Genomic DNA, 288,358 nt, shown 5'->3' with positions numbered 1-288,358 from the left:
CTCATTCAATATTGCTGGGTGGGAGCATTTTGATTGTTCCCAGGGAGATGTGACCCACCTAATTGTGGGTGGTAACTTTTGATTAGATGATTTCCATGGAGGTGGGTCTCCACCCATTGAAGATGGAGTTGCTTACTGGAATCCTTTAAAAGAGGAAACATTTTGGAGAGAGTCCCCTTTTTTGTAGAGCCATGAAAAAGCCATCAGATGCTTCCATGTTCGCCATGTACCCTGCCAGCTGAGAGAGAAACGTTGAACGTCATCAGCCTTCTTGAACTAAGGTATCTTTCTCTGGATGACTTAAATTGGACATTTCTATAGACTTGTTTTAATTGGGACATTTTCTTAGCCTTCAAACTGTAAACTTGTAATTTATTAAATTCCCCTTTTTAAAAGCCATTCTGTTTCTGTATTAAATTCTCCTTTTAAAAAGCCATTCCATTTCTGGTATATTGCATTCCAGTAGCTAGCAAACTAGAATATGGGCCACACCTTAACTGAAGTCACCTCATCAAAAGGTCCTACTTACGATGGGGTCACACTGTCAGGAATGGATTAAATTTAAGAACATGTTTTTCTGGGGTCCTTACAGCTCCAAACTATCATGCAACTGTCACATAATATGACAGTCTCTTGGATTCCTTTCTCTGATAGTCAGTTTTTAATTTTTATTTATTTTTTAGAACACACAAAACAAGACAACATTTATTCTTTTTTCTCCTCTTCTGGCATGGGGTCTGTTGGTGGCTCCTCCTCTGTTGCACTGTTGCTCTCTGAGCCAGAGCTGCTATCGCTGGTTTCTCCTCTGCCATACTGGTGACCCCGTCCTGCCCACTCTCCTTGTCCTCAGTAGACGCTGTCATTGTTACCATCCGTTGGCCTTCTGTTGTTCCTTCAAGGTGTGTCTCCTCTGTCTCCATTGGAATGTTCTCATCCTCCTTCTTTTCTTCGCTGCTTGTTCAGGAACAATACTGCTGTGACTGTGGGCAGCTTGTTCTGCTGCCTCCTTCTCCCTTTCCTTCTGTCTTTTGCAGACCTGCTCCTCTGACCATGCTATTTTGGCCACAATTTCCTCCATATATCCACCTGTACCTTCAACCCCACAACATTTCAAGTTCATTGTTTAAATGAATCTGTGCTTTCCAGGAATTCCTCTTCTTTTCCTGGTGTCACTCCTCTATTTAAAGAAATTCAGCTTCTAGTTTTTGCGGATGAACCCTGTCGTTTAAGGGCCTGCATTCTAGCTGTTGTGACAACTAACTGAACATCTGAAACAGGCCGTGGCTGTGTGCTTCATTGAAAGGCCTGTTCATTGATCATTGAAAGATGATCATAACCATCATGATCAACTGCATCTTTGGCAGGCTGGATGCTCATGTGAGCTTCTCCTTTCTCCATGTGAGTCTGTCTCTGTCGACTTTCTTCCTCTAAAGCAGCTTCTGCACGGCTTTTTTTAAAAACTTTTTTTATTGTGTAACATCTATACAAAACAAAAAAAAAGAAAAAAGCAATAGTTTTCAAAGCACTCTTCAACAGGTAGTTAGAGGACAGATCCCAGAGTTCTATGAGCTACTATACCATCCTCTCAGATTTTTCCTTCTAGCTGCTCCAGAATACAGGAGGTTAGATGAAATAAACTTTATCATCACAATCGACTTTTTTCTTTCTTTTTTTGTGAAAAATAACATATATACAAAAAAGCGCCATAAATTTCAAAGCACAGCAAAACAATTAGTTGTAGGGCAGATTTCAGAGTTTGTATGGGTTACAATTCCACAATTTTAGGTTTTTACTTCTAGCTGCTCTAAGATACCAAAGACTAAAAGAAATGATTCAGCAGTCATATTCGTTTGTTAAACCCCACCTTCTCTGTATAACTCCATCATCACCTTTGATCTTTCTATCCCACTATCCCACTGTTTAAGAGTAGTTGGGCTATTTCCGTTGTTTTTTTTTTTTTGCATGGGCAGGCACAGGGAATCGAACCTAGGTCTCCAGCATGGCAGGTGAGAACTCTGCCTGTGGAGCCACCGTGGCCCACCCCGATTCTAACTTTTTCATGTTGGAAGGGACTGTCAGTAATATGGGGTTGGGAGATGGAACTAGCTGATGTTCTGGAGAGGCTGGCCTCTGCCATGGTCAGGTTCATGTGTCAACTTGGCCACGTGGTGGGACCTGTTCGTCTGTTTGGGCAGGTGCTGGCCTGTCTGTTGCAATGAGGGTATTTCGTAGAATTAGATCATGATCACGTCAGCTGCATCCACAGCTGATTCCATTTGTAATCAGCCAAGGGGAGTGTCTTCTGCAATGAGTGATGCTTAATATAATCACGGGAAGCCTTTTAAGGAGGATTCAGAAGAGACAGGCTCTCTTCCTGCTTCGGCCGGCAAGCCTGTCCTGTGGAGTTTGTCCAGAGCCTCCATCGGAATTGTCGGCTTCACAGCCTGCCCTGCAGATATTGGACTCTGCATTCCCACGGTCACGTGAGACACTTTTATAAATTTTATATTTGCGAGTGTTCCCTGTTGATTCTGTTTCTCTAGAGAACCCTAACTAGTACAGCCTCCCTATGTTTCAGAACTTATCTTGTCCAGAGACTTATCTAGAGGTTTTAAGTTTCTGGAAAATTACCCTAATGCATGGAAACTCTGTAGAATCTTACATATTGCCCTAGGTGTTCTTTAGGATTGGCTGGAATGGTTTTGGTTGGGATTTGGCAAGTTATGATAGGTGGCGATGACTAACTGAAGCTTGTGCAAGAGTGACCTCCTGAGTAGCCTCTTGACTCTATTTGAACTCTCTCAGCCACTGATACTTTATTAGTTACACTTCTTTTCCCCCTTTTGGTCAGGATGGTCATGGTGCCAGGTCAGACTCATCCCTGGGAATCATCTCCCATGTTGCCAGGGAGACTTTTACCCCTGGATGTCATGTCCCACATAGTGGGGAGGGGCAGTGATTTCACTTACAGAGTTGGGCTTAGAGAGAGTGAGGCCACATCTGAGCAACAAAAGAGGTCCTCCAGAAGTAAGTCTTAGGCATACCTACAGGCAGGCTAAGCTTCTCTGCTACCTACATAAGCTCCACAAGGGTAAGCCTCAAAATCAAGGGCTTGGCCTATTGATTTGGGTGTGGCTAAAGTTTGACACAGTATCAGGGGATTTCCTGATCGTAAAGTTTAATAGTTTCATATTTTTTCTCCCATCCCTCAAGGGATTTTGCTAATAGTTTTAGATTATCTGTTTAATATATTCTAGGATGTATCCAGATATTACATTAAGTTATACAGGATTAAAAGCCCTCATTCTTAGTCTGGGCTTGCTGTGTTTCAATTGTTCAAATGAGTATTCCAGCAGGTTGAGTTAGATTATGTGCTACAGAAAATGTAGGTTCCGGATAAAATAAACCTTTCTTCATTTGGTCTCAAAGAGTAGACTGCACGACTCTTCGCATTTATGGAAGCAAGGTATGTGGGGAGAGTTAGGATAGACGGTCACAGATTCATTGAACTCTATCTTTTCTGCTTCATATTCATTCAGATACTCGTTTTTCTTCATCAGTGAGATCTTGCCACACGTCACCAATAATCTTGCCAATTCCCCACAACTTTAGGTCAGGATTGGAAGACTTTCATGCTGTACCTCAGGTAGGGCATGAGCAGCTCATCTAATGGCTTTGGGGGTTTGGGGATTATAAAACCAGAGGATGCCATGCCCTGGCTGTAGGTTCTGGGGTTCCCTCCAGCCTGTAGTCGCTGTAGGCAGGATGACTGTATGGATTGCATCCCCAAACTCTGGGGTGCCCCGCATCTGTGCTGCAGGAGCTGGGGTGGGAGGTGGGGCATAAGATGGTCTTTTTGACAGGTTGGAAGATTATGTTTTCAGTTCCTCAGGGGTGCATATGAGACGCCGCAGGCGGAAGGAGCACCCGCAGCTCTGGCTATGGTTCCCTTTCGATGGTCAGTTTATGTGTCAATCTGGCCAAGCTACTGTCCCCAGTTATTCAATCAACCCTTAGTTTTGGCGTGGCTGGGAAGGTATTTGGTGGATGTGATTCAAGTTCCCGATCAATTGGCTTTAAGTGGGGGAGGTTATCCACGTCATCCTGATTCAAAAAGTTGAAAGGCCCGATGAGCAGAGCTGAGACTTCCCTAAAGAAGAAATTCTGCCTGTGGTCTGCAGGTTCAGTCTGTGCCAGAGAGTTCCAGCTGCCCTTCCGGCTCGCCTGCCCTTTGGATCATAGATTTGCCTTGCCAGCCCTACAGTCACGTAAGCCAATTCCCTGCAAAAAATCACTCAGGTTACATCTCCTCCTGAGGCTCGTTCTCTGGTTGAAACCTGACCGATACAGTACAAGTCACAGAATTGCTCACACTTTGCTTACTGCCTGCATGACAACTGAAGGAAAGGTAGGGGTTAATGAAAATGAAGAGGTTGGTTTTTTCCCATCCAAGTTAAGATGTGGTTAAGACCACATGTGAAGACTAGGAGAGGGGGTCATGGGGAAGTCTGCCTTAGCCACGTGCTCCAAGGTGTCCTAGGCTGGAGGCAGCCACCGCAGCCCCGGAGGCTGGAGGAGCCCCTGGAGCAGCCGCCCCTACCCACGTGACTGCCGGCATCACTCCCAGCTGCCACGGGGGTCCCCAAGGCTGGTCCAGCCAGAGAAACAAAGCCTGTCTCCGGGTGCGCGGGGGTGGTATGCCATGGGTGAATTGGTGCTAAGCCTCTATACACCTCTTAATCTAGGCGTTGCTTGAATCACATCTACCCAATACCTTATCATTTATATATAAATTATATCTAAATAATTTTGGGGGAGTGCATGTTCCAGGAATGAAACCTGCATGGAAGGTGAACATTCTACCACTGAACCCCTTGTGCACCCTCCTCTGATATTTTAAACTCTCCCCCTGTCTGGGCGTTTAAGTTGACTACTAAAGGCAGGTTTGCTGCATGCAGGGTGACTCCTTAGCGGTCTGCCAGTGCACTCAGAAGGCGAGACTGGTCTGACTGGTGGGTCTGTGATGAAGGTGGGCTGATGATCCCAATGAGAGGATTACACCATCTTGTCTGCCCACTTGTCCATCCATCCATCCACCTGCATAGAAGGCCTATGAGGCCAGGGACCCACCCTGTCTCTTCCCCAACTGTGTTCCTGTTCCTAGATGGAAGCGGGGCTCCTCCCTGGCGAAGATGCTCAGCGAGTCTGAAGCCAGTGGGTTTTGAGTCTCTTTACTCTTTCAACAAACATTTGTTGGTGACTCCGAGTCCAGGCTCTGTGCTCCGCCCCAGGAGTATGGCACCCAGCTGAGGCCAGAGTGTTTGCTAATAAAGCTCTTTCACCCTCATGATCTCTTTTTAATCCGTCCCCATCTTATTCCTGCGAAGTGGTCTCTTAGTTTGAGTTGCTGTAGACGCTGAGACCGGAATTCAAAGGCAGGTCGTTTGCTTGGGTGGAAACGCTGGGAGGGAAGCAGGGCGGGGCTGTCGGGAAGAGCAGGCGTGTGGATTCATCACACGATGCAGAGCAGCGGTTTTGGGTTTGCTCTGAGGGTGGCAGGAACGGTCTCGATCATAAAACAAAAGTTCCCCTTTCCGGGATGCCCCGCAGTCCTGGGCAGACCTGGCCGCTGCTCTGCACAAAGCGCGGCTGCCACCAGGGGGCGCGCGCGGGAGGTGGGGGCCGGCGGGGCCCTGGCACCCGCCCTCCTCTTGTGTCCCTCTGTCTTTGTGTCCACACTTCCGCTTCTAAGGACACCCCGGTCGCATGGGGTTAGGACCCACTCTACCCCGGTTTGGCCTCATCTTAACTACTCGCTTCTTCAAAGACTGTTTCCAAACAAGGGCCCATTCATGGGACCTGGGTTGGGACCTGAGCATCTCTTTTTGGGGGACACCATTCACCCCAAAACAGCCTCCCCGGAGGGAAGCTCAGAGAATGGCCGCCCAACCCTCTCGCCCTCTCAGGGTGCCGAGGCCTCAACCAATTTGGGGTCCTGCTGACTGGCTTGGCTCCCAGGGCGAGGGCTAGAGTGTTGAGGGAGGCACGTGGGACGGGCGGGGGGGCTCACAGTGGCTCAGGCCGCCGGAGCGCAGGGTCCCAGGCCTTTCCCCCCAGCTGCCATGCTGCCCAAGTCCTGGGCCCCTCCCTTGCACAGCGTCTCGCTCAGCCTGGCCCTGAAGCCCCGTGGCCTGGTCTCCTGCAGCCTATGCTAGGCCAGAAGGAATCTTCCTCCGGCACAGCTCTGAGTAAGCGCCTCTTCCACACCCAAACCCTGGGTGCTGCCCAGACTGGGAGTGTATGAAGTTCCCCGGACAGGATCCGGAGGCATTTCTTCCTTTAAGTAGCTGATTTCCCCACACCTTGTCCTGGAGTCCCCGACAAAACGTCCCCCTTGAACCCACTGTGCTTGGGCGACGGGCAGCCTCTCCAAGTCCCAGCTTCGTGTCTGCAAAATGGGCAGAATAGGGTGCTGCCCCCCGCCTGGTTGTGAGGATGGAATGAAGCAAAGGGTGTGCAAACTTAGCTCAGGGGAACCAGAAGCCCCCACAAATCTAGGAGTTACATCTCCCGCGTTTCCAGAAACCGGGTGCCAGCTGGCCACCCGCAGGGAGACAGAGCCCAGGAGGAGATGAGCGGTTTCTCCCAAGCGGGAAGGGTGGGCCTGCTGACTGGGGGTTCAAGGTCAGGGAGCACTTTTTGGGGGTCTGGGGGAGAAGTGACCCTGTCTGAGGTGGACCCCCCTCAGTCACTCTCCTCTTTGTGGTGATGAAGGCAAGCCGGCTCTGGATAATGTATGTTAAAAAGAAAAATCAAAACAAACAAACAAAAAACCCCAAGACTCTCCGTTTATGCCTATTTTGTCCAGACAGAGGCAGGTGAGCGCCACCACGCTGGCTGGCGGCAGATGTCTCCCCGCCCCGCCTCTTCCACTGGGGTCTCCACGTGGCTCTGGCCGCCCCCACTGGCTGCCCAGCGCCTACCTGGAGGGGGGTCAGGAAAGACCAGGAATGCAAAGCACGCTCGGCATGTGGCCCCTTTCCTGGCCCACAGGAGACTTTGCCAATTGATTGCCGTTCTCAGTCCACGACTAGTCCGTTGCTGCTGGCACAGGAGATGCCACCACCTCGGCATTTGAAGATGGAGCTTGCCAAGGCCAGCCGGGTACCTGCCTCAGTGTTATTTCAGGTGCAGACTGGCTTCGACCCAGGTTGTAGCCACTTTTGCCCTCCTTCTGGCCGCATCCTAATCTTTTCTGTGCATGCTGCCCACCTCAGGCCGGCTCCGCTTGGGGCCTCTCCTCCCGGGTCTGAGGCTTGTTGAGAGCTCTCAGACTGTAATTGGCTACTCTTCCGGGTGTCATCCTTGCCAGGCCGAGTGTCCTTCCACTGAGAGTCCTGGGGACAGGAGGACTTCCTCCCGTCATTGCCCCCTGGCCGCAGGGCTTGGCGTTGGCCCTCCTTGACCAGGCTTGCATTTTACCCCAGAGGTTGGTGCTTTCTTCAGTGCAGTCCCATTGGCCCTTCAGTCTCTCCCTTCTGGAGATCTTATTGTTCCTATTTGTGGATGAGAACCGAGGCTCATGAGCTGGCCGGACTCGCATGCTGTTTCTTTCAGATTTCAGCCTGCCCAGACCCTTTTGCTTTGACGTCTTGCTGCTGTGGGTGAGGACGTGGCCGTGCCTCAGTTCTGAATCACCCGCCCCCCTCCCTGGAGGCGGGGCTGGGGTATTTGCACATTTTTCCTAGACCCAGGCGTGAGCTCTGGGTTGCCATCCAAAGCTCATGTCTGGGGAATGCTGTCACCACCAGGGACCACGTCTGTCCCTTTCCCTGCATGAAATTACACATTTACACGCCCTTTCCAGCCTCACAGTGCTGTACAGCCGAAGACGTGTGGCCCCAGAACAATCCAAAGGAAGCTTTCAGATGTGATTATCCTGCCAAAGTAGCCATGCTGCCCTCAGAGGGCTCCCTGGTGGTCCGAGCTCCTTTTTGTGGTCTCTTGGCACCTTATCAGCATCTCAGCACCTGTCCATGAGCCCCGGCACATCCTCAAGTGGACTTTTTGCACCTTATGCCTTGGCACCCACAAGTGTTGCTTTGAGAATCGGAGGGAAGTCATGGACCCTTTTCCAGAAAAACCTGCAAACCTATATCTACATAGGATCATGCCAGCAATTTCCAGGGACTCGTGTGCCGCGTCTTACTCTCAGTTTCATCCCCTCAAGACACGCATCACTTGATCAGGAGTAAATGCAAAAAGTGAAGGACTCTGGCTCTGTTCTTAGAAGTGTTCAAAGACAACAGGGAATGCCGCTCTGTGGTTTTCTTCAGCAGCTTCGGATAAACCCAGATTCTCCTTGGTCACTCCCCGGTCTCCCTATCTCACCTCCTTCTTGCTGAGGGACACTGAAAGGGTGGCTGTCCCACAGCCTCTGGCCCCCTGACTTCCCTGAGTGGGAGCTCTGTGGAGGAGGGCGTGGGGGCGTGTCCTGCTCAGCCCAAATACCTTCCCAGAATTGAGAGGACAGATCTGAAAACAGAGAATGACAATGAATTTCCCTTCCCTGCACCCTGATGGTCTTGGCCACGGACCAGATGGCCGTGGACTAAGGAGTGAGTGGAGATGGGGATGCAGAGGCAGTGAGTACGCAGCTCTTATGAGGACTTTGGTTGTGAAGGTCAGAATAGAGACAGGGAGGAGCTGAGGAGGAGGAAGGGATCGAGGAGCTGATTATTAAAAAATATTCTTATTATTTTTAATATATGAGAGACCTGACCCCATCTAATTGGCCATGGGGAAGGGCTAAAGGAGCAATGCACAGATGTTGATCACCCAGGAAGTGTGGGGTCCCTGCGGGGCTTGGAAGTATGGGCTCTGAGACTCAGGTGGAGGGCTGCCTCAGAAAGGCGGGCTTTCCATTTTAAATTGGAGGTGCTTTCCCACAGGTCCTTCTGTGCCCTCTGTGAACTAGGACCTCAGGCCCCCTCGTGAGCACGGGGGAGATACTGGATTCAAAGGTTGCTCCTGGAGAAGTGGTCTGGTTTCCTAAAGCTGCCGGGAATGCCATATACCAGAAATGGGTTGGCTTTTACCACTGGGATTTTTTTAACTTACGATTTATAGTTATCAGGCCATGAAAATGTCCAACTCAAGCCATCAATAGGACGATACCTGGACTTGGAAGACAGGCTGCTGGCGTCTGGGACACCTCTGCCACAGGGGAAGGCACATGGCTGTGCCTGCTGGTCCTTCACTCCTGGGTTCCGTCACTTTCAGCTCCTGGTTCCAGTGGCTTCCTGCCTAAGCTTCTGTAGCTCCTCTCTTAGCTTCTCTGGGGCCTTTTTCTATGAACTTCTTTTAAATTCATCTCTCAGCCTTTGAGGGCTTCTGTCTGTGAGCTTCTCTCAATTTCATCTCCTACCTTCTGTATGTGTTTTGTCCTCTTATAAAGGACTCCAGTCAGACGGTTAAGATCCATCTTGAACAGGGTGGATCACTTTTCAATTGAAATAACCTGATCAAAAGGTCCCACCCACAATAGGTCTGTACCCACAGGGATGGCTTAAAAGAACGTGGCCTTTTCTGGAGTACATACAGCTTCAAACCAGCCCAGGAAGTTAGGTGTAAACCCTTGCTTACCCTGCCTCCTTTTCTATTGTGTGCAGATGTTTCCATTCCTCAGACTAGGGGAGATGTTAGATCTCCATTCAAAACCCTGACAAGTGGGTGGCACCCAGGCAGGAGAGCTTGGCCAGGCTGCAGGGGACACCGAGGTCAGGGCCTGCCCCTGCACGCCTGTCCCCGAGACCTCACCCCGACACTCTTTGTGAACTTGAGGTCTTCGTTTGTTGCTGCTTTTTTTTTTTTAGAGTAAGCAGATAGGAAATTTATCAAATACTCATGTGAGGGTACATCATGCAGGCACTCTCACAAGGACAGAGGTGAGAAAGAAGACGAGAGGCCATAGGCATTGTGGGGCCATTTGCTTTTATTTTTAAAAAATATTTCTATTTAAGAAAATAAACGATACACTTAGAACCACCAAAAATGTATATCTTAGTTATCTGTAGGTATATTTAAATAAAATATCCAAATAATCATTGTAAAACCTCTGTTTGCACAGTAAGTTTCAAAAGCCAATTTAAAATTAAGGCAACAAGGAAAAGATCTACAAACTCAGATAGCAAGAGTTTCTTAAATTCTAAATATTAGACACTAACTTAAATACCATTTGATCAGCAATCAAAACTGTGAATGTTCTCAAAATATCAGGTAGAAAGTTATTACAAATATCTATGTTTCTATAGTAATGACCTACATTATAAAACATTTTCCTGATTTCAGGAAAATTTGAAGATACAAATGTTTTTGCAATTAACATATGAAAATCTTAACCACCTAAAATGGATATCTGTGTTAGTTTATCCATAGGCATATTTAAATAAAATATCTAAATAATGATTGTAAAGTCAGCTTGTACAATATGTTTTATAAACCAATTTAAAATTAAAACAAGGAAAGAAAAAAATCTACAGATGCAGATATCATAGTTTCTTAAATTCTAAATATTAAATGCTATTTTGTTAACTATCAAAGCTGTACATCCTCAAAATACACTGAAATATGTTCTACAACTAACCATTGTGCTGCGATTAGTTGAAATTTATTGCTTTTTGCATATATGTTATTTTTCTTTTTATTTGTTTATCTTTTATTTATTTATTTTTTAAACATAACAACATACAAACACAAACATTTTTAACATATGAGCCTTCCATTCTTGGTATATAGTCAATGACTCATAATATCATCACATAGTTGTATATTCATACTCATGATCATTTCTTAGAACATTTGCATCACTTCAGAAAAAAGAAGAAAACTCACATACCATAGCCCTTACCCCTCCCTCTCATTGACTGCTAGTATTTCCATCTACTCAATATATTTTAGCCTTTGTTTTCCCTGTTTTTTTTCTATACCCCTTACCACTCCCTTTCATTGATCACTAGTGTTTCAATATACTAAACTGATTTTAACATTTGTTCTCCCTATTATTTATTTATTTTTAATCCATATGTTTTACTCATTTGTCCATACTGTAGATAAAAAGAGCACCAGACACAAGGTTTTCACAATCACTCAGTCACATTGCGAAAGCCATATATGTTATTTTTCACTAAAGAGAAAAAAAAGTTGATTGTGATAATGAAAAAAATTTTTCTTCCTTCTAGCCTCCTATATTCTGGAGCAGCTAGAAGGAAAAATCTGAGAGGATCGTATGTTCGCCCATGACAAACTCTGGAATCTGTCCTGTAACCACTTGTTGAAGAGTGCTTTGAAAACTATGGCTTTTTTCTTTACTTTGTATGTATGTTATATTATAGAATAAAAAAGTTGGAAAAAATTATACATTCTCAAAATGACAAGTAAAAAGTTATTACAAGCATATCACTTTTGCTATAGTAGTGACCTATGTTACTAACCATTTTCAAATGTTTGATTTCAGGAATTTATCTTATCTAATATTACTAGAGCTGCCTATGGGTTCTTTTTATTATTTGTTTTTGCTCTAAAACATAACATATAAACAAAGGAAAGAATGAAAAAATCAAAACTTTTCAAAGCACATTTCAACAAGTAGCTACAGAACAGGTCCCAGTTTGTCATGGGCTACCATTCCCTCGTCTCAGATTTCTCCTTCTAGCTGCTCCAAAACACTGGAACTTTGCTCCAGTCATAAAAGCAAAATCATATAGAATCTGTCCTTTTGTGTTTGACTTATTTCACTCAGCATTATGTCCTTGAGGTTCATCCATGTTGTCATATTTTTGTCTAACTCCTGTATAATATTCCATCATATGTTTGTATATACCATCTTTTGTCTATCCATTCGTCTGTTGATGGGTACGTGGATTATTTCCATCTCTTGTCAATTGTGTATAGTGCCGCTATGAATATCAGTGTGTAAATGTCTGTTCGTGTCACTACCCTCAACTCTTCTGGGTATATACCTAGCATTGGTATGGTTGGGTCAGAGGACAACTCGATATTTAGTTTTCTGAAGAATCGCAAAGCTGACTTCCACAGTCTTTTATTTCTTCTCCTGTCTAATCCCAGTTAGGACTTCTAATACAATGTTGTCTCGTTTCCAATCTTAGAAGGAATGCTTTCAATTTCTCACCGTTAAGTATGATGCTGGTTATGGGTCTTTCATATATGCCCTTTATGGTATTGAGAACGTTTCCTTTGAGTCCTAATTTTTGAAGTGTTTTAATCAGGAAAAGATGCTGGATTTTGTCAAAGGCTTTTTCAGCATCAATCAATATGACAATGTGATTTTTCTCTTTTGATTTGTTAATGTGCTGTATTATGTCGATTGATTTTCCTATGTTGAATTACCCTTGCATTCCTAATATAAATCCCACTCGGTCATGATGTATAATCCTTTTAATGTGGCATTGGATTCGATTTACTTGTATAGAATGTTTGCATCTATGGTCCTTAGGGAGATTGATCTACAGTTCATTTGTGTCGTCTTTATCCAATTTTGGTATTAGAGTGATTTTAGCCTCATAAAATGAGTTAGGTAGTGTTCCATTTTCCTCAATATTTTGGAAAAGTTTGAGCAGGATTGGCATTAGTTCTTTTTAGAATGTTTGATAAAACTGTCTTGTGAACTTCTGGTCCTGGGCTTTTCTTTGTGGGTAGATTTAAAAATACATATTTTTATTGTAAACAACGAACAAACACGCAAACATTCTTTTCTTTTTATTAACGGAAAGAAAGAAAAAAAGAAAAAAAAGAAATTAACACATTTAGAAATCACACCATTCTACATATGCACTCAGTAATTCTTAACATCATCACATAGATGCATGATCATCGTTTCTTAGTACATTTAAATTGGTTTAGAGGAACTAGCAACACAACAGAAAAAGATATAAAATGTTAATATAGAGAAAAGAAATAAAAGTAGTAATAATAGTAAAAAACAACAACAAAAAAAACCCTATAGCTCAGATGCAGCTTCATTCAGTGTTTTAACATGATTACTTTACAATTAGGTATTATTGTGCTGTCCATTTTTGAGTTTTTGTATCTAGTCCTGTTGCACAGTCTGTATCCCTTCAGCTCCAATTACCCATTATCTTACCCTGTTTCTAACTCCTGCTGGACTCTGTTACCAATGACATATTCCAAGTTTATTCTCGAATGTCCGTTCAATCAGTGGGACCATACAGTATTTGTCCTTTAGTTTTTGGCTGGACTCACTCAGCATAATGTTCTCTAGGTCCATCCATGTTATTGCATGCTTCATAAGTTTATCCTGTCTTAAAGCTGCATAATATTCCATCGTATGTATATACCACAGTTTGTTTAGCAACTCGTCTGTTGATGGACATTTTGGCTGTTTCCATCTCTTTGCAATTGTAAATAACGCTGCTATAAACATTGGTGTGCAAATGTCCGTTTGTGTCTTTGCCCTTAAGTCCTTTGAGTAGATACCTAGCAATGGTATTGCTGGGTCGTATGGCAATTCTATATTCAGCTTTTTGAGGAACCGCCAAACTGCCTTCCACAGTGGTTGCACCATTTGACATTCCCACCAACAGTGGATAAGTGTGCCTCTTTCTCCGCATCCTCTCCAGCACTTGTCATTTTCTGTTTTGTTGATAATGGCCATTCTGGTGGGTGTGAGATGATATCTCATTGTGGTTTTGATTTGCATTTCTCTAATGGCCAGGGACATTGAGCATTTCTTCATGTGCCTCTTGGCCATCCATATTTCCTCTTCTGGTAGGTGTCTGTTCAAGTCTTTTTCCCATTTTGTAATTGGGTTGGCTGTCTTTTTGTTGTTGGGTTGAACAATCTCTTTATATATTCTGGATACTAGACCTTTATCTGATATGTCATTTCCAAATATTATCTCCCATTGTGTAGGCTGTCTTTCTACTTTCTTGATGAAGTTCTTTGATGCACAAAAGTGTTTAATTTTGAGGAGCTCCCATTTATTTATTTCTTTCTTCAGTGCTCTTGCTTTAGGTTTAAGGTCCATAAAACCACCTCCAGTTGTAAGATTCATAAGATATCTCCCTACATTTTCCTCTAACTGTTTTATGGTCTTAGACCTAATGTTTAGATCTTTGATCCATTTTGAGTTAACTTTTGTATAAGGTGTGAGATGCGGGTCTTCTTTCATTCTTTTACATATGGATATCCAGTTCTCTAGGCACCATTTATTGAAGAGACTGTTCTGTCCCAGGTGAGTTGGCTTGACTGCCTTATCAAAGATCAAATGTCCATAGATGAGAGGGTCTATATCTGAGCACTCTATTCGATTCCATTGGTCGATATATCTATCTTTATGCCAATACCATGCTGTTTTGACCACTGTGGCTTCATAATATGCCTTAAAGTCCGGCAGCGCGAGACCTCCAGCTTCGTTTTTTTTCCTCAAGATGTTTTTAGCAATTCGGGGCACCCTGCCCTTCCAGATAAATTTGCTTATTGGTTTTTCTAATTCTGAAAAATAAGTTGTTGGGATTTTGATTGGTATTGCATTGAATCTGTAGATCAGTTTAGGTAGGATTGACATCTTAATTATATTTAGTCTTCCAATCCATGAACACGGTATGCCCTTCCATCTATTTAGGTCTTCTGTGATTTCTTTTAGCAGTTTTTTGTAGTTTTCTTTATATAGGTTTTTTGTCTCTTTGGTTAAATTTATTCCTAGGTATTTTATTCTTTTAGTTGCGATTGTAAATGGGATTCGTTTCTTGATTTCCCCCTCAGCTTGTTCATTACTAGTGTATAGAAAAGCTACAGATTTTTGAATGTTGATCTTGTAGCCTGCTACTTTACTGTACTCATTTACTAGCTCTAGTAGTTTTGTTGTGGATTTTTCCGCGTTTTCGACGTATAGTATCATATCGTCTGCAAACAGTGATAGTTTTACTTCTCCCTTTCCAATTTTGATGCCTTGTATTTCTTTTTCTTGTCTAATTGCTTTGGCTAGAACCTCCAACACAATGTTGAATAATAGTGGTGATAGTGGACATCCTTGTCTTGTTCCTGACCTTAGGGGGAAAGTTTTCAATTTTTCCCCATTGAGGATGATATTAGCTGTTGGTTTTTCATATATTCCCTCTATCATTTTAAGGAAGTTCCCTTGTATTCCTATCTTTTGAAGTGTTTTCAACAGGAAAGGATGTTGAATCTTGTCAAATGCTTTCTCTGAATCAATTGAGATGATCATGTGATTTTTCTGCTTTGATTTGTTGATGTGGTGTATTACATTAATTGATTTTCTTATGTTGAACCATCCTTGCATACCTGGGATGAATCCTACTTGGTCATGATGTATAATTCTTTTAATGTGTTGTTGGATACGATTTGCTAGAATTTTATTGAGGATTTTTGCATCTATATTCATTAGAGAGATTGGTCTGTAGTTTTCTTTTTTTGTAATATCTTTGCCTGGTTTTGGTATGAGGGTGATGTTGGCTTCATAGAATGAATTAGGTAGTTTTGCCTCCACTTCGATTATTTTGAAGAGTTTGAGGAGAGTTGGTACTAATTCTTTCTGGAATGTTTGATAGAATTCACATGTGAAGCCGTCTGGTCCTGGACTTTTCTTTTTAGGGAGCTTTTGAATGACTAATTCAATCTCTTTACTTGTGATTGGTTTGTTGAGGTCATCTGTTTCTTCTTGAGTCAAAGTTGGTTGTTCATGTCTTTCCAGGAACCCGTCCATTTCATCTAAATTGTTGTATTTATTAGCGTAAAGTTGTTCATAGTATCCTGTTATTACCTCCTTTATTTCTGTGAGGTCAGTAGTTATGTCTCCTCTTCCATTTCTGATCTTATTTATTTGCATCCTCTCTCTTCTTCTTTTTGTCAATCTTGCTAAGGGCCCATCAATCTTATTGATTTTCTCATAGAACCAACTTCTGGTCTTATTGATTTTCTCTATTGTTTTCATGTTTTCAATTTCATTTATTTCTGCTCTAATCTTTGTTATTTCTTTCCTTTTGCTTGCTTTGGGATTAGTTTGCTGTTCTTTCTCCAGTTCTTCCAAGTGGACAGTTAATTCCTGCATTTTTGCCTTTTCTTCTTTTCTGATATAGGCATTTAGGGCAATAAATTTCCCTCTTAGCACTGCCTTTGCTGCGTCCCATAAGTTTTGATATGTTGTGTTTTCATTTTCATTCGCCTCGAGGTATTTACTAATTTCTCTTGCAATTTCTTCTTTGACCCACTTGTTGTTTAAGAGTGTGTTGTTGAGCCTCCATGTATTTGTGAATTTTCTGGCACTCCGCCTATTATTGATTTCCAACTTCATTCCTTTATGATCCGAGAAAGTGTTGTGTATGATTTCAATCTTTTTAAATTTGTTAAGACTTGCTTTGTGACCCAGCATATGGTCTATCTTTGAGAATGATCCATGAGCACTTGAAAAAAAGGTGTATCCTGCTGTTGTGGGATGTAATGTCCTATAGATGTCTGTTAAGTCTAGCTCATTTATAGTAATATTCAGATTCTCTATTTCTTTATTGATCCTCTGTCTAGATGTTCTGTCCATTGATGAGAGTGGTGAATTGAAGTCTCCAACTATTATGGTATATGTGTCTATTTCCCTTTTCAGTGTTTGCAGTGTATTCCTCACGTATTTTGGGGCATTCTGGTTCGGTGCATAAATATTTATTATTGTTATGTCTTCTTGTTTAATTGTTCCTTTTATTAGTAGATAGTGTCCTTCTTTGTCTCTTTTAACTGTTTTACATTTAAGTGTAATTTGTTGGATATTAGTATAGCCACTCCTGCTCTTTTCTGGTTGTTATTTGCATGAAATATCTTTTCCCAACCTCTCACTTTCAACCTATATTTATCTTTGGGTCTAAGATGTGTTTCCTGTAGACAGCATATAGAAGGATCCTGTTTTTTAATCCATTCTGCCAGTCTATGTCTTTTGATTGGGGAATTCAGTCCATTAACATTTAGAGTTATTACTGTTTGGATAATATTTTCCTCTACCATTTTGCCTTTTGTATTATATATATCATATCTGACTTTCCTTCTTTCTACACTCTTCTCCATACCTCTCTCTTCTGTCTTTTCGGTTCTGACTCTAGTGCTCCCTTTAGTATTTCTTGCAGAGCTGGTCTCTTGGTCACAAATTCTCTCAGTGACTTTTTGTCTGAGAATGTTTTAATTTCTCCCTCATTTTTGAAGGACAATTTTGCTGGATATAGGAGTCTTGGTTGGCAGTTTTTCTCTTTTAGTAACTTAAATATATCATCCCACTGTCTTCTAGCTTCCATGGTTTCTGCTGAGAAATCTACACATAGTCTTATTGGGTTTCCCTTGTATGTGATGGATTGCTTCTCTCTCGCCGCTTTCAAGATCCTCTCTTTCTCTTTGACCTCTGACATTCTAACTAGTAAGTGTCTTGGGGAACGCCTATTTGGGTCTAATCTCTTTGGGGTGCGCTGCACTTCTTGGATCTGTAATTTTAGGTCTTTCATAAGAGTTGGGAAATTTTCAGTGATAATTTCTTCCATTAGTTTTTCTCCTCCTTTTCCCTTCTCTTCTCCTTCTGGGACACCCACAACACGTATATTTGTGCGGTTCATATTGTCCTTGAGTTCCCTGATACCCTGTTCGAATTTTTCCATTCTTTTCCGGATAGTTTCTGTTTCTTTTTGGAATTCAGATGTTGCATCCTCCAAATCACTAATTCTATCTTCTTTCTCTTTAAATCTATCATTGTAGGTATCCATTGTTTTTTCCATCTTTTCTACTTTATCCTTCACTTCCATAAGCTCTGCGATTTGTTTTTTCAGTTTTTCTATTTCTTCTTTTTGATCAGCCCATGTCTTCTTCATGTCCTCCCTCAATTTATCGATTTCGTTTTTGAAGAGGTTTTCCATTTCTGTTTGTATATTCAGCATTAGTTGTTTCAGCTCCTGTATCTCATTTGAACTATTGGTTTGTTCCTTTGACTGGGCCATATTTTCAATTTTCTGAGCGTGATCCGTTATCTTCTGCTGGCGTCTGGGCATTTAGTCAGATTTCCCTGAGTGTTGGACCCCACAGGTTGAAAGATTTTTCTGTGAAATCTCTGGGTTCTGTTTTTCTTATCCTGCCCAGTAGGTGGCGCTCGTGGCACATGTTTGTCTACGGGATCCACCAGTAAAAGTTGCTGTGGGTTCTTTAACTCTGGAAAACTCTCGCCGTAGGGGAGGTTTGGTAGCCGAAGCGTCTTGGAAGAGTGCCAGCCGGCCCGGGGGTCCGAACGCGGGGAGGGTTGCCGGCCGCCGCAGCACGTGAGAGCACCCGACCAAATTTCCTAGTCGGCCCGGGGCGCCAAGCGTGGCGGAAGGGCGCCAGCTGTTGCAGCCCGGGAGAGTGCACTGTTCCCAGCCAGACCGGGGAGTCACGTGTTTGGAAGGGACCCCCTGGTCACCGTTCTCCTCAGTCTGGGGATTTCCGACCCAACTCTTTCAGTTGGTCCAGGGGGCCTCGCGTGGTGGGGATGCCAGCCGCCGCGGCCCAATGGGACCGCCTGCCCAATTCTGCCAGCTAGCCTGGGAAGGAGGAAGGGAGGGACTCCGGCCGCTTGCTGTCCTGCCCAGGAAAGCCCGCGTCCCTCGGTGTTCTCACCGGAGCTGGTTCTCCCAGACAGTCAGCCGTTCCAGGATGGGGTACGCTGTCCCTTTGATCTCCGTCATGGCTCCGGGAGCTGCTCTGTATTGTCTCCACTCCCCCAGTAGCTGTTCTGGAGGAGGAAAGGTGAGGGTGGCAAGGCTGTCGAGGCTGGTGGCGGAGGAGCCGGTGAAGGCGGAAGAGGGCACCGTGGTGGTTGGAGAGCCACTGGAGCAGGAGGGGGAAGAGGGGAGAAGGAGGGCGGGCGGGTCGGCTGCTGCGGGACATGGGCGCCGCGCGGCGGGCCGGCGGAGAAAGAGGTGAGAAGGAGGTGGGCGGTCGGCTGCTGCGGGGCGTGGGCGCCGCGTGGCGGGCCGGCGGACAAAGAGGGGAGAAGGAAGGCGGGCGGGTCGGCTGCTGCGGGGCGTGGGCCCAAACATTCTTAACATACAAGCATTCTTGACACGGTTACAATCAATAGCTCACAATATCATCACATAGTTGTATTCATCACCATGATCATTTTTTTGAACATCTGCATCTCTCTAGCAAAAGAAAGAAAAAAGAAAAAACTCATACATGCCATACCCCTTACCACTCCCTTTCATTGACCACTAATATTTCAATTTACTAAATTTATTTTAACCTTTGTTCCCCCTATTATTTGTTTATTTCTTATCCATATTTTTTTTTTACTCATCTGTCCATACCATAAATAAAAGGAGCATCAGACACAAGGTTCTCACAATCACACAGTCACATTGTGAAGGCTATATCACTATATAATCATCTTCAAGAAACAAGGCTACTGGAACACAGCTCTACAGTTTCAGGTACTTCCTTCCAGCCACTCTAATACACCATAAAATAAAAAAGGGATATCTTTATAATGTATAAGAATAACCTTCAGGATAACCTCTCTACTGTGTTTGAAATCTCTCAACCACTGACACTTTATTTTGTCTCATTTCTCTCCCTTTTCGGACAAGAAGGTTTTGTCAATCCCTTGATGCTGAGTCCCAGCTCATTCCAGGATTTCTGTCCCACGTTGCCAGGAACATCCACACCCCTGGAAGTCATGTCCTGCATAGAGCAGGGGAGGGTGGTGATTTTGCTTGTTGTGTTGGCTGGAGACAGAGGTCACATTTGAGCAACAAAAGAGGTTCTCTTGGGGGTGACTCTTAGGCTCTTAGGCCTAATTTTAAGTAGGCTTAGGCTATCCTTTGTGGGGATAGGTTTCATAGGGACAGACCCCCAAGATTTAGGGCTCAGCCTATTGATTTGGTTGTCCACATGTGGGAAGATTTTTAATGACTGATTGAATCTCTTTAATTGTATTGGTTTGTTGAGAACTTCTATTTCTTCTTGAGTCAATATAGGTAATTCATGTGTTTCCAGGAATTTGTGCATTTCATCTAAGTTGCATAGTTTGTTGGCATATAGTTGTATAGTTGTTCATAATATTCTCTTATGAATTTTTTAATTTCTTCCTGATCTGTGTTAATGCCCCCCTCTCATTTCTAACATTGTATATTGTGTCCTCTCTCTCTTTTTTCATTTGTTAGTCTAGCTAGAGGTCAATCAATTTTATTGATTTTCTCAGAGAACCAACTTTTTGTTTTATTGATCCTTTCTATTATTTTATCATTCTCCAATTTGTTTATTTCTGCTTTAATCTTTATTATTTCTCTTTTTAAATTTGATTTGGAATTAGTTTGCTGTTCTTTTTCTAAATTCTTCAGGTGAGCAGTTAAATCCTCAAGTTTTGCTCATTCTTATTTTTTAATATAGGTATAGAGGGCAATAAATTTACCTCCTAGCACTGCCTTTGTACCTTCCCATAGTTTTTTTTTATTTAATCCACTAATCTTTTATTCATCTTTCGGCAAACAATCAGATATGAGCAAAATTGTATCATTCACTATAATTATACACACTGTTTTGCTTTACACAAGTTGTAAGCATATTAAAGTGGATAAAACTCGTGTCTAAAGACATTTTCCACAAATTTGACATTTATTTTTTTGAGTTAGAACAAAAGACAGCTTATGAAATTTCCATTAAATCATTATCATTCAGCAGACTAAATTAGTATATGCTGCTTTTAAATTAACATCTGCCATTTTTTTTAATGACTTCAATTTTAGGTTATAATTAAAGTGATGCTTCTCTGAAGTTTCATGGAATAACAGAAGCCAACCTTATGAATCTTCTTGTTCATAACCATATCGGTCATCTCATTTAAAAAGAAAAAATAATAAAAATAAAAAACCCATAACCAAGAAAATTCTACTCAGTTTATAATAAAAAAAAGCTTCCAATAAATTATTTTAGAGTATTTAGATATAAATGGAATTCAGAGTAACTAGGTTTCCTGACAACTTGTTTATATTACTTCTTAATGCTTTTATTTTAAAGTAACATTATTTCACAATAGAACCAAGGCATTTAAGTATTTTACAGTTTCATCCTTTTATAAATTTCAGATCTCAAAGATATTCAAATTAATAATTTTAATATTATCAATATACGATTAATATATAATATATTATATTAATATTATTAATATTAATAATTAAAGGCAGCATTCTGAGTATATTTTATTGGGCAGGCAGAAGGCTTTTTCACCTTTTGAATTGGAATGGCTTCAGGCATGGCTTGCTTGTTCTAGTTGACCACAGTTCTAGCAGCTTCCCACACGTTACCTGATGGGTATGTGAGACTGACACCCTGTTTTATATATTAAAACCCTATATTTACTTATTAAAAATCAATTGCATTGATGGAGCAAAAATTCAAATATTATAAACTTGAGGCTAAATCTTATTAGTTATATTTCTACTCTGGAAGAATAGGTTAAACCAAAAAGGTCTCATTTTCAGACATATATCATTCCTTACATAACAAATTATCAGGCATGTGTGTAAATCCAGGTATAATGTTCCTTAAAAAGAAAACTGCTATGAGTTACCAGTCACACCTCAGGTGTGAGCTGGATAAATCATTCACACCTGAAACCATTGTATACTGACTTCACCATACAGGTCTTGGCTCCAAACAGTGGATTTCAAATTAATACACACATGCAACATAAAAATTTTCAAATATTTGAGTTTAAAGAAAAGTGATATTATTATTATTTGTTTTTTTTTTAGAAGAAAAGTGACATTAATGAGGCTAACAAAATAACAAGTAACAGAAGACTTTCTTCTGATCCTAGAAATGAAGCAAAAAGGGAGAGAGCTTGTAAGGTAAATTTGAAATGTGGCCTTGGACCGTGCTGGTTTGAAGGAATTTACATACCCTAGAAAAGCCATGTTTTAATCTAATCAGTCTTGTAGGAGCAAGTTTCTTCTAATCCCTGTTTAGTACTATAGGTTGGAGACTTGATTAGGTTATCTCCATGGAGACGCGACTCAATCAGTTGGGTATTAAACTCGATTAGATGGAGATGAGCCTCCAGCCATTCCACGTAGGTCCTGATTAGTTCACTGGATCCTGTAAAAGAAGAGACAGTTTTCGGAGAGGACACCTATGAGAATGACGAGAAAGCCACAGCAGAGCCGAGCAGAGCCAGAGGCCAAGACAGCCCCAGAGTCCACCAGCCAGCGGCCTTTGGAGTTGAAGGTGAACGCCCCTGCGGGAGCTTCACGAAGTGAGAGGCCTGGAGGGGAAGCCAGCAGATGCCCTGTTCGCCATGTGCCTTGCAGATGAGCAAGAAACTCTGAACTTCATCGACCTTCTTGAATCAAGGTATCTTTTCCTGGATGCCTTAAATTGGACATTTCCATAGACTTGCTTTCGTTGGGACATTTTCATGGCCTTAGAACTGTAAACTTGTAACTTATTAAATTCCCCTTTTTGAAAAGCCATTCCATTTCTGGTGTATTGCATTCTGGCAGCTAGCAAACTAGACCGAACTCCCTTTCCATCGCAGCTCCCTCCACTTGGAAAGAAAAGAAAGGCCACAAACTATTTCTTAGTAGAAAAGGCTGCAGGGAGAGCAAACCAGCTGAGTGATGACAAAGAATATAGAAATTTGTAATTAGGTAGAAAATTGAGAGAGGATGATACCTAATTCAGTTAGAAGTTTAAGAAATGGCAAGAAATGACTAATGAATGAGAAAAACACAGTAATCCGTTGGATCTTTATAAATTGCACACAAATAAAGGGCCAAATACTAATTCTTTAGAGGTTTAAATCTGAAAGGGAACAGCTATCTACATTTGAATTTGCGTCCTTTCTTTAAACTTAATTGTTTCTTGTTTGAATAAATATTTTAAGATTCTTAATTGTTAAAGCAAGCTTCTTAGCTGCATTTTGATGGGGTTATATAAAAAGCTTCATGGCATTAATCCTACCAGTAACAAGATTACTGCGTTCAAGTTTACTTATAAGCATTAATTAGATTTGTTATCACCGTCACCATGTTATTGCAATGATGAGACTGAGCCGATTCATTTCTTCAGGAAATCTTACATTGAAATGGTTACTGAGGGCTTTTAGAAACGAGAAAAAAAATCAATCTTCATTCCTACGCAGAACAGAATGTCCAAGGTCCTATATTAACAAAAATATCAGTGAACCAGGCATTATCTTGGCCTAGGAGTAATGGTCTCCACAATGGAGTCACAAGTTTTTAAAATACCACTTAAGGGGACACTGGTTTTCAAGTTTATCAGATACATTCCTCAAAAACCTGTCCTTTTTGGGAACAGCATTCTTATTTTATTTTATTTTTTTACATGGACAGGCACCGGAAATCGAACCTGGGCCCTCTGTCATGGCAGGCAAGCATTCTTGCCTGCTGAGCCACCATGGCCCGCCCCTTATTTTTTTTTTAATGAATAATTTATTTATTTAAAAAAAACAGCAACAAACGAACAAAAACATTCTTAAGATATGCTCATTCTGGTCTATATATATAATCAGTAGTTCACAATATCACCACATAGTTGCATATTCATTATCATGATCATTTCTTAGAACACTTGCACCAATTCAGAAAAAGAAATAAAAAGACAACAGAAAAATAAATAAAATGAAAACAGAAAAAAAAGATTATACGTACCATACCCCTTACCCCTCCCTTTCATTGATCACTAGCATTTCAAACTAAATTTATTTTATTTTTAAAAAATTTATTTATTTATTAATTTAAAAATTTAACAACAAATAAACAAAAACATTAACGTATGATCATTCCATTCTACATATATAATCAGTAGTTCACAATATCATCACATAGTTGCATATTCATCATCATGATCATTTCTTAGAACATTTGCATCAATTCAGAAAAAGAAATAAAAAGACAACAGAAAAAGAAATAAAACGAAAACAGACAAAAAAAAATTATACATACCATACCCCTTACCCCTCGCTTTCACTGATCACTAGCATTTCAAACTAAATTTATTTTAACATTTGTTCCCCTTATTATTTATTTTTATTCCATATGTTCTACTCGTCTGTTGACAAGGTAGATAAAAGGAGCATCAGACACAAGCTTCTCACAATCACACAGTCACATTGTGAAAGCTATATCATTATTCAATCATCATCAAGAAACATGGCTACTGGAATACAGCTCTACATTTTCAGGCAGTTCCCTCCAGCCTCTCCATTACATCTTGGATAACAAGGTGATATCTACTTAATGCGTAAGAATAACCTCCAGGATAACCTCTCAACTCTGTTTGGAATCTTTCAGCCATTGACACTTTATTTTGTCTCATTTCACTCTTTCCCCTTTTGGTCGAGAAGGTTTTCTCAATCCCTTGATGCTGAGTCTCAGCTCATTCTAGGGGTTTTCTCAATCCCTTGATGCTGAGTCTCAGCTCATTCTAGGATTTCTGTCCCACGTTGCCAGGAAGGTTCACATCCCTGGGAGTCATGTCCCACGTAGACAAGGGGAGGGTAGTGAGTTTGCTTGTTGTGTTGGCTGGAGAGAACAACACATCTGAGCAACAAAAGAGGTTCTCTTGGGGGTGACTCTTAGGTCTAAATTTTAAGTAGGCTTGACCTATCCTTTTTGGGGTTAAGTTTCATATGAACAAACCCCAAGACTGGGGGCTCAGCCTATAGCTTTGGTTGTCCACACTGCTTGTGAGAATATCAAGAATTCAATTTGGGGAAGGTGAATTTTCCCCCGTCCTCACCATTCCCCCAAGGGGACTTTGCAAATACTTTTTAATTTTTTTTATTTTTTTTATTTTTTTATTAACGGAAAGAAAAAAAAAAAAGAAATTAACACAACATTTAGAAATCATACCGTTCTACATATGCACTCAGTAATTCTTAACATCATCACATAGATGCATGATCATTGTTTCTTAGTACATTTGCATCAGTTTAGAGGAACTAGCAACACAACAGAAAAAGATATAAAATGTTAATATAAAGAAAAGAAATAAAAGTAGTAATAATAGTAAAAAACAACAACAACAAACCAACAAACAAACAAGCAAACAAAAACAAAAAAAACCCTATAGCTCAGATGCAGCTTCATTCAGTGTTTTAACATGATTACTTTACAATTAGGTATTATTGTGCTGTCCATTTTTGAGTTTTTGTATCTAGTCCTGTTGCACAGTCTGTATCCCTTCAGCTTCAATTACCCATTGTCTTACCCTGTTTCTGCAAATACTTTTCCACTCACTGATTAAATCACTCTGGGATTCATCAGGGCATCACCTGGACAAACCAACAAAATCTCATGTCCTACCCAAGGTTCCATGTACTTATGGTGTTCAACCAAGCTATCTACATAAGTTATATTAGGAAATGCACTAGTCAAAATATAAATTTTGGAACAACATTCTTTATACCCTGAATTTTGGCTTGCAACTCCTTTTTTTCTTTGTGATGCCTTCTCAATAGCTGCTCTTCCTCCCATATCCCATAAGTTTTGATATGTTGTATTCTCATTGTCATTAGTCTCCAGATACTTACCGATTTCTCCAGCAATTTCTTTCTTGACCCACTGATTATTTAAGAGCGTGTTGTTTAATCTCCATATATTTATGAAAGCTCTGGTTCTCTTTGGTGATTATTTTTAACTTTTTTTTATGTATTTGTATAGTATAACATATATACAAAGCAAAGAAACAAAAACAATAGTTTTCAAAACACTCTTCAACAAGTAATTACAAGACAGATCCCAGAATTTGTCATGGGCTGCCGTATAATCCTCTCATATTTTTACTTCTAGCTCCTCCAGAATATAGGAGGCTAGAGGGCTTAAATATTTTTTTATCATTACAATCGACTTTTTTCCTTCTTTTTTTGTGAAAAATAACATATATGCAAAAAAGCTATAAATTTCAAAGCACAGCACAACAATTAGTTGTAGAACAGATTTCAGAGTTTGACATGGGTTGCAGTTTCACAATTTTAGGTTTTTACTTCTAGCTTCTCTAAAACACTGGAGACTAAAAGAGATATCAATTTAATGATTCAGCAATCATATTCATTTGTCAAATCCTATCTTCTCTGTATAACTCCATCATCACCTTTGACCTTTCCATTCCTCTCTTTAGGGATGGTTGGGCTATGGCCATTCTAAATTTTCCATATTGGAAGGATCTGTCACTAATATGGGGTAGGGAGCTGGAACTAGCTGATGTTCTGGAGAGGCTGGGCTAAGTTTCAGGACTTATCTGGACCAGGACCCATCTGGAGGGTGTAGGTTTCTGCAAAGTTACTCTAGTGCCTGGAGCCCTCCTGGAATCTTATCTATTGCCCTAAGTGTTCTTTAAGATTGGCTGGAATGGTCCTGGTTGGGAGTTGGCAGGTTATGATAGGTAGCAAGGTCTAACTGAAGCTTGCATAAGAGCAACCTCCAGAGTAGCCTCTCAACTCTCTTTGAACTCTCTCTGCCACTGATACTTTATTAATTACACTTCTTTTCCCCCTTTTTGTCAGGATGGAATCGTTGATCCCACAGTACAAGAGCCAGATTCATCCCTGGGATTCATCTCCCACGTCACCAGGGAGACTTTCACCCTTGGATGTCATGTCCCACGTAGGGGGGAAGGCAGTGATTTCAGTTGCAGAGCTGGGCTTAGAGAGACTGAGGCCACTGAGCAACGAAAGAGGTCCTCCAGAAGTAACTCTCAGGCATGCCTATAGTAGTCTAAGCTTCTCTGCTACCTACATAAGCTTCACAAGAGTAAGTCTCATGATCGAGGGCATAGCCTATTGATTTGGGTGTGGCTGAAGTTTGACACAGTGTGAGGGGATTCCCTGATGGTAAGGTTTAATAGTTCCATATTTTTCTCGCAGCCATCAGGGGACTTTGCCAATACATTTTGATTATCTGCTTAATATACTCTAGGATGCTTCCAGGCATTACTATTATATATACAGGATTAAAGGACCTCTTTCTTATTCTGGGCTTCCTGTGTTTCAATTGTTCAAATGAGCTATACAGATAGGTTGCGTTAGATTATTTCAGTTCCAGGCCAGATAAACCTTTCTTCCATTGATCTCAAAGAGTATGTGTGGTTCTAAATTATAGACACTGGCTTCCTTTCCCCTGTGTTCTGAGTTACTTTAACCCCAACCTGTTTGGCTTTGTTCTTATATCCAAATATCAGGTTATATATGTAAAACAGCCTCTCAATTGGTGATTTTTAATTTCTAGCTTTATTCCATTGTGATCAGAGAAAGATAATTTCAATTTTATTAAATGTTTAAAAACTCATTTTGTGTCCCAGCATATGATTTATCCTGGAGAACCTTCCATGTGTGCTAGAGAAGAATATGTAACCTGCTGTTTTGGGGTGTAGTGATCTCTATATGTCTATTAGATCTAATTTATTTATCCCATTGTTTAGGTTCTCTATTTCCTTGTTGATTCTTTTTCTGATGGTTCTATCTCTGGTGGAGAATGGTGTAGTGAAGTTTCCCACTGTTACTGTTGACATGTCTATCGTTCCCTTCAATTTTTCCAATGTGTGCCTCACACATACTGGAAGCTCTTTGATTGGGAGCATACACATTTATGCCTGTTATTTCTTCTTGGTAAGTTGTTCCTTTTATTAATCTGTGGTGTCCTTCTTTTTCTTTTATGACATCTTTATATTTAAAGTCTATTTTGTCTGATATTAGTATAGCTACTCTTAATTTCTTTTGGTTACAGCTTGCATAGATCTTTTTCCATCCATTCACTTTCAATCTAAGTGTCCTTGAGTCTAAGATGCGTCTCTTGTAAACAGCATTTAGATGGATTATGTTTTTTAGTCTGTTCTGCAATCTGTATCTTTTAATTGGTGAGTTTAGTCTATTAACGTTAAAAGTAATTATTGTAAAAGTGGTTCTTGACTCTACCATCTTGTCCTTTAGTTTTTATTTGTCATATCTGTATATTATTTTCCTTTAAATTATCATTACTCATATTCTCCAATCCTGTGCCCTCCCCCAGACCTCCCTCTCCTGGTTTTTCGTTTGTTTTTCAGTTGCCAGGACTCCCTTCAGTATTTCTTGTAGAGCAGATCTTTTGTTGACTAGTTCTCCCAATCTTTCTTCATCTTTGAAGATTTTAATCTCTCTCTCAGTTTTGAAGGGTAACTTGGTTGGATAAAGAATTCTTGGCTGAAAGCTTTTCTTGTTTAGGATCTTAAATATATTATGCCACTGCCTCCTTGCTTCCATGGTGCCTGCTGAGTAGTCTGAACTCAGTCTTGTGTTTTTCTTTGTATGTAGTGGGTTGCTTTTCTCGTGCTGCTTTCAGGACTCTGCTTCTCTTCAACACCCAACAGTTTGAATAGGCTGTGTATGGGAATAGACCTGTTTGCATTTATTCTATTTGAAGCTTGTTGGGCTTCTTTGTTTTGCATATTTATGTCTTTTATAAGAGTTGGGAAGTTTTCCCTGATTATTATCTTCCACTAACTTTCCCAACCCTTTACTCTTCTCTTCTCCTTCTGGGACACCAATGATTCTTATAATTGTGTGCCTCTTGTTATCCATCATTTCCCTAAGATCCACTCGAATTTTTTCCGTCTTCCTTGCCATTTGCTCTTTTGTGCACTCTGGTTCAATTGTTCTGTCTTCTAGCTCACTTAGTCTTCCTTCTGCTTCTTTGAGTCTGCTGTCATGTTTTTCTCTCATATTTCTAATTTGGTCTACTGTAGCTTTCATTTCTGTGAGAAAAAACTCACAGAAAAAAACTGCCATTTTTCTATTTAACTTTCCAAATTCTCCTTTCTGCTCTTCTGGTGTCTTCTTGTTCTCCTTTATGTCTTTATACATATCCCTGAGTAGTTGTTCCATATTCTGTATCCCCCTGTGGAATTTTGATTTGGTCATTTGGCTGGGCCATTTCTGCTTGGATCTTCATGTGATTTATGATTTTCTGTTGTGTTCAGGGCATTCTGATTATCTTGCAAGTTGGTTTCCTTCACTCTTCTAAAGTTTTGTGTTCACTTGGTTTTCACTGAACTTTCCTCTTGTTCTTTGTTTGTCAGTTATTCTCCATGAACGCAAGGTCTGGATTTCATAGAGGGGATATAATTCAACTTGAGGGTCTATTAAAAGCTAGGCTGGGATGCACGGGCACTTCAGTGGCAGAATGGCTGCCCACCACGCAGGAGACCCAGGTTCGACTCCAGGCCCATGCACCCCCCCCAAAAAAAAAGAATATAATAAAAATATTAAACACCACCACAAGAATACCAACCAAACACACCACAATGGTAGTAGGCTCCAGAATCAAAAGGAGACACCCCAAGACATACTGGGAGTGAAGTCAGACTGGTGCCCACTAAAGGGAGCAAAAATTTAAGAGAAAAAAAGCTGAAATAGAATAATAAAAAATAATATATATGAAATAAGAAATAGAAAGTAAAGAATCAATAAAAATATAAAATATATATGAAAATAAAAATTAAAAATAAAAACGTATATAAAGAATATATTTTATAAAGGGGGAAGAAAAAAGAATATTAAGAAAAAAAATAAAAACAAAAGATAACTTCGGCAGATAGGGAGTTACCTGCCTGCATTTACCCCTTCTCCTCAGCAGGTGGCGACCCCGAGGCTCCTCGTCCCTCAGCCCCGCCCACCCCGGCCCGCGACAGCTTGAGGACCAGGCTAGGCTGCTCCCGGGCCGCTGGAGTGGCGGATGGTCAGTTTCCTCCGCTCGCCCGTCTCTCCCCAAGTCCCCATCTGCTCTCAGACATTGGCGTTAATTACGGCCCTCTCCCTTCCCTGTTCGGGCCTGGGCGCTGCCGGGTGGCAGAGAGTGCTTGTGGTGGGGTGGGGGGCTTCACCCTTCCCCATAGACGGCTCACTCTGGAGGGGTCGTTTGCCCCCCACGCTGTCTGCTGCTGTTCTTCTCAGCCATCGTAGCCTCCTCCTTGAGGCCTGAGCGCTTTTTGGAATTGGCCCTTTGCTCAGCCAGCCTCTGCCCTCATTCTAACCCTGCATCCTTACCCCTCAGAGACTTCTAACTCCCCTCCCCTTACTCTTATTATTATTATTTTTTTACATGCAGTCACACTTAGTTTATTTTATTACAGTGAATGCATAAACAGTAAGTGGGCAGACCTCAACCTAGAATTTGTTTAAACAGTAGCACTTTAATAAGTCAAATAGTTCGTTATTAGCTTGTTTGGTTTCTTATCAAGTCTTTGAAGTATAAGCCAAAATGCACTCCCATCAACTGCAATGCCGAAGGTTTTAGATGTCAAATATTTGAGTATGATAGTTTCAGATAACCAGAACATCCCTGGATAACCTTAAAATTGATAGAGGATGGTGGTGGTTTTTCTAATCCTGACAGTTTAGGGAGACGGGGCTTCGGCCGCTGAATAGTCGGGCTTCTTGCAGCCTCACCATCTCCCCTTACTCTTAAGGGAACTTGGGCCCATGGTCTATCTGTAGCTGCTTCAAGTGTAGGAAACAGCATTGTAACTTCTGGCCAGAAGTTTTTTTGCAAAAGATTTCTAATCTGGAAGAAGCAAACTTGGTGAGAAGTTTAAAAATGCAAGGGCAGGGGGCGGTGCAATCGTGGCTCAGTGGCAGAATTCTTGCCTGCCATGCCAGAGACCCGGGTTCGAATCCTGAAGCCTGCCCATGACAAAAAAAAACAAAAGCAAGGACTGATTAGTAGCAAGAGAAAATAGAAATGAGCGGGCCTAGGAGACACATTAGCCCTGAGAGACCAGGGAAGAGGGAAGGAAATGACCATCCTTCAGGTCCAAAAGTGAATCCTAGCTGGATGGCTCGTTCTGCTTAAGTGGGGAATAAGAGGGTGCATGTACCAAGTTAAGGCGTGCAGGCATGAGGCTTAGAAGGGGCTTGATTGATTGGGCTGCAGCTTTGGCTGCTGTATCAGCCTAGTTGCTCCCTTGAGAGATGTCAGTAATATTTCTTTGATGGCCTGCTGCTGCTTTTTTATACTTAAAGACAAACACACGCACCACATGACATTCCTGGAAATTGTTTGCTATCTCGGCTTTAAACTGACACTGTCCTATCTCATATACTCGGCCATCCTTTCATCTTTCATCTTGTGGGTCCTTTGACCTTTTCAGCCATTGGGCGTTTCAGCTGAATTATTCTGTGTGCCTTTCATTTCTGAGCTCCTGGTTTTCTCTGTGTTTTAGGAGCCCCACAGGTCCTGGCATTGCAGGGAAGGGCAGGCCGCTCTCTTCGCCTTCAGCGGGAGCCACTGTGGGTCTCGGTGGCAGGGGAAGGACTGAGCTCTAAGGTCCGAGGAGGGTCACAGGTGCCTGCCCTCCCTGCCCTACCCCGGGCCCCTCCCACACCTGAGGCCTCTGATTTTCTGTCCCCCTCCCCGACTCTGTGTCACCTTTCCAGGCCACTGCCTCCAGGCTTTTGAAGCCCAGAAGTCTGAATGTGAATAAAGTTACACTGTGTCTTTTTCTCTGTGACTTCCTCCATTGCTTGGAGCAGAAAGCAATGACATATTCAGCCTGGTCATCATTGTTACTATTATGTGTCATATTTCACTCTTCAATTTCTCCAGATTTTATTTTGGCATGTGTTATTTTTATTATCTTTCAGATACTCAGCTGTCCTAGAACCAATTTTTGAAGGAAACGTCACTGTTGACCCATTTGTAATTCCTCCTTTGTAATATATGACAATTCCGATTATTCCAGGGTTCATTTCTGAGCTATTAAGTATCATTAATTTGACTATGTAGTATCTTCTGGATGATATTAATTTAACTACTTCAGTAGTTCATTTGTACTGGAATTTTTAATCGGGTAATGTTAGTTCCTTTTCTTTTGAGCTAGCCTTGACTGGTTCTAGCTTTTCTTTCAAACGGCCTTTGAAAGAGCTTTTTACATTTCTTTTAAAAAATTTGAAAAAGAATTTTGATTGTGATTGTGTTAAAACCTAAACAACTTGGAAAGCCTGGTGTCTTACAATACTCAGTTTTCCATCCTAGAGCACGTGCTGTCCACGTGTTTTATATCCTAAGAAAAAAATTTACAACTTTTCCATAAGCCTGTCTTCTGTTTTTTGTTAAAGCTACTCTTACTAAATTTTTTGGTTATTTTGATCTTTCCCGCCATTGTGTAATCTAACTGCTTGTTATTGATATGCAACAAAGCATTTCTGTTCTTCCTAATGAGTGTTTATCTTTTAAAAAGCAGAAGGGCTTTTCTGCTGCACTGTCATACATTTGAAATATTTCAAATGATTCCCTCTTTTTCCTTTGTAGTAACCAACTATATAATCTACAGATCACATAACTTTGTCCTTTCTTTTTCCCTAACGATACTTCTTATGTCTGTTTCATAGCTCCTTGCTTCGAGGTCTTCTGAGAGCAGGTGAGCGCACGTCTGGGGCTGAGCGCTGTGTTTTGTCTCAGATGGTGGTTAGACTCTTGTGCCAGTGTCTTACCCTTGTGTAAGGTGTCAGCCCTGCAGATGAAATCGGTTTATTAAACCCTTTATTATGGACATTGTCAAGCATAGATTTAAGTGGAAAGACTAAGATAATGAACCTCCTAGTTCCCCAGGCCCTGCCTTGCCAACCTCGTTCCATCTGCCCCCACCCTCTCCCACCCTCTCCCTTTGGGTGGTTTTGAAACATAGTCCCAACATCATACCATTTATCCACAAATATTTTAATATATATTTCTAAAAGGTAGTGACTTTTTTTGTTAAGAAATAACTATAATGTCATTATCATACCTTAAAAACTAAACATTCATTTTTCTTTTTTAAAAAATTTTTTCTATTCTTTTTTTTTTAACATTCATTTTTCAATACATCAAATACAAATCAGTGTCCAGAGTTCCCTAATTCGTTCATAATTTCTTCATTTGGTTCATTCAAGGCTGCATCCAAACAAGAACCACTGTTTGCAAGGGTTCTGAAATCTCTTTTAACCAATGAGTTCTCCTTCCCTCTTAATTTTCTTGCCCTTTGTTTGCTGGAAGAACCAAGTGATTTGTCCTGCAGAATTGTTCCCGTTCTTGATTTTGCTGTTTCTTTGCCTTCTTCATTTCTGAAGAACTGATCAATTTGAGGTTAGATTTTGGGGGGCAAGAATACCTCACTGGAGGTATTTAGGTCAGGTTCCCTGGACACAGGGGTGGACAGAGATTTGCAGCAGGAGGTTCCTGGGCTGAGCTCTCAGGGGCTCCTCTGAGGGAATGAGGGGAGCATGCTGTGCAGGAGAAGCTGGGCTGTGAGGCAGCTGAAACAGGTCACTGGACAGCCCTGCAGAGCTGCCCTGGACAGAGACAGGAGTGGGGCTAGCCTATCCTCTCCTTGACCTGTCTTTGGAGGTGGGCTGCCCCCCGGGGGAGGGAGTGTAACCTTGGGTGGGCCACGCTCAGAGTGGGACCCAGCTGTCCGCAAAAGGCAGGCCACACTTGCAGCAGCTGGGGGGACGGGTGCTCAGATATGCAAGTGGAATCTGAGCCGGACTCTGAGGCACCCACCCTACGGTGCTGTGTCCTGCTGCTTCTTGGGTCCCGTGGCTGCTGGCAGGATGCCGTCCCTTGGGGTTGCTGGGCTGAGGGCCTCCATCCTTGCCAGCTGTCTCCTGCAGGCCCTGCTCAGTTCCTTCCACCACGGGCAGCCCCGGCCCCCCAGGGAGAGAGTTTGCTGGCAAGGCAGAGTCTTGCATAACCTAAGGACAGAAGCGACAGCCCGTCACCTTTTTTGTGTTCTGTTGGTAAGAAGCAAGCCCCAAGTTCCACCCACGCCAAAGGGGGGTACACCGGGAGGTGCGCTTCACCGGGGGCCACCTCAGAGTCTGCCACCACACCCGCCCAGAGGTCGGCCGTGTCTGAAACATGCTACCATGCTGGATTCTCCACCGTCTCATCTGGGATTCCTGCCTCCACACCCAGTGGACCCCAGATGGGTGTGAACTGAGCCGGTGAACAGTGTCTTCTCTTCCCCACTCTAGTTGGCCCTCCTGTTGGCACGTGCATGTGTCTGGTATTCTATAAAGGGGAAAAATGATTTTTTTCTCTCAGCACTCCCACCTTTGTGTAGGTCCCTCCCACATGAGGTAGTACTGTCGAGGAGGTGAGGGGTGTGTGACTTCCGAGGGTACACCATAGGGGACACTGCTGCGTCCATCGTGCTCTCCCTTGGATTACTCACCCTGGGGGGAGCCAGCTGCCATGTCGTGAGGACACACGAGCAGCCACATGGTGGGACAGTCCCACCGGGCGAGGAACCAAGGCCTCGGGCCAACAGCCGGCATGACTTGTCACCTGAGCCACCGTGGAATTGATCCGCTGGCCCCACACAAGCCTTCAGAGGTCAGCAGTCCCAGGCCAGACCCTCCCAGCAAAGCCAACCATGAGATAAGGACCATTGTGCATTTAAGCTGTTAACTTTTGGGATCATTTGTTATGCAGCAATGAATAATTAATACAGTCTTCAGTCCCCCGGGGAGGCCTCCTTCGTATGTAAAGGAAATGGAAATTCCAACTCCTTTTCTTCTGCCCTGGGGTCCTCTTTCCCTCACTCCAAATCTGGGGTCAAAACCCCATCTCCAGATTTATACAGGCCCAAAAGCCCCTTGGAGATGTTGTGAATGCTATCTAAAAACGGGGTTCAGCCACAAGTGAACATTCCTGAAGGACTTTAGTGGGCAGGGAATAGAAGTCAGATCACAAGCAGAGTCAATAGCTCCCAAGAGAAAAACAATCTTCTTGGGAGGAAGGGATTTGTTGGAGGAGGCGGGCTCATCTAGTTGACTGTGGTCCATCCTAGCTGGGAGTTCTGGGGGCTGAGCCTATATATGTTTTTATCTCCTTCCAACCTCCTCCTTTGAGGACTCCATCTTTCTATCACTTCCCTCTTTCATTACAATCCTGCTCAGGTCACGTGAGTCAAGCAGGATGAACCCCACTCCCAGCCTCACCCATGTCCAGCCTGGATATATGACCCAAGCCAGCCTAGTCAGCACCCTCTCTTGAACTTTTTCTGGAAATATCAGAAAAGACACCCACCTTTTTCCCTTTTTTATGAGCTACAAAGACCAGGTGAGTCTGGAACTGCCTGTGTTCCTCTTTCCCCCAACCTGGAGAAAGCCTGCTAGAGAACTAGGTCAACTCTGAGAAAAGCAGAGCTAATAGACAAAGAACACTCATTCTTGTACCTGGACCCAGCCATGCCTGAAGCCCTAGAGATTTCAGTTATACCTCCTAAATGTTCTTTATTTCTAAAGCTCTTTTGGAGTTGGGTCATCTGCAGCAGAAAGAGTACCAGTAATAGCAACCTGAATAGAAAAAGTTTTGTGGTAAAACCAAAAGTACCATATCCTCTGGGACCCCAGCAACCCTACTGGGGCATATACTTTCCGGTAAGAGTGCAAGATATTGAGAAGGGAAGATGCATCTCAGCTGGCTGGAAAGAGAGGTGCTCGTGAGAGTTTCAGGGGGCAACTGCAACTCCACAAGGGACAGGATGCACTCTGCCTTGTCTTGTCTGCAATCTCATGGGTTAGTCAGGGGATGCAGCTGGTCTTAGGGGGGCAGAGGCACGCGGGAGCAGTGTGGGCAGAGGGTGGAGAGTGAGGGGCAGCTGTCTATGTGCAAAGTCAATGACAGTGACGAGGAAGACAGTGGGCAAAACCCAGCCTGGTGGGACATATCCAGAAGACAAGCCCCCTGGGGAGTCCCAGAGATAATTGTGAAAAGGTAAGCCTGGGTCTGCCTTCGACAGGGGCAACTATCCATCAATAGGGTTAAGAATCAGTGGGAAATCCAGGACCTGGGAGCTGCGAGACTCGAGACTCGTTGATGAGGGATGTTCTGGCTAGGTACAGTCTGCCAGAGTCAGAGGTAATTTAGCTCTGCTGTGTTTGGGATCAGGACAAATGTAACTTTACACAATGAACAGGGGAGCTTGTCCTTCTTTTCCGTGGTCAGAAATGGGTTACATAGGCTGGAATAAGTTGTTTCTTGGGAGTTTGAAAGAATTTACTACCTAAACGGTCTACAGAGACTCTGAGAAAATGATTCTTAGAATTTCCTCCTGCAAATTCTTCCTCTCTAAGGAGCATATGGGTTTTCCTTCCCGTCGCTCCCTCTCTCCCTTCCTTCCAAGTCTATTCCTTTTGCTTATTTATTTGAACCTTACTGTGATCGTTGGGGTCTGGTGTCAATTTGGCCAGGTGATGTGCCCAGTTGTCTGGTCAGACAAGCACTGGCCTGACCATTGCTGCAAAGACATTTTGTGACTGATTGATAAACCAGAAACTGACTGAATTAAATCACAGTCAATTGATTGCATCTGTGACTGAGTACATCTATGCACAACTAAGGGAGTGTCTTCTACAAACGAGAGAAACTGACCAGTTGGATTTTTTTTTTCTTTTTTTTCAGGGGCAGGCACCAGGAATCAAACCCAGGTCTCTGCAATGGCAGGCAAGAACTTTGCCACTGAGCCACCATTGCCTGCTCCAAACAGTTGGATTTTTAAGGGCAAAGAGAAAATTTTCGCCTCTTCTTTATCCAGCGAGCCTCTCCCGTGGAGTTCGTCCAGACCCTTTATTGGTGCCGTCAGCTTCGCAGCCTGCCCTGCGGATTTTGGACTCTTCCATTCCCACTGTTGCATGAGACACCTTCATAAAGCTCACATTTACAGATCTCCCCTGTTGGTTCTGTTTCTCTAGAGAGCCCTGACTAATACACACACACCTTTCAATAACATAAAAATTTGTTCACATATTCATGTGCATAATTCTTAAAATTTAAAAGTTTCACCTAGATTAATTACATCAATTTGCTAACTTGTCATTTCTTTGCTTTTCCTTTTTAGATTTGACATAGGTTTAGTCACCTCAGTGCTTTTTTTAAAAAATTGATCAATACTATTGTTCATCACATTTATTAAATTCTTTCATCTTTTTTGTTTTATTGTGTTTTATCTTTTTCTTTTTTCATTATTCATCTTATTATGTTCTAATTTCCCTCTTCCTGTTTTGTTTTAGTCTGCTTTAAAATTCTGTTTCTGAAATTTTGAGTTGACATCATAATTCACTTTCTTGTATATTTTGTTCTTATCATGACAAATGCATTTAAAGTTGTTCAATTTCCTAATGACAGCAACCGCAGCTTCCAAGGATTAACCTGTACCACGTCTTGAAGTCATAATCCCATAAACTGGCATTATCCTCCAGGTATGATTACGTGGTATTCCTGATTTCAAAATAGGCAGCCATTATATTTTTTGTTTTCTCTTTGATTCCTTAGTTATTTGAGGAAGAGGCTTGGCATTCGCCATTGTTCCCGTCCTTTGCTTTATTTCTGTGACTAGTTTCTGGTTCATTGTGTTACGAGCAGCTTCTGGCCTATTCAGTTGTTGCTTTGGGGGATGTTTGACATTTTCTTTCTCTCCAGTACACATCTGTGGTGGAGGTTTCATGAGGAAAAAGAAAGTGCAAGCTGTGTGGTGGCACAGAGGTCAACATAGGTCTCGGATTTCTGCTCCTTCTTGATAGTGTTTGGGTCTCTGTTGTCTTTAATGTTTGTTAATTAACTCCATACGGGGTGCGTGACAGTATGTTAAAGATTCTCATCACATTTGGGTTATGGCAAAATCTCCTTAGATTCCCAACCTCTTTATTTATTTTAAAAACAGTTTCCTTTTTTAGGTCACAGCTCTGGAGATCAGAAATTCAGGACGGAGTGGCTGGGTTCTCTGCTCCGGCTGAAATCAAGGTGTCAGCCGGGCGTCTTGTCATCTGGAGCTCGGGCTCCTCTTCCAAACTCATTCCTGTAGGAGGCAAAGCTCAGTTCTTTGCAAAAATAGTGGTAGCATCCCCCCTCTTTGCAAGCTTTTACCCTCAAGCCAGCAACGGTGCATCAAGTCCTTTTCCTGCTTAAATTCTCTGACTCCTCCTGCCACCAGCAGGAGAACACACTCTGCTTTTAAAAGCTCGTGTGCCAGTTTGCAGGCATGTTCCCCAATAACGTAGGTTGGAATCTTTTGATTAAATTATCTCCATGGAGATGTGATACACCCACTTGCGGGTATTAAATTTCGATTAGATGGAGATGTGACTCCACCCATTCCAGGTGGGTCTTGATTAGTTCACTGGAATCCTTTAAAAGAGGACTTCGTCGTTTTGGGGAAATGACAGAAACGACAAAGCCTACAAAAACAACAGAAGCCTCAGAGCCGACAGAAACCTCACAGCAGAGCTGACATGCGGAGAACAGAGACCCGGATGTTTGGAGGTGTTTGGAGCCCAGCAAACTTCACCATGAGACGTTAAGCAAGTCAGAACCCGGGGAGAGCCAAGGGGTGAAAGCCAGCCAGGTGACTCCAGCAAGCAAGGTGACCGCTGACTGTGCATGTCAGTTCTGGGTGAGAAATTGGGTCAGACTGACCCTCGGACTTTCAGAAGTGTGAGTCAGCAAATCCCCTTTACAGTGTCCACCAATCTCAGTGGAATATTCTGTCACTTACCACCAAATGCATCCTAACCAATGTTGGCCATATGTATTAGTTTTTATGGGAAAAAAAAGATTTTTGTTTTATTAACCTATGAGAGCTCCGGATATTGAACAATTAGGGCAGCCAACTATTTCCTGATTTATCTAAATTCCTTTCTGACCTAAGGAGGCAGGCTGGTTTGTTAATGGGAGGGGCTGCACTCAAATGTCTTTGGCAGGTAAAACAGCGGCATTCCTTCTTCCCCTGAGAGTCCCCTAAAGGGGCTGTCAGGCCTCAAAGCCACTCCCCACCAAGGCCACCCTGTCTGCTCAGAAGTTGGGGCTCTTCTGACTCCTAATTCTAAGCCTCATCTCAGTGACACATGCTCAGGATAGAAAGATAAGCCAGAAGAAAAGAGTAAAACCCTCAAATCCCACTACGCACTCCCGTTAACCAGTTTGGTGGGGGGCCTTCCAGTACTTTGGGGGCACCCAAGCCTTTTCCTAAAATATTCGACTTGAGGTACAGGTCACGCAAGCTTTACAGGTTTCACAAAAGCAGCTCAAGTCCTCGCCCGGCCCATTGTCACGACATCCCGCCGTGGTCAGTTGGGGGCGCTCCTCGCCCTTTCCTGTGATCGCGCAGGAACCGGGGCCCCTCCAGGCGGCCCGCGCGGCCCCGCGCCCTCGCTCCTGCCCCGCCCACGGCCCCGCCCGCGCACAGGCACCACCCCAGGGGCTCGGCGGACCGTTCCGCGCCCCCCACGTCTCCCTCCGCACCCGAGGCGGGTCCGCGCGTGGGTTCCGCGCCGAGAAGCCCTCGCCTGGGGGCGCAGACTCCCGGCCTCCTCGCCCACCTCGCCCACAGGGATCCAGCGGATTGCACGGCGCCCTAAGCACATCGGGCTCGCCCCCACCCCTCGACTGAGCAACGCAAGCCCCCCGATTAGGGCCCGAGGCCAGCCCGGAGATTGCCTCGGCCGGGTGGGCTGGCCGCTCTGGGGCGCACGCTCCCACCTCACCCCACCCTCAGCGGCTCTTCCGTGCGCGAGATGACAGCTGTCGGGTGCAGGGAGGACCCGGCTGGGGAGGGGCGTCCCGGCCCCGCTGCTGGCCGAGTCTCCGGGAGCCCCAACACCCCCACCCCCACTCCACCCACCCTACCCCACCCCGAGATTCCGCTTTAATCCACCGGGGCTAGGGCCTGGGCGAAAGGATTTTTAAAATCTCCCTGGGGGTGCAGAGGCGCCTGCGGACTGATCCCCTCCGGGCAGGAGTGGCTGTGAGATTAGGCTCAGTGTGAAAGGCCCAGAGTGAGTGTCAATTTACTGGAAGATTTAGGTTTTGTATTAGGAAAAAAATGAATTCAAAAATTGCATTCTACTCTACAAGGTATCCGAGTCCAATTGTTAGAACATAATTGTCAGGAAATGGTCAATTCATGACTCATGCAGATATAAAAATGAACACATTAAAGAATTGATTTTACCCACTGAGTATTCGAGGTAGGGGAGACGCAAAACTGGTTCAAGGGAGAAGTTCCAAGGTACAAATTTATATGGAGCAAAGGAATTGAATTGCAAACTGGTTTTTCCATGGAAGAGAGAAGTTGAGGGAAGCTCTAGGGGACAAAACAGAGTTTGCACAGCCATCGTTTCTTGCAGTTTAAAAAGGAAGTGGGCAGCCCCTGGTGTTCTATAGACAACGCACAATTTTTCAATGGAAGGCAAATGCTGTTTCTATACAACATTTTAAGTAGCTATCAAGGAGAAAAATACATTTCTTACTGTGCTCATACCGCTGGACTCCACCAAACACCAAATTTCCAGTCACCCACAGGACATATTTTTCTACTCTGGGCTTTCCGGTGAAACCAACAAACAGGCATAAATTACTGCTGAGGACAAAAGGAGGAGGTGCTGAAACTCTGGGGAGAGAGCAGGAGGCAGGAGACAGGAGCATGTCTCTGCCTGGACACAGCCCCGAGTTCGAATCATGCCCTGTCACACAATATCTGTGTGATCTTTCTCTTGGGAGCCTCCGTTTGAAAGCGGTGGATAACGCAGCTGCAGAAGCTTCCCTCCTTGCTCCTTCTCAGCTTCAGTGGCCTAAGGAGCCTCGGAACAGGAGTTCTTTGTCAAGGGTAGAATCCTTTGAGTGGTCTCCTTTAGTTATGTAAATGTGGCTGAGAAGGCACCCAGTGCTCTAGAGAGAGCACAGAACTGGCCCCTTTGTGGCCAGACAAAGGCCACTCCTCTTCAAGGCCCCTTGGAATGCAGAGCCCGTGGCCGGGAAGAAGGTGAGCCAATATATGCATAGGAAGCCCAGAGCCTTTGGGAATGGAAGGGCTTGAGGCCTGGAAAGTTATTTAAAGGAGAAAAGAGCCCAAAGGAGTTTGTGGGGTTTCTCCAGTAGACCGTGCAGCTATGGGGGGAGCCTGGGACCGGCACACCTAGCAACTGCCATTCTTTGGGGTTGGGTCCCCGGGCTTGCGTGGGTGACTAAGAGAAGGATAACCTTGCGCCTGAAGCGTGGGAACCTGGACGGGCAAAGGAGGCGGCTTGGGGGTCCACAGGGCTGTGCGGGCTGGTGCTCAACAGCGCCGCCGTGTGGACGGGGAAGCAACGGCGCCGCCAGCTGTTCAGGCTGGCCAGGGGACAGTCCCTCCCCATTCAATAAGCCCTTCAAGTTATTGAACATTTGGGGAATGAGTGGGCTCCAAGAAGTGATGTTGGATTTTTTAATTTTAAATTTTTTTGCCAATAAAAAATGAACTGGAGCAACCAACGAGAGTAATTAAAATGTAGACGTATTTGTACCCTGAGTTAAGGAAGCAGGTGTAATGACAACACGTTAAGTGCTTAGCAGTATAAGGGGATGCCCCGCCAGCAATAGTGCCAGCTCAGCCCCGTTGCAGGTTCAGGAGTCTCATCGCTAAAAGAATTTAGGGACAACAGCGCCAGTGGGAGTTAGTGAAGTTTATTTTTAAAAAAGGGAGAAAGTACATGGTAAAGAAGTTAACACGGACATGTTTAAGGGAGAAACACGCACCAAGACGAGTGGGTTAGCTTGTTTTAGAAGAAGGTTTTACTAGTGGCAGGTTTCGATAGTAAACTGTGAACACCAGGGGCTTACGTGGTTCATATTCACCAGGTGCTTACAGGGCTAGCATTGTTTCAGGAAGCGATAACTATTGATGCTTGTGGCCAGCCCTTCATGTATCCAAAATTTGTCTTTGGGCAGATGTTTAACAATCTTTACAACCCCCGGCTTTCAGTTTTTAACTAAGAGTTAGCTTTGGGCCCATGATTTTACAAGCTTTTATGGTTTGGGGAAGTTTCAGTGGTTTGGGTAGGTTTCAGGACTTGAGGAAAAAAAATTTTGTCCCATGGGAAGTTTGCAGCTGAAGTTTGCAGCTTTACATTAACTCCTTTAGAGCTGTATAAGAAAGTAGGGACTTGCAGTTGTCTATGAACTGTTTCAGAGCTGCATAGGAAACTAGGGTCCTGTGGTTGTCTGTCAACCCTTTCAGAGCTGGATAGGAAGCCAGGGATCTGCAGTTGTTCTATTTCATCCTGCTTTAGTAGCACAGCACCAGGCGTTTTCATATGTGCTCTGTAAAATGGCATTTCTCCTCCTGGGCACCAGCCTCTTCTTTCCAGGAGTCCCTCTTCTGCTAAGAAGCTGGAGGACTCTGGAGGGGGGTTGTCCTTGGGGCCCCAGACCCAGCCTGACCTGCGTGTCCTGCCTAGCCCACAGGACTTGGGACTGGCTGCCTCACTGAACCCCAAATAGGGGACAGGGTAAGGGCGTGTTTCCAAATTCCCATCTGATCTTGTTCTTGCTACAAAAGCTGGGTTGGCTCCTCCATGCCTGAAGAAGCATCAGCTCAGGCCCTGCCTGCGGCCTGTTCTGGAGGCATCTTTCCAACCAGGGCAGCATCCTGAAGCCTTCCCATTCCCAACACTGTCCACAGCAAGCAGCCAGCTGTCTGTGCCTCCCGACGCCCTGCATTTTTTGCACAGCGTCCTGGACTGTCCCGCCCTTCCACTTCCACCCTGGGCAAACGCCCACTTGTCCTTCAAAATGTAGGTCGGGCCCAGGGTTGACTTCTCCCCAGACTGTGCTCTGGGGCCTGTAACACTAACTCCCTTGGGTGGGATCCTCCTGTCTTCCTCGCTTCTGCTTCTGTGGATACCTGCCCTCACCTAGCCCTCCCTGCCAGCCCAACCTGGCCCTGAGGAGTGAAATGGGCTGTGGGGCAAGGCCCCAGGGCAGAGGCTGAGGAGGGCAAAAGCCTCTGAGTCACTATATCTATGGTGGGGACCAGCTCCTAGTCCGCTGGAGACACCCCACAGAGCGAGCCCAGAGGAGGAGGTGCAGGGGCCTCTAACTTCGCTGCCCTGCTCCCTGGGCCTGGGCCATCTGTTCTCAGAATCTAGCCCGAACGGCCTCCTGCCCCCTTGAAGGCTGCAGAGCCGCCCTCCCTTCTCACACCCCAGCTCCAGCCCCAGGAGTGTCTTTCAGCTTCAGCACACACACCCCCTGTCCCCTTCATCCTTCTGTCCCAGCGGGGACACACACCATGGCCTCAGGCCCCTCCCCAACCCCGGCCACTAGGCCGGCCCACCTTCCCGGCTCCTGGGCGTCCTTCTCCGGCTTCTGGCAGGGCCTGGCCGCGGTGGGTGAGGAATGAAGGGTAAATGCGGCCCCTGCATGGGCGGGTGAACTGGGTAGCACCCTGGGCCCGCCCTGGAGAGGTCCTGCTATCACCAATTCGGAACTGTTAGCTTTTGAAACCATTTTGCACTGGGCTCTGCAAATCCTGTGGCTAAGGAAGAGGGAAGGTGTGGGGAGGAGGGGATCCGGGAGCCAGTCCCGATCCTTCTGAGAGGTGGATCCAGGCACTGGGGCCATGCGGGATGTCCATTTGGTCTCCCACACCACTCGAAGCTGTTTTGTGCGTATCCCAAGCTGTTGCTATTAGGACCCAACCCCTCCTCTCACTGGCTTGGAGAAGCCCTGTGTAGACATTAACAAGTGGGTGGCTTTCTTGGGGCAGCTTACCCTTTGGGCACACCCTAACCTGGACTCAGGCAGCTCCAGGTCCCTAGTGGGGTGCAGTCCCTGTACCCCACCAGGCCACTGGCTAATGCATCGTCACCCACCTTCCCGTCATCCCCATGGCTCTCCCTTTCCAGGCTAAGCGGAAGGGACAGCTCCCCGGGGAGCCCCGCAATCCCTACGTCTCCCCACCGCCATAACCTTCATGGCTTCAGTGTCAGCTCTGGCCTTGCCCTCCACAGCTGTGGGGAGGGCCTCCAAGGGACAGCACCGGTCCTGCCTGGGCAGAGCATCAGCTGGCCGTGGGGACATGGGACACAGTGGCATACTCTACATGCACAGGTCTCTCCTGCCACCCCCTCCCCAGGGCACGTTTCTCGACTCTGGACCTTGCAGCCTTTATTTCACCCTGGTGGCTTGTGTCTCTTTAAAGTCCTGGCAGGGGTTGCCCCAGAGGGTTCTATGTACCTGCCAGGTAAGAATGTCAAGGGACAGCTGTGTCTTCAGAAATCTGACAGCCGTGGCCCCAGGCGGCCCCTCTGATGGCGCTGGCAAATGAGCTTTTACACCAGAAGAAAACCACAGTCCCCTTTTATTGAGACCATAGAGACTCAATCTTTACCCAGGTGACTCCACCCTGAGGTAGGGGGTGACCTCCTCCTGCACTTACACCAGGGACCCCCGAACCTGGCAGAGCAGACTGCAAGGGTCACCCCATCCCTTCCCAGAGGCAAGTGATGGTCTCATTAGGCCCTGGAAACGCAGGGGTGCAGAAAGAGCTCTGGGGGTGAGGGAAGGGGCATGAGGGCACGGGTGGGGGCTCAGGAAGGGAGGAAGGCCAGGGAGATGGCCACCACCTCCTGCACCCTTCTTCCTCCACATTCTTCATAAATAACACTTCACAGTAACAGAGGAAGGTCCACTGCCAGGGCCAAACCAGCTGGTGTCCGACCAGGGAGCTGGGCGTCGTGGGGCTGCAGGAGGACCTGGGGCAGGGGGCTGGCAGCACCGTGACAGTGTCAGGAGCACAGCTCCTTTGTCCAGCATCGGGGTGGGGTAGGGCGGGGGTTGCGGCCCCTCCAGAGGGTGTTGAGGTAGTCAGAGGCCAGCTGTGCATTTTGGGTGGGGGACGCACCCAGGAGGGCAGCGGCCCGGGAGGGGAGATTAAACAGCCGGGCTCCAGGCGCGTCTGGGGGACGGCGCGGAGGAGCTTCTGAGGCTCTGTCTCCCAGGAGATCCAGCGGGTCTGGCCTGTGGGCCTGCACAGGGTTGAGCTCCCCCTGAAAGGGCCACAGTCCCAGACATGGGCCCCACAGGGAGACTGAGGCATTGTGCAAGAGGAGAATCTTCTGTGTGGGAAAAAAGAGGGCAGCCGCAGACCCTGAGCACAGGGGTCCTTCAGAGGCCACCTGGTGTCCCTGTCAGGTGAGAGGGGTCAGGGAATGGGCCCGAGTTAGGAGGGCTGGTGGGAGCCAGTGGCCTCCCTCCTGAGACGTCCTTCTCCAGTCTGGGCAGGTCCAGCTGTTCCCAGCTCCTGCACTCATTTTCCCGGGAAGTGTCTGTACAGGGCGCCCCACTCCGCCCACCTGCATCCCACCACCCACGGGGGCACACAGGGCCAGCCTGAACCCCAACAGCTCTCAGCTCCTGCAGGGGACCCCAGGCTAAGCGCCCGAGCCCTGCAACCCCAGCCTGTCCTGGCGGCCCGGCAAGGGGGGGTCAGAGCATCTGCAGCTTGAGGGAGCAGGTGAGGTTGCTGTGCACCAGCCCCCACATGGCCAGCAGCTCGGCGGGCAGCAGCTTGTGCACCACGAGTATGGAGCGGAAGAAGCAGGGCTCCTTGTTCATGCGGCTGTTGTGGTTCCGCGAGATGCCGAATGTCTTGAAGCCCTCGTGGGCCACGGGCTGCACGCCCAGCACCTCCAGGCACATGCCCAGGAAGACGTCGTCAATGGGGTAGAGCTGCAGGGTGTCGCAGGCGCGGCGCAGGCGCCGGGCCAGGCCGCCGGCCATGAGGAAGCCGCCGCCGCCCGCGTAGGGCGGGTAGCTGGCCTTGCTGTACAGGGCCGCGGGGATGTAGTACTTGTTGTCCTTCCTGCGGATGGGTCGGGCGCGCTGTAGGACGTCGCCCACGAACAGGTCCTCCTGGGGCCGCCGGTCGGCCAGAAACTCGAGCAGGTTGGTGGGGTTGACGAAGACGTCGTCGTCGCCCTTGAAGACGAAGGGCACATCGGGGCAGTAGGTGTCGAGCCACTTGAGGAAGTGGACCTCCTTGAGGGTCAGGTTGAAGAAGCTGTCGAGAAAGTCCCACTGCAGGATGTCACCGTACAGGCGGTCCTCGTAGGCCAGCAGCTGCTGGTAGTGGAGACGCTCCTCCCGCTTGGAGGCTGTGCCCAGCAGGAAGAGGGTGCGCACCGCCCCGCGGCCCCCGCCCGCCTCCTGCTGGCGGCCCCAGGTCTGGCGGATGACCTCGCGGCGGTCATGCTGCGTGATGACCGACTTGACGACCATCAGCAGGTAGACGTCGCCCCTGCACTTCTCGGGGTGGTTCAGCAGGATGGGGAAGTAGCGGCAGTGGCGATAGCGCAGGAACTGCTGGAAGTGTGGCTCCAGGGTCTGGAACCAGGGCTCCTGCGTCAAGTTCAGGTTGGCCGAGCAGTTGTTGGTGGTCACGTCCCAGACCTGGGGACTCCGCAAGGCCATGGGGGTGGGGGCGGCCACCTCCCTTGGGTTCTTCCAGAAGCTGTTAGGGTTCACTAGGTGTCCATTTGGTTTCTGGTCCTCCTGTGGCCCCTGGTGGGGTGGCGGGGGGTTCTGCAGAAACTGGCTGGGGGTCAGGCTGCGCTGGAACACCGTCACGGCCACCAGCAGGGCCAACGCCAGGCACACACTCCTGTAGAGCGGTCTCTTCCTGGGGAGGGGGTGGTGGTGCAGAGAAGAGAGGTGAGGACTGAGCCCCCCCGGGACTCCCCAGCTAGCCCCTGCATGGAGGCTGGGTGGCCCCAGATGGGCCTGTGGACCCTGGGGGCATAGACCCAAGACTCGGGGGGGGCCCCGAGCTCTCAGAGGGTCCTGCTCCCTCTCCCACCTTGACCTCTCATGGAGAGCCTCGCCGCACAGAGCTTACACACAGCTGGGGAGTCCAGATGCCTGAGTTCAAATCGGGGCCCTGCCTCTTACAAGCTAAACAACTTGTCTCATAGAACTTCCCTAAGCCCTGATGTTTTCTTCCCAAGTTGGGAGTAATGGCCCAGGAGTGGGCTGCTACATACAATGTGCATGCGGTGCTGTACAGTCAGGGGATATTGTGATTCTACCGGACGACACTCTGGGGACCTCTGCCCTGTCCCCTACCCCCAAGACACACACCCACACACACACACACACACACACACACACACAAGGCACCCCGCTTGCTTTCATTTTCCAGTGCAAACCCCAGTGATGTGTCACCAGGTGACTTGAACCAGGGCCCTGGGGAGCTCAATAATGTTACGAGGGATTCTGGGGTGCTGGCCTTAGCCTGGACCTGAAGAAGACTGGGCCCCCTACTTCTCCACCCTGGCCCATCTGACCCAACAAAAAGAACAGCCCTGGTGGAAGATGGGGGCCTGGGAATGGAGTGGGCAGCCCCTAGCATGACCGCTGTCCCCTCTCTCAACCTCCCACCCCAAGAGATGAGGTACCCCAGCTCTACTGCCCTGGGAGGGGAGCATCTGAGAACCCTCTCCAAGGCCCCTCCTGCCCTAGCCTGCAGCCTGAACCCCTCACACACCAGCCCCTGCTCTGGGGGCAGCCAGGCGGCCTGCCTGAGTCTCCCCTGCAGAGATGGGTGGGGGCTGAGGATTCCCAGAAAGAACAGATCAGAAAAGTGTGGCCTGCGAGGGCCGGGTGGCAGAGAGATGCTGCTGACAGGGACCGAAGCCAGGGTGCAGGTGGAAAGAGAACCCGAGAAGAGGCCGGGCAGCGTTGGAGGACAGCCTTCTCCCCGCTTCCTCACTGGTGACTTCAGGGGAGCAAAGTCCCAGCCCTAGAGAGCTGCACGATTTCCCCAACATTTACATGCACGGGGGTGGGGAGTGTGTGCGAGGAAAATCTGTCACCTCAGGTGAGTCCCTCGCAAGAAGGGAGGGGAGCAGAGTCCTTGGGCCCGCCGGCCCCGGGGGTTCCAGCGAGGGTGGCCCCACGGCCCTGGCCGGTTCCACCTGCGGCCGCCCCGCTCCCTCAGTAAGACGGGGAAGAAAAGCCCCCAGGGGAGGGCAGGGCAGGGGGCGAGGCAGAGGGCCGGAGCTCCGGCCCGGGAACTGGAGCCCCCAGGGGCGGGGTGGGGGGAGGGCGGGGGTCCTCCAGGATGCAGGAGGCCCTCGGGGGTCTCTGGGCCTGCCAGTGGCCGGGGAGACCCTGAGCCCCAACTCCCAGGGCCCCGGGGTGCAGGGGCAGGGCGCGCTCCCCCCGTCCGGGGTCCCCGGGAAGGGGCTCCGGGCCCGGCGCGCCCGGACAGAGCGCACGGCCAGGCATCCTCCGAGGCCCCCGGCCCCCATCCGCCCCCGGGAAACTGAGGCCCGGGACCCCCGGCGCGTGGGTCCTGTCCCCGAGAGCCGTGGCCAGCCCGTCCTCCCGCCCGCGGCCGGGAGGAAAAGCGGGGGACCCCGCGCCCCCGGCCGCCCCTCACTCACCACAGAGACATGGCGGCCCGGGCCGGCGCGGCGGCGGAGCGGGGCGCACGGGTCGCTGCTCTGGGCGCCGCGCGCGGGGACGGCCGGGCGGGGGTGGAGGCCGGGCCGCGCCCCGCTGGTGACTTTCCTCTTCCCGGCGGCGGGGGGAGGGGCCGGGAGGGGCGGCGGCGGCCCAGGTGCGTTAACCCCTTCGGCGCCCCGGCCCCCGCCGCCGCCCCCCGAGCCCCTCCCCGGCCCCCACTGCGGGGAGGCGGCGAGGACCCACTTCTCGGAGGCGGAACCCGAGGCCCCGGGGGCGCGCGCGGCCGCGCAGGCTTCCCCCGGGCCGACTGCGAGTGGCTGCGGCGCATCTTGGGACCCACGAGGGTCGCCGGCACCCCCCCCACCCCGCGCCATCCGCGCCGGCCCCGGAGTCCCCGGCCCTCCAGGAAGCGCGCGAGGCCCGGCTACCGCGCCGCCCCCCACCGCCAGGCCCCGGCCGCGGCGCCCCTGGGGCCCCGCTTTTTCCCTCTGGCCTCACTATAACTTGGGGGTGCAGGGGGGAGGCAATGACAGAGAGGAGGTTACTTTTCTCCCTGCACCCTCTTCCTTCGGTCCTCCCCCCTTCTCCCCTTCCCTGGCAGAAACCCCTCCCTCACTCCCACATCCCTCCATCCAGCTGGTTGGGACCAGGCCTGGGAAGGCAGAGGACCCCCCACCCCATGGCCCCTACAGCCCACCCCTGGGAGAAGGGGTCCGAGAGAGGGGGGGGTTGGGCCAGCTCCCGGTTCAGGAAGCCTTCTCTGTGGCCCCATTTCCCCCCCCCCCCCCCCCCCCCGGGGCTGCCTCCCACCAAGGTGTGGCTGTTTGCTGGGCCCTTCTCCCAGGCTGGCCAGAGCCCTGAGCTCTCCCTGTGCCTGGGCCCAGCCTCTCCTTTCATTCATTGACAAAATTTCCCGTAAAACCCTTCGGCCAGGTCTGTTAATCTGTTTCTCCTGTTAGGCCCAGCTTCTCCTAGGGAGTGAGCCACACACTGGTGATCGAGGGTTCCAGGGGGCACTCTTGGCCCAGGCACAGTCTGGGCAGGGGGAGGGCAGGGGTCATCCCCATCTGGGTGTCTTCTGCTGCCCCTGCTGATGCTCGGGTGTCTGCCCTGGTCTTGTTCCCTGCAGAGGCCCAGTGTGAGCAGACAGGAGAACCTCAATAACGTGCCCATGGAACAGACACGGAAGCTCCTCCAGGAAAGAAACAGCGAAGATGTTTCACATGGTCACAATTTGCCAAGCGGTGTTCTAGGCTGGTATGCTAATGACTTAACCTTAGAGGCCTGTGGTATTCTTATTTGTATTTCACCAATGAGGAAATGCAGTGTAGAGAGGGGAAAGCTGCAGGGTGAGGTCTCACCGTCAAATCCAGGTGGTCTGCCTGGCTGCAGAGGCCGACCTGAGTCCCTCCTCTCAGAGACAGTGGGTATAGAGCTCCCCTCTGCCGAGGCCAGGGGGCCCCAGGGGTCGGGAGACCCCAGGAGACCCCAGTCTGCTCTTGCGAGGAATGAGGGACACTCCTCCCACACACACCCCCACCCCGTCCCCATTCCGCCTCAGCCTTTTCCTCAAGGAGAAAGAAGAAGAACCTGAGGTGCAATAAAATCTTCCAGGAGGCTGTAAATTCTACTCAGGGAATGTGAAAGGCCTTCCCTCTCACAGGGCTCATTTTCCTCCTGGGGGCCGGCGGCCTTTTGTGATGGCCCAGCGGGAGCTCAGCGATCCGCCCCCTTCCCCCCAGGGCCTGCCCGGGACAGCCCACCTGGCCTCAGCTCACCCAGATGGCCTGGGGTCCCCTCACGGGCTGTAAGGGGCGGACACACACCTGGGGAGGGGACTTGAGCCCAGGTTTGGGTTCTGGAAGGCTGGGGTTGGCCCAGGGCTTGGTACTTCCTGGCTCCCTGAGGGGCAGATGGCTGGTCCCCTGGGGCCCTCCACTTCCTGCCCTCAGGGGATAGGTGAAGTGATGCGTTGAAGCTTGGGGTTGGCCAAGCTGTTATTATCATCAGCAATATCCGGCCCCATCCCCAGGGCCCCAGAACCCGCTGGGTTCAGGGAGGCCCTGATGGGAGATGCGTCTGGAATCTGGTCCGTGGAGAACAGTTGGTTATCAGGGATTCGTCTCATCTCTGTCCGGGTCCGATTGGGAGTGGGAAAACGAGTGACACGTATCCCCGGGACTGCCTGGGTCGGGCTGGGGCGTGGGCTGGGAGCTGGGCCGAGCCCTGGTCAGGTGACAGTCTGGCCTGTCCCGCTGGGAAGGAGCACAGGGACCCGTCCTGCCCCTCGCCCCCACTCCAGCCCTCCCTGCTCCTGAGGACCGTGTGGGGGTGAAGCCCCGCCCCACCCCCCCTGGCTGGAGTCAGAGCTCAGGTGTGGATGGAAAGATGGGAGAGCCCGGTGGGGGCAGGGCTGGGCCCTCCAGAGTCCTGGAGGGACGGGGGCAGGGTGGGAAGAGACAGTGGCCGGAGCTGGGCTCCAGTCCTGTCTACCCTCTCCTGCCCCCAGGGAGACGTTCTGGAAGAGGGGGCTCAGTGAAACTGGATATGGGAGAAACCCCAGAAGCTCTCCAACTCTCCTCCTCCCTCCTTTCTCCCTCTCGCAAAACTCTTTTTCCCTCTTTTTTTTTTTTAGTGTGGGGATGCATGGTCCGGGAATCGAACCGTGTCTCCCGCGTGGAAGGCAAGCATTCTGCCTCGGAACCACCTGTGCACCCTCGCCAGACCCTTTTTGGTACCTCATTTCCCCCTTCCCTCCTCCCCTCTGGCTCCCCCATTCCTCCCCCCATCTCCATACTCCCCTCCCCATTAACCCTTCCTAGTGCCCCCCCTGCCCCCCTCACCTGCACTTCCCTTTCCCTCCTTTTCCCTCCCATTGGACCCCCCATCTGGGGCCCCCTGCCCCATCCTCAGGCCTCTTTCCCCCTTGCATTCCCCTTCCCCCTACCCATTCCTTCAGTCCCCTTTCCCCTCCCTTCTAAACTGGTTTGGCCAGGCCACGGCCACTGTGGGGCCTTTTGCTGGGGAGCAGGGGAAAGATGGGAGAGCCTGGTGGGGCAGGGCGGGGCCGTCAGAGTCCTGGAGGGAGGGGGAGGGCGGGAAGAGACCGTTGCAGGAGGTGGCTCAAGCCTTCTGCTGCCCCTGGGGAGACGTTCTGTCTCCAGGTGTGGGAGACATCTGCCTGACCAAGGGTGCACTGGGTCGGACTTCAGACAGAGAGGCAAGATGGGGCCAGGGAGAACCTGAAAGCTAAAGTGGGTGCAAGGAGCTCCTTGGGGAGAAGCCGTCCTTCCTAGAGGCTGGGGCTCTGAGCTGGGCAGTGGCCTCAGGGCTGGTTGTACCCACTTCAGTGTAAGGCATGACGCCTATAAGTGTGTGAATTAATTCTAGTTGGTGTTTGAAAACCCCGAGCTTCAGATGTTGCCATCTCCGTTAGCACCAGAGAGTCTGTGACTTATCCCCAGAACCAGAAACCATCGTTCATTAGTGTAAGAATGTGACTGAAGGTTGTTCCTGGTGAGAAATGCTGCCCGGTCCCCTCTGTCCATTCCTGAACTGGGGTAGGAAGCCAGGGAGTGGTGCCTGAGTCTAGAACTTTCTCTAACACATAATGACCTGACTTTGGAGTCAGCCAGGCCTTCCGTGAGCTTGTCCTTGAGTTCTCTGCGGAGAGAACTTGTCCTTTTGAGTGCTGGTTGCTGTGCCTAAAAGAACAGAGACAGGACCTCTGCTGAGCTTGGGGAAAGTACTGGAATGTTTGTTCTCTGTGTTTCTTGCTGCTGGGTATGTTAAGTGGACTGGCCTTTGATGGGAGACTTAGTTTCCTTGTCACACAGATTCTGGTGAGGAGGCGTGGGGTAAGACCTACAGTCCTTGCCCACCTTTGGTCATTGGAGGTCACTAAAAGCCACAGACTGACCCCGTGGGACAGCACTGGAGGGTCCTGGAGGCATCCCAGAGCTGCTGAGTCAAAGGGGGCCCCCACGGCCAGGCGTACACCCGTGCTGAGGCGCTCTCACAGGAAGCAAGCTGTCCCAGCCCTGGCAGGCTCCCCAGTGGGGTGGCCCAGCGAAGGCCAGGCAGGGGCTGAGTCCATGGCTGGGAAGATGAGTAGAGAAATGAAGGGGAGACCCGTTTTCCTGAGGAATGGATCTCTATTTAAGAGGTGGGACCAAGAGGAGGCCGAGATGGGACAGGCAGAGGGGTGGGGGGAGGGGTGGGGGGCCAGGGGAGAGATGGGGCAGGGGCAACAAGGAGAGTGTCTTCAAATATGGGCAGTCCGCTCTGGAGTCTGGGAAGATCCCTGTCCAAGGGAAGACTGACTAAAAAGAAGTCCAGACTCCACGGGCGCCTCAGGGAGCCAGGGGGAGGAAATTCAGAAGGGGCTCAGGCAGCACAGTGGGCGAGTAGGAAGTTGTAGGGAGGCTGAGCTGCCTGCTGTGGCCAAATCCCGATAAAGCCAAGCCTCAGCCACCGAGGAGGGGGCGCTGCCGAACCCACAGCTGCCAGTTCCTGATTCCAGGGCCCCATCTGCAGAGGACCTCATTTGGCAGGAGCTGGAGACTGAGTCAGGTCCCCCATAAAAACTCAAGTCTGGACCCCATCCTGAGGGTGCGAGCCCGGTTGTTAATAGGATCTTTGAAGCTGTTTTAGGGTGCGGCCCAGGTGAATGAGGGTGGGTCTTATAAGCAAAGGGAACTGGACAGGAAGCAGAGAAGGAAGCGGAAAGAGGGGGATTGCGTGGGACCCAGCAGAGAAGTTTCTGCCGGCCCGGGAGCCCCCAGGGCCTGTGGCATGCTGCCCCCTGGACGAGGCATGGCCTGGCGCTGCCTTGACCTTGGACGTCGGAGACAACCAGCGCGTGTCGTTTCAGCCACCCAGGGTGTGGGGTTTTCACGGCAGCCCCAGCAAGCTCAGACCGGCTCGGGCACCTGGGCCTTCCCGGAGGCTTGGGAACCACGGGCCTGAGCCCTGCGGTGCCAGCGGTTTCGGGCAGCCCTGGGCAAGGGCCAGGGGAGAGACTGCTTCCTGCAAGCCTGGGGAGAAGGAAGACAGAATGGGGTGCAGCTGGGAAGGAGGTCGGGGGGCAGAGACGGGGAGGGGTGGGGGCATCTGATCTTCCCGTTGAAGTCGATGACGGCAGAGGAAGCAGAAGTTGGGTGAGGAGCTGGAGGGGAGAGGAGAAGGGTGGCCCTGGGTCCGGTGCAGGGTCTGAGAGAGTCGGGGACGGCCAGTGAGGAGTGTCAAGAGGCAGGCCAGGCTTGTACCCCTGAGACCCACGGTGACAGGCTGGAGAGGGCAGAGTCTCCAAAGGAAGCTGCCATTGTCAGAAAAACGGGGGGAAAGGTACCCCATTCCAGAGGGCCACTCATAGCAGACCAGTCCTCCCTCTTGTGTCAAGCCCCTGAACTCTCAAGTTTTCCTCCAAAAACACCCCACACATCCAGAGACCCAGGAGAAAGAAGAAAGGGGCTGGTGACTTTCTTGACACTTTCTGGACAACTCCTTCACTCCTGGGTGGGGCACCCACCCGCTGGCTGATCCGGGGGCAGCCAGGGCTCCCCAGGGCTTTATGGGTCTGGGAGCCGGGCGGCTGGAGAGAGAAGCTCTCCGGGGTAGGGAGAGCAGAGCAGAAGCAGGGCAGGGAGCACTGCCCGCGTGGGAGCAGCAGCCGGGTGGGGGGTGGGCAGCTGGGCTGCAGGGGCTGCTGTCAGGTGTGGGCGTGTGGGCACACTCTCAGGCTCACACACACTCTCACAGACTCTCATACACTCTCCCATGCAGACAGAGAGACAGAGGCACACTCACCCCCAGACACACACAGCCCCCACACACATACAACACTGACCCAGACACACACACAGAGGGACACCTGTGCATAAACAGACATGCACACACTCAGAGAGAAACACACACAAATGCACACTCATACGTACACAGGTCCAACCACAGAAACAGATACTCAGACACACTCGTCATCTTCCAGAGAGACACACCTTCACCCCCCACCCCACGCTCCCGAGGCTTTCCCTAGGTGGGGGTGGCCTTCCCCAAGCAGCTCTTCTGCTGCCGCTGAAACCCCACCTGCCAGGCCCTTGGGAAACGGCTCGGGTTTGTGAGTGGTCCTACCTCTGGGAGCCTCTGGCCACTGTCCACAGGCCACACTGCCCGCCTTGGCCCCAGCCCCTGTTCCAGGGAGAATCACCTTGCCTTTCTCCCATTCACCAAGAACCGCCCCCTTCCTTCCACTCAAAGGTACTTTCCCCCTTGGGGATGGAGGGAACCCCTAATCATCTTTCAAAGCCCAAGTGTCCCTGCCTTGTACCCCCTGCCCTGCCCCCAGGGGTGGGTGCTCGCCCTGCACAAGCGCCTCTGCCTGTCCCTGCTCCACCTGTCCCCCTGCTGGGCTTTTCTGCCCTCCTGGCAGCAGCATGGGTGCGGGGGCCCAGTGCCCTTTGTGGAATAGACGAGGGCATGAGTTCCCCGCGTGAGCTGCCGGGAGGAGACCCTGGCAGGGGCGGGCGGTCTTGGCTCAGCGTATTCAGAGGACCACAGGGTGAGCCCACCTCGGGGACGCCCCTGCGGAGGCTTGCGTGGGACGGACATTTGCAGACACAGACACACATGTGCGCACCCCTGACACACACGTTCACACTCACACTGGTGCACACTCACACGGAGGTGGGCCCAGGCTGCACCCTTCCCCCGAGCCACCAGTGATTCACGTCCCCGCCCGCGGCGGCCGCCGGGCACACACAGCCTCCTTTCAGCCCCTCGGCCTCAAACACTAGCTTAGTCTTCCCTCCCGGCGCCTCCCCCGCCCGGCGGGCCGCGCGGCCCCACGCTGAGACCCCCTCGTCCCTGCAGCACCGGCTCTCTCGTCACCCGGCGCCTGTCCAGGGTGGCTCGGGGCGGGTGCCTGTCCTCTGTACAGACCTGGCTAGGTGCACTGTGGGCGGCCCCTGCTCCCTTCCCCCTGCCCGTGGTGCTGCTCCCCAAAGACGAGTCCTGGGGCGGGGGTGGGGGGTGAGCTGAAGAGCAGGGAGACCCACCGGGTCAGGGGGCAGCATCTTGGTCCTCTCAGAACCCAGAAGTCCCTCTAAGGCTCCGGCTGGCCCAGCCAGACTCTCTTCCCATGCATCCTCCTGCCCGCTCCCCAAGCCTGAAATAGCCGGCCAGTTCACAGAGGGGGAAACTGAGGCTTGGGGAAAGGTGAGGGGTGGAGCTGCGACTCACTCTCTGTAATGTGGGGTGCGGCCGGGCACCTGGAGGAGGGGCTCCGCAGCAGATACCATCACCACGTTGGCACAAAACCCAGCTCCTGGTTTTGGGCCCGGCACCTCTCCGCTTTAGTCTTTGTCCCAGGGATGGGCCCTAAGCCAGGCTGGGCTGACCACAGCCACCTGGCCAGTGCGTTTGGTCCGAGGAATGGAGCAGAGCTAGGGGCCATCCCTGGGGGGTTTCCAACTGGAAGTGGGAGAGGGACGCCCTTTTCCTCTCTGGTGGTGGGCAAGGAGGCCTTTGCCAGTGTGATTAAGGCCACGGCCACCCTCAGAGGGAGGGTGTCCTGGGTTGTCCAGCTGGGCCTGATGGAATCACACGAGACCTGGAAGCAGCAGAGGGAAGTCAGAGACACCCCAAGCCCGAGAAGGGTTGGCTGCCTTTGCCAGTCCTGAGGAGTAGGGGCCCTGGGCAAAGACTGGACAAGGGCTTCTAGGGGCTGGGGGCAGCCCCTGCCTGACAGCCAGCCGGGAAATAGGGACCTCATCCCACAGCCGCACAGAGCTGAGTTCCACAGACGGCCTGGGCAAGGCTGGAGCGGACTCTGCCTGTAGTCTCAGGAGAAGCGCCTGGCAGCCGGTGCTTGGATTAGACTCGTGAACCCTGGAGCTGAGAGCCCGGCAGACCCAGCCTGGACTTGTGACCTCCCAGACCATGAGAGAATAAATTTGTATTGCTTTAAACCACTAAATTGTTGGTAATTTACTATGTAGACAACAGGAAACGAATACAGGCTGGTGTTCCCTGCCTCTCCTGGTTTCATCCATGAGCCAATCATTTTCTATTTGTGGTTTTTGTCACCTATGACCAAAGGCTCCTGACTGATGGCATTGATGTTATCTGTCGCCTTGCCCCCCCGCCCCCCCCCCCAACACGCAAGCAGCCTGCTCACTGCACTGGGTGGGAGACAGGGGTGCTGGGGGTTGGGGACAGCAAGCGGTGTGAGAGTGACGGGCCCTCTTGGACCTCGGAGCCTTGGAAGGTGTGAGCAGTTCTTCCAGAAGCCTCAGGGGCCGGCCAGCCCTTTCCTCACCCAGCCAAATGCTCCTGCTCACCGCCCACCCCCCCACTCCCCCCAGGCCTGAGGTCACTGGGGAGAGAGCCAGGGCTGGGAAGCAGGGAGGAGTGGCTTGTTGGAGATGGTTCTACAGTGGCCTGGCCAAAGCTAATAAAGGCTAGCAGGGTCAAGAGACAGGAAGATCTGCAGCAGCAGGACAGAAAGGAGGTGTCTTTACCACAGGCAGAATTCGCACAGCCAGAAAAAGCAGGGCCCAGGACAGGAATGGGGCAAAGGAAATAAGCAAAGTGTTCACAAAGGACGTGGAAAACTGGCTTGCTATCAAATGAGAAATGTCTATCCTCGTGACAAATAAAGAGGAGGGAGAAGGAAAGGAGGAACATAAGGAAGGAAGGAAGGAGGGAAGGAAGGAAAGAATGAAGGAGGAGAACAGAAGGGAGAAAGGGAGGGAGGGAGAAAGAAAGGTAAAAGAAGGAAGGAAGGAGGGAGGGAGGGGACAAATGCCCTTTTCACCTAATAAGTCAGCAATTAGCCTTTATTTCTGAAATGGTGTTTGGTACTGGCAGGGATACAGTAAGATGGCCATATTTTGCTGGTGCCAATGGGATTTGGTATCACTCTTTTAGATACCACTGTTGTACGTATTGAAAGTCTTAAAATGTTAGTATGCTTTGACGTAATAATTCCACTTTTAGTCTTAATAATAATGATAATCATCATAATAATGGCTTTGTGTAACTGAGGTATTTAAATAGGAGACAACTTCAACATTCAGCAATAGAATTAAATATTTACTGGAATGTTGCTGAACCATTAAAGGTGAAAATGCATATGATAGAATAAAAAAATCAGGATACAAAAATTAGTTGTAAAAAATACCGCCAGGGCTCTCTTTCCAGCCAACACAACAAGCAAACTCACTGCCGTCCCCCTGACTACGTGGGACATGACTCCCAGGGGTGTGGACCTTCCTGGCAACGTGGGACAGACATTCTAGAATGAGCTGGGACTCAGCACCAAGGGATTAAGAAACCCTTCTCAATCGATGCAAATGTTCTAGAAATGTTGAATATGCAACTATGTGATGATATTAAGAATTACTGATTGTATATGTAGAATGGAATGATATCTTAAGGTTTTGTTTGTTAATTTTTTTTAATTAATAAAAAAATTAAAGAAAAAAAAAGAAAACCTTCTCAACCAAAAGCAGAAAGAGTGAAAAGAGACAAAGTGTCAATGGCTGAGAGATTCCAAACAGAGTCGAGAGGTTATCCTGGAGGTTATTCTTATGCATTAAGTAGATATCACCTTGTTATGCAAGATGTAATGGAGAGGCTGGAGGGAACTGCCTGAAAATGTAGAGCTGTGTTCCAGTAGCCATGTTTCTTGATGATGATTGTATAATGATACAGCTTTCACAATGTGACTGTGTGATTGTGAAAACCTCGTGTCTGATGCTCCTTTTATCTACCTTGTCAGCAGAGGAGTAAAACATATGGAATAAAGATGAATAATGGGGGAACAAATGTTAAAATAAACTTAGGTTGAAATGCTAGTGATCAATGAAAGGGATACTAAGGGGTATGGTATGTATGAATTTTTTTCTGTTGTCTTTTTATTTCTTTTTCTGAATTGATGCAAATGTTCTAAGAAATGATGATGAATATGCAACTATGTGATGATATTGTGAATTACTGATTATAGATGTAGAATGAAATGATCATAAGATGTTTGTGGTTGTTGCTATAACTAAAAAAAAAAAAAATACTGCCAGGGGTGGATTGCTGAGCACTATACCCCGTAGGATGGGGGGGTCCCGGGTGGGAAGAGTGTGTTCCCTGATAGCATATATCACTGAATGAGTCAGAAGAGTGGCTCGGCTGCACGAACAGAGGCCAGAAACGACAGTGGCTTGAACCAGATGGAACTTCCACTCGCCAGCGGTCCCGAGTGGGCATCCAGGGCTGGCGGGGCAGCCTGTTGCCCGCGGTGATCCTGGCGGTGGCCCACGGCAGGGGCCTGCTTTCTGGCAGCAGGATGAAGGGTGAGAGGAAAAGGGACCCCTTCTACCCCCGAGAGCTACGATCCAGAAGTTTCCCTCCTCAGGGCTGCCAGGATGGGGCCACGTGACATAACCTGGCCGCAAGCGAGAGCGTCTGTGCACGGAGATGGGGGCGGGGGGGTGCGGAGAGCAGGGCTGCCAGCCCGAGGAGCCCCGGCAGCACTGGGGCCCGGGCCACAGGTGCCGTGAGGAGGCGGAGGGCGTGGCAGGGGCCTCAAAAGGAAAATTGAGAGCTTTGAGGGAGGCTGTGTGGGTCCCTCGGAGCAGGTGGGGGAAGAGACCGGGTTCAGAGGACATGGTAGGCAAAATAACGACTCCCCAGGTGTCCACACCCTAATCTTCAGAACCTGTGAATATGTTACAGTACCTGACAAAGGGGAATTAGGGTTGCTAACCAGCTGACTGTAAATAGGGAGATTATTCTGTTGTACCTGAGTGGTGTAACCACCAGGTGCTTGAAAGTAGGAGAAGGAAGGAGAGGAAGAGTGTGAGAGGGAGTCGTGGGTGTGGGAGAAAGGCACAGAGAGAGGCAGCGCTGCTGGCTGTGGAGATGGATGAAGGGGCTGCAAGCCAAGGAATGTGGTTGTCCTCTAGAAGATGGAAAGGGCAGGACACACTTTCTCCCCTGCAGCCTCCAGAAAGGAACGCAGCTCTGCGGACAACCTGATTTACACTCCAGTGAGACCATGTCACACCTCTGGCCTCCAGGAGGGTGAGGTAATAGACTGGTGCTGTTTCAGCCACTGAGCTTCTGCTCATTTGTTAACAAAGGAAAAGGAAACTAATAGAGGGGTTGGTGGCCAGGGTGTGTGACCAGTCTGCGGTGGGTCACATGGAGTTCAGTTCTATACTGAGTCGTGTTTGGAGGTGTTGGCCCCAGTACTGCCTGTGGCTTCTGGAGGACATGGAAAGCAACAGTTCAATTAAACTCAACCAAAATGTACCCTGTGCCATGCACTTGGCAGGCCCCAGGATGCAGAGCTAGAGATGGCACAGTCCCAGCATCAGGCTCTCACAGGAGGGTGGGGAACAGAATTGGGAGGCTCTTGGCTGCAAGTAATAGAAACCTCGGTGCTGTGGTCTGTCCAACGAGGATTTATCACCTTGCCTCACGGGAAGTCCAGGGACAGGATGGCTCAGGGCTGGCGGATTCAGCAGCACGATGATGCATTGAAGGAACCAAGCTCTGTCCTTCCTTATACTCGGCTCTTCCTGGTGTGTCGATTTATCCACATCTTGGCTTCCCTTGTGGTCTTGCTGTTTTGGCATCCATCTCGACCTGTCAATGTCCTTCCCTGAAATCATTCTGTCATGTTTCATTGGCCTAAATGCTATCACATGCCCATGGCTGAGTTATGAAGCAGCAGGTGGACACATCAGAGTCCTGACGGGAGGTTGGGGAGGCCAACCCTGGTGTCAACTAAAGCCGCCAGGGCTCTCACTTGCAGGCTGCGGAAACTGGTGACTTTGGCCATGCCAAGCGGGGAAGCGCTTCATGGGAAGGAGCAGTCCTTTCTGGAAGGCTGGAGACCTGCCCGGGGAGAGCAGGCTGGAGCCGTGGGCAGCTCCGGAAAAGGAGCACCGGAGGAGTTCGCTCGACATCAGACCTTGGGACTCCACTGCTGCCATGTCTGGGCTCTGGCCACCCCACCAGCCAACCCTGCGTTTTTGTGTCTCCTTCTTCCCATGAAAGCCCTTGGTGGGAGCATGTGATTGGCTGAGGCCGAGAGCAGGCGGCGGGGGGAGCAGAGACTAGACCCTTGGCTTCTGTAGGAGGAGGCAGGTCCCATCTCTCCCCAAGACTCACCCGCAGGAGCGCCCACCCCGAAAGGACAGGTGCTTGGCTTTGGGGTAGTGGCCACCGCCTCCTACAACTCACCCCCTCCTTTTGCTTTTTTCAGTAAATTTCACTTAATATTAGTCTTATCATTTCAGCAATTTTAAAGAGTATAATTCAGTGGCTTTTAGTGCATTCATAATGTTGTGTAACCATCACCACTACCTAATTCTAGAACATTTTCATCACCCCAAGCAGAGACCCCCATACCCATTTACCATCACTCCCTATTCCCCTCCCACCCCAGCCCCTGGTAACTACAGATCTGCTTCTGTCTCTATAGATTTGCCTATTCTGGGCACTTCATATAAATGGAGTCACACACTATGTGGCCCTTTGTGTCTGGCCTCTCCCTCAGCATGACATTTTCACCTCTATGTAGCATGGATCAGAACTTCGTTCCCTTGTTTGGCTGAACAATATTTCACAACTTTTGTGTCGATTCATCAACTGATGGACACCTGAGTGTTTTTCACTTTTTGGCTGCTATGAGTAATGTTGCTATGAACATTCAAGTACGGGTCTTTTTATTGATTGATTTATTTGTTTATTTCATTAAACATCCAAAATGCAAACACATGGTTTTTTTTTTTTGTACATGGGCAGGTACCAGGAATCAAAGCCGGGTATGCATGGCAGGCGAGAACTCTGTCACCGTGCCTCCGTGGCCTGCCTTACCAAACACAGACATTCTTACCATATGATCATTCCATTCTCCATACATAATCAGTAACTCACAATATCATCGCAGAGTTGTATATTCGTCATCATGATCTTTTCTTAGAACATTTGCATCAATTCAAAAAAAGAAAACAGAAAAAAATTCATACATACCATACCCCTCACCCCTCCCTTCCATTAATCCTTAGCATTTCAATTTACTAAATTTATTTTAACATTTGTTCCCCCTATTATTTATTTGTTTTATTCATCTGTCGATAACATCCATATGTTTTACTCATCTGTCGATAAGGTAGATAAAAGAAGCATCAGACACAAGGGTTTCACAATCACACAGTCACATTGCGAATGCTATATCATTATACAATCATCTTATTTTCAGGCAGTTCCCTCCAGTCTCTACAATATGACTTAACTAAAAAGGTGATATCTGTATTATGCGTAGGAATAACCTCCAAGATAACCTCTCGACTCTGATTGGTATCTCTCAGCTATTGACACTTTATTTTGTCTCATTTCTCTCTTCCCCCTTTCAGTCGAGAAGGTTTTCTCAATCCCTTGGGGCTGAGTTCCAGCTCATTCTAGGATTTCTGTCCCACGTTGCCAGGAAAGTCCATACCCCTGGGAGAAAGAGGCCACATCTGAGCAACAGAGGAGAATTCTTGATATTCTCACAAGCAGTGTGGACAACAAAAGCAATAGGCTGAGCCCCCAATCTTGGAGTTTGTTCATATGAAACTTAACCCTGCAAAGGATAAGCTAAGCCTACTTAAAATTAGGCCTAAGAGTCACCCCCAAAAGAACCTCTTTTCTTGCTCAGATGTGGCCTCTCTCAAGCTAACACGACAAGTAAACTCACTGCCCTCCCCCTCTCTACGTGGGACATGACTCCCGGGGTGTGGACCTTCCTGGAACATGGGACAGAAATCCTAGAATGAGCTGGGACTCAGCACCAAGGGATTGAGAAAAACTTCTCCACTAAAAGGGGGAAGAGAGAAATGAGACAAAGTGTCAATGGCTAAGAGATTCCAGAGTCAAGAGGTTTGCCTGGATGTTATTCTTATACACTATACAGATATCACCTTTTTAGTTAAGGTGTAACAGAGAGGCTGGAGGGAGCTGCCCGAAACTGTGGAGCTGTGTTCCAGTAGCCATGTTTCTTGAAGATGATTGTATAATGATATAGCTTTCGCAATATGACTGTGTGATTGTGAAAACCTTGTGTCTGATGCTTCTTTTATCTACCTTATTGACAGACAAGTAAAACATATGGATTAAAAATAAATAAATAATAGGGGGAACAAATGTTAAAATATATTTAGTAGATTGAAATGTTAGTGATCAATGAAAGGGAGGGGTAAGGAGTATGGTATGTATGAATTTTTTTCTGTTTTATTTTTATTTCTTTTTTTGAATTGATGCAAGTGTTCTAAGAAATGATCATGATGATGAATATGCAACTATATATTAATTTCTTAGAACACTTGCATCAATTCAGAAAAAGAAAACAAAAAAATTCATACATACCATACCCCTTACCCCTCCCTTCCATTGATCCATTGAAAAAACAGAATGTTCATATTGTATGTTGATTGGTTTTATTAATAAAAATTTAAAAAGTTAATTAATTAAAAAAAAAGATTAGAAACAAACAAACAAAAAAGAATTCTCCACTTGGGGAAGTTGAATTCTCCCCCTTTCTCACCATTCCCCCAAGGAGGCTTTGCAAATACTTTTTTATTCACTGTTCAAATCACTCTGGGATTTATTGGGGCATCACTCTGGACAAACCTTCAAAATCTCATGCCCTACTGAAGGTTCCATGTACCATGGTGTTCAATTAAGCTGTCTACATAAGTTGTATTAGGAAATGCACTAGTCAAAATATAAATTTTCAAGTACAGGTCTGTTTGGTGGACGCGTGTTTCCACCCAGGAGTGGACTAGCCGGGGCCATCTGGTGATGATTTATGGTTAATATTTTGAGGAACTGCCAGACTATTTCCCACAGCAACTGAACCATTTTGCATCCCCACCAGCAATGTTTGAGAGCTCTGATTTCTCCACATCCTTGCCAATACTTGCTATTTCCTGTTATTAAAAGGGGAGTGGGGTGGGCCACGGTGGCTCCGTGGTAGAATCCTCGCCTGCCGTGCCGGAGACCTGGTCATGATTCCCGGTGCCTGCCCATGCTAAAAAAAAAAAAAAAGGGAGCGAAGGGGAGGGGAGAGCAAATGGGAGGGGGAGCAAAGTATCGGGGCTGGGAGAGGGAGAGGCCAAGAGGACACGTCTGGGGACCTGCAGGGGACCCCAAGTAGAGGTGGGAGTAGCGAGATCTCACCAACTTCCTGTGTGCACGCGGCCTTGAAGGCCAGCCCTCTAGGGGCAGTGGGTAATGCCTGCAGCCATGGGGTGGGGGACGCCTTGTGTCCAGTTGTAGCCATTGCCCCTACCCAAGGACAGGTGACTGTCCCTGTGTGCGAGCAAGACACTTAGTGCTTGTTTTGGCTTTGAATGACAGAAAAGAGCTTCCGAGTCCCCAAGTTGTCCTCCCCACCCCCGAGACTGCACCCCGCTTCCCCTCACTTGCTCCGGGGAAAGGTCCAGGCATCAGCAGACTTTCCTCCCCCAGCAGATGCTTATGCAGTGTCTTAAACTACACTTCCCAGGGTCTCTGGTCTCCCCACATCTAGGGCCAAAGGCCCCTCCCCCCTCCCGTCTCCCTCTCTCCCTCCCTCCTTCTTTTTGCTTTTCGCAAACATTGATTGAGCAATGGACAGGAACGCCAGTACCAGGTGCTGGAAGGGAGATGAACATTTCTTAGATTCGACACTGAAAACATGGTTCATAAAAGAAAAGCTTGATAAAGCTGTGGCTCTTTGAAGGACATTGGGAAAAGGATGGAAAGATGAGCCACAGGTGGGGAGAAACTATTTGCAAAGTACATATCTGATAAAAGACTTACATCCAGATTATATAGAGGAGCCTAAGAAAACAATAATAAGAGAACGAGCAGCTGGAGACAAAGAAAAGAGCAAAAGATTTGAATGAACATGTCACCCACAAGACACATGAATGACAAGTAATCCCATGAACAGGTGCTCAGCATCACTAGCCATTAGGGAGATGCAAATTAACATGCAATGAGGAGCCACTGTACCCTTATTAGAATGTCTGAAATGAAAAAGGCTGACCATACCGAGTGCTGGTGAGGATGAAGGCACCGGGCCCTCCTCCACTGCTGGTGGAGATGAGAAATGGTGGAGCCACTTTGGAAACTGGTTTGAAACTGGTTTCTTTCCTAGAAAGTTAAGCGAACACTTATCACACAACCCAGCCATTCCACTCCTAAGTTCTTATCAAAGAGAAATGAAAGTGTATGTCCACACAAAGACTCTCACCTGAATTTTCATAGCAGCTTTATTTCTGCTGGCCACATAAACCAGTTGTGCATCCATTCAATGAAAGACTAAGCAGGAAGGAAAAAGGGTCACCTATTGGTGAGCATCACAATATAATTATGTTGAGGGGAAGGATCCAGCTACAATGTGATTACATGCACACACACATACATATATATACGATTTCAGAAAATGCAAACTCATCTGTAGTGACGGAAAGCTCATTGGTTTCCTAGAGATGGGAGGGAAGGATTGCAAAAGGGCTGGAGGAAGCTCTGTTCACTGTCTCAGGGTGATGGTTCGTGGGCCTTTGGCATGTGTCAAAACTAGTTCCACTTTAACCAGATACAGTTGATCGTCAATTAAACCTCAGTATAGCTGCTGAAACGGAGAAGTTTGGACCCAGGCCCCGCCCTGGGGAGCTGTGGTTTGTGCGGAAGGTCCAGGTGTGGGGAGCTGGGACTAGAGCCAGGTGCTCAGCTGTGGCAGCTGCGTCCTCACCTAGGCATGGTGGAAATGCAGACCCCCAGGCCCCCTGCCCCCCACCCCCCACCCCAGGTGAGTCCTCTCACTTGGAGCGTGTGCCAGCCCCGGGCCCTCACCGCCAATGAGCCTGGGTGGGCCTCTGCTGTGACAGGGACATTAGAGGATCTTGGGGTGATAGGGAGGGGGGAAGCCTTCGAGGAGCTGATGTCCGAAGAGGGGCCTGAAGGAACGTGGGGTGAGGTGAAGGCACCAAGGGGACAGGGTGGGGACATGCCCAGAGCTGCAGAAGGGGCTGCATGGGGAGTGTCCCAGGGAGAGTTGCAGCAGGGGCGGGGGGGCAGGAGGGGGACAGGAGGGGACAGAAGGGGGACAGGAAGAAACAGGGGGGGACAGGAGGAGGCAGGAGAGGGTAGGAGGGGAACAGGAGGGCACAGGAGGGGGAGAGAAGGGGACAGGAAGGGGAGAGGAGGGGACAGGAGGTGGCAGGAGGGGCAAGAGGGGACAGGAGGGGACAGGAGAGGATGGGAGGGGGCAGGAGGTGGATAGGAGTGGATAGGGGAGGACAGGAGGGGACAGGGGAGGACAGGAGGGGGCAGGAGGGGATGGGGCAGGGGGATGGGGGCAGGAGGGAACAGGAGGGGAGAGGGGACAGGGGAGGATAGGAGGGACAAAAGGGGACAGGAAGGGACAGAAGTGGCAGAGGGGGCAGAGTGGGGACAGGCAGGGCCAAGACAAACAGCCAGACAAGGTCAGAAGGGAGATGGACGTAGAGTTAGGAGCCAGGAGGGATGTGACCCTGCCTCAGCCTGGGGGGCATGACCCCTCCCCTCAGGACCTGCAGGGGCTTCCTTTGCCCAGGTGTGGCCCCTCAGGGAGTCTCACCTTAACACCTGCCTCCAGGGCCCTCCCTCACCCAGACTCCCACATCCCTAGCCCCCATACTATGTCCATTACGGGCGGCTGGTCTACCCACCCCCAGGTGCTGAGCTCCTTAAGTTCCCCTCCACAGGTGCTGAGAATCCCAAGTTACCCCCCCTCCATGTGCTGAGCTCCCTAAGTTCCCCCCACAGGTGCTGAGCTCCCTAAGAGTAGAATCTGTTCTTTGCCACGACTGCCACCTCAGCACCCAGCCTGGGCCCCAAAACTGGGCTTTTCATCCCAGAAAAGTGATGACCCAGAAACCCAGTGTGGTGCCCATTTCCGGGGGCCATGCCCCCCCCCTCCCAGGAGGCTGAGCTAACAGCATTCCGGGCAAACACCCCCAGCTGCTGCTCTGTAGGGGCAGCCACTCAGGGCCAGCAGCCGCCAGCCCAGGCATAAGGAGCTGTAGGATCCTGTCTGGTGAGACTGGGAAGTGTGGGGGGGTGGAAAGGCAGTCGGGGGGAGGGGGGGGCGCAGAGAGGCTGGGAGACTCTCGGCCACCCTGGCTTGCCCAGGCAGGTAAACATGTTCTGGTCAGCTGGACACCTGACAAAGCCGTGCCGTGCAGGGGCGTTGGGGCCGCTGAGAAGGGGGGGAGGGAGAAGGGTGAACACCTTTGTGGCATGAGCAAAGTGGGCTTGGGAGGGTGAAAATCCACACGCCACCCTGCCTGACCAAGGAAGCTTCTAGCAGCAGGGAGAGCTGGGCTTGGCGTGTCCCTCCCCTCCCCCCCATGGACAGGGCCCCCCTAAGCAGCCTTGGGGACCCTGTATGAGAGCGAGGCTTTGGGCACAGAAAGGCTGAGCTTGTCCACCTCCAGACGAGAGGTTGCAGGGCCAGGGAAGCCACTTCTTCTGGGGATCCCCCACCCCACTTCTGAGTGGCTGCTCTTCTCCCATCCCCACCCCTGTCCAGTGCTCAGTAAAAACTGGAAGGAGAGGCTGATGAAGCAATTCTTCCTTAATGAATGTCCACCCCACCCAAATTCCTGGGATTTGCATCTCAATTTATTTTGCCTGATCATGGACTTAAATCCTGAGCCACTGTCTGGGACCCCTATTGTTTCCTGTGGGCGCGTAACAATGGCCGCTAGCTGGGTGGCTTATTATAATAGAGATGGGATGTCTCAGACTCCTGGAGACCAGAAGGCCAAATTGAAGGTGTCAGGAGAGCAGCGATCCCTCTGAAACCTGTCGGGGAGGCTTCTTCCTTGTGTTACAGAGTGTTTTGAATTGAGTTGTAGACCCCAGAAAATAGGGGGACGTTGTAACCCCAAGGACCTCAGAATGTGACTTCCCTTGGAAAGAGGGCGTTTGCAGATGGAATCAGTTAACAGCAGGTCATCTGGGAGCAGGGTGGGCCAGAAACCCGATAGGACTAGTGTCCTTATAAGAAGAGGGAGATGTGGATCCAGAGACAGACAGACACCCAGGAAGAGGCCATGCGACGACGGAGGCAGAGCCTGGCGGGATACGCCTACAAGCCAAGGACTGCAGGCCAACAGCAGAAGCTGGAAGAGGTAAGGAAGGTGCCTCCTCCACAGGGCTCAGGGGGAGCACAGCCTGGCGCACACCTTGACTTTGGACTTCTGGCCTCCAGAACTGTGAAAAGATGAACGTCTGTTGTTTTAAACCATCCAGTTTGTGGTCCTTTTTCCAGGAAATTAAGACACAAGGCCACGGGTCTTGGGCCATGTCTGCCTGGCTTTAGGTTGACCTGCTGTGGTGTCTGAGCCACCACAGGCCAATCCAGGGTGGAGAGGGGCCAGGCTGGCTTGAGATGCCAGGCCAGAGAGCCACGCTAGGAGGCTGGTTCCCAGGGAAGACAGCGGATGAGCCCAGAGCTGCCAGTCACCACATTTCAAGCCTGCCTGTCCCTACCCAGGGCGGCGGGTCACTGAGCCCCTCAGCCCATGGTTAAGGCTTCTAGGAGCCAAATCAACCTTCAGGAGGAGGTGGTTGCACATCCCGATCGGGGCCAGACTGAGTCTCCAAGAAGTTTTGTTTAGCTGCTGCTGTGACCTTGGGCTTTCTGGCCCGTTGAGGCTGTGTCCCGTGATGACCTTAAATACTGTGACCTTGGGCTTTCTGGCCCGTTGTGACTGTGTCCTGTGATGACCTTAAAACCCTTGGCAGGACCCCTGGCCGTCAAGAGCCAGCTGGTGGTGTGGTTCCGTCCAGCAGCAGGGTCAGGGGCTGGCGGCTGGACAGCGGACCTGGCCCCACCAACATAATTTTTGTCCTACTTTGTGCCCACCAAACATTCCCCAGACCCCTGGCCCCATTGACACCTCTCTGCCCATCTCCTAGTCTTGCATTTCCACAAGGCACAGGGGGAACTCTACAGTTATGAAATAAAAATGAAGGTGGATAGGTCTTTTAAAAATATATATTTTTATTGAGAAATAGCCACACACAGAGAGTCCAATCATATACAATCAGTGGCTCACAATATCACATGGTTGTGTATTCTTCACCATGATCATTTTTAGAACATTAGCAATGTTCCAAATAAATAATTTAAAAAAAAAGAAAGAAAAAGAAGCAAAAAAGAACTCATATATCCCATACCACCTACCTCTCCTTCTCACTGACCTACAGTATTTCAATCTACACAGTTTTTACCCTTTACCTCCCCTTACTATTTATTTATTTTTTATTCATATATATATATATTTTTACTCATCTGTCCATACCCTGGTTAAAAAGAGCATCAATACAAGGTTTTCACAATCATATCGTCACATTGTAAAAGTTTATATCTTTATACGATCTCTTCAAGAATCAAGACTACTGGCATCCAGATTAATGGTTTCACATGCTTCTCTCCAGCCACTCCAACATACCATAAACTACAAAGGGATATTTATATAATGTCTAAGAATAACCTCCAGGATAACCTCTTGACTCTGTTTGGATTCCCTCCATCACTGAGACTTTATCTCATTTCTCTCTTCCCCCTTTTGGTCAGGAAGACTTTCTCAATTCCTTTGATGCTGATTCCCAGCTCATTTCAGGAGTTCTGTTCCACGTTGCCAGGGAGATTTACACCCCTGGGAGTCATGTCCCACGTAGGGGGGGGAGGGCAGTGAGTTCACCTGCCAAGTTGGCTTAGAGAGAGAGGAGTTGGACTGGTCTTGAACTTCATGGCAGAGATGTTTGTTGCTGAAGAATCAGAAAGGACCCAGCTAAAGGAGCTCCCCCCCTGTGCCCCCATGGCTAAGGACAGAGTCTGAGGCCAAGGGCCGGTGCTGCAGGCTGCTCTGCCCAGGCTTCCTGATGGCCGTGGTGAGGGGGTGCGTGTGGGAGGGACCTTGGGTACTGGTTGCAGCCCCTGGACTGGAGGTGGGTTTTGAAGGCCACATGCAGAACTCAGGCAGCGAGCCCAAGTCTAAGCCACCAGGGTCATTGTTTTTGCTATAAATCTCTTGGTTGCTAGCAACTGACACCAACTTGAAGAATGCCTTTAAAAAAAGACATGGGACTTTATTGGCTCAGATATGCAGAACTGGGCAGGGTGTGGCTGGAGGTAACTACATCCTGGAACAGCGGCAACCTGGCCAGAGCTTGTCTCTGCCTTTTCCCGCTCATTCTCTCTTCCTGCATGGTGGCCTTCCCCAGAACAGGGAACATGGCCATCAGCTGCTATCATCTCAGCTATGCCATAGAGAGGGACAGGGCTCTTCCCAGCTCCTGGCCACACATCCCAGGGCAGGCCGTGGGTGGCCCAGCTCAGTTCGGCTGCCCACGCCGTGGTCAGGGAGGCAGGGCTGTGGAGAGAATGGGGGTTCCCATTTGGATCACCAGGCAAGAGAGGGCAGGAGGAGGAGACACCCCAAACCTGGAGGGAAGAAAGTGCAAGCATAGCCATGACCCAGGGGGAGCCATCGGCTCAGAAGCACCCCAACTTCTGATTGCTATGAATCCCAAGCACAGACCAGACGCCCCCACAGATGGGGTCAGCAGAGCGCCGTGATGCCTCAAAGCCTGACTGCCCAGTGTTGTGTGACGTCGCCAATGTGTTTTGTCTGAGCAGTACCCCCTCTGCCACCTGGGTTGGCCCTGGCCCTCCCTGGCCAGCTGTGGCTCTGCACGCGCCACGGTGGATGATTCTCACTGAAGTTGCACTGAAAATGGCCACTGCCCCCATTCTTCCCTCTCCTCGCAGCCACCAGAGCAACAGACATGGGCAAAAGTCTCCCTTGATTGCTGAGGGAGGTCCAGCCATGCTGTGCCTCCTTCCTAGGGTGGGGTCAAGAGGTCACGGGGGTCTTCCCTGCCCCCCTTGGATGGTCCACAAGTGACATGAGTTGGAGAGCCAGGTCCCTCCCTCTTTTTGCATTTTCCACCTGATGGTCCTCCTGTCCCTTGGGGAGGGAAGCCCTTGGCCACCACTGGGGGTCTCCACGACATTACGTTCCTGCCCAGGACAGGTCCACCTGCCCCACCCAGAGCCACGAGAGCTGGAAGGGCAGAGCACCTGGGCTTCTGGGCTCCCCCCGGCTGGAGCCTCACTGAGCTCCTGCAGCGAGTCAGGGAGGGCCCTGCTCCCCACTCTACACCTGAACCCAAGGACCAGTGCTCAGCATCCCCAGCCTCTGTCCCCGTCTGCACTGGCCAGCACAGGCCTTGACCGTGGCACGCAGTATGTGGAGACCCAGATCCCGGGCAGGTGGACTATTCGAGGGTCCCCCCCGCTGGTTTGCTGTACAGGCCCAGACAGGCTAGAGTTCCACCGGCAGCTCCCGCTGGGCTCCTGCTACCAGTCCATGACCCTACCCTGAGATTGGGCAACGGACAAGTAGAGGGCCGGGGCTCAACCTAGCACCAGTGGGCTTCCGCTCGAGCCCCGACTGGCCCTGTAACCATGCTGCTTCCCTAACCTGCTTTTGGCCTAGAGACAGGGCTCTAGTGTTCCGTTCCTGCCTTTGGCTCAGGCAGTTTCGTCAGGCTTCGGCTCCTGCCTTCTGCCGGGATACCCCCAGGCTCTGCCTTGCACCTCGGCAGCTGTGGGTCCGGAGGGGCTCTCTCCTGGGCTTCTCCTTAGAAGACGCTGTTGTCCGAGTTCAAGCCTGGCCTGGTCACCACCCCCTTCCCCCCGAGGACCTGCTAGTCTGAGGAAGGCACCCCACACTTGTCTCCCCTTCATAGTCAGAGCTCTCTACCCCAGGCCGGTTTAAGAACCAGATTCCAAAGTCCGAGTTGTTTGCCTATGCACCCAGCACGGCCCTTCAGCCGCAGGAAGTGCTGCTCAGCCCTGGTGGCCGGCCGCCCAACGAGCAGCCGATGTGTGTCCGCCAGGTGGGGAGAGGGCAGAAGTGTGACACCGGTGTGCACCCAGCAGGAAGTCGTCTGAGGAACACCTCGGGTACTAGGGTGGGGATCCCTGAGTTATCTCGTAACCCAGGGGGAAGGGCTCCAGGCTGGTTCCCGTAAGGTGAAGGTCCAGAAGTGACATGATGTTAGTACCCTGCGGTGACGCCAGAGATCTGAGGACTTGCGGAAAGAGAGGCAGGCGGAGACTTCCAGAGCAGCTGCCCTCTGCGTCCGCCCGGTCCTGCCAGCTTGCCCAGCACGGTCATGGGCCCACCCAGCCTGCCCGGCCCCTGGCCCACCCAGCCTCTGCTCCGAGGCCGCACCTCTTTGTGTGCAAGTGAGGTTTAACCAGCTCTTGGGGGACCCCTGCTTCGTAATGTTTGCTGATTTCCAGGGTCTAAATATCCCCACCGCCATCAATTTCAAGCTACCAAATGTGATGTCACTGAGTACAGAACTGGGAAAAGACAGGCCGTACTACGCCACTGCATGGTATTTTCACCACACACACAACTGACCTCCATGACCTCCAGGCACAGACGAGTAAATGTTGCCAAGGAATGAAGAAGGAATGCCTTTTGAGTATTTATTACTTTTGTTATTTTAATATAATTTGTTTAATCATAAGTTTCTATCATTTAGGTTTTAGTAATGGTTTTGTTTAAAACCAGCCTGCAGAATTCCTGAAAATTTAGCAATTGGCTCTTGTGATCTGGTACGAGCCGGCTCCAGCACCCCACTTCTCCAGATCCCCGCCCGTGGCCTTTGCTCCAGTCTCCCTAGGCCACCAGCATGCCCCCTCTTACTTCTCTGGGACACCCTTCTGGCCTCCATGCCATCAGCATCTCGCGTGTCACCTCGGCCTTTCCTGGTGCCAGGCTGACCCCTGCCTAACACTCTAAGGACGCTGCTCTGGAGGGCGGCCTTGGGTGGCCACACCCTCTCCTCCATCTCCCCTGTGGCTCTGACAGCGATGGTCACCCTCCATGCCCTGCTCTGCTCCCCGAGTCCCGGGGCACACCCTCCACCTCCTGCCCTGGAGACCGTCTCCTGTACTGGGGCCTCATATTCTCACCCGCAGTGCCGTCCTCAGTTCCCATCACCCCGGTCCCTTTCCCTGGGAACCCATCCACCCCCAGGCTTCAAATGACACCCAATGTAGATGACAGGAGGGTCTCCATGGGCCCAGCTTCCCCTCCCGCCCACCCTCCCTTCCTCCTGCTGCCTATGCTCTGCCTTCACTGTGGTCCTCCTAAAAGGCTGGGGACTCGCCCAAGTAGATGGACAGCAACTTGGGGACCAGTGGGTCTGTGTCTCCACAGCCCAACACAGAGCAGCGCCCCCCCCCCCAGGGAAATATTTGTTGAATGAAAATGGGGAGGTTACTCCACAGTGGAAAACTGACCCTGAGAGATCTAGTTCAGAGAAGCAGGCAAGCAGTGAGTGCTTCCCTGGGAGATTGTGGCAGCGAAGCCCCCAGGGTGCTCAGCTGCCCCCTATCCACATCCTCAGGGGTCCCCTTCCCATTGGGCTTTGGTCTTAGCCATGCAGCTTTATTTTTTTGGTACATGGTCCGAGAATCGAACCTGGGTCTCCCGCATGGAAGGCGAGCATTTACCACTGAACCACCCGTGCACCCATGCAGCTTATTTTGGCCAATGGGACAATAGTAAACAGGCTGTGAGTAGAGACTTGAAAAGCACCTGTGCACTGGGGCTTGATCTCTCTTCCTGCAACTGGAACCCTGAGGCCACCACGTGAACGAGCTCTGTTAGCTTACTGGAGAATGAGAGCCTCATGGAGAACCGAGGGCCCCAGCCAGCAGCCGGCTGCCAGGCCTGCGTGCGAGGCCTGTGCCTGCTCTCTGCCCACAGGTGCATCACGAGTGCAGCCCAGGCCAGCAGGGGAAGGGCCCGTCTGAGCCCAGCCCCACTGCTGATCCACAGAACTGCGACCCCCTTAACACAACCCACCCATGTGTCTGGGGAGTCAGAATGGTCAGGCAGACAGGCCTGGAGACCCAGCTGCAGGCCGTGCCATCTGGCTCACCCGGAGGTCCCTGGAGGAACCGACAGTCCAGGGCGAAGATTAGAGAAAGGTGAGCAGGACATTTACTTTGAGCACACAACTTCAGAGTGGCACCCCAACACTCACATCCAGACAAAAATACTTTAATGCAGTGTTAAAATACAACCACCTCAAATTGGCCAAACATGGCCTTGGGCCAGCTGCCTGGGTCTGTAATTAAAGCTGTATTAGAATCACGGCCGGATAGTCAGGCAAGCAAGGCTGGGGTCTGTCTGCAAGAGCAGGGTCAGAGCTCGTCTTTTTTAAAAAGTTTGATATTTGCTTGTCAATGATTTTTTATTATTGTTGCATTAATCTCCTTTGTTTATTTTGTTCTTCTGATTTTGGCCAAATCCCTTCCCAACCTACTGAGTGACACCTTGTGTCTGATTCGTTCTCAAACCTCTACCTGCCCATTTTATTCCTAAGGAAGGGTCAGGGTTTGAGCAGTTACCAACCATGCAGGCCTCGCTGAGAATGAAGCACGTGGGATCAAGCGCTGCTCGGAAGAGAGTATGGAGCAGGGGTAACCGCCGGACAGCTGGGCGGAGCTTGGGGAAAAAGGAACCACAGTCTTCCCGAAGGCCCATCGTTTTCTCGAACTTCTAAGGCCCCCTTGCCGAGCTTCCCTTGGGAGGTTTCAGCTGATTAGATCTCCCGACGACCTTGGCTAATTCATGTCCTTGCTTTTCTCCCCCTTAGGATGTGTATCCAGTTAAGCCAGCAGAAGGCTGGAATATGTATAATTGTTGGAATTTCAAAACTCTATATAATGCAGAGGCATGAGCTTGCAAGTGGACCTCCTGGGGGCATGGAGGGGAGGCCTGTGCGGTGTTTATCTTCTGTGAAGAACCACCCCGTCCACGCCTAGTTATGATATCAGCGTATTATGACGCCAAGTAGGATAGTTCTCTTATCTCTAAAGAAACAGTCTTTTTCTTCTCCCCGAATGATCAGAAATGTAAAGACTAGGCTTCAGCTCATCCATGGGCTCAAGGGCGAGACAGCAGTTGCTGTCAGCGTGACGCTGGGTTGAAACCGGATGGCTCTTCCACCCCAGTGGGATTTCTGAGACAGGGCTGCTCCCACGCCCGGGCAGGGGAAAGCCTGTGCCAGTCGGTGCCGTCCCAGGAGTCTGTAGGGGAGTGGATACACTGGGGTGGGGGGGGGATTTTTCCATTACATCCCTCGGCCGTCCATCTGTATCCACTCCACAGTTTCTCAGTTTGACCACAGAGACCTGTTCTCCGCTTTTCCTGTCCTTATAAAGAATAATGGAGATGCCCCCAGCCTAGATGAACATTTCTATTTTCTTTTTACACCCCTGCAGGGCAAGTCAGGGAGGGGTGCAGAGAGAGCCTGGAAGGTGGCAGGTCCCAGAGGATGGCGCCTTCTTCCCCTCAAACGGGGGGGCTGGGGGGCCCGATGCATTGGCAGAGAACAAATGTGTGGCTGCTGCCGCCCGGGCTGGGCCCAGTAACACGGTCTCTGGGCCAGCCACCCCACGGCGCCCCCCTCACCCAGCCTGGCGCTGCTGCCGAGGACCCAGGTGACAACCCCGGGGTCCCAGCTCTGTACCCCCCCCATGCTTCCTGCCATCTCCTGGGGTACCTTGGCCTCTTGCCTGCTCAAACGTTTTCCTGTTTACCTCCTCTGCCTGTTTTCTGGGAAAAGTCAGAAGTTCCGTTGAGACGTGCCGTGCTTATCCTTTCTTTATGTACAGGTGGGGCCACGGGGACAGCTCACCAGAGGGCCTGGCCGGGTAGATCAAGAGGCAGGGCCAAGTACTTTATGTACTTTCCGTTCACACACACACACACACACAAAGGACGATCTAAATAGAGATCTATTTTATTTCAATATTTCAATTCCAAAGGAGGATTAGACCGCAGGCACGAGACCAGCAGCTTGGGGAACGTTCAGGATCCCCATGCCTAGTTGGCTTTGACAGCAAACTTCCTCCCTCTTGTCCTCTCCCTTGGTCTCTTGTCCTCTGCTGTGCCCCATGTCCCCTGACTTGGTCCCCCTCCAGGCCAAGGAAGAGCAGGGGCAGCTGTGGCTCCCAGCAGGGACGGCTCGCCTCTCCCGCCCAGCTGTTTGTGTTGCTGCCTTCACGGAGGGACCAGCGCAGAGGCTGGTATACTGGTCACTCTTCTGGGGCCTTTTAAAAAACTCCAGGCAGAAATGCAGGTCTGCTTTGAAGAGCCAGGAGCCTGCCATAATCCTTATCAGGTATGAAAAGAGAAAGGAAGGAGAGAGCAAATCTGCTGCAGGGCACGTGGAGGACAACGTGCCAAAGGCCAAGCTCTCCCCAGCCTGGGGCTCCTCACGACTGGCCCCTCCTCACGAGTCCCGCAAGAGGGAACGGGCTCACTGGCTTGGTCTTGCACTTTCCACCCAGCTGGGGGCCGGTGGGGCCAGGGCTCTGGAACTCAGCCTGCGTCCCCGGGGGACGGAAGGGAAAAGTCGCCCTTCTGCCCTGGTGTGGGGACGGTGCCAGGGAAGCCTCCCAAGCCCGGGCCAGAGCAGCTCTTCCCCGCCCCCTCGGCCGGGCCCACGGGGGTACTGCCTGGACAGCCGCTCTCCTCGTCCCCCAGGTGTCTCTCCACGCTGCCGCCTGCAGCTGCGGGGTGCTGGCTGGGCCTCAGGGAGGCGGCGGGGACACCGGAGAGAGAAGCGACACTCACTTCCTGTAGGGCTGGCTGCCTGGAGGAGAAAAGCGAGAGAAGGGGTGCCAGTTTCAAGGCAGGCCCCGGACAAACCCCCTCTGTCCCCGACAATCCCTTCTTTCAATCCGCTCACGTGCACACGGGATAAAGGGGGCCCTCCCCGCCGGGTCACCCGCTCCGCGGCCGGGGCAGGCCTGGCCCGGGCCCTCGCCTTCCTCGCAGGAAGCAGGCTGCCTGGCGCGGCCGCGCGGCGCGTGTTGCTGGCAGTGGCTCGTCTGTTTGTCGAGTCCCCGGGACCCCCGGGACCCCCCGGCCCCCAGCCAGGGCCGTGCTGTGTCCTGGGCGGCGAGGCCCGCCCGCCCCTCGCCTACGGGGGTGGGGCCTTCCCCACGGCCCTCAGCTGGGGCGCCCCCGCGCTGCGGTGGGGGCCGGCCCGGCCTTCGCGGTGTTTCCCAGAGGCGGGAGCGGGGGCGGGGCCGCCACGGCGCCCCCCACGGCCCAGCCACCCCGGCGCCCTCGCGCCGACCGGGCAGGGGGCCGGGGCAGGAACGCTGCATCCCGAGGGGCCTGGGCGACGGGCCGAGGCTGGAGGGCCGGAGAAGGGGGGTCGGGGGAGTGTCACGCTGAGCAGGCAGGGCGGGGGGCGCCCCGGGGACGGGGGGGGGCCTTGGGCACAGCGGAGGCTGCTGTTTCGGGGGGCGGGGGCCTCCCCCGGGACGCAGGAACGGGTTTCGGGGCCGACGGGGGCCGTGGGGACGGGTCCGGCAGACGGCGCAGCCGCTCCAGAGGGGTCTGCATTTCCCTCGTCCGCGGCGCGGGCGGCAGCGGCATCCCCCGGAAGGGTTACCGAGGAGCCGGCGCTGAGGGCCGGGGAGCCCCCGCGAGGGCCGTGGCCGTGGAGGAGGGGAGCCGGGCGGACACGCGCCCGACGTGGAGGCCAAGGGCCCTTCCCCTCGCGGTTGGTGTGGCCGGGCCAGGGCCCCTCCAAGCTGCCTCACCCACAGGCGCCTCAAGTCTCATCCCACGGGAACCCTCGAGGCCACCCGAGACCACCTCACCCCGTGGGCCCCACGAGGCCGACTCACCGTGCGGGCCCCTGGAGGAGGCCGTGGCGGGGCCGGGGCCGCTTGCCCGCTGGGGGCCGCGTGGGGAGAACGGAGGGGCAGGAGCCTTGGGCTGGGGCTGGTTCAGGTCCAGGATCTCCGGGGAGCGGGGCGTCCGGGCCCTGCGGGCCGAGGCCGGCATAAATTCCCTAGAACAAAACGTGCAACCTGGAGTCGCAGCCCACGCCCCTCGTGAGCACGAGGAGTGCCAGGCAGGCACAGCCCTAGGCCTGGCGTGGGGCAGGCCTGCAGGGGGCCAACAGGCAAAAGCCCTGCCCTGGTGGAGCTCACAGTCTAGGGGAGGAGGGAGAGAGTGAAAAAGAGGACCTGCTGAGGTGACAAAGCAGGGAATGGGGACAGGGAGGCGGAGAGAGTACTGAAACGTTCCGTGGGTGGTCAGGGAAGGGGTGCTGGGCAGACTTATGAAGGTGCCCACATCCTGATCCCCAGAACCTGTGACCACCTTAGGGTACCGGGTGGAACAGTGTCCTCCCCAAATTCACAGACACCTGGAACCAGTGAACGTGACTTGATTTGAAAACAGGGCCTTTGCAGATGTAATTAAGTTAAGATGAACCACAATGGGTCAGGGTGGGCCCTAAACCTCATGTGATGGTGTCCTTAGAAGAAGAGGGACATTTGGGTCCAGGCACAGACGCAAGGAAGACGGCCACATGACGACAGAGGCAAGCAAGGCCGGCCATCACCAGAAGCTGAAAGAGCAAGGAAGGCTTCTCCCCTAGGGTCTGCATAGGCGTGTGGCCGTGCTGACATCTTTTAGGACTTCTAGAACTGTGAGACAATAGATTTCTAGGGCTTTAAACTCCCCAGTTTGTCGGAATTTTTTCACTGCATCCCTAGGACACTAAAAGGTATGGCAGATGGAATCAAAACTGCTATCAGTTGACCTTGAGATGGGGAGATTATGTGGAATTATCTGGGTGGGTCAAGAAAATCAATCAGGAGGATGTGTAAATAGAGGAGAGGTGGGCAGAGGAGGAATCAGAGCATGTTGCCATGAAGGGGAGGCATAGCTGCACAGTTGCTGGCTATGAAGCTGGAGGAAGGCACCACAAGCCAAGGCATGCAGCTGCCTCTAGAAGCTGGAAAAGGCAAGGACATGGACCCTCCCCTAGAGCCTCCAAAAGGGACTCAGCCCGGACAACGCCTCAGTTACATCAGACTTCTGACCTCTAGAACTATAATAAATCTGTGCTGTCTTTAGCTATTACATATGTGCTGGGGTTTTTTTTTACAGCAGAAAGAGGAAACTAATTTAAATAGTGCAACCGGGAAGACTTCACTGAGAAGGTGACTTTGACCCTCAAACAATCCACGCAGTAGGTGTTACCCCAGTTTTCAAATACAGAAACTGAGAGTCCAGTGTCCATGAACTGTGCAGCGGTCGCCCACACACGACCTGAAGGCCAGCAGCTTCCTAGACTTCTTCTGGGTCCCAGATCCCTGGGCGCTCCAAAGTGGAGTTTTGGGAGCTGAGCCTAGCAGATGGCCCCCTGCTTTCCACCAGCCCTAGCCCCCCAGGTCCAGTGAGTGCTGTCAGGAGGGAGAGCCTGGTTCTCTTATCTCCCAGCTGCACAGCTGGGTTTGGGGAAGTGATTTTCTGTCCCCTGTCCACCACATCCCCTTTTGCTGTCACTGAGCTGGTGCAGACTGGATTTTCCCGTGCCACTTTGACTTCTGGGGCCCTTGCCATCTACGTGCCAAAGATGCAGTGTGGCAGTCTGCCAGCCAAGGATTAACACTCTTCCTTACAGGGTTGGTGTCACCGTTACATGAGCTAACGTGACCATCAGCTCAGCTCCAGACAGACGGTAGGTGCTCCACAAAGGGAGTTCCAGTGTTCCAGCCCCAAGTGGGTGCCTGAGTCTTGGACAGTGAGAATGTTGAATTTGAGGAGTGTTGGCCCCCTGGAGGGGACATGGAGATGCCAAGGGGTCACAGGGCTTTCCCAGTGGGCAGTGGGGTGTGTGTGTGTGTGAGCATACGTGCACGCATGTGTGGGGAGGCACTCCCTGCTAGAAGAATCACAGGGAGAGGATGTGGGAATTTCTGATGAAGTGTAAAGTGCAGATGGCGTTGGCACCCCAAAGGTAAGCCCAACGGGAGGCTCAGAGCCCCGTGTGAAGGGCTCAGACCCTTGTGGCCTGGATGAAAGTCCATGCCCTACCCTCTAACTGGGGACTGAACACAAGCAAGTTCACTAATATTTTGGGACCCTCTGTTTCTTCATCCGTAAATAAGGATACATCTGTCCATACAGCTTTGTGAGGGTTTGGCGAGGTCATGTCCTGTGCCCATAATTGGGAGTTATGGGTCTGGGAGTGGGACTTGGGAGAAAACGGGGGCATTTTTTACATGCTTTAATTTTTTTACATGGAGGATATATTGCTTTAATAATTAGGAACAATTTTTATTCAAACATCTGAAAAATCTCCAAATTCAAATTTAGGAAAAGGCTGGCATAAAAACTGCTCATACTTTATATGAGCACTTGAGCGCTGGCAAGAAGTGTTTTATACTAGGTTGAAAAAGATGGGGGGAATTTAGCCCTATTGTACTTTTAAAAAAATTTTTAACTTTTTTTTATTGTATAGTATAACATATATACAAAGCAAAGAAATAAAAAAGCAATAGTTTTCAAAGCACTCTTCAACACAGAGTTACAGGACAGATCCCAGAGTTTGTCACTGGCTACCATACGATCCTCTCATATTTTTCCTTCTAGCTGCTCCAGAATATAGGAAGCTAGAAGAAATAAATATTTTTTATCATCACATTGACTTTTTTTTTCTTTTTTGTGAAAAATAATATATATACAAAAAAACAATAAATTTCAAAGCACAGCACCACAATTAGTTGTAGAACCGATTTCAGAGTTTGGTATGGGTTATAATTCCACAATTTTAGGTTTTTACTTCTAGCTGCTCTAAGTTACTGGAGACTAAAGGAGATAGTAATTTAATGATTCAGCAATCATATTCATTTGTTAAATCCTACCTTCTCTGCATGACTCCACCATCACCTTTGATCTTTCCATTCCTCTCTTCAGGGGTGTTTGTAGCCCTATTGTACTTTAAGCAGGAATAACTATGAGAAACTGGTAAATGAACCATATCCGTGAATGATGGCAGTGATTCCTGGCAGTGGTGAGCTGACAATGCCCATATCACAGGGTCCTGGGACAGGCAAGGCCAGCAAGGGCCAGCCCAGGAGGCCCTTCGAGGGCAGCAAGGGGCTTGCTGAGGCGGAGACCCAGGAGGGAATGACCCACTTCACTATACGGAGCCTTCCAGCCAATGGGCCGAGCTGGGGGGCAGAAAAGTCAAGGTCAGGGCTCCACCAAGGTGAAATGGCAAGAAACAAAGGGAGAGAATGGCAACAGGAATCTGTGACCTCACAACGCAAGGGTGACCAGAAAAGGGTACCATCCTTTGGGGATGCTATTTGGCAATGTATATCACAACCCTTAAAGCGACCTCCCCTCTGTCCCAGGACAGGCCCTTCATCTGGGCAGGGTAGTCTCGTTGGGGAAAGAGTGCCTCCGGCAGGGGCTCCACCTGGCTGGCTCCCCACACTGGCCCTCAGGAGGCCATACCCATGAGGTCCTCCAAGCCAACCTGGGGTCAACTGCCAGAACCAGCTATGCTGACCGAGGCTGCTGGGCCCCTGGCACTGAATTTTGCTTGGGTGATTGCATCAGGGTCCTCTGGGAAGGACACTGGTGAGGCAGGGGTGGATGGCTGCTGGCAAGAGTCATAGGGTCACCCCACCACCACCCGGGCCCTCACCACCGCCTGGAACCCCGAGCCCTGGAGGCAGCCTGGAGCCTGAAGAGCAGAGAAATCATGTGGGAAGAAATTGGGATTACAGAGTCGTCTATGCTTTAGAAAAACTTATTAATTCACTACAGGAACACACTGCACTGGGCACAAGGAAAAAGATAAATCTATGAGTAAACTCGGAGCTGCCCTGCAAGACAGGTGGTTATTTATGAGAGGCCCTGCCTGCTCATATCAGCCGGGTTCATCAATAGGAACCATTGTGTAGGAAGAGAAGCGCAATAAAAGAGCTATTTAATCTTTCCCGGTGTTTGGAATGTGGCTGAGTCACAACCAGCTCATCTCCCGTGTCCTCCAGTCTCAAGGCCACTGCTTGCATTAAGGAACAAGAGAAAGCACTCTGGGGGTCCCCTAAGAGGACTGGGCTCATTAGGTTCAAAACCCGCTCTCCGTAGCTGCTGCACATATTTCCTGTGAGTTATAACCTAACACAGAATGGGCTGGGAGGTGGTTGGGGTGAGAAGAGAAGACAGCAGATAAAGGCAAATCTAAAAACTGCAAGGAACTGTTTGCATGCAGATGTGCATGTCAGATGTGTAGCAACATTCTCAGGCTCCCCTCAGCCTCCTAGGGCTTAATGAGTAGTTCCTTTGTAGCCAAATGCATTGCATGTGTGTGCGAACCAGCATGGCTACTTTTGGGGAAAATGAGGTGGGGGGCACATTTGTTTACATATGTAAAATATCTTCTTTCCCTACTTTTAAAAAGCCATGAAACTTGTATAGAATCATTTTCATGGCATGCCAGGAACTTGAACATCCTTTGCTTCTGCTCTCAGCCTGGCACTGGGTCATCTCTGTGCCGGGGAACGCCAACGACCACGGAGTCACTCCTAGTAGCATCACGCCGTGTGCAAGGGACTCACTCTCTGCACTCACGGTGTAACTGGTGCCCTGCTGGCGACAGTGCCAGCTGAGCCCTGTGCCAGGTTCCTGACTCTTGCCACAGAAGGAATTCAGAGATGAGCGGGGCAATTGTAAAGAAGGTGTGAAAGGAGTCCTTGAAGAAGAACGGTAGTAGGGAAAAGTGAGGAAACAGGACTGGGCAGGGCCGGATGATTTGTTTTCCCCAGGTGATCAGGAAAGTTAACAAACCCAACAGAAAGCAGGGAGGAAGAGACTGAACAGCAAAGAAGCTTGAGAAAAAGATGCTGAGAGTCAGGAGTAGGGAGGGCAGGAAGAAGAGAAAGAAGGTACAGAGATTTCCTGTGAGTTTCTGTCTGGACAGGTGCTATGGGCAGTAAGGGAGAGACGGTAAGAGAGTTAATTTATACAGTGTGGAGTGAGCCAAATGCAAGGCGGCACACAAAAGGCAATGAAGAAAACCAGGATTAGTATAACAGAGGTAAATAAGAGGAAGAAAAGAAGCGAGAGCAAGTACCTTACGTGGACGATGCTCCTGCAATCTCTCCTGGCTGGCTCACCAGCGTATGTAACTGGAGCCCTGCTGGCAAGAGAGCCAGCCAAACCTCCTTCCAGATTTGATATCTCATCACTGAAATAATTCAGATAATGAAAGGCCCAGTAGGAATAAGTAGTAAAGTTTATTAAAGGGAGAAAGAAAGAGTACACATGAAACAGATAATGTGGATGTGTTCAAGGGAGAAGCATGCACTGCGTGGATTAGCTGTTTTATAGGCAGTTGTGTTGGTATTAGGTTTCCATAGTGACCTTTGAACACTAGGGGCTTACATAGTTTGTATTAACAAGGTGCTTACACGGTTTGCATTAATCAGGTGTTGTCTTTGTTTTAGGAGGAGGTAACTATTGATTCTTGTGCGTCATGTATCCCAACTTTGTCTTTGAGCAGATGTTTCACTTTCTGTAATTAACTAAGGCTTTCTGTCATTAACTAAAGAGTTTGCTTTGGGCCCATGATTTTACAAGCTTTTATGGTTTGGGGAGGTTTTGATGATTTGGGGAGGTTTTGGGGCTTTACGGGAAATTTTTGTTGCATGAAGTTTGCAGCTCTGCCTTTAACTCTTTGGAAGCTGAATAGAAGACCAGGGCCCACAGCCTTGATGCCCTCGTTTATCTTGCCTCAACAGGCTGTCTTGCAGAGCAGGGTCTCTGGGGATGGCCTCCAGGCTGGGAGCAAGCAACAGACGGCCCCGTGCCCGGCTATGTAGTATGGCCCAGGACCTCCTGGGAAGTGACAGCCCCAAACCACCCCTGCGCATTCCAAGGTGCCAGCCAGACCCCAAACTAAACTACTTCCTGGGAAAGCAGCCTGAACTCTTTGCAGAGTAAATGCATTTTTTTTTTCATCTTTGGTTTTTTTGTTTGTGTTTTTGTTTTGTTCGCAAATGCATTCTTAAAAGCCTGATCAGCAGTACATTTCTGCAGCCACTCAACCCTACGGATTCGAAGAAGCTGATCCAACTGTAGAAAACAGAAAAGGGAAACGGCCATGGCAGAGGGTTGGGAAGGTGGCAGGGTGGTGGGGCTGAAGCTTTTATGCCCAGATTCCTAGGAGGCAATTTGACGGCAAAACAGCTTGCTGCAAGCTTGGAGAGGAGCCTGAACTGCAATTTTCAAAAACTTTTTTAATTGTATAGTATAACATACATACAAAGCAAAGAAATAAAAAAGCAATAGTTTTCAAAGCACTCTTCAACAAGTAGTTTACAGGACAGATCCCAGAGTTTGTCATGGGCTACCATACGATCCTCTCAGATTTTTCCTAGCTGCTCCAGAATATATGATGCCAGAAGGCTTAAATTATTTTTTTATCATCACAATCGACTTTTTTTCCTTTTCTTGTGAAAAATAACATATATACAAAAAAAGCAATAAATTTCAAAGCACAACACCACAATTAGTTGTAGAACATATTTCAGGGTTTGACATGGGTTACAATTTCACAATTTTAGGTTTTTACTTCTAGCTGCTCTAAAATACTGGAAACTAAAGAGATATCAATGTAATGATTTAGCATTCATATTCATTAGTTAAATCCTATCTTCTCTGTTTAACTCCACCATCACCTTTGATCTTTCCATCCCTCTCTATAGGGGTGTTTGGGCAAGGCCATTCTAACTTTTTCGTATTGGAAGGGTCTGTCACTAATATGGGGTAGGGAGATGGAACTATCTGATGTTCTGGAGAGGCTGGGCTAGGTTTCAGGACTTATCTGGACCAGGACCCATTTGGAGGTTGTAGGTTTCTGGAAAGTTACTCTGGTGCATGGAACCCTTGTGGAATCTTATCTATTGCCCTAGGTGTTCTTTAGGATTGGCTGGAATGGTCCTGGTTGGGGGGGTTTGGCAGGTTATGATGGGTAGCAAAGTCTACCTGAAGCTTGCTTAAGAGCAACCTCCAGAGTAGCCTCTTGGCTCTAGCCACAGTTATCTTTTAAAGCACCTGAAAGTCAGGCTGGTCAAGCCTCGCTCCATCATTTAATTCACCATTTCCTAAAGTGCAGCTCCAGGGGCTTTTTGCCTGGCTGGCTTCCAGCAGTGCCCACCCACCTCCTTTTCCTGGTGGCAAGGCTGTCCTTACCCTAAAGACCTGGAGGGAAGAGCTAGAGGAGGCTGAGGGGACAAATGTCCGAGTGCAAAGCCATGCAGAGCCTGCTTTGGGCTGGGGTGGGGAGGGTGCGGGAGTCCAGGACCGTGCAGTGGGGTGTGCACCCTTTGTGGAGGGAGCTGCAGCTGCAGAGAGGCTGGGGGTGGGGTGAGAACTAGACTTTGAGGTCAAGCAGAAGGAAGGAGTGCTTGGCTGCACTGTGATGTCAGGAGGGTAAAGAGGATGCCAGGGGTGGTGCTAGGGGACAGGGGAAAAGAACATTCCAGGCAGTGGCCCGATGGCCAGTGGGGGAGGAGAGGGGAAGACAAACAACTTGTCCGTCTCCCTCTTTTCATCCTCCCCTTCCGCAAACAGACTTAAAATGGGAGTGGAATGCAGGTGAGAGGGGCCCCGGGTGAACCCTCAGCGGAAGCTTGGGGGGTCAATTAGGTAACCCCACTTGGAGTAGAGGGGAAATGTCTTCAAGAAGAGAGCTTTCAGGAAAACAGTTATCTCTTGGGGGAGAGGGCTGTCCCAGCGTGAGCCTCAGAAACGAATTCAGCATTTACAGGAAGGGAAAAGAAAGGGTCTGGGCGATGGGAGGGAGGGCGATGGGAGGGAGGGCAGGCTTGGCCCCGTGGGCCGCAGCGGGATCTGGGCCAGCCGGGGACCGGGGCTCAGGGTGGGCAGCCCCAGCTCTGGCCTGCCCTGGTGAGGTCTCTCATTGTTTTGAGGACCCCGTTGCAGGAGGGACTGACGCCAGGGGACCCCCGGCCATGAAGGCCAGGCCCATGGCCCTGGGCGCTGCAACCCCAGCGCTCACCTGGGCGGGAGTTGGCAGGCGACCAGAAACCACCCGCAGCCCCCAGTGTTCTCTGTGGCCCCCACCTAGGCCTCTCACTCCTGCTGCCAGCTTTGGTCGTGGCCTGGGCTTGGCACACAGCTCTGCCACCGCCAGCTGTAATTTTGGGGCCCCCCACCCCTCACCCCCAGGCTGTATGCTGAGCACAGTGGGGGAAAGTAAGGTGCAGAGACTCAGCCTGCTTCCGAGAGGCCTGCACTCTGAGCTCGCCCTTCTCGGCCCCTCCTTCCTCTTGCTGGCTGCTCCTTGCTCCCCTCTCCCCCTTTCTCCTGCCTGGCCTTCTTCACCAGTGGCTGCAGGCTCTGCCAGTTCTACCTGCCTATTCTTGATGGTAGTGGCAGTTCCAGCCGTGAGGCAGGGGTGCGAGGCTGGGGAAGGGTGGTCTGCCTGCACTCCCCTCCCGCTGGCCTACCTGCCTGCTGCAAGAGACATTAAAATTCCTCTAACTCCGAGGCTCCTAGGGTGGCTACACTTTAAGCGTGGTCCTGGCCCCAGATTTACATCAGGGGGTGGCTTTTCTGCCTGCCCAGCAGGCTCTGAGTTAGCCGGGAGGAAGTGGTGGGAGGGGGTGGCAGTGGTGGAGGTGGGGGGAGGTGGTGGTCAGGAAACAGGGCGGGTCTGTGACCTTGGCCATGGCCCCCTCCTTACCTGACCAGCTGTCCCCTGATCTGAAAGAAGGGGCTGGTTAGATCCTTGGAAAGGCCATTTCTAGATTCCAAAAAACCCCAGTAACCCAGCAAGGGCCAATCTCTGCCCATTTGGTGGACAGGAAGGAGAAAACACCGCCCTGGGGACAGGATGCTGACCTCTGAGCCAAGGCCTTCTATGAACCTGGCTCCACCTGGAGGGCTGGCTTTGTATCTCCCAAGGCAGTGCCTCCCCTCCATCTGGCCTTCTGTTAAGATCTGCCTCTGATTTACCCCAAACTAAATCACACATCCCTCCCATCAAGTTCGCCTGGTGGCCCATAAACCAGCCAGGCGTATCAATCTCCTGCTTCGGTCTGACAGGAATGGCGCTCAGACAGCAGGGCCCCTGCAGTGGGCTCCAGCCCTCCTGACCTGGGTTATCAGCTGCAGTGGCTCCACCAGTATCTTGGCACCACAGGTCCCAATGACATGCTCCCCCATGTCCATTGTCGGGGGAGCCTTCCCAGGACTCCTGGGCTCTGCATTCCAGGTCCACCCAGACCCCTGTCTCCTTGTTGGAGTGGGAAACAAAACTCTTCCCCATCCCTACCTGGAGATCTCGCCACTATCTGGGTCCTGGGACACCTCCCTGGGCTGGCTGGGACCGCCGGCGGGGTGCAGGCGAGGATCTTCTGGAAGGCTTGCTGACAACCACTCTCCTGGCTTGGCGTCCATGGCTGCTGTGGGGGAGGGTGGGGGAAGGAGAGGAGAGGAGAGAGCAAACATTTTGGAGCTCAGTCCACATCTGTGTGGAGCCTCTTGGAGGATGCTCTTTATCCGGCTGGGCCACAAGGCCCAGAAAAGCACGGACCCCAGGCCAGTCCTGATGGTTGCCTGCGCCTCAGGTCAGGGCACTGCCTGCTGGGCAGCTGCTGGGATGGCCCTGAAAGCCAGAGGAGGCACAGGCAGACAGCTGGCCTTCATGTGCAGCACAGCAGATCACAGACCGCCCTCCCTGTTCAGTCTCCACTGGCTCCTCTCTGGGCCTCAGGGAACAGACCAACAGAACATGGAATTGTCTCCTGGGGCCACTGCTTGGCACCCCACCCCGCCATGGGGCACAGAGGCACACTGAACGCTTACTCCTTGTTGATCGGAAATTCAAATTTAACTGGACATTCTCTATTTTTATTTGCTAAATCTGGCAACCTCAGAAGAGCTCCTCACTTGGAGCTGCCCATGGGTCCCACCCACAGGACCCAGGAAATGCCCGACTCCAACTAGCAGAGCACCAACTGATGCCCACGGCCTAGGACCAGGTGACTGGGCCATAAGGGAGGACTTCACAGAGCAGCAGAGGAGAGAAGGCCCAGAGGAGACTGTCCAGGAGCTCACCCAAGGGCTGGGGACAAGGCAGAGGAGAGCTTTCACTCTACTTCTGTATTTCAAATGCCAGGGACTCCTCTCTCTGCCCTTCTCATTCAACAGCCAAAGATTCATTATCACTGCTGGAGCAACACATGGACAGTCTAGATTTGCAGCTTCCTTAATCCAAACTCCTTTCAGCTCTTTCATTTTAAAAACATCTCCCATTCCTTTGCAATGTGACCCCTCTGATTTTATCTTGACCAACAAAGGACGCTTCCTTGCTGGATTCCTTAAACATCCATGGCAAGTGGTACAGCTATGACTTCCAGATAATTCTGTTTTGTCCCAAACAAGAAATCTGCTGTGGATATGGAGCCTAAATGCATGGCTGTATTTACAGATTACACCTAAGCACCATATTGAACTGTCCCCGCTGGACTGAGTCTGGCAACTAAGAGTGCAGGGTTTTCTGAGCCATTCTTGAACAGACCGTTGGCTAGTGCCTGCCTTTATTCTCTGCTCAATGGGCCTCTAATAAGGTCCAGGAGAAAAAGCTCAGGTATATGAAGCAATGCGTGGTTGGAGGGAAACCACACACAAGTGCTGTGAGATTCACAGGAAAAAATTCCACGACAGCAAACGGCCTTACAAAGATGGTGCCCAGAGGTGGGCCAGTCCTTTAGCAAGAGGAACTTCCCCAGGGGGAGTGAGGGCAGAAAGGCCTGGGGCTGGGATTGGAGAGGAACCCAGCTGAGCTCTCCTGAGGTCCCTTGAGGAGTTTTTGGTCCTGTCACCAAGTGGCAATCACCTCATTTTCCAGTTCCTCTCACCATACGTACGCCACACCACAGCCATTCAATGGTCCCAGCAAGGAGGGGAAGGCAGCAATGCACGTGCACCTGAGGCTCCCTGGGACAGCTGCTGTATTTGCCCACCTGATTATTCACTTCAGATGGGCCGAGCATTTTAACTCTAAGGTCCACCAACAAAGCTTGTGATTTTGATATTCAAAAAGGTTTTGTTTGACAGGGAAATGAGAGCTTTCCTCAGGCCAGCATCTTGGAAAAGTCTTACATCACATTCTTGGCCTCTTTATTTCCTTTTAGCCCTTCAGGCTGAGTCCTTTGCTTAAAAATAATGTATTCTGGTCCTGCATTCATCTGATCGTGTAGTTTGAGGATGCCGCGGGTTCCACATTGAGAGTGCTACCTTTAGTACTGGAACAGAATACACAGGCGCTAAGGGGGCTTACTGAGGAAAAGTGCATAGGGCCTGCGGTGGTGGGTTTCCAACTGGGTCTCTCGGGGGGTGAGGTGGGGGTGCGGGGGGATTCCTAGGGAGAGAAACAGCATGAGTGAAGGGCAGGAGGCCAGGCTCAGTAGCAAGGCATGAGTGAGGGGTTCTGTGGGAGGTAGGTGGGAGGGGCCAAGTGGGATTGGGGGTCAGTGTGGGCGGGAGAAGAGAAAGCAAGGGCTGAGAAGTGGGATGGTATGGGCGGAAGGTTCAAGAAGCTCTCCAGTAGGGAAGGAATGAAGGAGAAGACAGCGTGAATCACGGCTGGCAGTCCGCAACTCCCCCTCCTCTACCCCGCCCCATCCATAGGTGGTGGCACTCTGGTCCACCACACCCAGACACAGCCTCAGAATCAGTCTGAACACAGCCTTCCACGCACACAAGGTGACGCCTGTTTGCACTGGTTTGCTTCTGCTCACACAGAGGGTGTGTGGGGAGAGGGAGACCTGAGGCCGGGCAGCAAGCTGGGGGAGACGGCAGGAGTGCAGGGTGAGGTAAGGGGCTGGAGCTGAGGACAGGAACGTTGAAAGAGAGCAAATGACCCAGGGCAAGCCGCTAACCTGGAGGCTTGGTTTCTCCACAGGGAGAACCTTTCTCAAGTAAAAGCCAAATCATGACCCTTTGGGGGACATGTAGTTCAAGGAGATCTGAGCCTGGTGGATTAGAGGGGAGGGGCAGTTAATATTCGGGTCCCTGACAGGTGTAGTGAGGCCAGGGCTGGGTGTCCCAGAGGCCACGTGAGAGGTTGGGGGAGTTGAGGGGCAGGGGTGGGCGTCCTGGGTCCCAACCAGGACCGAGCAAAAAGGAGTAGGCACGTGGACAGGGAGGCATGGTCTCACAGTTCAGTGCAGGCTTATGAGGGATGGGGGGAGGTTGAGCATGGGGTGGGAAGAGGGGCTGCTGGCTCTAGGAGGGGCTGGGGCAGCAGCTCCTGCATTCCCTGGGAGAAGCTCGGGGACCTGCTTGTGACCACAGAGCACTGAGCCATTTTCATGTGAGGACCCGGCACTTGCCAGGGCCCTAAATCTGCAGTGACATCAATATTGCTAACACAGCAGCAGCCACCACTGAGCCATTTCTATCAGTGACAACCTCTAGTGCTTCACTATGACCTCTATAGGTAACAGCTGATGAGCCTTTCCAGAAGCTACGACCGTATTCAAAGTCTCAGCATCCCTGTTGGGCATTTTTGTAAATTGAGGATGTTACTGATAACAAGCACTATGGGGCATTTTGGAAGTCTGGCGCTACAGAATTTGAAATCTTTTTTCTTTTTTTTTTTGCACGGGCAGGCACTGGGAATGGACCCCAGGTCTCAGGCATGGCAGGTGAGAACGCTGCCTGCTGAGCCACCGTGGCCTGCCCTGAAATCATTTCTAACTTGGTATCTTTAAGTCAAACTGACAGCAATTATCCACCCTGGATAAATTATTTAACTAATTGTCTTTAAAAAAATTATTATTAAAAATTAGGTTTACAGAAAAGTCGTGTAAAAAATGCAGTGTTCCCATAGAACTCCCTGTTGTTGACCCTTTGCATTCACGTGGTGCCTTTGTTGCAGCAGAGGAAAGAATAGTGAAATAGCACCATTAAACACAGGCGCAGTTTACATCAGGTGTCTCTCCCCCTGTACACCACCTATTAGTAACTCCTTGTAATAGTGTCAAAGATGCGTCATAATTCATGAAAGAACAACTCTTATACTTGTATTATTACCCCAAGTTCATCTTTGATAACAGGATGTGTTATACAGTCCCATGTTTTATCTGCTAACTTTCACTCTAGTAACATAAATGAGCCCACACTTCCTTTTCAACCACATTCACATACATAATTCAGTGCTGTTAATTATGCTCACAATAATGTGCTATCATCACCACCATTCATTTCCCAACCTTTATTATCAACCTAAATATAAATTCTGTACAAACTAAGCATCAGGTCCCTATTCTCTACCCTCATTCTATCCCCTGGTAACCTATATTCTAGATTTTAACTTTTTGAGTTGGCTTATTATAATTAGGTCATATCTGTGAGATCATACTTTTATGTGTGGTTTATTTTACTCAGCATAATGTCCTCAAGGCTATCTGTGTTGTCACATGCTTTAGGACTTCATTCCTTTTTACAGTTGAATAATATTCCACCATATGTATATAACACATTTTGTTTATTCACTCATCGGGGCTGATGGATTCATGGGTTGCTTCCAGCTTTTGGAAATTGTGCATAATGCTGCTATGAACATCAGCAGGGAAATACCTGTTGGAGTCCCTGCTTTCAGTTCTTCTGGGATATACCTAGCAGTGGGATTGCTAGGCCATATGGAAATTCTATACGTAGCTTCCTGAAGAACAGCCAAACTGTCTTACAGCAGCTGCACCATTTTACATTCCCACCAGCAATGAGCGAGTGCTCCTATTTCTCCTCATCCTCTCCAACCCTTGTAATTTTTGTGTGTGCGTGTTTTTAATCATAGTCATTTTAGTGGGTGTGAAATTATATCTTGGGTTTTGATTTGCATTGCCCTAATAGCTAGTGATGCTGAGCAGCTCATCATGTGCTTTTTAGTCCTTTGTATATCCTCTTTGGAGAAATTTTTATTCAAGTCTTTTGCCTTTTGGCTTGTCTTTTCAATTTTGGGTTGCAGGATTTCATGATATATTCTGGACTGAGCAGGCTATCTCTTCACTTTCATGACAAAGTCCTTTGATACACAGAATTTTTTAATTTTGAGGAGGTCCCATTTATTTATTTTTTTCTTTTGTTGCTTGTGTTTTGGGTGTGAAGCCAAACCATTGTCTAACACAAGAGCCTGAAGATGCTTCCCTACATTTTCTTCTAGGAGTTTTATGGTTCTGGTTATGATATTAATATCTTTGATCCATTCTGAATTAATTGTTCTGTGTGGTACCAGACAGGGACATACTACTGTATATACACACTACTCATCTTTGCGTGTTGACCTTTGTACTTCACCGCTTTGCTGAACTCATTTATTAGCTCTAGTAAGTATGTTTTAGATTTCTTAGAACTTTCGTTTTTTGCATTTGGATATACAGTTCTTCCAGCGCCATTTTTGTTGAAGAAGCCATTCTTTCCCACTTGTGTGAACTTGGTAGCCTTGTCAAAAATCAATTGGCCATAGGTGTGAGGGTCTATTTCTGAACTCTCAATTTGATTTCTGGGTCAATATATCTATCTTTGTGTCATTAATATGCTGCTTTTGCCACTAGCTTTGTAATATGCATTAAACTCAGGAAATGTGAGTCCTCCAACTTTGTTCTTTTCAAGATGTTTTTGGCTATTGGGGGCATCTCACCCTTCCGAATACATCTGATAATTGGCTTTTCCATTTCTGCAAAGCAGGCTGCTGGAATTTTGATTGATTGTGTGAATCCCTAAGTCAATTCCGGTAGGATTGACATCTTAATGATATTTAGTCTTCCAATCCATGAATGCAGATTTCCTTTCATATATCTGGGTCTTTTAAATTTTCATTTAGCAAGTTTATAGTTTTCTGTATATAAATCCTTTACATTCATGGGCAAACTTATTCCTAGTATTTGATTCTTTTAGTTGCTATTGCAAATGGAAGTTTAAAATTAATTCCCTCCTCACTTGCTCATTAACTAGTGTATACACACACTACTGATTTTTGCATGTTGACCTTTGTACCCCACTGCTTTGCTGAACTCATTTATTAGCGCTGGTAACTTTGTTGCAGATTTTCCAGAACTCTCTATGTGAAGAATCACGTCATCTGCAATAAGTGAAAGTTTTACTTCTTCTCTTGCCTAACTGCTCAGTACTATGTTGACTAACAGTGATTACAGTGGGCATCCTTGTCTTGTTTTATATCTTAGAGGGCAAGTTTTCAGTCTTTCACCATTGAGTAGGATGTGGGCTTTTCACATATGCACCTATCATGTTGAGTAAGTTTCCTTCTATTCCTATTTTTCGAAATGCTTTTATCAGGAAAGGATGCTGAATTTTGTCAGCTGCCTTTTCTGCATCAATTGAGATGGTTATGTGGTTTATTCCCCTTTGTTTTGTTCATGTGATGTATTACATTGATTGACTTTATGATAAACCACCCTTGTATACCTGGGATAAAACCCACTTGATTATGGTGTTTCATGCTTTTGATGTGCTGTTGGATTTAATCTGTAAGTATTTTTTTGAGGATTTTTGCATCTATATTTATAAGAGAAATTGATCTGTAATTTTATTTTCTTATAGTATATTTGTCTGGCTTTGGTATTAGGTTAACGTTGGCCTCAAAAGGATGAGTTAGGTAGTGTTCCTCATCTTCAATTATTGGGATGAGTTTGAGCAGAACTGGTATTATTTCTTCTTGGAAGGACTGGTAAAGAATTCATCGATTCTAGATTGAGGCAATCTGGTCCTGGGCTTTGCTTTGTTAGGAGGTTTTGTTTTGTTTTGTTCTTGGGTGCATGGGCTGGAAATCGAACTTGGGTCTCTCTTGGGAGGTTTTTGAGGACTGATTTAATCTTTTTACTTGTAATTGGTCTGTTGAGGTATTTTATTTCTTCTCGTCAGTGCACATTGTTCTTGTGTTTTAAGGAATTTGTTAGTTTCATCTAGGTTTTCTAATTTGTTGGCATACGGTGTTGTTCATAATAGCCTCTTATGATCCTTTTTATTTCTTTGAGGTCAGTAGAATGTTCCCCCTCTTTATTTCTGATTTTATTGATTTGCATCTTCTCTTTTTTCTCTTTTTCAGTCTAGCTAAGGGTTTGTTAATTTTATTGATCTTCTCAAAGAGTCAAGTTTTGGTTTTGTTAATTCTCTCTACTGTTTTATTATATTCAATTTTATTTATTTCTGCTGTAATCGTTATTTCTTTCCTTTTGCTTGCTTTGGGTTTAATTTGCTGTTATTTTTCTAGTTCCTCCAGGTGTTCAGGTAGGTCTTTGAATTTAGCTCCTCTTTTTTTCATGGTCTCTTTGATCTGGTCTTGATTCAAAAAAAAGGTGTCCAAAAATGATTATGCGTTTCATGGAATAAGTAATTTAGACAGCAGGCTTCTTTTCTTCTATGGTAAATTTCTTTTCTACTGCCTTCAACTGATTGAATTATCCTGTTGTGGAAGACATGCCTTAGTTGATCACAGATGTAATCAGCCACAACTGATGATTTACTACACCAGCCTTCCAGTTTATCAGCTAGCCACAAAATATCCATGCAGACCAGTGCTTGCCTGACCAGACAACTGGTCACTTGGCCAAGCAGATACCAGCTAACTAACAATCACAATGGTCTATTCTGGAGAATGAGCCATAATCACTTGAGAGAATGCATATTCTGCTGTTTTGGGGTGCAATGCTCTGTATATGTCTCTTAGATCTAGTTCATTTATCATAGTATTCAAGTTCTCTGTTTACTTATTGATCTTCCATGTAGATTTCTATTTATTGATGAGAGTGGTATCTCCAGATGTTATTGCAGAAGTGCCTCTTTCTCCCTTCAGTTTTGCCAGTGTTTGCCTCAAGAATTTTGTGACACTGTGGTTTGGTGCATAAATGTTTATGATTGTTATTTCTTCTTGGTGGATTGCCCCTTTTATTAATATATAATATCCTTATTTAACAGTTTTTTACTTAAAGTCTATTTTGTCTAATATTAGGATAGCTACCCCAGCTCTTTTTTGGTTACTGTTTACATGGAATATCCCTTTCCATCCTTTCACTTTCAACCTGTTTGTGTCTTTGGGTCTATGCTGAGTCTCTGGTAAACAATATATAGTTGGATCATGCATTTTAATCCATTCTTTCAACCTGTATCTTTTGATTGGGTAGTTTAATCCTTTAACATTCAGTGCTATCACCATAAAGGCAGTATTTACTTTGACCATCTCATCCTTTGGTTTTAATATCTATTTTTTGTTTCTGTTTTCCTTTATTGCAATCTCCTTTTCTTATAGTTGATCTTTTTTGATACATATGACTGATCCTCTTCCCATTTCTGTTTCTCTGTGTGTATATATATATGTATATGTATATATATTTTTTGGGGCGGCAGGGGATATATGGACCAAGAATTAAGTTCTGATCTCCCACGTGGCAGGTGAGAATTCTGCTGCTGAACTGTATGTGCACCCTCTTGTTTCTGTGTATTTACTTTTTTTTTTGTATGTTGTATGCCAGGGTTCACATTTCATTCTTTTTCCATGTGAGCATTCCATTATTGCAGCACCATTTGTTGAGTTTTTGTTTGTTTGCTTGTTTTTGGAAGTGCACGGGCTGGGAATTGAATCTGGGTCTCCCACAAGGCAGGTGAGAATTCTACCACTGAACTACCCTTGTACCACCGTGCTTCTGTGTATTAAAAAAAATTATTTGCGTGGTTATCCTGGGGTTTATATCATACAACCTAATCTATAGTCTATCAATTTGAAAAGATAATTTAGCTTCAGTAGCATATATATTCTCTGCTCCCATATTCCTCTATTTCCCCTCTATGTTGTTTCTATCCTACTTTAGCACTTTGTATTTTGCACATCCATTATCTGGAAATATGTCTTTTTCTTGTTCAATTGTATTCTGATTCTTATACAAATTAAAGAGTAGCGTATGTTGAGGATAGTACTATTGGGTTTTGCATTTACCCTTTTAGTTACTCTTTCTAATGACCTTCATTTCTTTACACGACTCCAAGCCACTCTCTTCTGTCTTTTCCTTTCAACCTGCAGAACTCCTTTTAGTAATTCTTGTAGGGCAGGTCTCCCTGGTGAACTCTCTCAGTTTCTGTTTATCTGTGAGTATTTTAAACTCTCCCTCATTCTTGAAAGACAGTTTTTCTGGATAAAGAATTTTGGCTGGCAATTTTTCTCTTTCAGTACCTTACATGTATCATACCTGCCTTCTTGCCTCTATGGTTTCTGACGAGAAACTAGCACTTAGTTTTATTGAGCGCCCCTTATATGTGACAAGCTGCTTTGCTCTTGCTGCTTTCAGAATTCTCTTTTTATCTTTGGCATTTGACATTCTGATGAGTATGTATCTTGGAGTAGGTCTATTAGGATTTATTTGTTTGGAGCATGTTGTGCTTCTTGATCAATATGTCTTTTGTAAGAGTGGGGAAATTTGCAGTCATTATTTCTCCAAATATTCCTTCTGCCCCTTTTCACTCCTCTTCTCCTTTTGGGAAACCTATGACGTGTGTGTTTGTGTGCTTCATGCTGTCACTCAAATCCCTGAGCCATAGATCATTTTTTTCTATTCTCTTCTCTATCTGTTCTTCTCACTGCATGATTTCAATTGTCCTGTCTTCTAGCTCTGATTCTTCCTTCTGCCTTTTCAAATTTTCTGTTAAATATCTCTAGTGTGCCTTTCAATCCCATAATTTGTTTTTTTATTCTTCCAAATTCTTCTTTATGCTCACACATTGTCTTCCTTATAATTTTTTATCTTTTTATGATATTTTACTTCATCTCCTTGAATTAACTTAGGAGAGTTATTAGAACATCTTTGATAAGTTTTTCCAACTCCTGAATCTCCTCTGAAAATTTAATTTGTTCCTGTTTTCTTCATATGGCTTGTGATTTTTGATGCTGTCTGGACAACTGATTCTCTTGATGGGCCACCTCCTCCTGTCCACGGTTTTACTGTTGGTTGGCTCTATGTTAAGGCTCTTCTTTGATGCTTGGTCTAACTGATCTAGACCTTTAGAAGAGTCTGTTTAATGTTCAGATTTTCTAAGCTCTTCATCCGATTCTTGCCCTGGATATGCTGTGCAATTTTTAAGACTTCACTTTTCTTGCGATTATTTCACCTCCAGAAGAGAGCTTACTTTTCTCTATTCCTTCTCTGGAAATCTCGATCCATTCTGCTTATTTTTGTGCAGACTTTTCTCCCCAGCTCCCATGATTTGTTTAAATTCTATCCCTTACTCAGTGTCATCCTTACACTTCGCAGTTCTGGGACCTGTCCTATTTTACAGCAGTTCAGTTTACTCCCCTCTCCCCCAACTCTTTTTTTTCTCTGTGAGGCTTTCCTGCCTCTGGATTCTTCCCAGTTAGGGGATACTGCCCCAGGGAGTCAGATGGGGTCAATCCAGAAAGGTGGGTCACTTCAGAAAAGTCTGTTTTGCCTTTAAGTGGTCTGGCCGACTGAAAATGGATTGGTCACAACAGTTCTAACAGGTCTTTCTATGGCGGGGTCTGTGGCATAATTTTATTCTTGGCCTGGTGGCTTAGTCTCTTTCTCTCCCTCCCTCGCCATTTTGGCACGTCCGGTTCTTCCAGACCTCTGAATTACAAGCCTCACCGGCGACTAGTGATGATGCAGTCTTGTCTCTCTAACCCTATTGGTCTTCTCCTTAGTCCTCCACCTACCCAACATCCTCTGCTACGGGTACACTCAGGAACAGCATCTCTATGGTCACAGTCACTCATCCGTCCTCCCTGTGTGATTGGCTACCCTCCCCTGGAGGCCACGCTCTAACTCCGCCTCTCCTCAAACTGTATATAATCCAGGGCTCACCGAGCCTCCTGGTCTTTTGCTTCTGGCGGCCCTGGCATAAGCGCCTACCAACAATAAAGCTACCTCGCTTCATGCCTTAATTGACTCGGCCTCCAGTCCTTTAGACCCGCAGCGAGGTCTCCTGCGCGCGCCCCTTGGACCCAGACCCCCGGCTCGAGCCCCTTTTCTGCGTGCGGCAGTGTCGTCTAGCAAGCAGTGAGAAGCTGAGGAGTAGAGGGTCCCTGATAGTTTAGCGGTTGGGCCAAACCGCAGGGGTCCCCCTCACCCCACCCCCTCCCCGGCCCCTCTGCATGCAGCACTCCTCAGCAGCTGGTGTCCAGCCTGGGTCTCTGCGGACTCAGGTCCCTGTACCTGGATATGCGTGGTGTTCTAACTCCCTGCTGTCGTTCGGTTTACAGTCTCTGTCTATGGTGAGAGGGACCTGGAACAGTGCGGCCTCTGTGTGAATCCCAAGCTGTGTGACTGATGTGATGAGGACAGACGGGGAGGGCAGACAGGAACTGACTGGCGGTCTGGGACGGACTTCCCCTACTGAAATTTTTGTGTTTCTTCTATTCAGTATTTGTGGAGGTGCTATCCAGTCCCTCCTGTCTTCCAGAGTTCAAATAAAATTTGTCCTTTTGCTAATCACCTTTTAGTGAAGGCATATTAATATTTATAGCGCTAATAAAACAAATATAAAATGACAGATGACCGAAGTTGGCAGAATCTCTAAAACTGTTCATCATTAAAAGACCCTCTGCTCAGTGCTTCTCCCCCAAGTCCCCACCCCATCCTCAGTACTCAGCTGTCCTCTAGCATGGTAACCGGCTGCACCACCTAAAACATGGCCCTGGACATTTCTGAGTCCAATTGTGAGTAGACTGTAAAAGTTCTCAGATGTTCCTCATGCTGGAACCTGACCTGCTCCTCTATTGTTTTTCCTATTTGAATTGGAGATTAGAGGCTTATCTGGCCTGCTCATAATCCTTGTAATTTCCTTTTGAAAATTAAAAATAAAAGCCAAGTTTGTACATTTCTGAGTTCTGTGTTTTTTCCTTGCATCTATAAACACCCTTATCCCACGTCAGTGTCTGGTGAACTTAACAAGATGCTTCAGAGAGGGTTTGGATCCCAGAAGAGCACACTGCTGGCTCGATTCAACCCTTTTCCCTGCAGCAGAACCTCTCAGCACCGGAATTTTAGATACCAAAGCTTGGTCATGGATCTACATTATTCCGAGATTCCCAGACCCGAGACTCACAGTAAACGTCTTCTCCCAATCACAGACACTTTGCCCAGACAGCGCCCTACGGGAGCAGCTGTCCCAGCGCGGAGAGGAAGCCCCGGGTCAGGCCAGGCCGTGTGACCTGAGGCCCGTGGGCCTGTGACTTGGGGTGATGCCTCCTCTCCTCCCGGCTGCGGGTGAGATCAAAGGGCTTCCCGGAGCAGGATCTGGGCTGCTTCCTCATTTTTGCAGTCCCAGCCAGGAGGGTGGCTCATAGAGGCTTAGGCAACAAATCTTCCCTTTTCACGGGAGAGGTCCTGGGAACTCCTGGGGTTTATGAAGAAAAATTTTTTTGGTGGAGGGAGGGGTCCGTACATATGTTCAATTTGTTCTGAAGAGGGAGGTCCTATAGCTTTCACCAGATTCTGAGCAGTATAAAAATTCCATCACTAGACATAAACTCCTAAGGCAACCACTAAAATATATGTATCTGCAAAAGCTCTTCCAACTGTATACTCTAGATATGCGCAATTTACCATATTTAAATTTTGGCATTTTAAAAAAAGAAACAATTTAAAGAATGGAAATAGCACTATTAGAAATATGGGGGTAAAATGATGAAAGGTATTGAAAGATGTTTTTGCAGGGAAATAGGATTCAGCGGTGAGGAAGGATAGGTCAGGAGACTGCTATTTTTCACGATAAAACTTACAGAGTGATTAGTTTTTAGAAACTTCTTTTATAAAAACCTGTGTATGTGTGTTACCTTGATTAAAATAAAAGTTAAGTAACTGAAAAAAAAGAACAAAAAAACCAAAAAAAAACGCCCTCCCTAGAGATCCACTCTCCCAAGAGGAAGCAGGGGTTTGGCATTCCAGCCACACACAGGCGTTGGGGAGCAGCCGGGGCCTGCCCCTCATTCTGTAGATGGGGAACTGGAGGGCAGAGGTGCAATGACTGCCCAAGGTCACTGCACAGGGAAGGGCCCGGGCCAGGACACCCCAAGGATTTGGTCCCTGGAAGTGGGAGCATGGACACATGCTGGGCAAAGGAAGAAAGAGAAATGTGGAGCTGGTCACCTGTGAGTGTGCCTGGGGACCATGAGTGTTCAGTTAGCTTTGAGTTTGGGGTTGGAAACCCCAAGCACTGCAGTTCCTTAAAACGAAAGCAGGCCTGGTGCCCAGAGAAGGGGATTCAGAGAAGTCCGGGTCAGGCCTGGGCCATGTGAACAGAGCCCGTGAGTCTCTGCAGGCTGGGGTGATGCCACCTCCCAGCTGTGGCCGAGATCAAAGGGCTTCCGGAGGAGGCATGCGCCTGCCTCCCTGGTCGGCCTGCAGCTCCCGCTCAGCTTTAGTTAGATTCCAGACAGCCCCAGCCCCAGGTCAGCCAGCGTGCTGCCCATGTGCTTACGTGAGGAGGAAGCGCGCAACTCGGGAGGACCTTTGCAGACCGGCAGGGGTGCCCGTGGCAGGGACTGCGGGCGGCCATTTCTGGTGTGTTGTGCCATCTGGGGAGAAACGGGATCATCTTCCAGCCTGGAGGGAAAATGGAAGAAAAGCAATAACTACAGAGAACCAGGAGATAGATAGTTGACCGCGGGCTACAGTGCAGTGTTACAAATGCGCGACCTGACGGCACCAGAGATGCCTTTGCTAAATTGACATTAGTGGATGAAGCAGCTTTTTAAGCCATGACAACAGGAGTCAGGGAGGAACAAGGGGAGAAGAAGTTTTCTTTTTTTACAAAACATCCTGAGCAATGCAGCAGAACAAGCCCTTTCTATTGTTTAACGTGGGCACCAAAGTTGGGGAGAACTGGCCAAGAGGCACCCGCCCAGGAGGGCTCGCAGGTTCTAAGGGCGCAGCCGAGCGTCCGCCCCTCTAACGCCCACCACCTGCCCACAGCACAGCAGTGGTTTGCTGCGGGACACATGATGGCAAGCACGTGGCCGTCATTCCCGGGTTCAATCGTACAAAACTGCTACTTTTGAATGTTCCTAATGGTCAGCATTGGCTATTCCATATGGTTCAGTTCAATGCAAGAGCCGAGTGGGCAGAGGGAGAAGCACGTGGGTGTGGGAGCCACAGGCCGCAGGGGCCCGGGAGAAAGAGGAGGGGGACGCTGGCCCTCTTGCCTCCCCGGCGGCGGGAGGGGCTTCCAAGGCCCCTGAACCCTGAGCTGGGGCATGCCAGGCTGCAGAAAAGGGAAAGGTTTTCAGCAGAGGCAACACAATGAGCAATGTGAAGAGGCAAAACACAACAGAAAGTCTCTGTTCATGCTGCCTGGTCACAGAGGGCTCAAGGCACCGCAGAGAAGGCATGGCCAGGGGCCCGGAGGGCAGCAGCAGGGCGGGAGGTTGAGAGGGCGCCGGGAGCTCCCAGGGCTGCAACGGGTAAGGGAGGCAGGTCACCCAGAAGGGCCTCGGGCCGCCAGGGATTTAGACTCTCCCAAGGGAAATGGTTTGAGATGCAGTGACCCGTGGTGATGCGCGGGAAGGTCATTTACCTGGAGGCAACAAGCAGCATGGGCGGGAGGGGTGCAGGGAGATGGGTGGGGGGCTCTGGCAGGGAGGGGGACACCAAGGCTGACGAGTCAGGAGAGCCTGGGGTTCTGGCCCCATTGTTGGGGGTGAATGTATCAACGCCATTCTCTGGGGTGGGGGCTCAGAAAGAAGACAGTGGAGTTGACCTAGGAAACGCTGCATTTGGGGGACCACGGGAACACATTCAGTGCTCAGGGGCAAGCCTGGGCCGGAGTTAGAGATTTGGGAGTGGGCGGTGTGAAGATGGTAATTGGAAGCAGAGGGCAGGCAGGGTGGGGAAGAGGTGCAGGGGCCTGCAAGACAGCTACCAGGGAGACGGGGTCAGCGATGGCAGCCATGGGCCATGTGACTGCAGCGACAGCAGCCTACCGAAGTAGCTGCCAGACTGTGCAGGGCTGGGAAAGGGGTGGAAGCAGTGGAGGCAGCCAAAGAGGGCCTGAGCTGGAGGAGAGCTGGGGGACACTGGAGAAGGGTGAAAAGCCATGGGAAAAGAGGCAGTGGCAGTGGAGGGTGAAGACAAGCAAAAGAGGTGTGAAATGATGGGGGCAAATTTGGATAGAATTTGGAGGAAAGAGCATCTAGAATTCAGCTTGGGCTGGATGACATCGGGGAAAATGGGGCACCTGATGAGGAGCTGTAAGAGTCCTTTATTTTCATCCTATTTTTATCATAATAAAACCAGCGTTTATCATGATAAATCTGGAAAATAAACAGAATACATAGAATGACCTACCCTTCCAGTATGTGGACACAACCACTATTAACATTTGACAGCCTTTCAAAAAATTTAATGCAAATATATACTAATAAAAAGCTTAACTGGGGCTTATTTAAGTGACTAATACGGCTAGAGCTACACTATTTTATAATTGGCCACTTATATACCGCTCCCTTCGCAATAAGTTGAGAGGCTTTTCCCACATCATTAAATACTCTTCTAAACCTTCATTTTCAGTAGTTATGTGGATATGTCATAATTTATGTAACCACCTCCTCTTGTGGCCTGTAGATTATTCCTCATTTTATAAATAATCCTGCAAATGAATACCTCTGTACACATGTGAGCACTAACGAGCACTTCTCATTGTAAACTAGCAGTGGAATTATGGACTTCAAAAGTACTAATATCTTGAATGCGTGTAATACATATTCTCGGAGTGCCCCCAAGAGACTGAGATTCTTGATTTAGCTACACTCCTGGCGGTGCAGGGTGATCGGAGGTGCTGGCTGTGGCAGAGAGCCACAGGAACTCTGTAAGTTCAGGCCGTGGCGGCTGCAGGGGAAAAGGGGAATGGTAAGCTGTGCGGCCGTCCCTCGCCTATTAACCACCCACTTTTCCCTACTAGCCTGGGGCTCTGGGTGCTTCTGAGGACAGGGACCATATCTCATTTAATTTTGCATAATTTGGTACCATGTGGTGCGCAGAAGTGACCAGTATTTGTTAAAATGACCTAACGGAGGGGACTGGGGACCGGCAACTGCGGCGTCTGAGGTTTCAGAAAATGTGGTGCTGTCAGTGCTCGGCAGGTTTGCGATAGCCAAAGACTTTGATGGGACCACCTCCAACAATCAGGGGACAGCCAGACAGGCCCCCAGGCATGGAAAATATCCTCTTTTTTCTCTCCAAAAAGCAGAACATCTGGCCCAAGAACGAACTACACTCATTGGTTAGATACTGGATTTATTAAATTCTTGTTATCCTTGTCTCTGATTAAAATGCTTGCATATCAGTGCTGCCTCTCTGTGAAGGTTTTGATTAAATTTTAAAAATTTAAATGATTAAAATTATTTTTTCAAATAATGATTTGTTGTCCTCTTCCCCATGTCAACCAAGATGAATTTTATTGGCTCCTGTTTCTACTTCCACTCAAAGAGATATTACATTTATAAACTGCATTTGCCTAGTAGTTGATGTCTGGCTGTACTCCGGACCAAGAAAAAAAAAAACAGACAAAAAAGCCCTCAGATATAAATGACATTTGGGGGAAAATTAGGGAAATTTGAGCATTGGTACAGATTATATAACATCATTGTTAATTTTCTTAGTGTGCCAGTACGGTTGTGTACAAGGATATTCTTATCATTAGGAGATGCAGGCTGAAGGTCTACAACTTTCAAATACTTTGGAAAATATTTGAGGGTAAATTATACATTATGCACACAGAGAAAAAGTAAGTGACAGAGGAAACGTGGCGAAGCATTAACCAGCGGAAGGGTGTGCACTGTAAGAGTCTTTCCATGTTTACGTAGGTAAAGAAAATACTTCTGTTGGTTTAACGTAGAAAGAAGCCTGATATTTGTTTATATTTCAGTAATAAAACATAAAAGGCTAGAAATACAAAGTCTACAGAAGTGAGTTTTGAAATCAAATCAAGCAGAGCTCATGGTATGGGCCTTGAAATATTTACAGGTCAAGTCCCAGGTGAGCAAGAGATCTCCCCCAGCACCCCAGCACCCCAGCACGCCCGGCAGCGCCAGCACAGAGCTCTTCCCTGGCAGGCATTTCTGTATTTGACTTGTTGTTACATCCCCAGAGCCTGGTTGTCTGCTTCTGTTCTGTACCCATTCTCTAGATGGGAAAACGGGGGGCTCCCAAACTGAGGAAGAGGCTTCTTTTCTCCTGCTTAAGGCAGTCGGCTGTGCTGGGGCACCCCCCAGGCCCCTTGGGAGACCAGACACTCTGGGTACCAGACTCAAGTTTTATTTATATAAATAGGGTAGGAGAAAGGCTGTGAAGAATGCGCAAAGTTTGGCAGCTAAAGATGCATATAGTTGCTTTAAAAATAATCTAAAATGGGGGGGGGGGATGTGAGGGTAGTTCAGTAGTAGAATTCTCACCTGCCATGTGGGAGACCCAGGTTCGATTCCCGGCCCTTGCACTTCCCAAACAAACAAACAAGCAAACAAACAAATGAAAAACCAAACCAAACAAAAATTCAACACATGGTGCTACATAAGGGGATACTCATATGGAAAAAGAATGGAATGTGACCCTCGCCATACAACATACAAAGAAAAAAAATCTAAAATAAGTGGACTGATGTCCTAACACCTTCCTCTGACAAGCACTGTCGCTATGATTAAGGTGTCTATTGAGGCTATTTTCTCTTATGGTGAAATTCAGTGAAATCTATTGGGAAAAGAAACAATGTAAAAACACTGCAATTATTTGGATGGTCTTTCTGATAGAAACAAAAAAGGAAACATCAGCGACGGGTATTAGAAACCTGCTGCTCTTTGGTACCCTGTGTTTGCTGGGGATCCGGGGTTATAGAGGTGAAGCCCCCCAAAGGCGAAGACCCCAAAGCTGTCAGCCTGGAGGCAAAAACTGCACTGACCCCAAAGAAAAAAATCATCTTTGTTTCCTGTTGTTCATCTGCTTATAACTGTACGTTCCCACTCTGGGTGGGTCAAGGGTGGGAAAAGAGCAGGTGACAGCCAGGACGGGCAGATCCTGCAGCACACCCAGTTTCCCAGTCCACCTGCTTCAACCCCAGGGAGACAGTGTCCCCGAGGGTGTGGTCTGGGGGGACTCAGATCACAACAGAGGACCTGGTGCCATGAGAGGCTGCAGGAAAGAAAGGACAGCAGCCCTTCAGGGCAGAGCCCTTTCTTTTGCAATTACATTGGCCAGTGCTTGTCTTCTCATGGGCAGAGGCTGGAAGGAGCCCTGGAGATCTGGTAATTCGACAACTTCACTTTTTGGAAGAAGAAACGTGGGTGGTGCTGGTGGTATGGTGGGAAACATCTTTTTTTATTTTCCCAGAAAACTCCAAAAAGATAATAAAGAGATAAATGCTGTTCAGTATGAATGCTTTATTTTTAGGTTTTTTAATGCATACATTTTACACTATAGTTAATCAAAATGAAGCTTAAGAAAAGAAGTTCCCGCCTCCTTTTGCCTGGACTTACGCTGGGTACCCGCTCCTGTGGCCGCCAGGAGTGACGGGCCTGCGTAGGGGCTCGTCGGTGCCCCACTGCCCGCCAGTCGGCCCCCTCCGCTTCATCTTCCCCGTGTTGGTCATGATCTGGTGGAAGGAAAAGGAAATGGGGCTCAAGAGTGCAACTGTTTGAGAGCCGACCTGGAAGGAGAACTTCTGACATTTAAAACTTCATCTAGAGTGACCAGAGGTGCTGCAAATAAACGAGGAAGGGCCATGTAATATTATTCAGATACGCAAAAATTTTTTTAGTTGGGAACCCCATTTAGATTTAGCAGTATAAATTAAAACAACAATCAAACCAAAGCAAAAGGAAAAGAAGACAATTGAATATACCAACTTACCCACCAGTGGAGAGGGGGTGGCTTATGAAAGTATAAAGGGAAAAAAGACCGATGGCTTTGGTTTAAAAAAAAAAAAAAGAACACTTTCTATATAATATATTAAAGGTAACCTAAATTAACAGGCAAACAAGAAAACTGGGAAGAAATGTTTGTAGCAAACTGAATAGATAAAAGGTTAAATTTTTCATTACATAAGGAGCTCTTATCAAATCAGTAAAACACCAAATAGATAATTGGGCAAAGAATTCACATAGTAAATTCACAAAACAAAGTATCATAGTAAATAGAAGGAAAAACTCTCATCTTCACTAGTAATTAGAAGCAACAACGTTAAAAAAAAAAGGTTACCATTCTTCAACTACTATGGGAGCAAGAATTAAAGAAACACCCATATCTATTGTTCGCAATAGTTTAGAAGGATGCTGCACTGCACTTCGAGACAGCTATTTTGGAAAGTAAGCTGTCATATCGAGTTGTAAAAATGCTAAGATCTTTGGGTATAAAAAATAGTGAAAGAATATAAAATATGGAAAATGTTAAATAAACAAGGTTATTATAAAATTATTATACAGTAAAACAGAAATAACTCAATTGTCCAGGAATAGAGGAATAATTAAATAAAAAATGACATATTCATTTGAAATATTATGTGGCTATTTACACTGATAAAGAATAGGCTATGAAGAACAATGTTTATCTAAAACAGTAGATTAAAAGCAGGTTATAATATCATACATAGACTATGCTTTCAATTATGTTAAAAGTGCTCACAAAAACCAGAAGGAATAGAGCACAAAACTGATGGCAGTGGCTCTATAGGGTAGTAGAATTCAGAATAATTCTTCTCTTTTCTCTATTTTCCAAGTTTCTGGAAAGTGGTAAAATTATGTTAACAATTAAGAAAAAGTGTTTAAAAAATAAATCACTGCAAAACTGGTAAGATCTAACTAAGGCCTGTGGCTCGCACCAAGGTTCCTCTCCCGGCTTGATGTAACTCCATGAGCTGGCACCCTGCGCGGAATGGGGTGAGGCCTATGGGGGCCTCTCTTGTTATTTCTGCAATTTCCTGGGACTCTTTAATTAAATAAAAAGTAAAAAAGAAATTAAAATAAACCATAACTGGGATCATTTTTTATTTCGTTTTGCTGAGAAGCTACTTGGATTTACCTAGCAGTTGAGGTGGGGGGAGGAAACAAGGGCCAATTGCCTAGGGAACTGGCTGGGCCTCACCCACCCGTGCTCTGGGACAGCAAGCAGCCCAGCTGCGCTCTGGTGTGGGAAGAGGAAAGAGACAGGAGGAGAGAAAAGGGGGAGGCCTCTACCTCCTAGGAGGAAGTGAGATACAAGCTTTTCAAGTTCCAAACTGCAGTTTCATCTCCTTTTATTTCTCTTGTGAGATGTGCCAACCTAGGATGCTGCAACTGCAAATGCTGTGTCCTGCCATCACCTCTTACCCTGCCCGGTCCCTGGGGTCAAGTTTACAGAGCAGGCCTCGAAGTTTGATTTTCAAAGACCCCTTAGGGCCACTCGTGCCTTCTCTTTTTCCCTTTCCATTTTGCCAGTCAGAAAGCCTTCCACAGTGGAGAGTTAAGAAGGCTAAGTCTCAAGTTACTGGGAAAAGGGAAATAGTTATTCTGTGGGTTCTTTCAATTCTGCGCGTCTTTCCTCCTCCTCACCCCTGCATTCCAAGCTCACTCCTTTCCAATTCCCTCCCAGAGGAGAGAGAACATGTCACTTATAGCGGAGGGTGTCTCAGACTTCTAAAAGCCCTGTCAGCTCCACCGTCTCCTTAGGACCTCGTAGTCTCAGCCGGGGGAATAACTCAAAATAGGTAGCATTTTTCCTCTCCCATGGCTGAGGAAACAGTCTGGTCTGTGGGCCAGAATTTCCTGGTGCATGCTCAGAAGGCCCAAGGAGGGGCTGTGGCAGAGAGGCCCACCTGGCAGGGCGGGGTCGCTGCCTTTCTGTCCATCCCTGAGGTTCAGTGCTTCCGGTTTTGCTCTCCTGCCACTGGGCTCGCAGCGCGGGCTTCAGAGCAACTCCTGAGCTCCCCAGGCCCTTCCTGGGGCCCCTCGTTGCAAAGGAGACTTTCTAGGCTGGAAGAATCTTACAGGGTATCTAGCCTGACAACCTGCTGAGGCAGAGCTGTTTCTATTGCATTCCACAGAAATGTTTCAGGAGCCGTGGAGAGAAGAGAAAACTGGTTCCTGGCACCCATGTACTTTCATCCAGAGAAACTCAGCTCATCTGTTACAGGTAACAGATGGAGATTTTGTTTGAAAGGATTGGCTACTAAAAAATACAGCATATAATTTAGCTGAATGCAATTTATGCAGTAGTACAAGTAGCTCAACACATGTTAATTTAGGTAAAAATATCTGGTTGCCATTTATTAATTTTTGAGTATTGGTGAATCACTTAAAGAAATTATGACACATTACAAGACATACAAGTAAGCAATATCTCATGTATCTATATGTATATGCAGAAAATAATCTGAAAGCCAAAGCAGACTACTGCTAGGTGCCTATTGGATATCCATTCTCTTCTTAACCCAGAGAACTCTGATTTTGTTGGCACAGCAAAGTCTACTCAGAAAGACTCACCTTCCCAGAGTCCCCTGCAACGAGGAGAGGCCACGTGACCCAGTTCTGGCTAAGAAGTAAGTGGAGGGGACCAGATGGCGCTGTGCGGAAAGCACTGAGGAAGGGGGCAGATTTGGCTGGCATGCATGATTGTCTGGGTTTCTTTCCTTCTTCATCGGAGGTTTGTGCCAGGAAAGCTGCACCTGGCAGCAGTAGGCACCAAGGACCTTCCGCCTCTGCTGGAGGCAGGAGCCAAAGGCCTGTGCTCTGTCCTCTTTGGGACAGGGGCGGCAGGAGCCAGCCAGGTTCCAGGGTCCCCCATCCTTTCCTGGCTCTGAGGCCCCAACCCCAGCCTGGCCCCCTGGGAGGGGCTGGCCTTACACCACACTCCAACTGACTCTACAGAATTCAGGTGGGGGAGAGCCACCCCCTCCACATGACAGAGGTGTTTCCTTTGCCAGGACTTCAGAACCCCTGAGGGGTGTAACAAAACATGCCCATTCCTGGGCTACCCCAAAGCTCAATTCCTAGAGGTGGGGAGAAAACCTGCACTTTAACAAGCACTTGAAGGGATTCTTAGGAAAAGTAAATAAATGTGGTCCCTCATCTCACTGAGGGGATAAAAGGAGGTATGAAGAAGGAGCAGTTCTTATTTGCTACTGGCACCCCCCCCCCCAAAATAACCCTAAGTTTCTTTAAATATTAGACCATACATGAATTACAAATATGTCATCATAGGAACTGTTTAAGCTTTTAAACACAGAACCCAATTCCAGAACATCCATAGCGCTTCCAGAAGAAGGGAGAGTGCTGTGGTAAAGAGCAAGCAGGCTTGTTCAACACTGGAGAAAGTGACTTGATCCTCTAGGCCTCAGTTTCCCAAACTATAAAATGTGGATACTGGCAGAATTTACCTGAAAATTTGTTGGGAGGATTAAATTAAGGACCGGGTCCGTACTGGATTAATTTAAGAAGTGCCTATTACTGATGTTCAAGGTAATTGCACAGTCAATTCAAACTTTAAAAATAAGAATGAAATGCTGGGATTCCAGAATTCTGTTCTAATTAACTGTAGTGATGAAGATATTTAAATAGGGACATTCTTTTTAGGAAAAACTAAATGATTACTCAGCACAGTGTGGAGGATACTAAAGAATTCACAAATACCTAAGGAGGGGGAAGGTGGCAACTTGTCAGCCTTGAACTGTTGATGTTTATCACCTAAAAAAGAAATTGTGGCATCCTGCTTTTCATCAGAATTATTAATAAGAATACATTTCACGTGACACCCACCCCTCTCCAAGCTGAGAAAAAGTGATTTCTCTTGTCACAGCGTTGGGGGTCCCCCGTGGTGCCTGGGCACTGTAGGCAGCCTGGGTTTCTCCGTGTAGGAGGTAGGCGTTCAGACTTGGGGATGGGGCCGGGGGGTAGTGCAGGGAAGGGACAGCTGTAAAATGCTCGTGAGCAGCACGGCGCAGTGGGTGAGCTTGTGGGTCCAGACATTTGGGGGACACCCAAGAAAGCTGTCTCAACTGTACCTCCACCCTTACCCCCTTGCTAGAGGTTTCTTAAATCGCTGGGGTACGTGACAATCAACTGCTGGGTTATGGTTAAGGAGATCTGGGTGGGCCCCGATTCTGTACTGTCACCCACATTCAGTGGTCAAGGCCCCTGAGGGAGGCTGGCTGGGGGCCTCCCAGCTCTGAAGCTCAGGGGCCACGCCCCCTCCTCACCCCCACTCCCCAGTCCCCACACCTGACCGCTTTTTTGTTTTGTGTCTTCTTGTGTTAAACTTGTGGAAGGTGGCAGCGGTGCCTTAAACCTCCTGGGCATTTTGCTGTGTGTTGGCCAAATGCTACAGGCTCGATAAAAACTTTTTTGGGCGCAGTTTTGAGAGAATGTTTCATGGAGTCAACAACTTTTGACTCACGCTGAAAAACTGACACTATCATATCCGTGTGGGCACATATTCCCCAGTGAAATGTCTTGTCTTTGGCAGGCACCTCATTTGTCGTGAGCAGTTATAAAGGTAAGAACTTGGAGTCCTCGCGGGTACAACAAAATTAAAATGTGTGGTGAGGAAAAATGTCCTTTCCTTTGAAATCACTGCCCCAGCACATGGGGATTGCTGGGCTGTCAATTCCAAGCCACAATACTGGGCAACTGAGGGCAGCCTAGGGTGACTAAGGCAGCAAAAGTGCGCATGTCCTAACACATCAGGGATTGCTGCTCTAGACACTAAGATTTCTGGTAAAGTTTCAAGATGTTTATATTCTGAGAGTCTCAGGTGGCTGGTCTCCATGTCTCATTCTTGTCGCTCACATCTCTACTGCAAGGCAACTGATGCCAGTGGGACAAGTAAGCATGTGGGGAACTTCTTTTTGCCGTACTGCAAATATCTCCATCTGGTAAAAGGGTAGTGAGTACCCATGCACTATGGGGACGGGGGGCTGCGTGCCACGCTGAGGACACCATTTCCGGATGCCATGAAATCGGCCTTCCCGATGGACCCCCAGGCCCTCTGCTCCTCGCCAATTTGCTCAGTTATATAAGAACAACCAGCGTGTTCCTTGTCTGTTTGTTAAGTCTTCACCACGTGAGCACAAGAGCTCTGTTGGGCGTGACTTGGGACAAAGCTCCCATCCTTGCTGAAGCTCCTTCGCCTGCCTGTGTGACTGTGCCCAGGGGACGCCGGGGCAGGGACAGATGCTACCACATGCACGTTGAGGAGGCTGTGCCCACTGGCCTCCTCCCGGTTTCCTTCATCACCTGTCCCCTGAGCAGGAGCATCTTGCAGATCCTCTTAAACGTGCAGCCCTCTCAGAGGACAGTGCTTCCTCAGAGCCAGCACCCTCCCACGGGAGAAGAGGGGCGGTGCATGACTCGCGCCTTCCACTGAGAATTTGGAGCCCCGGGCCTCCTCACCTTTGCCCTTCCTCTCCCATCCCCCAACTTGGTCTACTGTAAACTGAGCCCCCGCAGTCGGGTCAGGCCCCTGGGACCCTTGATACACTCTAAGGACAGTGCCCAGGCCCACCCAGCAGGCTCTGTTCCTGCCACATGTGTGTGTGTGCGTGTGACTGTGGTTTCCTGGCACCCAGCCTCTCTTCTTTCACTCTAAACCCCTGCAGCCTCCTTTCCATGAAGTAGCCTGACGGAAAACATAAGCTGAGACAGAAAAACGTAAGGTGAACTGAGTCTTAGCCCTCCAATGGTCTTGCAGCTCAAACGGAGCAGAATCCCACAGGTGCCATGCCCTGAAAGGATCTGTGAGTGTGTTTCTGGCATCCTCCAGGCTTGAGTCCGACCACTCTGTTGCACGCCCCGCACAAGTGCAGGACTCTGGAGGGTCCCTCAACCATGCAGAAGGGACGAAGGCAGGGGACAGAGGGTAAGCCATGAGGGCCTGGTCTGGGAGGCACATGGTTAAGGGAAGACCCTTCTGCGCCGACACGCTCCTGGGAAGAGCCAGCTCCACATACCATCTTTTTCTTTTCTGCATCACTATCTTGGCCAGCCCACTGCAACTAAGGATGTGTCACGCAGACCCTGGCATGTGCCTTTAGGTCTATTTCTCCCAGACACTCTTCCGCACAACAGCTAATCTACTGGTGACATGTAGCTGGAGGCAAAGGGCCTGTCAGGGCCACTGAAAGCAGAGTGACTAACACAGACTTTCTCATAAACACAGCACTGTAACAAACACAACCAAGCCCTTATGTGTTACTGAAAATGCCAACTACGTCCACGGTTCATGTATCCACCCCTCCACAGGCACTTACTCCCAGGTACTCCGTGGTCAGCAGCTTCTCGCCCGAGAGTTCTCCATGCTGGGGCTGGATCAGTTCATCTTTGTCTAGATCAGCTTCCAGAGTGTCATGGTCCTCCTGTTTCCAAGGAGATGTGGGGTCAGAGGTTGGGACACTGCCAGTGGTGCCCAGAGCAGTGTACCCAAATTTGCCATTCCCTTGTGCAGCAGCTGAGAAATGAGAGGCCTTAGACCAGCCACTGTAACTCACAGTTTATATTTCAAGGGGTCTCTTGGGTCAGCCCTCTGCTCTGAATCTCTGGAGGACACTGAAAAGTGAAAGCAGTCCCCCTGAGGAAGACTGGCACCTCACTGACACTTTCATGGCCACAGAAGTAAAGGGGTGCATTCAGGCTCTTAAGAGGTCTCCTAGTCAGAGTTCTCAGAATGCTCTCCATGAGGTCAAGGTGCCACGTGGCCAGCCAAGTCTTTCAGTCTACAAATCACTTTTAAGCACCTTCACAAGCACAGGCCCTATGGAGGATACAGAATTGTACACTATAGGCTTGCTCTTCTCAAGTAGCTTGTGGTCAGTAAGTAAGAAGACTCAGTAAGAAGAGAAGAGTTGATGAGCTTCTGGGAAGATGGAGTAGATGTAGCTTTCCCTACTCCTCCTGCTACATACAATAAAAATCCTGGGAGTAACATATAAAACAATCATAAGAAGATCCTGAAAGGTGGAGAGAAAGCAGACCAGTTGGGGACTAGGAATTGAAGGAACCACATGGTAATAAGTTCTCTGGTATTCTTTTTGTCTTATATATCCCAGACTTGGGGCTCAAGAGGCCACCAACCCAGAAACAGAGTGCAGACAAAAAAGTCCCCCAACAAGCCTGTTCTCTCCAACCAAAGGACCAGGAAAGGTGGAGCCTAGCGAGACAAGACTTTTAGAACATAACCAACCACTACAGAAAAAACTGCAGCCAACCATATCAGAAAGGGCTGAGCAGGGAGCCTAGACTTCCTCTACCCTCAACTGGTTGTAACAAGGCGCCTGCACCCCTGCCTGGGGATGTCAGAGAAGACAAGTAGGGAGTGGGAACTTTTATTCCAGTGGTGACAGTAGAGACCATGTGGAGGGCCTGGATTTCCACTTCCATCTGGAACTAACAAGCAACCTTCCCTCTCCTCTGTTGGAGTGGTATTAGAGGAGCCTGGTAAAAAGTCCCGATTTGCACCACCAACTATCATGTCCCTGTAGAGTCACTGAAGACCACATGGGGAACCAGGACTCCACCTCTGCCCTATAACAATAAGGAGCTTCCCCAACTGGGTTTCAATGGAGAATGAATGGGAGACCTGGACTTCTACCTACACCTGGCTGTAATGCAGTGGTGTCCTCTCTTCTGCTGCTGAAGCAGTGTCAGAAGAAGCCAGCAAAAATAAGAAGGTTTAAGTAAGACCCAGAGTCTCATAACATAATACCCAAAACATTCAGTTTTCCATCAAAACCATTCATCATTCTTAGAACCATCTCAATTTGAGTGAAAAAACACAATAGATTCTATCATCAACATGACAGAGAAGCTGGAATTATTTGACATAGATTTTAAAACAACCATCATAAAAATGATTCAGTGAACAAATACAAACATTCTTGGAAGAAATGAAAAAATAGAGAATCTCAGCCAAGAAATAGAAGATATAAAGAAGAACCAAATAGAAATTTTAGAGCTAGAAAATTTCAATTCAATATCCGTAAGAAAAAAAACTTAATGGCTAGGCTCAGCAGCAGAATGGAGGGGACAGAGGAAAGAAGTGGTGAGCTGGAAAACAGTATGAGAGACATTAATCAGTCTGAACACTAGAGAAAAATAGACTGAAAAAAATGAACAGAGTCTCAAGGATCTGTGGAACTGAGAACCCAGGGTCCCTGCTGTCCAAGACTGGTCCCTGCGGCCAGGTGCTTCGCTGGGACCGAGCTTAGCCAAGCAGAGACAGTGAAAGGCAGGAGGGCAGCAACATGTTCTACAGTCCACAGTCCAGTCCCTTTCTCTCTCTTTCTGTCCTTCTTGTCCCACCTGGGGACATGAGGTGCATGGTCAGTGCTGCAACCCAACCGCTAATCCTGACGTATTCTCCATAGTGAGGCAGCTGCCTTTTCCTCCTGCTGTGTCACCTGAGTTGACACCACTGCCAAGTGCTAGCATATATGCCATCCTGAAATTTCACTTGGGGTTCTTAAGGTTTATGTTATCTGTTGAGACCCCACCCCAAGGTCAACACTGGGCCGAGCCTATGAGATTGAAGCCATTGTGTTGGCTCAGAGTTTAGTTTATTAAAATATCAACATCTTACTAGTCAAATAATATGTGTACATTATATGATTATTTTAGGAAAAGGCCTGCCTACTTATGACCCAAGCAGCGGGGGTTGCAATCTGAGTGATGGTGGGGAGGGCAAGGGGTCATATTTCATCTGCAGCTCCTTCTCCAGGGAACAAAGCCCTGGAGGCACCAGCTGGAAATGGCATATGAATCAGTTTCATGGAGGTATTGGCCATTTACCCACTTCCCTGCCAGGATGGAATATGAAACGTTAAAGACAAAACAAATGTCCATATTCCATCTCAAAGAGAAAGAAACGGTCAATGGCTAACCTCAGTCAATACTAGCAAAAGTACTGCTTTACCCTTGACAACAGGTACAGATGTAGAACAGATCATTTGCCAAATCAACCTATACATAACACATTCTTCCAACAATACATTCTCAATCACTAGTTAAAGCTTGCTTGCTTAATTTATTTAAAAACAAGTTAATATGGGATTCACTTAAAAAACAACACAATCCTGTTTTAAGGAAAAAAAACCCTTAAATTCCAAATCTAAAAATTTTTTGAAAAAGATCTAAGGTGATACCTTGTTTCATTTTCTTCGTTACATGGGCAGGTACCAGAAGACAGGTGAGGGATATCTTGTTTCTTAACTGCTTATTTTTTTTTTTTTGCTGTTGTTGTTTCTCCTTTTTCTTTTACTTATTTTAATTTTTTTTCTTTTTTAAAAATTAATTTATTTTTTAAACATAACAACATACAAATATGAACATGCTTACCATATGATCATTCTGTTCTTGATATATAATCAATAACTCACAACATCATCATATAGTTGTATATTCATCATCATGATCATTTCTTAGAATATTTGCATCAATTCAGAAAAAGAAAAAAGAAAAAAGATCACATACATACCATACCCCTTACCACTGCCTTTCATTGATCACTAGCATTTCAATCTACTAAATGTATTTTAACATTTGTTCCCCTATTATTTATTTATTTTTAATCCATATGTTTTACTCATCTGTCCATGCTGTAGATAAAAGGAGCATTAGACACAAGGTTTTCACAATCACACAGTCACACTGAAAAAGCTGTATCATTATACAATCATTTTCAACAAACATGGCTACTGGAACACAGCTCTACATTTTCAGGCACTTCCCTCCAGCCTCTCTATTATACCCTACCTGAAAAGGTGATATCTATATAATGCATAAGAATAACCTCCAGGATAACCTCTTGACTCTGGAATCTCTCAGCTATTGACACTTTATTTTGTCTCATTTCTCTCTTCCTTTTTCTGGTTGAGAAGGTTTTCTCAATCCTTTGATGCTGAGTTCTACCTCATTCCAGGATTTCTGTCCTATGTTGCCAGGAAGGTCCACACCCCTGGGAGTCATGTCCCACATAGAGAGGGGGAGGGCAGTGAGTTCGCTTGTCATGTTAGCTGAGAGAGGCCACATCTGAGCAACAAAAGAGGTTCTCTGGGGGTGATTCTTAGACCTCATTCTAAGTAGGCTTAGCCTATCTTTTGCGGGGATAAGTTTCATATGAACAAACCCCAAGACTGAGGGCTAGGTCTATTGCTTTGGTTGTCCCCATTGCTTGTGAGAATATCAGGAATTCTCCACATGGGAAAGTTGAATTTTCCCCTTTCTCACCATTTCCCCAGGAGACTTTACAAATACTTTTTTTATTCACTGTTCAAATCACTCTGGGGGTTTATCAGGACATCACTCTGGACAAACCTATAAAATCTCATGCCCTACTCAAGGTTCCACGTGCTTATGGTGTTCAATTAAACTGTCTATATAAGTTATATTAGGAAATGCACTAGTCAAAATAGAAATTTTGTACCAAATAAACATTTTTCATTTTTTGCTTTAGTCTAACACATAAGTTAAAGTTTTAAAATATGAATTACCATCTATTTTCAACACCCTGCAGTATTGACATTCCTTTGCTCTTCTTCATGCAAACACATTTTAAAATTTGTACATGTAGTCATTATCATTATACACTCTAGGCATGCCTAGATTACACCACCTCAGTCTTTATCGCCTATCTTTCCTTCTGATTTCATTTGTGCCCCCAGCCCTCCTCCCTCTATCATTCTCACATTCAGCTCCATTCAGTGTACTAACATTATTGTATTACAGTTAGGTAGTATTGTGCTGTCCATTTCTGAGTTTTTATAACCAGTCCTGTTGTACAATCTGTATCCCTTCAGCTCCAATTACCGAATATCTTAGCCTATTTCTATCTCCTGATGGTCTCTGTTCTCAACTGAAATTCTCCAAGTTCATTCACTAATGTTAGTTCATATCAGTGAGACCATATAGAATCTGTACTTTTGTTTCTGGCTAATCTCACTCAACTGCTTATTTCTTTTTTTTTTTCCAGATCAACTGCTTATTTCTTAATGTTTCTTTTTCTTTTCTTTTCTTTTCTTTTTTCACATGGGCAGGCACCAGGAATCAAACCCGGGTCTCTGGAATGGCAGGTGAGAACTCTGCCACTGAGTCACCTTGGCCTACCCTTAATGTTTCTTTTTTAATTAAAAAAATAAATTGTTTTTAAATTAACAGTACTTTATTTTCTGCGCTTGTTTCTGAATATCTACAGCTCATTTTAACTTGAATCCCAGTTTAATAATGAAGTCTGGGGTCAGAAATGAGACCCAGGGCACCATGGCTGACCCACTCACAATGCAGAGAATTTGCTTCTTCTGCCTCAGTTTCTCCAGTGGCAACAGGTAAACGCAACTGGTTCTTGAATAATATTATGCTATTGTAAAGTATACAAATGGGAGAAAAATGATGTGAAAATCATTCTTAAATTGATGGTTCTGGTTAAGAAAGATTTGTACTGCAGTTCTAATTTGGAAAGACATGATTCCTGTCAGTGTCTCAGTCTCTCCTATTAAATGGGCTGATACTTGCTGCCTCCTTTAAATCACAATCTTCTGATTTCGGAGATTTCTTAAGTTCTCTGATTTTGGAAAGCCAAGGTACTGTGTAGATTCTACAAGTAATGTTGCAGCTTCTGCAAGGAAAACTAACATCAGCAAAAAGGAAGTTGAGGCACTGTCAGGACTCAGGAAACTCGAAGAGCGAGAGTAAAACGGGTTGTGCTGGTTGAGGTGGAGAGCACTGCTTAACAAAGAGGGGCAAGAGCTTAATTCAATACTATTCAATCATTTGCAGCAACACTTGGGAAACTGTAAGCACACAAGGTCTTGGGAAGGCAGAGGGAACCACTAGAGGTGGTGGGAAATGTAAGCAGAGAGCCGACCAGAAGTGATGCTTGCTGATAGCAGTGCACTTGCTCCACTTTTTCACTCAGTGCCAAGTGGCTTAAAAAGCCCTCTGAGGATGCATAAGAACTTTTTGAAATGGGCAAACCAGAGGTAGGAACAAGGAAACAGTGATAATTCAGCTCAAGCATTCTGTTTGGGGGAGGGGCCCCTCCTTTCCATTAGTTTTCCCTCAGCTTAATGGGGAGACTTTTACTCTTTTCATCACCTCACTCACATACAGTGCCAACAGCTGAGTAGTGTAAAGCTCTAGTGCAGACGCACCATGTGAGAACAGCATGCCCGTTGCGTCCTTAACTTTTCTGAGTTGCTCTTTGAGAACTCCAAATGAAGTGACATATTTAAAAATCTAGTTTGTGAAGTACAGGGGTGACGGATAAGGAGTCATTTCAAGAATAAATGCCTCATTAGGGTGGGTCTTAAATACCATTGTTGGAAGGAATTTTACTAAAATTACTGGGTTTTATGTACTTAAGCAGGATGCATCAGATTACTAAGGTCTACAGCTCAGTGATAAGCAATTACTTCAAGAAATTAAGAATGCTCATAAAAAGGCACTTGAGCTGAGATAAATTTAGATGTTCTAATAATGAAGCTTCCCCACAGCAGCTTGGTGATCTTATGACACTACAAGATTCTTAACTGGAGGCTTTAGATACATAATACTCCAGACAAACCAGATTCTAAGCAATTGGCCTGAAAACCAAACTAAGATTGACCACTAAATGCATTTGAAAACTCAGATTCTTGCAGATATAATGCAGAGAGCAGAATGTATTCAAGTGGTTTTACATATGGCAAATGAAAGTATCGAGTGTGTTTTCTACTTGAAATGATTACCAAGACTTCCCCCAGCAGTTTAAATTTGAGACACCTTCTCAGAACACTTGATTGTAAATCTTGCGCTCTGTAAAAGTAAGGGCACAGCACTCAACACGGGAGAGCAAACGGCAGACCGATGGGAGCAGGCTGGACAGTGGAATCAATGTACTGCCCTGAGCCAAACAGACTCTTTGCATTTTTGCAGTCTTGTACCTGGGCGTCCAGCCGGGGACTGCAGATGGAAGCAGATTCTGGTTCCTTGATGGGTTCAAATGGATGCAGAGAAGTTGTTCTCTGAACTTCAACATCCCCCTTCACAAAATGCATCCCAGGGTAATGACAGTTGGTCTAACTAACCACATGATAAAAATCAGAGAAACCATAACATCGTTAAACTCTTCTAAGCTATCGCTTTAGCTGCTCAATTTCCTTGCTTCAACTTTTAAAGTCTAAGCAAAAATAACACGATATATGGAAATAATGGCACTTGCCCTAAAAAAAGCAGGGCTTATCAAAATATTTAATATATATCATTAGACGAGATTTGGAAGCTCAACAGGACTTGAAATGAAAGAAAATAGAAAGTTTTTGTGAGCTAAAGGGAGAGAAACCCAACGTTACCGCAGTGTCCTAGACACCATCCTGTGAGTGTGCTTAGGAGCCAAGTTGTTACAGGGAACAATAAATCTAGGGATGAAGCCAGCATGGGTGCCCCCAACCAGAAACCACCACCCTGGGCCTGGAAACATGCTCCTGACATGATCACAGAGATTTCCTACATTCCAACAAGAAGTCATAAAGGAAAAACTGTTATTCAATAAACTATATGTTCTGAAAGAATGTTTGGATGGACCTAAAAGTCCTTGTAGAATCTTGGCAAAAGAGATTTGAAAAGTAACTTGTTTCTCAGGCTCCCTGGGGTGGGGCAGAATCTGAATTTGGCTTCTTAGGAAACAGCACATAGGCCAGGGGATACCAGCATTCTGCACTGGGACAGCCTGGCTCCCACTCGGTGCTTCCCCCCATTGAGTGTGTCCACTTTCTCTTCTCCTTGCTCTCAGCCCCTCCTCCAATCAGCCCTGCCTCCACTGGCAAAGCCTGCTCTAGTGGACTCTGTAGCAAGCCAGGTTCCCTTGAGGTCATGATGATATGTTAAAAACAGCTACTATGCACCGTGTCTATGCTAAACACTTCACACAGATTATTTTATCTGAGCCTCACAACCACCTGATTAAATAGGTGCTGATACTCTCATTTTATTGATGAGAATACTGAGGCTTCGACAGGCTCACCTACTCACCCAAGACCACAACCAAGTGTGGGGGGGGTGGGACTCAAACCCAAGCCACCTCCTTCCTAAGCTACTTTCTTGCTATTTAGACTCAGTCATTCACTGAATCAACATTCAGCAAGTATTAACTGCACACCTATCATCTCCTAGGGTCTCTGAGGGTACCCCGGGCTGGAAGGTATCTATTAGGCATGCTAGCTTAGGGTTCAACATCACCCCCCACACCTGGGTTTTAGGGTTTTTAATTTTACCTGAATGGCATACTACTGAGTGAAGAAGCAGGAGTGCTTCTCTGGATTATACGTATTCTGCATTGTCGAGAAGAAGGACCACTGAGTGGATTCTTTATGGATAGAAAGGAAAGCGGGGAAACTCCCTTTCGCATGTATCCATTCAGTGCCGCAATTTAACTACTGGTCTCACAACAATTCTGTAATTATTATTTATCCTCACTTTTACAGATGAAGAAACACAACTATTAATGTAAAAAATACATAAAGGTAGACTGGGGTCTTACTGAGTAGGGTTTTGAATGCCACATTAGTGACTGGAGGTTTCACTAGGTGACAGGGAGCATCTGAGAAGGGAACAAGTCAAAATGTGAACTGGTCTAGTTGTTTTGGAGAGCCATGTGGCAATATCTAGCAATGATGAGAGCTTTAAACCTGGGACTCAGCAATTCAACAGCTTGGTGTGTAATTTAGAGAACTTTCACACACCTGGACAAGGCTCTTGGCTGCTCTGCGAAAAAAACATTCTCAGAAGGGAATGGATTAAAAAATGTTGGCTGAATCTTACAATGGAATGCCATACAGCAGCTGAGCTAGGGCAAATAAATCTCTAAAATATAATAGTGAATGAAAAAAAGCAAGAGGGCAAAGGATTCACTCAGTAGTATGCCATTTAGGTAAAATTAAAAACCCTAAAACAGGAGTGTATATTGTTTATGGACATGTGTGGGTGTTGTAAAAGCACAGAACCACACGTGGAATCTTATACCACATCCAGGACAATGGTTAATTCTGGGGAGGGAAGAGGGATGAGGGGATGGATCCACCTCTGTCATATTGTTTTCTGTAATTTTTGGAATGTTTAAGATGTTCTCTAATTTAAAAAAATTAAGTGATCATGTCCCTGAGCACTCCACACCCTGGTCTGGTGGCCACAGGCAGGACATTCTGGGCCATCAGTACTGAGAAAGAAGACAAGGCCTAAGACAGTCTGGAGTAGAAAAGGAAACGAGGAGGAAGATGACAGCGCCTTCCAGAACCACAGGATCTCATAACTGTCTGGAAGATGATGACAAAGAACATGGGAGAGGGAAAACTCACAAATCAATTATTAGATTAGGGGGCATGGGTGCCTGGGCCAAGCAGGCGACTTAACTAACCTCACAATTTTTGTTGATGCCTACAGTTAACTTAGACCAACTTACTGAATACAAATCCCATATTCTGTGGCACTGTGCTGGGCACAGCTCTTGTTTACAGTAGTTAAGAAACTGGCCCACTGGGAGAAACTGAGGAATGTTCTTGCAGAATCAGGACCCAAAGAAGGGTCTTGTGATTCTAAGATGGGTGATGGTTGGCTAAGCCCTAAAACCTCCTCAGGTCAGAGATTTCATGAGGCCCACAAAGTAACCTGGTACCAGTAGCCTTAAGGCTCAGTTCAAGTCCCAGGGAGAGCCAAGCCCATTCAAAGACCTCTTAAATTCACTCGGAAGTTTTTTTTCTCATTGTAAAGCAGTAAATTGGCACCCTGAGCGATCACGCAGAAATGCAAGAGGAGTGACTGTGTCATTCCTCACTCAGCATCTTCTCACAGCTTCTTGCCTTTCTCAGGATAAAATCTCATGTCCTTCCCAAGGCCGTGAGTCATCCACCTTATCCACCTTCTCGGACCCCATATCCCATTCTCTGCTCACTTGTTCCCAGAACTCTCAGGGCCTCGCCATTCATGGTTCTCTCTGTCTCCTCTGGGGCTTGCTCCCTCACACCCCTCTTGCTTTGTTTGTTCTTCCAAGCACTTAACACCCTTTGGCATATTATATTTCTACTAGTTTATTTGTTTAAGGTCTGTTTTATCCCACTAGAATGTCTATTTTATTTCCTGCTACATCCCCAGAGCCTAGAATAGTGCCTGACATCTTCTGCTTTTAGTGGCATGAGGAGGACAAGAAATTCCTCTCGACAGAAATCAAGTACAAAATGAGACAAATTTATTAAAAACAATATCAGGACACCAGAAAAAGACCAATGGCAGGCTACAACTTGAGAAGTGTTTGCTCATGGAAAACTGCTACTACATGTGGTAAGAATGACACAGTTACGGCCTTCTTGTCCAGGAGTGCGCCCATTCATTTTAGGCAGTAAAAAAGCCACAGCTTTACTAGCTGAAGGTGTGGACTCGGTAGAAGACAAGTGGAAGAAGAGCTAGAAATTGAACAGGGAGGTTTGGAAGCAAGAGAGCCTTATAAGAACTGAAATAATAAAAATCCCTGACTGCTGGCTGAACTACAGATGCATACAGGAAACACTAGGGAGTCCAGAGAAAATGAAGAGCTTGAGAAACTTTCAAATATTTTACAATTCAAAATGCATCCCTCAATCTTCAACATAGCTCCGGTAGCCAAAGGTGGAAACCTTTCTGGCTTGAGGTGTGTGAGCATAACCTCTGCCCAAATCATTGGCTGACAGTTAAATCCTACAGGAAAAGATCCCTAAGTTGAGGGAAAAAATAAGCAGAGACAATCACTGAAGCCCCATAACAAAGAATTACCTGGCCCAAAATGTCAACAGTGCTGAGGTTGAGAAACTCTGGGTTGATCAAAGAGTATTTAGATAAAACAAAAGCATAAACCATAAAAGAAAAAAAAAGATAAACTAGACTTCATTAAAATAAAAAACTTTTACAGTTCAAAACACACCATTACAAAAGTGAAGTCAAGCCACCAACTAAAAGAAAGTATTTACAAATTATATATTTGAAAAAGGACTCATATCCATAAATATATAAGAACAATTCAATAATAAAGAAAACAAACAACTGAATTTTAAAAATGGGCCAAATATGTGAATAGATATTTCACCAAAGAAGCTATATAAATAACTAGCAAGCACATGAAAAGATACTCAACATCATTAGTTACTAGGGAAATGCAAATCAAACCACAATAAGATACCACTGCACACCCTCTAGCACGGCTTTACTAAAAAGGACAGATAAGAGTTGGTGAGAATGTGAGAAATTGTAGCCCTCATACACTGTTGGTGAGAAAGACAAATGGTGCAGTTGCTTTGTAAAGCAGTTTGCTCCTTAATTTCACTCCTGGTAACAACCCAAGAGAAGTGGAAATGTAGTTTTCATGTCCACGCAAAGACTTAATACACAATTGTTTATAGCAGCATTATTTATAATAGATACAAAAAATGGAAACAACCCAAATGTCCATTAACCAGTGAATGGATAAATGAAATTTATATATCCCTACAATGGAATACTACTTAGCAATAAAAAGAAATGACTTACTGATGCATGCTACAACATGGTTAAACCTCAAAAACTTTATGCTAAGTAAAGGAAGCCACACAGAAGACTATATACACATTATATAAGATATACAGAAGAGGCAAATTTAGGGAGACAGAAGGCAAATTAGTGGTGGCCTCCAGTAGGGTGAGAATAGGAATTGACTAAAACTGGATTGTGGTGGGGTAGTGCAGCTCTGTAAATTTACTAGAAAGTCATTCAACTGTAAACCGAAAACAGAAGAATTTTATGGTATGTAAATTATACCTCAATAAAACTGTTAAAAAAATGTGAATGCATTAAACATTCCAATCAGAAGACAGAGAGCATCAGACTGGATCAAACAGCCTAATGCAGATGTATACTGTTCACAAGAGAAGCACCTGAAATCCACAACAAATAGGTTGAAATGGAAAGTATGGGAATAGATTCACCACTCAAAGAGCAGCAGAGAGAGCCGAAGGGCTTCTGTTAAACAGGCAAAGTATGCTGGGAACAACACTGGGACAGAGAGGTCAGCGCCGGGTGACATAAGGGGTAGCACCGTGGGATGGTATAGTAATTACAGAAATTTGTACTTAAAAGCACGCCAAAATACATAAATTAAGCCTGATGGAACCGAAGAGAAAAAGAGGCAAATACACCATTATACTTGGAGATTTAAAAACTCCTCTTCTAGTAATTAGTAGAACAAGTGGCGAGAAAATATGTAAGGATATAGAATGGGCCTGCCATATGGGAGTTGCTCAATAAATACTTGTTAAACAGATGAATTCTAGTTAAGTCCGGTTTTATAAGCTTCCTAGAGTATGGTCTACTTGAGTCAACTGGGAGGAGAGCAAAAAGCTACTACTGACCGGGGGCACACTGTACCTGCCAGGCCCCAGCCAAGGATCTTCATGGGTCATTTCATTTATTCCTCACATCATTACTGTTGGGTTGTTAGGAAAAAAACATGGTTTCAACCAGGCCAAACCCAGGTAAGGCTTGTATAGGGTAAGAATGAGACTTAAGTAGCCAGTTGGTTTTTCCCATTTGGTAATGTTTAGTATGGTAAGAAATGTCAATTTAGGTCGCTAAAATTCCACCGGAAAGAATTTCTTTCTTAGTCTTTTATTAATTTTCTTTTTCTTTTTTTTTTTTTTTAGAGAAGCCACAAAAGGCACTTTTGTTTGGTAATTGAAGGCTATCTTAGAATGGCCTGCCCTGAGAGGAAGCTCACTGTGGTAAATTATTCAACACCAGAATCTACTCCCTTCCCAGCCTCTCTTCTGTCTAACCCTTGGGGGTGGCGCTGGCCTTGCCTTTGAAAGTGGCAGGGAGGCCCTGAAGGTTCTGGAGGCTGGGCCTAAAGAGACCTGGCAGCTTCTGCCTGAGCTCTCCTGGAACTTGGAGACAGGGCTGCAGGGAAGGAGAGGGAGAGCTTGAGGGGCTGAGAAAGCTGGGCTGTTGGCCAGCACCCATGGCCAGGTACATGAGAGAGGCCCTCCTGGACCTGCCAGCCCAACTGAGCCTTGGCTGCACGTTGCAGCCTGAGTGAGTCCAGGTGAAGCAGGCAGAGGGACTGCCCACCCAGGCAACCCACAGAACTGGGAGGAAGATATTCCTTTTTCAGGCCACTAAGTTTTGGGGGAGTTCGTAGTAAAGGCTCATTGATAGATACGTACAACTCACAAACCTAACGTTGACCAAATGAGTCAGACACAGAGTACCTGTTACTGTAAGATTCCATTTATATAAATTTCAAAAACAGGGAGAGAACACAAACAGGGCTTCTGCAGTGGCTCAAAGGAGGTGGATGGTAGTTACACAGGTTTTGCACTTTGTGACATTCTCCTGCAGGAATGCTCTGCAGGGGGAAATTTTACCAGCACTCTGGCATCACATTCTATCTTAAGTCTTTACTCAGTCGGTGACAACTTTTTAAACAACCAGTGTGGGCCAGGTGTTTGCTATGTATTGAGGATATTCTGGCGAACAAACCTGTACTTTCCCTGCTCTAGAGGCACTTACAGGTCACTGGGAGAGAAAAGAAGCAATGTGAAGAAACAGCAGCTAAAAAACAAAACAAAACACTCAATCATGAAAGAAAATATCAGAAGAAATCCCAGAAGACAGCCACACCATCTGCTGCTCAGCACTCTGCATGACAACTAGTCTGCGGCGTCTCTCCCCACATAGAACCGCTTCCTTCTACCTTTCTTCTGGTGTTTTCTATTGTAAGTGTTTTTCCCTTGAAACACCTGAGTTAGGTACCCAGGTACAGGGAAACAAGAAATTGTAGCTTATCTTTAAGACATCCTGCTTAACACAGTTTAATGGACATTTGCCAATTTTATAGTTCTTATTACCATTTTATCCTGCTTTGTTCACTAGCAACAGAAAACTGTGTCTGGTTCTATCAAGCAATATATTTCTCTGTGTTTTTATTTCTATGTTTTATATAACAGGCATAGTCAATACTTTATACAACATCTGTGGCACTCTGTGTTTAGGTACCAAATGACTCAATTTGAGTAAATCAGACACTGAGGCTTCACACCAATCACAGTGGTGTGTGCAGGGGGCCTTGTCGCTGCCCAGGGCACAGGCAGCTTGAATTCTGAAGGGAAAGGACAACAGGCCACATAATATTTTTCTCTCCAGTCATTTTCCTGAACATTGACAGAAAGCATTTCATCTCGGATACCAAGTGATGGTGATTTGCTTGGATAGTAGAAACACATTTACTTGTTAAACAAAAATTCTTAAAACACACACACACAGCAAACAAACAGCAAAACGCACTTAAATAGTAAGATTTTACTGAATAGGTAAAAAATTAGAAATATACATGTCTCACTACATAAAATGGACTATTACTCCAAGAATCTATGATGACTGGAAAAAGCCATGCATTCTTTGATAAGATTTTTTTTTTAATTAGATAAGAGAAAAAAAGTTTACTGCAGCACCCTGGTTGACGTTTCTGGAAAATGGTTTGCAAATGCCTAAGTGAAGTGTCTAGAAGACCTCATCTTGTTTTGAGCCCATCTGATGTCTATTACCATAGAAACCATAGTGGAAATGACAGCATCGGCCATGAGTCAGCCTGTTGGCTGGTTTGCCTGCCATGGTCTGAGAGCCCTGTTACAGAAATAAATGAATTTAGAAGCTGAAAAGGTACCAGAAAATAAGCAGAAGCCTTAATTGGGAAACACTGGTTTCTTTATTGACTTGGTTAATTAATGGAAAGGCCCTGCAAGTAATACAGCCATAAAACAGACATTTCTTTTGCTAATTAGGTAAGAGGGAACGAAAAGCTGTGTCCTGCACCATGCCAAGCAAGCTGACCACGAGATCCTTCAGAGGCAACTCATGGAGAGCAGCCTGCTGTTGGCTCCAGGGGATCAACAATCTCCCAGGCCAAAGAGAGGAGGCCATGGTCCCCACACTCAATGAGACGTCTGTGCCTGTGAGGCCAGGTCACTGGAGGGAAGCTTGGTCAGGACTGCTTGGCTCTCTGCCCACAGTTGGTTCAGTCCCTGAGTCGGTTCAGTCAGAGTCGGTTCCAAACAGATACCTCTTATGTGCTGCCCACTGAAAATCAAGTTTCCCCCACCCCCAGGCCTATGCTCCCATTTTTGTTGAAGGTATCACCACCATCCTCCCACAGACCCAGGGTCCAAACTTGCCTGCCTTCAGTTCCCAACGCCATGCCTGGTAGGTACTGATTCCTGCTGGTTCTATCTCCAGGACTTTCCCAGCAGGACATCTCTGCCATCCTCCAAGTTCAGGAACCACTCCTAACCGGAGCACATGGCAGAAGAGGGCTGGGTTTAAGTCTCAGTGCCACCAATTACTGCCTGTGTGTTACTGGTTAAACTGTGTCTCCACCAAAAGGTAAGTTCAAGTCCTAACTCTCCACAAATATGACCTATTTGGAAATAGGATCTTTGAAGATATGATTAGTTAAGATGAGGCCAAACTGGACTAGGGTGGGCTCTTATCCAATGTGACTGGTGTCCTGATAAGAAGGGTAGAGCTGCACAGAGGGGAGAGGCTGTGTGAAAATGGAGACATGCATCTACAGGCCAAGGAATAGCAAGGATTGCCAGAAAAACACCAGAAGCAAGGAAGAGGCAAAGGCAAGGAAGGATTCTTCCCTACAGACTTCAGAAGGGGCAGGGCTCTGCTGACACCTCGATTTGGTGAGGTGTCAGAACGATGAGATAGTAAACTTCTGTTGTTTAAAGCCATTCAGTTTGTGGTTCTTTGTTAAGGCAGCTCCAGGAAACTAAGATACCACGTGACCTTGAGCAAATTTCCAAACCGCTCTATATTTTGGTTTTCTCAACCATTAAATGGGGCTAATAATAGTTCCTTCTTAGAGGAATTATGAGGACTAAACAAAAGAATGCTTGGCCCACGCCTGCACAGTGAGCTCTTTGAAAATACTAGCTACCATTTATCAAGGGCTCACAATGCCCCACACACTGAGCCAAGCACTTTGCTGCTGATTACCCCTGAGAACACCATAACAAACAAGGAACTTGTAAAGGTCACTAATTCAATTCTACTGCCTAAGCTTCATTGTTTCTTTGGGTACTAATGTTTATACTTAGGGGTCATGTGTTGGTAAAATGCATCCAAACAAAGACTCTGATTAAAGTGTTATCATATTAAGTTCTACCTGGAAAACTAATGATGTGAAATTACTTTCTCTTACAGAACTAGACTCAGTTTTCTTTGGTAATGGGAGATGGTGATGTAATTAATGCCACTGAATTGCACACTTAGAAGTGGTCAAATTGTCAATTTTATGTTATATATATGTTACTATAATAAAATTAAAAGAAAAATAAGAAGACCTGGTTTTCTGCTTTCCACCTTGATGCATGCTCAGGAAAAGCCTAGCCTTCCCGTGGCAACCACATGTGGTGGTCACTGGCCACGACCTTCCGCAGCCGACTGGGGCCCACAGTAGACCCTATACTCCTCCCTGCACCTGAAGAATTTCACTTCCTCAGGAGAACCTGTGCATGTGCCACTGGGCAGGATGGAGGGGTGGGAGCAGAGGAACTTATAAGACAAAAAAGAAAGGTTTGAGCTCCCACTCCCTTCTGTTTGGGACACTCTTTCTCCAAGATATTCACATGGTTTACTCCCTTACCTTCTTCTCTTCACCCGAATGGCACCTCCTGTTTTAGTTTCCTGGCTGTCAAAGCAAATACCATGCAATAGCTTGGCTTAAACAATGGGAATTTATTGGCTCACAGTTTTGAGGGTAGAAGTTGTTCAAACCAAGGCATCATCAAGGTGCTGCTTTCTTCCCAAAGACAAGCTGGCTCTGTTCTGGGGCTGGCTGCCACGATCCTTGGCCCTGGGCTCCTGTCATACAGCAAAGCACGTGGCAGCCTCTCCTGTCTCTTCTGGGTTCTGATGACCATTAGCTTCTTATTTCTTGTGGCGTCTTTTCTTCTGACTTAAGTTTCATTCTGCTTATAAAAACTCCAATAATAGGATTAAGACCCACCCTGATTGATTGAGCCACACCTTAACTGAAGTCACCTCATCAAAAGGTCCTACTTACAATGGGTTTACATCCATAGGAATAGAATTAAGTTTAAGAAAATGTTTTTGTGGTGTACCTACAGCTTCAAACTACCATACCTCCACAATGAGCAGGGATTTTGTCTGTTCTGCTCACTGACCTATCTCAGGTACCTAAAACAGTACCTGGAAGATAGTGGCATGAATGAACATATTGAGTAAAAAGCAAAGAAAAATGGATGGTTACTAAAAATAAAGGCCGAAATTAATGCAGTAGAAACCAAAAAAGAATAGAAAAAAGATTAAATATAGCCAATAGCTGATTTTTTAAAACATCCATAAAATAGACCTTTTGCACCTTATTAGGGAAAAGGAAGGAGACCAAAAATACATAAAATATATAAGGAAACCACATATATATAAAAAATGAGAAAAGAGACAAACCACAGATACGGAAAATTTAAGGAATTATAAGAATAGCACATATAACTCTATAGCTTAAAAAAGAGAGAGAGAAAAAAAAAGAAGAAAGAAAATCTAGAGGAAACATGATTTCCCAGCAAAATACTTAACAGTCCAACTAATTTAATGGATAGAAAGCTTTGATACACCAATTACAATGGGTGAAACTGGGAAGACCCACTGCTGAAAAAGGCACAGGACTAGATGTTTCACAGCAATTTTCTAACTCTATCTTAAAAACAACAACAAAACTAATTCTGACCCCTAGAGAAAGATGAAAAACTCCCTTATTTATCTTATGAAGTCAGAATACATTTTAACACCAATATATTCATAAAGATTGTACCAAAACAAAACTGTAGGCCAATGCTTTCCAAAGTGTAGTGTGAGGAACCCTGAGGGTCCCCAAGATCCTTTTAGGGGGAGTCTGTTAGGTCTAAACTATTTTAATAATAATATATTGTTATTATATATGACATGTAATATATATGTTTGTTATAATTTATAAAATGGAAAATAATATACTTATTTTAAAAATATTTGCCTTTTTTGCTCTCATTCTCTTACAAGTATAAAAAGAAGTTTTCTAGAAGTTGATATAATGATATCATTCTGATGGCTGACAGAATGTAAGCTTGGGTATTCTTGTATTTTCTAGAAATTTCTAAAGTTTAGGGAATAAAGTTTGTTCCGAGTACTTCTATTGCCCTCTTATTAGAAATATCTTTGGTTATATCTGCTATAGTTGATGTAACCTCATTATCACTCAATAAATTATTATGTTGAAATCCTCAAGGTTTCCTTGCTTCTATGTGGAAACACAACTAGAAGTAAATATATTTAGTGTTTTATTTTGCAATATTTTTATAATTTTTCAAAAAGTTTCCCAATTAAAATTTTTTTACTATTATTGTCTTAAAATTTAATAATAACTTATTCTAAAATAAATGTTTTTATATTTTTTCTTATATTTTTAAGGATGGATCATTGGCCTACAAAAGAAAGATGAGAGGACTCATTTTCTCAATCCTTAGCTGTCTATATTGAAAGATGCTGAAAAAAGGCGAAACTGATCCGACAGTTCTACAACCATGGACGGGAGGCTTCCTATTCCAAAGAAGCTGGTGAAACTGCAAATAAAAAACAAAAATCTGACAAGAGCTACCTTTTCCCCAGTTTTATAGATGTCAATAATTTACTTTATCATGTCTTCTACAACTGTTTGAATAGTGTTATGTTAGTTACTTTGAGGTGTGTTTTTTTATTAACTTTTTTTAAATTGTATAATATAACATATATACAAAGCAAAGAAAGAAAAAGCACTAGTTTCCAAAGCACTCTTCAACAATTAGTTATAGGACAGATCCCAGACTTTGTCATGGGCTACCATAATTTGAGGTGTGATTTTGAGACCAATCATTCAGACTTTAAATTAAAAGGATTTGGAATATTTTAAACATAGATGCATTGAGTTGTTTAAAATCAAAAGTTGAAAATTCGTTTGTTGTAACTTTTGAAACCAGAAATTAGAATCACCTCTGAAGCTGGTTCCCTCCCCTCATAAAATTACTAAAAAAAAAAGGAAAAATGCTCCCAAAGAGCCTCACAGGGTAAGTGATCACATTGCTTTGGCTGGAGAAACACACACACTAGCCTCGCACAGCTGATCTTGCTGAATGCCTCCTGGATGGAAAGTCAGTAAAAGAAATTCCAGCAGTGTCACTTTCTAATGATATAGTAGCTAGCTAAATTAGAGTTTTAGCTGCAAACATTAATGCTGAGTTAATTAATTCTTTGTCTGCAAAACATGCCTGGACTTGCTATTCTGCTTGTATTTGTCCAGTTTCAGTAGTAACAAATCAGACCAAGGGTCTTTTATGTGAAGGCTTGACAACAAAACACAAGTAGCGCTGGCTGAAACAGTCAAAGTATTAAATATCTTTATTGACTTTCAAGATTTGTCCTGGAACAACTATATTGACATTTGCACTGATGGTTCAATCCCTGGTGTCTTAGCACAAAATCAAGGCAGTCACTGTGGTCTCTGCTGCTACCAGCTAGATGGATAGATCTCCATTTTAAAATGTTCTTGATGAAGAAGCAGAAATTATTTAGTTTTATTAAATCCAGACCTTCAAGGCCTGTCTTTTTAAGATTCTGTGTGAGAAAAAGGAAAGTATAGATGAAGCATTTCTAATGAATACCAAATTGTGATGGCTGTGTTGCAGAAAAACACCAGTGAGATTATTCGAGTTGCAAGCTGAACCAGCTACTTTTTTGAAGAATATCATTTTTACTTCAAAGAATGAGAGACAAATTATAACTCAGGTATTTGGCAGACAGTTTTTTGAAAAATAATAAAGTGAGTCTGATACTTCAAGGAAGACAACTGACAGTATTGTTGCAAATAATACAATTTCAAGAGTAACTGAGAATTTTTAAAAGCTTTTATCTGCCATTGTGAGCTTGATAGCTTCCCAATACCTACAGACTTTTCTGATGAGGTCAGTGGTGATATTTTTGATGTTGCACTCCAGAAAGAAATGTATTCACATTTGGAAGAACTGAAAAACTTGGTAAACCAATATTTTATTGCTGAAATTGAAATTAAAATAAAACCAATATTTTATTGGTTTATATAAAACTAAGATTTTATAGTAAAAGAGCTATTGAAAATGAAAAAATAGCCAGAACGCCAGAAGAATTGTGAAGAAGGAACTTCAAATCCACTTATTTGTAAAAACAATGAGAACACTGGCAAAAATTGTCAAAATCAAGTTTTTCAGAACTCTGAGAATTAATCGAAAGTTTGCAACAATCTGAGGGACATTTATTCAAGACAAATGGCTAACTCTCAGTAATAGCAGGGAATATCGTGGCATTTTTAACTGGCTGTATTCCTATCCCTCTTTCCCCAGCTCCACAGTAGCCTTGGAAACCAAGAGCCCTACAACAACAGAGAAAACCAGCAGATTCTGTCACCAGAGGAACAGAATAGGTGTGGGGCTCCCCCAAAGCATCATTCCTAGAGAACTGTCACTGTTTGACTTGTGTGACAATTCCTTGGAAATTCTTACTCACAGAGCTTGCCTTTGTTTGACCTGAGAGCTTGCTCAAGGTCAACAGCCTTTTCTTGGGGGACTGTTTGTCAATAACACATTCAAATATTGACCCAATGGGTCAAAGTAGAAATTAAAAGGGAAATCCAAAAATACTTTGATATGAAGGGATGGAAAAACACAACATACCAAAGTTATGGGATGCAGCAAAAGTAGTGCTCAGAGGGAAATTTATTGCTGTAAATGTCTACATTAAAAAAGAAGAAAGATAGCAAATAAAAAACTTTACATGTGAAGGAACTAGAAAAAGAAGAGCAAACTAAATCCAAAGTTAGCAGAAGGAAAGAAATAATAAAGATTAGAGTAGAGATAAACAAAACGGAGAATAGAAAAACAAGAGAGAAATCAACAAAACCAAAGCTGGTTCTTTGAAAAGGGCAACAAAATTGAACAACTTTTAACTAGCTGCCCAAGAAAAAAAGAGAGGACTCAAATTACTAAAAACAGGAATTAAAGATGGGCCTTCACTAGCAAGCTTGCAGAAACAAAAATGATTATAAGGGAAAACTAAGAACAACTATATGCCAATATATTAGGTACATCAGATGAAGTGGACAAATTCCTAGAAAGACACAAATTACTGAGACTGACTCAAGAAGAAATAGAAAATGTGAATAGATAGACATATAACAAGTAAAGAGATCAAATTAGTAACACAAAATCTTCTCACAAAGAAAAGTCCAGGTCCAGGTGGCTTCACTGGTGAATTCCACGAAATGTTTAAAGAAGAATTAGCATCTTTTACAAACTCTTACAAAAAAAGAAAAAGAGGAAACATTTCTGACTCATATTCATAGGCCAATATTAGTACTCTGATAATAAAAACCTGACAACAGCATCACAAGAGAAATCAAAATATGGCCTGATTTCACTTAGGAACATAGAAACAAAAGCCATCAACAAATAACTAGCAAAACAAATACAGCAACATATGGAAAGGATTATACATAATGAAAAAAATGGGATTTATCCCAGGAATGTGAATGAAGGTAGTTCAAAAAATGAAAATCAATGTAATATACCACATTAATAGAATGAAGGAAAAATTCACACAATCATCGCAACTGATGCAGAAAGTTGGATTTAATAAAATCCAACACTATTTCATGATAAAAACATTCAACAAATTAGGAATAGAAGTAAACTTCCTCAACCTGACAATAAGCACCTACAAACTAACATTATACTAAATGGTGAAAGACCAAAAACTTCCAGGAAGAAGACAAGGATGCCTGCTCTCACCACTTCTACCCAACACTGGAGTGATCTTCTTGCCCAGGGTCTAACTGAGGCAAGAAAAAGAAATAAAAGGCATCCAAATTTGAAAGGAAGAAGTAAAAGTATCTCTATTGATAGATGACATGATCTGTATGTAGAAAATCCTAAGGAATATACCGAAAACTATCAGGACTAATAAATGAGTTTGGTAAAGCTGCAGAATACAAGGTCAGCACACGAAAACTGACTGTGTTTCTATACGCTTGCAACAAACAATCAGAAAACTAGAAAGTGAAATTAGCTGGATTCTTATAAACAGAAAAAAAAAAGACTTGTTGATATGGGTTGATTCCACATTGCAACTAACCCCTAATAAACTATTACTTAACCAGAGTTGAAATTGTAAGAAAGAGTAGCTCTAACTATTCAAAAAGTCTGTTAAAATACTCCAACCTTTTCTGTCTACTTAAATGTGTGAGGCTGGATTTGCTTTATAGCCTTCCTTCAGAACACCACATTGCAACAGATGCAACACAGAGGCGTCTAATCCAGGCATTAATGAGATCTGCAAAAATAAACACAATGCCACCCGTCTTAATTTTTTTTAAATAATTCTTTTTCATTAAAATATCTTATTTGCATTAAAATGTGATAGGTTTATTACTGTCATTTTAATATTAGTTAATAAATATCAACATTTATTTTAACATCTTAACAGTTTTAAGTCTTAATTTGGTAAATATTGATAGATCTAATACATATGAACAAAAGCTCGTTGGGGTCCTTGATAATTTTTTTAGTGTAAAAGATTCTTAGACCAGAAAATTTGAGAATACTTGCTTCAAACCTTACATAAACATTATATGTATTTTCTTTTTATCTATAAAATATTAAAAAATTAATATTAAATTAAAAATAAATATCTTAGAAGAAAATTTAGGAGATTATAGGTCCAATTTAGGGTGAGGAGAAACCTTTTCATCAAAACAGAAAACTCAGAAACTATAAAAGAAAAGACAATATATTTATCATGTTAAAATATCTAAAAGATTTGTGGTGAAAGATATAAAGTGAAGTCAATAAATAAAAGATATATCCTAAGATATTAATGATGGGGAAAAGAGCTCAATATCTGTAATATACAGAAAATTCCTACTAATTGACATGGAAGACAAATACAAATAAAAAAATGGACAAAGGATGTGAATAGGACATTTACAGCCTAGCAAATCCAATAAGCATAAAAGATGCTCAAACTCACTAGCTGTTAAGGAAATGCAAATTAAAGTAACAATGAGATAGTACTTTACCACCATTAGATTGGCAAAAAAATAAAAAGGGCAATAACATCTGTTGCTGGTGGAGACGGAGAGAAACTGAAATCATTAATATCTCTTTGAAAAGCAATCTGGAGAAATCCATCACAATTAAAACACATACACACTTAGACCCAGCAATTCAGTGGAATCCAATGTATATAAATCAAATCACTAGTAAATAAAGATATATTTACAAAGATGTTTCCTGCAGCAGAGTTTAAAGTACCAAAAATCTGGAAAATTGTATATCTATGGCATTAAAAATAATCCATTCGCTATACTGGCAGACTTCAAAGTCAGTATTACCAACACTGTGTGTGTGTGTTTATATCCATAGCGTATACAATCCTATTTTGTAAAATACTGACAAAAAGCATATATAAATATATGTACATATGTATGTGCACCCTATGTATCTTATACAATTCTATGAGAATGCAGAATAGTAGGAAAGATTAACATGGGTTGCTGGGTAGGGGTCTGTGACGGGGATGGGGAGAGGCAAAGCCTAAGGTCCCCCTATGCTGTCTTCCCCAGGAGACGGCTCTTCTGCCCCTGACCATAGCTTCCTCCGCATCAATCCGTTTCAGTTCCTTCTCACCCCGGACTAGGCAAAAGCTCTGCTTGAGACAGCCATCTTGCAGTATTCTCTGATTACTTCGGATTTTCGCAGCACTTATTATTTCTATTTCATTTAGGAACCTGAAATTGTATCCTATTTTCTATTCTTTGTTGGTGTTTCTATCCCGCTCATGAGAGGCAACACAGTGCAGGGGTTCAAAGCACAGACTGCGAGTCAGACCACCTGTGTTAGAGTCCAACCCTGCCACTTACTGTTACTGTGACAGCTTGGCAAGGGACCTATTTTCTCAGTTTCCTCATCTATTCATCAAGAAACTGAAGAGTGTTTATCAGTTCTCGGGGAGGATTTGGTGAGTGTAAGGCATGTAAGAAGTGTGTCTGGGGCGTGGTAAAGCCACACAACTGTGAGCTGCCTCACCGTTCAGATTCTGAATCCTGGGAGGGACTGGAACCACAGACACTCTTTCAGATTTCTTTTGCAACCCTTCTCCATCATTTCCTATTATAATGCTTTTTTTTTTTTTTTTTTTTTTTTTTTTTTTTTAAAGGAAAGACAGAGAGAAGGAAGGAAGGATAGAAGGAAGGAAGGAAGGAAGAAAGGGAAACATTTTTAAACATTTTCTTGTTTTTATTGTATTCTGTTTCTCCGTTTTTGTTACATGGGCTGGGGCCGGGAATCGAACCGAGGTCCTCCGGCATAGCAGGCAAGCACTTTGCCCGCTGAGCCACCGCGGCCCGCCCGAATAAGGCTATTTTAAGGCACTCAGAGTTTTTGAATAAACGAATGACTTTATATTTAAGATATTTGTATAGAATGAAATCACTGAGCACATGATAGACATTGACATGGCAACTTGCAATTAAATGCCCATGGCTGACCTTACCTGGCATTTAAATGTATTTTGGCTTAAAATTGGTCTTCTACAACAGCACAAGGAGCCCTTTCGTCTCCACTTACAAAGACCTTGTAAGCTGGGGATAAGGAACCTTGCTTTAACATGTGAAAGGAAATGCAAGCCAATGCGGTGAGAACATTGGAATCAAGGCTCCTGACCCTTGGGATTCACCATGGACCCTTTTGAAACATATCACATATCTTTAATATAAAAATAAATTGTATCAGTACATTTTTTTCAAAGCACTGGATGAGATGCATCTGAACCCTTAAACGGCAGTCCCCATCTGCCCACTCTGCATATGTGCCATCCAAGCTTAACTCATCATAGATTTAATTCTCTGCAAGTTTGAGTGAGCCTGAGGATTCCTGAATATACAGACTGTAGGAAGCAACTTAGAAAATGATAAAACACTTGTCCTTCAAAGGCCAACCTCTCTCTCTTCCTGACCCAAATGTGCAACTTTTCCTTCTCCCCTGGGCCCCTCCCATCAGCATTTGTACATACTTATGTCTTTCCCATCTTCAAGTGGACAAATAAAACCAAAATGCTCCCTGAGTACCATCCTAGCTCTCTTTTCTTGCTCACAGACGAGTTTGTGGGGAGAGCCAAATGTACCTAGCTACGTTTTCTCACTTTCCACTTGTTCCTGAACCTACTCCAGTTTGGCTTCTGCTCCATCAGTCAACAAAAATGCCCATGTCACTAAATCCGGCATACCCTTTCCATTTCTCACCTCACCTTGCTGGTGGGACCTGCTGCTCAAGGCCTCACCCCCCTCTCTCCTGCACTTCCTGGTCTCTAGTCCCTACTGTGGTATCGGCAAAAAGGGTGCATCTATCCATACCTTTGCTATGTATATACATAAGTATACATATGTGTACTTATGATTCATAGGGACATGCATTTATATGTTTGCTTTTTCCTGAAATAAAATCATACTGTTGACATTACTTTGTAATTTCCTTTTTCCATTTGACATTATATATTAGACAGTCTATAAGTCAAGTCTCTAACATTATCTTTAAAATTTTATTTTTGTCTAAAAATGTATGTATATTCACATACATCCAATGAGCTTTAAGGCATCAGAACAAGTGGTTAATATTTCTAGAAATTCGAGAGGAAAAGCAGGCTTTGCATCTGGGGATTCTTCTGGGTGTCTGTGGAGGGGCAGGGCCAGTGGTTGAAGTTGCAAGGGGACCAAATTCAGCTCAGTGGAGGCAAACAGAGTACGGCTTACCCTGGCCTCCAACCCCGCCCCCAAAGAGCTGTTTTATCTTTAAGTCATTAATCAGCTAACTGAAAACAGTGGTTTCATTATCTGAGTTTTGGGTGTAAATACTAAAATTTAAAAATAATACTATTTCACACTGCTAAGCAAGATGAAGGATGACTCTGAAGCTGAGAAAATAACTTTGATTTGGGACGTGACACCCATATTCCAACAATGGTCCTACTGCTCAATTAGGAACACTCCTTTTGTCTTAGCAACTGCCACCCCCACCCTGCAACCCCCTCCCCACCCTCCAATATATTTTTTTAATTGTGAAAAATAACATATATACAAAAAAGCAAAAAATTTCAAAGCATACCACAACAACTGGTTATAGAACAGATTTCAGAGTTTGGCATGGGATACAGGTTCACAATTTCAGGTTTTTCATTTTTGCTGCCCCAAGACACTGGAGGCTAAAAGAAATATCAATATAACGATTCAGGAGTCATACTCATTTGTTAAATCCTATCTCCTTTGTTATAACTCCACCTTCTCCTTTGCTCTTTCTCCCAATCTTTAGGGTATTCTAACTTTTTCATGTTGGAAAGGATTATTAATATGGGATAATAATAAGCTCTTATAGCAGCCCAAGAGCTGCAACTGTTATTTCTAGATTTTGAGAGGCTGTGCTATAAATGCATAACATGGTATTTCCCTGGAACTTTGGGTACCTATATTATATTACCTAAGACTGAGAGTAGGAGTCCTGAAAACCTCCCCTCTAATCTCAAAAGAAAATGATAAAAATACAGCCTGCCCTTTGTGGAAGTTCAGTGAAGAACACATGACCATCCCTCCCCCCAGGGCAGCCCTCGCTAACATCTACAATGTTGCATGAGGATGGCTGGGGAGGCAGAACTTAGAATTTGCTGACCTGAGTGCATTATAAAAAAGAGTCAAATTTTGGTCCCAAATGACAGCTCCTTTCCTTATAATTTCCTTGCTAGACCTCTTCTAGGATTCTTCTGAAAAGTCTAGCTATTGCAACAATTATTCTCAAAGTTTCAATCCTCTTAAAAGTTTGTGCAGAGTAGGGGAAAGATCAGAAAATTAAAGGAAGACCTCTTTATTTGCTCATTTACAGTAGACTATAATCACTTCACAGAGAAATTTCCAAAAGTGGAATTCCTTAACCAGAGAGCTGAGCCACAGTAAATTTTTCCTTATAATACAAAAAGGGATGACATATAAAAGGGGAAAAAATGGATATTTAGAGGTACTTTGGGACACAATGCCAAAAAGTTACTGGACTTAAAGAACTAAAATATTAACTCAAAATATAATTTAGGGGTGGGCCATGGTAGCTCAGCAGGCGGACTTCTTGCCTGCCATGCGGGAGACCTGGGTTTGATTTCTAGTGCCTACCCATGTTAAAAAAAAAAAAGATACATATATATATATATATATGTATATAATTTAGCACAGGCCCGGTGTCTTCTTGCAGTCATGAGAAGACTGAGTTAGCAGTGAGCGAGGCTCTATCCCAGGGGTTGGCAAACTGGCCCACAGGCCAAATACCATCTACTGCCTGTTTTTATATGGCCCATGAGCTAAGAATGATTTTTTTAAACTTCTTTTTTAAATTGTATAATATAACATATATACAAAGCAAAGAAAGAAAAAAGCATTAGTTTTCAAAGCACCCTTCAACAAGTAGTTAACAAGACAGATCCCAGAGTTTGTCATGGGCTACCATATGACCCTCTCGGATTTTTCTTTTCTAGCTACTTCAGAATATAGGAGGCTAGAAGGAATAAAATTTTTTTTATCATCACAATCAATTTTTTTCTTTTTTGTGAAAAATAACATACATACAAACCATAAATTTCAAAGCACATCACAGCAATTCATTGTAGAACAGATTTCAGAGTTTGGAATGGGTTACAATTCCACAATTTTAGGTTTTCACTTCTAGCTGCTCTAAGATACTAAAGACTAAAAGAAATATCAATTAAATGATTCAGCAATCATATTCGTTTGTGAAATCCTACCTTCTCTGTATAATTCCACCATTACCCTTGATCTTTCTATCCCACTCTTCAGGGGTATTTGGGTTATGACCATTCACCTTTTTCACATTGGAAGGGGCCATCAGTAATAAGGGGTAGGGGGATGGAATTAACTGATGCCTGGAGAGGCTGGATCCTCTAGGTTTCAGGACTTATCTGGTCCAGGGACCCATCTGGAGGTTGTAGGCTTCTGGATAGTTACCCTAGTACATGGAATCTTAGTAGAATCTTATATATTGCCCTAGGTGTTCTTTAGGATTGGCTGGAATGGTTTTGGTTGGGGTTTGGCAAGTTATGATAGGTAGCAATGTCTAACTGAAGCTTGCATTAAGAGTGACCTCCAGAGTAGCCTCTCAACTCTATGTGAACTCTCTCAGCCACTGATACCTTATTTGTTACACTTCTTTTTCCCCTTTTGGTCAGGATGGAATTGTTGATCCCACGGGACCAGGGCTGGACTCATTCCTGGGAGTCATCTCTCACACTATTAGGGAGACTTTCACCCTTGGATGTCACGTCCCATGTAGGGGGGAAGGTAATGACTTCACTTGCAGAGTTGGGCTTAGAGAGACTAAGGCCACATCTGAGCAACAAAAGAGGTCCTCCAGAAGTAACTCTTAGGCATACCTATAGGTAGACTAAGCTTCTCTGCTGCCTACATAATCTTCACAAGACATAGTATTAGGGGATTCCCTGATGGTAAAGTTTAATAGTTTCATATTTTTTCTCCCATCCCTAAAGGGACTTTGCCAATACATTTTTTTTCACATGGGCAGGCACCGGGAATCAAACCCAGGTCTCCAGCATGGCAGGCAGGAACTCTGCCTGCTGAACCACAGTGGCCCTGCCAATACTTTTTGATTATCTGCTTTAATATATTCTAGGATGTATCCAGGCATTACATTAAGCTATACAGGACTAGAGGTCTTTATTTTTATTCCTGGCTCCCTGTGTTTCAAATTGTTCAATAAGCTGTCCACACAGGTTGAGTCAGATTATGTGCTACAGAAAATTAAGGTTCCAGACAAAATAAACCTTTTTTCCTTTGTTCTCAAAGAATAGGTGTGGTTCTAAAATATAGACAATGTCTTCCTTACCCCTGTGTTCTGAATTACATTAATCCCAACCTGACCGGCTTCATTCTTATCTCTAAATACCAGGCTATAGATATATAAAACAGTCTCTCAAAATCCAGAAATAATTATCCCTTTGGACTACATGTATCTGCTATAAGAGCTTATAATTTAGGCCCCTGTTTTCCTATAAATAAGCATTTTCTTAAGGAGACCATACAATAATTGTTCTTTCATTTCTGGCTTATTTTGTCTCAAATGTCCCACAGGATCATGCACATCGTTGCATGCCTCACAACTTTGCACCTTTTTGTAGGAGCACAATATTAGATCATATGTATACATTATAGTTTGCCAATCTACTTCTCAATCAGTGCATTCTTCAGCCACCTACATTCATTAGGCATCATGTATAGTGCCCAAAGTCTACAGTCTATCAACACTTTCCATTTTAGATAATTTCATTGTTCCCAAGAGAAAGATAACCAATAAACATACCCTTACCAAACAGGAAATCGAAACCTTCCCTTAACTCTTGTCCCTGCCCTCATTATTTACCCCTGCCATTGCTGTGGTACTGCTGATATTTTCCTGTTAAACACAGACCACAGCATGCAATAGCAGTTTCCCCCCGTACCCTGGACTTAAACACTCTTTGTACACGAATCATATCTTTGAAATAGTTCTTGCAAGAACTAATTTATATTTCTAGTGTTAATCAGTGGCATACATAGGTCTATACAACCCTTTTCAATCTTGTTCACCTTCAGTATGGTAGTATTACTTATAGGCCCACTAGAGAACTGCCTTCACTCCAACTATTCCCTTACATTGGAGTTCAACCTCATTAGCTAACCGTTCACCCATCTCTAGCTTCTTCGTATTGCTAAGTCCCCTGTATTCGGTATTATAAGCCTCTGATTTTACCTTTACCATGGTCATAAATAAAGGCGGAGTCATACAGTATGTATTCTTTTGTGTCTGGCTTATTTCACTCAGCATTATGTCCTCAAGGCTCATCTATAAAAATGATTTTTTACATTTTTAAATGGTTGATAAAATATCAAAAGAGGAATAATGTTAAGCAACATGTGAAAATTATAGGAAATTCCATTTTAAGTGTCCATAAGTTTTATTTATATATTGTCTATGGCTGCTTTGTGCTGTAATTGCTGAGTTGAGTAGCTGAAATGGAGATCATGTGGCTTGTAAAACTAAAAATATTTATTTGCCCCTCTACAGAAAAAGTTTGCCGACTCCTGTTTCAACCAAGATTCTGCTGCCATCAACTTTCCTTGTGACTCTGGCCCGGCTCCATCTTAGTAATGAGGGCCTGGATAAGATGATGGTCAAGATCCCTGGCTCAGGTCAAGGATGACCCTGTCTGACAAGGCAGGAGGGAACAAGGACCCACTGGTGCCACCTGCCGCCCACGAAGAAAACAGCAGTCAAGGCTGCGGCTGTTGAGGCGCAATCACTTTACAGATCTCACAGTGTGGGGGCTCTTAAGCTAGCTTCCCCAACTGATGACATCCAATGAACGAAAACCTGGCTGTCTCATTTTAAAACTGATAGACCACAATTCCAAATGAAAATACCTCTAGCAATATTCACTTTGGGAGTGAATGCTACCCCAAAATAGAAGAATACATTTTCCAGCCTTCACCTCTGGAGTAACTCCTCCACCAAACAGAAGGAATGCAGATCATGTATTACCAAAGAGAATGAGAGAGGTCGATGTGCTTATTCTTTCTAGGTCTCTGAAGGAAAAACAATGAAAAAGCTTGCCATCTGAAAATCTATTTGTTCAACATATCACCAAGCAAGTGGATTTTTCACGGCTGAGAAAATCCAGGTCAGAGAATGTAAATAACAGAGGACAGTGTTTGATTCTGGCAGCTGTGACCCAAGCACAGGCCGCTTCACTATGAGTCTCCGTGCCATTTCCATCCATGAGGAAGACAGGCAGAAGCTCACAGAGGGGTCCTGCCCCTTTGAAACATGACACTCAGGTTGAAGAACTGTTACCTTTCAACTCCCCATCAAATCCAAATGATGGAGAAGGCTGCATCTCTGCGCTGGTGGGTAACAAACCCACTCTAGGCGTGGCAGCCTCCAAATCTGGCTACAAGCACTTCCTCCCATCCCTGACCTCTCCTTTCCTGCCCGTCCATCATGAGGAAGAGTCTATTTCCATCCCCCAGTCTCGGCTGGCCCTGTGATTTGCTTTGACCAGAATGCAGCAGAAGTGATGTTCTGAGACTTCTGAGCCCAGAAGGGGTTTGGAAGCTTTCACACCTTCCGCCCTGGAGACTGGCCACCAACTTAAAAGGAAGTCCAAGCTAGACGACTGACCGACTAGTGGCCACATGGAGAGAGGCCTTGGATGAGGAAGGCCAGCCTGGAGACCGAAAGCATCCGCAGGAGACCCCAAGTGAGACCCAGAGAACAACTATCCAGCTGAACCTTAGTCAACTCATATAACTATGAGAAATAATGTAGCAGGAATTAAAAGCAACATTTCTGGACTAACTTTTCAAGGCAAGGAAGAGACTCAAGAGCCCCCAACTTACCTCATCATCTTCATCTTCATCATCATCAGATTCAAGAACCCCATCTGGCAGCTCTTCTAAAAAGAAACAAAATTAGTGGATAACTGTGAAAATAGTAGGAACTTTGATCATCAGAATCCTTTGGTGACTGCAGGGATAAATAAACACCCCAATGAGAATTAAATTATATGAAAATAATCATATTCTTGGTATCATTTCAGCCATAATTCAATAGACATCCTAAACAACTTTAAAGAAATCTCATTCATTGTTATCAGAATACATTTACAGTAGCATGTAAAAAATTAAGAGTCAACCACAATTTGAGGGGAATTTGGGAGGAAGCAAGTAAACCAATATTTATTGCAAGACATTTTGCTAGATGCTACCATGCATGTTATTTCACGTGAGACTTACAAAGATCTCGTTGATCATTATCCCCATTTTACAGATAGCAAATGGAGGCATAGAGAGGATAAGAAACTTTCCTACAGTTACACTGCCAGTAAGCACCGAACGCCCTTTTCTAAATCCCATGACTGTTCCATGGGTGGCAGGGTAGTGGTCACAGCAGACTGGGTTCCTGAATGCTCCTAGGTTTCCTTGCTAGATCTCAAAAGAATTCATAAGAGAGGAATAAATGAAGTAGCACAGTGGAGTCTGAGACAGGATGAGTCTCCTTCAGGTTGCTGGGGGTGGGGTGAGGGTCTATAACAGAACAGCATGATAGCCCAGGTTCAGGCACAGAGGGGGCCTTACACAGAAGTTGGTTACTTCTCCACAAAGCCTTCCCTGACTCCCTTGACACGCAGTAATCTCTCCCTTTCCAGAACACAATCAACATTTGATCCAGAGCTCTCTGATAGGGTGTACCACTTTGGCACGAGCAAGATTTATTTAATGAATGACTGCTGACTTGTCTGGGTATCATTCACTTGCTGTACTGAACCATGGGTCCTTGGGAACAGAGCACCTGACTTATTCCTCCTGATATCCCCCTGCTGCAACTTCCTTAGTTTCATTAATTTCTCAAATGCATGACATGAACATAAAGAAAAGCCCAAGAGAAGAGGAAAGGAAGTCAAAGAGAAAGAGGGAAGAAGGAACCACAGGCCATCATTGAAGAAGTGGCAGACAGAGTCATCTAAATTTAATCAAACATCAAAACCATCTCCCAGAAAAGAAAAGACAGAGACCCCTGCTGCAGAGAAAGAAGTCAGGATGCCCCCCATCCTCAATACTGCACTGGGAACATTACTCTTAAGGGAAGAGGCCCAGTGACTGCTGGACCAAGGCTGGTGATATACTGACTTGACCTGGGCAGGGCTGGACACCTTCACTCCCATCACGAAGTTACTCTACAGGCAGGAGGCTACTCTGTCATTCTGCATTTTGGATGAAACCTAACTGTCCAAATCTATCCCTGCCAGTCTAGAAACAGCGCCACTCCATTCCACTTTCAGAAAATAAGCAAGTGGCTTTCAAAATGATATTGCTGCCTTATTCACCAGTTATAACACTCATTTCCCAATATGTAAATACCTTTGTTTAGAATCTAGGTCATTCCATTTAGGCCAGACTGGGCTATCCTCACCCTGCTTAGCTCCAGTCCCTCTTTTCCTCATCAGCCACAGAGAATAACCAAGCACCGTGAATTCAACGACCTTAAAAACTCTCAGCTCCTCCTCTGGGATGATGGGGACATTAAAACCCTGCACCCCACACTGTTTCTTGTAGAGGCCACACAGTGGGGTCGCTCCCTCTGTTCCTGCATGGTTTCTCTGGAATGACCAGCATAGTTCCTTTCCTAAGTGTCCAGCAGAGGGACATGGCCCTGCTTCATTCCTGCCCAGTGATCTGTCTGGTCTTCCCATCTTCTTCCTGACTAGTTAGTGTCTGCTGTCCCTTTGTCGAAGGCTGGGCTATGCCCCAGGCTCTAGGCAGTGGGCAATTCTCTCCACTGTTGGCAGCTCACTTGCGCTAGTCAATATCATCAGGCTGGTCTTTGCCTACACTGAGGCTCCCCAAGGCAGGCAGGACCCTCCTCTATAGAAGTCATGCCAAACCTGTGGGGTCAGGTTCCTAAAATCCACTTGAATTTTTATACTTGAAAACTTCATTGGGAAGTACTTTTATAATTTAAGACTTGATTCAGAAAATAGAAAACAATTGAAAATTGGAGTTCTTCTACCTCCCATATTTTCTGTAAATTGCTAGTTAGATATGGAGGCTTGGTTAGATCTCGATTTAACATTTTAAGCAAAAATATTCATAGGTGGCACGGTACACTTTATTCCATATTCCAAATAAAGGGCATATTTGTGCACGCCTGTCTGGTTGACCACTTTAAAGGATGCTAGGATGAGTCAGTGAGTTCACTATAAACTTCCCCATCAAATTTTCACCCTACCATTTTAACAGTGATTGATGATAACTGGCTATTTCCACTATTTCATTTGAGTTGCAAAATGATGCTTTTCTAGCATTTCTTCTGTATTTACTAACTGCTATGCTTTGATAAAAAAAGAACTTTCCCAAGTGGGATATCTTGAAAAACAGTCTAAACAGGAAAGGCAGGATAAATGGTTGATTTCTTCCTTTATCAATTTTCAGAATAATAGCTTAGTGCCTTCGTAAGGTTTAGGAGGCGAAAGAGAGAAGAGGCAGACCAAAAACCTTAGAGTGAGTGAGTTTATTCCGGTGCTCCAGGGCAGAGCTCACAGAACTCCAGGCAGGGAGTTGAGAGCTCGCCGCTGGGTCCTGGTGCGAGTGGTTTTTAAACAAGGGGGTTAGGTGACATCTAGAAGGGGCAGCACATTTTACACAGCTCGAGTCATGGTGACCTTCCCTGTTCCCCTGACCTAACAGCCTTAACATTTCCAAAGATGATCCATGAATTTTTCTTAGTATCATTATAAACTCATCAACTTTAATACATTTAACTCCAGGGTCACTGTTACTCTTCTTATGCTTACATTGTCCCACTGCTGGCCCTCAGAGCTTGTTCTTCAGGCCAACTCCTTAGTCTTTTGATACAAGCCACTGGTCATGGATGGGTTCTGTGCTTCATGGCAAAACAAGAAGCCCTGGGCTTATCTTGTTTGCTTCTGACCCCAGATCTCGAATTAGCCAGGCCTTTAAGGAGCTCTGGTTCTCTCTGGTGGGAAATGGTCTTAGGGGCATTCATTGAAACTGGGATGTGAATTCTTCTAGGTCTTTCCAGCGAGGGTTGGGAAAAGTGTCTTTTTTTGAAAAGAATAAGTAAATCATGAATTTCATTACCAAAACAAGATCATTAAGTGAAATTTAAGATTGATTTGTCATTCATTTTTCCTTTGGGATTTATATATACAGCCAGAGGAGCACAGTCAAAACACCTTTGCAATAATCCTTCTCTGGGTGGTTTTGCCACCTACTTGACAATTTAGGATCAGTTGTCTGTGTTTTATTTTTAAGGTTTCTTTTTCTTTTTGACTTAATTTTGTTTTTTTAGCTATGTAAAATATTCATATGATTCTAAAGATAAGACTATAAAGCGAGGTAGACAGAGAAGTTTGGCTTCCCTCCTTGTAGTTTATTCTCCCCCATACCTTATAGGTAAACATTTTTTTTTTAATGCTTTTTCTAGTGACATGTATACAACCTAAACTTATAATAATATGTAATTCAGGGCTGTTAATTATATCCACAATGTTGTGCCACCATCACCACCATTCTTTACTGAAACATTTCCATCACCCCAAAGAGAAATTTTGTACCAACTAAGTGGTAACTCCCCATTCCCTACCTCCACCCCAGGCCCTGGCAACCTGTATGCTAGTATTCTGATAATTCGTATCAGTGGGATCATACTTATGGCTTATTTCACTCCAAATGATGTCTTCAATGTTCATCAATGTTGTTGCATGTATCAGAACTTCATTATTTTTTACTGCTGAATAATATCCCATCGTATTTATATATCACATTCTGTTTATCCAGCCATCTGTTGATGGATAGATGAATGGATAAACTTGGTTTGCTTCCACCTTTTGACAAATGTGAATAATGCCAAACAGCTTATATCTGTTAAGTCCTTGCTTTCAATTCTTTTGGGCATGTACCTAGAAGTGGGATTGCCAGGACATATGATAATTCTAAACTTAACTCTCTGAGGAACTGCCATACTGTTTTCCACAGCAACTCCACTATTTTACATTCCCACCAACAATGAATGAGTGTTCATATTTCTCCATGTCCTCTCCAACAATTGTTATTTTCTGTCTTTTTAATAGCAGCTATTCTAGTGGGTGTGAAATGGTATCTCACTGTGGTTTTGATATTCATTTCCTTAATGGCTAACGACGTTGAGCAACTTTTCATGTTCTTTTTGGCCATTTGTACACTTTCTTTGGAAAAATGTCTATTCAAGGCTTTTGTCCATTTTTAAATTGGATTATTTGTCTTTCGTTGTTGATAGGTAAACATTTTTATCCATTTTGGGGGGTAATTCTTCCATTGCTTATTGTTTTAAAATATCCCCCTCCCCACTCCTGTTTTTATTTCATTTCTTGTTTCTCATCTTGGTAATCTTATTTATTTCCAAGAATTGTTTCTTGATATCTGCTTCTACTATGGTTGCTTGCTTCTGTTTTTTTATTAATTTTTAAATTCTTTTAAAAATATAAGAACAAACAAATGTAAACATTCTTAACTTATATTCATTTCGTTCTACATATATAATCAGCAATTCACAATATCATCACATAGTTGTATATTCATCATCATCATCATTTCTTAGAACATTTGCATCAATTCAGAAAGAGAAATAAAAAGACAACAGAAAAAATTTCATACATACCATACCCCTTACCCCTCCCTTTTATTGATCACAAGCATTTCAATCTAAGTTTATTTTAACATTTGTTTCCCCTATTATTCATCTTTATTCCATATGTTTTACTCATCTGTTGATAAGGTAGATAAAAGGAGCATCAGACACTAGGTTTTCACAATCACACAGTCACACTGTGAAAGCTACATCATTATACAATCATCTTCAAGAAACATGGCTACTGGAACACAGCCCCACATATGCAGGCAGTTTCCTCCAGCCTCTCCACTACATCTTGACTAACACGGTGATATCTATTTACTGCATAAGAATAACCTCCAGGATAACCTCTCGATTCTGTCTGGAATCTCTCAGCCATTGATACTTTATTTTGTCTCATTTCTCTCTTCCCCCTTTTGTTCGAGAAGGTTTTCTCAATTCCTTGATGCTGAGTCTCAGCTTATTCTAGGGTTTTTCTCAATCCCTTGATGCTGAGTCTAAGCTCATTCCAGGATTTCTGTCCCATGTTGCCAGGAAGGTCCACATCCCTGGGAGTCATGTCCCATGTAGAGAGGCAGTGACTTTGCTTGTTTATATGCTCACTCAGTATCATGTCTTTAAGGTCACCATAATGACCTTAAGATGTTGGCTAGAGAGAGAGAGGCCACATCTGAGCAACAAAAGAGGTTCTCTTGGGGGTGACTCTTAGGCCTAATTTTAAGTAGGCTTGACCTATCCTTTGTGGGGTTAAGTTTCATATGAACAAACCTCAAGATTGGGGGCTCAGCCTATAGCTTTGGTTCTCTGCACTGCTTGTGAGAATATCAAGAATTCAACTTGGGGAAATAGAGTTTTCCCCTGTTCTCACCATTCCCCAAAGGGGACTTTGCAAATACTTTTTCATTCACTGTTCAAATCACTCTGGGATTGATCGGGGCATCACTGTGGAAAACCAACAAAATCTCACGCCCTACTCAAGGTTCCATGTACTTACGGTATTCAATTAAACTGCATATATAAGTTATATTAGGAAATGTGCTAGTCAAAATATAAATTTTGTACCAAATAAACATTTTTTTGCTTTAGTCTCACACATGTTAAAATTTTAAAATATTAATTACCATCTATTTTTAACACCCTGCAGTAAAGACATTCCTTTGTCCTTCCTCATGCAAAAACATTCTTTAAATTTGTACATTTAGTCACTATCATTCTACACTCTAGGCATTCCTAGATTAAACCATCTCAGTCTTTATCATCTATCTTTCTTTCTGATTTCATTTGAGCCCCCAGCCCTCCTCCCTCTATCATTCTCACATTCAGCTTCTTTCAGTATTTTAACATAACTGTATTATAGTTAGGTAGTATTGTGCTATCCATTTCTGAGTTTTTACAATCACTCCTGTTGCACAATCTGTATCCCTTCAGCTCCAATTACCCAATATCTTACCCTATTTCTATCTCTTGATGGTCTCTGTTATCAATGAAATTCTCCAAGTTTATTCCCTATATCAGTTCATGTCAGTGAGACCATACAGTATTTGTCCTTTTGTTTCTAGCTAATCTCACTCAGCATAATGTCCTGAAGGTCCATCCATATTGTTACATACTTCATAACTTTATTCTGTCTTACAGCTGCATAATATTCCATCATATGTATATACCACAGTTTGCTTAGCCACTCGTTTGTTGATGGACATTTTGGCTGTTTCCATCTCTTCACAATTGTAAATAATGCTGCTATAAGCATTGGTGTGCAAATGTCCGTTTATGTCCTTGCCCTCATGTCCTCTGAGTAGATACCTAACAATGGTATTGCTGTTTCATATGGCAATTCTATATTTAGCTTCCAGAGGAACTGTCCAACTGTCTTCCACAGTGGTTGCACCCTTTGACATTCCCACCAACAGTGGATAAGTGTGCCTCTTTCTCCATATCCTCTCCAGCACTGGTCATTTTCTGTTTTATTGATAATGGCCATTCTGGTGGGTGTGAGATGATATCTCATTGTGGTTTTGATTTGCATTTCTCTAATAGCCACGGAAGTTGAACATCTTTTCATGTGCTTTTTAGCCATTTGTATTTCCTCTTCTGAGAAGTGTTTGTTCAAGTCTTTTGCCCATTTTGTAATTGGGTTGTCTATCTTTTTGTTGTTGAGTTGACCAATCTCTTTATATATTCTGAATACTAGACATTTATATGATATATCGTTTCTACCTCCCATTGCATAGGCTATCTTTTTACTTTCCTGATGAAGTTCTTTGATGCGCAAAAGTGTTTAATTTTGAGGAGTTCCCATTTCTTTCTTTCTTTCTTCAATGCTCTTGCTTTGGGTATAAGGTCTAGGAAACCACCTCCTAGTATAAGATTGATAAGGTATTTCCTTACATTTTCTTCTAACAATTTTATTGTCTTAGATCTAATGTTTAGGTCTTTGATCCATTTTGAGTTAATTTTTGTATAGGGTGTGAGATACGGATCCTCCTTCATTTTTGTGCATATGGATATCCAGTTCTCTAGACACCATTTATTGAAGAGACTGTTCTGTCCCAGGTGAGTTAGCTTGACTGCCTTATCAAAGATCAATTGTCCATAGATGACAGGATCTATATCTGAACACTCTATTCAATTCCATTGGTCAGTATATCTATCTTTATGCCAGTACCATGCTGTTTTGACCACTGTAGCTTCAAAATACACCTTAAAGTCAGGTAGCATGAGACCGCCGACTTCATTTTTTTTTCTCAAGATACTTTTAGCTATTCAGGGCACCCTGCCCTTCCAGATAAATCTGGTTATTGGTTTTTCTATTTCTGAAAAGTAAGTTTTTGGGACTTTAATTGGTATTGTACTGAATCTGTAAATTAATTTAGGTAGAACTGACATTTTAACAATATTTAATCTTCCAATCCATGAACACAGTATGCCCTTCCATCTATCTATTTAGATCTGTGATTTCTTTTAACAATTTCTTGTAGTTTTCTTTGTATAGGTCTTTTGTCTCTTTAAATTTATTCCTAAATATTCTATTCTTTTGGTTGCAATTGTAAATGGAATTCGTTTCTTTTTTTTTTCTTTTTTTTTTTTTTCTTATGGGCAGGCACCAGGAATCGAACCTGGGTCCTCGGGCATGGCAGGCAAGCACTCTTACCTGCTGAGCCACCGTGGCCCGCCCTGGAATTCGTTTCTTGATTTCCCCCTCAGATTGTTCATTACTAGCATATAGAAACAGTACAGAATTTTGAGTGCTGATCTTGTAATCTGCCACTTTGCTGCACTCATTTATTAGCTCTAATAGTTTTGCCGTGGATTTTCCAGGGTTTTCGACATATATTATCATATCATCTGCAAACAGTGAGAGTTTTACTTCTTCCTTTCCAATTTTTGATGCCTTGTATTTCTTTTTCTTGTCTAATTGCTCTGGCTAGAACTTCCAACACAATGTTGAATAACAGTGGTGATAGTGGACATCCTTGTCTTGTTCCTGATCTTAGGGGGAAAGTTTTCAGTTTTTCCCCATTGAGGATGATGTTAGCTGTGGGTTTTTCATATATTCCTTTTATCATTTTGAGGAAGTTCCCTTCTATTCCTATCGTTTGAAGTGTTTTCAACAGGAAAGGATGTTGAATTTTGTCAAATGCCTTTTCTGCATCAATCGAGATGATCATGTGGCTTTTCTGCTTTGATTTGTTGATAGGGTGTATTACATCAATTGATTTTCTTATGTTGAACCAACCTTGCATACCTGGGATGAATCCTACTTGGTCATGGTGTATAATTCTTTTGATGTGTTGCTGGATTAGATTTGCTAGAATTTTGTTGAGGATTTTTGCATCTATATGCATTAGAGAAATTGGTCTGTAGTTTCTTTTTTTGTAATATCTTTGTGTGGCTTTGGTATGAGAGTGATGTTGGCTTCGTAGAATGAGTTAGGTAGCTTTCCCTCCTCTTCAATTTTTGAAGAGTTTGAGCTGGATTGGTACTAAGTCTTTCTGGAATGTTTGGTAGAATTCACATGTAAAGCCATCTGGTCCTGGACTTTTCTTTTTGGAGAGTTTCTTAATGACTGATTCAATTTCTTGTGATTGGTTTGTTGAGGTTGTTTATTTCTTCTCGAGTCAAAGTTGGTTGTTCATACTTTTCTAGAAAGTTATCCATTTCATCTACATTGTTGTATTTATTAGAATAAAGTTGTTCATAGTATCCTGTCATTACTTCCTTTATTTCTGTGGGGTCAGTGGTTATGTCTCCTCTTCCATTTCTGATCTTATTTATTTGCATCCTCTCCCTTCTTCTTTTTGTCAATCTTGCTAAGGGTCCATTAATCTCATTGATTTTCTCATAGAACCAACTTCTGATTTGGTTGATTTTCTCAACTGTTTTCATGTTCTCAATTTCATTTATTTCTGCTCTAATCTTCTTTATTTCTTTCCTTTTGCTTACTTTGGGGTTCGTTTGCTGTTCTTTCTCTACTTCTTCCAATTGGACAGTTAATTCCTCAATTTTTGCCCTTTCTTCTTTTTTGATATAGGCATTTAGGTCTATCCTTGAGAATGATCCATGAGCACTTGAGAAAAAGGTGTATCCTGCTGTTGTGGGGTGTAATGTTCTATAAACGTTTGTTAAGTCTAGCTCATTTATGGCATTATTCAAAATCTCTGTTTCTTTATTGATCTTCTGTCTAGATGTTCTGTCCATTGATGAGAGTGTGGAATTAAAGTCTCCAACTATTATGGTAGATTTGTCTATTTCTCTTTCCAGTGTTTTCCTCACATATTTTGGAGCACTCTGGCTCGGTGCATAAATATTTAGAATTGTTATGTCTTCTTGTTGAATTGTTCCTTTTATTAATACATAGTGTCCTTCTTTGTCTCTTTACTTTTTACATTTGAAGTCTAATTTGTTGAATATTAGGATAGCTACTCCTGCTCTTTTCTGATTTTTATTTGCATGAAATATCTTTTCCCAACCTTGCACTTTCAACCTATGTTTATCCTTGGGTCTAAGATGTGTTTCCTGTGGACAGCATATAGATGGGTCCTACTTTTTAATCCATTCTACTAGTCTATGTCTTTTCATTGGGGGGGTTAATCCATTAACATTCAGTGTTATTACTGTATGGGTAGTACTTTCTTCTACCATTTTGCCTTTCGGATTCTATACGTCATCTCTAATTTTTCTACTTTTTACCTTTACTCATAGTCTTCCTTTCTACACTCTTCTCCACACCTCTCTCTCCTGTCTTTTCATATCTGTCTCTAGTGTTCCCTTTAGTATTTCTTGCAGAGCTTGTCTCTTGGTCACAAATTCTTTCAGTGATTTTTTTTGTCTGAAAAAGGCTTAAAATCTCCCTCATTTTTTGAAGGACAATTTTGCTGGGTATAGGATTCTTGGTTGGCAGTTTTTCTCTTTTAGTAATTTAAATATATCATCCCACTGTCTTCTTGCTTCCATGGTTTCTGCTGAGAAATCTATGCATAGTCTTACTGGGCTTCCCTTGTATGCAATGGATTGTTTTTCTCCTGCTGCTTTCAAGATTCTCTCTTTCTCTTCGACCTCTGGTATTCTGATTAGTAAGTGTCTTGGAGTATGTCTATTTCGATCTATTCTGTTTGGGGTAGGTTGTACATCTTGGATCTGTAATTTTAAGTCTTTCATAAGAGTTGGGAAATTTTCAGTGATTATTTCCTCCATTAGTTTTTCTCCTCCTTTTCCCTTCTCTTCTCCTTCTGGAACACCCACAAGATGTATATTCATGTGCTTCATATTGTCATTCAATTCCCAGATTCCCTGATCATATTTTTCCATTCTTTTTCCTACATTTTCTTTTGCTTGTCGGATTTTAGATGTTCTGTCCTCCAGTTCACTAACCCTTCTTCTGCCTCTCGAAATCTACCATTGTAGGTTTCCATTGTTTCTTTCATCTCTTCTACTGTGCCTTTCATTCCTATAAGTTCTGTGATTTTTTTTTCAGACTTTTGATTTCTTCTTTTTGTTCATTCCTTGTCTTCTTTATATCCTCCCTCAATTCATTGATTTGATATTTGATGAGGTTTTCCATGTCTGTTCGAACATTCTGAATTAATTGTTTCAACTGCTGTATCTCATTTGAATTGTTGGTTTGTTCCTTTGACTGGGCCATATCTTCAATTTTCCTAGTGTGATTCATTACTTTTTGCTGGCGTCTAGGCGTTTAATTACCTTAATCAGTTTATTCTAGAGATTTTTTTTTTCTCCAGAATACAGAAAAAATAAACTACTTTTATCTAAGATTTTCTTGCTGGGTGAATTTGTTGTCTATCTGTTCTTTGACATTCAGTTCAGCTTATTCTGGACCACTAGCTTAGGTTTTGTTTAACAGAGCAGAATTTTTCAGTTCCTGTTTTCTTTTTCTTGCCCTGACTGTATGGTGCCTTTCCCCACCCCCCAACCCCCCACCCTTAGGAGGATCTACTTAGGTATTATAGACCCCAGCCAGATTTTCCCAGACCAAACTGGCCTCTTGTCAGGAGGAAAGAGTCACCGGCATCAGTTTTCTCTAAGGGTGAGACCCAGCAGGTTGAAAGATTTTCCTGTGAAGTCTCTCAGCTCTGTGATTTTCTTATCCTGCCCAGTATGTGGTGCTTGTCTGCGTGCAGGCCCCACCAGCATAAGATGATGCAGTACCTTTAACTTTGGCAGACTCTCCCTGCTGGGAGTGTGGTCAAGACAGAGGAGAGGTTGTAGACGGGCTTTAGTGGCTTCAAATTTCCAAGCCCTGGGGTCTGAATCCTTGAGGGAGGGATTCCACCTGAGTTGGGCCTCACCCCTTCCCTGGGGAAGGCACAGGCTACAGACAGCCTCTCAAATAAGCTTGTTTCTGCCTATAGCTGGGGCAGTTGCAGCCTGAGAAACCCTGGCACTGTATCCAAAGGCAGTCCAGCCTTTGTAGAAACACAGCCACAAAAAAAGAAAGAGAAAAATCCTTCTCAGAGCAGGACCCCTGTTCCTCAGATTGCCAATCAAGAGCATAAGTTGGTATCTCGCTTTGTGTACCTTCAGATCCTATGTGCCCTCTTCTTTCCTTCAGGGCCCAGACCCTTTCAAGTATTATGTGCTATCCCATCCAAAATGCCTGTTCTTTTTTTTTTCTTTTTCTATCAGCCCTGCCTGCTTGGTGCCAGAGCAAAAATCAGCAACCTCTGCTTTGACCAGTTTCACCTGAGCTGGGGGGTCTATTTTTAGTAGTCAGAATTTGTGAATTAATTCCACAATTGAAGCTTAGTTGCACTCAGACCCTGCTGCTGGTAACTTCTCTTTCCTTTCCCCTCTGGGAAGCAGCCTGCAGGGGAGGGTTACCGGACGCCATGGCTTAGGGCACTCATAGTTCTGGAGAGGCTCGCAGACGGTCCAGCTGGTCCAGACTGGGGTATGCAATGTGTCCGGTCACTGACGTGGCCCCAGCAGTTGTTCTGTACTGTTCCTAGTTATTTAGTAGCTGTTCTGGAGGACGAACTAGATTCCACACCTCGCTGAACCTCCATCTTAGCCTGCTTGCTTCTGTTTTAAGGATGAATTATCTTCTCAAATCTTTGATGATATCAGTGAGAATTTCTTTTCAGGTATTTTTCTGGGACCTACAATGTATGTTTCTTCTGGGATGTTAATGATTTCCATCTTTGCTGGCCTTTTTTTTAGTCTTCTTGGTCTTCCTTCACTAGCTGGTAAGGCTTATGAATGAAGGACTGGGTTAATTACATAGTTAATTGGCAGGGGTTTCTCTGATTTTCCAGCAGTCCTCTTGTCTCCATGGAGGTTGGCTGATTCTGTGATCTGGAGTGTGAAGTACGGATGAGATTGGGTTGATTCACTGATTTCCCACTCCTGATCTTTGTACTACTGACTCTAGGCTGGGCATTTATGCAGCTCCTCCAGGAAGGGGTTGCCATTTCACACCCACTAAGGTAGCTATGTAACAAAGTCAGACAGTAACAAGTGTAGGTGAGAGTGTTAGCAATACTTGTTAATTCATTCTGATTTGATGCTGATGATATGCATCCTGAAGCATTTGTGTGTGTATGTCTGGTCCCTAGTCCAAATGTTCTATGACTTTCTAATTTTATGTTTCAAAGTGATGGACCCTGGGTAGTCCTGTTTGCCATTGGCCTATGGATACAGAATAACTTTGGTGATGAGGTGAAAAAAGAGGTACTTTAGGGTTTCTTTATTTACTGAGCTGAGTAGGCACTTCTTAAGCTTTTTCTGGATAAACAGGGCTATGAAGCTTTAGCTCTGCTGGTGATTCTTTTTTTTTCTTACTTAATTTTTTTTTTAAATATAACAACAAACACACAGAAACATTCTTAACATACGGTCATTCCATTCTACATATATAATCAGTAATTCACAATATCATTACATAGTTGCATATTCATCATCATCATCATTTCTTAGAACATTTGCATCAATTCAGAAACAGAAATAAAAAGACAACAGAAAAATATTCATACATACCATACCTCTTACCCCTCCCTTTTATTGATCACTAGCATTTCAATCTAAGTTTATTTTAACATCTTTATTCCATATGTTTTACTCATCTACTGATAAGGTAGATAAAAGGAGCATTAGACACTAGATTTTCACAATCACAGAGTTACATTGTGAAAGCTATATCATTATACCATCATCTTCAAGAAACATGGCTACCAGAACACAGCTCCACACTTTCAGGCAGTTCCCTCCAGCCTCTCCACTACATCTTGACTAACACGGTGATATCTATTTACTGCGTAAGAATAACCTCCAGGATAACCTCTCAACTCTGTTTGGAATCTCTCAGCCATTGACACTTTATTTTGTCTCATTTCTCTGCTGGTGATTTTTGCCAGAGTACATTCTTTACAAACCTATAAACTGACCTCTCCCTCCCCACACTCTTTAGTATGTTGGTCCAAAGGCTGGGTTGATGTAAGAGAAAGAGATGTTTCTTGGGTCAGAGAGCAAATGGGACTTGTATCCTACTTCTTAGCACTGCTGCCAGGGAGAAGGCAAGGCTGACAAGGAAATGGATATGGATGTGTCTTAGTAACCATAAGCATAGGTAGACTTGAAGAAGATTCCTAGCCCAAGACCATGGACCAGACAGGCAACAACACCACCCGCCCCCCACCCCACCCCAGGCCTCCCAAACTTTGGCCTACCCAGTAAAGGTGGGGGAGAACCCTCAATAGGATTGAGGTTAAGATTTTATTTTTCTTTAAAAAAATATTCCAGTCAAGCAGAATGGTGGCTCAGAGTCAAAAATCAAGTTGTTATAGAAAATAAAGTTCCATTCTTTGCCCACCTGAATTTGGGTGAATTATAATTCACTTGCTTCTTGGAAACCAAGTGGGAGGATGTTCAAATAGAAATGGGCACCCAGCCTAAAAGGGACCAAGGAGGATTCAGAACCTCCCCGGCTGCTCTCCCTAGCTGCCTCCTCTTGGTCAGGAGTGCCCAGCCTCCCCCCTTCTGCATCCAGGTAGCATGCATAAGCTGGGCTCACATTGGAATCACCTGGGGAGTGTTAAAACCGATTAGCAGCTGGGTCACACCCTAGCAATTCTGATTTAATTGATTCAGGGTGCTGCCTGGGATTTTCAAACCTCCCCAGGTGACTGCCCTGTGCAGACACAGCTGTGAACCCGTGAGTTAGAAGAGGGGCACCTGCAGGCATCTGGCATTTCCCTTTTCTTGGCCTTAGTCATAGTTGCTGACTTGTGATTAGGGTAGAGATCGCAACATTTATTTTTTACCTTTCCCTTGTGTGCTGAGCAGGATATTTGCATGTAAGCTACCAGTGATGTTAACCTCTGGCAGTTAGGGAAGGACATGTGGAGAGACAGAGAGACAGAGGGACAAGTTGGCCTCAAGATTCTGGCAGTGCCAGTTGGTGCAGGTGTTAAGGACATGTGGAGAGACGGAGAGACAGAGGGACAAGTTGACCTCAAGATTCTGGCAGTGCCAGTTGGTGCAGGTGCTGGGGAGCAAGGTGTTAGGAACCCACACAAAGAGTTAAGGATGCCTCCCAATCACCCTTGCCCATCCAAAGCTTCTCTCACTTTCTTTTCTTGCTAACTGGGAAAGGAAGAAACCAAACAGAGAAGGGATCACATTGCTTCCACCCATGTTGCCAGTTAGCAACATGGATTTTTCTGGAGTGAATGAATGATTGTAGTAGGATATGCTGGTTTGAAACTGTTATGCACCCCAGAAAAGCCATGTCCTTTAATCCTAATCCAATCTTGTAGGGGCAGAACTTTGGAGGTGGGATCTTTTGATTAGGTTCTCTCTATGGAGATGCGGCCCACCTAACTGTGGATGGGACCTTTTTTTTTGGCAAGGGCAGGCAACAGGAATCGAACTTGGGTCACTGGCATGGCAGGTGAGAACTCTGCCACTGTGCCACCATTGCCCGCCCTGGATGGGCTATTTTGATTAGATTATTTCCAGGGAGATGTGGCCCCCACCCATTTAAGGTGGATCTTAATTAGCTTACTGGAGTCCTCTGAGGGAACATTTTGGAGAAAGCTCAGACACAGATGTTGGAGATGCTGAGAGCCGAGACTGAGAGCAGAGTTCAGATGCCTGGAGACAGAGAGAAGCTCAGAGAGGGGGACACTGGAACCAGAAGTTGAAAGCAATGAAACCTGAGACAAGGGGCCAGCAGATGTTGTCATGTATCTTCCCATGTGACAGGGGTTTCTGACACGATCGGCCTTTCTTGAGTGAAGGTATTCCCTTGCTGATGCTTTAATTTGGACATTTTCATGGCTTAGAACTATAAATTTGTAACCTAATAAATCCCCTTTGTAAAAGCCAATCCATTTCTGGTGTATTGCATTCCAGCAGTATTAACAAGGTGAAACAAGGACAACAGCATTTTCTATGGTATTGCAAGAAAGATTGGCATCTATTTTCCTCAACTGACTCTAGGTCCCTGGAGAAGCCACCCTTACAAAATAGGACAGGAATGGGGAGGGGAGAGGGAGACCACATAGACAAATAATTAACAGTTAGAGAAGGGTTTCTGCTATTGCTCTTTAATTATTTTAGCTGATAATATGCCTAAAGTGGGGTGAGAGACTTTTCCATCTTTGGATAATCAGGCTTTGCCTACCTGGTTGAACTTCTGTTTGTGAGTTCTCTTGGGTCTGCCCTGGGTCCGAGTTTTACTCTGCTGGCCTCTCTAGGCTGCAGCTCCTCTTTCCACCTTTCTAAGGCCTCCTGAATGAATTCCAAGCTTAGGCAAGCCCCTGAGAGAAAGCCCACATCTCTTTCTGCCATGTGTGAAAGATTTAAACCACAGATCATAGATTCTTGCATTGAGCTGACCTGAATTAAGTTGCTTGATGATAAATTCTATCTGGCGGATCATTTCAGCATTGCCTTCTTTGATGAAGCAGCGCAGGATGTCTTCCATTCCCTAGAAGCATTGGTGAGAGAGAGAGAGAGTTAACCTTTCAGTTTTGGGGGTGAGAGGGTGAAGGGGAATGCTTTTCAAGGGGGAAGTTTCATCTAATAAAAATAAAAATAAAAAATTTTAAAAACTTTTCTTTTTTGGGGGGACAGGATAGGCATAATAAACATTCCTCTAATCAGTACTAAACATTTTGTTGTTGCCCTTTAAATAATCTGCAGTGAAATTATCTCCTTGGTTGACTGACTTAAATATGGTACATTGAGAAAAAGAAAAAAGATTACATAATTTTACCGCTTAAGTACTCCCTTTAGTTTTGGCAATATTTTATTTTGGGAGATGGTTTCTTTCCTGGGATTTCCCTAAGTTTATAAATTGCCTTCTGGACTTTAGGGTCCAATATGGTCTTTCAAAAGTGAAACATATGTTTTGAGAAGTACATGAACAAATAAAACTTCTCTTTAAACAGCTATCATTCTTCTATTGAGAGGATTATAAAGCCATTGCATTATATATCACTTACTTTATCACAACATACCAACATGAGAATTTTCAATATTGGCTAACAGCATTCCAGGGAAATGTAGAGGTAAGATAACGATTTAAGCACAAGGGTCTAATTCTCCTCCCTTCTATTTCTTGAGAGATTTCAATGGGTATATTGAGCTAGAGTTGATGTAACCTTCTTGCCACTGAGAGAGAAAAATGTGTCTAATAATGAAGCTAAACCAGAGGAAGCAGTCCAGATATGCCAGAAGAGAAACAGGATCTAGTGCCATCATGTGAACCCTGATCAAACTTTGCCTGAAGCTCACTAAACCTGGGCTTTTCACTTATATAAGCCAATAAATTCCCTTTTCATTTAAGCTAGTTTGGAGTAGATTAGCTCTAACTGAATCAAGGAAGAAGTGCTGAGTCAGTTCTGAACATGCTGAGTTTCCATCACTGGAAGCAGGCATTAACTTCTGGAAAATTTAAATCTGGATTGTAATCTGGATTGTACTTTTAGCTCTCCCATGAATTAACTGTGTAACCTTGGTGTGCTGGTCGGAAAAGATTTATGTACCCTAGAAAAGTCATGTTTTAATCCTAATTAACCCTGTGGGAGCAACTGTTTCTCCTAATCGCTATTCAGTACTGTACGCTGGAAACTTTAATTAGCTTATATCCGTGGAGATGTGACTCAATCAGTGCGAGTACTAAACTTGATAGGTGGAGACTTTTCTCCACCCATTTCAGGTGAGTCTTGATTACTTTACTGGAATTCTATAAAAGAAGAAGTATTTTGGAGACAGTCTGAGAAACCGAGAACAAGAAGAGAGAAAGCCAGGACATTCAGAGAGAGCAGAGAAGAATAACAGAGCTACAAGAAAGCCAGAACAGAGGATGCCACAGAATCACAAAGCAGAGAGTCTGCCAGCCGGCGACTGTTGGAAATGAAGAAGAAAAACGCCTCGCAGGGAGTTGGAGAGGAAGTTGGCAGATGATGCTGTGTTCGCCATGTGCCCTTCTAGCCGAGAAAGAAACCCTTACCCTGTTTGCCATGTGCCTTTCTGCTTGAGAGAAATCCTGAACTTCATCGGCCTTCTTGAATCAAGGTTCTCTTTCCCTGGATGCCTTGGATTGGACATTTCTATAGACTTGTTTTAATTGGGACATTTCCACTGTTAACTTGCAACTTTTTAAAATCCCCTTTTTAAAAAGCTGTTCCATTTCTGGTCTATTGCATTCTGGCAGCTAGCAAACTAGAACACTTAGTTAAATTACCAGTTTTCCTACCCTGCTTCATTAACTATAAAATGAGGATGACAACTTGAGTTGACATGAGGTTTCTAAAAGATAAAGTTTATAACTGGATGTTGGTTACTTAGCTATATACATATGTCAAAAAATGCACTTTTTTCTACATTTAAGGCCTGTGTATTTCACTTAGTTAATTAAATCTAAAAGAATATCTGTAAAGCAATTAGCCCAATGGCTGGCACACAGTAGATGTTCAATAAATGGTGAGGATTGTGCTTGCTATGCCTGGAAGAAGCGTGCAACTCAAGTGAGATCTGGTAGCTGAAACCAAAGGAATAAATGAAGTTCCCCAGTGACAGCAGAGTGAGAAGAGACTAACATTTACCTGGAAGGCAGACAGATACCAACCCTACCCCACTGAGGAGATCAAGAAGGAGTTGTCTGATACATGGAAGTATTGAGTGTCTCAGAAGCACGATGCATGCAGTCTATTCTCAAATGTTCAGAAAATAGATGGGGTAGAACGACATGGCAAATGTGGCAAAATGTTAAAAGCTGGTAAATCTGGGTAGGGTATAGCGGAATTCTCTGTCTTGTGTTCTATTATTTCTATAACTTTTCTATAAACTTGAAATTATTTCAAATTAAAAAGTTAAAGGAAATAAAGGAGTGGTCTGGAAGGCAGAAGAATCTCTGGAACATCTGCATTTGTCTTAATAAAGAGTTAGTCTGAAATCAGTGACTTCTTTACCTCTTCACTGGCAGGAGAGCTGAATGTTATGTCTCTCTCTATCTGCTAAACTGCTCCTCTCTCCATTCTTCATCCCACTCCGAGTAAGGGCCAGGGGGATATTATCAAGTGGAAGCAACGTGATAACCCCCCATGTGCCAATTAGCAGTCACCACAGACTGTCTTTGACATTTTGCCAGTGGAGTAAGACAAATAATCCATTCAAACTCTCTTCTATATTCTTTTCTTCCAGGATGTTACTTTTATAAACAGTTATCTCAGCTGATATTTTACTCAGCTGATACACTTAAAACTCTTCTTACTCTCATTTGCTCTCTCTTATGTATCTCTACAGCCCAGTTATCACAAACTTGAGAAAAAAATCACGAACTCCTTCTCTCTAATTAGGAGGCTTATTTGGGGAAGATTTCTTAATGGAAAATGCCCCAGTGAGAAACTTCACTTTTAAAAAACTACATATATTAGGTAATGTTTAATCTAAAGCGAAAATTGCAGAGATAATACATTATAAAATAATATCTTATCATGAAACGAATAATCTGTCATTTTGGACAATCCAGGCCAAATAAAATGGCCGGGGCAGGCAGAAAGGATGACAACAGGTACCTGTGTGTCAGCCAGAGGTGTGTGGCGGATCTCAATGAGAACCCGGACCACGTGCAAAAAGGAAGAAATGAGGAACTCATGTTCCTGTTGGTTAGATAGAATCAGATGTCACTACACAGAAGACAGTTTTTATATTACAGGATTGAACAAAAAACCACAATTCATCCTTTCCAGATTTCTTACTAGGTAAAAAGGTTGGGGGTATATCTGGAGGGACAGTGGAGAGGCTCCGAGGTCAAAGGGCTCTGCTGCCCACCGGCTGTGCAACCTTGGGCAAAGAATATTACCTCCAATCCTCAAGGGCATCATCTGCAAAAGGGACATAACTTCAGTAACTCCTTCCTCATGCTTTCAGATGACTAAATGAGATAAAAACACCTCTCACAGAGCCTGCCAATCCTCACTGAACACTGCCCAGAACAACTTATTTTTTTGGTTGTTTTAAAATTTTTATTAGAGGAGTTGTGGGTTTACAGAACAATTATGCATAAAATGCAGTGTTCCCATATACCACCCTATTATTAGCACTTTGCATTAGTGTGGTACATTTGTTACAACCAATTAAAGCACATTTTTTATAATTACACTATTAACTATATTCCATTGTTTATAGTAGGTTTCACTGTTTGTGTAGTACAGTTCCATGGATTTTAAAAAACATTTTAATTCTCTTACCATATATACAACCTAATATTTATCCTTTTAACCACAGCCAGAGAAAATGCTTTAGTAATGGATGATGGTGATGGTAGTATAACACTATAGCTGTTTATAGCCTCAGGAGCAAACACTCTAGCCAAAGGGAAAAAGTGTGTAATTGTGCAAATACAAAGATACAGTGATTAAATCCTGGCCTCTGGAGTCAAACAGACTTGGGTTTGAGTCTAATCTCTGCTATTTTCTAGCTTTGTGATCTGGGGCAAGTCACTCAACCTCTCTGAGACTGAGTTTTCTCATGTATAAAATGAGGACCATAAACGTACTCACCTCACAGGGTTATTGTGAGTATTAAATGAGTGGATGCATATTAAGTCTTTAATAAAGGGCTTGACTGTAATAAGACTCCAGAAATGTTTTTTTGTGATCACAGGTCTCATCAGCCTGCTCAGTGGAATGTAGTGGAAAAAGAAAAGGCCAGGGGCTAATTACTAAACAGGCCAAACACCTGGCACCCTTGCCTTTTCAGGCCATCCTGGGAAACCCCGATTTCCAGACAGTGTTCTGTTTATGACAGAATTCTTGCATTCCCCCATGGTACATGTGACCTGAGTTGTGGGTGCCTATGGAACTGTGGTAGGCTATGTGGAATATTCCATTTATATGCTCCATTCCCACCCTGCTATCAGTGAATTTTTTAATGCAATTTTATTGAGATTTATTTACACACCGATAAACCATCATTACTTCAATCATTAGCTCACAGTATCATCATGTATAGGCTAACTAATTTTTCTTTTGGGGGTGTATGATCCGGGAATCGAACCTGGGTCTCCTGAATGGAAGGTGAGCATTCTACTACTGAACCACTTGCGTACCCAGGCCAACTAATTTTTAACTCGCCTCTATCATTATGTTCACTGCTTCAACCCTCTACCATATTCCATTTTGTTCCAGCCCAAATAGTGCAAACTTACATCACTAACAGTCAGTTAGAGATTTTCCTCTCTGCTATATCAGGTGGATATAAATATTTTCCTCGACTTATGCAAATTATAAGGTTCTCTATAGAAAACTTGTAAAATGCGTAAGAGAATAAAAATTACTCACATGTCCCTATCCAGAAATAATGATTGTGAACATTTTTGAGGTGTTTCCTTACTTTTATGTGCATTGTTTTACCTAACTGAGATCATATGGATAATACAAACTTGCTTATTATTTTTAACTCAACCTATGATCTTTTTCATGTATCAAAAATTATGTAACCAAAATTTTAATAATAATAATAGTGGCAACTCTATTATTATGTGCTTATTATGTGCAAGGCACCATTCTAAATATTTGCTATGTATTAACCTCTTTCAATTTTCATAACTAGCCTACGAGTTTGCTAATAGAGTGGTCCCTGAGCAGGATGATCCCCTGAGAGATTAAGTCAGGATAAGGAAAACCGACTAGGAAAAGGCAGAGCCGAGACTTAAACAAGGCTATCTGTTTTACGAGCCCACATTCATAACTACTTTATCATCCTGTTTCTGTTAGGCCTGATTTACTCATTCCCCTTAATACTGGGTATTTAGGTTGTTTCCCATTTTTCACTATGATAAATAAAGCAGCAACAACCATTTCAATGCAGAAATCTTTGGTCATGTTTTGTGCAGCGCTGCAGAAGTAGTTTACAGGGCAAAGAATATGATCATTTTTGAGGATTATGATACATAATGCAAAACTGCTTTCCAAAAATACCTTATCAACTTATAATCCTCTTGAATATTTCCGCATTAATTTTGAAAGGTCTCAGCTTGATGGGTGCCAGGGAACACAGCGAACTGTAATGGACAGTTGCTATACCGTGGCTAAAATAGCTCCTCTACAGTCTGTTAATTTTCCAAAGCAGATGCCAGGAAATTTGCATTCTGAGCCTCCCTTGCAGCTAAGGTGCAGACATATGGCCTAGATCCTGTCAATCAAATGCACCCACATGAAAGTTTGTTTTTGGAAATGGGCAACGTGAAAAATCAGGAACATGGAGAATGTATGACTTTTTGAGGGGTGGGCAGCAGTGTCATCCTGTCCTCTGGGGGTCAGCAAATGCAGAATTCCTGGTGTCACTGGGATAAATTGCAGGGGCCGCACCCCTGGAGGAGCTCCGTGGGGAGCTTGGGCATCCTTCCTTGCTGTGTGGCTTTCACACCCAGCTCCTTGGCTGTCCCAGATATTCTGGGAGTCTTTGTAGCTAACAGAGAACGCAGTCTGCTCCAGCCCAGAAAGGAAAGTTTGGCTGGGGTTTAGATCCCAGGGAAGAGCTCTACAGCCTGCAATCACTCTGGCCCTGGGCACAGACAGGAAGCGTTTGGGGTGGATGTTAGGGACAGCCCTATCTCTCTGATCTGTTCTCTAGCCCTGGATCTTGGCAATCTCTCAAAGTTCAAGTGAGACTCATGGGACTCATTTCTTTTTTCCCCCGGATATTATTTTAAGACCAGTATAATAGCATTTGTTACTCAGATAATTTTTATGTATTCTGTCATTTTCCATAAGTACACAAATATTCACATAGTTGCAAAAATAGTTCTTAAAATGTCATATTCTCCCTTCATCCTTCATAGTACAATAAAATTTTTCCATACCACCTCACACTGCTTTTCCTCATTATCAACTTCAATGGTTACTAAAGTTTTGAGCAAAAAAAAAGTAATTTCAGTAGCAACTTCTCTGTTACCAGACATTTGTCCTAGATGCTTCCAGTTTTTCATGATTATAAAAATGCTGAAGTGAGCACCTTCATGCATAGAGGCTTCATCTGGATTATTCCCTCTGCATCAACATTCAGGACTAAAATGAAATAGCCTGACATGTGAATGTCACAGTGTTTTTTTCACGTACACTGCCATCATGTTTGCCAAACGGTTAGTGTCCAAAGGACACACTGAGATACCAGCAGGATCTGAGTGTATCAGTTATGCCCTCATTTTCCCAGTATTGAGTATTAGCAGATGTTAAGGTAGAAAAATTACATGGGATGCTCTCCTCTTTGTCTGGCTGCCTTTATAATTGTTATATTTAAAAAGAATATTTAGTTCATCGTTTTGAAAACTTCCTTAAGAATATGAGTAAAATGAGGGCAATCTCAGGGTTTGAGAAAAATTCTATTGGGGTCATAACCATCACTCAGAGGGCATCTCTTATGAAGAGTTAACTAGGTAACCGCCTAGGTGATGGGTCCAGAAGCATCCTCTACTCAGCTAGAAGGGATTCCTTCATTGGGTTATGACTTTGATCCCTGTTAAAATGTGAGGGAGAAGCTTAGCTTCTTAAATCTTTATTTAAGCAACACAGATTTTCTTTTCAATGTCAATAATTCAGAGAATATCTAGAAACATGTCAGAAAATACATAGGAAAATATCAATAGATTTGACTATAATTAGAGCTGCTAATGACATAAAACATATCATAACCCAAGTTAAAAGACAAATCAAAAGGTTAGCAGCCCCTTCCCAGGGGCGTGGACCTTCCTGGCAACGTGGGACAGAGATCTTGGAATGAACAGAGACTCAGCATCAAGGGATTGAGAAAAACCCTAGAATGAGCTGAGACTTAGCATCAAGGGATTGAGAAAACCTTCTCGACCAAAAGGTGGAAGCGGGAAATGAGACAAAGTGTCAATGGATGAGAGATTCCAAACAGAGCTGAGAGGTTATCCTGGAGGTTATTCTTATGCATCGAGTAGATATCATCTTGTTATTCAAGATGTAATGGAGAGGCTGGAGGGAACTGCCTGAAAATGTAGAGCTGTGTTCCAGTAGCCATGTTTCTTGAGGATGATTGAATAATGATACAGCTGTCACAAGTGACTGTGTGATTGTGAAAACCTTGTGCCTGATGCTCCTTTTATCTACCTTGTCAACAAAGGAGTAGAACATATGGAATAAAAATAAATAATAGGGGGAACAAATGCTAAAATAAATTTAGTTTGAAAAAAAAAGGTTAGCAGCCCCTAAATTCCCTCAAGATTTCTTCTTTGATCCATGGGAAAAAGTATATGGTAGTTGGCCTCCAAGACAGCCTCCGCTGAGCCCCACTTCCTCACCACCCTCATGAAGGCCCTTCCACATGGTACCAGTGTGTTCTGTGTAATCAGTGCAACCAATAGAACAGGCGTAAGTGATAGTATGTCAGTCTTAAGACGCAGTTCTAAAAGATAATGTGGCTTCCATCTTGCTCTCTTTCTTGGGTTATTCTCTTTGGGGAAAACCAACTGCAATGCTGAGGCCAGGTACCTGGAGAGGCCCCATCAAGTTGAGACCTTTCAAAATGAGGTCTCCATCCCGCAGCCACACGAGTGAGCTCAGAGGTGCACCTCAGCCCTGCTCAGCCTTCTGATGCCTGCTGCCCAGGCTGAAGGCTTGACTAAAACCTAACAAGAGACCCTGAGCCAGAACCATCCAGCTAATCTGTTCTTGAACCCTTCTACCACAGAAACTGTGAGATAATAAAAACATGTTTTTTTAAGCCACTAAACTTTAGGGTAATGTGTAATGTGGCAACGGATAACTAAAACAAGTATATTTCTTAATTTCCAAACATTGAGGGATTTTCTAGATAACTGATTGTGTTTGTTTCTCACCAAAGTTCACTATTATTTAGACAACATTTTTTTTCTGTTCCATTATCTCTTCCTTTCCTCTTGACATCATTGCACAGGTTTCTGGGACTCTGACCCTTTGCTTCCCGTTTCTTTCTCTTTGGCCTAGATGCACTCCACAGTGCTCCCCTGCTGGCATGACTCACAACTGTAAGTCTTTGTTCCTCTCCCAGTTTCTGTCCCTTGACTGCCATGGCCCCTCTCCTTTTCCACCTCCTTGCCCTGGATGTCTTCCCTCCACTCTGCCTTTCACTGTTTTCTGATCCTCTCCATCCTTTCCCTTCAGCCTAGATATTTCTTTCCTTGTTCTTTGTCTTGGTGGATAATCCCTTTCTTTCACCTAAATGACCATAATGCAGAATATAATCAAGTTTATTTTCCTCTGGTCTTTATTGAAGAAGCACATTTTTGGTAAAAAGCAGTGAGTAATTAAGTCCCACTGTCTACTGTTGTCACACAGAATAGTTCTAAGTTTTTACCTGTGGTATAATTGTTGATGTAATTTTAGATAACCAATGAGAAGACTTAGCAATTCCAAGTAAGCAAAACCAGTTGGAAGAACATGTTTTGTTCTCCTCAAATTCAATTCCACCAGTGTTTTGGTGTGGAAACATATTTAACCCCTTTACCACAGCATTTAATAGCCACACTGTTACCTTGTTTCATATGTTGCAAGGAAAAAAAGACAAGGTTCTTGTGGTTTTGCTGATTAGATCTGGAAATACTTGTGCTTACAAAATGAAATGTTCATTACCTGACACTCATTTTTACTTCACATCTAAGCACAAATGTAAACACATTTAAATATCAAATTCACTATTTCTCAACCAAACCAAGCACAAGACAGTTGTATAATCTTTACCAGCTTTTCTGTTTCATTTGCCACTTTCAAGAAAAAATAATCTACCATGAACCTTCTAACATTGTGGTTTTTAACTATCTGGGCACAAGGGACTCTCTGGAGAATCTGATAAAAGCTACAAACTCTTTCCTCAGAACACTGAAGGAAATATGATATATCTATATACACATACATATCACACAATCTCAGGGAGTTCATAAACTATCTGAAGCCCCTCCATGGAGCTCAGTCTAGGAACTCTTTGTGCTAATAGTTTCTGAATTGTGGCAGTGAAATAAATCTACACATTTCTCAAGCGCATTTTCTTACCATTGCTCTGGCTTCTTCACGGATGGACGGAACAGAAAGGATGCTGTATAATGCGCCGTTCACATAAGGCTGGATCTTAAAGGGGAGAAAAAAAAGAGTCAACTACAAGTTTTCACGTACCATGCCACTTAACCATCAAACAGCTTGAGAATAGTGTGGTTAGCCAGGAGAGCAAGTTCCAGATGCATGCTTCCAAATGACAAACATTTCTACTTGCATGTCCCAGTGACAGTGACAACTAAGATTTCAAATTCATTTCCCACCAAAACTTACTCCTGCTGTGTCTGAAAGCTAATTAATGACCATACTAACCTCCCAATCACTCAGGTTAGAAACTCTGGAGACTGGGTAAGTAAAATGGGATGGGTGCAAACAATGGAATATGTTGCTGCTGTGAAAACTGATGAATTAGATTGTATAAAGCAACACAGAAAGAGCCTAAAAGCAGTGAAAAAGTAAGAAACAGAAGGAGTTCCTACACATGATACTATTTATGTAAACTAAATTCACATAAAATATTATGTATATATTAAGGATACACACATATCCATAAGCATATTTTAACCACACCAGAGGCAGTGTCAGTGTGGGGTGAGGCATGATGCAGGGGTGGATGATAAGGAGAGAAAATAATCAAACAATGAAGGAGAGGGACCTAGCAGGGGCCAGTGGAGATGGTGTGCCAATGAAGGAGGAACGGAGGAACAACTCCTGGCACACGAATTCCAAAATCTACAAAATTACAAATGATTTGAAGACACTTAAAAAATATCTGGAGGAGAGAGAATATGTTTATTTTTAAAATGCAGTCTAGTAAGTCTACTGGGCTAGTCCCTAGACCTGCAGGGGTCACAGGCATCCAGGTCCCCCTCGCTGCCCTCTCCCCAGCCCAGGGCCACCAGTGCTGGCTGTATACCTCATGGTTTTCATGGCCAAGCAGATCCGAAAGAACTTTCAGCACAAGGCCTGCCACCTTGGCACACATGTTCTTCCCTATGGGAAAAGAGCAACCATAAATAAGCCAAAGGGTGATATTTCTAAGTTCAGAAGCACAGTTTGGCATCTGGTAGACTTGGGTTCCTGATCTTGGTGCCTCTGCTTATCAGCTGTGTGGCCACGGATAAGCCACTTAATCCATCTGGGCCTCAGTTTCTTCCTCTTTAACATGGGGATTATGAATACCTACCTCGAAGACGGCTAGAGAATTATGTGAAATAATGAATGTAAAGGACTCACTCTGTAGAATGCTTAGCACATCTCAAGGGCTCAGTGAATGGAGATGGTGATTATTATAGCCACAGCACAGAGTTGTTCATCAAAGTGAAAACACAACATATTGTAGAGCTGTTAGACCTCCCAAGTGCATATCCATCACCATAAAACTATACCAGAATTTTACTAATTCCAAGCATCACCATAACAATCATTGCAAATAAACTGATGACAAGAAAAGAAAGCTGATTATAACCTGGTAAATGCATTAAAAACTAGGACTTTTTGCATATGTTATCTTTTTTAAACAGAAGATTAAGATAACTGTCATTTACTCAATTAACAATACAGAGTTAGGGATTCAGAGCTACAAAGCATCTGAGGGTGAGGCACTGGCCAGGCAAAGAAACTTATAACAAACAACCCTGAGCTACTAATCCAGGGAACCTTTTTCTCCAAAGAGCACAGCTGCTCAGAGTAAGTTCAGTCACAACCTGGACTTGGCATCTTTTCCAGAGGATGCTCTTTTACCTCAGTGAATAGAAAATTTAAGTGGGACAGTACCTGTAGAAAAGCTGAAAGCAGTACCTTGGTGAATCAAGCATATAAATGATTTTGATGGCCACATAAGAATCCCCACTTTCAGGGGGTAAAGTAGGAAAAGAAAGGGATTAAGGGCAGGGAGCACAATGTAATATCCTTGCTTCTGCCAGCAACTTAATATTGCACAATCTTGGGAAAATACATCTCTGTCTTCAAAGACAAGGGATCATAACTCTTAGCTTCCTTCCTTTGAATAATGCAATGAAGATGAAGAAAAATGCAAGCTAATTTAATTTCCTCTTAGTGCAGGCACGATATGTACATATAAAGCAGTATTTCCAAAGCCAGAATGGTACTTTGGCTTCAGTGACTGAACAACTTAATACCTAGCTGGAAATGCCTTTATACTTATAAGATCCCTTCTTTTTCTGTTTTCCATTTTCTATGAGGAACGCAGCAGGCTTGTGGCTAAACCAGCTCTGAAGGTCCCAGAATCCCTTTTGCTTCCCCTGCGGGGGACCGGGGGTACCTGCACTCCGGAGGCAGAGGTTCATGAGCAAGGCCACCGAGTACTCCAGCGTGTAGTCACTTAGGCCATCGGGGTCCTTCAGAATCTCCATCAGCCAGAAAATGAGGCCGTCTCGAATCATCGCTGTCTGCAGCGGACGCCTAGGATGAAATGGCCTGCAAGTAAATGAAAACTGGCAGGAAATGAACTTTGCATACAAGAGTACAAAGTAATATGAATGTATATCAGAAAAGCCAAAACTGTAGAAGATACAGATACAGATTAGGGAACAGTTTATTGTTAGACTCATACAACTAAAACAATCAAAAAGCAATTCATTTCCTTTCGAGTTATTATTGAGGGTTTAAAGACAAATAAGGCAGTAAGGAGGCCTCCTTCTCTGAAAGTTTCCTTTTTTAATATTTAAAGTTAGCAGAGCATTCCTTCAAATATTTAATAAATATTTATTGATAGCTTTTGGTATACCTAACCCAGGAAATAGGCCCACAGAAATAGTTCTTTGATGGACAGATTTTTACTTAAGCATAAGCACTTTGAGTTGTGTAAAAAAAGCAAAGAGAAAAACAAAAAACAAAGGCAAAAAATTCAAATCACTTTGAATTGGATCCCTATGGTCAGGGCAGTTTAGTGACCTGGGTGGGATAATTTGTAAGGCATGATTTTCCACCCAAAGTCTATGTGCAAAACCTTACGAAACCCGACACCTCATCAGTATGTATAAGGGTGAAAGTAATCATCTCAGCCTTAGGACTGTTAAAACCCCACAAAGGAGCCACCGCTGTGTGCCGACAGATGGGCAGTTACTACAAAACCACCACCTGGGAAAGTACAGAGCAGTGAGCATCTGTTCACACTGTTCTGAGACACACACCCACCGGATCCTGAGACTTAGTTTATTTTTTCCTTTGACAAGGTCAGTCTCACGTTGAACAAACAAAGCCAGGGGAGAGCGCGAACGCAGTCCCCCACTACCACAAATTATGCAGTCGAGTTTCCCACATTTGGGGAAATCACAGGGGTCAACACATCCGGAGTGCAATGGATAAGCCCGGATCCTGAGACTTATTAAATAGAGTAATGAATGTGCCCTCTCGGTCAGCCTGGCTACTTTCTATCTTTGTTCAATGAAGACTCTGGAAAAATACAGAAACGTAAAGCACATTTCCAGAACAGAGAAGCTTAAATTATTGTTCGGGGAAAAAGTACAAATAGGCAGTAAATAGCTGCATTACCAGAAAGAGGTATTTCTTCCTTATATCTTATCTGTAACTACAGATAAGATATAAGGAATTTCTAAAATTTTTCCAAGTACGGTCAACATCACACTAAGCTATCTTTATAAACAGACAGAAATGAAGTGGTCATATAAGGAAGTAATAACTCAGGAGATTACTTATAGATCTTTTCAATTCTATTGTCAGAACATGTTATTTTCGCTGGCAGGGACTTGGTAAATACTAAGTACTAAACACCAAGGCCTTCACCGACTAAAGCTTCACAATTTGGATACTTCCCTTTCAGGCTTCAGGTTATTAGTGAGAGTCAGTCTAATGTTAACCACGTTTAGTAGAAAAAAAGCATGTTCAGAAAGCATGTACTGAGAGTCAGAAAAAGCTGAGGACTCATGGTAGAATTCTCAATAATTCTACTTGAGATTTATTGGGTAAATAAATCTCATGAGGTTGTGAGGAAGTGAGGTTGCTGAAAGAATTATTACATGACCCAGAAATTTCACTCCTAGATATCTACCAAGAAGAAAGGAAAAACAAATGTCCATACCCAAACGTGTAGACGAATATTCACAGCAGCACTGTTTGCAGATAGCCAAAAAGGGGAACCAATCCAACGCCCATCAACTGATGGATGGGTGCACAAAACATGGTCTAAAGAAACAAAGCACTGATTCCTGCTACAACATGGATGAATCTCTAGAATGTTAGGCTGACTCAAAGATGCTGATCACAAATGGCACATATTATCTGATTCTATTTACACAAAATGTCTAGAAAAGGCAGATCTATAGACACAGAAAGGAAATTATGGCTGCTGAGGGCTGGGAGCAGGAACAAGGAGGGACTGTAAATAGACATACAGTTTCTTTCTGGGGTAATAGAAATGTTCTCAGAGCATGGCAATAGTTTACAACTTTGTAAATATCTTACAAAGCACGGAATTGCATGCGTAAAATGGGTGAGTTTTATGGTCGTAAGTTATATCTCAATAAAGCTGCTTATTAAAAAAAAAGAGCGCTGGAAGAACATCAGATGTGGTTTACAAAGGGTTATTGATTTCAGCACTTCCAATGTGGATCAGTTCCAAGTCCAGGACAGAGTTTAGGCTGAGGCTGTGGGGCCAGGGCAGCCTGGGAGGGGCAGGGGCCTTGCAGGGTGTATGGACAAGGGGCCAGTAGGCGCTAATCTTGACTGCCACACGACTATGTAACACCTGTTCTGTGATAACTCACTTATGTGCACAGCTCCCATAACAGACCATGAGCAACTTGAAGGTTGAGGCTCCATTGTGTTTCATTCACTTGTGTGTCCCTAAACTGGCATGGGGCTGAGACATAATCCAGCACTCAGCTGGGACTAGATAAAGTTCAGTGAGAGAATACAGTAACGCTTTTACAATGCCTTCTTCCATTCCCAGCAGCCTCGACCAGAGTAGTTTAGTGGATATGAAGTAAACTTTTGAGCTCCACCTGGGAAAGTCACCCAACCTCTCCTAAATGTCAGCTGAAAAATATCTGCTTCTTGGGTTTTCTTGGGATTAAATAAGTACTAAATAGAAGCTGGAAAAAGAAACCCCAACAAATGTGATTTCACAGGAGCTGCCATGGTCCATCACTTGGTCCATCACCTGAGGCTGAACTTCTGCAAGGCTCCAAGAACATTCTCCCGGGTAATGATGTCCTTGTCTTCTTCCTTCAGTCTTTCCTCCAGCATCCGCAGCACCTTCATGTTCTGGGCAAGGTAGAGGCGACCTAATAATATAATCAGAAATGAAAGAGCCCAGGGCACAAGTGAAAGATGGACAGAATCTACCTTGTATTAAATTAAGTTCATGCCCCAAAATACACTTTCTACGAAAACTGTTTGCACATAATACATATAGAGTTTGGGTAATTTTATCATCTACAAAAACTCGTTACAAACTTCTATAAAGTTCGTTTCTCTCAATCAACTATCTAATGAATAGCAAACCATCTACAGAGTAATCTAAATATAATTCATCACCACGTTTTTGTAGGAGTACTGCTCTTTACTTACCTGAAATCTTGACCCAATAGTCAGCTCTATGAGGAGAAAAGCAGGAGTGGGGGTAGGGGAAGATCTGGGTGCTGTGAGTCCCTGGACCTTCACACGAGAGGCAGCCAGATAGTACTTCTGGCCCCCTCCTGCTCTCTCTGGACCTGCCTAAGGCCTAGAGAAGAGGTTGGGAACTGGATCTGAGACCCTATCATAGCCAGGAATTGTCACTGGCCTGTTGCCACCTGTGCATTGATACAGAAGACCTTCATTTCAGATATAAATGTCAACTGTAATATAAGAATGGTCCCCAGCAAATAATCTGGCTTATTATGAATATTAGATAAATGGATGAACAATAGAGATAAAAAAAGAGATAGATAAATGAAGAAACTCTAGAAGTATCATATATTTATAATTTGAAAACTCCCTTTATTCACATTAAAAAGTTAAACAAATTAGAACTTACGGGACAAAATGAGGCTTTGCAAAGTTATTTTGAATCAGTTATGTTAACATGTTATTTTGGAATTTTCAGATCCTCTTTAAGAGGTCTTTTGAAAGAAATGGTGTAGCATTTACTAGAATCAGCTTTGTTTCTCCAAACTTATTTTGCCTTAATTAGAAAAATACAGAAAATGCACACTAGCTTGAAGGTGATCTAAAAAGTACTGTGCTACAAAACCAGAAAGCTTATCAAATAAAACCAGAAGGAATACAAAATAAACTTTAAACCCATCAGATCTGCTCTGATATAAAACCAAAGCAATATGACAAACTCATTTTTCACAAAAGAACTTAGGTGCATTAAAAAGTTACAATCTGATTTATCTCTAAGACTTGGGGAAGAACATCCATTTTACATGCAACAAAAAAACCTAATTCTCCTCTCGGAATAAAGTCTGAGGTCTCACCTTCTGCTAGTGATGCAAAAGCATTGACGAGTCTGGCCATATACTGCCGCACCACCTCACTCTTAGCGTGCAGCAACTGCAGCACGTTTCTCTGCAAGCGAAACCACCAAGAGAGGGAAAACGATGAGGTTAAAGAAAAGCTGTAGATAAACATAGGTCTGGCATTCTCTTTCTCTGTGTGAGTTCATTAAATAAACAGATGAAATAAACAGACTACAGCCAAAAATTTCATCTGAAATCTTGATTTCCAACTGAAATTTGATAATATTTGGCAAAAATAAATGAGGCAGATGTTTAATTTAAATGAGTTTGCTACACAGAGTACTTAGCACAGTAATGGGCACAAAGGGAACCCTCTTTATATTGTCCGCTATTGCTGTTGCTCCTCTCCCAGGTTAGGATGGGAGATCCATTGCATGCATCAGATTTTGTTCTCCCCGAAACCACATTAAAACTACAGTATATGAACTTCTTAAAAAGACATAAATTCTCAAGAACAGAGAGAGCAGCTACAACAAGAAACTACCACCACACACTTCTGGGAGCTGGAAAGCACAGTTGTAACAGACTCAGAGGCCAAGGCCCAAGGCAGCAACAGGAGAAACAGAGAAATTATCCAATTTATATCACTTAATCCTTCAAAGGCTCAAGGTCAGGAGGAGGGGAGAGAGAGCACCAAAATAAAGAAGAACGAATGAAAGCTGCCTTGGGAGCTGGGTCCCACTCCAGGTGGCTGGGCAATGGTCCTCCTGAGCACCTCCTAGCTTAAGGCTGGTGGGGGGTGGATCCCAGGCTCAGCTGAACTGGGGCTCTATTACAAAAACGGGTGTGTGGGGGGGATTAGTATCTACATGCAGTATGGAAGCTGACCAGAGAGCCACGCCCCCAGCCCTTGTTCCCTACTGGCTCTCAGAACCCTGGAAGCCGGACCCTGACTCTCCAGGCAGGAGATGAGAAGACCCTTCTCTGAGGAACAAGACCAGTCCAGGAGGAAAAAGCTGGAGATCCTGAAATGAGAGGTTGCCAATAAAGGGCCCACCTGACCACCTCCGTGGAGCTCAAGGGTACAGGCCCTACCCTCACACCTTGAGCTTCCTGTCAGCTTTTTGGCTTTCCCCATGCCAAATCATTAGGAGATTACCAGGCGTCGAGGAAAGTTTTCCACACAGATAAGAAAGGCAACAAATGGGAGGGGGGAAAGGCAACTCAGAGCAAATGAGCCCGTGTAGGGAGAAGTCAACTAAAAATAAACAATAATATGCTTGTGAGAATGTTGATGGACTGTGGATTTTGAGCTTTCTGCATGATGCCTGATGAATGCAGGTGGCTGAAAGATGCACTGACTGAGAAGTAGATTGGCAAATGACAGTGTATACTTATAAACAAAGGTTGTGCTGCTACAAAAAGGAACAAAGTCACGAGGCATGCAATGATGTGAATGAACATCTGGGACGTCTGGTGAGACAAAATAAGACAGAAACAAAAGAACAGGAATGGTATGCCACCTTTAGAAAATGTTTATAAGAAAACAGGGGCCGACTCTCGCCGATGAGGTGAGGAAAAGCTCAGTGGCTCACTTCCCTGGCCCAGGAAACCCACCTAGCCGCAGAAGCCTATCTTCTTAAATTATCACCATGAGAAAAATGAGGAAAGAACCACCATATTTCATCGATTTTAAGTTCCAACACTGAGCTGCCCTGGTTGTGGCAGGTGGCACCCGAACAGGGACCTGAAAATGGAGGACTCTACGCCGAGACGAGGGGACACTCCCGTGGTGTGCGCATGATTTGGAACTAAGAGAATTCATCTAAGCCGGTGTGGATCCCTGAAGGGTTTGTGAGGCAACATGAACCCAGAGGAGCGTCTCATCCTGCCATTCAAGAAATGGAGGCTCATCCCTGAAATAACCGTGACTGCGGAGGTGGGACCCCTGAAACTAACCATCTCTATTCCAGCAGAACAGAACGCTGCCAAGACTTGATGCCCGATGACTAAAACAACAAGGGGTGCAGCATACCCTACTTGGGTTGGAATCTGGATCCTCCGAAACCAAATCTGAATCCTCCAATTAAATACCTTCGAACTGCGTTTAAAAAATAAAAAAGGGGGAGATGTCGGGCACAGATGAGACAGAGGCCCCATGCTCACTGCAGAGATATAGCAAAGCTGTCTCTGTGAGAAAAGGCACCTGATGATATCCCGAAAAGACTAAAGTGTTGCAAAGCTGCATGAGTCTGGGGCAAAAGGATGCCTTGGGAAATGTGTGACTTTGTGACTCATCCAGTCACAGGAAGCAGATGGTTCACTTCCTCCTCCTGCGTTCTTTAATCACATTTTTGACTTTCTTTACCTCGCAGCCCTATAAAATAAACCGTGCTGAACCTCTTGGGGTCTTTGAGTCTCCATCTGAGCTCAGAGTCCCACCTGGCCCCAGCTTTAATTATAAAAAAAAAAAAAAAAGAAAAGAAAACAGGGGCCTAGACTGTAAGCTTTTAGAGCAGACACATTAAGTCCGGAATGGTGATTATTATTTCTGGATTTTGAGAGACTGTTTTATATATATAACCTGATATTTAAGGGATGAGAATGAAGCCGAACAGGTTGGGGTTAAAGTAATTCAGAACATAGGGATAAGGTAGATAGTGTCTATATTTTAGAACCACACATACTCCTTAAGACCAATGGAAGAAAGGTTTATTTGGTCTGGAACTGAAATTTTCTGTGGTGCATAATCTAATTCAACCTATCTGTATAGCTCATTTGAACAACTGAAACACAGGGAGTACAGAATAAGAAAGAGGTCCTTTAATCCTGTATAGATTATTGTAATGCCTGGAAACATCCTACAGTAGATTAAGCAGATAATAAAAAAATATTGGCAGTCTCCTGACGGATGGAAGAAAAATTTGGAACTATTAAACCTTACCACCATCAGGGAATCCCCTGATACTGTGGAAACCTTAAGGGACACTCAAATCAATAGGTCATGCCCTTGATCATGAGGCTTACTCTTGTGAGGCTTATGTAGGTAGTGGAGAAGCTTAGCCTATCTACAGGCATGCCTAAGAGTTACTTCTGGAGGACCTCTTTTGTTGCTCAGATGTGACCTCAGTCTCTCTAAGCCCAACTCAGCAAGTGAAATCATTGCCCTCCCCTCTATGTGGGACATGAAATCCAGGGGTGAAAGTCTCCCTGGCGATGTGGGAGATGACTCCAGGGATGAATCTGGCCCTGGCACCATGGGATCAACAACTTCATCCTGACCAAAAGGGGGGAAAGAAGTGTAATTAATAAAGTATCAGTGGCAGACAGAGTTCAAAGAGAGTTGAGAGGCTACTCTGGAGGTTGCTCTTACACAAGCTTCAGTTAGACCTTGCTAACCTGCCAACCCCAAACCAGGACCATTCCAGCCAATCCTAAAGCACACACCTAGGGCAATATATAAGATTGCACAAGGATTCATGCACTAGAGTAACTTTCCAGAAACTTACATCCTCCAGATGGGTCCCTGGTCCAGATAAGTCCTGAAACCTAGCCCAGCCTCTCCAGAACATCAGATAGTTCCATCTCCCTGCCCCATATTAGTGACAGTCCCTCCAATAAGGAAAAATTTAGAATCACCATAGCCTAAACACCCCTAAAGAGAGGGACAGAAAGATCAAAGGTGATGTGGAGTTATATAGAGAAGAAGATAGGATATAACAAATGAATATGAATGCTGAATCATTAAACTGGTATCACTTTTAGTCTCCAGTATCTTAGGGTAGCTAGAAGTAAAAACCCAAATTGTGAAATTGTAACTCATGTCAAACTCTAAAATATGTTCTGCAACAGTGCTGTGCTTTGAAATCTATAGATTTTTTGTATATATGTTATTTTTCACAAAAAAAGAAGAAAAAAAAGGCGATTGTGATGATAAAAAAATATTTAAGCCTTCTAGCCTCCTATATTCTGGAGCAGTTAGAAGGAAAAGTATGAGATCATATGGTAGCCCACAACAAACTCTGGGCTCTGTCCTGTAATTACTTGTTGAAGAGTGCTTTGAAAACTATTGCTTATTTATTTCTTTGCTTTGTATATATGTTATACTACACAATAAAAAAAAAGCTTAAAAAAACCCCACAATAATATGCTCATATATCCTCAGAGATCTGAGACTATATTGTAACTATGAAACCACAACAGAATGGTATAAGAAAGGAAATGAAAAAAACAACAGAAGGTTTGTAAAATAAAGTTAAGAAAATCTCCCAGAGTCACTTATGACACCAGAAGGAAACACAGGATAAAAATTGGAGCTGTATAACTTAGTGAAACCTAGAGTGGACAATGATGGGTGAGTAAATGTACAAATATAATAAAGTTTTTATATGAGGGAGATTAAATGAATGTCAACATTACAAGGTGTTGAAAATGGGATTGTATATGGAAAAATACAATCAATGTAAACTAGCGTTTATAGTTAACAGTAACACTGTAATATGTTTTCTTTAATTTTAACAAAGGTACTATGCCAAAGGTAAATGTCAATAAGAGGCGATACAAGGGAGGGATACGGGATTCTTGATATGTTGTTGCTGTTTCTTCTTTTTATTTTTTTTATTCTTCATTTTTACCTCCTCTTCTTTCTTTGAGAAAGAAATGGAAATGTTTTCATACAGATGTGATGGTGAATACAGGAGCCACTGATTATTTACTTAGGATGAATTGTATGCTATGTGAATAAAATTGTTTTAAAATAAACAGAAAGATACAAGTGCTGGAGAAAATGTGTAAAGAGAGATACTTAGTCACTGTTGGGAGGGAAGTAGAGTGGTGCAGCCCCTTTGGAGGGCAGTGTGGTAGTTCCACAAGAGGCTAAGTATAGGGTTAGCCATAGAGTCCTAAAACCCCTTTATTAGGTATATACTTGGAAGAACTGAAAGCAGGGACACAAATATACATTTGCACACTGGTGTTTATGACAGTAGTATTCAGGATTTGCAACGGATGGAGGTGGCCTAAGGGTTCACTGATTGATGAGGGAAGGGAACTGTGCGGTACACATACAATGGAATATTGACCAGTTGCAGAAGGGATGAACTTTTGAGGCATGCAAATAGGTGAATGAACTTTGAGGACATTATGCTGATTGAGTGAAATAAGCCAGAAACGGAAATATAAATTTACAGTATACAGGGTAAAGGATGAAACTGACTATGTTTTAAAACTTCAACATCTGTGTGAGACCAAGGGAAGAGATGCTTATTTGGTACAAAATTTATATTTTCTGTAGCATATTATATAATTTAAGCTGCAAGATCAGTTTATTTAAACAATTAATTACATGGAAGCTTGAATAGGGAATGAGATCTCATTATTTTGTACAGGTTAATGTATTAGCATGATATACCACAGATTAATTTGGGCAGAAAATAAAAAAAGGTATTTGCAAAGTCCCCTTGAGGGACTGGGGAAAAACGTGAAAATACTAAATTTCCCTATCTGGGGAATTTCTGATATTCTCACAAGCATTAGGGACTCCCAATTTAATACACCAAGTCCTTGATCTTGGGACTTGCCCTTATGAAACTTACTCCTGCAAAGGAGAACCTAGGCCTAATTATAATTATGCCCCAGAGAACCTCTTTTTGTCACCCCTGGAGAACCCCTTTTGTTGTTCAGATGCGGCCTTTGTCTCTCTAGGCCAATTGTGCAAATAAACCCACTACCCCTCCCTACCCCCAACATGGGACATGACTCCCAAGGATGAGTCTGGCCCTGCCACTGCAGGACTGAGAAAGCCTTCTTAACCAAAAGGGGGAAAGGAAATGAAACAAAATAAAGTTTCAGTGGCTAAGAGATTTCAAGTAGAGTTGAGAGGTCATTCTGGAGATTTTTCTTAGGCATTAATAGATTTTCTTTTTTAGTTTCTAGTGTGTTGTAATAGCTAGAAGGAAATACCTGAAACTATTGAATTGTAATACAGTTTTGTGATACAGAATCAAGTAATACTTGATTCTTGATGATAACTGTATAACTATATAGCATTTATGGTGTGACTGTGTGATTGTGAAAACCTTGTGACTGACTCCCCTTATCCAGTGTATGAGCAGATGAGTAAGAAAATAAGGACAAAATAAATTAATAAATAAATAATAGTGGGGATAAGGGTATGGGACGTTTTGGGTGTTCTTTCTTTTTTTTTTAATTAATTAAAAAAAAATTAACTAACACAACATTTAGAAATCATTCCATTCTACATATGCAATCAGTAATTCTTAATATCATCACATAGATGTATAATCATCATTTCTTAGTACATTTGCATCCATTTAGAAAAAGAAATAGCAAGACAACAGAAAAAGAAATAAAATGATAATACAGAGAAAAAGTAAAAATAAAAAATAAAAAAATATATTAAAAAAAACAAAAACAAAACCAAAAAAAAACCATAGCTCAGATGCAACTTCATTCAGTGTTTTAACATAATTACATTATAATTAGGTAGTATTGTGCTGTCCATTTTTGAGTTTTTGTATCCAGGTGTTGGGTGTTCTTTTTTATTATTATTTTTTTGAGTAATAAAAATGTTTTAAGGGCAGGACATGATGGCTCAGCAGGCAGAATTCTTGTCTGCCATGCCAGAGACCTGGGTTTGATTTCCGGTGCCTGCTCATGCGAAAAAAAAAAAACAAAAACAAAACAAAACAAACAAAAAATGTTCTAAAATTGTGGTGAAGAATGCACAACTATATGTTTCTGTGAGCCACTGACTGTATACTTGGGATGAGTATACGGTATGTGAATATATCTGAATAAAAATGCATTTAAAAAAATTGCACTAAAAAAAAGAAAATCTCTCAGAAAGTGGAGCAAAAAGAAAAGGATGGAAAATTGAGAGAAAAAATAAGAGAAGTAGGAATCTGTTCAGGAGGTCCAATATTCCATACAGAGAAAACAGAAGGGAAGGAATCATCAGCAAAATAACTCAAGAAAACTTCCAGGAACTGAAGTTGCCTGATTGTGGCAAGTCAAACTGCTGACAACAATGGATTGAAATACACTTTCATAAAGGACAGCAATGGGAAGCTTTCTAATGCTGGTGATAAACAGAAGATTCAACATGCTTTTAGAGAGGGAAAAAAGAAACAGATCATAAACAAAAGATCAGGGATCAGAACGGCTATGGACTTCTCAAACACAACTCTGGAAGCTAAAAGACAATGGAACAAGGTCCTTAAAACCCTGAAGGAAAATTATTTACAACCCAGGAATCTATATGAAGAATAAAGACATTTTTTGGATATAATGTCTTTATACATGGCCTCCAAAATGTATTTCCCATGCATCCTTTCCCTAGAAGTTACTAACCAGTGAACATGCTCTAGAAAATTGAAAGAGTAATTTAAGAAAGATGATGAAACAGGATAATGGAAACAGGAGGTTCAACTCAGAGAGCTGAAAGGAACAAACCAAAGTTTGTGTTGAAGAGGGTGTTCATGCTGGCAGCTCTATCAGATATTGATACTCCATTCCATGCGGACATGGCAAAGCTTGACAATAGGGAGCTAGAGTATTTAGAGCATTTTGGATACAAATTCAACTGAAATAATGAAATGCTGCATTTCTTTATACGTGGCATGCTCAAGACCCAGACCCAATTCCTCTCTAGTCAAATTTGGTGCAGATGAGGTAAGGAAGGGGGGAGAGAAAGTAGGTAGCATGGGTTGACCACTGTGAGCTGGGCACTGACTCAGTACTTTCCATACATAAGTGCCTATAATCATCTAACCAACCTCCTGAATTAGGTGAGAGCTCCTTTTCATGGATGGTGAAGCTCCCTGATATTGAGTAATTGGCTTAAGATGATCTGCTAATAAGCGGTAGAGTGGAGATTTGAAATTAGGCTTGGCTCACTCCAAATCCCATACCTTTTCTACTACATCATTATACCAATCTGGCTCAAAGCTATATACAAACATTTACAGAAGGCCCAGTGAGAAGTATTAACAATCCTACCTATGTTGCCCATCCTAACTCAGGACTTGTCGTAAGCAATGGAGTAGGTCTAGTGAGAAAGTTGAGAAAAAGAAAAAATAGCAGAAAAGACCTCTAGAGTTGAACCAGACAGCTCAAACTTGTTTAGGGCTCTTGACTAGAAGTGAAAGGTGGGCCAGTGTCCAGGCAGAACAGCAGCCCTCACTAGCTAACATATGGCTGCTCTGCTGGAAATATACTTAGAAATGAAAGCAGCCCCATGTGGTAGGATCAGTCCCAAGAAATGAAAGCTTTAGCCTGGCCTGGGCTCAGGCCCACCTGATTGTTGCTGTGACAATCCAAGAGGTCGTTGCTGATGTAGGCTTGCAGGACAGTCTCCCTCTGCTCTCCAGGATGTGAAGTGGTCAAGCGCTGGAGTGGAGGAAAACCAAAGTTACAAAACCAAAGTTTTAACATGGAGAAAAGTTTTCCTTTAGCAAGTATGTTTTAAATGGTGGTTCCAATAACTACACATTTAACCAAATGAAAGAAATAATACCCAGCTGAGAGGGAGCAAGTTAATCAGCCAACCAATCAACAAGAAATGGAGTTGCTGTGCTTTCGATGGGTGATGAAGGGGATGCTGGAGTCAATGTCTACCTGTTTTTTGTGTGTGAAGATGAGGGAGAGGATTTTTGGAGGAAGGGGCTCAAGAGCTGGGCCCTGAAGGAAGAGCAGACTATTAGCAGGTCCAGAGGAGTATGAGTGAGGGTGGCTGGGGAAGAGTAGTCCAGCTCAGGAAGGATACAAATGCAGGCTGGAGAGAGGGCTGACTGTGGAGGTATTTCAATGATGCCAAAGCACAATTTAGACTTTCTCCTAGAGATACCTATAAACCAACATAGTATGTGTTGGTGGGGAGGGGGTAATTGTGGAGAACTCTGTAGATTTTGAGAAGCTCTAAGACTTTGTGTCACTATAAGAATTTATGGACCATCCATAGGGTTAGAAGAAAAATTGTGCATGGGGAGCATGTGCACCTGGGTGTGTAAAGTATGGGTTAGGAGATGAGAGAGCCACACAACTAAAGTGAGCAAAAGGCCCTGTTCTTTTGGGACAACCATATTAGATAAAAAACCCCTTAGGCTGCAGGTCCTCCTTCTGGCTGAGGATTGCTGGACGTGAAAGAAGACCAAGGTTCCTAACATGGGAAAGAGGACAAGCAAGAGCAGCAGCCACTCTGGGGCTGGAAGGAAGACGGAGGCCTCCTGGGGCAGGCATCAATCACAGACCCTCACCTACCAGGACCAAGGAGGAAAGGCCTATAAGAGAAGACCCTATGAAAGGAGGGTGGACAAGGCCAAGTTCCATCTGTTGAGTACACTGAGACTGGGCAAGGGTGTTGGGCTGTGATAGAGGGGCAGGGGACTGGGGTGAGGTTGCTGGACGGGGGTGGAGGGGAAGGGGCAGGAGTGGGGGCACTACAGAGGAACACAGACAAAACCATAAGAAACCTGTTTATATTCCTGGTGATTCTGAGAAAATGTTATTCCCTCAGCCAGGGAAACCCTGCCTCCCCAGGAGGCTCAGGAGCAGCATGGACTGATGGGAAGCACTAAGTGGGCAACCATAAGCCAACCTGAAGCTGAGCTTGATGACTTGAGCAGAGAACTAGTAGAGGGCCCCTCCAGTCACCTGACCCTACTCCAGTCACCCGACCCTACCCAAACAAGCCTATGGCCAACATCACACTTTTCTGTTGATCCTGGATGCATTCTGAGAGGATTTTTCTGGACTACATTCCAGGAAGCACTGCCAGACTACAAAAGCGGCAAGAGGGGGATCACTCAAAGTCATTTTTTGTTGGGGGTGTGTGTTTATGGTCCAGGAATCAAATCCAGGTCTCCCACGTGAAAGGCGAGAATTCTACCACTGCACTCAAGGGTATTTTGATGCCAATATACCCTGGAATCCAGGGATCCACAGAGGGGTTTGACACTAATACAGAGTGAGTTAGATTGGACTGTTCAGTTAAAGTGTCAACTAGTATTGGCTTAGTCCAGCCATTCTCAAAGTGTGGTCTAGGGAATGCTGGGGGTGGGGGAGGGGATCCTCAAAACCCTTCCAGGACCAAGTAAAATGAAGTAAAAATCATTTTCCTAATAATACTGCAATGTGATTTGTTTTTTTCATGTTCAATCTCTCAAAGGCTACATGAAGTGTGACACTGTGACAAACACAGAAGCAGATATGAGAATCCAGCTATCTTCCATTAGTAGACAATAAAGAATTATGCAAAAATGTAAGCCAAAGCCACTCTTCTCACTAATTTCTTTTTGGTTTAGAAAATATAATTATTTTCATTTAAAAGCATGTTAACATGGTTTATTATTGTTCATTTTAAATGAATTTTTAAACATGTACTTACGATTTTCTCAGTTTCAATTTCTAATACAGTTAATATTGTAGGTATAATTCACTAAACAAAAGCTCTTTGGGGTCCTCTAGAAGTTTTGAGAGTATAAAGGGGTCTGAGACCAAAAAGCTTAGAACTGCTGGCTTAAACTGTGATCAATCTGAAGGTGAGGGAGAAAAGTAATAGTTTAGACTGAGCTTAATTTCCTTTAACAACTTGTTAACAAGTTTTTATCCTTGACTTTTGCCAGATGTGGCTGTGTGAGAACCCATGAATGCTGAGGTCTGGGCAAAGGAGGAAGCTGCTGTTGCACCCTGAGCTTGACTATAAGCTCTGCCTCATGGACTGCTAGGTTGTGAGTGTGGCTTACCATCAGCAAATGCCCCGGCTGACAGAAGCAGGGTCCTAGGCCTTGAAACTGTACTTGTCAAGTTACTGAATGAGGGCAAATGGCAACTGTGATGTCAATGAACAGATTTTCAAAAAGAGGCCAACACTACCTTCAGAAGCCACTTTGTTTTCTTTTATCTTTTAGTTCTGGTGTCAGGAGACCGCAGGAAGAAAGATTTTTAGTACATTGGATTGAAAATACAAGCAAAGTAGACAGGTTTTTTTAACTTTAAGGGAAAGGTACCTACCCAGCGCAGTGCCTGTAACAAGAAGGCTTTCAGGCGATCACTCCCAAAAATCAAATCCTTCTTCAGTTTCTCATAATCCAGGGAGGGGAGTAATGGGACATCCTTCGATTTCCTATTCGGCAATGCAAGTTCAAAGGGAAAGAAAAGGGTGTACTCTTAATGCCTCCTGAGTATCATGGCATGAGATTGACAACTGCTTTCGCAGAATCGACCAGCAGGCCCAGGTTTGGCTCTGCACTCCTAACCCAGGCTCCCCTTTCCAGCCTCCACCAGCTCAGCTCTGCCTTCTCTGTTGTATGTACCAGGGTTTTATACACATTTTTCCTAAAACAAGGAGTCTCTGCCTAAATGTTTAGAAGCCAGCACATCTAAGTCAAGGCCACATTCTTCTCCACATGGTGGGGAAGAAACCACCTTGGAGGCTGATAACCTTTCCATCAAAGTTCTCTTTGGAACTCAGAGGGAAGCCCAAAGACTACTAATATCTTCAGGCCCCAAGTAGTCTACCTCAAAACCTGAAGCCACTGAGCCACTCAAGCCTGAGGTACAGGACTGGGGGGAAAGGAAAGGAGAGATAAAGGTAAGTGGTAAGAGAGAGAGAGGGCATGGTCAGGAAGTAGTGGAGGGCATCCGGTGGTAGGACAATCTGCAAACCTCCTGCAGGAGGTTTTCCAAGAAAAGCCTCAGGGGGAGCCAGGCTTCAATCACAAGAGGTGTCTGATCAGAGACCTTCTCAGTGTGGCTAGGGATGGACCAAGAACTGACCTTTGGTCTGCCAGAAACAAAGGGAACTGCCCCAGATTGCTTGTCACTAGCCCAAGCATAGACTTGTTGAATAAAAGGAGAATGGAATGCTCTGATGAAAATGGAATCAGGGCTGTGGCTGGGCTAGTAATATTGTGTCCACGCTAATTTCCTCAATTTGACAGTGTACTAGAATCACCACTGGGGGACGGAGCGGAAGGGTTCACAGGACTCCATGTATCATTTTTGCAATCTCCTAAGAGTCGACAATTATTTCAAAGGTAAAAAAGTAAAACAAAAATCCCCCACAAAAACATGATTCTGCCAAGATAAAGAACAAAAGAAGGACACGGTATAATATTAAAAGAGAGTCACAAAGAGTTTGGTGAAAAGACTAAAGACGTAGGCTTTTGTTTATTTTTAAGGGTGGAATGGCAACTGAGAAAACAGTGGTTATCTCAAGGAGATAGGATTTGAGGTCATTTAAATTTTCCTCTTCATATGTTTTTATAGCATGCAAATTTTCTATAATAAGCACAAGTTATCTCCATAGGAAGGGGGAAAATTACATGCTCATTTTTAACTGCTAGTTTTTATAAGACAAAATGAGCTTCTAGAAGGACCAGAAGAAAGGCCCAGCAAAGAGGGCAACCAATGAGATCTCAGTCACTCCTAGGGGCAGAGGTCTTCCATTTTATACATCAGCAGTAAGCACACACATGTGCAAATTAATCATTTTGATTTTTTTTTTTTTTTTTTTTTGGTGATAGATACTACTGTGAGCTTAAAAATTAATAGACCTTTTTAAAAAAATTCCAATTGTAAATAACTGGCCAGTATTCTTCAAAAGCTTCACAGTTATCAAAGACAAAGACAAAGACAGACTGAGGAAATGTTTTAAATGAAAAGAAACTGAAGACATGTCAACTAAATCAATGTGTGATCCTGGATTTGGTGCTAGAGCAGAGACATGAAAGAACAATTGGTAAAAAGTAAATAAGGGCTGCATGCAGGCTGAATGGTAATACTGGATCAGTGTTAATTTTCTGATTTTTGATAACTGTACTTACATAATCAAAGATAACTTACGTAAAATGTTAACACTGGGGAATCTGGGTGAAGGGTATTATGGGAATTCTTTATACTAGTTTTGCAACTCTGAAATTATTTCAGTTAAAAGTTAAAAGAGCAGTTACTTACCCAGGTGCCAGGGAGGCTCTTAACATGGTTGAAGCCTGGGGCGGAACAGAGAAAAAAGGCCATGTTAAACATTTATTTGCCTTACTACTCAATCACTATAAACAGCTCTCCACAACAGATCTGAAAAGCTTTTAATCCCTCAGGATTCCCTAACCATAATCATATATGATTTAAAAATTAACAGTCAAACCAAAGGTAAGTAACATACCACTGACACATTTCACAAGCTGCCACAATGGATTTGTTGATACTCCACTTGAAGCAATACCTTAGAAAAAGAGGTGGGTTCTCTCCACCCAAATTCCCAGAGGCACTCACAGCTGCTCAGTAGAAGGCATTATATGAATCATTGTATTATCTTGTGTTTTAAGATTTTCTCTTAAAGTATATAAAAACAGCACATGCATTTTTTTTTACCAAGTCCCACCCTCTAGGGGTGTCTAAAGGAAACATGAACAGTCTCCCTCACTCCTGGAGGGACATGGCCCAGGTCCCTGGCCAGCCAGGGAGTGTGAGATCAAACAGGTAGAGGAGGAGAAGGCAGGCCTGTTTTCACCCGAAGGCAGCAAGTGCTGCTGCTGTGCACCCACTCACGGCCACAACTGTACAAAGACACTGTGAGGTGATAAGGGGGATTTGAATATGGACTAGATAGTAGCTGATATTAAGGAATTAGTGATATTCTACTTGATTTGGTGATGGGGCTTTTTTTTGCTTTTATTTTTTAAAGCCCTTAGGCAGAGATATATATATTGAGGTATTTACAGGTGAAATTATATGTTTGCAGCCGGTTTTAAAAAACAAAAACAAAACCAAAAAAACCCTGGGAGAAAAATACATAAGAAGAGTGGGAGAGATGACCCGAGATGGCCAAACAGCTGCTGATTGCTGAAGCTGGGTGATACACATATAAGGGACTCATTTTACAATTCTCTTTTGTTTAGGGTATTTGAAATCCCAACAAAACCAAAAAGCCTTGTTCAAAAGCTTGTTCACACAATGGCACTTACCTTTAGCTCTGTGGGCAGTACTCCCAAGAGTGGTTCCTCTGGATCGATGGGTACGTGAGTTTTAAAAATTTGGTAACAATTGTCAGATTCCCAGCAACGTCATCAGTACTGGTTAGATGACTGAAATTTTTGTCAATTCAATGGATTAAAAAAAACAAACAAAAAACCCCCCTACCTATCTCATTACTGTGTTAATTTTTCAAACATAAACTTTAGTGGTGTTGACCACTATTTGTTCACAGTTGTTTGTTTTCTGACCTGGCTTTGGATGCCTTACATGATATAAAACTGTTTTCATGGTTAAGAAGGCAGGGTATCAGCCAACACGGCAAGCAAAATCACTGCCCTCCCCCTCTCTACGTGGGACATGACTCCCATGGGTGTGGACCTTCCTGACAACGTGGGACAGAAATCCTGGAATGAGCTGGGACTCAGCACCAAGGGGTTGAGGAAATCTTGACAGAAAAGGGGAAGAGAGAAATGAGACAAAATAAAGTATCAACAGCTGAGAGATTCCAAACAGAGTCGAGAGGTTATTCTGGAGGTTATTCTTAAGCATTAAATAGATATCACCTTGTTAGTCAAGATGTAGTGGAGAGGATGGAGGGAACTGCCTGAAAATGTAGAGCTGTGTCCAGCAGCCATGTTTCGTGAAGATAACTGTATAATGATGTAGCTTTCGCAGTGTGACTGTGTGACTGTGAAAACCTTGTGTCTGATGCTTCTTTTATCTACCTTATGGAAAGATGAGTAAAACATATGGATTAAAATAAATAAATATTAGGGGAACAAATGTTAAAATAAATTTTGTAGATTGAAATGCTAGTGACCAATGAAAGGGAGGGGCAAGGGGTATGGTATGTATGAATTTTTTTCTGTTATCTTTTTATTTCTTTTTCTGAATTGACACAAATGTTCTAAGAAATGATCACAATGATGATTATACAACTATGTGATGCTATTGTGAATTACTGATTATATATGTAGAATGGAAAGATCATATGGTAAAAATGTTTGTGTTTGTATGTTGATACATTTAATAAATAAAATAAATTTAAAAAATAAAATAATAAGGGGAACAAAGGTTAAAATAAATTGAGTAAATTGAAATACTAGTAGGTCAGTGAGAAAGAGGAGTGAGGGGTATGGTATGCATGAGTTTTTTCTTTTTTATTTCTTTTGCTGGAGTGGTGCAAATGTTCAAATAAATGATCATGGTGATGAATACACAACTATGTGATAATATAGTGAGCCACTGATTGTACACCATGTAAGGAATGTCTGGATGTCAACAATGTTTGTAAATTTGTATGTTGTTTTTACAATAAAGATAATAAAATCAGGAAAAAAAAAGAAGGCAGGGTATGGCTGTGAGGCATACGTACACATAGTCTCTCATTTCCTCTAACAATAAATAGTTTTACTTTTTGCACTTAGGTAGTTAGTCCTTCTGGAATTGATGCTAATATATTTTTCTTAGTGGTGTGAGTTTTCTTGTGCACAGATATCCGAAGATGCTGGCCCCAAATAAATCATCAATCACCACCTGGCAGCCCAATTCCACCAGGAAGTGTTTCACACAGTTACACAGTTTCCCTTCTCCCATCCCCTTTGTTTCGTTCTTCCTTTAAATTCAAAAAAAAAAAATTGAATTTGATGCTGAGGCAGAAAAAATGTAATCACCAGGTCCTGTTCCCCACATTCTACAGTCTGACAGCAGCTGCTTTACATATTCCCCCTGAAAACTGTGACTTTATGACCCAGAATTAAACTATCCCTTTCCCACTGAATTAAAATACCATTTTCATTGTCTGTCAGGTTCATGTACATCCTCAGATCTAGTTTTGGACCTTCTAGTCTCTTGCTGCTCAAAGTGTGCTCCTCAGACCAACAGCAGTGGCACCAGAATCTGGGGTCCCGGCCCACACCTCTGGAGAGAGAATCTGCATTTTAACCAGCTCTGCAGAGACATGTCTGAAAATTAAAATCTGAGAAGCTCAACTGTGGTCTAAGACCTGTTTATTCCCAAGTCAATAAACACCCTGTTCAGACAATAGTCAGTTTATTTAAGGAAGTTTATACCAGGTAAGGCAAGAGAGCACCTTCATTAACTAGTTTTTCAAACACTTTTTGGCCATTCTATTTATCCTTCCTTGTAAACTTTAAAATCATTTTACACATAGACCAAAGACTAAAAAGCTGCACACCAAATGGAGTGATGGAATTATAGGTGGTTTAAAATTTTTCCTCTTTCTATTTTATTTTATATTATATGAGTGACTTTTATAACGGGAACCAAGGGGATTCTGTTGTTTGGTTGATTTGGAAGGAAACGGAATCGCTGCCTTCTGTAGAGCCTTTCCTGAGGTCTGCAGGCAGCAGTACTCCATTCCCTCCGTCATCACAGCTCCCAAAGGAAACAAGATCCGTACTTCTGTTGAAATGTGATTACTTTGCAATTATTTCTGTCTCTTTCTCCTTCATCAGAGATAGGTTACTTTTGCGTGCCCAGCACTCAGTACAATGCCTGGATATACACAAATTGTTGAATGGCTGAAGATGGACTTTCAGAAGGGGGCGCTCCAGAATCCTTGACTGAAGTACTAAATAAATTGCCCTGGCTAATCACCCTATTAACTGCTTCTCTCTGTAATACCAAGAACACGGTTTCTCACCTTGGAGACATCACACTCTACTTTTTAAATGGTGTTTATGTTTTTAAATTCCTTAAGTTAATGGAATTACCTATCTCTCTTATTGACTTAAATAGTGAAGATTTCAGAAAAGAAGTTTGAAACATCATTTAAATTATTCATCTAACACATTAAGGAAATCAAGAAGATAATATTTCATGAGTCAAATAAGGACATGGGCATACTAAAATATCTAAATAATACATACCTAAAAATATCTGAAATTTATTGATATTGGCTATTCATATTTCTATAAATAAAATGTTAATGATTACAGTATTGTTATTATTAGGAAGCTAATGCAGTGACAACCCCCCTTCTTTCACAGTTAAAAAATGTTTTCTATCTTTTAAAATACTATCTTTTGCGAAATCTATTTCATTCTCTAGGCTCTGTGAGGAAGTAAAACTAAAAAGAAGAGATAATAGACTTTTTCGTGAGAAGAGACGGTATACTAGACAAACACTATTGAGGCATTAGTACCCAATCGTTTAAAAAAACAGGTGGCAGTGAGAAGTAGGAAGAAGGGCTCCATGTTCCCCCAGGAAGAGAAGGAGTCTGCGGTCATTCATTCATGCAGCACGTAGTACCTGAAGCGCGCACTCACTATCCACAGGTTTCGCTAGGCGCGGGCGACACATGAGTGAGCAAAGCAAATGCTGTCCTCTTCAGGGGGTGTGCAATCCAGTGGGGGAGAATCAATAACCAAGAAAATCAATAACGAAGTGACTCAGTTTCTTCATCTGCAAAATGGTGGCAGGGACAGTCCCTACATCAGGGGACTATCATGAAGATCAGTTAATACTTGTTCCCTCATCCTCTTCATCTCCCAAATTATTGATTCTGCCCCTAAATCTCTCATGAGGGCCACTTTCTCCAACCTCCACCCGAGTGACATCATCCAGACCTTCATCCTTCTCCTGTACCTCCTAATAGTGACAATCGACAGTAATTGTTAACATTCCCCATGTGTTTACTATGGACCTGGCACACTGTTCTAGGTACTTCATATTATTAACTCATTACAGCCACTGGCATCTCCACTTCCAGATGAGGAAGCAGGCAGTCGGGCCCCAAAGCCCACATGCGTCCGGCTCCCCTACACAGCTCTGGGGGCTCCACCTCCAACCCTCCTTCCACACTTGGCCCAGGCGATCTTCACAAAAGTTAGGTCTGCTTCTGTCCTCGTTGCAAGCTGGCCCAGTGCCCCTCGCCCTTAGTGTCCCTGCCCACCTACCTTTCAGCCAGTTACACACACACACACACACACACACACACACACACCTGATGCTCCAGTAACACTGGCCTGCAGTACCCCCCCACCCACTGGCCATGCTGTGCCCTGCCCCACAATCATTCCTCCCTTATCCCAACTCCTCATCCTGACTCAGCTCAGTCTGTGTGGGGTGAAACCATTCCAGCAACACCCTCCCCTTTCACCTTCCTGGAGCGCAGGCAAGCCCCAGTTTTCCCCAGCTTCCACTGCCTTCTGTATATAGCAGAATTTTCAGAGTGGGCTATCTGTCCGTATTTCCCTTTCCCCTAGTGATTCTCAACCTGAGGCGATTTTGACCACCAGGGGACATTTAGCAATGTCTGGATTTTGGGTATCACAACTGGAGTGTGGTTGGGAGTGGGGAGCACTCCTAGCATCCAGAGGTGGGATGCTTCTCATTGCATCCTACAATGCCCAGGTCGGCCTCACAATGGATTATCCAGACTAAAATGATAATAGCCGAGGTTGAGAAAACCTGTGCTGGACAGAGGTTTGATTTCTTTGTTACTTATCTTTCTATATAACTGAGAAGCACTCTGGGACAGAGCAGATATTCAAAAAATCTCCTCTGAGACAAATTAAATGACACAAAGTCTCTCATTGCATCCACGATTTGCAAGGAAGTGTGTCTCTAGAAAGGCCAGTGAGGACAACGGCAGCAGGTGTGACTGCCCATGAGCATCCATAGGAAGTCCACACAACTTCTTCCTCCTCCCACCTGTCAGCCATGAGCTCCTCCTCTCAGAGGTGGCTGGAATTGAGAAGTACTGGGTTCTGGTTTACATTAACTTGAAGTTTACCTTAATACAGACATCTGATAAACCTCCTGCCCTTGCCCTTTAGGTGGAAGGGTTAATAATACTTTAACAGGTAGGAGGCTTCTCTGAGGTACTGTTTATCTACCTTGGTTTTGTACTAGATTTTTAAAATTCTAAACTGGTAGGTTCTAGAGTGAGGTAACAACTTAGCCTCTGCATGGCCACCCTCAGCTGTCAGTGTCAGCAGCTTCTGTGCTTCTGTATATGCATGGTAAGGACACATCTACAACAGAGTGGCAGAGAACAAGCCTGGGAAGAGAAAGAAACATTGTGGAGAAAGCTCAGCCATGGATGCTAAGAAAAGACAGAAATCCCCCAGGAGATGTAAACAAGGACTCACAGGAGCTGAGAGAGCCAACATAGGACAGAGAGATGGACATGTCCGAGACATGGACATTTGGAGATACTTGGAGACAGACAGAAGCTCAAAGAGGAGGCTACTGGAACGCAGAGCTGAAAGCAATGAACCCGGGAGTAAAGGGCCAGCAGACGTCACCAAGTGCCTTTTCATGTGACAGAGAAATCTTGAATGGGACCAGCCTTTCTTGAGTGAAAGTATCTGCTTGTTGATGCTTTAATTTGGACATTTTCATGGGCTCAGAACTGTAAACTTGTAATCTAATAAATACCCTTTGTAAAAACAAAACAAAACACTGACCCCTCCCCACATGCTGCCCCTCCCCTACGCTCCCCACTCCCTGCACACTGCCCCTCCCCTACGCTCCCCCCTCCCCGCACACTGTCCCCTCCCCGCATGCTGCCCCTCCCCTATGCTCCCCCTTCCCTGCACACTGCCCCTCCCCTACGCTCCCCCCTCCCTGCACACTGCCCCTCCCCTACGCTCCCCCCTCCCTGCACACTGCCCCTCCCCTACGCTCTCCCCTCCCTGCACACTGCCCCCTCCCCGCATGCGGCCCTTCCCCTACGCTCCCCCTAAAAAAAAAAAAAAAAAAAAAAAAACAAGTGTCCTGAGTAACTGGTGTTAGGTGTAACATAAAGAAAAAAGCTGCTCAGTCAAAACCCCTGGAAGATTTGCCATGTTAAACAAAGGTCAACAGGCCTCTACTGCTGGACTTCTCAAGGGTCTTTAGTGTGCTATGGTGAGTGGAGAACCTCAGAATACAGCAGTTCTCAAACTCATTGAATTAAGAGAAGGGAAGCCCTGTGGGCTTAGTGCTTCTAGGCACTTTGCAGAGCACTGCTCTGCAGGTACAATACAAGCAGTAAGATGGCAACAGGTGTGGGCAGCCCAGAGATCCAGCAAAGGTCAGAAAGAAATGGATGAGCCTTGACACGGTAGCGGCTCCTGTGCCCCCAGTGACAGGAAGGTACCATTTGGGTCCGGTAAGACTCCCGAGATGCCCCGTTTGCCGTATCTCTTCTCCCTGCCCTGCACACAGGGGACTCTCACTACAAGAAGAGCAAGGAGAGACCACAAAGGGAATGATTATCTAGGATAGACCAAATCACCACGTAGGACAAAGGAGGAAATCTACCTCACCAGGGGACCAGGGCCAGACTAGGCAACTGAAGAGGGAGAACCAAAAACATGAGAACCAATGTTTTCATTGAAACTGAAAAACAGTGTCAATTTTCTTGATACTGTGAAAATTGCACAGTATCAAGAAGGGTGCCAACTCACGACCAGAAGGGGCACATGCACAAAATGAAAATGCATGGTGGCACAGGAAGGAGGGAAGACTGGAATGGAAAGCGAGGTTACTGTTTGGGAATGCCACCAAGGATGGAGTAGGAGGAGCGGGAGTGCCTCGGCTCCGTGACTCCCCTGGGGACCCTTCTCAGGCCTGTTTCACCCCCTGGGGCCCGGGGGGCCCTGATAAGATTGAGGCTGGCTAAGGTGCAGGCAAGCGCCAGGGGCTGGCTCACCTGGAGCTTCTTGGGGTTTACAGAGCTGGTGGCCAGAACAGAACTTGGAGAAGAAGGGGGATGCAGACCACAGGGGGTCATGGACTGCGGGTGGACTTTCCATTCTACCTGAAAGCAATGACAGGTATTAAGTAAGGGGATAACAAGATCAGCCAGATCCCTGTAAGATACCTAGATCCTTCCTGGTACATGGACGGTATAATAAAGACATATATAGACATAAATAAGCAGATACCGTCAGAAGAGTCACTTGCTCTCGCTCCTATGTGAAAGAACCACAGAGAAGGTGAGGACTTGGGCTAAGACCAGTTAGGAACGTTTCCTTAATCCAGGACAGAGGTAGTTAGAGCCCAAAGCAACTGAGATGGGGCAGGGGGGAGGAGGCCTGAGGTCTGGATGCTTTTGCCAAGCCTGAAGACTGGCTAGAACATATGGATAAAGGAGAAGGAAGAGCCAAGATGCTGCTCAGGATTTTCCCTGGGGTGCCACTAGTAGAGCCAGGAAATAAGGAGGGAAAGCCCAAGTTTGGAGGAAAAGATGACATAGAAAATGTGACATGCCTCTGTGAGATGCTCAGGAGAAGGGCAGAAAATCTGGGTTGGGGACTCAGTGGAAAGCACTGCGCTGATGGTGCAGTCCCCCTTAGCCAACTGGGCTATAGCAATGGGCAGAAATAACAGAGGTGCTTAATCCTCACTTATAAGATTTGGTTCAGGTACAGGACTGGTGTTGGCATAAGAGAGGCATTCGAAGAGCGGAGCTGGGTGTGCAGTTCTTCAGCTTACAGGCAGGCCAGGCCTGAAAGGACTGCCTTAAATGCAGTGGTGGCCTGTGAAAAGGTCAGGCCTTTCACCAGGACTTAAGAAAATCACATTTAGGACTTAAAACCCCAGAGTTTCTATTTGAGATAAACGGAAAGGCTTGGTAATGGATAGTGCTGATAGTAGCACAATTTTGTGAACAGAATTAACAGTACTGAATTACAGATTCGAATGTGGTTATTAAGGGAAATGTTAGGTTGTATATACGGTAAAAGAATAAAGTTAAAAAAGAAATCTATGCATGGAACTGCACATCACAAACAACGGACTATAGTTAAGAGTACAATCATAAAAATGCCTTCATCAACTGTAACAAATGTAACAAACTAACACCATTGAAGGTGTTAATAATAAGGTGGTATTTGTGAACCCTGCATTTTATGCCTGATTGCTCTGTAAACCCACAACTGATAGGTGGACGGACAGGTGAAGGACAGTCAGACAGAGAGATACAGTCAGTCACATAAGGGAGGATTGAGGGCCAAGTTACAGCCTATGCCGCTGGAAAGTTCGGCAGGAGTCTTCCTCAGTAGCACCATGCCACAGCAACCCCGGGAAAGGGTGACAAGCCCCCAAGCCTGCATGCTTTTACTATTAACAAAGATGGTTGACTTTGGTAGTAGATGCCTTCTAAGATTCACATGTCCTGTGCCTTTAGCATATTTAGTTGCTATCAGTATTTTAACTTTTATTTCCAACGTGGCCCACATTCAAAGAAAGGGAAGGGAATTCCCAAATGGGTGGCTTTTCCAAAAACGAATGCATTTAAGTGGAGACTTCACTACCCAAAGGATCCCCAACCCAGAGGTGCTGCTACACACTCTGGGTTGTGCTTGGGACTCCCACCTTGAGAGTATGCCCCTCCCTCTACCCACTCCTTCCCTCAGGGTGGATACCGGGGAAAGGGGTCATTCCCCCTTTCACTCACAGCACCCCTTTCTTGGAGCTTCTCTGCAGTCTCTTTTGCCCAGTGCAAACAGTGGGCTAAATAGAGAAAGAAAGACCAAGGCACTTTCAAAATACTACTGCACAATGACAGGTGCTGTATCCTTAGAAATAGCAAAAAACCAAAAGCCCACTAAATGCCTAATAGAGGGAATGGATAAATGCACCATAATGTGCTCAAATCAAAACTCTAAAACATAAGGCAAACATAAATACACTAAAAGGACACAGAAGATCCTTAAACGTGCATTTTAAGTCAGAATTGACTTAACAATTGCAGAATATAACAAAATCTTAATTATGTGTGTGTGTCTATGAGTGTATACACACATTTAAAAGGTCTAGAAGGATGCTTATGAAACACAGGCAAGAAGTTTACGTATAGGGAGGAGAGTGATGGAGGGAAGGGGTTCATGTTTGCTCCATTTACTGCTAAGCTGTTATATGATTTGTAGATAACATATATCCTTGTGTCACTTGTGTACTCCTAGAAAACAAAGAAACTACCTCCTATGCCCTGAGGAAGAAATTTCTCCTCTTACTTCTTCTCACTAGGTTGCTCATAATATAAAATCAGATTTATCTCATGTCCCAGCAAAAAATGGGCTCTAACTTCGTGGAGCCTGATTGGTAAGGCCCATGGAGTGACACTCCTAGGGCTGGGTAGGCAGCATGCATGATACAAGTGGAAAAGGTCACCTGCAAGGTTTCTCTCTGTCTCCCTCAGAAATCTTTTAGGGGAACCTGAATCTGACCTCCTGCTGGGTAACTCGTGCAGCGTTTTGGAAGTTATCTGGGCACAAACTAGGCGAGGGCTGAAATCCAATTCTTCCTCACTCCTGGTATTTTCTTTTCTGTAGGGCACCCCCACTGGGATCCTCAATCCCCAAACTCCCATCCTCGCATGGAGGGGGTGACTTACTGGATTGTGAGTGTGAGAGCAGTACTGGGCACACATCGCCCTGCCCTTTCTCTCCTTTTCTCCTGGCAAGGAGCTGCCCAGAAAGGATGTATCTGTTCCCTGCTGCTGCCCCTGCACTTGGGCGGGGAGAGCAGCCCATGACTGGATATGGTATGTGTGTTTGATTTGGGGGTTCAAAATTAGCAAAACTACCTACCTAAAAATAAAATCCACTTTCTCTAATATAAGTTTAATCAGTATTAATGGCGATATTTCAGCTCCTTTTTCATTATTCTCTTGTCCTATTTTTCATTTTGTACAGAACTCAGCAGAAAAGGAGGGTACTATTTATGGGGCCCCCTTGAACTTTCAACAGTGAATGGGGTTTGTTGCAGAAGGCCAGATTCTTGTTCAGAGCCAGATTTAAAACCCAGTATCTAACGCATTAACCTTTATAGAAACCAGCAGTTTTCTGGTAGGGGCCTAGCCAAGTTCCTTTATATAATCCAATTAAATGTAACATCTAAGCTCAATAGAGCCCCTGGGGAAGAGCTGTTCAAGGACCACTCTAAAAAGGAGGCTGATCTGGGTCCACCTATTGACCTCAAAACTGAGGGCTTTCTGTCTGGACCTAGAGAATTTATTTCCTTAAATAATTAAAAAGCAACCTTCCTCTAAATCCTAAAATCCTACCAGATCACTCACTAGACAGCTAATCTAACTCTATCCTAATTTCCTTCCTCATATGCTACAAACCTGAGCTCCTGAGACCAATATCATACATCAACCCTAGACATGCCTATTCAACTACAATATTGTTTTATACTTTTATAAAGACCTTCATCCATTTTTTCTGCAGACAAATCTGCTGGGAACAATAAAAGATTATTTGAAGCTTTTACTGTCTGTTTCTAAGCCAATGACTGAGTAGAAAGAAAATGGTTATAAGCAAAGCTAAAAATAGTTCATCCTCCCTTCCCCAGCTTACAAGGCTCAGGCAGGGCCTGGACCTGATCTTAAGTTCACCATAGCGGTCAAGGGCAGCAGGACGAGGCTCTCTACAGGTGAAGTTAATAACTTCTAACCGGATAAAATATCAGATATGCTGTGCTACCCGCCTCCCCAAACTGCCCCTTAACAGCTTGATATCAGTTTTAAATATGCTGGATCATGGTGTCATTTAGAGAAAAAGGAAAGAGCAGGATTCTTGTATAAGCAGGATTTTACAACACTCGCCTGGAAAACACAGTATTTGGCTGAACTAAAGAATAAGTGGGAGGGAGAAAGAAATGGTCCTGTTAGCCATTAATCCGGCTGGGCTAACCACTGCTCCTATCCATTCTAGCTCCTCACCCACAGTTAAATGTTCCAGTGGACAGTCGGGTAGGCCACTCCTCACGGATATGGCCTAAAGTGCCTCGTTCTGGAAGGCCACGAGGAAGTTACTTTTGTGAAACACTAGATATTCTATGTGTGCTTTGCTGACAGTTTTTAAATGGCCAATTCTCTGAGATGTTTCCCTACTAGAATCATGGTGGCTGAAGCCTAAAACACAGAACCCACAGCTTGTCACCCATCTGCCAACACAAGCGACAGTCCTACAGGACTCTGGTATAGATCATGGTGATGTGGCCAAAGACACTTGCTCTTCACCACTTAACTACATTCTATCCCTGAAGATTCGTGAGAGAGATGATTCTCAAGTCACAATACCAGGGTAACTGTGTATATCAGGCATTTGACCTTTTACTCTTCAAAAAAAATGTACCAAGCTTGTTTTTTAAGTTATAAAAGTAATACACTTTAATAACAAATCTCAAATAACAATTTGAAAGGCATATAGAGAACTGTCAAGGCCTTGAAAATGGCCTATTTTGAGAGATATGTAGAGGGCTCGTGGGTGCTTACTTTATTGTGCTTTGTGGCTTGCTTAGTATTTATATTGTTTTGTATGTAGCCAATATTACATAATAAAAATTATATGACCACCTGCTTCCAATTAACTTCTTGCTTTTAAGCAGTGTGAACTGCATGTTTCCCTTTTTTGCATGGGCTGCTAGGAAACTCAGAGCCAAAACTGTGGCCTCTCCCTCCAGTGGTACAGCAATATATGGCATACATTTTTGGTAGTTGTCTTAGCCCTGACTTATTTTTATTTTTCCTACCCTTATTTTCCTTTTACTACAATGTCTACTTGTTTTTACTTCTTATTTTCTCATTTCTCATATTTTTATTTTCTCATATTATAATAGGCTCCTTCAAACCTACTTGAGAATGAGATAGGGTATAATTAAAAAAAAAAAAACTAAAAAAAGTCTCTGCTTATTATGGCTCTAATATTAATGTACAAAGACATATTTAAAAATTCAAGAGCCCCTGCTCTCTCTGTTGAGCTGTGGCTCTGTCCCCTGGGGTGCCTGAGCATCACACAGGGAGCTTCTTGCTAACTCCACGCACGGGGCTCCATCTACCCAGCCGGTACCAGGCAGCAGGTTGGGGTGAGCTCCAAGAACATGGGCTCAGGAACTCTGAAAAATCCCTTGGTAGACAAGGTGAACTGCCCTCCTTAAGAAGCCTTGCCCTGGGTGGACCACGGTGGCTCAGCAGGCAAGAATGCTTGCCTGCCATGCCAGAGGACCCGGGTTCGATTCCCAGTGCCTGCCCATGTAAAAAAAATAAATAAATAAATAAATAAAATAAGAAGCCTTGCCCTAACACCACACGCCTTCAGATGCGATATCCCAAGAGGGACAACAGCATCACATATTTAACGTTTTAGCCTGAGACACATAACCTGAATCTAATCAGAAGGAAACATTAACTGCAAAAGGAGGAAAGTTCTATTTTTAAAAAGTTGGAGAGAACGTTATTTTGAGTAACATCAATGTCATAAAAGCCAAAGAAAGTCTGGGGAAATGTTCATGATGAAAGAAAGCTAAAGAGATGTGACAACTAAATGCAATACCTGATGAGAGAGGAAAATGCTATCAAGGACATCAACTAGTAAAATTGGAAAAATGTCCAGGAAACTAGATAAAAATATTATATCCACGTTAAATTTAACTGAAGTTGATAACTGTATGGAAGCTACGCAAGAAAATATTCCTATTCTTAAGAAACACACACTGAAATATTTAGGAGTAAAGAGCTGTAGCCTCAAATGAAAAAAAAATGTATATATGTGTGTGCATGCATGCCACATGTAGAGAATAAAGAGAAGGTGGCGGGGGAGAATTAAGAAAACAAACAAATGAGATAATATGCTAACAGTGAATGATTCTAGGTATAAATGGTCTAAGGAACGGTGCACTTTGTTCTGTGTTTGCAACTTTCCAGTAAGTTTGCCATTATTTCAAGTAAAAAAATGTAAAAAAACAACCCCTCGTTAGACCATACAGATTCCAACATGGCCCTTAATTCTAAAAGGAGAATGTTTTCTTCCTTTCCTGACTTGTGGCTAACTGTTCCTAGCCCTCGGCATTCTATCAGAAGGGCAGAACAATGCCCATCTCCCCAGCGTTGTCAGGAGTCTGTCTTTGGGCTGTCCACTCTACTGCTGATATTAAAAACAGTTGCCATTTCCTTCTTGGAGTCCATTGACCTCAAAGGCCAGTGAAATGTGGCCTCTTGAATGTTATTTTCTCACACTCTGCCTTTTTTTCATTATATCATGCTTTAGATTTGGGGGGACAGACCATGACCTCTGCCCTGAACACTGAGCAGCAGGAGTCTCACCGTCCCAGGCCTCGTGAAGTCCACGCTGTGCGCCAGACTCTGCCGCATCTGATTACTGAAGAGGCGGACACACACGCTCTGCAGGTACTCAGGGGTGATCTGCAAAGTGGACACCAGGACATCAGGTTGAAGGTACGAAACACCCAAGTCACCCAGGAGCCACGCTAGCAATGAGCAGAGCTGCCTCTCAACAGTCTGTGACAGACGGAGATGAATGTGTGAGTCAGGAAAAGCAGCATTGGGCTACAACACTGGAGTTTTGGGGTTAAAGCACTGAACCTATCAGAAGTCTGCTAACACACGACAGGTGTAATACAGGACATCCTACTTTAAATGATGTAACAACATTTAACAGATTTGCACTGTCAGGTAAAATACACTGATTTTAAACTAGCTTTTTTGTTTTAATTCAAATAATAAAGTCTTTGGGTGGCCATCTATCTATTTATCTATATAGATAGAAAGAACGCTAGGTTCAAGATCTGGGCTTGAGTCCTGGACTCTGGGGAAAACCAATAGCTCTGCTTTTGGGTCAAGTGCAGCACGAAGTTGAATTAGTGTTGCCACCAGGGCTACTGTATGACAGGGGTTTATTTTAGCAGCTCCCAGACCTCTTATTAGCTACTATAATCTAGGATTGATAAATATTATCCAAGTGGGTAATCGCTACAATTCTTTCTTTCCATGTTACATCTTCTCTTTCTATCAAAGTGGTATATGCTCACTTAAAAAGGCAGAAGCACCATGACCTCTCCCCGGTCTTGTCTCTCCTCCCCAAGCCAATCCCCAAAGCTAGCTAACTACCCTTTGCAATTGCGCATCCTTTCAGACTTTTTTCTATGCACGACTGATTGGGGAGAACCTCCTTTTCCTCAGCTCAGGCTTCCATGTGGAGAAACTTCCATATAGGAATATATGGATGGGAATATCTCTCCCTGTCCTCCCTTTTCCCATCACTGCCATGAGAGGAGGACTGACTATTCACTTGCCAGGTGAGCTGGGAGGAGCTGGGAATGCTGGGCTGGGTTCTTCGTTCTCCTTTTGGACTCTCCCTTACCCACTGGGAACTTATGGTCTACTTTGGCCATGTGGAAAAGGCCTGCCTGCCCCATGGCAGATGTCTGTGTCACCACTTGTGCAGCAAGTGGAATACAGGCATGCCTACTTGGCTTCAATTTAAAGCCATGCTCTCCTTCAGCCTTTTTAAATATTAAAGGTGACATTTTGATCTCTACTCTTCTAAGTCTCATATCCTACTCTCAGTAGAGTTCAAACTTGGGAGAAGAGGACGTTATCTATTGACTTTCTGAAATCTCAACAGCAATATACAATATTGTATACAATTTTTACACACAAAAAAGTTTTGCAACTTGCTTTTTTAGCTTAACAATATGACTTAGGCACACTTTCAGGTCAGGACTGACATATCTATGTTCTTTTAACCACTAAGGATCCTCTGTTATATGGATATAGTTACTCTATTTATTTAACCCTGCCAGTTGATTTTCAGAGTGTTTTCACTTTTACTCTATTACACACAATGCTCAACCTTGAACATCTGTGCACATTTGTGCAAGTATTTCTGTAAGATAAGTTCCTGGGAGTAGAACTGCTGGGTCTAAGGGTTTATAGCTTTTCCCTTTTGACAGGTACTAGCATATCACACTCTGAAAGGTTGTATCAATTTATTCTCCTGATGACAGTGTATGTGAGTAACCATTTCTCTACACTTATAGCAACACTGAAATTTTCACTAATGTGACAGGTATCATGGTTATATTTGAATGACTCTGAAATCAAGACTTCAAAATCCAACTTTTGATCATTGTCTTCTCTTATTCTATTTCCAGGATAGCTGCTTGCTCTAAAACATCAAGACCTCTACCTCTGCCTCTTCTCCCGGCCTGCCACCTGCCTCATTTCAATGCCCTCATTCCAAGTCTTTATATTATGTCCACTCTGAAAATCCCCCCACCTTGTACCAACCCAGACACTCTTCTCCCATAAACCAGGTACCTGCTGAATAAAAACATCCACCTATCACACATTTATGGTCTCCAACCTCAGCCCCAGTTGGCAGACTTTTACTCCATGGTCAGCAAACCCTCCTATTCCCCATAAGAGCCAATCCAACCCCCCCTGAGCCCCACCCAGGGCCCCCACTGCGCCATCTCAGCAGACAGATGTGCCTCCTACTTCACAGAGAAGGCTGAATGAAGCTCATTACTGGGGACTCTCTCAATACTTGACTGGACATAAAGCCATCTTCCCCAGCCTCACACGAAAAGGGGTTAAATGTCATTCCTTCTCCTTGAGTCCATTTTCCCCTGAATTCATAGAGTAAATTCCTATACTATGAGGATTGAGACATTCCTTTTCAACATGGTATTTTTAAACCTTTCCTTCTATACTTGTGCCTTCCCCACAACCCAAAAACACACTGAAATCGATCTCATATTAAAAAAAATATTTTGCCCTTCCTCAGCACTGTCTTCATCTATCGCCCTCTCATATCCTTCCTTCACCGCCAAGGCCCTTGAAAGAAGAATCTACATTTGCTGTCTCACCTCTCTTTTACCTTTCAATGCATTGTAATCAAGCTACCATAAGCATTACTCCGCTGAAATTCATATGGCAAATGTCATGCCCAATGACTTTCTAAATGTCAAATGTCAGATACTTCTGAGTTCTAGTCTTCTAGAGCTTTCTGTAACTTTTGAGACTTTGGGTCAACCCCTGATTCCTAAAAATCTCTCTTCCTCGACTTCTGGAACTGCTGCTAGAACCATTTCTCTAACAATCAAATCTGATCATGTCACTTTTTTGCTTAAAACAGGTTAATGAGGAAAGGACACAAATAGATGGCTGGCAAAATATAAACAGCCAACAAACATACAATAACACACATAAGTGGGATCAGATGAACACAACTTTTCTGGGGGACTATAAGCACATTGTAAACCCAGCTAATCAATTTTTTTAAATGTAACAAAAATTCATCTCCAAGGATATTTCTCATTGTATTTATAATTTGAAAGAGTAGTAAGTTAAAAATAACCTAGGGCTGGCCACGGTGGATCAGCAGGCAGAATTCTCGCCTGCCATGCTGGAGACCCAGGTTCAATTTCCAGTGCCTGCCCATGCAAAACAAACAAACAAACAAAAACCCCCTAAATACCCAATAGGGACTGGACACTAAATAAAACATGATTTTACCTTTTATGATGGGAAACTTTACAGGCACTGAAGTAAGCATTATAAAAGAATAATATAAATAATATAAAAGAATAATATAAATATATAAAAGAATGGCTTTGGGCAAAACTCATGACTCAGTGTTAAGACAAATGCAGATTAGAAAACAGTAAGTGAACTAAAATTTATTTTTACAAAATGTATATCTAAGTATTGGAAGAGTCTGGAATGTTAATGAATGTTATTACTAAGTGACATAATTACATGTAATTTAAAATTTCAATATTTTTGAGATTTTCTATAATACACAGAGTATTTGCAATCAGACTTTTTTAGTTATTAAAATTCTTAATACACAAACTTACACAGGTGCCAAAATTATATAGAATGTAAAAATAAGCACAGACACATACTCAAATAAGTACAAGTAAAACTGTGTAAATCTGAATAGGATCAGTTAATTGTACCACTGTCTATACCTTGTTTGTGATAATATACTAGATTTTGCAAAATGTTACCACTGGGGAAACTGGTAGAAGAGTACACGGGATTCTCTGAATTACCTCTTACAGCTGCATATGAATCCACAGTTATCTCAATTTTTTTAAAAAAGGAAAAAACAACTTTACATTCCACAGAGACATTTTATTGTACTCTTTCATTTATTTTCAAATGAAACTCTAGAGCCATTCCCATTAATGTCAGGAATAAGAGAAGGACACAGAGTTACATCATTCAACAATACCCCATAGGTCTTAGCCAACATGCTAAGTCAAGGGGGAATAAATTACAATAAATAATGGAAAAAATTAACCAAAAATATAATTATATTGAAGATGATATGATTATTAATCTAGAATACAAGAGAATCCATTAAAAAAAAAGTCAGGTGAATAGGATTCAGAAAGGTAGCTGGATACAAAATCAATATATGACAAATGTATATACCTCTATGTTATATATATATATATATATATATATATATTTTTTTTTTTCTCTATATACCAGCCCACCATTTCCCACCCATTTTTATGTCATCACATATCTTTTCTGCCTTATGAGGTAGAAAATAAAGATATGGTAGATGTGTTAGAAAGAAGAGATTAAACATTGCAAGTAGCATGAAAAAAACAGCTTGAAACATCAACCTGGCTTCCATGTTCAAAAAGCACATGAGCTTCCTGAAAGGAGGAATAAGCCTCACTGGCTTGGGAGTGGCCTGGAATCCCATAACAACATAGTCCATGTGGTGATTCATATCACAACACTTTGTTTTCTTGAACAGTCATACACGCACTTGGGGCCTTTCCTTACCATCTTGCCACTGACTGTGGCCTCTAGCGAGTCCACCAGCTCCGCTGTGACCCCAATGAGATTGTGGTAGTCCGCCTGGATCTTACTGTACCGTTTCAGGTATGTCATTGACCTACGTTCTGCCTCCACCAGCTGCTGGTGTAGCTGCTGCAACATTTCTAGGAAGACAAACAAAACAAAAAAAAGCAACAAAAGCCCCACAAAAATAAAAATATAATTACAGTCTTCTCAAAGAGCTCCCATACCTTCTGTCTGATTATTTTGCTGAAACAATGAACTTGGTTTTACTCACATTTGACACTTTACTTCTATTTCATGCCATGAAGTGCTTTGCAATCACTGATTTTACATTTCTTATCTCTGCACGTTCAACTGAATAATTGCAGGTTTTTCTAACAAAATCCATTTCCTTGACTGAACCCTATACAACTGCTTTTAGTTCTTCTTTGTAAGTATAAGAAACAAAATTAACATTTCCTCCTACAATCAGCTCACAAAATAGTTGAACCAAACCTGTGCTTTTTCTCTGTTTTTTCCCCATGAAGTTATCACGGGGACAATTCATATCTCCAGAACTGCTTGACTGATGCTACAAAAACTCCAGAATGAGATTCCATGTACCGTTCTGCCAGTCTGATAAAGCACAAAATCACTCCCTCCAGATCCTAAAGTATATAGTCTTGGAGCCCCCAGTGTTCTCTACTTTGAATTCCCCCCACCCCACCCCTAGCCCTGGCAGGACTGATGGCCAAGCCATCCTAGGCACAGGGGTCTACATGAACCTTCACCAGTGTCAGCACATCTCTACCCTATCCTACAACAAAGCTACTAGAGTTAATAAACAAGTTCACCAAAGTGGCAGGATAGACCCAAAATATCAGTGGTGTTTCTATACACCAGAAATGAGCTACCCAAGGAGGAAATCAAGAAAAAAATTCCATGCACAACAGCAACTAAAAGAATCAAATAGCTAGGAATAAATTTAAGCAAAGACATAAAAGACTTTTACACAGAAAACTATAAAACGTTGTTAAGAGAAATCAAAGACACAAATAAATGGAAGTACATTCCATGTTCATGGATTGGATGTCTAAATATCATTAAGATGTCTATCCCACCCAAAATGATTTACCCAATCAAAATTCCAACAGCTTACTTGCAGAAATAGAAAAGCCAATTATCAAATTTATTTGGAAGTGTAAGCTGTAAATATAGCTCCCAAATATAGCCAAAACATCTTGAAAAAGAAGAAGGAAGTTGGAAGAGTGATACTTCCAGGCTTTAAAGCATATTATAAAGCTACAAGTGGTCTAAACAGCATGGCACTGGCATAAGAATAGATATACTGACCTACAGAATCAAATTGAGAGTTCAAAAATAGACCCTTACATTTATGGCCAAATGATTTTTCACAAGGCTGCCAAGTCCACTCAACTGGGTAAGAACAGTCTCTTCAACAAGTGGTATTGGGGTATCTGGATATTCACATGCAAAAGAATGAAAGAAGACCCCTATCTCACTCCATACACAAAAACTACTTCAAAATGGATCAAAGACCTAAATATAAGAACCAGGGCTATAAAACTCCTAGAAGAAAATGTAGGGAAGCATCTTCAAGATCTTGTGGTAGGCAATGGTTTCTTAGACTTTACACCCAGAGCATAAGCAACGAAAGAAAAAATTGATAAACGGGGCCTCCCCTAAATTAAAAACTTTTTTCAAAGTTTTTGATCAAAGGAACTTGCTACAAAAGTGCAACAACACCCTGCTCAATAGGAAAAGATATTTGGAAACCACATATCTGAAAAGGGTATAATATCCAGAATATATAAAGAAATCCTACAGGTCAACAATTAAAAGAAAAACAACCCAATTAAAAAATGGGCAAAATAACTGAACAGACATTTCTCCAAAGAGGCTATCCAAATGGCTAAAAAGCATACAAAAGGATGCTCAACATCACTAGATATTAGGGAAATGCAAATCAAAACCACAATAAGATATCATTTCACACCTACAAGAATGGCCACTATTAAACAGGAAACTACAAGTGTTGGATGGGATATGGAGAAAAAGCAACACTTATTCATAGCTGGGAATGTAGAATGCTGTGGAAGACAGTTCAGCAGTCACCAGGAAGCTAAGTATAGAATTATCATATGATCCTGCAATCCTGTATATACTCAGAACTGAAAGCAGGGACTGTAACAGATAATTGCACACCGATGTTCACAGTGGCATTATCCACAATTGCCAAAAGATGGGAACAACCCAAGTGTCCATCAACCGATGAGTAAATAAACAAAATGTGACTGATACATACAATGGAATATTATTCAATTGTAAAAAGGAATGAAGTTCGGAAGCATGCAACAATGTTTTGCTGAGTGAAATAAGCCAGACATAAAAGGACAAATATTTTATGATCTCACTGTTATGAACCAATTACAATGAGTGAACTCAAAGAGTTAGACTCTAGAATATAGGTTATCAGGAAATAGAGTGGTATTAGAGAATAGGGAGTTGATGCTTACTGGTACAGAATTTCTATTTAGGTTGATGGTAAAGGTTTGGAAATAGATGGTGGTGATGGTAGCACATTATTGTGAGTGTAATTAACAGCACTGAAATTGGGATGAAAGTGGTTAGAAAGGCAAACTTTAGGATGTATACGTTACTAGGATAAAATTTAAAACATAAAACATAGGACCACGCAACACAGTGAACCCTACTAATGGACTATGGTTAATAGGTAGAATGCACATGGCCCAAATACCCCTAAAGACTGGGAGAAAGATCAAAGGAGAAAGTGGAGTTATAACTATGAAGATAGGATTTAACAAATTAGTATGATTGCTGAACCATTATATATATATTTTTAAACTTTTTATTGTATAATATAACATATATATATATACAAAGAAAATAAATAAAAAAGCAATAGTTTTCAAAGCACTCTTCAACAAGTAGTTACAGGACAGATCCCAGAGTTTGTCATGGGCTACCATTCTATCTTCTCAGATATTTTTCCTTCTAGCTGCTCCTTCTAGCTCCTTTCCTTCTAGAATATAGGAGGCTAGAAGGTTTAAATTTTTTTTTATCATCATAGTTTTTTTTTTTCTTTTTGTGAAAAATTACATATATATAAAAAAGCAATACATGCACTGTACCACAATTAGTTGTAGAAGATATTTCAGAGTTTCACACAGGTTATAATTCCACAATTTTAGGTTTTTACTTCTAACTGCTGTAAGATACTGGAGACTAAAAGAGGCATCAATTTAATGATTCAGCATTCATATTCATTTGTTAACTCCTATCTTCACTGTAAAACTCCACTACCACCTTTGATCTTTTCATCCCTCTCTTTAGGGGTGTTTGGGCTATGGTAATTCTAACTATTTCATATTGGATGGGTCTGTCAGTAATATGGGGAAGGAAGATGGAACTAGCTGATGTTCTGAAGAGGCTGGGACCTCTAGGCTTCAGGACTTATCTGGTCCAGGGACCCATCTGGAGGTTGCAGGTTTCTGGAAAGCTATTCTAGTTGCATGGAACCCTTGTGAAATCTTATATATTGCCCTAGGTGTTCTTTAGGATTGGCTGGAATGGTCCTGATTGGGGGTTAGCAGGTTATGATAGGTAGCAAGGTCTAACTGAAGCTTGTGTGAGAGCAACCTCCAGAGTAGCCTCTCGACTCTATTTGAATTCTCTCTGCCACTGATACTTTATTAGTTACACTTCTTTTCTCCCTTTTGGTCAGGATGGAATTGTTGATCCCACGGTACCAGGGCTGGATTCATCCCTGGGAGTCATCTCCCATGTTGTCAAGGAGACCTTCTCCCCTAGATGTCATGCCCCTTGTGGTGGGGAATGCAATGAATCATTATATTGATGCGTCTTTTAGTCTCCACTGTTTGGGAGCAGCTAGAAGTAAAAACCTAAAATTGTGGAATTGTAACCCATACCAAACTCTGAAATCTGTTTTACACCTAACTGCTGTGGTATGCTTTGAAATGTATTGCTTTTTTGTATATATGTTATTTAAAAAAAAAAAAAAATTCACCCAAGTAGTCCCTCTCTAAAGGAGGCTGCACAAGAGAATGCTTCCCCATAGAAATTCTTTTCGCAATTTATAAAATATCAGGGCTTATTTGTCGAACTTTTGCCTTGGGAACCAGAATAAGAATTTATGACCATTGCAAAAGATAACAAGTCCAAGGGAAAAGAAACCTAATGGCTTTAAGCTTCTCCTTAAACATTTTTATGGAAAGGGAGCAATTATCTTCTTCCTGACTCTTATGATGTATTAAAATTATGCTAAGGATTATTAAAGTTTCTGCATATGCATAAAATTCAAAAGTAAATAAATAAAACTTTCAAGGATGAAAATTCTAGACTACTCTAGAATTTAATGGCAATACATATTAAAGAGTAGCTTACAGGAATAAAAAAGTAGGCAGTCGGATAACCTTGTTATTCAAGATGTAATGGGAGGGAACTGCCTGAAAATGTAGAGCTGTGTTCCAGTAGCCATGTTTCCTGATGATGATTGCATAACGATAAAGCTTTCACAATGCGACCGTGTGATTGTGAAAACCTTGTGTCTGATGCTCCTTTTATTTACCTTGTCAAAAGACAGGTAGAACATATGGAATAAAAATAAATAATAGGGGGAACAAACGTTAAAATAAATTTAGTTTGAAATGCTTGTGATCAATGAAAGTGAGGCGTAAGGGGTATGCTATGTATAATTTTTCTTTCTATTTTTATTTTTCTGTTGTCTTTTTATTTCTTTTTCTGAATTGATGCAAATGTACTAAGAAATGATCATGATGATGAATATGCAACTATGTGATGATAATGTGAATTACTGATTATATACGTAGAATGGAACGATCATATGTTAAGAATGTTTGTGTTTCTTTCTCATCATATTTTTTTAAATTTAAAAATTAATAAAAGAAAAAAGGAAAAAAAAAGTAAGCAATCAGGCTGAAATGTTTGTGATCATTTTCAAATACACCATTTAATAGGGGAAAACAGGCCTCTATCCAGAGACATCACCTGGAAGGCATGTTAGTTGGCTAAAAACAGGACCTGACCATTACTGTAAGCTATCTGAATAATAACTCAAAGATATCAACTTTCCTTCAGAGCATTAAACAGAACTTTGACTCTTTCTTCCCTGTTAAAAATTTTATGAGACAATGACCACCAAGCCAAAGTGCCTGGCCATGCACGACTTCAACTTTATATGGAGATGTCTTATTAGAAGTTTCATGTTATTTTAATAAAACCATCAGTTTGCCCGTGGAAGTTACTGAGACCGAATATTTCAAAACTACTGACATAAATTTGTACAAAAGTCCAAAGAATTGCAAGCCACTTTTTAAAGAAGAGATACTTACAACTGAAAGAATGTCAGTTAAGGTTGCAATAAGTTTCCTATAATTCCAGTAGTATTAATAACAAACATGATGCAAATCTTTCCCCCAGTCATTCTTTCTCTGTATTGTTGTTTTTTTATAAATATAGAAGAGATTTTAATTTTAGAGCCCTTATGGCTGCTTAAGACAGAATGATACATTTTAAAATATGGAATTGTTTTTCTAAATTAATATAAAAACCTAAAATCAGTCAGTCTATCTTTACAATATGGAACACTCGTTCTTCTTTGTACTCAGATATAAACTGGCTCTTTGCTATTCTGGTAATTCACAAACACTGGATGAAGAAAGTCATAATCTATAACTATGACTATAGTTATGATGACTTTAAGTCATTATAAAAAGCATTTAGGTCTCTGAACTCTAGAAACATGATCAACAGCTCATTTTCTGAAGGGACTTCTGCTGGTTTGAAATGATGTATGTACCCTAGAAAAGACATGTTTTAATCCTAATTCCATTTTGTAAAGGCAGTCGCTTCTTCTAGTCCCTATTCAGTATTGTATGTTTGAAACTGTAATTAGATCATCTTCTGGAGATGTGATTTAATCAAGAGTGGCTGTTAAACTGGATTAGCTGGAGGCATGTCTCCATCAATCTGGGTGGGCCTTGATTAGTTTCTACAGTCCTATAAAAGAGGAGACATTTTGGAGAATAAGAAATTCAGAGAGAACAGAGCAGAAGGACATAGCCACCAGAAGCAGACAGCCCACAAGCCAGCGACCTTTGGAGATGAAGAAGGAAAATGCCTCCCGGGGAGCTTCATGAATCAGGAAGCCAGGAGAGAAAGCTAGCAGAGGATACCTTGCCTATCACATGCCTTTCCAGATGAGAGAGAAATCCTGTGCTCGCCATGTGCCTTTCCATTTGAGAGAATCCCTGAACTTCATCAGCCTTCTTGAATCAAGGTATCTTTCCCTGGATGCCTGTGATTAGACATTTCTACAGACTTGTTTAATCGGGACATTTTCTTGGCCTTAGAACTGTAAACTAGCAATTTATTAAATTCCCCTTTCAAAAGCCATTTCGTTTCTGGTATATTGCATTCTGGTAGCTAGCAAACTAGAACAGGACTGAACCAACGAATATCAGAAATGCTAGAAGATACTACTTCTAAATCCTTTCTAAATGGCTAAGTGGAAATAATAATCTATGTGCTACATTGCCAGCCTTAAGTTTCCACTCTAAATACCACTTTTTAATGTGTTTTATATGTTTGAGAGAATTTTCCACTCCAAGCACCTTTTCTGCCTTCTTCAAAAGCTTGTGGAAACAAAAAGAATAAAAATTAAAAAAAAAAAAAACCTAAGGTAAAAAAAAGCTTGTTTCTATCAAAACTCTAGTATTACCCAATCTTTTAGTTTCAAAAACATCAAATTAAATTGGAAGTGTGTCTGTACCGTGTGGTTGTTGTAGTCTTTGCTGAGGAAGGAGGTGACAAAGCAGTGACAACTGACAGTGTGACTTCAGAAGCTAAGTTCAAAAAAGGGATATGGCTTCCACTGGCTCTACTGGGGATGCTCACCCTGGGAACTGAGCTGTAGGAGGCGAAGGCCATAAAGAGGCTGTTAGGTTTTCAAGTTAAGGGCCTCCACTAAGATCCCAGCCCAGAGCCAGCCTCGACCACCAGAACCGTGCATGTGCGGGACAAAGATCAGTTAGCTGTCTAACTGAACCCACCATTCCCAGAACCATGGAAGATGGTGGCCATGACCAAGATAAAGATAATAACGAACAAATGCTGTCCTACACCACATTTGGAATAGCTCATTACGCAGCAATACAACGGGCGGGTAAAATTACATTGCTAGGAATCATAGGGCAAGATTCAAATGGCATACCAGGTTGAGAGCTCCAGCTGTCATGGGTATAAGAAAACTGGCAGAGAGTGCACCCCAGCCAAGGATCAAGAAGGGATACTCTGGAGCAGCTGGAGAGCTGGAGGGTCCAGCAGGGATCTTTGCTCGAGCTTATCTGTGCTGCTAAGCAGAGCAACCTCGGGGCTCCAAGCCTTGTGTTAAAGCCAGACTGCAGCTGGTGACCCTTGGGGTAGTCCAGGCTGACCCCAGGAGGTATCTTTGACCCTGGCTCCTCCCTCCACAACCAGGCAGGGACAGAGGGAGAGAGCTTACGGCAAGGGGCAGCGTGGCCCGCAGAGGCAGGTGCCCACTTAGAACTGCTGCAAACAGGGCAGAAACCCTTTTCTGAACTTACTAGGGCTGCCTTTGTCAAATCTGAAGCACTGCTCACTTGTCAACTCCTGGGAAACAGCTAAACAAGTTATGAACACTTCCTTTCCTTAAATAACGTTAACTCTCAGTGAAAGCACAGCATAATAGTGCCAGGAAGTTCTGAAATCCTCTTTAACATTACTCTGCTTTGAAAAAGGCAAATGTGAAATTTTATGGCACAAAAGATCAATTTCATGTGGTAAAACTCCTCCTGCTGGTTGCTGAGGAGCACACCATGCACACTTAATGGCACCTTACCCAGCACCATTCATAACGCAGGGTCATAGACAGCTTCCAGGCATGGTCCCCAACTATAGCCACTAATTCCATATTAACTAAAGTGCTTTTCACCTTACTGAAAAATAAACACTATTGGTAAAAATTATTGACCACAGGTAAACATCATTGTATGCAAAATGGAATTCCTACTTTGACTGTAAAAAAATGGAAATGCTTTAAAAGAACAAGTACTCTAGACTGCTACTGGGCTTATACCCCATTTGACTAGTTTCAGGTAAATGCACTTATGTGTCTTTTAACTTGATTCTGCAGTGACTTCCCTTGGGGACACTGCTTGGCGTCTCTTCACTTCTCCATGCCTTAGTTGTCTGATGAGCAAAATGGAGCCAACAACACCAGCCATCCTGAAAAGGTAGCCTCAAGGAATCACAGATAAATGTGATTACAAAGCACTTCATAAACACTGTGATTTTTTTTTTTTTTTTTTTTTTTAAGGAAAGACAGAGAGAAGGAAGGAAGGATAGAAGGAAGGAAGGAAGGAAGAAAGGGAAACATTTTCTTGTTTTATTGTATTCTGTTTCTCCGTATTTGTTACATGGGCTGGGGCCGGGAATCGAACCGAGGTCCTCCGGCATAGCAGGCAAGCACTTTGCCCGCTGAGCCACCGCGGCCCGCCCCAACACTGTGATTTTTAAAGCCCTCATTTGCCAAGTCCATGAATTTTATTTCAGTCCCCAGCTCACTACTAGAAATTTGAGATGGCAAAGTAGTCCTTATACACATTTTATTCTAGATAATATACCTTTGTTACTTTGTCCATTCTCCCTCTGGAATGAGAAAGAAGTTCAGGAAAACAGCCATTCAGGATACTCAGAGTTCTCCCACTGCATGGCCAATTTGAGAAAGAACCTCAGCATGGTAAAATAGAATTCTCAAGACAGTGGAACCAGCTGCTAAGTGTTGCTATAAATAGCCAAGACAGTTAGTGACTTCTCAATATTTGAATAACTCTCTTCCAAATAAACCCTCTTCTCTCCATCTCAATTATTTCTGTGAGTTCAAGTTCTGCACTATCTCAGCAGCTTCCTAACCGGCCTCCTTTTTTTCAAAAGCCCTTCCTTGCTGCTGCCAAATGGTCTGCTAGAAACGCAAATCTAAGTTCATACTCTTTAACTCTAAAGCTTTATCCTAAAGCAAGTGAGATTGGGATAAGAATAGCATAATGTCATGGTTAAGACTGCAGACTCAGAAATCTCAGCTCCCACACCTCTGGCTGCAGGACTGAAGGCAAATTACTTAACCAGGCTTGTCTTGTTTTATTTTAACAGTTTTGTGGAGATATAATTCATATACTATATAATTCATCCATTTAAAGTGTATATTTCTATAGTTTTTTAGTCTATTCACAGAGTTGCACAACCATCACCACAGTCCTTTTCATCACCCCCAAAAGAAACTTAGTACCCATTAGCAGTTATTCCTACTTGCCCCTCCCCTCAGCCCCAGGCAACCACTAATTCACCTCCTGGCTCTATGGATTTGCCTATTCTGGACATTTCATATCAATGAAATCATACCACAGGTGACACCTTTGGTGTCTGGCTTCTTTCACTCAGCATAATGCTTTTATCCATGTTGTAGCATGTATCTGAATTTCATTCATGTTGCCAGAGGATATTCCATTGTATGAACAGACCACATTTTGTTTATCCATTCATCAGCTGATGGATAATTGGTACACTTTTTTTGCAATATGAATAATGTTGTGAACTTTTGTGTACAAGTTTCTGTGAGAACGTGTTTTCATTTCTCCTGGAATAGAATGGATTTGCTAGGCCATATGGTAACTTAATTTTTAACCTTTTGAAGAAACAATCTGGTTTTTCTTTTTTGAATGTAGAAACCACCTATTTATTAATCACCTGATTAACTTAAAAGCATCAATCCACTTTGTTTTAAAATGTTCCTCATCTAAGAATTTGGACAAACCGTCACTCCAAAGTGAATTTAAAAATGTACAAGGCAAACACAACAGATATGAGAAGACACTACCAAAAAATGCTATTTGATCTTTCATTAAATTATGCCACTTTCTAAAGTGATGAAGAGCACTCGCCTTAACATAATTTTTTTGTATAAATATTCATAAATTTTTAAAGTCTCTAGATAGTGTAAAGAACTACAAACATTAGTACCTTACACAGCAATTTAATGTCTATTTTAGAAAAAAAATTTTTTTAAATCCTCCTCCACTGAAGGTCACTTATTTTATTTATTATTCACAGCCCCTTTCAACATGAAAGAGTGAGAATGGGCATAGCCCAAATACCCCTACAGAGAAAGATCAAAGGTGATGGTGGAGTTATACAGAGAAGGAAGGGTTTAACTAATGAGTATGAGTGCTGAATCATGATATTTCTTTTAGTGTCAAGCATCTTAGAGCAGCTAGAAGTAAAATCTAAAATTGTGGAATTGTAGTCTATACCAAACTATGAAATCTGTTCTACAACTAATCATTGCAATGCAGTTTGAAATTTCTTGCTTTTTTGTATATGTTATTCTTCACACACACACAAAAAGTCATATGATGATACTGTGAACCACTGATTGCATACTTTGGATGATTACATTACATGTGAATATATAATATATATCAATAAAAATTAAAAATTAACAAATGTGGTAGGCCACAAAAGTTAGAATGCAATCATTTTCAGTGAAACAAAAAATAAATAACAAATACTTTAATGTGACATTTGGTATTGAGAAATCAGAAGTGTCAACTTCACATTAAGGACACCATGGTCTGGTTTTTAAAAACTCCTCAATGTGTCATGGCATTTGGGTTAAAAATATTTAGATTATTAAGTATTTCTTTTTGCTCAAAGAAACACAATACAATTACCATCCAGCTGCTAATGCAATTCACTTTCAGCTGAAGTAAAGTTACCATTTATTTGATCCATGGTACAAGTTTTATATATATATATATATATCACACTTCTGTCAAACTGAAACCTTAAGTCTGTAAGATTTCATGTTTATAAGCTACAACACCCAATGACTAAGCTCTCAGTCTCTCATAGTTTTTAAGAAAAATACCTCCATTTGTCAGTATAGAGTGTGCTGGTTTGAAAGGATGTATGTACCCTAGAAAAGCCATGTTTTAGTCAAAATCCCATTTCATAAAGGTAGAATAATCCCCATTCAATACTGTATGTTTGAAACTATAATCAGATCATCTCCCTGGAGATGTGATTTAATCACGAGTGGCTGCTAAACTGGACTATGTAGAGATGTGTCTCCACGCATCTGGGTGGGTCTTGATTAGTTTCTAAAGTCCTATAAAAAAGGAAACATTTTGGAGAATGAAGGAGATTCAGGGAGAGCAGAGAAGATCGACATAGCCACGAGAAGCAGAGTCCACCAGACAGAGACCTTTGAAGATGAAGAAGGAAAATGCCTCCCAGGGAGCTTCATGAATCAGGAAGCCAGGAGAAGAAGCTAGCAGATGACATCGTGTTCACCATGTCCTCTTCCAGATGAGAGAGAGGAAGCCTGACCATGTTCACCATGTTGCCTTTCCAGATGAGAAACTCTGACTGTGTTCACCATGTGCCTTATCACTTGAGAGAGAAACCCTGAACTTCATCGGCCTTCTTGAACTAAGGTATCTTTCCCTGGATGCCTTCCATTGGACATTTCTATAGACTTGTTTTAATTGGGACATTTTCTCAGCCTTGGAACTGTAAACTAGCAGCTGATTAAATTACCCTTTTTAAAAGCCATTGTTTCTGGTATACTGCATTCCTGCAGCGAGCCAACTAGAACATAGAGTAAAAATGTTACACCATCATTTACTAAAATAAAAGAAAAGAAAGGTGCACATATATGCTGTGATGTTATTAGGAAAATGTTCTTGCAAATAAACCATATAAAGATAAAATACACTTCAGAGATTTCCGGAGAAGATGGCGGCTTGGTAAGACGCGCGGATCTTAGTTCCTCCTCCAGAACAGCTACTAGGGGAGTAGAAACGATACAGAACAGCTCCTGGAGCCACGACAGAGATCAAAAAGACAGCGTACTCCATCCTGGAACGGCTGACTGGCTGAGAGAACCCGCTCCAGTGAGATCGCTGAGGGGCGCGGGCTTCCCCGGGCCGGGGCGGCAAGCGGCCGGAGTCCCTCCCTTCCTCCTTCCCGGGCCAGCTGGGACAATTGGACAGGTGGTTCCCTCAAGCCGCGGTGGCTAGCGCCCCCCACCACGCGCGGCCCCCCCCGGACCAACTGGGAGAATTGGATCGGAGATCCCCAGGCCGCCGAGAACGGTGACCGGGATCCCTTCCAAACACGTGACTTTCTGGTCCGGCTGTGAACGGTGCACTCTTATGCGCCGCGGCAGCGGGAACCCTCCCGCCATGCTTGGCGCCCCGGGCCGACTAGGAGATTCGGACGGGCGCTCTCCTGGGCTGCGGCGGCCGGCGACCCTCCCCGCGTTCGGATCCCCGGGCCAGCTGGCACTCTCCCAAGCCACTTCGGCTGGCGAACCTCCCCCAGGGCGAGAGTTTTCCAAAGTTAGAGAACCCACAGCACCTTTTACTGGTGGGACCCGCAGACAAACGTGTGCCACGAGCACCACCTACTGGGCAGGATAAGAAAAACAGAACCCAGAGATTTCACAGAAAAATCTTTCAACCTGTTGGGTCCAACACCCAGGGAAATCTGACTAAATGTCCAGACGCCAGCAGAAGATAACGGATCACGCTCAGAAAATTGAAAATATGGCCCAGCCAAAGGAACAAACCAATAGTTCAAATGAGATACAGGAGCTGATCAACTAATGCTGAATATACGAACAGAAATGGAAAACCTCTTCAAAAACGAAATCGATAAATTGAGGGAGGACATGAAGAAGACATGGGCTGAACAAAAAGAAGAAATAGAAAAACTGAAAAAACAAATCACAGAGCTTATGGAAGTGAAGGTTAAAGTAGAAAAGATGGAAAAAACAATGGATACCTACAATGACAGATTTAAAGAGACAGAAGCTAGAATTAGTGAATTGGAGGATGGAACATCTGAATTGCAAAAAGAAACAGATACTATAGGGAAAAGAATGGAAAAATTTGAACAGGGGATCAGGAACTGGAGGACAATTTGAACCGCACAAATATACGTGTTGTGGGTGTCCCAGAAGGAGAAGAGAAGGGAAAAGGAGGAGAAAAACTAATGGAAGAAATTTTCACTGAAAATTTCCCAACTCTTATGAAAGACCTAAAATTACAGATCCAAGAAGTGCAGCGCACCCCAAAGAGATTAGACCCAAATAGGCGTTCTCCAAGACACTTACTAGTTAGAATGTCAGAGGTCAAAGAGAAAGAGAGGATCTTGAAAGCAGCGAGAGAAAAACAATCCATCACATACAAGGGAAACCCAATAAGACTATGTGTAGATTTCTCAGCAGAAACCATGGAGGCTAGAAGACAGTGGGATGATATATTTAAATTACTAAAAGAGAAAAACTGCCAAACAAGACTCCTATATCCAGCAAAATTGTCCTTCAAAAATGAGGGAGAAATTAAAACATTCTCAGACAAAAAGTCACTGAGAGAATTTGTGACCAAGAGACCAGCTCTGCAAGAAATACTAAAGGGAGCACTAGAGTCAGAACCGAAAAGACAGAAGAGAGAGGTATGGAGAAGAGTGTAGAAAGAAGGAAAGTCAGATATGATATATATAATACAAAAGACAAAATGGTAGAGGAAAATATTATCCAAACAATAATAACACTAAATGTTAATGGACTGAATTCCCCAATCAAAAGACATAGAATGGCAGAATGGATTAAAAAACAGGATCCTTCTATATGCTGTCTACAGGAAACACATCTTAGACCCAAAGATAAACATAGGTTGAAAGTGAAAGGTTGGGAAAAGATATTTCATGCAAATAACAACCAGAAAATAGCAGGAGTGGCTATACTAATATCCAACAAGTTAGACTTCAAATGTAAAACAGTTAAAAGAGACAAAGAAGGACACTATATACTAATAAAAGGAACAATTAAACAAGAAGACATAACAATCATAAATATTTACGCACCGAACCAGAATGCCCCAAAATACGTGAGGAATACACTGCAAACACTGAAAAAGGAAATAGACACAAATACCATAATAGTTGGAGACTTCAATTCCCCACTCTCATCAATGGACAGAACATCTAGACAGAGGATCAATAAAGAAATAGAGAATCTGAATATTACTATAAACGAGCTAGACTTAACAGACATTTATAGGACATTAAATCCCACAACACCAGGATACACCTTTTTCTCAAGTGCTCATGGATCATTCTCAAAGATAGACCATATGCTGGGTCACAAAGCAAGTCTTAACAAATTTAAACAGATTGAAATCATACACAACACTTTCTCGGATCATAAAGGAATGAAGTTGGAAATCAATATAGGCAGAGTGCCAGAAAATTCACAAATACATGGAGGCTCAACAACACACTCTTAAACAACAAGTGGGTCAAAGAAGAAATTGCAAGAGAAATTAGTAAATACCTCGAGGCGAATGAAAATGAAAACACAACATATCAAAACTTATGGGACGCAGCAAAAGCAGTGCTAAGAGGGAAATTTATTGCCTTTATCAGAATGCCTTTATCAGAAAAGAAGAAAAGGCAAAAATGCAGGAATTAACTGTCCACTTGGAAGAACTGGAGAAAGAACAGCAAACTAATCCCAAAGCAAGCAAAAGGAAAGAAATAACAAAGATTAGAGCAGAAATAAATGAAATTGAAAACATGAAAACAATAGAGAAAATCAATAAGACCAGAAGTTGGTTCTATGAGAAAATCAATAAGATTGATGGGCCCTTAGCAAGATTGACAAAAAGAAGAAGAGAGAGGATGCAAATAAATAAGCTCAGAAATGGAAGAGGACACATAACTACTGACCTCACAGAAATAAAGGAGGTAATAACAGGATACTATGAACAACTTTACGCTAATAAATACAACAATTTAGATGAAATGGACGGGTTCCTGGAAAGACATGAACAACCAACTTTGACTCAAGAAGAAATAGATGACCTCAACAAACCAATCACAAGTAAAGAAACTGAATTAGTCATTCAAAAGCTTTCTAAAAAGAAAAGTCCAGGACCAGACGGCTTCACATGTGAATTCTATCAAACATTCCGGAAAGAATTAGTACCAACTTTCCTCAAACTCTTCAAAACAATCGAAGTGGAGGGAAAACTACCTAATTCATTCTATGAAGCCAACATCACCCTCATACCAAAACCAGGCAAAGATATTACAAAAAAAGAAAACTACAGACCAATCTCTGTAATGAATACAGATGCAAAAATCCTCAATAAAATTCTAGCAAATCGTATCCAACAACACATTAAAAGAATTATACATCATGACCAAGTAGGATTCATCCCAGGTATGCAAGGATGGTTCAACATCAGAAAATTAATTAATGTAATACACCATATCAACAAATCAAAGCAGAAAAATCACATGATCATCTCAATTGATGCAGAGAAGGCATTTGACAAGATTCAACATCCTTTCCTGTTGAAAACACTTCAAAAGATAGGAATACAAGGGAACTTCCTTAAAATGATAGAGGGAATATATGAAAAACCCACAGCTAATATCATCCTTAATGGGGAAAAATTGAAAACTTTCCCCCTAAGATCAGGAACAAGACAAGGATGTTCACTATCACCACTATTATTCAACATTGTGTTGGAGGTTCTAGCCAGAGCAATTAGACAAGAAAAAGAAATACAAGGCATCAAAATTGGAAAGGAAGAAGTAAAACTATCACTGTTTGCAGACGATATGATACTACACGTCGAAAACCCGGAAAAATCCACAACAAAACTACTAGAGCTAATAAATGAGTACAGCAAAGTAGCAGGTTACAAGATCAACATTCAAAAATCTGTAGCATTTCTATACACTAGTAATGAACAAGCCGAGGGGGAAATCAAGAAACGAATCCCATTTACAATTGCAACTAAAAGAATAAAATACCTAGGAATAAATTTAACTAAAGAGACAAAAAACTTATATAAAGAAAACTACAAAAAACTGCTAAAGGAAATCACAGAAGACCTAAATAGATGGAAGGGCATACCGTGTTCATGGATTGGAAGACTAAATATAGTTAAGATGTCAAATCCTACCTAAATTGATCTACAAATTCAATGCAATACCAAACAAAATCCCAACAACTTACTTTTCAGAAATAGAAAAACCAATAAGCAAATTTATCTGGAAGGGCAGGGTGCCCCGAATTGCAAAAAACATCTTGAGGAAAAAAAACGAAGCTGGAGGTCTCGCGCTGCCGGACTTTAAGGCATATTATGAAGCCACAGTGGTCAAAACAGCATGGTATTGGCATAAAGATAGATATATCGACCAATGGAATCGAATAGAGTGCTCAGATATAGACCCTCTCATCTACGGACATTTGATCTTTGATAAGGCAGTCAAGCCAACTCACCTGGGACAGAACAGTCTCTTCAATAAATGGTGCCTAGAGAACTGGATATCCATATGCAAAAGAATGAAAGAAGACCCATCTCTCACACCCTATACAAAAGTTAACTCAAAATGGATCAAAGATCTAAACATTAGGTCTAAGACCATAAAACAGTTAGAGTAAAATGTAGGGAGATATCTTACGAAACTTACAATTGGAGGTGGTTTTATGAACCTTAAACCTAAAGCAAGAGCACTGAAGAAGGAAATAAATAAATGGGAGCTCCTCAAAATTAAACACTTTTGTGCATCAAAGAACTTCATCAAGAAAGTAGAAAGACAGCCTACACAACGGGAGATAATATTTGGAAATGACATATCAGATAAAGGTCTAGTATCCAGAATTTATAAAGAGATTGTTCAACTCAACAACAAAAAGACACCCAACCCAAGTACAAAATGGGAAAAAGACTTGAATAGACACCTACCAGAAGAGGAAATACAAATGGCCAAAAGGCACATGAAGAGATGCTCAATGTCCCTGGCCATTAGAGAAATGTAAATCAAAACCACAATGAGATATCATCTCACACCCACCAGAATGGCCATTATCAACAAAACAGAAAACGACAAGTGCTGGAGAGGATGCGGAGAAAGAGGCACACTTATCCACTGTTGGTGGGAATGTCAAATGGTGCAACCACTGTGGAAGGCAGTTTGGCGGTTCCTCAAAAAGCTGAATATAGAATTGCCATACGACCCAGCAATACCATTGCTGGGTATCTACTCAAAGGACTTAAGGGCAAAGACACAAACGGACATTTGCACACCAATGTTTATAGCAGGGTTATTTACAATTGCAAAGAGATGGAAACAGCCAAAATGTCCATCAACAGAATGGCTAAACAAACTGTGGTATATACATACAATGGAATATTATGCAGCTTTAAGACAGGATAAACTGATGAAGCATGTAATAACATGGATGGACCTAGAGAACATTATGCTGAGTGAGTCCAGCCAAAAACTAAAGGACAAATACTGTATGATCCCACTGATGTGAACTGACATTTGAGAATAAACTTGGAATATGTCATTGGTAACAGAGTCCAGCAGGAGGTAGAAACAGGGTAAGATAATGGGTAATTGGAGCTGAAGAGATACAGACTGTGCAACAGGACTAGATATAAAAACTCAAAAATGGACAGCACAATAATACCTAATTGTAAAGTAATCATGTTAAAACACTGAATGAAGCTGCATCTGAGCTATAGGCTTTGTTTGTTTGTTTGTTTGTTTGTTTTTTACTATTATTATTACTTTTATTTCTTTTCTCTATATTAACATTCTACATCTTTGTCTGGTGTGCCGCTAGTTCTTCTAAACCGATGCAAATGTACTAAGAAATGATGATCATGCATCTATGTGATGATGTTAAGAATTACTGATTGCATATGTAGAATGGTATGTTTTCTAAATGTTGGGTTAATTTCTTTTTTTTTTTTTCCATTAATTAATAAAATAAAAAAAATTAAAAAAAAATTAAACACTTTTGTGCATCAAAGAACTTCATCAAGAAAGTAGAAAGACAGCCTACACAATGGGAGACAATATTTGGAAATGACATATCAGATAAAGGTCTAGTATCCAGAATTTATAAAGAGATTGTTCAACTCAACAACAAAAAGACAGCCAACCCAATTACAAAATGGGAAAAAGACTGGAACAGACACCTATCAGAAGAGGAAATACAAATGGCCAAAAGGCACATGAACATATGCTCAATGTCCCTGGCCATTAGAGAAATGTAAATCAAAACCACAATGAGATATCATCTCACACCCACCAGAATGGCCATTATCAACAAAACAGAAAATGACAAGTGCTGGAGAGGATGCGGAGAAAGAGGCACACTTATCCACTGTTGGTGGTAATGTCAAATGGTGCAACCACTGTGGAAGGCAGTTTGGCGGTTCCTCAAAAAACTGAATATAGAATTGCCATATGACCCAGCAATACCATTGCTAGGTATCTACTCAAAGGACTTAAGGGCAAAAACACAAATGGACATTTGCACACCAATGTTTATAGCAGCGTTATTTACAATTGTAAAGAGATGGAAACAGCCAAAATGTCCATCAACAGACAAGTGGCTAAACAAACTGTGGTATATACATACGATGGAATATTATGCAGCTTTAAGACAGAATAAACTTATGAAGCATATAATAACATGGATGGACCTAGACAACATTATGCTGAGTGAGTCTAGCCAAAAAATAAAGGATAAATACTGTATGGTCCCACTGATGTGAACTGACATTCGAGAATAAACTTGGAATATGTCATTGGTAACAGAGACCAGCAGGAATTAGAAACAGGGTAAGATAATGGGTAATTGGAGCTGAAGGGATACAGACTGTGCAACAGGACTAGATACAAAAACTCAAAAATGGACAGCACAATAATACCTAATTGTAAAGTAATCATGTTAAAACACTGAATGAAGCTGCATCTGAACTACAGGTTTTTTTTTGTTTGTTTGTTTGTTTGTCTTTTTTTTTACTATTATTATTTTTATTTTTTTCTCTATATTAACATTCTATATCTTTTTCTGTTGTTTTGCTAGTTCTTTTCCTAAATCGATGCAAATGTACTAAGAAATGATGATCATGCATCTATGTGATGATGTTAAGAATTACTGATTGCATATGTAGAATGGAATGATTTCTAAATGTTGTGTTAATTTCTTTTTTTCTTTAATTAATAAAAAAAAAACTGAAAAAAAAAATGGTTGACTGATCTTCTTACGACATAGGACAATTATTTCAAGGATTCTTTCCCAAGAAGACAGATTTTTTTCTGACCAAGAAGCTTCTAAGCACATGACATAAAAAGAAGGCCCTAGCCAACTTTCAGAGACCTGATACCATAGAAGCTGACCTGTTCAGGCCTCAGCACATCCTCCCATTAATACAGCACTCACCTTGTATTCAAGTATCCTTACGAATTTTCCCTGTTTATGGGGCAACCGGAGCCAGTGTGCAACTCTAAATAATTCAGCTCTAAAAATAGTAGGCAATCTCTCTGCTTCAAAAGGATACATACAGCGTTAAGAGCTTTGGTGTGTTATTAGCTTTGAAAATTAAAGCCAAAAACTTTTCCAACTTCAACTTTAACTCTGGAGTCCAAGAATCCTGACGGAAAAAAAACAAAAATAAAAGTGTTATACCACTAAATGCGGAGGGTATCTTCAAATCAATGGTTACTGTGTTAAAGAGCCTTGCTAGAGTTATTGTAACCAAAAGCAATATATCTTGACAGCAATGTGATGCTGCAAAAAACAGGCTTTAAGACATCTTACCCATTCATTTACAGGGGAATCAAGTACCCATAGCAGAAAGAAAAGGACAGAGCTCTTTCACAAACAAGGAAAAAGTAAACCTGTAGAGAATTTGAATATTTCACATGACTTAAACATAAGCATGACAAGTAACCTTATTAGGTTGAATACTGAAAGTAACCCAGTACACTTTAGGTGTACATGGCACTGGTGGGCATAACACAACTGGTTAACACTAAGTTACTGAAAGTTTCCTGAAGAAAGGGATTCATTTCCATAATCCCCATCTGAGAAGCCTAGGATACCCCATTATTTCAAGAATTATGAAACACTTTTAGATTGATCTGTCCCTTACCTCTGAGAACCCTTCATTTTCCTCATACCTTCCCATCCTTCCCCACATTCTCCAGCTCTACAGCAGTGGCCTCTAGCCCCCATCTCCCAATCAATCCATCCATCTACGTTGTCTGACTACAGGGGAAAATACTGCCGGCTGAGCAGAAAAGTCCTCTATTTTTAAAAATCTAGAGTTCCCTGGCACTGCATGATAATTTTGCCTATAATGTGTGCTATAGTTCAAAGCTGTCTGGATTCAACTATATAGAAAAGAATCTCAAGAAAGCACTTCCATGTTGGCCAACGTAACTCAAACAAAATAAACAAAAACCCTACTGGGGACATGTAGACTGCCAGTTAGATTGTTCTGTTTGTTAATCACCACTTCCTATAGCTCTGTTAATGGCAGGAATAATAATGCAAGAAAACTTCTCTGGGAAATGGGTCCCCTATTTGTTTTGATGTTCATATTCTCTCTGTGCTTTCAGCTTTGAGAATAAGAATATTTCCCGGGTCTGACGGGCCTCTGGCTGCCAAGCTTCCAAAAAATGATTAATGAGATGAATGCTTAGCATAATGGGAGGAGCACTGCTCGGAAAAAAAAGTCTTAGAAAAGTCACTCATCCTCACTCATCCTTTTTATTTTACTTTAAACTGGACTAATGATTGACTTTTTTTCCCAACAGCAAAAGCTTTTTATCATTCAAAATCTTACTCAAAATCCTAATATATAAATCAATAAAAGTCAGGTTATTCTGGTGGAAGTGGGGCAGGGGCCAACAGCCCAACAAATGCCCTATGTTTACCCATTGCTTCCTCTTTCTTTTGTAGAGCTTTCAAGAGGTCTCTTCCATCTCCTTAAATCTTCCTTAATTAAGCTTAACACAGTCCTTGGCACGTAATAGGTGCTTAAAGGTCTTTCTCATTGTGATCAATTACAGGAATACCTAAGTATCTCAGGCAAGAAGATGTTTACTAAGAAATTGAGTTTGAAGAAAAGACCACGTTATAATTTTACAAAGGAATTTCCTTTTCTAGAAGCATATCAGAAGAGATAACCTAGGAAAAGCAGCAGTGAAAACAAGGAAAAGAACAGATAAAATAAAGACAATCTTTTTTGTTTCGTTTTGTTTTGTTTGCATGGGCAGGTACCAGGAATCAAACCCGGATCTCTGGCATGACAGGTGAGAACTCTGCCTGCTGGGCCACAGTGACCCGCCCAAGACCATCTTTTTAAATGCATCCCTGAGTGGCAATAAAGGAACTGCAGAGGCCGAAAACAAACTAAACGCAGGAATTCTGAGAGTTAAAGGGGGCATCAAAGGCAGTTTTTACCCTTATGATAACTGTAGAACTGTGATGACATTAAACTTCAGTTCTGAAAGCTGCCAGCCATACAGAAGACAATAGGATCCACCCACAATAGGATCCTAGATCTGTTAGGTAATCTAATAGAAGACTTCTGCATAAAACCAGGATCCCAAAGGACTACACCATCAGTAAAAGGTAAAGTAAAGCCAGTGCACAGAAGGGGACAGTAAGGAAACATACCTATCTTGACTTTGGCACTAGGTGGAAGGAGGGTGGGGGACTTCCCTTGAGACTTCAAAACTACAAACTGGCCCCATAAAAGTCTGTAGCCTAAATTTGCACTATCTGTGTGGTCCCCAAACCTCAAGCAAATAACATAATTTAAGATAGTCCAGGATTGGTAATACCCCAGGTGACTGTCAGGTGCAAATATAAATCTTCTCTGGAAGAATCAAACTCTACCCAGTCCTCAAAAAAATTCCTACAAGTCCCAAGTAAAACAAACTCACTGTCAAAAATCAATAAACATATAAGTAAATAAGGCACTATGAATGAGAACCAGCAGAAACACAACACGGCTAGATCAGCACTGCAAAGACTTCTGACTCTGAAATGATCAGGCGGAGAATATAAAATAAATATGTAATATGTTAAAGAGAAAAAAGAGAGGCTTGAAAATATTAGCAGGGAAAAAGAGACTATAAAAATAACCCAATCAGCAATCCCCTCTGGGGGAAAATGTAGTGGATCTACAGGAGGCCAAATACAGGGTCGCCAAATGAGTAAGCAATCCTATTACTGGGATTATATTCGAAAGAACTGAAAGCAGGACTTGAATAGACATTTGCACACTGATGTTTATGGCAACATTATTCAGAATATCCAATGGATGGAGAGGGCCAAAAGGTACACTGACTAAGAAGCAGAAGAGCGAACTGTGGTGGGTACATATGATGGAATATTATGTACAAGGCATGTAACAAGGTGAATGAACCATGAGGACATTATGTTGAGCAAAATAAGCCAGAAACAAAAGGCCAAATATTGTATGGTCTCTTTTAGAAAATATTTATAAGAAAATTGGGGCCTAGGTTATAGGCTCTTACAACAGTCACATTTACTCCTGAGCTTTAAGTATCGTTTCTAAATTCTGAGATGCTATGCTATATTTGTGTACTAACCTGGTATTTCCCTGGAACTCTGGGTACCTGTGTGATACCTAAACTCAGAGTTGGGAGTTCTGCAGCTCTGAAAGTCAGCATTCCTACATACAGCAACTGTTAAAGACACCGATAAACAGGTCAGCTTTCAATTAAAGATAAGAATGAAGTCAATCTGATTGGGACTAAGGTAAATCAGAATAAAGGGTAAAGGATGATATTGTCTGTATTTTAGAACTTCCCCTACTGTATGAAGCCAAAGAACAAGAGGTTTATTTTGTCCAAAACCTAAATTTTTTTTTAGGTAGCACACAATCTAACTTAACTTGTCTGCCCAGTTCAGTTAAACAAACTAGCCACATGAAGCCTAGAATTGGGACAATTCTTACAAGGTCTTCCAATTCTCTATAGCTTAATGTAATACCCAGATGGATTCCAGAGTACGTTGGGCAGAGACTTAAAAAGTATTGGGTATGCCGCGATGACTCAGCAGGCAAAGTTCTCACTTATCATGCCGGAGACCTGGGTTCGATTCCCCGTGCCTCCCATGCAAAAAAAGAAAAAGTACTGGAAAAGTTTCTTGAGGGACTGGAGAAAAAATATGGAACTATTAAACTTTCCCACCTGGAAAATCCTTGATACCCTCTCAAACATTAGGAACTCCCAAGTCAGCAGGCCAAACCCTTGATCTTGAAGTTTGTTCTCATTAAACTTATTTCTGTAATGAAGAAGCTAAATGGTAGTTAGATTCAGGTGTCAACTTGGCCAGATGATAATGCCCTGTTGTTCTATTTCTGTTGCCCTGAATCATCAGTATGTGAAATTCATCTATGGCTGACTACATTTGTGGTTGGTTAAGGCGAGTGTCTTCCACAATGAGTGAGGTTTAATTTAATTAGCTGGAGGCTTAAAGAGAGAGGCCAAGCCAACACAAGAAGCAAACTTACTACCTCCCCCTGTCTACGTGGGGCATGACTCCCAGGGGTGTGGACCTTCCTGGCAACGTGGGACAGAAATCCTGGAATGAGCTGAGACTCAGCATCAAAGGATTGAGAAAACCCCCAGAATGAGCTGAGACGCAGCATCAGGGGATTGAGAAAACCTTCTCGACCAAAAGGGGGAAGAGAGAAATGAGACAAAATAAAGTGTCAGTGGCTGAGAGATTCCAAACAGAGTTGAGAGGTTATCCTGGAGGTTATGCTTATGTATTAAGTAGATATCACCTCGTTGTTCAAGATGTAGTGGAGAGGCTGGAGGGAACTGCCTGAAAATGTAGAGCTGTGTTCCAGTAGCCATGTTTCTTGATGATGATTAAACAATGATATAGCTTTCACAATGAGACTCTGTGAATGTGAAAACCTTGTGTCTGATGTCCTTTTAGCTACTATATCAACAGAAGAGTAGAACATATGGAATAAAAATACATAATAGGGGGAATAAATGTTAAAATAAATTTAGTTTGAAATCCTAGTGGTAAATGAAAGCAAGGGATAAGGGGTATAGTATGTATAATCTTTTTTTTTCTCTGTTATCATTTTATTTCTTTTTCTGTTATCTTTTTATTTCTTTTTCTAAATCGATGCAAATGTTCTAAGAAATAATGAATATGCAACTATGTGATGATATTAAGAATTACTGATTGTATATGCAGAATGGAATGATCTCTTAATGTTTTGTTTGCTAATTTTTTTTTTAATTAATAAAAAAAGTTAAAAAAATAAAATACACTAAAAAATTTTTTTTTCTTAAATAAAAAAAGAGAGAGGTCAGAAGAGAGCTCAGCAGCTCAGCATACCTCATCTCAGCACTCGCAGCTCAGCCTAGACGTCTGGAGTTGCAGAAGAGAATCACCCCCAGGAAGCTGCTGAAACCCAGAACCCAGAAGCCACGAGAGAAGGCCAGCAGACATTACTGTGTGCTTTCCCATGTAACAGAGAATCTCAGATGAAAGTTAACAGCCTTTAAGAATTACATATTTTTAACTAAATAAATCCCCTTATTAAAAGCCAATCCATCTCTGGAATATTGCATTCTGGCAGCTTTGGCAGATTAAAACACTAAGCCTACGTATAATTCTGCCTAAGAGTTACTTCCAGAGAACCTCTCTTGCTGCTCAGATATGACACACACACCCCCCACCTCAACCCAGCTCTGCAAGAAAAATCTTTACCCTCCCCCTACAAGGGACATTATGTCCAGGGATGTAAGTCTCCCTGGCAATGTGGGATATGACTCCCAGGGATGAGCCTGGCCCTGCCACTGTGGGAGCAACAGTGTCTTCTTGACTAAAAGAAATGTAACAAATAAGGTACCAGTGGCTAAGAGATTTCAAACAGAGTAGAGAGGTTATTCTGGAGGTTACTCTTATGCAAGGTTCAGCTAGCTATTGATAATTGCCATGGTATGCCAAGTCCCAACTAACAGTATTCCTGTAAAACCTAAAGAAAACCCAGGGCTCTATCTGAGACTCTATAAAAGTTTCACTCACTAAGTTTATTTTTCAGAAACCTAAAATCTCCAGATGGTTCCTTGGCCAGGTAAGTCCTGAAACCCAAAGTTACCAGTCTCTCCAAGATCACTGGCCAGTTGCATCCCTCTACCCATAATGTTCACACCTCTTTTCAACATGAAGATGTCAGAATGGTCATTACCCAAATATCTCTAAAGATTGGGAGAAGGATCAAAGGAGAAGGAGGAGTTGTAATGGAGAAGACAGGATTTAACAATTGAGTATGACTACTGAATCATTACACCGATTTTTTTTTTTAGTCTCCAGTGTCTTAGAGTAGCTAGAAAGAAATATCTGAAATTGTGGAACTGTAACCCATACTCTACTTTGAATTTTGTTCTATAACTACTTGTTAAAACGTATTTTGAAACTTATCACTTTTTTGTATATATGTTATATTTCACAATAAAAAATGTTAAAACAAACAATCAAATTTGAATAAAACAAAAGTACTTCTAAAAATAAAAGTTTATAACTAAAATTAAGTATTTAATGAAAAAATTAAGACCAGATTAGACATAGCTAAAGGGTGAATATATGAACAGAAAGACAGAAATGAATAAATTACCCAGAAAACAGTGCAGAAAGAGACGCAGATATGGAAAATATACAGAAGATATAAGAGATAGAATGAGAAAGTCTAGTATATTACATTTTATCAGAAATCTGGAAAGAGAAAATAGAGAGAATAGGGAAGAGGCCATATGTGAAGGGATATAAATAGAAAATTTACCAGAGTTGCTGAAAGACACAAAACTTCACACAAAGGAAGCAGAAAAATCTCAAGTAAAAACAGAAATCTATCCTTAGATACTGTGCTGGTTTGAAAGGATGTATGTCCCCTAGAAAAGCCATGTTTTAATCTAAATCCCATTCCATAAAGGCAGAATAATCCCTATTCAATACTGTATATTTGAAACTGTAATCAGATCATCTCCCTGGAGATGTGATTTAATCGAGTGATTGTTTAAGCTGGATTAGGTGACGACATGTGGGTGGGTCTTGATAAATTTCTGGAGTCCTATAAAAGAGGAAACATTTCAGAGAATGAAAGAGATTCAGAGAGAGCCAGAGAAGAACAGCATAGCCACGAGAAGCAGAGTCCACCAGCCAGCAACCTTTGGAGATGAAGAAGGAAAATGCCTCCCGGGGAGCTTCATGAAACAGGAAACCAGGAGAGAAAGCTAGCAGATGACAACATATTTGCCATGTGCCTTTCCAGATGAGACAGAAACTGTGTTCGCCATCTGCCTTCCACTTGAGAGAGAAACCCTGAATTTCATCGGCCTTCTTGAACCAAGGTATCTTTCCCTGGATGCCTCTGATTGGACATCTATATAGACTTGTTTTAATTAGGATATTTTCTTGGCCTTAGAACTGTAAACTAGCAACTTATCAAATTCCCCTTTTTTAAAAGCCATTCTGTTTCTGGTATATTGCATTCCAGCAGGTAGCAAACTAGAACAGACATATTATAATGAAATTATAAAATCTCAAAGGCCAGAGATAAAAACAGATCACTTACAAAGGTACTGCAATTAGATGGACAGCCAACTAAAAAATAGCAACAAGAGGAGCTAGAAGACAATGTCATTATCTTCGATGTACTAAAAGAAAATAACTCTAAACCTAGTATTCTAAACCCTATGTGAGAAAGCAATAAAGACATTTTCAGACAAACAAGAACTGAAAGAAGAGACCCTCACTAATGGAGATCTTAAAGGAAGGTACTTAAAGCAGAGGAGAAAAGACCCTAGAGAGAAGATTCTCAATGCAAGATGGAATGGTAAGTAAAAATATGATAAATACAAGGGTAAATATATACACTGATTGTATAAAATAATAGAGATGTCTAATTTGTAAGGTTAAAGTACATAGTTAAAATACTTGACAAGAGCCCATAAATTGGGAAGGGAATGAACAAAGATAATGCATTCTAGGTCCTTGCAATATTTGGGAAGAGACAGAAACTGATTTTAGACTTTATTATGTGTGCATGCTAAAATATCTAGGATAACCATTAAAAGAACATATACAGAGAACAGCAAAAGAAGAAAAAACATGGAACAAAATTAATCTCCATGAATACTAAAGGTCACTAGGTTCATCAAAGCATAGATTCAAGCATCTAAGGTCTGCCTCAGAGTGCCAAATCAAAGGGTTTCCTGCTGCAGTCTAAGCTGGTCCCTTCTCTGACTCTGTCAGCAATGCCTTGCCTTGATCTAAGGCTTCCTCCATACTGTTGTGTCATAAATAGAAGTCTTCAGTGTGATAAAATATAATGTTCCTTTTTAAGTTTTCATCATATTCCTAGCCATTTTATTCCTTCAACTTTTTGCAGAGGAAGGGGGTAAAATTTAAATTCAGACAGACCAAGAAAAATAAGCACAAAATTCAACATGGCAACCCTATAAGTCTGCTTTGATGAAATCAGCCAACCAACTGACTTTCAGTTAGCAGCTCCTATTTAGGAATGAGGAAAGCCATTTTATAGAATCATAGCTAAACAGGAAGCTGAAATGTTCTGTGGTTTGGAGGAACAATTGCTTCAACTGTTCAGTGGCAGAAGAATTTCATAAAGATTGTGGGAAATAGTGTGAGGTCTTTAGAAAAAGCAATTTAATTACATCAAAAGTATTTCAGTCTCTAAATACATTTCAATAAAGCTCTACCTGGGGTAACTTCACTTGTGTAAGACAACAAAAATTACTATAATGGGTGTGCTGGTTTGAAAGGAAGTATGTCCCCTAGAAAAGCCATGTTTTAACCAAAATCCCATTTCATAAAGGCAGAATAATCCTTATTCAATACTGTATGTAATTAGATCATCTCCTTGGAGATGTAACCCAATCAAGAGTGGTTGTTAAACTGGATTAGGGGAGATGTGTCTCCACCCATTTGGGTGGGTCTTGACTGAGAGGAAACATTTTGGAGAATGAGAGATTCAGAAAGAGCAAAGAAGAATGACATAGCGATGAGAAGCAGAGAGAATCAGTGAGAACCAGTCAGCGAACTTTGGAGATGAAGAAGGAAAACTCCTCCCAGGGAGCTTCATGAAACCGGAAGCCAGGAGAGAAAGCTAGCAGATGACACGGTGTTCACCATGTGCCCTTCCAGCTGAGAGAGAAGCCCTGACTATGTCTGTCATGTGTCTTCTCACTTGAGAAAGAAACCCTGAACTTCATTGGCCTTCTTGAACCAAGGTATCTTTCCCTGGATGCCTTAAATTGGACATTTCTATAGACTTGCTTTAACTGGGACATTTTTCTCAGCTTTAGAATTATAAATTAGTAACTTATTAAATTTCCCTCTTTAAAAGTCATTCTGTTTCTGGTATATTGCATTCTGGCAGCTAGCAAACTAGAATAATGGGTAAATCCGGTTAATTGATGTTATGCTGAAATGTCAACTAGAATGAAATATAAGAATTAAAAGAGCTACAGGAAAAAGCCTGATGGAAATAACTAAACACAATCAAGTAATCAGATATATGCCAAGCAAGTGAGAATTTTAATGCAAAATACATACAGACCAGAAATTGTGTAAAATAACCTAGTTCTAATTTAGGCTACTAATTTTCAGTACAATTGAATATATGATCCTTTCAATATTAAATAGTATATCTGGTACAATTTAGGAGGCTATTTGTGCTGGTTTAAAAGGATGTATGCCCCCTAGAAAAGCCATGTTTTAGGACTTCCGGGTCAAGATGGCGGCTTAACAACGTGCACGTTGTAGTTCGTCCTCCAGAACAACTACTAAATAACCAGAAACAGTACAGAACAGCTCCTGGGGCCACGTCAGTGACCAGACACACAGCGTATCCCAGTCTGGACCAGCTGGACCGGCTGCGAGCACCCCCCAGAACCGTGAGTTCCCAAAGCTGCAGCGGCCAGCGCCCCTCCCCCACAGACTGCTTCCCAGAGGGGAAAGGAAAGGACTTTACCAGCAGCAGGGACTGGGCACAATCAAACGCCAATTGGGGAACTAATTAACAAATTCTGACTACTAAAAATAGGCCCCCAGCTTAGGTGAACCTGATCAAAGCGGAGGTTGCTCATTTTTGCCCCGGCGCCAAGGGGGCAGGACTGACAGAAAAAGGGGGGGGGGGAGAAGAAGGAAACAGAGGTTTTTGTGGCTGTGTATCTACAAAGGCTTGACTGCCTCTGGATACAGTGGCAGGACTTTTCAGGCTGCAACTGCCCCAGAAGTGAGCTCTTTTGGGGGCTTATCTGGAGCCTGTGCCTTCCCCAGGGGAGGGGTGAAGCCCAACTCAGGTGGAATCCCTCCATCAAGGAATTCAGACACCAGGGCTTGGTAATTTGAAGCCATTAAAACCAGCCTACAACCTCTCCTCTGTCTCCACCACACCCCAGCAGGGAGAGTCTGCCAAAATTAAAGGTACTGCATCATCTTATGCTGGTGGGACCTGCAGTCAGACAAGTGCCACACACAGGGCAGGATAAGAAAAACAGAGTCCAGAGATTTCACAGGAAAGTCTTTCAACCTGCAGGGTCTCACCCTCAGGGAAAACCGATGCAGGTGACTCTTTCCTCCTGATAGGAGGCCAGATTGGTCTGGGAAAATCTGGCTGGGGTCTATAATATCTAAGTAGACCCTCCTAAGTGTGTGTGGGGGGGGGAAGGCACCACATAAGCAGGGCAAGAAACAAGAAAACAAGAACTGAAAAATTCTCCTCTGCTAAACAAAACTTAAGTTAAAGGACCAGATAAAGCTGAACGGACTGTCAAAGAACAGATAGACAACAAATTCATCCAGCAAGAAAACCCTAGATAAAAGAAGTGAAAGCAATCTCCAGAATAAACGAATTAAGGTAATTAAATGCCTAGATGCCAGCAAAAAATAACAAATCACACTAGGAAAACTGAAAATATGGCCCAGTCAAAGGAACAAACCAACAATTCAAATGACATACAGGAGCTGAAACAATTAATTCAGAATGTACGAACAGACATGGAAAACCTCATCAAAAACCAAATCAATGAATTGAGGGAGGATATAAAGAAGGCAAGGAAAGAACAAAAAGAAGAAACTGAAAGTCTGAAAAAACAAATCACAGAACTTATGGGAATGAAAGACACAGTAGAAGAGATGAAAAAAACAATGGAAACCTACAATGGTAGATTTCGAGAGACAGAACATAGGATTTCAAAACTGGAGGATGGAACATCTGAAATCCGACAAGAAACAGAAACTATAGGAAAAAAAATGGAAAAATATGAGCAGGGACTCAGGGAATTGAAAGACAATATGAAGTGCACGAATATACGTGTTGTGGGTGTCCCAGAAGGAGAAGAGAAGGGAAAAGGAGGAGAAAAACTAACGGAGGAAATTATCACTGAAAATTTCCCAACTCTTATGAAAGACTTAAAATTACAGATCCAAGAAGTGCAGCGTACCACAAAGAGAATAGATCCAAATAGACATACTCCAAGACATTTAATAATCAGAATGTCAGAGGTCAAAGAGAAAGAGAGGATCCTGAAAGCAGCAAGAGAAAAGCAATCCATCACATACAAGGGAAGCCCAATAAGACTATGCGCAGACCTCTCAGCAGAAACCATGGAGGCGAGAAGACAGTGGGATAATATATTTAAATTATTAAAAGAGAAAAACTGCCAACCAATAATTCTATATCCAGCAAAACTGTCCTTCAAAAATGAGGGAGAAATTAGAACATTTTCAGACAAAAAATCACTGAGAGAATGTGACCAAGAGACCAGCTCTGCAAGAAATACTAAAGGGAACACTAGAGACAGATACGAAGACAGAAGAGAGAGGTGTGGAGAAGAGTGTAGAAAGGAAGACTATGAGTAAAGGTAAAAAGAAGGAAAATTAGATATGACATATAAAATCCAGAAGGCAAAATAGTAGAAGAAAGTACTACCCATGCAGTAATAACCCTGAATGTTAATGGATTAAACTCTCCAATCAAAAGACATAGTCTGGCAGAATGGATTAAAAAACAGGACCCATCTATATGCTGTCTCTACTCAAAGGACACGAGGCCAAGGACACAAATGGACATTTACACACCAATGTTTATAGCAATATTATTAACAATTACCAAGAGATGGAAACAGCCAAAATGTCCATCAACAGACAGTTGACTAAACAAACTGTGACACATTTACATAAGATGGAATATTATGCAGCTTTAAGACAGAATAAACTTACGAAGTATGTAACAACATGAATGGACCTTAAGGACATTATGCTGAGTGTGATTAGCCAGAAACAAAAGGACAAATACTGTATGGTCTCACTGATATGAACTGACATTAGTGAATAAACTTGGAATATTTCCTTGGTAACAGAGACCATCAGGAGATAGAAATAGGGTGAGATATTGGGTAATTGGAGCTGAAGGGATACAGATTGTGCAACAGGACTGAATATAAAAACTCAGAAATGGACAGCACAATACTACCTAACTGTAATGTAATTATGTTAAAACACTGAATGAAGCTGCATGTGAGAATGACAGAGGGAGGAGGGCTGGGGACATAAATGAAATCAGAAAGAAAGATAGATGGTAAAGATCGAGACGGTATAATCTAGGAATGCCTAGAGTGTATAATAATAGTGAAATGTACAATGTACAAATTTTACAAATGTTTTTGCATGAGGAAGAACAAAGGAATGTCATTATTGCAGGGTGCTGAAAATAGATGATAATTAATACTTTAAAATGCCATCTTATGTGTGAGATTAAAGCAAAAAATGTTTATTTGTTACAAAAAAAAAAGGCCGATGAAGTTCAGGGTTTCTCTCTCAAGTGAGAAGGCACTTGGCGAACACAGTGAAGGTTTCTCTCTCATCAGGAAAGGCACATGGCGAACAGAGGGTCATCTGCTAGCTTTCTCTCCTGGCTTCCTTTTTCATGAAGCTCCCCGGGAGGTGTTTTCCTTCTTTATCTCCAAAGGTCGCTGGCTGGTGGACCTGATTCTCATGGCTATGTTGTTCTTCTCTGCTCTTTCTGAATCTCCCACTTTCTCCAAAATGTTTCCTCTTTTATAGGATTCCAGTATACTAATCAGACCCACCTGGAATGTCCAGTTTAACACCCACTCTTGAGTGAGTCACATCTCCATGGAGATAATCTAATTAAAGTTTCCAACATAAATTACTAAATAGGGATTAGAAGAATACTAAATAGAATTAGGATTAAAACATGACTTTTCTAGGGTACATACATTCTTTCAAACCGGTACATTATGTAAGTTTTATATCAATGTTAAATTTCTGGAACTTGGATAACTGCACTTAAGGTGATTATATAAGTGAATACCCTTGTTCATAGGGAATGTACATGGAAGTATCATGTGGTTCAAGGAATATGATTGTACAGCCTGCCCAAAAGTAGATAGATAGACAGAAAGATAGATACAACAAAGGTAGCAAAATGTTTAAGTTGGTGGATCTGGGTATCTTGTGGGGATGAGAGTATGTCGGAATTCCCTGTATGGAATTTGTATTAATTTTACAACTGTCCTGTAAGTTTGAAACTATTTCAAAATCAAAAGTTAAAAAAGGAATATTTGTAAAATATATGCATCATATAAAGAATCATGAATCAATGAATACCTGTGTACCCATCATTCTGTTTAAGAAAGAATATTATTACTGTTTTCTTTGAATTTCTGGTGCACCTCTCCCACATCCAGTCGCTTTCCCTACTCTTTCAGAAGTAGCTGCTATTCTGAATGTTGTTTGTCTTTTTTTAAATAATTTTATCATAACTGTTTGTATTGTTAATGGAATCATGATGTATATATATATTTTCATTTGCTATAGTCATTCGATACTATGTGCTTGACACTAATTTGTGCTGTTCTTCAAGTTTTGTAAGAGTTATTCATACATTTTAGATCCTAATCCTTTGTCAGTTGTGTGGTTTTTCTTTTTCTTGTCTTCTGGTAAATAGAAATTCTTATTTTTTTTAAGTCAAAAAAAAAAAAAAAGAAAAGAAAAGCCATGTTTTAACCAAAATCCCATTTCATAAAGGTAGAATAATCCCTATTCAATACTGTATGTTTGAAACTGTAATCAGATCATGTCCCTGGATGATGTGATTTAGTCAAGAGTGGTTGTTAAACTGGATTAGGTGACGACATGTCTCCACCCATTTGGGTGGGTCGTGATTGGTTTACTGGAGTCCTATAAAAGAGGAAACATTTTGGAGAATGAGCGATTCAGAGAGAGCAGAGAATGCTGCAGCACCACATAGCAGAGAGTCCACCAGCCAGTGACCTTTGGAGATGACGAAGGAAAACACCTCCCAGGGACCTTCATGAAACTAGAAGCCAGGAAAGTAAGCTAGCAGATGACACCATGTTTGCCATGTGCCCTTCCAGTGGAGAGTGAAGCCCTGATTGTGTTTGCCATGTGCCTTCTCACTTGAGAGAGAAACCCTAAACTTCATTGGCCTTCTTGAACCAAGGCATCCTTCCCTGGATGTCTTTGATTGGACATTTCTATAGACTTGTTTTAATTGGGACATTTTCTTGGCCTTAGAACTGTAAACTAGCAACTCATTAAATTCCCCTTTTTAAAAGCCATTCCATTTCTGGTAGATTGCATTCTGGCAGCTAGCAAACTAGAACACTATTATATTTTAAAATATTTATGTCAGTTTGGGTTAAAGGTTTCAGTGAAATCATAAAAATTATATTTTATGACTCAAGAGTTTTTTTTTAAATAATGACATTCTTTTTAAACATAACACAGGTAAATTTTAATTTTACAAAGCATCATTCAGAAAGCCCCAACATATACAAAATGAAATCGCAATGTTGCCCAGCATCCGAAAGACAAAGAATGACACTTACCTGGAACAGTTCTTTAAATGAGGGGTGTACCATAGGGTTGGGAACGAAAGGAAGGGCGTAGAAAGGAAGAAACTCTGTGGTCTGGCTCAATGCTGCTCCTTTGGTCTCCAAAAAGGTTTTGAAATACGAAATCCTTTCATCCAATTCCTCTTTGTCCTGTGAGGAAGGGAATATGTTTGTTTCGGTCTCCTGCTCGACATCCAGTCACCTGTCCATCCCACCCTCTTCCAAGGCTTCTTTCATTCCAGCCATGATGCCAACATCCTCCATGTAAGGCCTGGCGAGCAGACTCTCCCAACCTCTCCTCCAATTTTACCCCTTCTTAGAACTTTCTCAGGTATCTTAGAGACTATATATAGCTCTTAATATGGGGCTTTTCTGATTTATTATCATTTCTTCATATCCTTAAAATTCTTAATAAACATCATTTTCAATGAAAGGATAAAATCACATCTTATGGATCTACAATAATTAATTTAACCAGTTCTCCCATTATTGGAAATGTACATTGTTTCCAGTTTTTGGATATTATAAATATTTATCTGCTTTCTGAAAATTTCCTAGAGAGAAGTTCCTAAAAGTAAATAGGCATGTGTATCTTTTTAGTTTTCTGAAACAGAAGTTTCCATATCATTAGTCCTTGTCTTTCATGACACTAACTTAGGAAGCTCTGCTCCACTAATTCCATGTATAATCTTGGGCAAGTCAATTTGCCTCTATGGGTCTTTATTTTCTCTTGGGCCTCAATAAGAGGACTGGATGAGTTGCACCGCTCAACTTTTAATATGGCACTTCCCTTCCCTGGCACACTACACTTATCTTGCCAGCCTAATACATAGCCGCACCCATTCCTCTAATCAGCTCATCTCATTTCATCTATACCATGAAGCCCTCTTCTGACTGCTGGACTTAGAAAAAAAACGTAACATTTATTATTTTTCTCCTTGTAAACCTGGAAAAAAGACCAAAGGAGCCAATCTCAATTTATCATTCAAATGGGCTTTCCACAAACAGGTATAGCATTTTTCCAGTGTTAAGTTTAAATTCAAATTTGTGTTCTAATCTAATGCATGATCTCAGTATGGGTTGTCTTTGACACACATGTACTGATTAAGTTGTCAAATAAATAAGAGTATTTGAGTCTCCAAGAACTCAAGGTATTCAACAAAACTTTCATTACAATACCTTAGAGCTATTACTAAATCTCCATGTAAGTTAGAAAATAAACTGCTGGGGGAGAAAGTCATTCATCAATGCATAAGACGCCTACACCTCTTAAGCAATGTGAGAAAATGGCCACAAAATTGAAATAATGCTCCCTTGTAAATCATAACCGGCAACGTTCCTTCACACAGCATTCAGACAAACCTAAGTTACAAGAGGAACCTACAGGTCTTCCAATGGAGTGTTTCAGAGGATAGATGGCAAAATGGATGTGGAGATAGAATTCCAACTTCCGGGCGAGGGAGTCACCATCTCGGACTGAAACAGGAATGTGCTCCTCCCACAAATCGAAGAACATCTTCTGGTCTCCACTGTCAAATGCAGCAACAAGATCCTTCTGTGAAGGAGACATCAGACTGAACTCTAGTAGGAAGGGCTGCCTATTCTCCCAACACTCCAAATTCTCCCAATACACCCAAGACCTCAGATACCCCATAGACCGCGTGGTTTCTATGTGAGGAAAACGAAGTCTCCTTTTCAGGGGGCAGGAGATAATAAAATAGAGATCCTAGAGGTCTAAAAATTTCTTAGGCCATCCTTTTATCACAAAATAGAACCTGGGCATTACAAAGAACAGGTAAAATATTGAAGAGCTCTGTGCTGGAAATCAGGCACAGGCTGAAGACTCACAGCCAGAGAACTTGTGGGGAAAAAAGTACACTCAAATCACTTTTGAGACTTGCTGAACCTCAGCATGCAACTTACAAAAAAAAAAAAAAAAAAAACAGGCCACATCTCTAAGCCCAACTCTCCAAGTGAAACCATTACCCTCCTCCTTACATGGATTATGACATTCAGGGGTGAAAGTCTCCCTGGAGGCATGGGAGACGACTCCAGGGAGGCACGGGAGATGACTACCAGGGATGAGCCTGGCCCTGCCACCATAGGATCAACAATGCCATCCTGAACAAAAGGGGGAAAAGAAGCTAACAAATAAGGTATCAGTGGCTGAGAGAGTTCAAATAGAGTTAAGAGGCTACTCTGGAGGTTACTCTAATGCAAACTTCAGTTACACATTGCTACCTATCATAACTTGCCAAACCCCAACCAAAACCATTCCTGCCAATCCTAAAGAACACCTACGGTGTTATTTAAGATTCCTCAAAGGTTTCACGCACTAAGGTAACTTTCCAGAAACCTACAACCTCTAGATGGGTCCCTGGGCCAGTTAAGTCCTGAAATGCAGAGGGGCCAGCCTGTCCAGAACATCAACTAGCTCCATTCCCCTACCCATATTATTGACAGCCCATTCCAACATGAAAAAGTTAGAATGGGCAGAGCCGAAATACCCCTAGAGTGGAAGAAAGATCAAGGTAGTGGTGGAGTTATACAGAGAAGGTAGGTCCAACAAATGAGTATGACTACTGAATCATTATATTAATATTTCTTTCAGTCTCCCATATCTTAGAGCAGCTAGAAGTAAAAAACTAAAATTGTGGATTCGAGTCCATACCAAACTCTGAAATCTGTTCTACAGCTAATTGCTGTGATGTGCTTTGAAATTTATGTTTTGTATATGTTATTTTTCACAAAAAAGAAAAAAAAAGTCAATTGTGATGATAAATGCACAGCTATATGAAAAAAATAAAAGAATAAATCTGGTGTACAAAAAGAGCTAATTTGGGACAGTCCTGGGAAGTGAGGTTGAAAATTGGAGTCTTTAGGGAAAGGAACAGTAGAGGCCCTTTTTAAGGTTTTAAATAAAGAGTTCATCAGAACAATGATCAAGAAGGAGACTCTATGAATATTGTGTGGAATGGACGAGGGGAGGACATGAAGGTAAATAGCAACAATTTCTATACTCCTGGTGAGAGGAACTGTTGAATCCAAACATAATGACGGATAGTGAAAATGGAATGGAAGGGATAAATTTGATGATTGCTACATAAAGGGAATCAAGGACATGCCCTGATTGGATATGTAAAATAAGAAAAACTGTCAAAAGTGATTGATGGGCCCATAATCTGAAATAGTGAAGCCTAGTATATATGTAGCGAAGGTTGGAGTGTTACAGAGAATACAGAATGACTCTTGATTTGAAGGCATTTAGTTTGAGATGTCGCTTCAAATACAGACAACAAGCTAATAGTTGGAAACATAGTTTCAGAGTCCATGAGATTTGAAGACCAGAAATACACATTTAGTAATTACTGCTTAGCGTATAATGGTAGAAAGAAAAGATTTCCAAGGGATGGATTAGAATAAAAAAAGAGAAAATGAATTTAGACAGCTCATTGGAGTATGCCTGCATTTAAGGTTTGGAGAAAAGTGGTAATAAAGGATTTGTCATATAGTTAAGAATAGCATTAAAAATCTAGCAGTCAAAAAAAAAAAAATTCAGCAGTCAGTCTCTCCAAGAACATCAACCAGTTGTATCTCTCTACTTCATAAAGTCTACACCTCTTTTCAACATGAAAAAATTAGAATCGTCATTGCCCAAATATCCCTGAAGATTATGAGAATGATCAAATGAAAGGGAGAAGTTGTAAAAGAGAAGATAAGATTTAACAAATGAATATAACTATTCAATCATTATATAGATACTTTAGATTCTAGTGTATTAGAATAACTAGAAGGAAATACCTAAAACTGTAGAACTGTAACCCATGCTGTACTTCGAAATTTGCTCTATAATTACTTATTAAACTGTACTTTGAAATTTTTCACTTTTCTGCATATATGCTGTATTTCACAATAAAAAATGTTAAAAAAAAAAAAAAAAACAGTCCAAAACCAAGAGCTCTGCCACACCTCCCTGGAACACCCCCCAACACATGAAAGCTTGATGACTACACAACTTAGCTACTCATTAGCCGCTCATACATCTTTATTATGTGGACACAAGAATTTCAGAAATCGGAAGTCTCTGCCTTCCTGGCTTTCTATCAGGTCCCTCTATTAGGACTGTGCCTTTCTGGGTTAGCTCCTATCCCAAACTTCTTGTTCTCAGTCAGAAGCCTAATATGTTCCAAACCAGCCTTTAAGTAAACTCGGGCCTGGGAGTTGGGTACTGATACTTGCTCTATTGTTAGAAGCATTTCCAACTGAGATGGCACTAGGAAGCTACTACAGACCCCAACACACCCATATGGTCCCACCAGGTAAAGGGATAGGGAAGCATAAGCTGGAGATGGAGGGCGAGCATGGGCTTGGCACATGCCCACTGTGAGCTGTGCAAGTCTGATTCCACAGGCAGAGATGGTTTCCAGCCTTATCATGCAATAATACAAACAGAATTTTGGAGGAAGGAGGAAGCAACTATCATGCTACCTGCCTCACAAGAATAACTGGCCCATCACAAATATCTGCTGCAAAATTCTGAGGATTTATGTAAAAGGCAGAATCAAAGGAACTTCCTTATAATATGAAATGATGTGAGTCATATTGTTTTCCTCTTTGTTTCCAAAACCACAAATACACAGACCCAAGTCTGTGTTCAATTACAAAAGCTTTTCTTCAATTGGATTTTCTGTAATTCCCTCACTGCACCACCACCAGACTCCCACTATTCACACTGTTATTTGTTCACTGTTCTTTTATACCTTTTTAAAATAGCTTTTAGGTTTTCCTGTATAATTGCTGGCTTTTCTTAGGTTATATGTTTTATTTGTTTACAATCAAGCTGGCTATCATTATGAAATGAAAACGTGCAGAGAACAAACAATACTGCAGTATTTGGTTAAGTCAAAGTCACTCATTAATAAGGAATCTGCAAATGTGAGTATTACAAAATTTTTCTCTATGTCGTGACTAAGAACAATCATCTCTGAACATGACCTTACACTGGAGAGTATCAGCATACATTTGAACTAAATTCAAAAGTTTTCAAAATAAGCCCCACAATGAACTTGTACCTTCTCCAAACCAACCTCTTTCTGTACCTCAACCCTAGAACAAGGTGACAGTGAGCCTATTATCAACTTTGGGGCGGGGGGGGAGGAGTGCAAAAACAAACCACTGGCAACTGAGCACTGCCACTTCTTGGAGGAATTTGGGGGAACCTGGCTAAAGGATCCCCATTTTACTGTACTCCCCCAGAGTACAGGGCTACTGGAATCTGGCCAAACCCTGGTCTCACCCCCACCACACTCTGGGACAAACCCTGCCGCGCGCCCTCTAGGGGAGGTGTTCTCACTTGAGGAGTTAAGGGCCCCCAAGCTCCTTGATTGCATGAATGAGGTGAGCACAGACTCCATGTGGGTATTTTCAGGCTTGGAGTCAAGGTGTTTTCCTAAGTGGGTTTGTCCACATGTCAAAGGGCCCATCTCCACTTTGTCTGAAATTCTACAATTGTAGAATTGGGGCCACAAACCTCTGCTATGTCATTATATTCACATCTCTCATCCATCCTAACTTATGACTCATAATGTGTAGTTGGAAATGGTCCCTGCATTTAACTTAAACATAAATAATCCACCATTACAACTTCTATAGATACAAAATACTAATGAACTTCTGTAAACCATGACCACAACCAGACTCAAAGATCAAAAAATTTTGCACAACACAGATAACTTATAGACATACACATACACACACTCACCCTTCTCACAGAACTGTGCTTGGGGAAACTCTCCATTTCTTGAGCACTGCACCACTGACAGCACATTTTGCTAAGTCACTGCTCCAGGTTTGTTTGTATGTTTTGTTTTTTTTTTGGGGGGGGAGCGGTGTGAGATGGGGTAGTACTTCTCATAGTAGGGAACGACTGCTTTTTGGATGAGCAGAAAAGAAAGGTATACTTGAGGCAATCAGAAAGCTTCAAGGAGTTTCACGTTATATAAAAATGGACCTAAATGAAATGTTTTCATGCAGCTAGAGCTGAAGTGTGATGTTAAACCAATTGCAAAAAGTATATAGCCACTGCCTTTTGAGGTACCGGATAAGAAAAAAAACAGCTTCAAGACACACAGCTTGTTGTCCTTGTTGTATGTCAGATATGAAATTCACAAAAGACTCACACTGTTTAGGTATTAAGGATTTGTTATACTCTTTCCAAATGGTAGTTCCACAACTTATTTAAGAGATACTCACCTATTACTCCAACTTGGTGAGTAAAGACAGGTTGGTCCTTCACCCACAAGGAACCAGATGAGTACTGGGGAGCAAGGCTGATTTTTCCAAAGAATAAGCATGACTTTATAAGAACAATCTCTGTGTCCAGCTTTAAAAATGACTAGACTCTTGTTTTAGGCTTTGAAAATTTTGCTCTGTGGTTGGAAGGTGCCAGGTAGGGCTGGCTGTGGCATCATCAGCCAAGAAGCCTGCATCCAGGGAGCAGCTCAGCATCCAGGTGCCTGTGGCCCAGTGAACTGGGCAGTGCTGCAGCACCACCTTGAACGCCACCAGCTCATCAGCGTCCCGCTCATTGGGGTCCCACACCAGGCCACTGAGTGGTCAGAGACCAGCAGCAGGTGGGCAGTGGCAGCCACCTGCCCTCCAGTACCTCGGTGGTGCTCGAAAATCCATCTCAAATTCTTTTTGAAAACAGATATTAAAATGAATAAATATATCAAAACAATTAAGTCATCCAGAGATGAAATATGCTACCTCAGGAAGGGCAATGCTCTCTCATTGGAGATGTATTTAAGGTGATCCAATCACTTACCTGGAATGTTTAAAATGGAAGTTAACCATCAAATCATGGCTGAAACAAGGACGTTAAGGTCTTTATTAAGAGAGAGACCTTAAGACCATATAAGTCTGTGCCCTCTACAGCCCACTGATGGTGACAGTGCTGCTCCAGGCTCTCCTTTGAAGGGAGGCAGTCTTGTCAGTTTTTCTCTTGCTCCCTGACCCTTCCAGTCTCCCCAAATTAGAACACAAGTGCCAGAGGGGCCAAGGGTTTATTTTGTTTTGTTTACTGCTGTGTCCTCAGTGCCTAGAATCTATAATCTAAAACTCCTCAGGAAGTAGTGACATTTGTCTAAGTCTCTGATCACTGTATGATTTCCTCTTAATCTTCTTCCTAATAAATGTACCTGAGAACTCTTATGCTGCCACACATTTCGAAGGTTGGATGCAGACATTACTTGATTGTTCATAAAGACTTTAACAGTTTAAAAGTAATTCTGAACAGGTCCTCAAAAAGATTTCCAGGACTTCCGGAGAAGATGGCGGCTTAGTAAGACGCGCGGATCTTAGTTTCTTCTCCAGGACAGCTACTAGGGGAGTAGAAACGATACAGAACAGCGCCCAAAGCCACAACAGAGATAAAAAAGACAGCGTACCCCATCCTGGAACGGCTGGCTGGCTGAGAGAAGCCGCTCAGGTGAGATCGCCGAGGCACGCGGGCTTCACCGGGTGGGGTGGCAAGCGGCCGGAGTCACTCCCTTCCCCCTTCCCAGGCCGGCTGGGAGAATTGGAGAGGTGGTCCCCCGAAACCGCGGTGGCTGGTGCCCACACCACACGCAGCCCCCCAGACCAACTGAGAGAATTGGATCGGAAATCCCCAGGCCGCGGAGAACAGTGACGGGTGGGAGAGGCCCCTTCCAAACCCGTGACTTCCCGGGAACGTGCACTCTCCCGGGCGGGCCGCTGCCGCTGGTGCCCTCCCGCCACGCTTGTCGCCCGGGCGACTAGGAAATTCGGACAGGCGCTTTCCCGGGCTGCGGCGGCCAGCAACCCTCCCCGCATTCGGACCCCGGGCCGGCTCGAACCCTTCCAAGCCGCTTCGGCTAGCGAACCTCCCCCAGGGCGAGAGTTTTCCAAAGTTAAAGGTCCCACAGCACCTTTTACTGGTGGGACCCGCAGACAAACGTGTGCCACGAGCGCCACCTACTGGGCAGGATAAGAAAAACAGAACCCAGAGATTTCACAGAAAAATCTTTCAACCTGTTGGGTCCAACACCCAGGGAAATCTGACTAAATGTCCAGACGCCAGCAGAAGATAACGGATCACGCTCAGAAAATTGAAAATATGGCCCAGCCAAAGGAACAAACCAATAGTTCAAATGAGATACAGGAGCTGATCAACTAATGCTGAATATACGAACAGAAATGGAAAACCTCTTCAAAAACGAAATCGATAAATTGAGGGAGGACATGAAGAAGACATGGGCTGAACAAAAAGAAGAAATAGAAAAACTGAAAAAACAAATCACAGAGCTTATGGAAGTGAAGGTTAAAGTAGAAAAGATGGAAAAAACAATGGATACCTACAATGATAGATTTAAAGAGACAGAAGCTAGAATTAGTGAATTGGAGGATGGAACATCTGAATTCCAAAAAGAAACAGATACTATAGGGAAAAGAATGGAAAAATTTGAACAGGGGATCAGGAACTGGAGGACAATTTGAACCGCACAAATATACGTGTTGTGGGTGTTCCAGAAGGAGAAGAGAAGGGAAAAGGAGGAGAAAAACTAATGGAAGAAATTTTCACTGAAAATTTCCCAACTCTTATGAAAGACCTAAAATTACAGATCCAAGAAGTGCAGCGCACCCCAAAGAGATTAGACCCAAATAGGCGTTCTCCAAGACACTTACTAGTTAGAATGTCAGAGGTCAAAGAGAAAGAGAGGATCTTGAAAGCAGCGAGAGAAAAACAATCCATCACATACAAGGGAAACCCAATAAGACTATGTGTAGATTTCTCAGCAGAAACCATGGAGGCTAGAAGACAGTGGGATGATATATTTAAATTACTAAAAGAGAAAAACTGCCAAACAAGACTCCTATATCCAGCAAAATTGTCCTTCAAAAATGAGGGAGAAATTAAAACATTCTCAGACAAAAAGTCACTGAGAGAATTTGTGACCAAGAGACCAGCTCTGCAAGAAATACTAAAGGGAGCACTAGAGTCAGAACCGAAAAGACAGAAGAGAGAGGTATGGAGAAGAGTGTAGAAAGAAGGAAAGTCAGATATGATATATATAATACAAAAGACAAAATGGTAGAGGAAAATATTATCCAAACAATAATAACACTAAATGTTAATGGACTGAATTCCCCAATCAAAAGACATAGAATGGCAGAATGGATTAAAAAACAGGATCCTTCTATATGCTGTCTACAGGAAACACATCTTAGACCCAAAGATAAACATAGGTTGAAAGTGAAAGGTTGGGAAAAGATATTTCATGCAAATAACAACCAGAAAATAGCAGGAGTGGCTATACTAATATCCAACAAGTTAGACTTCAAATGTAAAACAGTTAAAAGAGACAAAGAAGGACACTATATACTAATAAAAGGAACAATTAAACAAGAAGACATAACAATCATAAATATTTACGCACCGAACCAGAATGCCCCAAAATACGTGAGGAATACACTGCAAACACTGAAAAAGGAAATAGACACAAATACCATAATAGTTGGAGACTTCAATTCCCCACTCTCATCAATGGACAGAACATCTAGACAGAGGATCAATAAAGAAATAGAGAATCTGAATATTACTATAAACGAGCTAGACTTAACAGACATTTATAGGACATTAAATCCCACAACACCAGGATACACCTTTTTCTCAAGTGCTCATGGATCATTCTCAAAGATAGACCATATGCTGGGTCACAAAGCAAGTCTTAACAAATTTAAACAGATTGAAATCATACACAACACTTTCTCGGATCATAAAGGAATGAAGTTGGAAATCAATATAGGCAGAGTGCCAGAAAATTCACAAATACATGGAGGCTCAACAACACACTCTTAAACAACAAGTGGGTCAAAGAAGAAATTGCAAGAGAAATTAGTAAATACCTCGAGGCGAATGAAAATGAAAACACAACATATCAAAACTTATGGGACGCAGCAAAAGCAGTGCTAAGAGGGAAATTTATTGCCTTTATCAGAATGCCTTTATCAGAAAAGAAGAAAAGGCAAAAATGCAGGAATTAACTGTCCACTTGGAAGAACTGGAGAAAGAACAGCAAACTAATCCCAAAGCAAGCAAAAGGAAAGAAATAACAAAGATTAGAGCAGAAATAAATGAAATTGAAAACATGAAAACAATAGAGAAAATCAATAAGACCAGAAGTTGGTTCTATGAGAAAATCAATAAGATTGATGGGCCCTTAGCAAGATTGACAAAAAGAAGAAGAGAGAGGATGCAAATAAATAAGCTCAGAAATGGAAGAGGACACATAACTACTGACCTCACAGAAATAAAGGAGGTAATAACAGGATACTATGAACAACTTTACGCTAATAAATACAACAATTTAGATGAAATGGACGGGTTCCTGGAAAGACATGAACAACCAACTTTGACTCAAGAAGACATAGATGACCTCAACAAACCAATCACAAGTAAAGAAACTGAATTAGTCATTCAAAAGCTTCCTAAAAAGAAATGTCCAGGACCAGACGGCTTCACATGTGAATTCTACCAAACGTTCCAGAAAGAATTAGTACCAATTCTCCTCAAACTCTTCAAAACAATCGAAGTGGAGGGAAAACTACCTAATTCATTCTATGAAGCCAACATCACCCTCATACCAAAACCAGGCAAAGATATTACAAAAAAAGAAAACTACAGACCAATCTCTCTAATGAATATAGATGTAAAAATCCTCAATAAAATTCTAGCAAATCGTATCCAACAACACATTAAAAGAATTATACATCATGACCAAGTAGGATTCATCCCAGGTATGCAAGGATGGTTCAACATCAGAAAATCAATTAATGTAATACACCATATCAACAAATCAAAGCAGAAAAATCACATGATCATCTCAATTGATGCAGAGAAGGCATTTGACAAGATTCAACATCCTTTCCTGTTGAAAACACTTCAAAAGATAGGAATACAAGGGAACTTCCTTAAAATGATAGAGGGAATATATGAAAAACCCACAGCTAATATCATCCTTAATGGGGAAAAATTGAAAACTTTCCCCCTAAGATCAGGAACAAGACAAGGATGTCCACTATCACCACTATTATTCAACACTGTGTTGGAGGTTCTAGCCAGAGCAATTAGACAAGAAAAAGAAATACAAGGCATCAAAATTGGAAAGGAAGAAGTAAAACTATCACTGTTTGCAGACGATATGATACTACACGTCGAAAACCCGGAAAAATCCACAACAAAACTACTAGAGCTAATAAATGAGTACAGCAAAGTAGCAGGTTACAAGATCAACATTCAAAAATCTGTAGCATTTCTATACACTAGTAATGAACAAGCTGAGGGGGAAATCAAGAAACGAATCCCATTTACAATTGCAACTAAAAGAATAAAATACCTAGGAATAAATTTAACTAAAGAGACAAAAAACCTATATAAAGAAAACTACAAAAAACTGTTAAAAGAAATCACAGAAGACCTAAATAGATGGAAGGGAATACCGTGTTCATGGATTGGAAGACTAAATATAGTTAAGATGTCAAATCCTACCTAAATTGATTTACAGATTCAATGCAATACCAATCAAAATCCCTACAACTTATTTTTCAGAAATAGAAAAACCAATAAGCAAATCTATCTGGAAGGGCAGGGTGCCCCGAATTGCAAAAAACATCTTGAGGAAAAAAAACGAAGCTGGAGGTCTCGCGCTGCCGGACTTTAAGGCATATTATGAAGCCACAGTGGTCAAAACAGCATGGTATTGGCATAAAGATAGATATATCGACCAATGGAATCGAATAGAGTGCTCAGATATAGACCCTCTCATCTATGGACATTTGATCTTTGATAAGGCAGTCAAGCCAACTCACCTGGGACAGAACAGTCTCTTCAATAAATGGTGCCTAGAGAACTGGATATCCATATGCAAAAGAATGAAAGAAGACCCATCTCTCACACCCTATACAAAAGTTAACTCAAAATGGATCAAAGATCTAAACATTAGGTCTAAGATCATAAAATAGTTAGAGGAAAATGTTGGGAGATATCTTATGTATCTTACAACTGGAGGCGGTTTTATGGACCTTAAACCTAAAGCAAGAACACTGAAGAAGGAAATAAATAAATGGGAGCTCCTCAAAATTAAACACTTTTGTGCATCAAAGAACTTCATCAAGAAAGTAGAAAGACAGCCTACACAATGGGAGACAATATTTGGAAATGATATATCAGATAAAGGTCTAGTATCCAGAATTTATAAAGAGATTGTTCATCTCAACAACAAAAAGACAGCCAACCCAATTACAAAATGGGAAAAAGACTTGAACAGACACCTCTCAGAAGAGGAAATACAAATGGCCAAAAGGCACATGAAGAGATGCTCAATGTCCCTGGCCATTAGAGAAATGCAAATCAAAACCACAATGAGATATCATCTCACACCCACCAGAATGGCCATTATCAACAAAACAGAAAATGACAAGTGCTGGAGAGGATGCGGAGAAAGAGGCACACTTATCCACTGTTGGTGGGAATGTCAAATGGTGCAACCACTGTGGAAGGCAGTTTGGCGGTTCCTCAAAAAGCTGAATATAGAATTGCCATACGACCCAGCAATACCATTGCTGGGAATATACTCAAAGGACTTAAGGACAAAGACACAAACGGACATTTGCACACCAATGTTTATAGCAGCGTTATTTACAATTGTAAAGAGATGGAAACAGCCAAAATGTCCATCAACAGACAAGTGGCTAAACAAACTGTGGTATATACATACGATGGAATACTATGCAGCTTTAAGACAGAATAAACTTATGAAGCATGTAATAACATGGATGGACCTAGAGAACATTATGCTGAGTGAGTCTAGCCAAAAACTAAAGGACAAATACTGTATGGTCCCACTGATGTGAACAGACATTCGAGAATAAATTTGGAATATGTCATTGGTAACAGAGTCCAGCAGGAGGTAGAAACAGGGTAAGATAATGGGCAATTGGAGTTGAAGGGATACAGACTGTGCAACAGGACTAGATACAAAAACTCAGAAATGGACAACACAATAATACCTAATTGTAAAGTAATCATGTTAAAACACTGATTGAAGCTGCATCTGAGCTATAGGTTTTTGTTTTGTTTTGTTTTGACTTTACTATTATTACTTTTATTTTTGTCTCTATATTAACATTCTATATCTTTTTCGGTTATGTTGCTAGTTTTTCTAAACCGATGCAAATGTACTAAGAAATGATGATCATGCATCTATGTGATGATGTCAAGAATTACTGATTGCATATGTAGAATGGTATGATTTCTAAATGTTGGGTTAATTTCTTTTTTTCCGTTAATTAAAAAAAAAAAAAAAAGAGAAGGGGTAATTGGAGCTGAAGGGATACAGACTGTACAACAGGACTGGATATAAAAACTCAGAAATGGACAGCACAATACTACCCAATTGTAATGCAATTATGTTAAAACACTGAATGAAGCTGCATGTGAGGTATAGGTTTTTTGTTTTTTTTTTCTTTCTATTAATGTTTTAATTCTTATTCTGTTGTCTTTTTATTTCTTTTTCTAAATCGATGCAAATGTACTAAGAAATGATGAATATGCAACTATGTGATGTTATTAAGAATTACTGATTGTACATGTAGAATGGAATGATTTCTAATTGTTTTGTTAATTCTTTTTCTAATTAATAAAAAAAAAAAAGAATTCCAACATTCTCTAACGGAAGCAGATTTAACTATAAACATCCTGATTATCTACAGAGATAAAAAAATAAACAAAATGTTACCTGGATTATTTTTGATTTGGAGTCTCTTAAAGATCCACCTGCTGTTTTAGATAATGGTTTTCCTTTGATTCTGCATTCCTTTGAAAATATTTTCAAGGTGTCTTCAAACTCAGCAAAATCTAAATACTATGAAAAGAACATAAATATATATATTCTTCTGTTTTGAACATCAAAGTAACTATCTTTAATGTAATTATACTAGTTTAATATTATCATCCATTTATAATCGGGTTTGTGAGCTGTAATCTTTAGGGGAAGAAGAGTGATTTAGGACCCAGCTTAGATGAACACTTTAAAAGCCAAGAAAGTCAGTGTCATATAAAAGGCTTATTTCCAGAAAATAAAATTGTTTTCAAAAGGAAAATGTAAGCTGCATGACTCATTCTAATTATTAATAGAAAATAAAATGATGTGTGCAGCAGTCTGAGAAAGGTAGATAGTGATCTGGTGATTTTGGGTGGAGTAGGTTTCTAGGAATTTGTTACTTGAGGCAGAAGAAATTAGAAACCTTGTCTGTTGCTAAGACCAAAGAAGACAATTCATGAAAAGGTGGCTGCCAAGCACAACACTAGGACCCCCATCCTGCTAAAATGCTCCTTTCCCTGCATCCTGTGAAATGAACTCAAATGTGAGCTCCTCTGTTTTTCCCGCCCTCCTTCTCGGTGGTATGTTCCTGCATCCTCTAATGTGGCCCTGTCCCCAGGCCTGTCCACAATCCTCGGCTGTGCTGGCTTTAAGTGCTTACCCACGATCATGCCAACAAATCCCAAAGCAGCATTTCCAGGGTGGGGGGTTTCCTCCTTGCTCCAGGGCCCTCTCTCTTAATGCCTAATGTTTAATTCAACAGCAAAATAGCAGCAACACATTCTTTAACACCAACTATGTGTCAGCCCCAGGCTAAAAGCATAAGATATGGTTCCTGCTCTTCAGAAACTTTTAGTGCAGAAAATCTAACTGCCATAATAGGAAATGAGTTGGGGTGCACGGGGGGTTCAATGGTACAATACTTGCCTGCCAGGTAGGAGACACGGGTTTGATTCCTGGCCCATGTAATGCCAACACCCCTCCCCCACCAAAAAAAAATTAAGCAATGAGTAAATAAATTCTGATACACCATCAACAAAATACTCTTTATAGTGTCAAAAAGTACAAGGCATCATCATGCAACTATGTGGTAATATTGTGAATTGCTGAGTGTGTGTGTTGGGAATGTTTATGTTTCTTGTAATTTTTTTTAATTAATAAAAAATTAAAAAAATAAAAAAAAGTACAAGGCATATCATGGAAAGATGTTCACGCTACATTATTATTGAAAATAATCAAAAGCAACCTACAAAACAATGTGTAGGGTATCATTTCATTATGTAAAACAATCTACTTACATTTGAATATCTTTTGAGAATTCACAGAAAAAATCTGGAAAGATATACACTAAACCATTAACAGTGGTTACTACAAAAGCGCAGGGAGGGCAGTGCGATGGAGGTCCAGTAGGCAGAATTCTCCCCTGCCATGCAGGAGACCTGGGTTTAATTCCCAGTGCCTCTCCATGTAAAAAAAAAAAGAGAGTGCAGGGAAATTCACTTTTCACACTTCTACAGTATTTGAATTTTTTACCATTAGTACATATTGCTTAAAGAATTTTCTTTAAAGCAACTTTAAAAGGTGGTTTTATAAAAATAAAGATTATAAATAAATAAATAAATAATAGAAGGATATAAAGGGTAAAAAATTGGGTAGATTGAAATATTGTTGGTCAATGACAGGGAGGGGTAAGGGGTATGGGTTGTATGAATTCTTTTTTTTTTTCTTTTTATTTCTTTTTCTGGAGTGATGCAAATGTTCTAAAAATGATTATGGTGAAGAATACACAACTACGTGATGATATTAATAACCATTGATTACATAATAAGTATGTGTGTAGAGATTTCTCAACTAAAAAAAATCAATTAAAAAAAGTGGTTTTAAGATTTAGTTTAGTTATAAAAACAAAATGCAAATACGTGGAAAATTATCTAATGGAAAATAGATAAATAACACCAATGTAAAAACAGAATATTAAAAGGCACTATAGAATTCATTTTTTTTTTAAGTACAAGCTTTATAAGTTTCCAGGATCTCTTTTCCTGTGACTGTTTTGTATACCACACCTACCTCTTTCACCAGTCCAAGTAACTCTGATTCGTGAGCCAGAATATCCCCCATATTGGAACGTTAGAGGTAATTCTCACAGCATATATCTCTACAGGGCAAAAAGTAAGACAAAAGCTTTCATTTCAATCATCTGTGAAATCGCAAGGGTGGCTATGGTTGGCAAAAGAAGAATCCCCAGAACCTCTGACTATTTTAGGTAAAGTACATGGCAAAGGGGCATGTAGGCGGCAGATGGAATTTAGGTTGCTAGTCAGCTGATTTAGAGATTATGCCGTCCCAAGGTATTCATAAAGGTCCTTATATCTGAAAGAGGGAGGCAGGCGAGGAAGGGTCAGAGCAACGCAATGTGACGAATGCTTGGCTGGTCATTGCTAGTTCTGAAAACGGAGGAAGGAGCAATGAGCCAAGGAAGGCAGGTAGCCTTGGAAAATAGGTAAAGAATGGATCCTTCCCAAAAGCCTCCAGAAGGGAACGCTGACACCTTAATTTTAGCCCAGTGAAGCTGAACCCTGATTTCTAACCTCTAGCACTGTAAGATAAATCTGTGGTTTGAAGCTACTAAGTTTATAGTGTCACAGCAGCAATGGAAAATAGAGTGGTTAAAGAAAAAGTAACTCGTTCTACTCTTCCTGACATGGCCTGTCCCAAGGTTTCACTCCTTAGAGTTGCCCACATCCCAGAGAAATGCAAAGATCTGGGCTCTAGAACTAACTATACCAACCGGTGGCACCAGGTTTGGGGCAAACACTGAAACTTGGAGCCTTTTTTCCATCTGTTAAGTAAAATGGAGAGCTGCTCAGAGTCCTTCCAGTTCTAACAAGATTCAACTTCCCATTTTTCTGCCTATCACAGCGATCTGGCTAGAATCTTTGACTGCAAGTCAGAAAGATCAGGTATAGTCATTTCCCGCTCTGCATTCTCCTTCTGTCTCACCACCATTGTCTTGGGGCTTCCTACCTCTCCCCAGATACCTCTCTCTGCACTGTAATCCAAATTCTATCCTGTTAACAATCTTCCCCTCCTACTCAGAACCCTCCTGCGGTTTCCTTACCTCCATGACTTGGCCTCCTCCACATCTGCCTTGTTCTGTGTACCTGAGCTACACCGAGCCCTGAGAACCCCAAGTGGACGAGCCCACACCTGCCCTGGAGAACCTGGCATGCTGTGCTCCCTCTTCTCTGGAGGAGCTGTGCTTCTCCAGAGCCAAACATCTAACCCACATCTCCACTTAAATGTGTCTCCTCAGAGAGCCCAGCCCCAGTCCACTCCTACGAGATCAGCCCCATGGCCCTAACGCTGCCCACCCTTCAGCCTGCTTTATTTTCTAGACAGCACTAGCCACTAGCTGACACACAGACTGTCATCACTATATTTGTTCGCTGTGTGTCATTCCTACCTGTGCTGGTTTGAAAGGATGTATGTCCCCTAGAAAAGCCATGTTTTAATCTAAATCCCATTTCATAAAGGCAGGATAACCCCTATCCAATACTGTATGTTACATCTCTCTGGAGATGTGATTTAATGAAGAGCGGCTGTTAAACTAGACTAGGTGATGACATGTCTCCACCCATTTGGGTGTGTCTTGATAAGTTTCTGGAGTTCTATAAAAGAGGAAACATTTTGGAGAATGAAGGGGATTCAGAGACAGCAGAGCAGAATGACATAGCCACGAGAAGCAGAGTCTACCAGCCAGCAATCTTTGAAGATGAAGAAGGAAAATGCCTCCTGGGGAGTTTCACGAAACAGGAAGCTAGGAGAAGAAGCTAGCAGATGACGCTGTGTTCACCATGTATGCTTCCAGATGAGAGAGGAACGCTGACCTTGTTTACCATGTGCCTTTCCAGATGAGAGAGAAACTCTGACTGTGTTCGCCATGTGCCCTTCCACTTGAGAAAGAAACCGTGAACTTTACTGGCCTTCTTGAACCAAGGTATCTTTCCCTGGATGCTTTAGGTTGGACATTTCCATAGACTTGTTTTAATTGGGACATTTTCTCGGCCTTAGAACTGTAAACTAGCAACTTATTAAATTCCCTTTTTAAATGTCATTCTGTTTCTGGTATATTGCATTCTGGCAGCTAGAAAACTAGAACAGCACCCCACAAGGCACAGGTCAAATGGAGGGCACCCATCCCCTCAGCATCCCCAGGGCCTAGACCATGCCCAGCGTAGTGCTTGCTCAAAAATCCTCACTGAGTGAAAGGAAGTGATTCCAGCTGTGAGGAAAACAAAGCAAGGAAGGGGCAGAGAGTGGAGGAGATGGGTACAAGTGTCCACAGAAGGCTACAGTGGGAACATGAATTTAAGCAAAGGTGCAGGGTGGGAGCACTAAGTTGGGAGAATAGGGAATTGCTGGGGTGTAGCAGAGGGGAGGAGCAAGGCAGACGTGGAAGGCCATGAGGTGCCCTGGGGGAGCAGGCCTCACTCCGCAGGTTAAGAGGCCTGGATGTGGATCTGAGAGTGGTGGGAAGTCCCGAGAGGGTTCTGAGCAGGGATGGCCACAAGGTGACTGATATGCTTTCAGGAGCACTGTCTGCTGTGGGGAGGACAGACTGGAAGGCAGTAAGAGCAGAAACAGGTAGGCGGCTACTGCAAAGTCCATGCTGGCCAGGAGGGCGGATTAGATGAGCAACAGGAGCCATGGGAGAGTTCTGAATCCATATGTGAGGTGACATGGCCTGCCAACACATTGGATATGGAACAAAAGGGGAAGGAGCCAAGGATGACATGTGGGCCTAAGCAGCTGGCCAAACTGCATGCCATTTACTGGAATGGGGAGAACTCGAGGAGAAGAGTTTCAGAAGTAAACTCAAGAGTTATAGTTTGGCCATAAGTGTAACATGCCCCCTAGACATTCAAGCAGAGATGCCAGAAAGGGAGGTGGCTGTATGAGTTTGAAGTTTAGGGAGAAGCAAGAGATGGAGATAAACATGTGGAAGTCATTGGAATAAAGATGGCATTGAAACAGATGAGTATCCTACCCAGGGAAGTGTAGAGGGAGAAGCAAGTAGGCCTACCCTGAACCCTGGAGTCCTTGAGGACCAAGAGTTCAGGGGGCAGACCCAACAAAACAGACCAAGCAAGGCAATGAGGTGGGAGACAACCAGGAGACTGGGACACTCTGGAAGCTGAGGGAAGGTGTTTCGTATACAACTGTGGGGTTACATACATCTGGGTAGGAGAACTAATCACCAGATTTACAGAATGGAGTTTGAGCAGTGAGGACAGGTGCTTAAAGAGGATTAAAGAGAGAGAGAGGCAAGAAAGCAAAGATGGGGAGATCTGTCACAGAAAGGAGAGGAGAGACAAAGCTATCGTTGGAAAGACACAAGAGGGTTTTTGAAGAAGATGTCACAAGCAGCAGGTTTGTCTGTTGATGGGAATGACCCAGAAGAGAAGGAAATCTCCATGAAGCAGGAGGCAGAGGAGATGGTTAAGGAAGCCATGGCCAAGCTGCACTAAGTGTTACAGTGGCAGTCTTAGATGGGGGAGAGGAGGACATGATGGGGATGGCAGAGCATATGGACCTGAGCAAAGAGATGGACAGATTTTAGGATGAGAATAAATAAGAAATGAGAAATGAGACAATGTCATCAGCTGAGAGGAAGGAGCATGTTGACAGTGTGAGAGAGTGAAAAGTGGCAACTTTTTAGTATTGCAGGGCAACTAGAGATCCGTGCACTGGGATCTAAATGCAACTTATGTCACAGATTTAGTTTCCTCCAGTCACTTTCAACTGTCTGGGATGACAATGAGTTAGCTTAACCAGGGTTGAGGGTTTTCACAACAGAAAGAAAAAACAAGTATAATAGTGATGGAACATTAAATGATAGAGGGGGAGTGCAGGTATGGGGGGTGTGTGGCAGTGAAAAAGTGATGGGGGTCAAAGACTTGTCTCAGGAGGCTGGTTAAAGTGAGCCTGAAAGTAAAAGAATAAAATACCTAGGAATAAATTTAACTAAAGAGACAAAAATCCTATATAAAGAAAACTACAAAAAACTGCTAAAAGAAATCACAGAAGACCTAAATAGATGGAAGGGCATACCGTGTTCATGGATTGGAAGACTAAATATAGTTAAGATGTCAATCCTACCTAAATTGATTTACAGATTCAATGCAATACCAATCAAAATCCCAACAACTTATTTTTCAGAAATAGAAAAACCAATAAGCAAATCTATCTGGAAGGGCAGGGTGCCCCGAATTGCTAAAAACATCTTGAGGAAAAAAAACGAAGCTGGAGGTCTTGCACTGCCTGACTTTAAGGCATATTATGAAGCCACAGTGGTCAAAACAGCATGGTATTGGCATAAAGATAGATATATCGACCAATGGAATCGAATAGAGTGCTCAGATATAGACCCTCTCATCTATGGACATTTGATCTTTGATAAGGCAACTCACCTGGGACAGAACAGTCTCTTCAATAAATGGTGCCTAGAGAACTGGATATCCATATGCAAAAGAATGAAAGAAGGCCCATATCTCACACCCTACACAAAAGTTAACTCAAAATGGATCAAAGATCTAAACATTAGGTCTAAGACCATAAAACAGTTAGAGGAAAATGTAGGGAGATATCTTATGAATCTTACAATTGGAGGCAGTTTTATGGACCTTAAACCTAAAGCAAGAGCACTGAAGAAGGAAATAAATAAATGGGAACTCCTCAAAATTAAACACTTTTGTGCATCAAAGAACTTCATCAAGAAAGTAGAAAGACAGCCTGCACAATGGGAATCAATATTTGGAAACGACATATCAGATAAAGGTCTAGTATCCAGAATTTATAATGAGATTGTTCAACTCAACAACAAAAAGACAGCCAACCCAATTACAAAATGGGAAAAAGACTTGAATAGACACCTCTCAGAGGAGGAAATACAAATGGCCAAAAGGCACATGAAGAGGTGCTCAATGTCCCTGGCCATTAGAGAAATGCAAATCAAAACCACAATGAGATATCATCTCACACCCACCAGAATGGCCACTATCAACAAAACAGAAAATGACAAGTGCTGGAGAGGATGCGGTGAAAGAGGCACACTTATCCACTGTTGGTGGGAATGTCAAATGGTGCAACCACTGTGGAAGGCAGTTTGGCGGTTCCTCAAAAAGCTGAATATAGAATTGCCATACGACCCAGCAATACCATTGCTGGGAATCTACTCAAAGGAATTAGGGGCAAAAACTCAAACGGACATTTGCACACCAATGTTTATAGCAGCGTTATTTATAATTGCAAAGAGATGGAAACAGCCAAAATGTCCATCAACAGACGAGTGCTAAACAAACTGTGGTATATACATACGATGGAATATTATGCAGCTTTAAGGCAGGATAAACTTATGAAGCATGTAATAACATGGATGGACCTAGAGAACATTATGCTGAGTGAGTCTAGCCAGAAACTAAAAAACAAATACTGTATGGTCCCAATGATGTGAATCGACACTCGAGAATAAACTTGGAATATGTCATTGGTAACAGAGTTCAGCAGGAGTTAGAAACAGGGTAAGATAATGGGTAATTGGAGCTGATGGGATACAGACTGTGCAATAGGATTAGATACAAAAACTCAAAAATGGACAGCACAATAATACCTAATTGTAAAGTAATCATGTTAAAACACTGAATGAAGCTGCATCCGAGCTATAGGTTTTTGTTTTGTTTTGTTTTGTTTTGTTCTTACTATTATTACTTTTATTTTTTTTTCCTCTATATTAACATTCTATATCTTTTTCGGTTATATTGCTAGTTCTTCTAAACCGATGCAAATGTACTAAGAAACGATGATCATGCATCTATGTGATGATGTTAAGAAATACTGATTGCATATGTAGAATGGTATGATTTCTAAAAAAAAAAAAAAAAAAAAATGGACAGCACAATACTACCTAATTGTAATGTAATTATGTTAAAACACTGACTGAAGCTGCATCTGAGCTATAGTTTTTTTTCTTATATATTTTTGCATTTTTTATTTTTATTTTTATTTTTTCTCTATATTATCATTTTATTTCTTTTTATGTTGTCTTGCTATTTCTTTTTCTAAATCGATGCATATGTACTAAGAAATGATGATCATACATCTATGTGATGATATTAAGAATTACTGATTGCATATGTAGAATGGAATGATTTCTAAATGCTGTGTTAATTTTTTTAATTAATAAAAAAAAAATGATGGTGGTTAAAAAAAAAAAAAAAAAAGTGAGCCTGAAAGACAGCAAAGTGTCAGACAGTGGGATACTTAAATCAAGATTTCAGAGGTCTTTTTATTTCTTTTTCTGGAGTGATGTAAATGTTCTAAAAATGATCATGGAGAAGAATATACAACTATGTGCTGATATTGTGAGCCACTGATTGTATAATATGGTTGGACTGCATGTTTGTGGATATTTCTCAATAAAAATATTTTAATAAATTAATTTTAAAAAAATGTCAGAGGGTGTGCCAGCTTGAAAGTATTATGTACCCCAGAAAAGCCATGTTTTAATCCTGATCCAATCTTGTGGGGGCAATTGTTTCTTTTAATCCTGATTCAACACTGTATGGAAATTTTGATTAGATTATCTCCACAGAGAGGCGGCGTGCCCAATTCTGGGCGTGACCCTTTGTTTAGATGGAGATGTGATTCTACCTATTCCAGATGGGTCTTGATTAGTTTACTGGAATCCTTTAAAAGAAGAAACATTTTGGAGAAAACTTAGAACAGAGACACAGATATGTGGAGAAAGAAGAAACATTTTGGAGAAAACTTAGAACAGAGACACAGATATGTGGAGATGTTTAGAGCCCAGCAAACATTGCCATGTACCTTCCCATGAGATGTTAAGCAAGCCAGACCCTGGAGAGAGCCAAGGGAAGCCAAGAGATGACAGCCAGCCCCAAAGAAGCAAAGTGAGGAACCCCCACAGGAACAGAAGCTTAAAGCAATGGAGTTCAGGAGCAAGGGACCAGCAGATGTCAGCCACGTGCCTTCCCAGCTGACAAAGGTGTTCCAAACCCATCAGCCTTTCTTGAATTAAGGTATCTTTCCATGGATGCCTTAGTTTGGACATATTCATAGGTTTAGAACTATAAACCTGTAACTCATTAAATTCCCCTTTTAAAGCCATCCCATTTCTGGTATACTGCATTCCAGCAGCATAACAAACCAATACAGAGGGGATGCAGTAATAAAAACTTTACAGGCATGTGAGTGCATAGATGAAGAGGACAGAGAGAAAAAAAAATGTCTAGAAGTAAGGAGGAAAAAGAAACTAAAGCAGCCAGGATGCTGAAATGCCCAAAAATGAAGTAGTAGGGAGAAGAGGACACTAAGCCAGGTGCTCATTTCTTCCAGAGAAAGAGGATGCCTTTGAGATGACAGCATCGTGGAGGGGTAGCAAATGGTGTGCTCAACAGGTATGGACGTCAGTGGAGCTGGGGGTGGGTCTGGAAGCAGCAATTGCCTCACCTACCTCTAGGCCTGCCAGATATCCAAGGTAAGAAACTCACCCATCTCTCCAGCCTTTCTCTGGACCAACCACCTCTTCCTGCTCCCTTCTACCATTTCCCCACATTAGGCCCCACAAGCAGCAAATCACCTGCCATTCCTCCCCTCCTTACAATATTATATGATTCTAAGCCCTTTGTTTGATGCGCACACCCCACTCCTGGGCAAACGTGACTCACCATTCAAACCTACTCCAGACTTGCCTCCTGCAGAAAGCCTTCCAAGAATCCCTTCCCTTCCTTTCTCATCCAGGTAACACTCTCTCTTTTGGGGTATCTCTGTACTCAAACCTACTTCAACTCTTAGCCTGTTAAGAAAGCAAGACATTTTGTAGCCTCAGAACTTAGCAGAGTGCCTGGTATGCAAAACAGAAACTGTGATGGTTAATTTCATGCATTCAATTGGCTGGGTAATGGCATCCAGTTGTTTGGTCAAACGAGCACTGGCCTGATTGTTACCGTGAGAGTATTTCATTGACGGAGTAGTATCCATAGCTGGTTGACTGCATCTCTGGCCCACTGCATGACTGCATCCACAATCTTAAAAGGAGACTACCCTCAGCAATAAGAGACATCTCCTCATTCAATCAGTTGGAGGGTTTAAAGCAAACAACAACAACAACAACAACAAAAAGACAAAAACGAAGATTTCAGAAGTCAGAAATAATTCCTGCCTCTACTTCAGTCAACCGGCTTCTCCTGAGGAATTCACCCACACCTTCATCAGAGTTTGCAGCCTCAGCCTGTCCTACAGAATTTGGATTACCAATCTCCAGGGTCACATAAGCTAATTCCTACAATAAACCTCTTAATGTTTACATATATATATATATATATATATATATATATACACACACACACACACACACACACGTTATTTAAATTTCTTTACATATATACACATATTTATATTTACATACATGTATATGTAAACTCTCTCTATATATACATATTTCTTGTTGGTTCTGCTTTTCTGCGGAATCCTAACACACACACACTCAAAATATTTGATGAATAAATGAAGCCCAAGCAGAGGGAACACATTTTTGAAGTCCAGGGGCAAGGAAAACTTTGGTGTTTTTGAGAACTTGAGCTCCTTCCCACATCAGGGCCTTTGCACATTGTTCTCCCTGCCTGGAACCCTGTTTCCTGCTCTTTCTTCTCCTGTCTAACCTCTGTGCTTAACAAATGTGACTTCCTCAGAGAAGTCCTCTGTCACCACCATTTGAATAAGAATCTGCCATTATCATGTCAGTGAATGTGAGCTACTGTTGGATATCCTATTACTCTGACAAGCTTACAAATTAGAAAACACTCTCCAAACCTTAATATAATAGCTACCATTTACAGAGGGTTCATTGTATGACAGGCAACATGCAAAATACTTCACGCTTAATGTTCTCAATAAACCTGAAAGGTATACATGATTTATATTCTCTTTTTACATATAAGGCAAGTGGGACTCAAGGAAGGTGTCACTCTCCCAACAGCCACAGCTAATAAGAATTTAAGTGCAGTCAGAGCTTTACTGTCACACAAGTTTCCCAATATTTGGGTCACTTGAATCAGCATCATCTGGAATGCTTGTTAAAATGCAAATTCCTGGCATTTACCTGCTTACTAAACACCATGGCAGGCATGACACCCAGAAATCTGCATTTTAAACTCTCCCTAGATGATTTTCATGCACACTCCAATCTGAGAACCATTTCTCTACGTACTAACTAGGCAAAACTTCTTTATTCACACCTAGGAACTGCAGTGGCAGCGCCTGAACTTTTACATCAGATTTAGGGTCTATAGGATACATCAGATTTAGGGTCTATAGGATGGCTGGATAAGGGGAAAGCCATGGGATGGGATTTGATTTGAGACTATTGTGCATAGTAAGTATACTGTTTTGGCTTAGATTAGTGAAGTCTGGACTTAATTTATATTAGGTAGCTGGGTAGGAAGGCCAGCCAGTGGCGATTATGGGTTGCCTAAAGGCCCCCAGACCACCCGCGAGCACAGCCACTACTCGGCTGGACGACTTGAGGGTCTTCTCCAAGTTTGGCGCGCTGTAGCAAAGATCAGGTACTACTCGCGGGAAGCAGCTGGGCCTATCCCTGGGAATGTAAAGCCCAGGCGGCCGCCTCCGGCCCGGGCGGATTAAAAGCCTTGTGCCACGGGCCAAGGGTGGGGCCGTGAGGCCGGAGCCGGCTCTTTCGGGTCTCCCTCTGAGACGAGGAGGGGTTAGCGGAGCCTCGGCCTCCGGGGCCCACCCGCGCTCCTCTCCACACCAAGTAGGGGGGCTCAGGGGTGGCCGGCTAGGGAGGCACTGCAAGGGGTACCCGCGGGGCCTCAGGGGACGCGAACAGGAAGAGGCAACGTCGGGGCGAAAGGGAACGTGCTTACCTGCCACTCGCCGCGGACAGCCGCGCGCAGCAGCCACCTCTTCAGCCGTCACCCGGGCAACCGCCACCGCCAGCTCGGTGTCACGTGGGACGCCGCAGCCAATCGCTCGGGACGCGGCCGGCGTGAAGCATCCTGGGAGAGAAGGCGGGCGCCTCGGGGGCTGGACGGCAAAGCTTCTCGGCGGCTGCAATGAGAGTTGACGATCCAATGAGCCTCTGCGGGTCAGAGGCCGAATACCTGCATTCTCCTGTGCGCCTCTCCACGGCTTCCCATTCGTTCCTTCCACAAAGGACTGTGCCAACCGCTGGGCCCGCCTCTAGAGCTGAGCCGCAGCAGACCAAGGCCCTAACGTCGGAGACCTAGTTGTCTAATAGGAAAAAACAAACTGGAAATGAGATTGTGGTGTGGGTGGAAAAAGATATGCGTGTTGTTCCCATTTTACAGGAAGGACACTGGGCCGTGAATCACAGAGCCACCTTAGAACCTAGAAGGATGCCCAAGACTCCCTTTAAAGCTATAGGCAGGAGGGTTCCACCCCACCGCTGCAATTTCCAGGGATTCTAAGATAACTTTTTTTTTCTCCTTATATGAAATCTGGGTGTTTAAAAATAAGATCGGAGCGCAAATCCTCCCTTTCTTTGCGGGTGGTGCTTTTGAGCTGAAGTTCACCAGTACTGAACCAGCAGCAAGAGATGGGGAAAATCCCTCCCCCTGCCAACACGAAGGCCCTGTGGTGAGCCTCCACATTTCCACCTGCATTCTTCCAAAGCTGGAGACAGGGAAGAGGGCATGGAGAAGGTATGAGAGCTTGCTTTTAAGCCCTAAAATGTGTTGGGTAGACTCCTCCACGTGGGCCACCATCTCCCCAGTCCTGTCCCTGCCGGTGCTCTTGTGAGAGCTGAGATTGTTTTTTGGGAAACCAAATGGACAAATGGACAATGACCGGGAAAGTCTGGCTCACCACTTGCAACAATCAGTTCAGGAAGCTGGCCGTTATCTGCAGCAAATATCCTAGGAACTCAGACCACAATCCCTTTAACGGTCGACCCCAAATGCCCAGGACTTAATCACTAACTTCCAGCTTCCCTAATTTTTGCTCCCATTTCCAAATTAGGACCAAGTGGAGAAAGCCAACTCTGTCCCCTTAAACTAGTCACATAGGACACCTCACTCTGTCTTCAGGCTTACCATGCTGACAGTCTCCAGTCAGGATACTTGAAGCCTTCCCTTTTTTCATCTAAAGCTTTCCCTCTGCCCTGCCTGGCTTGCAGTCTGGCCAAACCGAAGTGATAGTGGCTGTCTCCCTTGCTATAGCAAGCTCTGAATAAGTAGTCTTTGTTCTCATCTGGGTGGTCTTCAAAGAAAGGCCTTATTTAGGAGGAAGAGATGTCCTGCCCACCGCTAATTCCCCCTGGCTACTCTATTCATTCTGGGGTTGTGTGGTAATATGTATTAAAAACAAATCTTCCTGGCCATAATAACATCAATTAACACTTATTGTTAACTCATTGTGTGCAAAGGGTTGCCAGAAAAAAATACAGGACATCCAGTAAAATCTGAGTTTAAGATTTTAGGTAAAAGTATGTCCCAGATATTGCATTATTTTATTACACATTTATTGTGCATACAGAACGTTACACTGTCTTCTATTTTTATTTGCTAAATATGGCAGTCCTGTGTGTGCCAGGCATTACCTAAGGGAATTACCTAAATTGTTTAATCCTCACACCACATCTATGAGATGGATAATGTTTTCAGGATTTTACAGATTGACCATGTTGAACTCTACCTGAGCCCTGTACTTCCAGAAAACAGTGATGATTGATTAAGAAGTCCCCCTGAAGTTTTATTTTTCAAAATCCCTGCCTCCGTTTCAGATATTGGGAAATGGTTTACTGCAAAGAACTACCCTTCCCCAGATGGCTTAGATAAGACTCCCCACCACTCTTTCTCATGACTCCCAATAAGACTCACAGATAACTCCCTTGTTTACCTGTGACAAGGTCAAACACAGATCCTTCTGCTTTTGCCTGAAGCTACTGACAGCTGCTGGAACAGACCCTCTGACTTCCCATTCTTTGTTTCATGGTTGAATATTTGAGATTAGAACAGTTGAAATTAGAACAGTTGAAATTAACTAGACAAAGAGATAAACATTTCCCTTCCCACCAGTTGACTGAGGCTTCCCTGATTGCAAACTAGTCCCACCTGTAAGGCGCTCTGTACACTGTCTACTCTGTTCTGTACAAGTCCAAGGCCATATCACCCCACAGAGACATCCTGATCTTCAGAACTGGGATGCTTTCCCTTTTGCAATAGGCTGAATTAAATCAATCTCCTTACTTATCTGGTTTTGTCTTTTACAAGACAACTAGCACGTGGCACAGAAAATGTTAAGAAACTCTTCATGGTTCATGCAGCTGGGGAGCAGTGGAATCAGGACTCAAGCCCAGGTCTTTGTGCCTCTGAACCCGGGACTCCTAACCACAAAGAAAACCACTTCTGCTTTGCTTTCCATTCCAAGTGTATTTGCCTTACTGCCAGGATTATGGTCGCCAGGGTGGCTATTATAATTTTCTGCCCAGAATCCGACTCCCTTCTGGGAACAGACCCCACCCTGGCCGCAGGGGTGAGCTCATGGCCCAGACTAGACAGTTGTACTTTGTCTCTCTGGTCACAGTGAGTTCAGGATGGAGCATGTGATACAAACTGGGCCACAGTCCTTCCCTGGGATTTCTCTGCTAAAGCTAGCATGGGCAGGTCAGGTCACTGCAAATGAGACCTCATGGCAGCCTAATCCAGGCCCTTCACCACAGAGGAGCCATCACCCAGAGAGCAGCAGAGCTCAAGGGCAAAGAGCGCATGCCAGGGGTATCGAATTCCTGGTCCCCAGATTCTGAATTCCTGGGAGCTGCCCTCATTCGTCTAGCTTTCTGTCCATTCTGTGAGTCCCCATCTCGCCTCCAGCATCTTTCCAATCAACCTCCTTTTTGATTTAAACTGGTTCAAGCTGGGTTTCTGTCCATTGTAACCAAGAGGCCTAATACTGACATAAGTTCTATATATGTTGTATCAACTAGAAGTGTCTTCAGCGATGAGTAGGGACAGGGTGGGTAGTGGTTATTTACTTAAGCTAAGTCCAGAGGAAGCCTCTTACAAGGTTGGTTAATTCAGCAGCTCAAGTTCACAAGGTTCTGGATTGGCATCTGAACTGTAACATCTGTGTGATTGTGGGTGACAATGGAACAAGTAGACATGGCTGATGCAGTTAATAAATATTTAAACTAATTCTTGAGAATTTATTTTAAGACTTCCTTCTAATCCTGAAATATCTGTAGAATGCATAAAACGGTATTAAATTGGAGAAATCTCTTAGACAGACTCTGAGTACTTAACCCACCTTTTCCCCCACTTTTTTATTATATAATATGGCATATACAAAGCAAAGAAAGAAAAAAGCAATAAAGCAATAGTTTTCAAAGCACTCTTCAACAAGTAGTTACAGGACAGATCCCAGCGTTCGTCATGGGCTACATACAATCCTCTGATTTTTCCTTCTAACTGCTCCAGGATATAGGAGGCTAGAAGGCATAAATATTTTTTTTAACATCACAATCGATGTTTTTTTTTTCTTTTTTTGTAAAAAATAACATATACAAAAAAGCAATAAAGTACAAAGCACAGCACCACGATTAGTTGTAGAATATATTTCAGAGTTTGGTATAGGTTACAATTCCAAAACTTTAGGTTTTTACTTCTAGCTGCTCTGAGATACGGAGACTAAAAGATATCAATTTAATGATTCACCAATCATATTCATTTGTTAAATCCTGTCTTCTCTGTATAATTCCACCATCACCTTTGATCTTTCTGTCCCTCTCTAGGGATGTTTGGCTATGACTTTTCTAACTTTTCATGTTGGAAGGGGCTGTCATTAGTATGGTGTAGGGAGATGGAAGTATCTGATGTTCTGGAGGGGCTGAGACCTCTAGGGTCCAGGGAGCCATCTGGAGGTTGTAGGCTTAACCCATTTTATATGTCATAGTGTGAGGACAAAAAATTATTTTGTCACAATAGGCGACAGATTAGGTCTGAAGCTTCATCTGCACTGTTCCCTAGCTGTCTCTGCTCTGCATATCCCAAGAATTCATAGGAGAACGCTGAACTAGCTGCCTACCTTCCTGATTCTTAGGATTTGCCAAAGCAGCCTATTTGCCACCCCAGTTTTCCCAAAGTGGGATGCATACCACCAGTGGGCCTCAGAGGACTTTCTAAAATATTTAATATGAAAATTCCAACATATACAAAAGTAGAAAGAACAGTTTAATGGATCGCCATAATAACCCCATCACTAGGATTAACAAGGTTTTGCCAATGGGAAAGACCTGACCCCAAATTAAATCCTTAGAATATACAGAACACCTCAGGGGAGCCAACCAGCCAGGGGTTCAGGCTTGCACTGGACACCAGAGGAACTGGTTGAGCCCTCTATTTAGGAAAGCCCGGGCTCCGGAGCACCTTAGGGGCATGAGGCCACACTCACTGTGGCTGTTGCCCAGCTCATGAATGAATTCATCTTTGCAGCTGTAGCAGGCCCGACAGCTCTCTCTGTTGGAGAGTAAAGAGCTGAGATCACAAGCAGAGGAAAAGGGTGCAAATCCCCCAAAGAGAGAGAGGCTGGTAAACCTCCGCCTGAGAGGGTGAAACCACCTAAATTAAAACCAGTAACTGTGCAACCCAGCAGGTCCCAGAGCACGTTGCTTGGCCTATGAGCTCCTGCAGGGGGAGCTCCGATCAAGAGTGTGTCTCTGAGCAAGCCTAGGGCCTGGATCTTATCAGTGCGTCGGTTAGAAGAGGATCAGATTGAAATACCAGGTATAAATCAAAAGATGCATTACTGCGAGATGCTGCTTAGGTGCAAAATACTTCATTCCTGGAAAGTCAGGTTTTGGTTACTGGTTAAAACTCACAATGTGTGAAGCATTCAGAGCCATCTTTCTTCCTGGCCCGGTGTCCAAGCAGAGATTGGGGAGCCAGGTCTCGATGTGTCCCAAGGGCTTCTTCACCTCCCACACCTCTTCCCAAAGCTGTTTATATCACAGAGCTGGGAAGAGTACACACCCAGGCAGGAACACAAATCTGAGAAAGCTGCCAGTGAGTCACAAGCACAGGAGGCTGGTAGGGGGCCTGACTCCTGTGAGTCTCATCATAGCCCTGACAGTTCTGTGACCTGGTTGGCAAAAGGACCCAGGCAGTCTCTCTCTCTAAGCCCAACTTTGCAAATGAAAGTATTACCCTCCCCACTACGTGGGACATGACATCCAAAGTGAAAGTCTCCCTGGCAACGTAGGCCATGATTCCCAGGGATGAGCCTGACCGTAGTACCATGGGATCAACAATGACTTCCTGACCAAAGACGGAAAAGAGTTGTACAAATAAGGTACCAGTGGCTGAGAGAGTTCAAATAGAGTCGAAAGGCTACCCTGAAGGCTACTTGTACACAAGCTTCAACTAGATAATGCTATTTATCATGTTTTGCCAAACCCCAACCAAAATGATTCATGCCATCCCTAAAGAACACCTAGGGCTTTATCTGAGATTCTACAAAAGTTCTAGAACTTTTTTCTGGAATTATAATTACTTTCCAGAAACCTATAGCCTCAGATAGGTCCCTAGGCCAGATAAGTCCTGTATTAGTTAGGGTTCTCTAGAGAAACAGAATCAACAAGAAACACTCACAAATATAAAAATTATAAAAGTGTCTCATGTGACCGCAGGAACACAGAGTCCAAATCTGCAGGGCAGGTGTGAAGCCGACGATTCCAATGGAGGGTCTGGACAAACTCCACAGAAGAGGCTCGCCAGCTGAAGCAGGAAGAGAGCCTGTCTCTTCTGAATCCTCCTTAAAAGGCTTCCAGAGATCAGATTAAGCATTACTCATTGCGGAAGACACTCCCCTTTGGTGGATTACAAATGGAATCAGCTGTAAATGCAGCTGACATGATCATGATTTAATTCTATGAAATGTCCTCATCACAACAGACAGGCCAGCACTTGCCCAACCAGACAAACAGTTCCCACCACTTGGCCAAGTTGACACATGAACCTGACCATGACAAGTCCTGAAACCCAGAGGGGCCAGCCTCTCTAGAACATCAACTAGTTCCATCCCCCTATCCTATATTATCAACAGCCCTTTCCAACATGAAAAAGTTAGAATGGGCATGGGTATAGCCGAAATACCCCTAGAAGTTGGGAGAAAGATCAAAGGAGAAGGTGGAATTATAACAGAAAAGATAAGATTTAACAAATACATATGACTGTTGAATCAGTATGTTATTTCTTTCAGTCTTCGGTGTTTTGGAGCAGCTGGAAGTAAAAATCTAAAATTGTGGAATTGTAACCCTTACCAAACTCTGAAACTTGTTCTACAATTAATTGTTGTGGTGTGCCTTGAAATTTATTGCTTTTTGTATATATGTTATTTTTTATAATTTAAAAAAATAAAAGGGACCCAGGCAGGCTTGAAGTGGACTTCCAGAAGCACAAACCTGGATTCTAAGATTGTTTCAGAGCAAATGATCTTGGAATCCAGGAATCAAGAGCAAACCCAGATATCAAGAGTTTTGTACTTCTGCAGATTGGTCGGTCTCACAGCCACAGATGTCAAGAGTTTTAATGAGAATATAACTAATTTCCAAGCACATTTAAGAGCGGCACCTTGCAGGGCATGTGATGTGAACAAAGAGGGTGGTCTGCGGCTTTGAACTGGAAAAGAAAATGCTAAAGTGTCCAAATGTGGATGGTTTCCTGGCAGGTTGACACACCTTGAGGACTAGAAAGACTTGGCACATGCAAAGGATCTTTAGCCCTGGGGTTGTCCCTTTCTTTTGGAAGGGACACTGCCAGAGGGATTCCCGCCCCGGGCCCGACAAGCCACTAAATCTGTCCTGGCATCTTCTCAGCCTAAACCCTTGTCCTACCTGCCCCAAACTAACTTTATATTAGGATTATGACTTTCACATTGAGACCCACAGATGGTCTAGAGAGGTGCCTGTGTGTGCGAAAAAGTGAGAATTCAGCTAACAGATCAACAGGTGATCAATCTTAACAGTACCAAAAAAAATTAAAAAGCCAATAATGAGCCTCCTGATGCATGCGACAACATGGATGAACCTGGAGGAAGTAAGCCATAAACAAAAGGATAAATATTGTAGGATCTCAGCATTATGAACTAATTATAATGAGCAAACTCATGGAGTTAAAATCTAGAGTATTGGTTACCAGGAGATAGAATGAGGGTAGAGAAAGGGGAGCTGAGAATTTGTGCAGAATTTTTAATAAGCTTGACTGTAAATGTTTGGAAATAGATAGAGGTAATGGCAGCACATTATTGCAAGTTTAGTTAACAGCACTGAATTGTGTGGAAATTGTGGTGGAAAGAGATATAAGGTTGTGTAAGTCTCTAGATGGAAAGCTAGAGGATAAAACACGGGACTGTGTAACATAATGAGCCCTGTTGTAGATGATGTCTGGGGTTAAAAGTACAAATATAAGAATGTTTTTCCATGAACTAGAACAAATGTATGTCACTATTACAGGGTGTTCATAATAGGGTGGTATATGGGAAAAAAATAATGCAACAGACTACATTTAGTATAAGTCTTTCATCAATTGTAACGAAGTTACCACAGCAATGTTACTGCCAATAACAAGGGGGTACGTGGGTAATGGGGTTTTTCTTTTTTTGAGCAATGAAATGTTCTAAAATTGATTGTGGTGATGAATGCACAACTCTGTGATTATACCGAAAGCCACTGATAGTGGATGGACTGTGTGTTGTGAATAAAATATCATGGGACTAAAAGGGGCCAATATTAATTTCTAAATATCTTTTACCCTTCCCCCCACTTATAATGAATGTCCCATGAGTTCAGGCAAACCCGAGAGCAGGGGTAGGGTGTAGAACTCCTTTCCTGCCCTTGGATGATGCCTTTCACTGCTGACAATCATTTGAAGCCAAAAGAGAAATTAGGCGCCTGGTGAGGGAGGGATTTGCAAGGACTGACCACTTGGTTCTCCAGGTGACCCCCAGCGGCACCACCCCTGGGAACTTGTTAGCAATGCACATCCTCGTGCCCCACCCGAGACCTAGTCAATCAGACTCTGGGAGGTGGAGCAGCAATCTCGGCCTCTCTGCAGGGCCCTCAAACTTAAAAATCCCTGGACTGAAGGGTCCTGAAGCCTCGGGGGGCAAAAGAGCCAGACCGCCCGTGAAAAGGCCCGGCGCAGCTCCTCTGGCTCGCGTCTGCAGCAGCACTGGGCTCCGGGGCGGTGACCAGGGCGAGCATTCCTCCTGGGCGCGCGTCCCAGCTCGCGCCGGCGAGGACAGACCATCCGGGCGGGACGGGGGTGGGTGAGCGGGGTTGGTTCCCTGGCAGACGAGGACTCGCGATGGCAGCCACCGCCTCCCCAGGGCTCCGTAGAGCACCCGCCCACCGTCCCACGTTCCCACCGGGGATAAATCTCTCAGCGCTGCCCACAGCCCAGGAAGCCGCCCCCCGCCCCGCCCGGCCCCGGGCGCCGATGCCAGCTCCCGAGGAGTCGGCGGCCCCCCCGAGGTGGGGTGGGAGCCAGACCCTCCAAGCTGCGCAGAGAACTTCACCGCGGGCCTCTCCTGCCGAGAAGGAGAGTGCGAGGAACCCAAGGCACGTCTACCCGGTGACCCGACCAGTGGCGGCGGGGTCATTCCGGCCATCTCGGCCTGGTTAGGTCCCGGGCTCTGCGCGGGGTTTCGCGCACGGTCCGCAGGGAGCAGCCATGCCAGCTGTCCCTGAGCCCCCGTGGAAACTGGGCCCCTGGGCGCCCCCACCTTCTCCGGGCGTCACTTCCAGGAACCTAGAAATAACCCGCGCGCGCGTCCCACGCGGCGGCCCGGGCGACACCGTTTCCGCCCATCACCGTACCCCCAGGGGAGGGAAGGCCAGGGCACCGTCATCTCCAGCCTCCTTCCAGGCAAATACGCCCAGGCCGACCTCGGGCCTCCACCTTCTTGCCAAGGACGCCCGGGAAGCTTCAGGAAGCTGCGGGGGCGGCGGCTCACGCCCGAGGCGCGTTGGGGAGGTTGGTTGGGGCCGGGGCCCGCCGCCGCATTCTGCGCCTGCCTTCTCGCGGTTCCTCTGCTCTGCTCCCGTGGGGGCTGCTGCGTTTGGGAAGTGGCTGCCCCCCAGGCCCCTGACTCTGGCCACAGCGAGCAGGCCCCCTCGCTAGCACTCAGGCTTTTTCGCAGCGGGAAGCCCCAGTCCCCTGCATTTCACTCCACTAAGGCTCTCCTCCCACGCGTCTGGCCTGCCAGTTCCCACCCAGAATAAACGGTGGAAGCCAGTGGAAGAGGAAGCAGCGACTTGTCCCCCACACGGTTATCCCCTCCCCCAGGGAAAAAAACACTCAAAATCCTACCGCCCAGAGCAAAGCACTGTTAACACCTTAGAACCTATCAACTGCTGGGTAGCCCTCAGCCCCAGGGTCCACCAGGCTCTTGAAATGAGTTTAAGTGCAGAGTCCACCCTGGGTTTCAAAGACGTGATAGGAAAAAACATATAATGTAAAATATTTCAATAATTTTTTCTCTTCGGATTACTTGTTGAAACCATAGTATTTGGGGTATCTTGGGTTGGATAAAGCCTATATTATTATGATGAATTTCACCTGTTTCTCTTTGCTTTTCTTCAAGTGGCTGTTAGAACGTTTAAAATTACATATGTGGTTAACAGCGTATTTCTATTAGATAATGTTGCCTTAGAAAGTAAACCTCCCCAAGACAGGCCTCTTCGTAAAAGAAATTATCCTTGGCCCGTGCATAGTAGGTGCTCAGTAAGTATTTGTAGGATGAATGAATGCCTTCCGTATTTTTTCCTATGTATATTTTATACACAAATTAAATGTATATGTGTATTCTTTCTTTTTAAATGGTTTCCTGCTATGCATACTACTCTGTAACTTGTTTTTTGTTAAGGAACATTTTCACATATTGGTTACTATTAATAAAACAGGAAGGAGGAGAATAAGCATGTTACTTAAAGATACAGAGCTACAGCACAAAACAGTGGGCTTTCCTGTTTTCCCTTGGGAGGCTTCTAGAACTATTCAATTCTGAAAACTATATACTAATTACCCTTATTTAAAATGATTTTAAATAAAATGTAATAGACAACAGCTTGGTTAGTGTGTGTGTGTGTGTGTGTGTAACTTGTATATATATATAAGTTACAGGCTGCAGCAGCCAGGTAAATAATGTAAGCATGTGAGAAGAGCTGGTGAAAATGCCTGGGATGGAAGCTGGAGGTGGCTACCTCCACATCTTCAGAGACTAGGGTCTCTTTAATTTTATTGTATCATCTTTTAGTAAATTAGTTAAAAAAAAAAAAAAAGAGAAGTTTAAAAATTCACAGCCGTGTGTCCATGTTAATAAATATAGATCTCACCGTGGGTTTCCCTTCTGTGTTCCTGGATGCGCCTCCCAGACCACCCCTCTCTAGTTGGACCCTGGGTCCTTTCCAGTTCTTTGTTATTATAAAACAAAGCTGCAGAAAACCTCCCTGTACTTCTATGCCTCTGAACATTAAATATTTCCAGAGGATAAATTCCTTGGGGTAAAATCGTTAGATAAAAGAGTTTGAATGTTCTCCAGGATTTTGATCTACTTGCCAAAGTATACTCCAGAAAGTCTACACCGCGGACACTCCCACCACAGTGAGCAGATGAGCTCGGCCTCTTGTTTCTCAAAGCCCAGGAGTGGTGGGTGGGGCCTGATGAGCAGCCGCCAAGGGTGGGTGGATGGGAGCTGGGACAGGTGTGGACCGATGGGGGCTGGAACTGTGCATGGATGGATAGGTGCTGGGACTGTGCGAGGACCAATGGGTGCTGGGACTGTGCGTGGACCGATGGGGGCTGGGACTGTGCGAGGACCGATGGGGGCTGGGACTGTGCGAGGACCGATGGGGGCTGGGACTGTGCATGGATGGATAGGTGCTGGGACTGTGCGAGGACCGATGGGTGCTGGGACTGTGTGTGGACCGATGGGGGCTGGGAGCGTGAGCATCTCCAACTCACTGCAGGAATAAGCTGCAGCCTTGCTGCGTGGCTCCAGTTCAAACTACTTTTTACAGTCAAACTACTTAGGGAAGGAAGAAAGGGCTTCCTATGAAGCCCTAAGAAGTACTTAGGGAGCCCCCTTTACACACTTACACACATTTACACACATTACGCACACACTAGAGATGCCCAGATCCTGCACCCCACCCCACCCCCACCCCCAGTAGGCAGTAGCTGGATCTGAGTAGGCCTTACTGCAAGTATTCTTAGTAAGACTGGGACAAAAACTGCCCAGAACCTTCCATGACAGCCCCACCCCCCATCAGTTTTCTATTGCTACATAACAAATCACCCTAAGCTTAGCTGCTTAAAACGACAACCATTTATCAGCTCACAGTTTAGAGGCCAGAAGTCTGGCAGGGCGGGGCTAGGTTCTTTGCTCAGGGTGTCATAAGACTGAACTCAAAAGGCTGACTAGCTGTGTCCTCGTCTGGGGACTCAACTGAGGAAAGTTCCACTCCACAGCTCCTTCCGGATGCCAGCATTTCCTTGGAATTGTAGTACAAAGGTTCCCCATTGTCTCTCTAGCTGCTGGCCGAGGATTGCACTCAGCAATTGGAGGCTGATGTCAGGTACCTGCCCCATGACCCCTTCTTCTCAGCAATGCAGAGTCTCCCTTGTATGGAACCACTCTGACTTGTTGTTTTAGCTTCTTTGAATGCTCAAGCAAATACCATGCAATGGGCCAGCTTAAACAATGGAAATTTATTAGCCCGTGGTTTTCAGGCTAGGAGAAAATCCAAATTAAGGCTCCATCAAGGTGATACTTGGTCCTTTTAGCTTGTCACATGGCAAGGCATAGGGTGGTCTCTCCCCTACTCTCCCTTCTCTTCAAGCTGCTCTCGTTCACCTCCAGCTACTCCAGTGTGGCTTGCTTTCTATCTGAATTTCATTCCACTTATAAAGGACTCTGGTGATTGGATTAAGATCCACCTTAACTGAAATAAACTCATCAGCAGGTCCTACTTACAATGGGAGCACAACCACAGGAATGGATTAAAATTTTAGAAGATGTTTTTCAGGGGCACATAGCTCCAAGCTGCCACACTTGCCCTTTTGGAACCAGCCAGAGCAAACTTTATGCTTTTAAAGGGCTCACGTGATTAGGTCAGGTCACCTGGACAGCTTCCGCCCTTCGGGTCAGCAGTGCCATCTGGCATAACCTGACCACAGGGGTAAAAGCCGTCACTTTCACGGCTTCAGGGACAACGCAGGGCATGCACATGGGGTGCAGGGTCCCGGGACCCCTTGCAGGTCATCTGGAGTTCTGCCTACCACCCTTCTCCACCCACACTGAGGAGAAGAGAGCAGGAAGTAGAGATGCAAATCCTTCCTGAGACCATCTGGCCCCTCCCCCTCCCTGCAAGTGCTGTGGAGGGTGCTCCCCACCCACCCAGGGCCACTCTGCATTTCTGCTCCCTTCTTTTTCCCTCTGTGGGGGTGGGGAGCTGTCTGTACCCCGGAAAAACATGGTTCTTAAATTTAATCCATTCCTGAGGGTGTGAACCCATAGTAAGTGGGCCCTTTTGATGAGGGTTCTTCAGTTAAGTATGGCCCGCCTCATTCAGGATGGGTCTTAATCCTATTACTGGAGTCCTTTATAAGTGGAATAAAATTCCAACAGAGAGAGAAAGCCAGGGCAAGCAAGGAGCCGATGGCCAGAGGAACCTAGGAGAGAAAGGAGAGGCCGGGAGAGGCTGCCATGTGCATTGTGACGTGACAGAGGAGCCCAGGATCAAAGCTCACCAGCAGCAGCCCCGGACCGTCTCCTGGAAGAAAGCATGGCCTTGATGAGGACTTGGCTTGCATTTGGTCTTTTAGTCTCAAAACCATGAGTCATTAAACTCTCATTGTTTAAGCCAACCCACTGCATGGTATTTTTTTGAGCAGCCAGAAAACTAAAATATGCTCCCTGCATCAACTCCTAGCAAAGGTCAGACCAGGGAAGCAGAGATGTCTTAGTCAGACACCTTACCCTACGGTGACAGAAAGCCGTGTCCAGACTGCTTGAAACAAAAGGGACTTTCTTGGCTCACATACCTGGGAAGTCAGAGAGGAGCTGGCAGTAGAACACCAAAAATGCTTTCAGCCCTCTCAGCTTTCAGGTCCCTCTTGGCTTCTTGGCTCTGCTTTCAGCTCTGTGTGGGTTGGCCACGTGAGGGCCTTCCCTAACCCCGGGAACTGGGACTGTGACCTTATTTGGAAATAGGGTCTTTGCAGACGTGGTCAGGTTCAGACGAGGTCATACTGGGTTGGAGTGGGCCCTAACTCCAACGACCGGTGTTTTTGTAAGAGGAAGGAGAGGAAAATTCGGACAGAGAGATGCAGACAGCCCGGGATGATGGCCACGGGAAGTGGAAGCAGGGATTGGAATGATGCTGCCATAAGCCAAGGAACACCGAGATTGCTGGAACAGGCAAGTCTCTGTGGGGACTTCAGGGGGAGCAGAGCCACCCCCAACACCCCGCCGACACTTTGATTTTGGATCTAGACCCCAAACTGTGAGTGAATACATTTTTGTTGTTTTAAGACACCCTGTTTGTGGTGCTTTGGTTCACAGCCCCTGGGACACCAGAACAGGCTCTGATTGGCCAGGCTCAGGCCGAATGCCCATCCCTAGGTCCATTGCTCTGGCCAGGGGATGGTGTAATAGAGAGACCTGGCCTGGGTCCAGTGTACAGCTCTGGGACCAAGGTGGGGGTGGGGGGCAGAGCGGCATGGGGTGGGGGATTTGGGTACCAGAGGGCAGTGAGGGGATTCTGAGCAGAAGAAAAGAACCGATGCCAACAGATAGCACTCCCAAGGGACCCCAGCGCCTTGGCCCACACTTAGCATCTTGCGTATGCTGTCTCTCTGACCCCCGACCATAAACTCAAGCAGCAGATATTAAGAAAACACAATTCTCAAAGAAGTTCAGAACCTTGCTCGAGGTCCTCGAAGTAAGGGCTTTTGGAGAAGGGTGCAGCTCCAGCTCCCCATGAGGCCTTCACTGCCTCAGCACACCCCTCCTTGTCTGGGCGGAAGGCCCAACTCCCAGCCCTGGGGCCCCTGACCCAAGTGGGCTGCTCCTTATTTCTCCCTCAGGAATTTGGGTTGGGAGTGGAAGTCAGCTCTCTCTGTGGCCAGGCCTGGAGCGGGTGAGCTGGGCAGCTGTGGGCGGCCTGTGTGGAGAAGGCCGAAGCCCAGAGGCCCGGGCGAGGCCTGTGGGAAACTCCTCCTGCGTGCCTGGGTCCCGTCCTGCCTGAGGCCTGGCTGCATTCTGCCCCTGGCTCTCCAGAACACCCCTGCTGGGGGGCGGGTGGGGAGAGACATGCCCCCCCCCCCCTTTGCCTGAGCGCGTTCGCATGGATCTCTTTCTTACCAGGGCTCCAGCACACCCCCTGGGTGGAGCTGGGTTCCATCCTGGGCTCCTGCCTGCCTTCGAGGGGCTGGGGTGACAGACGAGAGACACATGCTGTGTAGGCTTAAAAGTATGTATGGACCCTAAAAAAGCCATGTTTTAATCAAAATCCCATTTCGTAAAGGCAGAATAATCCCTATTCTATACTGTATGTTTGAAACTGTAATCAAATCATCTCCCTGGAGATGTGATTTAATCAAGAGTGGTTACTAAGCTGGAATATGTGACGACAACGTGTCTCCACCCATTTGGGTGGGTCTTGATTAGTTTCTGGGGTCCCATAAAAGAGGAAACATTTTGGAGAATGAAAGAGATTCAGAGAGAGCAGAGAAGAATGACATAGCCACGAGAAGCAGAGTCCACCAGCCAGCGACCTTTGGAGATGAAGAAGGAAACTGCCTCCTGGGGAGCTTCATGAAGCAGGAAGCCAGGAGGAAAAGCCAGCAGATGACTCTGTTCGCCATGTGCCCTTCCAGCTGAGAGAGAAGCCCTGACTGTGTTCGCCATATGCCTTCTCACTTGAGAGAGAAACCCTGAATATCATCAGCCTTCTTGAACCAAGATATCTTTCCCTGGATGCCTTTGATTGGACATTTCTATAGACTTGTTTTAATTGGGACATTTTCTCGGCCTTAGAACTGTAAACTAGCAACTCATTAAATTCCCCCTTTTAAAAGCTATTCTGATTCTGGTATATTGCATTCTGGCAGCTAGAAAACTAGGACACATGCCAAGCCTCCAGGTCTGTGGCTCCCGGCTCCCTCCCGCTGCAAGTCCGACCTGCCCTGACTCTGTGCTGGACCAGGTCCCCGGAGGAGGCCGCAGGATTCTGGGGAGTGCGGAGGTGAGCAGGGATGTTTGAGAAACGTGCAGTCCAGTTTGCCCGGGCAGGCGCTGGCTCAGATGTTTCTGGCAAATGGAATGAAGTGACCCCCCCCCCTCCGAGTATTTATCTGCAGCCCCTGCTTGGGTGGGGGCTGAGAAGCTGTCCAGAAAGAGAAAGATGAGCCCTAGTTCCCCCCACACCCAGATACAGGCAAATCTGAAGAAAGGGCTCCCAGTTGCAGAGTCCCATGTGGGAGCCACAGAACTCCGGGCTGGCTGGGACCTGAGGCTTTGGGGTCTCCTAAGCCCACAGAAGGAAATGCCAGTGGAGAGTGAGAGAAATTGTGGGAGGGGCCTCTGGAGAAGCCCCAGGCTCCTGCTGTCAAGGGAGACTCTGGTTCCCCCTTTTTGTGGTCACTGAGGAAGCAGGAGCCCCTGGGATTCAGCAGTCCCTTTGCTCTGGGGCCTCCTGCCTGGGGTTCTGAGGAGACACCCTGAGTCTGAAGGTTGCCCAGCTGGGCCGGGAGGCACTGGGACCCCTGTCAGGATGGCGGATGTTTCTTTCTGCAGAGCTCCTCTTAGGGACAGTGCTGGATTCGCGTGGAAGAAAGCTTCAGTTAAGTCCCAGGTGGTGAGGTGGAGGGAGGAGGAGGTGAGACCCCCGAGACCAGGCTGGAGCCATGGCCACGCTGCCTCCCAGGGACAGGGGGTGCTTGACACCAGGGCACTTCCCTCTGAGCACAGATGGCAGGGGTTGGGGTCGGGGTGGGGGGTCTGGGACCAACTCAAAGTGCTCACGTGATACGTAACTGGGTAGGGGAAAGACCTGGTCAGGGTGGGGTGCTGCCCGGGGAAGGACGAAGGGGCTGGCTCCACGACAATGGCTGTGGGACCAGAAACATCTAACGGAGGTGAGTTGTTGATTGTGGACTATACAATTTCGTGCCCCAATGTCCCGTCTCCCTTTTTCCCACAATGATAGAACCAACCATTCATTCTTAAAAATTGTGCTAAAATATGTGTAACAAAATTTGCCAATTTAATCATTTTTCAGTGTGCAATTCAGAAGCATTAACCACATTTGCAAGGTTGTGTGGCCATCATCACTATTTCCAAAATTTGTCATCACCCCAAACACAGACTCTGTACCCATTAAGCAATTACCCCCGTTCCCCCTTCTTCCTTTAATCTACTTTCTGTTTCTATGAATTTACCTATTCTAGATGTTTTATATGAGTGGAATCATAGAATAATTGTCTTTTTGTGATTGGCTTCCCTTCCTTAGCATAGTGTTTTCAAGGTTCATTGACGTTGTAGTATGTATCAGAACTTCATTCCTTTTTATATGTGAATAATATTCCCTTGTACAGAATGACCACATTTTTTTCCCATTCATCTGTTGATGGGTTGTTTCCACCTTTTCACTATTATGAATATTGCTGCTATAAATGCTAGGGTACAAGTATCTGTTTGAGTCCCAGTTTTCTGTTCTTTTGGGTGTATACCTAGAAGCAGAACTGCTGGGTTATATAGTAATTCTAGGTTTAAGTTTTTGAGGAACCACCAAACTGTTTTCCATGGTGGCTGTACCATCTCACGTTCCCACTAGCAATGCATGAGGGTTTCAATTCCTCCACAATCTCCCCAACACTTACTTTCTGATTTTTTTATTATAGCCGTCTAGTAGGTGTGAGGTGGTATCTTCTTGTGGTTTTGATTTGCATTTCCCTAATGGCTCATGATGTTGAACATCTTTTCATGTGCTTTTTGGCCATTTGTTTATCTTCCTTGAAGAAATGTCTGTTCAAGTCCTTTGCCCTTCTTTAAATTGGAGAACCACCCATTTTTAGCTGTACATATTCTTCTAGGTGACTCAATTTGGGCCAAGGGGATGGAAGCAGAAATTCTGTGATCAACTCCTGGGAAGGGCTCATAAAGGGCAGGCAGAGCCCTCTTCTCTCCTTCTTCCTTCCTGGTGACTGGACTTAGAGGTATTGTTTGAACCATGGGCGGTACCGTGTTGGACCATGAGGTGATCTTGGGAAAGGAACTCATGCCTGGGAGCACAACGAGATGGTGGCATGGGGTCCCTGACCCAGCAGTGCGCTGCCCAGCCTTGCACTAGCTACCCACAGACTTTAATGAATTGGAAGGAGAAACAACCTCTGCCTTATTTTAAGCTACTCTTACTTTGGTTACTTTCTAAGACCTGTGATCAAATTGAATCCGCACTGACATAGCACCCACACCCTCAGAGCCCCTCGTGCCAACTACACATTTCCATGTGAGGGTTTCCCGGGTGGGTGTGGGAGCACTTGAAGGAGTGATGAATTCTATTTACAGAGAGGCACAGGGTGGGGAACCCAAGACAGTGTGCCTGGCTGACGGCACCAAGGGGAGGGCAGCTGGCACCACTTACGACCATATTTGCTTAAGGCACAGATTTGCGGAACCAGGCACTCTGGGAGGGCTGGTGAGGAGTTGAGCTGGTGAGGAGTTGGGTGGTCCCAGGGCTGGCAGAGCACGAGGGAGGCCAGTGCTACCCTGGAAGGGGTGGCAGCTCTGGGTCTCCCAGCCTGGCTCTGCCCCTCTCCCAGCACAGGCCCCGGATGTTCTCGGATCATTTGGCGCACACAGCCTGGCGGAGACGGGCTCACGGTCCCTGCCCCTGTCTGAGGCGCGCAGGGAGGAAGCTGGCTGAAGGCTGCCTGCCCGCACCGCCCAGTTCACACAGCCTGACCCCCGTGGCCTTGTCTGTCCTGGCAGGGTTGAAGGCTTTGGTCCAGACCCGAGGTCAAGGCAGGTGGTCCCAGAGGTGGCCCAGCAGAGACTGCAGGTTCTTATTTTTCCTATAGTCGTAGTGCCAGGGACCGGTATCCTCGGGATGGGGGCCTGGGGGGTCCTAAGTGGAGACAGAGGGACGGTGGCCCAGCCCATGTCTTTAGACATACATAGCAGGCTGGAGGGACAGGATGCCCCGGGGTGAGTCCCCACTCTGCTCTGAGCCTCAATTCCCCCTTCAGCCTGCCCACAAAGGTCCCTCCTTGGACGAACTTCCAAAAAACCCTGGGAGATAGACATCCAAGAAGAGCTGTGGAAGGCGGGCTGGGGTCAGTGTCTCCCAGGAGCCATCCTGGAAGTGCTGGGGAAGGGTTGGGGTCTGGGGAGGTAGGGGTGCTGGCCGCCAGACTGCAGCACCCAGGGATCCCCCAAGACAATGGTGCCACCCCACAACCCCCTGCAACGTCCAGGCCTTGGTGTGGACCCCAAAGCCCCCGGCATCTAAGCTGTCCAGGCCTCTGGAAGGCCAGGTCTCAGGACAAGCCACCTGGGGCTTCCTAGCTGCCCAGGCTGGCCTTTAGCCATCCTGCCCGTGGTGCCAACCAGATCACTGCCCGGGGACAAGCCCTCCTTCCTGGGCCCATGGGCCCCCCGGGCCTCTAGTCCATCTGCCCACACTTTATGGCTCCATGGAAACATGTGTACACCCGGCTGGAGGGAAGTGGCAGGGCTTGCGGACGGGCAGCCTTCCTTGCCCTTCTGGAAAGGCTGGCGGGTCGGCCCAGGACGTGACCTGGAGCCTGCCCTCCTGTGAGGGGCTCCTGGGGCAGGGTCACGCTGGACCCCCTCTCCTGGGAGGCTGCTTGGCCTCCCGCTGTCACCCCCGCCCTGCGCATGCGCACCCACCCTCTCTGGGAAGCTGTGAAAGCCGCCCACTGGGTGCCTTAGGGCCCATTCATTTTCTCTGGCAACTCGGTGTTCACATGGCCTTATAGGGTAGAGCTGAGAGCAGGCGGAGACCCGGCCGCGGGGAAGGGCAAGCAGGAGGCCTCTGAGGGGCTCTCCCTGTAAGAATTCGAGAGTTTTGCCACGCAAAGGAGGACTCCAAGAGACGTTCTCTCATGCAACACGCAAGGGGTTTATTTACCACACATGCGTGGGGCTCACTGAACACGCAGGAACAGAGAGCCCCTCGCCCGGGTTTGGGGAAGCTTTTTAATGGGGAGGAGGAGGGGGGTGGGGGTCGAGCATGGGTCACAGGTGCTGCTTCATGCAAGAAGCAGGTAGCGATCATTTTCACAACAAGCATTTCTGGTGCAAGGAGTCATGGGGGTTGGGGGAGGCAGATAACCACCCTGGAAGGTCCCGAGTTGTTTTTCTTAGCCTGATGGGGCCCATAACTCTTTCCTTTACAATCCTTAACTCACACCAAATGCATAGTAGTGAATATAAAATGACACAAATCCTATTTGCTAGATATTTCTATCATTCAGAAGCTAAAATACATGTAAATAGCTAAATTAGGCAAGAAAAGTTAGCTACTGCTAAGTTTTATAAAATCCTTCTTTACCTAAGAAAAGTTAGCTACTGTTAAGCTTTATAAAATCCTTCTTTACATCCCCACTGAGGGCACCCCCACCTCCCAGCCCTCTTCTAGCCATACTGGTTTTGTGACATCCTCTTTCCTGTACTGAAAGGAGATTCACAGCTAACACAACTCACTTGTCCGCATGATTTTAGAACATTCATGCCAATGCCCTAACTGTAATAGGAAGAAGAAACAAAAGGAAAGCAATTTATACAAATGATAGTATTTCAATATGTGAGCATGAATTGCCGTCCTCCCGGTGGCAGTAAGGACAGATGAGGGAACAGGTCACTGAGCCTTTACTTCACCGCCTCCTTGAGCGGACAAGGCACCACCAGCTCCCGTAAGTGAGCTCTACCGTGTGCCTCCTCCTACCCCCAGAGGCAGAGTCCGTGAGTGAGTTTCATCAGATCACAATTTCTCTCCAATCTCTTTTTTCCTTTTGGAGTTTGAAGCTGTATGAACTCCAGAGAACCATGTTCTTAAATCCAACCCATTCCTGTGGGTGTGAACCCGTTGTAAGCAGGGCCTTTTGATGAGGTTTCTTCACTTAAGGTGTGACCCAATTCAGTCAGGATGGGTCTTAATCCTATTATGGGAGTCCTTTATAAGAGAAGGAAATTCAGACAGAGAGAGAAAGTCACAGGAAGCAGGAAGCTGAAATGGAACCCAGAAGAGAAGGGGAGACCAGTGGATGGATCCATGAGCCTCACCAAGTGGCACAACACCTGGTGGTAACCTGCAGCCAGTTTTCAGGTAAAAGGTATTACCTTGATTTTGATATTTTCCCAGGCTCAAAACTGTAAGCTAATAAATTCCTACTGTTTAAGCCAGCCCATTTCATGTATTTTCTGGAGCAGCCTAGAAAACTAAGTAAGTCCTCTTTATTACTTCTGCCTTCTCCTTAGTGCAGGACTTCTCAGCTCTCCAGTGGGTGTTTGCAACAACTTCCTCACACTGATTCCTCCAAAATTCTTGACCATTTGAAACCTCAGAATGTGACCTTATTTGGGAATGGGGTCTTTGCTGATGTAACTGGTCAAGGATCTTGAGATGAAATCATCCTGGATTTAGGGTGGGCCTAGATCCAATGGCTGGAATCCTTACGAGAAGAAAGACGCAGGAAAGATGGTCTTGTGAAGAGGGAGGCAGAGGTTGAAGTACTGCAGCTGCAAATGAAGGGCTTCTAGGGGTGCTGGCAACTGCCAGAAGGAAGGGAGAGGCAAGGAAGGATCCTCTCCTAGGCCTTAAGAGAGAGCAGAACTGTGAGAGGATATATTTCTGTTGTTTAAGCTGCCAGTTGGGGGCTCTTTGTTACGGCAGACCTAGGAAATTAAAACATCCTCCTCTTTCATGCTCCCTGTGGTGGTTTGGAAGGATTATGTACCCTACAAAAGCCATGTTTTAATCCTGTTCCATCTCATCTCATGGAGGCAGCCATTTCTTTTAATCCCTATTCAGTAGGTTGGAAACTTGATTAGATTATCTCCATGGAGATGTGACACACCCAATTGTGGGTGTTAACCTTTGATTAGAGGGAAGTGTGACTTCATCCATTCCATGTGGGATGACTACTTTACTGGAACCCTTTAAAAGAGGAAGCATTTTGGAGAAAGCAACCGAGCCATGAGATCCATAACAGCCCATGCGGCCAGAGACCTTTGGAGATGAAGAAGGAAAATGCCTCCAAGGGAGCTTCATGAAACAAGAAGCCAGGAGAGGAAGCTAGCAGATGTTGCCATGTTCACCGTGTGCCACTCCAGTTGAGAGAGAAACCCTGAACTTCATCGGCCTTTCTTTTTTTTTTTCTTAAATTTTTTATTAATTAAAAAACATTACAAGAAAGAAACACAAACATTCCCAACACATACACTCAGCAATTCACAATATCATCACATAGTTGCATATTCATCATCATGATCATTTCCCAGAACATTTGCATCAATTCAGACATCGGCCTTTCTTGAGAGAAGGTAACCTCTTGTTGGTGTTTTCATTTGGACATTTTTATAGACTTGCTTTAAGTGGGACATTTTCAGGGCCTTAGAACTGTAAACTAGCAACTTAATAAATTCCCCTT

General features: G+C 44.0%; 2 protein-coding genes, 1 long non-coding RNA gene, 1 other non-coding gene and 1 pseudogene across 5 annotated transcripts; 1 reads left to right on the top strand and 4 right to left on the bottom strand.

Annotated features, from left to right (window-relative positions):
- Positions 1–705: 705 nt before the first annotated feature.
- LOC143675898 (SWI/SNF-related matrix-associated actin-dependent regulator of chromatin subfamily E member 1 pseudogene) lies at positions 706–3,872 on the bottom strand (annotated as a pseudogene).
- Positions 3,873–43,202: 39,330 nt separating this feature from the next.
- Positions 43,203–48,343, bottom strand: B3GNT7 (UDP-GlcNAc:betaGal beta-1,3-N-acetylglucosaminyltransferase 7). The gene is made up of 2 exons (XM_077152057.1): positions 48,290–48,343; positions 43,203–46,524 (listed from the first exon to the last, which is right to left on the bottom strand). Exons 1-2 carry the CDS (start codon positions 48,298–48,300, stop codon positions 45,333–45,335), a joined length of 1,203 nt encoding a protein of 400 aa, XP_077008172.1. The 5' UTR covers positions 48,301–48,343; the 3' UTR covers positions 43,203–45,332.
- LOC143676619 (uncharacterized) lies at positions 47,535–51,154 on the top strand. Its single transcript, XR_013172225.1, has 3 exons — positions 47,535–47,721; positions 49,441–49,568; positions 50,947–51,154. It is a non-coding gene; the product is annotated as an uncharacterized LOC143676619 (long non-coding RNA).
- A 53,574-nt stretch (positions 51,155–104,728) lies between these two features.
- On the bottom strand, positions 104,729–266,652 carry ARMC9 (armadillo repeat containing 9). Of its 2 annotated transcripts, XM_077155412.1 has the most exons (23): positions 266,531–266,652; positions 264,314–264,441; positions 256,635–256,722; positions 254,481–254,606; positions 242,048–242,218; positions 240,658–240,813; positions 229,318–229,413; positions 226,251–226,343; positions 215,436–215,460; positions 206,713–206,870; positions 202,204–202,302; positions 188,118–188,152; positions 186,174–186,285; positions 183,459–183,551; positions 175,161–175,251; positions 173,858–173,981; positions 170,999–171,138; positions 169,631–169,707; positions 168,715–168,789; positions 159,053–159,143; positions 142,906–142,961; positions 111,578–111,682; positions 104,729–104,953 (listed from the first exon to the last, which is right to left on the bottom strand). In XM_077155412.1, exons 3-23 carry the CDS (start codon positions 256,683–256,685, stop codon positions 104,834–104,836), a joined length of 2,094 nt encoding a protein of 697 aa, XP_077011527.1. In that variant the 5' UTR covers positions 256,686–256,722; positions 264,314–264,441; positions 266,531–266,652; the 3' UTR covers positions 104,729–104,833. The 2 variants fall into 2 exon arrangements, with proteins under 2 accessions (XP_077011527.1, XP_077011528.1); XM_077155413.1 differs by lacking the exon at positions 229,318–229,413.
- LOC143678504 (U1 spliceosomal RNA) lies at positions 171,939–172,109 on the bottom strand. Its single transcript, XR_013173306.1, has one exon. It is a non-coding gene; the product is annotated as a U1 spliceosomal RNA (small nuclear RNA).
- Positions 266,653–288,358: the final 21,706 nt, after the last annotated feature.

Source organism: Tamandua tetradactyla, chromosome 3 (assembly GCF_023851605.1).
Source record: "Tamandua tetradactyla isolate mTamTet1 chromosome 3, mTamTet1.pri, whole genome shotgun sequence".
Taxonomy (NCBI): domain Eukaryota; kingdom Metazoa; phylum Chordata; class Mammalia; order Pilosa; family Myrmecophagidae; genus Tamandua; species Tamandua tetradactyla.
This window is presented reverse-complemented; position numbering and strand designations above follow the sequence as displayed.

Bases quoted from the DNA above. Each gene is read 5' to 3' on its own strand.
- ARMC9 (XM_077155412.1), bottom strand. From the start codon at position 256,685: ATGGGGGATATTCTGGCTCACGAATCAGAGTTACTTGGACTGGTGAAA. The intron at 202,303-206,712 runs GTAAGGAAAGGC...TCCACTTTGCAG, and splicing joins CCACAGTCAGTGGCAAGATG to ATCACCCCTGAGTACCTGCA. The intron at 111,683-142,905 runs GTAAGTTGGGGG...CCTTGGAAACAG, and splicing joins ATGAAGATGAAGATGATGAG to GAGGACCATGACACTCTGGA.